A 284,311-nucleotide genomic window follows, 5' to 3' on the forward strand; every position below is an offset into this window, starting at 1 on the left:
CTTATAAGAAAGTATCCACAATAACAAAGGGATACCCGGTCATCATCTTAACACACCATAAGATTTCAGAACTAATAAATTAGGGAAAGTATGTTGTGACTCAGGCAAGATGTTTGCAGTTTATGCATCTTTTGACATATCCAGATGTGAGAATACAGAAGTGTACTACATCAAACCCTGCAGATGTCATTTCATTTGTGTTTGAAGGAGAATCACATGAGTGTGTAGCAGAAACCATGAGTTTCACTAAACTAAGACCTGACTTAGAAGCAACTCCACTTGTGCAGGTCGATGTTACCTATTTTGTGAACGGATCATGTTTCAGAGATAATTTGGGTAATCATGCAGGTTATGCAGTTGCAGTTTGTGATGATGAAAGCTGAGAAGTGTGAACAGCCATGTTCGGCGCAGTTGGCTGAACTGAAGGCATTAACGGAAGCATGTATACTGGCAAAATGTAAGGTTGCAAATGTGTACACAGATTCTGCATATGCTCATGGTATTTGCTATTTGTTTGGAGCAGTTTGGAAGCAGAGGGGGTTCAGAAGGGCAGACAGAAGTCCAGTGCGACATGAGGACCAAATAAAGGAGTTGATTGCAGTCATGATGCTCCCCTCGAAACTGGCAGTGATAAAGTGTCAAGCTCATCGTAAAGGTAACGAGATGGTCAGTAAAGGTAACAACCCGGCTGATAGCGCAGCAAAAGTAGCATCCAGATGCCAGCTGGCTGTTCTGGCACCAATGGTGTCACTTGAGCCAGCTGTCACTCCAGAAGACATCATTTTAATGCAACAGGAAGCAGGTGTGAGAGAGGTACTAAAAAAGGATGTGAAGACACCAGTGGGACACATTCCAGTGCCAGAAGGACCCTTTAAGTCATTGGTCATAGACTATGTAGACATGATTAAACCAGTACAGGGTAAAAAGTACATGCTCGTGGTGATTGATCGTTTCAGCCGATGGGTCAAAGTAACTCCATCCAAGGATTTGGGAGCTGAGACAGTGGTAAGGGAAGTGATTCCTCGGTTTGGCATTCCATCAGAGATTAGCTCAGATAATGGCTCAGCGTTTGTGCAGAAAGTTGCAAAGGACTTTTTGCAGCAGCTGCGGATGAAGCAGCACTGTGGGGCCGTGTATCATCCACAGAGTCAGGAAATGGTTGCGAGAATCAATGAAACCTTGCAAGTAAAACTGAATAAAATCTGTGCTTCAACTAAACTAAACTGGGTGGATGCTTTGCCGCTTGCACTAATGAGCTATCGTATGCAGACTCACAGGGTCACGCACCTAACACCGTATGACATGCTAACGGTTCGACCCATGCCAGCACCTCAGTTGAGGGGTCCCTTTAAAGGGCCCCCACTTGAGCAGTTGCAAACAGAGTTGAAAGCTTATATGAAACAACTAACTGCTATCCATAGAACAATCTATCTGCAGGAGAAGGCCAGAGACTTGGATCTCGAACAGCTGGTTGAGAAACCAGTGGTACCAGGCGACCAGATGTACATCAAAGTGTTCCGGAGGAAGTGGCACGAGCCAAGACAAGAGGGGCCGTACACAGTGGTGCGAGCAACACATGGTACCACTTGAATCACTGTACTAAGGTTCGGGCTAAAGAAACAGACAAGGTTAAGTCCGAGGGAAAGGATCAACAAAATGAATGTGTTAAGATCTCTGACATTGATGAGCATCCAGGTGTGGGTGTTGGCAAACAGCATTCGTCCAAGAGAGCAGAGTCTGGAGATGATGGACAGGATCCCACAAACAGGAGGATCTGGGGAGGGGTCCCGTGATGAAGCCACACCGGAGGGGAATTAATCAGACTGGGTCAGATGAGTATGATGCAACAATACACCCCCACTCAGGCCATGACACACCAGAAACTTTGCCAGCAATACGAACTAGAGTTACACGTGAACATACATCTGAAAAGTTTAAATTACTGTACATTGATGGGGAGGAGACATGGATCATGGTTCCAGAGGAGGAGACGACCAAACCACTGCCTCTGGACACCACTATGAAGGCGCAATCTGGTGAGACCAAGTTGTCCTCAAGACAGAGAGGGTTTGATCAGAACGGATGTAAAGAGGGAAAGATTTGCCAAGATAGTCAAGGAGGACTTGATACCATTATCACTACAGGAATGAGCAGTCGCGTTAATCCAAGAACATATAGAGCTTACATGCACATGCATAGACAGAGAGACAGTGTAACTGTGGAAGAAGGGTTATGGAAGAAGGCAGCTCAGAATATGTGGTATAGATGGGCATGGTACACTAGACGAGAACTGATATCGACAGAGTGTCTCATATGCGCAGATGCTCCAGGAGCATTGCCTGTTGTTGTTCCAGAACGACACACTTTCAGGGACTGTGCGGCAGTCCAACAACGGGAATGCCAAGAAGGTTGGTTCACATCGTGAAAGAGTAAAGGGTCAGTGTTTGAGCTTCCTATGTGTGGAGTGCAGATTGATGTTTGGGGCAAAGAAATTACACAATTTTTTTGAGAAACGGGAGGGGCAACAGATGGGAATCTTCCTGTGCGGAATTTTATCTTAGTACAACACAGGATGGGCCACCTACTGATTATAGAGTAGGCATTCATTTAAATAAAAATTGAATGCCTCCTTTCTGTTTGCAGCCTTCTGAGGTAAATATCAAAATTAGCTTCTTACACAGGCTAATAAATTTGAAAATAAAATAACATAACAACTATGAATAAATCATTCAGGCCTTGGAGTAGCAAGGCCCAAGCCAGATACCTGGCATCTTTTCTTGGATGCCAGTTCATTAATGTCGGGGCTCAGGGTTTGAGCTGAGGAAACCTTCATTATCGAACAAAGGTGTTCGTCAGTCAGACGTCTCCTGTGAGACGTTTTCGTCATCTTCATTGAGGAGAAAAGTTGCTCACATAGGTAAGTGCTACCAAACATGGAGAGCAATTGAGCAACTTCGGTGCGGAGCTGAGGCATTGTGTCAGGGATGAACTGTGGAAACTGTGCGGCCCTAACAGCATCAAACTTTGACTTCAGCGTTTCATCACACTGGAGTTCAATCAGCTCCATTTGGAGGTTGGTTGGTGCTTTTTCCACATCAACTGCGAAGGGATTACTAAGCAGTTCAAATCTAAGTTTCTGGACATCAAAGTCGCCAAATCGCCGGCTAAACTCAGCGCCGAGCACAAAACGCAGTTTTTCAGCAAACTGTGCTCACACGGCGGTAGAGATCTGCGTTTTTATGGTTTGGCAGCAGGGGAAATGGCCAAAGTGTGCTTTGTAGCATCTGATTCTCCCACAGGCACATCTTGGTTTTAAAAGCTCTCACTGATGCATACATATCTGTGATGATGTGTCCCCGCCCCTGCAGCTGCAGGTTCAGCACATCGAGGTGGCTTGAGATGTCACACAGAAAAGCCAGCTCACACAGAAACTTTTGCTCCCGGAGCTCTGCTGTGTCCTTCCCTTTGCTTTCCAGAAACTGACATATTTCTAAACGCAGTTCGAAAAATCTGTTCAGCACTTTTTCACGGCTTAGCCATCTCACCTCTGTGTGATACGGCACATCTCTGTAATCTGAACCAGACTCTTCCAGAAAAGACTTAAACTGGCGGCGATTGAGACCTTTGGCTCTTATGAAGTTAACAACTTGTGTTACTGTGGTCATAACATCCTCCATCTTTAGCGCTTTACCACACAGGGATTCCTGATGTAAGATGCAGTGATAAACAGAGAGTTCACCTGCACAGTTCTCTTCTCGCATCTTTTCACGAATCCTGCCTACCAGTCCATTCTTTTTACCACTCATCGCTGGTGCACCATCAGTGGTTAATCCCACAAGTTTATCCCACGACAGGTTTATTTCAGTTACACATTTGCAAACCTCCTCAAAGATTTCTTTCCCTGTGGTTGTGCCTTGCATGGATTTAAATTCCAAAAGCTCCTCCGTAACACACAGATTTGAGTCCACGCCGCGGATGAAGACTGACAACTGCGCAGTATCAGACGCATCAGTGCTCTCATCCACAGCAAGGGAAAAATAAACTAAATCTTTTCCCTTCTCCATCAACTGGACATGCAGATTGGTGGCAAGCTTGCATGTGCGCTCAGCTATTGTGTTTCTGCTCACATTTGCAAAGGCTTGCTTTTTCTCTGGGCACACTTGGTCACAAACCTTCATCATGCACTTTTTTACAAACTCTCCCTCATTAAAGGGTCGGGCTGATTTGGCGATTTCTTCTGCCACGATATAACTTGCCTTTACAGCAGCCTCACTTTGTGTTGTAGCTTTTGTGAACATTTTCTGTTGTGAAACCAAACCTCTTTTCATCTCCTTTACTTTCTGGCTCCTTTGAGTTGTGTCCAGGTCCTTATATTTGTCCTGGTGTTTCGTTTCATAGTGTCGTCTAATATTGTAATCCTTAGTTACTGACACGTTGGCTCCACAAACAAGACAAACAGGTCTGTCTTTTACATATGTAAACAGATATTCTGTCTCCCACCTGTCCAGAAAAGTTATATTTTCTGCCTTTCTTGTCGCCATTTTTTGGAAGAGTAACAGTGACAGCTGTGGTTTGAGGTCGGAGTGTGGTCTGGGGGAGAGGCACGGGAATACGGGGTGCACGGGGCTTTCAGCCGAAGGAGTGCGCAAAAAGACCACTATCATAGACGCTACTGACACAGAGGAGGGAGCATATCTGCCTCTGTCCTAATTGACGCGCCAAAACAACAGCAGAGCATTATGGGATTTGTAGCATAAGCGGTGAATGCGGTGTTACAGCGCTGACGCTGTGTAATACTGGTGGGCCAGCTCTAATATTAATTTGAAATTGCCTCAGGCCAAATATAATTACACTGCAGGCCAAATTTGGCCCACGGGCCAGAGTTTGACACCTATGTTCTAAAGCATCCTGGAGAGAAAATTTGAGGATTGAAATTATTTTCTCTGTTAACATCTCATGTTCTCGTGTTGTATTGTGATTGTCAGGACAAGCCGCTGTTAATGAGGAAGGTCATAACAGAAAATGATACGAGGGTCTTTTTTGATATTCTTTGCATGAACTACAACAACCCATTCTGCCTCTGGACTTCACAAATAGGATGTCAATGTACACGAATGTACATCCGGCCCACCTTGATGTTGCAGTGTAAAAAAGCACTTGAGACTGATTGGTCATGTGATCATCTGATTTTTTCTGTTTTTTCTTAATTTTGTTACAGATGCACAATCTGTTGTTCAGGAAACTCGAAAAATACAATGTAGTATAATGTGTATAAAGTATAATGTGTTAAAGTATATAATGTGTAAAAAACTGCTGTAAATTGTTTGTTAATTCACCAAGAGGTCACTAAAATGGCACTGTTTTTTATGTGAATGCAATCTTTGGGTGCAACTTTGCACGACAGAAGTTTTTTTTTTTTTTCAGTTTATGAAGATGACCTGCAGAAAAAAAGATGGTAAATTTTACAAGTAAAGCGTAAAGAATGTGTCATCACATTAATATTAATTTAATTTAATTGAAAAAGGAAATTAATCTTTGTGTTACTTTTTACAGGTTTAATGTGATTCCCAGGTAAGATCTGTGATATGCACATTTTATTTTTCATATATATTGTGGCAAAACCCTCCACTCTTACAAACGGAATATCGGGGCTTCTTTGCCCCTGCCTTTGTGTTGCAGGCAGTCAAGTGTACTTTACACTGCTCGTAATCATTACACTCACACATAGTCCCACACCTGCAAATAAGAAACACACACAACTGATATTTTGCACGTGGTTTTATTTAATAATAATAACAATTTATTTAATTTTATTTAATAATAATAAGAGTTTAAAGATGTTTATGAAAGATTTGTACAGATGAAAATGTTTGTATTCCTCCGCGAGCTAATTTGTGGAGTAAGTGTATCACATCCATTAACACAGCCAACCTAAGCTGCCTGATAGCCACAGTAAAATTATACTGTCATTTGTATTATAGACATAGTATATATTGTGCCTTTTGTATTACCTTAAATTTAGGACTTTTTTCACTAAGAGCAATTCACAAAGGATTTTAGGCCTAAAAGTAGCAACAAACTCTAGGAGAGCTTAAAAGTCCTCATGAGGAATATTGCAACCATCAGTCAGCTGTGCCATAAACCAAGCCATCAACATACTCTCAAGACCACATATCATACAACAGTTTATACGGTTTCAATCAGCAACTACACAGTATACTACACAGTCCACGCGCTATCAATAGACGAGGACGTGTTTGTCAATCGAAAGAAAGTCCACTCCATCAACACGCAGGTTGTTTTTGATGCAAATTTTAACAATCTTGATGTTGTTGCAAAGTGGCCTGGATCTACCCATGATTCGGATATTTTAATGGAGAGCGGTCTGAGGCAGCTTTTTGTGAGGCACCATGTACCAGTTGGATGTCACTTGCTGGGTGACAGTAGCTATCCCTGCAAGACATGGCTCTTGACACCCTATCTCAATCCACAAGCGGGAGTACAGTTAAAGTATAACATGTAAGTGATTAGGCAGATTACACTTAGCCCTATGTGTAAAAACATCGTATTGGCTCATTGTCGCCTTTTATTTTATTTGAATCCATATTTATTATTGTTTACTGTTTACCGAGAGCCAAATTTCCCCTTAATAATACCTCTCCTCTCCAGCACAAACTGGGCCAGCAGTAACAATTGGGCTTTCGCTTGTGTAACACCTGGTTGAATAATAGAACCAGTTATTAATGTAAAATAAATAAAATCGAAATTTAGATGTGGACCAGTTATTCAGAAGATTAGATTCACTCGGGAGAAATGGGTGTGAGTAGGAAAAGATAACAAACAAGAGATCACTGTTGTGTTATATTAAAAAAAGTAAAACATAATTAATTTCTATATGAATTGATTATCTTCTTCTCGGTTTCTATACAATAATAACACAAGACAAAATAAAAAAACACAAACTATTCACTCTTTTCCTTTACAAATCCACCTGTCAAGTAAGTATCTAAATTTGATGTCTAATTCTTAGTTTAGTGCTAATTTAGTTATTATTCTAATTGTCTAGTTTAATTCAAATTCTGTATTTTTTATCCTATTTTAGTGTGTTTCTTACTGACAGGTGGTTTCCTTAACTTATGCCTCTCTCAATCAAAACAATAAACAAAGATAGATAAAAATAGTTACAACAGTAAAAGTAGGCTATACAATCACAATATATCACAAATAAACAAAATCGACTTCTCTGACAGTCCAGGTTCAGTGGGGTTTGGCTCGCCACTTCAGTTCAGACTGCAATGTCTGACCAGCTGAACTGAAGAATTTGAATGGTGTCCATAAAGAAGGAGGGGATGATGATGAAAGGGGGTGGGGATGATGATGAGGAGCGTCAGATCAGCACACACACACACACACACAAGCGCCTGGCCTTGGAAGCACAAGCCAGGAAAATAATCAATATAAATCTAAAACACACCTTCTAAATTATGTTATGTAATCATTTGATTATAATATCATTTATATTATTAATATAGAGTAAAAACAAAACACACCGATCTATAATTACAAACTGGATCAGCTGATAGTCAGCTGATTCACCGGCAACAATGCTAACGCTGCAGCCGTTAACATTTAAAATTAGCTGTTGGTAGCTAAAACACACCTTATAAATTATGTTATCATTGTAATATTATTTTTTATCTTATCAATATTACGGGAAAAAAACAAAAAACACACCGATCTATATTTACATATTTACAAACTGGATCAGCTGATAGTCAGCTGATCCCGCTAAGGCTGTAGCCGTTAACCTTTAACATTAGCCGTTGGTAGCTTGCCAACGTTTCTTTTTTTTTTCTTAACAGTCACTGAGCTACTATTTTTTCTTTTTAGTTCCAGGGCTACTTTGTGACTCACCAAGAGTCTTTGATTTAAAACAGCAGGATTATTACTGTTCCAGGATGGGTTTCTTCTTCTTTCTTTCTTTTTTTATTTTCTATTGGTCTGTCTCTGAGTCAATCTGTCTGGGTGTCTCTCAAGGTGCAGCTCTGAGAGTGAGGGCTTGGTCCAGTAACCAGGGGTTACACTTGCGTTTGATGTTGTTGTCCCTTGTTTCACTCACCATGAAGGAGGACTTGATCGGCTGATATTTAAGGGTATGAATGCAGGAAATATGCTCATTGGATGGTTTTTGCAGGGTGCAAATGAATTACCTTGTTTATCTAATGAGGTTGACGTATTTGTATTGTTTGCTTTCTCTCTCTCTCTTTAACGTGCATAACGTCATTATCGTAGTCTGCACAAACTTGTCATCATGCGTGTGACTCGTTTTTCTTTTTAATTTGTGTTTTATTGTCTTTTCACAATGTAAATCTTACAGAACAAACTCATATAATGTCATCTGATAATACCAACTTAGGTCAGGGTTGACTGTCCTTGAATGTTTATACTTATAAGGTGACCAATATTTTGTTAATAAACAGACAATATATACAAAAAAATATATCATAGAAAAATAAAAGAGAGACATACATAACATTTAGCATCAAACCAGGGTGTATTGTACTTTGTAGTTTTCTTGCTTATTCAATGTTTTTCCACCTCTATACCTCCACAAAATAACCATAATCCTCCCAACAGTTCAAGCGCCTTAGAAAAAGTCAAATCTGTGTTGTCTTACATATTGTAACCATCCATTCCAGGTGTTATTAAATTTCTCAACCTCCAATCTTATTGACGCCGTTTATTTCTCCATGACATAAATACTTAGCAAGACATCAATCCCTTCTTCCACTTTAGGCACCAGCAAACAACACCATCTCCTGGATATTGCTTTTTTAGCAAGTAACAATATTCTCAAGATACATAATTTCAAATCAAGTCGGGATTTTAATTTTTATCACCTCTTCAGTTACTCTTTTTATTTCTATCCAATATTGCTTTATTAAGGGGCATCCCCAGAAGATATGGAAATGATCTGCTTTTATTGCCCCACAGGATGTCCAGCATTTGGTATCTCCATATTTTCTCTGCACTGGAGTCATAAAAAACCTTATTGTATTCTTCCAGCCATATTCTCTCCAAAATAATGAATTTGTGGTTTTCCATTGATATTCATTAATCTTCTCCCAGTCCTCCCCCATCACCTCAATGTTTGCTTCCCTCTCCCATCTTCCTTTCACATATTCAGTATTGTTTGCTTTTAAGTCCTCCAGAATGTTATACAGCTTGGAAATAGCTTTTTTGTTCTATCACTGACTTATAGGCTTCGATTATAACCTTTATGATGCTTGGCCATGTTTAATTTGGATTCCCTTTTGTAATTTCTTGCCCTAAATGATGTCGTAGTTGCAAATATCTATGTAGATCCTGATTCATGAGATTGTATATGTCCTTTAGTTATTGTAAACTCACCACTGCTTGTTTTTTTATAACCTCCCAATGCATCCTGGGGTCAGTTTTCCACAGTTTAAACCTAATATCTAAGTTATTAGGTGGAAAGTCTGTATCATATGCAATCCACTTCAAAAACGGACAATGATCTGTGAAATTATATTTTGTCATAATTTTATTCCAAATTTTAAAAGATACCCCCAACATGGATTGATATTCAGTTTCAAATGGATGCTTAACTTTTCATCCCCTATGATAGCTTGTATTGGAGGACCCTCCGTCAATCTTTGCTCAATATCTTTCCATCTTGCAGAATAATTTGGATCACGCAAGTTTACCAAAACCTTCAGTTGTTCAGATTGGAAATAACTTTTCAGGCATGGAAGAGCCAAGCACCCCCCCCCCCCCCCCCCCCCCCCCCCCCCCCCCCCACACACACACACACACACACTTTTTGGTAACTGTAACGTGCTGTATTTCATTCTTGGCTTGGCCCCTGCCATATGTATCTAGATATAATTTTCTCCCAATTATTTAAATTATTTTCCTGTCACCTCAGCTGGTAGATTCTGAAATAAGTATAGTAGCTGGGGTAAAATGTTCATCTTAATCACTTCAACTCTTGATGCCAAACTCAAATATGGTTTCAAATTCCATTTGTCCAGGTCAGTCTTTATCTTAGATATCATTACCCAAGTACATCATAGATTTCATATCCCACTTGAGCTGATAATTGTGTCTTATGTTTTGGTTTGGTTTATAATTAATTGTCATAACTTGAGTTTTTTTAACATTAACTTTGTACCCCGACATCATTCCAAATTCCTTAAAGGCACCCATTAGTATTGCCAAAGATGAGTTAGGGTTAACCAAGTAAATGAGGACATCGTCTGTAAACATCGCAATTTTTTGTTCTCCTCCTGCCATTACTACACCTTTGACACCATTATTTTGTTTAATCCATTGGCTTAGTTGCTCCAAGAAGATGGCAAACAACAATGGGCTTACTGAAAATCCCTGTCTACAGCCCCTTTCTAGTTTGGTAATTTTAGACAGACTACCATTGACCTTGATCCTTGCTACAGGATTTGTGTATAAAGTCTGGATGGTTTTAATACATTTATCATGACAATTAAACCTCTTCATTACTCTGAACAAGAATTCCCACCTTATGGAGTCGAACGCCTTTTCCGCATACATTCCCATTATTAAAGCTTCTAATTTTTTCTCATCAGTATGCTGCATGATATGTAATTTTCGACGGATATTATCATGGGTTTGTCGACATTTTATAAATCCTGCTTGATCTAAACTAATAATATATTATTAGTCGGCCCCCCTCATCACCAACACCGGTGTTCCACAAGGTTGTGTCCTCTCCCCCTACCTGTTCTCCTTGTACACCAATGACTGCTTCTCCAGCCACTCATCCATCAAGCTGGTAAAGTTTGTGGATGACACCACGGTCCTGGGCCTCATCAAGGACGCGATGAAACAGCATACAGCGACACGGTGTCACAGCTGGCAGCGTGGTGTACACACAACAACCTGGAGCTCAACACCAACAAGACGGTGGAGATGGTCATGGACTTCCGGAGACACCAACCCTCCCACCCCCCACTTCATGAGTAGCGAATATATAAGACAGGAATTTATCAATTAATTTATTATGTAACAAAAGATCATTAATCTCAGCTTTTTTTTTTTTTTTATTATTTCCGCCAGAATTTTATTGTCACTGGTGCTTTGTGTTCGGTTTCCAGTCTTTTTAAATCAGTTTGTAATCTTTTTAGCCTTTCCGTTCTGTTTTTTTCCTGTATGTTCCTCTAGCTATCAGTTTTGGGGGGGACAGGTTGGTATTTTCTCAATATTGGGGGGGACACGACCCCCCCCCAAAGAATGCGTGGTTACGCCATAGGGCTACATAAACTGTTGACATTATAGGAGGCTATCTTTATATGTTTATTTTGTGACGCCATTTTTTAAGGCTCTTTTTTGTGCCAATTTGTATTCCACCCGATATAGTATGACAACCAAATTTAGTGAACAACAAACATAAAAATAAGAAAGAACATTTATGACATACATATATGAGGTCTTGGAAAAGGAAAAGGTTAACTTTTCTGAGCTTTAATGCAGATTTTAGGGAAATTCCCTGGCTGCCAGGGGGCCCTAATGGCCCAAAAACGGCCCTATCCGTCAGTCCAAACTGAAAAAAACCCAAAACAATACAAAACCATGACTTGTATTTAAAGAAGGTTATTGTGGTCATTAACTTGTGTTTCCCAACAGGTATCCTTTGAATGGTGTTATGGTGTTTTTTTCCCCTCTTTTCTGTCTTCTCAAACCCCAGCTGGTCGAGGCGGATGGCCACCCTTCCCGAGTCTGGTTCTGCCAGAGGTTTCTTCCTGTTAAAAGGGAGTCGTTCCTTTCCACAGTTGCCTCAGGCATGCTCAGGACGGGATATTGGACTGAAGATAAGTTTCGGTGCAATCTGTTGGTTTCCTTAGCTAGGATATTGTTTTTGAATTGGCTCTACATGAATGAATTGGATAATTTTGAAATGAATTAATTGATTTCATTGGATTATGATTACAATGACTTGAACAATATTATTTAAGTGCCTTGAGATGACATTTGTTGTAATTTGGCGCTATATAAATAAAACTGAATTGAATTGAATTGAATTGATAGACTCTCAACACTTCTCAAATCTCTTTGGATTCCGTCTGGCCCCCCATGTACGCCTGTTTCCATCTTCACTGCTTAGCACTGTTGTCTTAGCAACTCCTCTCCACTATTCTTTTGGCTGTTTATAAAGGTTGGAACTTCTTGGTACTGTTATTTATTTAATGGGGAGGTGTTGGAAAAATTATATAGTTATACTATGACAGAAGAGTCCCTCCATCTTTTCCTCTTCTATGATTCAAGCAAAAGTGTTTTGACTCTGGTACTAGTCTTTCCCATAATATTAACTGGTGAGAAGCACCTTTTCCCATAACATTGAATGTTCCTTCCCATAATAATGAATGGTGAGAAAAGCGCCTTTTCTTGTGATCAGCAAGCATAAACAACATAAATAGCTGGAGCACCATTTGGTCAGAGAGACAACTCTGAGCGATCTTCCCGACAGGTTGTGTGGATTTGTGCGGACTTGTCTCTTTCTTGCAAGAAATAAATGTTTTGTGTTAATCGTATCCAGCGACTCTGAGCCTAATTTTAAGAGAATTTTTCTAACAGGAGGAATCAAGACAAAGAGGTTTATACTAAAAAACTGTAAAAGCTAAGATAAATACAAAAAAAAAACTATTACAAATAAGTAATGAAGAGGAATGCAGTCACAAGAGTTAGTGTTTTTTTTCCAGTTAGAATACAAAAGTTTATATTTGTTATTTGTTACAAATAAATATGATGGAGAAAAGAAGTATTGCGTTACTTCTGAGAACAAATTCTCTTCATCACAGAGAGTACTTACTGAATCTGTTGTCAAAAAAGAAAAAAAAAATCTATATGAAGTCGGACAAGAAAATACCAACCATCTTTATTTCACACTGCAACATTTGTACAGATTAGTTTCTTCCACCTGTTGTCCTAATCTGGACCCATCGTTATAGACAGACCAAAGGGTGTGTCAAAATACTCATTCACTGGTGTCATTTATGAAAGTACATCAAACTTATGGCTTTCCACTAACAGGTGGTCAAACCTAGCAGAAGTTTACAGCAATAATATATATGAAACCTTTGTTTCATCACAACTATTCAAGCAGGTAACAGGGTGCTAGCACCTCATGTGTCAAGTTCATTCTAAATTTGATCTAATGCATCTTGAAGTACGGTAGCAGACCATGGCAGATCTAGGTGTAAACATAACATAGTGGTCAAATTTTTGGCAATTAAAAACATAAAACCCAAATAAAAGCTAAATTAAATAGCTACTAAGAAACAATGCAATTATCGACTCTTTTTTTTCTGAAAATAACATGATTTAAAATATTTACATGGTGCTCAGTCAGCCCAGTATAAAAAAGCTTGCGAGTCTAGTTGATGTACTGCTACTTGTGGAATCATGTACAGCTGCACATGCATAAAGATATATAAAAGATGTATTTTGCAAATACATATTACAAATGCACACTTAACAGCCCTGTATAGTCACAGTATAAACTTAATCGAAAGTCACTTTCATTTGACCGGGTATGTTAAAACTTAAAAAGGATAAAGAAAGGGGAAGAAAAAAAAAAAGAAAACTGTAGAGCAACTGACTATCATAACAAAAAGCACAACCCAGAAACTCTTAGTTCAAATTACAGATAGTTTCCCTAGAATGCTGGACAATAGAACATTTCCTTCTAATACCACTATTATATAATGGATAGTATTGTTGAAATGAAAAACAAGCTAAACTTATTTTGCAGTGATGCTACACTCATTATTACACACACTGCCTTCCAGACAACACAGAGGAGGAAAAACTAGTCTGTGAGTGAACCTGAGGTAGCAAAACTAAATCAAATACACTTTGGAATTGAAAATGCAAGAAGAACAAAAAATAAAATGAAGAGGCAATACATCAGTGCATTTTCATCAGACCAATCTGTTTTACACTAATAAGTAAAACCTAAATTTCTATATGACATTCTACACAAAATAATCAATGTATAACTTTTCTAATTAAACTTTTTGACAGTCTGGGTCTTGACAAATAACATGAGCTGTACAGTACAGCTTTTCAAATAATAATCCCATCCTTTACAATGTACAGAAGTAGTTTAAGTAGAAAACGAAGGTGTACTTCATCTAATTATAAATCACACCCAAGCAGTTATTGTACTATTTTTCATAAAAGTTATGCATGTGTTGTATTTTTGAAGAATAGAAAATGTTTATGTACAAAAATAAACAATTAAGAGGACTAAGAGAAAATTCCCAATTCTTCTTCCTTCAATCCAGAATTAAGATATAAAAAGAAAAGAAAAACACTTTAAAAAAATATTCTAAAATATCAAATCAATCAGTCAGGCGGCTGAAATGTTTGGTCAAAAACAGTTTCAGCTCCAATATGTCCAGTGTTGGTTCCTCAGTAGACACGGGGAATGATCCTATAGCGAACAGTTCGGCAGTACTCCTCCCACGCAGAACCATACTTCTTCCTGCACTCACACGTGTCACGTAAGTCTCTGTGCAAGAGCAGGATGATGAAGTATATCATGTAGTGCCATGGCAGGAGGTGGCTAAAACCTGTGGCAATGATTAGAAAAGAGGAAGGACATCATTTGAACCTGCCTGAATTAATCAGTTGGTAAGTAGCTCTAATCTTTTAACAGCATTTTATTCCACCATAAAAAAAGGTTGTGTTCTGTAGTTTCTCTGTCACTTCAGCTGAAATGGTCAACTCCTTTCATTTGTCTGTTTTTGTCATTTTCACCAAAAGATCAACCTAACTGCACAAACAAATTAAAAGCCAGTAATAAATAGTAATTCAAACTACACACTGGTAACATGTGACTGGATAATTATTTATTGCTAAATACTTTTCATCTTGCGCACTTACCGTATTTTTCGGACTATAAGTCACACTTCTTTTCATAGTTTGGCTGGTCCTGCGACTTATATATCAAAATATACACTGCTCAAAAAAATAAAAGGAACACCTAAACAACAAGTATATCATACTTCTTTGAAATCAACACTGATTGTGAATCAGCTTCATCTGTTGTTGTGCAAATGGTGGAACAGGTGAAAATGTCTTGCAATTGGCAAGACAACCCCTATAAAGGAGTGGTTCTGCAGGTGGTGACCACAGACCATTTCTCAGTTCTCATCCTTTCTGGCTGATGTTTTGGTCACTTTAGCATTTTGTCAGTGCTCTCACCCCCAGAGGTAGCATGAGACAGTGTCTACAACCCATAGAAGTTGCTCAGGTAGTGCAGCTTATCCAGGATGGCACATCAGTGCGAGCTGTGGTAAGGTTTGCTGTGTCTCTAAAGCACAGTGTCCAGAGCATGGAGGAGATACCAGGAGACAGGCCAGTACACCAGGAGACATGGAGGGGGTCGTAGGAGGGCAACAACAAAGCAGAAGGACTACTACCTCCTCCTTTGTACAAGTAGGAACAGGAGGAGCAGTACGAGAGCCCTACAACATCCAGCAGGCCACTAATATGCATATTTCTGTCAAAAGTTTGAACTGTCAAAAGTTTGAGCAGACTCCTTGAGGGTGGTATGAGAGCCCACTTGTGCTTACATGGATGCTTGGCATTTGCCAGAACTCCAAGATTGGCAGATTTGCCATTGGCACCCTGGATGAGAGCAGGTTCACACTGAACACGTGACAGACGTGAGTTTGGAGACGCCTTTGAGAACGTTCTGCTGCCTGTAACATCCTCCAGCATGACTGATTTGGCGGTGAGTCAGTAATGGTGAGGGGAGGCACAGCCCTCTAGCCAGAGGTACTGCCATTAGGTACAGGTATGAGATCCTCAGACCCATTGTGAGACCATATGCTGATACAGTGAGCCCTGGGTTCCTTCTAATGCATGACAATGCTAGGCCTCATGTGGCTGAAGTGTGTCAGGAGTTCCTGCATGATGAAGGCATTGATGCCATTAACTTGCCTGCCCATTCCCCAGACCTGAATCCAATCAAGCACATCTGGGACATCATTCGTTCCAGCCACCAACGCCACGTTGCACCAGTTTGTCCAGGAGTTGACTGATGGAAGGAGATCCCTCAGGAGAACATCCGCCGCCTCATCAGGAGCACGCCAAGGCGTGGTAAGGAGGTCATACAGGCACGTGGAGGCCACACACCGCTAAGCCTCATTTTGACTTGTCTTGAGGAATTTCCACTGACATCGAATCAGCCTGTCATGTGATTTTCCACTTTTATTTTGAGTAGGATTCCAAACCCAGACCTCCATGGGATAATAATTTCCATTTCCATTTATCATTTTTATGTTATTTTGTTCTCAACACATTCCACTATGTAATGAATAACGATTTTCAACCAGAATATTTAATTCATTGAGATCTAGGAAGTGTTATTTTAGTGTTCCCTTTATCTTTTTGAGCAGTGTATATAACTGAACTGAACCAAGGAGTAAACATTGCTATGTACAGCCGCGAGAAGGCACTCTAGGCTTGTGACTATATACTGGAATACTATACAACGGTGTTTCAGAAACTGCCAGCAGACTTTCAAACCAAGGTCGACAGTTTTTGTGAGTTCATTGAAAAGCAGTTAACTGAACACAACGTGTTACCAGATCATATTATCAACATGGACGAGGTCCCACTCATGTTTGACATCCCCATGGGCCGAAGTGCTATTGTGTAGGTGAATAACTGTTAATGTGTTACGTTAACATACACACCTATTTTGCCTACTATGATGTATTTTTTGACTGATGTGACTTATACTCCGGAGCAACTTATAGTCCAGAAAATATGGTAGTTTTACTATTTGTGGTGCAAAAGTTTAAACAAACAAACCACAAGGTAGGGACCAGGCCAGAGCCATAATGAGGTCTCCCAGATAGTTAGGGTGGCGAACCATGCCCCACCAGCCCGAGACCAGCAGACTTTTCCCAGTAGCTGTGGGGATTGTTTTCAAATCTGGAAAAAAAAAGAAGATAGAATGACAGATGGTTTTCACATTAAATGTATGGACAATTATTCAGTTTGCCTTAATTAGCCATAATAAAACAACAGTTTCTAATGTATTTTAAGAATATCACGAGGATGTTATTTTCTGCTATAATACCTCATATTTTAGAAGAATTATATCAACACATTGTACAGTGTCTATTTTCTGTAGATGTTAAAACTTAATCACCAGCAGTTCATGCTACCATGGCTATGTAGCGTAAAATTGTAAAATTATACTATATTAAAGTAATTAAACTAAGTTATGTGGACAGAGTAATAGTTATCAAGCTATAACCTACATATAAGAAAACATTTTACAGAACAATTTTCTTACACATACAATCTCATAACTTAAAGTTGTTATGAAATAAGACACTATGGTTTCTATGACACATCTACACACACTATAACAGTTGAGGAGATAGCGTGAAAACAAACTCGGCGTGCTCTGACTCTGGTGGTGATCCAGCTCACCATAAACAGTAAAATAGTTGTGAATGTGAGTGAGGAAGAGTCAAGGAATTATGCTGCTTTTATTGTAATAATTGGTTAATGACTATTTAGCTCACTTCGAGTTATGATGTTGACAAATCTTAGTTGACTTTTAGGCAGTGGCCCTAATAATTTTCCTTAAGATATAGAATTATTCACCCTAAGCCAACAGTTTAACTTACAGGACAGTTTAGGATCTGATGGATTTCTCCTAAAGGCATTCTTCTCAGAGTTTGATTTCCTGAATATGTAGAATCCAGTGACTGACGTAAAAACAGAGAGGAAATGTTATCATCACATCAACTCTTAGACTAGAAAAATACTACTCAGAAATGTATGTCACATCTCCAGGAATAAATAGCATAATCTGAGTAGCTATATTCTCAGTGTGCTAAATATGACATCACTGTTTAAAAAAAAAAGAAGCATTAAACATAAATAATAAAAACAGCTACGAATGAACAGAGCTTATACAACAAATTAAAAGAAGATCAGCTAGATGCCTTGCTCATACATACGTTTGAGGAGGATGATGACTGTGAGTAATGGAAGGCTTAGGGGGTTGGGATGACCAACAAGGTAATAAGCCTGCAAGGTGTAGATAAAAGGAACCCATACCAGATCACCAAAAGCCAACATGAAGCCAAACCCATCATGCATTAAATCCATGGTGGTCAGGATGGCTTCCTGGGAGATAAAGACAAACATTAAGCTATAACCCAGTTGGTTGACAAAATATACTGATTTACAAGTTGTTTATCTTAAAATAATGTTTTTTCTGGAAGACAGGTTGTTTTACTATTTCAGTAACATTTCAGATAATGATGTATTTTGTATTGTATTTGAGATGCTCTGCTGAGCATACCTCATTCCATAGGCCATCCACCACATAAAGCAGCTGGAAGAGGTTCACAAGAATCATGGAATATGATGGAGCATCCAGATCCTGCTGTTTCATCTCAGCCAATGCCATGGAAAAGTTGATCAAACACTGAACAATGAAAGAGGCATAGTCCTATATTATAAATGTCCTTATTACCAAAAGCACACGACAGGTGGACACACCTGTTCACTATTATTCAGATTTGCAAAAGAAAATTTCAGGCTACACTAAACCAGCATTTAAAGTTTGCTAATATTTTAAGATTAAAGCCTTTAAAAGTTGTTTACATTAACACCCTGAAATCTACATTGTAGATTTTTGCATCAGACAGTTACTTGTTATTCTGTGTTGCAATACAGATGGTTTTCTGTTTTAGTTTTCAAAATTTTCTCTATCACTACCACTTTTCTGAAGAGCAGTTAGCCTGTCAGACAGACCAAGCCTGCCAGCACATATGATACCATCTACACATCAAAAGTACTTCACAAAATACACACTTATAAACTTTAATGCTGCAGTGTTTAAAGTATAAACATGGCCATAAGCAAATGCTAATTGATCATTAAATTGACAGCATGTTGATATATGTAATAAAATTGGCTCAACATGTGGCCACCAGAAGGGGCTGTATTTAAGCAAGTTTAAACAAACAAAGAAGACCTGAACAGTGGCTGGTATATACAGGTATACTTTGAATAAAAAGAAAAACTGTCCCCATATAATTTGACGTAATGTCATGTCATCTGTTTCACACTAGAAAAACAGGCACAGTTTGCTTGCAGAAACATACTCTTCTTCTACTGACTGCTCACTTAATAGATCAGAAATCTGGTTCCTTATATGACTCACCCAGCCAATAAGTCCAGGGCGCATCTCACAGAAGAATTTTAGATCAAAGTCTCTGATGCGGGGATTTAGCTCACGTCCTTTGAAAAAGTCATAGACCACACTGCCTGGAGAAGGAGGGAAATTAAAAACAAAATTTGAAGCAAACATATTCCAAATGACCAACATACATAAAGACGATAATGACATACTCCCGATCTTCACATTTACCAGAGTTTCCACCTAGCGCCAGCTGGTCAGGGCCAGCACAGCAAGAACGGATATATAGGTAGATGCTGAGCAGCACAGAGATTAGGAGGGAAGCTGTGGCCAACTGCAGGAAGTTGTTGTGGATGTAGGTGAGGTCAACACCCTGGTGTACTGCTGCTGCTACCACTATAGCACTAACCACAATGGCAAAAAAACCTGGAGGAACAGACATTTATGGATATCAGGAAAAACAATGCAAACAAAGAGACAAGAAACTTTAAAACCCATAATGACATTGACAAAGAAATGTACTGTGGAAAACATAAATTTTGTTCCACTATAATGGACTTTGAATGTCAATTACATACAGTGGCTTGCCATGGTGTTTTTCTTTTTTTTCCATTACAAACTGTAATTTAAACAATTTGGTCATTTAAATATTTAAATGTGTCCCAGAATGTCAAAAGCCCAGACTTGAACCCAATTGAGAGTTTGTGACCAAAAGATTGCTGTAATTCAGCACAACGCATCCAACTTGAAGGAGTTGAACCAGCTTTGCTGTGAAGAATGGGGGAAAAAAATCCCAATAGTTGGATATGCCAAGCCAAGACATACTTGAATACTTGCAGCTGTAATTGCTTCAAAAGCTGGCTTAAAACGTACTGACTTTTGGGGAGTGAATAGTAATGCAATAGTAAAATTTTCATTTAAAAAAAACAAAAAACAAAACAAATAACAAAAAATATAGATGGGAATTACATACTTTTACAAGCCACTGTAATTGCAGGCTAATACATTGTCATGTTAGTAGTTGTGGCATTTATTACTATTTGATTAAAAAAAATGCATAAATTAAAAAGAAAAATCTGTACGTTACTCAGTCTGAAACCTTAAGAAAACCAATAAAAATTTTTTTTTTTTTAAATAGTTGCAGTTCGTTTGGTAATTGTTAGCCATGACTTGATCGTGATGCCTTGTATGATGTTAACAAAATCTACAAAAATCTGTGTCAAACGTCCCCATAGAAACAAAAGGATGATTAAATAGATCGAGAGCGTCCCCAGTGGGACATGTCTGAACCACCTATTCTGGGATGCGTCTGAAAGGTACACTATATTGCCAAAAGTATTCGCTCATCTGCCTTTACACGCAAATGAAGGGGAAGTTCAGTTTATTTAAACCTGGACCTTATTTCTGGCATAAAATACATTAATCTACTCATCAATAACATTTTGCTGAAAGTCGGTGTCCTTCGGACTCTATTTAGATCACTTGAGATCCGCGTGTATCCATTTAACAGGAGTGAATGGGGCATAGACAATACAGATTCTAAATAAGGCATTAGCCGTCTTTATTTCACTAATACTTTAAGACGAATGAATGAATGAATGAATGCATACTATTGCACTGTTAGTTCAGAGCTGCTGGGTTGTTTTTATTGGGGGCTTTCTATACCCGGGTCACTGAGGATAAAGTCATCGACACGCAACGCTGCAGCACAAACCAAACCACACCAAACTCGCTCATCCATGTCTTTATGGACCTTGCTTTATGCACTGGTGCGCAGTCATGTTGGAACAAGAAGGGGCCATCCCCAAACTGTTTCCACAAAGTTGGGAGCATGAAATGATCCAAAATCTCTTGGTATGCTGAAGCGTTTAGAGTTCCTTTCACTGAACTAAGGGGCCAAGCCCAGCTCCTGAAAAACAACCCCACACCATAATCCTGCCTCCACCAAACCGTACACTAAGCACAATGCATTCAGACAAGTACCGTTTTCCTGGCAACTGCCAAACCCAGACTCGTCCATCAGATTGCCAGATGGAGAAGCATGATTTGTCACTCCGCTCTGCTCTAGAGTCTAGAGTCCAGTGGCAGCGTGCTTTATACCACAGCATCTGAGCATCTGACGCGTTGCATTGCACCTGGTGATGTATGGCTTGTATGCAGCTGCTCACCCATGGAACCCCATTCCATGAAGCTCTCTACGCACTGTTCTTGAGCTACTCTACAGAAAGTTGGCGACCTCTATGCACTATGCGCCTCAGCATCTGCTGACCTCACGCTGTCATTTTACGTACCCAGTTGCTTCCACTTTGTCATAATACCACTGACAGTTGATTGTGGAATATTTAGTAGCGAGGAAATTTCATGACTGGACTTGCACAGGTGGCATCCTATCACGGTACCACACAAATTCACTGAACTCCTGAGCGACCCATTCTTTCACAAATGTTTGTAGAAGCAGTCTGCATGCCGAGGCGCTTGAATTTATACATCTGTGGGCATGGAAGTTATTGGAACACCTGAATTTAATTATTTGAATGGGTGAGTGAATACTTTTGTCAATATACTGTATCTTACAAGACACCCAAACTACTTCAACAGGAGTGATCCTTTTGAAGCATAAAAGAAGCAACTCTACATCATCTGCATCCAGCAAAGATGCAATCCTAAACTAACTAATCTAGAAACCCCTTAACTCCTTGGCTAAAACTAGAAGTTCTGTCCATGAAAGTCATGACCAAAATCAGTGATAAACAACAGCCATAACGGAGTCCAACAAGCACCAGAAATTAGTCAGATTTCCTGTCTGCAATGCCAAAGCTCTTACTCCCATTGTGCAGGGACTGAATACCCCATAACACTCTATACTCACAAAGCACCATCCACAGGATATCATGAGGGACAAAGTCATACCCGTTTTAAAGAGAAGAACCGCGAATGACGACAAACCGGTCTGTGAATCCACAGGCACTGTATCTTCTCTCCATGCAATGTTGCAGGTGCATGTCAACCAAAATGGCCCCACAACATCCAGGGCCGTGAAGAACTAAGGGCAAATCTCATCCGCCCTGGGGCACTGCCAGTGCAGAGTTGTTTAATTTCCTCAATTCAGGTGAAAGGATAATATTGACAAGTTTAGCTTCAAATCAGAAAGCCAAGGCCCAGCTGGCGTAATCTTTTCCAAATTACAGGTACATTGTAAATCTTTGCCCATAATATTCCTAACGTTTCTTATTGGAAAAGTTTCCCTTTTACTTTTCCTTTCTGGACAGCTTTCTCTGTTCTTGTGACATGAGAAAGCTCAGAAGCATACATGACTGCAGGTGAGGCGCACAGCTCAAATTCTCCAAAGAGGAAAATTCTCTAAAAATGTCTTGTTTGGAGGATGTGGTAAAAATCATTAAAAAAAATATATACTGTTACACTTAGTTTTGGCATTTATTTTTTACCAGTTACTTCAATTAACAACTTTTGGCTGCAAGTATATAATTCCTGCATAGCCCAACTTATTGCTTATGTCTTTCATACGCAACTATCGATATTTTCATTCCATTGCTTTTGACAACTGGAATAGATAACCTTGACAACAAAGGATGTGCTGACACGAAAATGGCTCTAGCCTGCAGTGTCTGTGTAAAGGATGCACAGACGTAAGCTTGATAGCTGAAGTAAAAGCTCTAACATAGCTCATACAATCAGAAAGGCATTTCAACAGGTAGTAGAACATATTATGAAAAAATCTTTCTTTTATGCTATAGGGCATATTATTCAGGTATCTGAAATCACTCCCAACCCGAAAACACAATCATGGCAACATCTCTCACATGCTACTCAGATTTTCGGTTTACATTTATGTCATTCGTCAAGTTTACTATGTCTACTCTGAGCCCCAAACACTCACATCCAATCTGCTAGACTGATGAAGTTATCTTATATTCTCTGACATAGATAAGATACGATATTTTATTGTCATTATACAAGAATGTACAACAAATTATGGTGTGCTATCAGTATACACACTATGAATAAAATATTCTTGTTAGTATTGTGTTAAGTGGTTTTTGAGTTCAGTGTGGTTATGACTCTCTCTTACCAGATGGCAAGAGTTCAAAAAGGCTGTGGGCAGGGTGGAAAGGTTATTTGAGGATGTTATGTGACTTCTGGAAACAGCAAGAGGTAAAGATGTCATTCAAGGCTGGTAGGTGGGAATTGGTGATGACTTGTACAGTTTCTACAATCCTCTGCAGTCTTTCTGTCAGCAGCAGAGCTTCTCCTGTACCATACCAGTATACCGTAGGTCAGGACACTTTCAATGGTGCAGCGGTAGCAGGACAACAGCAGTTTCTGTGAGAGGTTAATATTCCTGAGTGTTCTGAGGAAGTACAGCCGCTTTGTGCCCTTTCCCACGAGCATGTTGGTGTTTGCAGTCCATTTGAGGTCCTCTGTGATGTGCGTGCCCAGGAATTTTAAGCGTACAACCCTCTCCACTTCTTCGTCATTGATGTGCTGTGGTGGGTGTTGATCCTTCTTTCTCCTTAAGTCAATGATCAGTTTTGTTTGTTTTATTGATGTTGAGTGTAAGGTTATTATCTTTACACCATACTGTCAACCGTTGCATTTTCATTGGACTGTTTTAACTTTTCATTGGGCCAGTTCAACTCTGGATTTGGGATAATCTGTGCCACAATGCGGAACAGTTCCAACTTTTCAGTGCCTGGATTTCAGACGAGGGAAGTGTAAGTATTTGAGAAATAATTTGCCAGGGTTTAGTTATATATTTGTTTAGCAGTGACTAATGTTAACAGCTAAAGTAATGAAGATTATATCATCAGTAGGTGACTTCTAAGGAGTTATTGTTGTTACTTTTTGAAAAGTTAATATTACTGTTAGGCCATTACCTTGTTAACTGAACACTGTCTAGTTCAACAGTTACAACCTACAGTTGTGTGGATCAGGTGTATTGCTGGCACAACACTAGTCACCTCCTTAAAACTCACCTACTTCACTGAACGTCAAGTACTGGTCTCAGAGTGTTATCAGCATTGTTCCTGAATAAAAGACAGGTCCAAGAACAATTATTTAATATTGTTAATATACAAAAAGATTTTGTGTGGTGGTTAGCACTGTCACCTAAGGGCGAGAGGGTTCCTGAATTGTCTGAATTGGATTAAGTGGGCATAGAAAATGGATGGATAGATGTTTAAGCGCAGTGATCATTGGTACACATACTGTGTACAACTCCGTACTGGTCTATTACTGTTGATGAGAAAGCATTGCTTATTGCGACATGGTTAATTTACAATGCCACACTGCTAAACAATTTTCTTCTTCAATCAACAGAGAAATCATCAATATCCACATATTGTCACAGTTTAGGTTTTTTCTGTCACAGTTTGTTTTTCAGGTCACAGTTTGTTTTAATAGTCTTGTTTTCAGTTTCTCATGTTTTCAGGTTATGTTCTTGTCGTGTTTCTCCCCTGTCACGTTAGGTTCACTCATGTCACCTGTTTCATTGTAATCAGCTGCACGTCATCACTATTCACTCCCTCCACAGCATTTAGTCTCCTGGTTTCCTTTCATTCATGGCAGAATCCTCACTTACCCGTCATGTCACAGTTGTAAGTTAAGTCTGGTTATGCCTCATAGTCTTGTTCAAAGTATTCATTCATAGTTTTGTTTTCATAGACTGTTTATTGTTTTCCATAGTTTTCAAGTATTTTTGAGATCCGGCTCTGCTGCGCTTTTTATTAGTGCTCATTGTCTTGGTTGGAATAAACCTTTAGATTTTTGAAAAGAACTGCATCTGGGTCCTACCTCTCCACCGATCGTGACAGAAGGATTCTGCCAGAATGGACCCAGCAGTTCTCCACGCGCTCCAGAGCCGACTCACGGCCTTGCAGAAAGGCATGGCCAAGGGGGCCGACAGTCTCGCCTGGTGGAGTCTGTCCGGGGACTTCCTTGAGGAGTTTGGGAGGGAGCTAGTTCCTGCCATCCCCGGGACCCAGGAGACTTGGGAGGCTGTGAGGAAGATCTACATCACGGCTGCGATGGACATTTTTGGCCTACAATCAGCCTGGATCCACGAGCTTTACCCCTCTCCCTTTACCTCCCCAGTGTCTGCTCCTATGTTGCTGCCTCCACAGCCCGCTGACTCCGCTACCACGGCACAGCCGGCCTTCCTCCAGCTGGTCTTTGCCTTGTCTGAGCCGGCCTATCCGGTGGGCTCCTCCACTTCTCTGCCGGCCTTCCTGCCGCAGCTGTCCGCTGACGCAGAGGCTCCTACCACGACCACAGTTCCTGCAAACATGACTGTTGCCACGACCACAGTTCCTGTTGCCACGACCACAGTTCCTGTTGCCACGACCACAGTTCCTGCGACCAAGCCCGTTGCCACGACCAAGCCTGCTCTGGCGGTCAGAGTCCCACCCGCCCACCCCAATTTAGGAACGTATGGGAGCCGTTCCTTGAGGGGGGGCTGTGGGCATCGCCGGGGTGGGTCAGGTGGGCTCATTGTCGTCCTCTCCCGCGCCTATGGAAGCTCGGGTGAGTTCACGCCGTCGCCAGTGGGAACCTGGGCGGACTCACCACTGCTCTTTGCCGGTGGGGACCCAGGTTGCCTCACGGCGGACCCCGCCTCGGCTTGCTGCCCTGAAGGGGCGGCCGGGTCGCCGGAGATCTGGCCGTCCGCCATACGGTCTCTGTCACAGTTTACGTTTTTTTCTGTCACAGTTTGTTTTTCAGGTCAGTTTGTTTTAATAGTCTTGTTTTCAGGTTATGTTCTCGTCGTTTTTCTCCCCTGTCACGTTAGGTTCACTCATGTCACCTGTTTCATTGTAATCAGCTGCACGTCATCACTAATCACTCCCTCCACAGCATTTAGTCTCCTGGTTTCCTTTCATTCATGGCAGAATCCTCACTTACCTGTCATGTCACAGTTGTAAGTTAAGTCTGGTTATATTGTATATAACACACGCGCTAAGGCATCCAAATTTAGTAAGCCAGCCACTGGTTACACTTCCCATTGACCTTTTTATAGTCAAATGAACCCTAAAAACTGGCACATGATTTGATATCCTATAATTCAAGAAATCTGACTGACTGGCACCTAAGCAGCTACTTGAAAATCTTTATTATTCTCAACTTTGTCCCACCATCTATGTAATCGAAGTGAAGCAAACAGACGAAGAATTTAGTGTGCCAACAGCAAGATGTCTAGCCAAATCAAAATCAATGAGAAGCGAGACTCTTGGCATTGGTAAATTCTGCCTTTGGGTTTGTGCATACTTATTTGGTCTTTTTGTCCTGGTGCTTTGCAAATGCTTTACATAGTCCTACTTACAGGTACTAAGGAAAATTGCTGTGATAATTTTAAGTTGCTGAACAGTGTTAAAGATTCAGATTTAAAGTATTTCTGCCAACATGCATGTGGAGGCAGAAAGAAACATACTTTCAATAAGCATTTCAGACCAAAATAAAACCTATGTATGATGTCCAGTACTCAAACTACATTAACAATTCTGGAGCTGCAGGAAGATGACTTTTTTTAACCACTTCTAAAGTGTTTCAAATCCTCAAAAATTACTCCTGTACGTCTTAAAATTCTCCTTATACAGAGAAGTTACCACACATAATAAGTGGTGAAAGTAAGGAAAATCTGTTTACAGGTATATATTCTAAATATTACAAAATAACTGCAAATACTGAAAGCTGCCAAATAGCTTTTTTCTGAACACAGACAACTTGTTGTCTTAGATAACTAATCAATTTACAGATTATCTTACAAAAAACAAATTCAACTTACCAGAAAAATTGCAACAGTCATTCAACTTGGAACAGTTTGTTGCAGAACAGCAGCTGTTGGTTTAAAGTCACAGTTATGGAAATTTTGAGCTCATGCTTAATCTCCACTCAACATATTTAGGGGTCTAGCAGCAAAGCTGCAGACACCTATTGTTTTAGTAGCTTTTCCTATTATTATTATGGACCCCATGAACGCTATGGTAAAAAGTTTTGAAATTTGGCACAAGTTTTTAGGACAGCAAACTTAAGAATTTTTGTGCCACCAACATGTCAAAGTTTGAAGTGCATTCAGCTGCATAACTTTGGACTCGTTGGTCCAAATTTCACAAATTCTGTACCGTTGGAAACCTTGGATCTATCCGCACATAAGTTAGGAGATGGATTTTTCAATTTCAACTTTGTTCACCCACTACAACCAATCAAATTTGGCAGCGACGCCAAACAGGAAGTGAGGCCATATCTCAGCAACTGGTTGATCTTTTGATGTCTAACTTCTAACACAGACTCATGACCCCTTCTTTAAGAGGCCCAAGAATTTTAGTGACCTTTGACCTTTAGGGTGCGCTATATTTAGCAAAAATACATTTTTGCTCATATGTTTGGACCCATTGGTCTAAACTTCACAAATGAGGAAGCGTTGGAATCACTGGATGTAGCAGAGGTCAACACACTGTATGACATCATTCGCGCCATCTTGGATTTTTCCGCCATTTCGAATTTTATCAAAAACATTCAAAAAGCATTACAGGTCACCCAGATTGTCTGATTTCCACGGGACCACAGGACATGTATTATAAAGTGGAATTTTTAAATTTGCTTCTGTTTTCCCGTAGCAGCCAATCCTACTCAGCGCTGACATGCCAAACAGGAAGTGAGGCCATATCTCAGCAACCATTTGATCTTTAGACGTCAAACTTCTAACACAGACTCATAACCAAATCTTTAAGAGGCCCAAGAATTCTAGTGAACTTTCACCTAGAGGGGGCGCTATAAGTAGAAAAAACGCATTTTTGCTCATAACTTTGGAGCCGTTGGTTCATATTGCACAAATGAGGTACCGTTGGAATCCCTGGATGAATACGAGTTCATCGCAAACACCAAACTTGGTGTATGGACTCATGATGCCTTCCTGAGCAGCCATAGGCTTATGTGCTATGTGCCCTGCCATCGCTGCTTGCAGCTATATTTGACATGTGTTTTTAGATTGGCTCATGTCCAATCCGTTAGTGAAATGAGATGAAGTGTAACAAATTAAATGAAAAATATACATAATTTATCCCAAAGGCAGATTATATTGTTGCAGAATTCTTTACCCTTAACAATCATTATGAGCTATCATTATGAATCGTTATCACAGTTGGCAGGATTGACATCCAGTATCTCATTACAGCATAGCTGAAGAAGCCTCATACCGTCAGTATGGTCAAGGTGGTCAGTGTGTTGTCCACATTCATTAAGTTGTGAAGATGGCCAGAGAAGACTGGCTGACGGAGGGAAAGACTGCACGTAGGGTGGAGGAGTTAATTATCCACTTCAGACGTTTAGCTAGAAAAGGTTCTTTAAACATCCAAACTAAATACAAAAAGAACAAGAAAACAGTCTAAAGGTTAACTGAGAAGCAGGATGGAAGATGGACCATAAAGGACAGAAAACACCTGTCAAGGAAGAAAGACCCCAGGGTCCAATGAGAATGCAGCTGTGGGTAGTCCAAAATAATCTACCTTGGTTTGCATATGCACCAGGGGAAGGCAAAGTTTGGCAGAAACTACCAGTCGCAAGCAGAAGGTGAGAAAGGGAAATCCTCCAGTTGCTTAAAGAACAGCATCTCCTGAGAAACTCATGGAGGAAAGCTGAGGCCCAGGAAAATGAAGGCCTGAAGGACCTGTGGATCAAGTTTAAGGAAAGGACTGCACACGTCAGGAGAGCCAAGAGGATAACGAGGTGCAGAAGCCGTAAGATTGTTATCTTTACGCTGCCCAAATAAGGTGATGACTCCAAACTCAGGAGATATACCAGGTCTCGGTACATGAAAGCAAGTAGAAGATTGTATGTGTGTGTGTGTCACCAAATAAAAGGCAAAGGTGGAGGTGGAGAACTCTAGCGAAGCAGCAGCCGAGAGAAGGTTTGTGTGTTGTTCTCCCCTTGCAAGTAAAATACTGAGGCCTCTGAGGGATTTCTTGGTTTCATGCCGTTGTCTGTGAGTGAATTTTTCTAACATAGATAGACGTGCCTACTGCTTTTTCAGCACATCTCACGAAGCAATACATCAGTGAAGGGTAGTTCCCGACTGAGGACCCTGCAGCTTTCCTAATGGCATTGCCAAGGTGCGTCAAGCAGGGATGTCAAACAGGTAGAACTACCTGTGCTCGCACCAAGCATTAATCTTTTTACAATCACGTCGAAGTGCTCCAAAGTACTGATTTTTGGGGGAGAATTATTATTATTATTTTTTTTTTCTTCTTCTTCTTTTAAATAAGTTTGTGAAGTTTCTTTGAGTCTTTGGGTCCAATGCTTCTGCCCCAACATATGGTTGCAAAGTGTTATGGAAGTTTTTAAATCGCTTCCTTCCTAATACCTCTGATGAGCAATAAAATAGTATAATAAAATAAAAACTTTACTTTTTCTGCCGGTCGGCTAAGTTTTTATTCTTCGTTGCGAGGAAAAAGATCAGTCCACATCATTCAGCGGCAATGGTATGAAAAATACAAACAAAAGGAACCCAGAGCATTTATACCTGAGGAGGGGGCTTTGTTCTTTAGGTGTGTAACAACGCCCCAGGGGGGACAGGATGCAGTCTTGATGACAATTAAGAAACAGGAGGTTAAAACAATTATCTTGTCTGAATGTTAATTAAGAGGTAAATAGTTTCAAACAATTAGCGTGTCATGGTGATACAAATGGTTACTGTGGATTGGAGAGTCTGTCAGTCCTGAGACATAAAATTTACCATCACAAAAGCAGATTGCATTTTCCATCACACACTTAAAGAGCATAAGCAAAACCTTGGTGCAGACAAAGAAGGACCCAAGTTTTCTTAAGAAGTACAGTCTGCGTTGTACTTTCTAGAGGAAAGCCTGTGTGTTGCATTTTCAATTCAATCTGCTGTTCAGGTAGACTCCCTGGTATCTGTATTCATCAACCACTTCCACCTCTTTGTCTAGGATGAACAACATCTTTAGTTAACTCCTGGTCCTCCTAGAATGCAAAATCATCTCTTTTGTTTCTGTTAAAGATGAGGTTATTGTTCCCACACCATGCCACAAAGTAATTGACCAGTTCCATGTACTCAGCTCCTTGTCCATCACTCATACATCCCACAACTGCAGTACAGTGAAGTACTGCAAAAATCAGAGGACATAATCTTCGACGTGCTGTCTGATTTTTCTGATTGAGAGTGGCTTGCTGAAGGTGGTACATGCTGGCATCTTCAATAACCACCCCAGGACAATAAGCAAACTGTAGTGGGTCCTGTAAAGTGTCCACTTGTTTACTTACGTGAGCCAATAACAGTCTCTCCAGGACTTTCATGAGGAACTGGTCTGTAGTCACTGAGGGCAGAATCTTCCACAGCACTAGAACTTTGAAGAGGTGCTGTAGAACCCCAGATAGTTTTTCCATAAAGGTCTTCAGGACACTGGGCCCGACACACCAAGACCTGCAAACTTGTTCTGGTTCAGTCTCTCCAGCTGCCTCCTCACCTGACTGCTGGAGACAGACAGGTTGGACGTTGAGGCAGATGAGGTCTGGGTGTCCTAATGTGGGGGTAAAATGTTGGTAAGGCTGCGTTAAGGTCCATGACGAAGTTGGTAAGTGACATTATGGAGGTGTTAAAATAGAGGGGGGTGGTGTTTATTGAATCTTAACTGGACATAGGACAGTCTCCAGCACCTGTTTAAGGACCAAACCATTTCCAAGGACCGGGGTAACAGCAGAACACACGGGGCATTGGAGTTAGCATCAGCGCCACACGGCTTAAGCTTGTTTTATAGTTGACGAGTTGCTCACGGCACGTGACGTCAAAATTACGTATTTCCGCCTTGCATGCCATGAAAAAGCAGCGGGGCACGTGCACCAGTCAAAATTTGTAACTTGGAGCGCGCGGACGACAAACCGGATGGACAAATTCAAAAACAGGCTCAGCGAGGCACTGAAACAGCATAAGCAAGTAAAACAGCAAACCGATCTATTATTACTATTGCATCCTGAAAGGCAATGATAATTCCCAAGTGTGTCCATTGATGCACACTATTTCATAACAAACAAACAAACAAACAAAATAGGTAATGCTATACACTTAAAAGTCCTATAACAATATTCTACGTACTATATCAGACTCTAATAGTGATAACACACCAATTGAAATAACTTCTGCAGGCTCATCAGCTATTATGTAAGTAGAGGTGAGAATGCTCAGCTATTTAGAGGTGAGATTGGCCTATTGAAACTAGAAAAAGCTGTTCCTGCGAAACAGCAGTGAGAATGCCGATGAGCTGAATGGGGATAGCTGACCATGTTAAAAAAGCTGAAAATAGTGAAAATTTTGCAGAAAGTTATTAGCTGAAGCTTCAAAGCACTTGAAAGGTATTTTTGAAAGGAGCTGGATTAAGGCAGAAAACTATAGAAAAGAAGAAAATGCAAAACAAAAAGTGAATACATTCAAAACTAATGCAGAAAATTGTGAAAATTTAGTAGAAAGTCATGTGCTGGAGTTTCAAAAGGCCTGAAATGTATTTTTGAAAGGACCTGGACCTAGATGAAGGCAGAAAAGTACAGCAAAGAGAAGAAAAATGCTAAACTAAAAGGGAAGAAAAATCAGAAAAATGACAAAACAATGCAGAAAAATGTGAATGTTTAAGCCACCAAGAGCTAGATGAAGGCAGAAAAGTACAGAAAAGATAAGAAAAATACTAAATAAATTCAGAAAGCAGAGAAACACTGCAGAAAAATGTGAAAATTTAGCAGAAAATTATTTGCTGAAGTTTTCAAAAGGCCTGAAATGTTTTTTTTTTTTTTAAAGGAGCTGGAGCTTTATGAATGCAGAAAAGTACAGAAAAGAGAAGAAACATGCAAAAAGGACTGGCAGTTGATAGGTACTGCTGTGAAAGGTATTTTTGAAAGGAGCTGGGGGTGAAAGGTATTTTTGAAAGGCCTTTGGCACCCATAATAATAAGTATGCACAATAGTAATATGTGTACCTTGCCTTTGGCATTGGCACCCATAACTAGACAATAGCTAGACCCATAACTGAAGAAATTTTGCCCGCCGACAGACAGATGCTGTGCTGAGAGACCTGCTAGTTGCCAGTCAAGCATTAGATATTTCAAATGCAGTCTGAAATATGAGATACTGGCTTGGTGAAACCTTACTGCTTTAGGTATCATGAGTGAGTGAAAGCACACAGAAGGACGTCCTAAGCCAGAGACACAGAAGAGGACAGATTGTGCCTCTTGAGAACAAACAGCTGCTTCAATAGATTTTAAGTCATAGTAAAAGAAAATTTTAACCTGTTAATAGCAGAAAGGTATGCTGCAGACAGTTAAGTGATTTATATCAAGGTACTGTGTAGAATACAGCTTTTATGGCAGTTTGAACACAGCCCTCACTATCAGTTTAAAGGAGAGAAGTGCAGCTTCTTTACAATGGAAGTTTGTGCTGTGATTGCTGAGACAGAGAACGTCCTGTTACATTGTATCAGGAGCACACATAACACAGGCTAACATAAAGCTTTTACAATAAGGCAGCTGTGTTGGCTGTGCTCTCATAAGTAGTAGCTGTGTGATTAGTTGGAGCTACTGCTTGCTGAGAGACAAAAGCTGTGATGTTGTATCGTATTAGGAGCACACATAACACAGGCTGGCATAAAGCTCTTATAATAGGCCAGCCATGTTGGCTGTGGCCTCATAAATAGTTACCATGGGAGACAGCTGCGTGTGTAACCGGGCGCTCACACCAAAAGCGTCTTTGCTTCACAGTATTCTCACAATTATAGCTTCTGCAGGCTCATCAGCTATTATGTAAGCAGAGGTGTAACAGCCTCTAAATATCTAAATAAGGCAATATGTGTCTTTATTTCACCAATACTTTAAGCAATGAATGAACGAACGTGTACTATAGCTCTGTTAGCTCATAGGCGCCATTATGTTGCTACTTGCGACTATAGGAGAGCAAACGGAGGGATTTCTACACAGCCACTCTACTGGGACCACTTCATCCACATGTTCATAGCAAAAATAGGGAAGTCAAAATTAACCAAGAACTGCATGGCAATAGAGTATGTAAGTTTATGTTTATGCATTTGGCAGATGCTTTTATCCAAAGCCACTTACACTGGTAGGCGTGAAAGATAAGGGGGGTGTTTTGCCTAAGGACCCCTACTGCATTTCTTACAGCATCAAAACAACATGGATAACAAAGTGGGAAAATCAATGACAACTCTCGCAAAATAAAACTACAAAGGCTCTATGCCGTGTCGCAGTTGTCCCAGATTCGATTCCGGCCTGTGGCCCTTTTGGCTGGGCAGTTTATGTACCTGTGCTTACAAAAGTATCAAAAATTATCTTGAAAATACTTTTTTTCTTTCCAAATTTATATAAAAAGTACATTATAGAAGCCATTTCACATGAAGAAATAGCCAAGTACTGTGATATACAAACCAAACTGTTTGAAAATTCAGCGAGTTACAATGATACTTTCAACAGACCTCCTTACCACCTACATACACAAACAGCAGGAGACAAGTGACTTGGCCAGCTTACATCTATATGGTAGCCAGTTAAGGTGGCCATTAGCTAAACATTTTGTAAACAATTTCTGCTAGGGATAGTAAGAGTTGTAGATGATCCATCTTGGTCCCAAGATATGAAGCTGTTTTAACCAAATAATTTTTAGTAAAAACATTTTAGGGAATTTTAAGTATGAAACCACTGCACACAAAAAACAGGTCTATGTATGTGAGTGCACAGAGAGGTATCTTGAAAGCAAAAACGCACCATCATGTGAGGGAGACTGTTCCCTTTGTAAACACAAATGCAGTTTGACAAGTACAAGGCTGTGAAGAGCGTGAAATTGTCTGAACAATACCTGCTCATCTTTGCTTTTAGCTCAATTAACCAAGTTTGGAAGCTTTGACTGCACTCAAAGCAATGTGAAGGGAAAGCCAGCAATCCAGTTACCTTTAACATCACTTAACTTGCCTCTCCTCTGCAAGTACACAATCAGGTTGAACAGGTGTAGAACAGACACAAGGCTATTCTACCATTGGAAAATGACAAACCTGAAGCTTTAAAAGCATCAGTCCATTGTTTGTTGGTTGTGAATTTACCAATATGAAAATATTTCTAAAATGTCTTAAAATATATAACTGATCAAACTACATAGAATCAATATCCATTGAAGCACCCCATTGATACGATAAGCCTTTGAGGACAATTTGATGCAATTAGATGAGCTCTTGAAAGGTAGTAAAAATATGGCATCAGTGAATCCAAGTTTACCAAACACGGCAAAAGGCATAAACAAAATAATAATAATAACTTAGAATAAGAATGTAGTCACAGATCAAAGAAAAACAACCCCAATTAATTGTTATAGTATTGGCACAGTGTCTTCCAGAAGAGTAGTGTTAAGAGGTTGCTTCACACTGCCTCACCATTGGTTCTGTATTTGAGCCTCTTCCCAGACCTCAGTTGCATGCCTTCACTTAGCTACAGAAGACAGAAACAGACGAAGAAAAAAATGACAGGCTTTAAAAGCAAACTACAGCACTGCAGTAACTTTGAAAGGCAGATACAACAGGAGATGAAAGCTGAACATCAGATTTTGATCTGCATTAGAAGGAGGCGATTTCTGTACTGAAACAGCCTTTACAAAACATCTATTATGTACATGTGATTCAGTAAACAGTTTTCTATTTCCTTAAAATACCAGCAAAAGGGCTTCTTTTTTTTAGTGAAGGCTCTTGTTCAGTGTTACTAATGGCCACACTTTAATTTCTGATTCCTATCAGGGCAAGAAATTCATGTGGATCCTTCTACAAATTTCAGCTCTTCACACTCACCTTTCCAACAGGAACAATGTAGAGCAAAGCCTGAAATAAGATCCAGAGGAGGACAAAGCCAAGAGCTTGGGCATCCCAGAAGGTTTCAAGTGGAGGCAGAGTAGGGGGGAAGTTTGCCAGACTGGGATCATCCTGACTGACTTGGAGTAACACAAACAAAACCCAGGATGGCAGGAAGAGCAGCCAGAAGTATGCGCCTTAAGATAAGAAGACATCACGAATACCAAGAGCAATGTCATGTCACCACTGTTACCATGACTAATACAAACAAATTTAGGGGAGAAAAAAAAAAGGAAAGAAAGAAAGAAAATAACAGTACAGAAAAGGCATGATTGCTCATAGAAAAATATATCTTTAAATATATAGTTACTATTGTAATTGTCACGCTCCCCAGCATTTAAGAGCATCAAATTGCTGAGTCAAAAAAATTACAGAGATTACAGAGCATCCAACAGCATAACATCTGTGTAAGATTAACTTTTTATATAATACACGTCTTATATCATATACAACTTCAATTCCAAAAAAGCTGGGATGTTATGTAAAATGTAAAATATAAAACAAATGCAATGATTTGCGATCTCATAAATCTATGAGTTTTCTTTGTTCTGCTGTGAACTAGTTTATGAGATTTGCATGTTATTGTATTCTATATTGACTTACATTTAACAGTTTCCTACTTGTTTTGGAATTAGGGCTGTAACAAATATATTACCAAACATGCCTGCAGCAGTTTGAATGGTTTAGATATCCTTTCCATGAATAAAAACATAACTGTATTTCTCTCTTTTTTTTTAACCTACCCATCTTTCCTCCAAAGTCAAGTGGTGCAGAGGGGATGGTAGTGGCAGCAAACACATTAGTCTTCTCTTCCTCTTGCAGTCCAGAGTTAGCTTCAGTTGGTATGACAGCTCCATCATCTTTCCTGCGGCGTAGATTATAACGGCCCTGATTCTTCTCTGGATCTTTTTCTACCTTTGCTTCTGACTTCTATTAAAAAAAAAAAAAAAAAGACTGAAACTTAATATGGTTTCTGTTTTAATTAAAGACACATTCAATTAATCAAAAGAAAGACACTAAACAAAAACAGCCTAAACACAATGTGGTAGACTATGTGACTGACTAAATTATTCTTCTTCTTTATTCATCCAGGTTAGACAAATCCTTTCTTATTCACAAACTACATGACATCTTGGAACATGAAGTTCCAAAAAGTTGAGAATGTTATGCAAAATGGAAATAAAAAAAAGAATTTGATTTGTGCAAGTACACAGAATATATATTTTTTTTTACATCAATTTACATAGTTGGTCATGTATCTGTCATGTATGCGGAGGGTTTTGGGATTTACCAATCTTATCATCTGCCCACAAAGGCAGCATGCACCGCCTTCTTGGACGGAGCAAGTGCTTTTAAGGTCAATTCACTCGTTGGTGGATTCAACTGTCAATCATTCTCTAAGCCAATGAGTATCCACCATATTCATCACTTAACAAACCTAGGCCATGTGCATGGGTCTTGCAAAAATAGAACAAAGTTAATCAAGGTCACTCAACCTTGTAGTTATTTAATTTCATTGCACAATTACAAGTAAATGATCAGTTTGGAGAAAAGTTTTCTGCTCTTTTTAATTCGCAGACATTGTCATGTAGTCATTATCTATTGTCACTACATCTCAGTCTCACATTTGGTGAAAGTGAAAAATACTTTAACTTTCATTAAAAAGATAAAAGCATGTAAAAAGGCTGTAAACCCCCACATTTACTGTTCTCATAGGTTTATCTTTTCTTTTTTTATAATTTATTGACAGTATACATTTTGTATACAGTAAACTGCATTTTTTTCAAATTGATTTCTTTAGCGATTATAATGGTTTTCATTTGAGGATGTCACATGCTGAATTGAGATGGCCAGTTTTGGTACCTGGCCTGTAGTCTGCCCATCTAATCTAGAATATCTGTTTTGTTTCTTTAATTGTAAAATACTTTCCAAATTTCTAGACATACTTTTGTTGGTTTGATTAATCTGGTTTATCATTCTTCTTCTGGTTTTGGTACTGAAAGCAGTGAAGTCAGTGTGACTCATACATTTATTATTGACAGCTCCATCTAAGAAAATTCAAACCTTTCCCACACAAACATTTTCTTTTTATAACAAGAGAAAACTCACCTCGTTTTGTTTGCTAGCACTGTTATTCTCCTCTCCCTTTTCAAGTTTATCGGTGATATTGTTTTCAGTTGCCTTCGTTTCCCATCAATGGACAAAGATCAGAAAGAGAGAAAAAAGGGACATATGAAAAATTACTGCAATGTGAGAAATAGAAGTGGACGAGCGTGTCTGAGTCAGAGGCGTTCACAAATCATTTTTGCAAGTCCAAGTCAAGTCACAAGTCTTTGAGGGTCAAGTCCAAGTGAAGTCTCTAGTCTTTCGCCAGCAATAAATCAAATTCAAATTTTAACTTTAGAGCTGCACAATCCTCCATATAGGACACTATAAAAATTTATCAATTGTAGGTTCAGTAAATAGAATCTACTGATATGTGACTTGAAGAAACACATATGCCTACAAAGAATTATTTCAATTTCATAACTGTATTTTCTTCAAATAAAATAACTGTATTATCATTATTACTATAATCGACTTGTCAATCAACTTGCTGTAAACCACTTTGAACCACACTGCTGTATGAAAGGTGCTATATAAATAAATATATAGATATACGTGATTATCACATAGCTATGCTTTTACTAGTCTACATAGGCTAACCTTTTACAGATTGGGCAACACTATGGAGACTGTAACTTCTGTATGAAGGCATTGTATCCATACGTTATGATTCGAGGCATTCGAGGTGAACTTTTCGCACTCGCCATTGTCTGATCCTGAAGTAACGCATCAAATGTATGATACTGAAGATGTGTGCTTCACACATGGCGCATGCGCGTGACGTTGCCATTTACATCTAGCTCAGATATCGTACAAAAAGATGACAGACAAATAATGAGACTAACAATAATAACATGAAATAAAGGTTATTCGTGAGTCTCGAGTCTAAGTCAAGTTTGAACTCTTTTGAGGTCGAGTCCAAGTCGAGTCTGAAGTCACAGTTTAGTGAAAATTAAGTGCAACTCGAGTCCGAGTCACGAGTCCGAGTCCTCAGCTCTGGTCTGAGTATGTGTGTGTGGAAGTGAGACAGGGTTATTATCAGAATCAATACCAAAATAAACAAACTAAAATTTCCAAATAATGGCAACATACTGACACAACGGTGACACTACAAGTGCACGTGTGAATGTTTGTCTTGTACGACTGGTGTCCAGTCCTGGGTTTACCCTGTCTGTCGTCAGAGGGCAACTAGATAGGATCAAGACCCCTGAATAGGATGAAGCATTAATGAAAAATTAATTAATATTTATAGAGGCTTTCTGTGATGGGGCGCTGGTCAGAGCGCCCAAGCAGTGCAGCCAAACGTGTACTGCTGCCAGAGTTAATTAATAAATATTTGGCCAATTAGTGTCACTGAATTTTATGGTCTTGGAGTGCTGAAAATGTAGCCCCAGCAGCAGAGTTCAGGATGAAAATAGGCTTGTGCAGCGCCGTAAATCAGCGGGATGATGAAAAACTTCTCGAGCGAGGTGCAGCTTCCAGATCCTAAATTTATCTAGTATTATATAATTGAATATTGTTCATTTACTTCATCTTTTTGAGAAGAAGATTGCATCATTACTGTTAAATTGTAGTCGCCGTCCGACTGTTGATTTGAATTCTTATACTGGACTAGGCAGGGAAATGTATTGTCACATCAGAATAGACACTGAAGACAGGCAGCTAAAACGTAATAATTCGTGTTATTGATGAGATACGGTAAATAAGTCAGATACGAAAGCAATACAGTTCAACAAATGTTGAGAGGCTATTTTCTGCACTCAAGATTGTAAGATATGATTGAGAACACTATCACAATTCATGTCTACACCAGAATAATGCAAAGTTGATAATACATGAACTTTTTTTATTTCATTTTATTTTTTTAAGATAAAAACACCCCTGCGCAACAGACTTAAGAAAGAGGCACCTGGATGTATGCTGTAAGGTGGCCATTGATGGTCCAAACCAGGAGGTCTTTGAGTATAAAGACTGCATCAGCAGGTTCTACAGGATGAAACCAAGGAGGGCCAAATGTGCTGCCACTGGTTGTGCCTTGTGCAATTAAATGGTGGTTAAGCTGCCATGTAACTGGACTGAATGTTAAAAAAAAGCACATAAAAATAATAAATGAATATGCTTTAAAATAATACTTGTCATTTTTTTAATTCATGTAATTACAACTCCTAAAATAGACTGCTGGTAAAACACTTGCTTGCCAGTTGAAGGCACGGTACATGTGCACCTGTGAGCCCACAATCAGGTACCAGCACCACCTCATTTTAAGCCAGGAAGAACCCTGATAAGAGGTGACCAAAACCAAACCAACCAAACCAACATAGAACCATTTTTTTTCTTTTTGTTTTTTTAAAATGTTCAAAACAACAAATGCAGCAAATAAGGCCTTTTTACTTTGAAGAGGACGTGGCATAATTATTTCCAGTCATTTCATTCTTAATCTTGGATACATCTAGATTTGCTCTACAACCATCATAACTTGAAATTGTAATAATTTCAGACCAACGGGCGTAAACCTCTTAGTGAAAACGATGTGGGTGAAGTGCTTCTGAAATTTTTAATTCCTAGAGGCTTGTGGAGCGGAGAATATCTTGATGAATGCACACTACTCGTGGTTACACTATTGAGGCAGCTGCAACTCCTAAACAAAGGAAAAACTTTGACATACGCTATGTTTTCAAGCATGACACCATCCTAAAATCCAATTGTATATGTTTGAGCCAGAATATGAAAGTGAGCATCATAACTGCCTCAACAAAGATTACAGCCAGATGTCTGTTTGTTAAACATGCCCAATATCAGCAACTCGTGCAACATTACAGTTCTTCACTGAATATATTTGTTGTATATTCCCCTGTTAATAGGTGCAGGTATGGGAAAATGTCAGCTGAGGCAGAAAACATTTGCTCCAGGAAGGATATGTGCTCCAATAAATGAATGCTAATGACACACTTGGCACTTACCATGGGGCTGAGCCTGACTTCTAGCGTATCCTTAAACCTTGAATCCCTACGAGAGGATGGTGCAATCTCTGTTATGGCAGTGGAAGCTGTACGAGAGGATGAACGGCGTGTGCTCCTTGCAGGTGAGCGTGATCGGCTGCGACGACGTCCTGGTGAGCGAGAGCGGGAACGAGAACGAGTCTGGAAGCCAGTGAGACTCTGATGAAAGTTGGCATGGAGAAAAAATATAAAATATAAAAACAAGCTTGTTTTGTGGAGGGACTATAAGTGAAAGGACAAGCTAAGACAGGGAAAACCTATCAATACTTATGTGGTTTTGAAACTAACTTTAAAAAACACACATACATAGATGCATATAATACACACACATGTCATTAAACATAAATAAATACATTTGAAAAAACTGACCATCAAACCTTTAAAACTGAAACAGAGAAGGATACGAACAGTTTCTAAGAGCGCTTTCACACCAGGACAGTTCAGGGAATATCTAAAAATGTCACACCTTAAAGGGGAACTCCGGTATTTTTAAACCTAGACCTTATTTCTGGCATGAAATATGTTCATCTATTCACCGAGAACAGCTTGGTGAAAGTCAGCGTCCTTCGGAAGATATTTAGATTCTTCGAGATCCATATAACGGAGTAAACGGGGCTTAGACAATGCAGCCTCCAAATAAGGCATTATCTGTCTATTTCACCAATACTTTAAGACGAACGAGTGAATGAACGCATACTATTGCACTGTTAGCTCATAGCTGCTGTGCTGTTGTCCTTTTAAAGCGGACCAAACTGTTTGGTGTGAAAGTGCCCTTAAGTCTTTCTTCCAGTGGTCCTACCATGACATCTTGCTCCTTGAGCTCAAGCTCTGTACCATCCTTGTAGATGACAGTGTAGAGTCGACTTTTTGCATCAAAGCCGAGCACCTTGACCTCATAGTACAGGCTACTGCCAGGCCAGCGACCCATCACCTTGTCCCCTTTCTGGTACTTTTGAGTAGGCATCCTCAAAAACCTGGCAAAGAGTAAACCATAAGAGATAAAGGAGATCTGAAGATACATTGAAGAGCAGGACATAAGTTTGGGAAGGAAGAGCAGAGATACAAATGCAGCAGACATTGCCAGTTGAAGAAACAAGACGTTAAATAAGCATCTTTAATTTGGCACAAGAGAATTGTGTCTATAATGGCACTATAAAGCTCAATGGAATACGCGTGTGGCGACTAGCAGAAGTGGTCCGTCTGTTTGTTGTTTAAAGGTTGTTTAATGTCGTTTATTGTGGCCTACTCAGTGTTTATGCAACCCAATCTCTGATTTTCACCGCACTTCACTTAGTTTAATTTTTTTTTTTTTAAGTTGGAAATGGAGCTATTGCTGTTTTTCACATCGACTTTGTTGACCTTGGCTCAAAGTTTGTTTGATCCATGCCACTTATATACTGGGTGGATCCAGTATTCACGGGAATTCTTACTGGATCTAAGGTACCAACAGCAGCCACCGTTGCAACTGAAATCCTTAACAAAGGACAGCCTAACAGAAAATATTTTCCGTCAATGTGAGGACTTTCATACAAAGGATTCTAATGTCAAACGGAAGGCCCGGAAACTAGGAAGACGTAGCGGGGTTAAACGCAGGCTGAAGCGCCTGAAACTCCACCGCATACCACTTCCAACGACGCTGCTCTGTAATGCTCAGACCATTAGGAATAAAATGGACGAGATACAGCCTAGCGTTACCAACCTGGAGAACTTCAGAGATGCCTGTATCATGGCATTTAACGAGACCTGGCTAACTTCACTGGACTTGGATACTGACCTCACTCTCACCAGTTTTGGGACTCCGGTGAGACTAGACAGAAATGCGGATGTCACGCGTAAATGTAAAGGGGGAGTGTAAGAACATCACTGAAGACATTGAGCTGTTGTCTGTACCCCCGTGAATTTCCAGAAATATTTATCACTGTTGTGTATATTCATCCCAGAGCTAAAGCAAAAAATGCAGTCACTACTATTCAGAAAGTCACACAGAAACTACGGTCTCTCTCGCCTGATGCACCTTGTTTCATGCTTGGCAATTTTAATAAATTTCTCTCAGTATATATCTTGCCCTACCAGAATTAACAAAACTATTGATCTATACTATGGTTCAGTTAAAGGAGCTTACAAATCTGTAGCCCTGCCTCCTCTTTGCTCAACACCATTCTTCTTATCCCTACCTACAAGCCACTTCTTAAAAGGGGTAAAGTAGCCACTAGGACAGTGGAGATGTGGACAGAAAATGCTATAAATGAGCTCAAAGGAGCCTTGGAATGCACAGATTGGGATGTTTTTAGTGAAGGTGCAGATCTGGATGGGAGAGTTGAGGTGATCTCGTCATATATTCTTTACCTGAAAGATCCCATCCCAACAAAACATGTTAGGGTCTTTCCCAATAGTAAACCTTGGTCAAACAAGCAACAACCTTTTTTTTTTTTTTTTTTTTTTTTTTTTTTAAATGGCAATGATAAGGAGAAAGCAGAGGCAAAAAAAAGAAGCCAAACTAGAGATTAAGAGGGCCAAATTACAGTATAAAAACAAAAAACAGAAGATAAACTTCATTGCAATTATATAAAAATCAGTATGGGAGAGCATGAAAGTCATGACAAATCAAAAGGGAGATAAGAGGATTAACATAGATGTTTTGAGTCTAATCTAGAGATTGCAAATGTCCTGAATGATTTCTAGCTGCGTTTTAATGATGAGTTTGATTGAAACGTACATAATGATGTGTTTAGCACTTTGAACAATGTCCTCAGTGAAATATTAATGTACACTCACTCAGATTTATGTTTTTCAAATGTTACATTAAAAAGAGCCTTGGGCCTGATAGGATCACTGGCAAACTTCTGAAAGTCTTTGCTGATCAATTATGCAATGTTTTTACAGATATATATATAATGTGTCTCTTGCTCAGCAGGTCCCTAAGCTATGGAAGGAATCTATTATTGTACCTGTGCCTAAAAACACATCCCTAAAAGAACTAAATAACTTTCGACCTGTGGCTTCAACCTCAATTGTGATGAAAAGTTTTGAGGATTAAGTCAAGAAGGTAATTAGTACTAATGTTCAGGCCCAGCTTGACTTATTGCAATTTGCATATCAGGCCCACTCTTGTCCATCTTCAAACTTGATGCAGGGTTGGTGAGATGGATTTTGGACTTCTTAACAAGTAGGCCCCAAGCAGTCAGAGCAAATGTTATCCTGTCTAATAAACGACTGTCATCAACAGGTTCTCCCCAGGGATGTGTCTTGTCCCCTCTTCTGTACATTCTATACACTAATGACTGCAGGATTGTCTATGAAAACTAACACCTCCTTAAGTTTGCAGATGATACGGTTTTAATTAGTCTGCTACAGGATGGAGCGGTTCATCATGGTGGATTACTTTGTGGAGTGGTGTGACAACCACTTCCTCAAGTTAAACATCAGCAAAACCAAAGACATGGCCATTGACTTCCGGAAAACCTCCTATCCAGCTGCCCCAAAAATAATTAAGGTCTCACTTGTGGAAAGTGTGAACTGTTAAAAGTACCTGAGAACAGTTTTGGACAGGAATCACAAATTAGATCTAAACACAACTGCAATCTGCAAGAAGGGTCAGCATGACTGTACTTTTTGAGGAGACTGGGGGCTTTTAATGTAGACAAAACATTGATGGTTCCATTTTATAGGTTATTCATTCAGTCTATTTTAACTTTTTGCCTTGTCTGCTGGTATGGTAATCTCCCAGTGCAAAACAAAAATAGCCTGTCCTGTATTATAAACGCAGCCAGTAAGATCATTGGCATCCAACAACTATCTCTGTCACAAATATGGGGCAGTTGGTGAATAAGGCAAGGTCCATTCCAACGTGCAATGACCATCCCCTATTGGAGGACATTTTTACACTTCAATCTTGTCGGAGGTATAGGCTACCAAGGGCAAAGTGCAATAGAGAAAGAAGTTTTCTTTTGTCCCTAGTGCAATCAATGCACTTAACCAATAACTAGATCATTCATGACACTTTAAGCTGCACTGAAATATATATTCTTTTAAATATTTATCATTCCATTGTTTTCACATTTTAATGGACTACACAGACAAATTTCTTAGTGCAAGTGTGGCTAAAGTTGGTTAGGTTGTCTGCAAATACTCGTGTTTCATGTCTGTGTTAAGTCTTATTTTGTGCCTTTTCTTAACCACTGATTCAAACCAAATTTCACCCCTTGGGACAATAAATGTTTGAACTTGATCACCCCTGTCATGAATGTCAAAGCAAAAGAAAATGACAGACAAAGGTAAATAAAGAATTGCCATGCAAGGATGTCCTTAAAGACTCAATAACATTGAGCAAAATTATGGGCACCATCTCAGTATATCTAACAGAATAATCTAAAGGTATTCGTAGAAGCTCAGACCTCGCCTCTAGTTTCTTCTCGTTTTCTCCACAATGGGACAACGCACATCTGTGTTGCCAATCCTGTACTGTCGAATTTGAATCAAATAACTGCTTCAGACTCCCTTTATCGATCAAACTAAGAATGCAAACTAGGACCGCACACTGATCTTGCATGGGGTATAGTGGTCTGACATGATATGAACTTTGCGTTCTTGTGTAAACTGTTCAGTTTGTAATTATCTATCTTTGCAGCTCCAGATACTCACCTGAGGAAATATCAAAATGTTTTAAACAAATGATTTAGTATGGAATAACTGTGTTAAATACCAATTAACTGTAATCAAACATCAGCTCTGGTCATTGGAAGTGATTTAACAAGTTTTTTCCAGTTCTTGATTTGATTAAGTTTTTGATTAAGTTAAGTTTTCATTTTATTTCTATTTATGTAGGTCTTCACGCACATTCCTAGTTTAAACAGTGTAACATGCCGTGTTCAGGCCGTCTGTGTTCCAGACGGGAGACATCTGTCGGTCTGCAGTTCTCTTTATTTTTTTTATCTCAACTCTGCATACACACACCTATAGCATCTGCTTCGTCCCTACTAAACAGGTACACATCTACTCTCGCTACATCTCCCCCCTTTAGTTAACTGTCTGACTCTCAAAAGAACTTATTTTGTTTTACCATATTTGTTAATAAACATGAACAGTAAACATAGTAAACCTAAGCACTAAATATTCAAGTAACCAGCATTACTTTTCCTTTCCTCTCTGTTTTTTTTTTCTTCTTCAGTAACGCACATTAACACCTGTAAACATACCTTCTGGCTAACATCTGGCATAACATCAAATAACATTTTTTGTTTTTTTTGTTTGTTTGTTTTTCTATCTAGGGGTCGGGTTGACTACCTGGGTCCCCAAGCTGTGCAGGGTTTATTCTGCCCTGTGAAACAAACCACAGCTTTCTATCTAGTCTACAAATCCATTCTGTACGGTGGCCTTATGGTCCGGACCAATCTAGTCTCTCTGGCAGTCTCTGAAACGACCCTGATGTGAGATCAGTTTCTCCTGAGACTTCCTGACGGCAGGTCTATGTTGTAAGACCTGGGTGTCTGAGCTGGACCACTAACAGTCCCTGTTCCAATATGCACCCTTGCCGTCTGACCATCTGAGACGGGATTCAGCACTCTTCTGACACCATGTAACATTCCGTGTTAAGGCAGTCTGTATAGTTCCCGACGGGAGACATCTGTCGGTCTGCAGTTCTCTTTATTTACAACTCTGCATACACACACACCTATAGTATCTGCTTCACCTCCTGTATCCGTCCACTTATATGTTCTCTACTCAACAGGTACACATCTGCTCTCGCTACAAACAGCGTTAATGTTTAGTGACCAGAGCAAACAATGTATTTATGTTTAACAATTTCAAAATGTATTGAGTGGACCGTTAACTTATAATTGCTAACATGTTAGAATGTTAAAATGCTATGATAGAGCGCACTGTTGTACACGATGAGAATAGGCTTTGTAATGTCAGCATTATGGAACAGTGGGACTCTGTGTCTAGAAAACCACCATACTATGACAGAACTGCTGACATGGTGTCCCTGATAGGTTTACCCAAAGCTGAGTGTGTGTGTGTTAAAAGGCATGTTCTATTCAAGTCACAGTCAACCAGGCAAAGAACTTCACACCACCCACTGCACAGATAAAAGAAACTAAGCTGAACTGTTAGCCACCAGGTCTGTTCCATGAACAAATGCGATTTCTCTGCAATCCTGCTGAAACCAGTGCTTGTTATCCAAATAATTCTGTACATCATTGTAAACATACGAGTTCAACAATACATAGACATTTGTGTTACACCGAGCTCAATTAAAAAACAAACAAACAAAAAAATAATTTTAGAAAAATCCCTTTTTATTTTATACCAACTCCCTTATTGACATCACACCTTGCTACTGTAAGAGCCAGACCACCACACTGGACACATTCCAATTTGCAACAACAGGTTTAATTAATGATGCTTTAATAAGCATATTCAGCTGCTGGAGGAAAGCAAGCAGTGACTTCCAAGATTTCACATCCAAGACAACAGCTTTTGCTTCACCAAGAGTGAGTTTTCACCTTCAATTCTGTCAGATGGTAAATTTTGTTACACACCCTAATGACAGCTTAAGGAGCTATGCTTATTAACATTCCAGTGGTGAACATAGAATTGCCTCAGTAAATGACAGCTAACTGGTAGAGTCTGCTTTGAGGTGGTTATGTGTAGTTCAGATGGCACATTTCTTATGCTTAGTTATTTATCTTACACAAAATTATACTTTCCCTGTATTCAAAGTACTCTTTAAGCTAAACAGTATAATGAGAGTTGACTATCGACAACTAAAATGCTGTAATTGCTATCAAACCTGATCTGTAACTCAATAACCTCATGTAAGCCTTTACAATCTCAAAACAAAAGACTGGAGTTAGTGATTAACAGAGAGTGCTCAAACAGTTCAATCAGCATGAACATTTCAAACAGGCTAGGAGAGTCTTAAATTTTCAGTCAGCCTCCAGGTACATGCAACAAATGCAGGGCCAATTAAAGGCAGAAAGGGGATGGTTCTTCACCTCTGGCTTAAAATGTGTAAACTGGTAAAACGAAAAACAAACACAAGCTAGTGCAAAAAGTTATACTGACCAAGCATCAGAGGCAGTATCAAACTCAGAGTCAGAGCCAATAGAAGATAAAAAGGTCAAAATAAACACATTTTAAAAAGTACCTAAGCAAGTTTCCATTGCTTAGGTATGATTAGAAAAACCAACGAAGATGTACTGCATCTGAATTCTGAGTTAAAAGGTTGAAAAAGCCTTTCGAAGAAACATGTCCTCTTTTGTGACAGTCGTCTGACTCTAACCAACAAAGAGGCCTGCATTTCTGCAGTATTTCAGCATTAGGCTGTTGTAAACCAAGGCAGTAAGGAGTGAGACATAATACAATTCATTGTTTGCTTATGTAGCCACAGAGGAGATTACTTTCAATAAATGTAAGTCCATTTAAATGTTTACATTTAGAACAAGTATCGATTAAATGCAACCATGTAAGTATATAAAAGTAAATTCTACCTGAAACTATATTCCTGTCCCGAGTATGGGAGATGTAAAAATAGTAATCTTTCAAATGTATTAATGTGGTGTTAAAGAAACCATGAAGTATTTGGATGCAATAAATTTTGTGGGATTAACCTAAAACAAACAGGTAGGTGTGCCAGTGAAACCAATACAAAAACATCAGTGGGGAGCCCTGAGCCCTTATTCACCTGGGATTGATCCAACTCTCTGAAAAATGAGTATCCACAAAGAAGACATCAGAACTCTGTGCTGAATCCTGAAGATTAAAGTTTCCTATTTGATCTCAATCTATAATACTGTAACATGGGAGGTGTTTTGAATAAAAGCCAGATGGAAACACCAACACAAGCTTTGCTCTGAAAACTGCAACTGAGCTCCAACTGGTATGCAGCCTTTTTCCAATGTAACAAGTGAATTAAGATGTAAACTCCCACCTGGAAGGTATAACTTTGTAAATTATTTTGGGCCACAACAGAAATAAGTACTTAAGCATCATGAAATCTAATGTTACGAAATTGTACAGTACCATGACAGTTTACAACATTCTTATTATCAGAAATAGGTTTAGAGCATTTAACAATCAATGTTTAATGATAACTTCGCATCAAAGACAAATCCACGTCATGCATTTATATCTCGTTTTATTTAGTTATTGTGAGATACAACAACTGTAGACACAACTTTCATTACATTTACTTTCCCTGACCAGTTCTGCCTCAAAGTTTGAAAAGTTGGTAGTTGTTCCGCACCGGATTATTGAATAATATGCTATTTATGTTATAATTTAAACGTAGGTTATAGGAACAGTGTCTTTAACGAAATACGCCTTACAATGGCTTTTCTAGCCTTCATAGTTTTGATACAGTCAACAAGCAACAAAAAAAAAAGTGGGGGGGGGGGAAGGGGGGTCGTCATGCGTTCAAATACAGTTGGACAATAAACCAAATCATACGCTAAAGAAACCATATATGCGAAGTGCGCAAGTCTGAATAAGTTTGACAGCATGTAATTCAGTAACTCATTTCAATACATTCAGTCATAGGATTTTAACCCAAGCGATAAACAGGTAACTGAAAAGCTGACTGAGTTTAAGAATTACAGTCAGTTTGAATCTGCCGTTTACATTGCAGACACCGTCTAATTTCTGCACATTCTGAGGTTACGTATGTTAATCTAAATGTTGACAAACTGCCCGTTCACAAAGGTGTAGTCAACTTAAAAATAAGCTTAACCCAAACTGTCAAAAAAATAAATCAACGAGACTTTCACCATCAAGATAAAATGATTGCCCCCACACCCATAGATTACCAATTACAGCAGCAATTATACTTGTACAAATAAGTTAATATTCCAGACATTAGTCTCAACCCAGGGCACCGTTACAGCAAGCTGGAGTTAGCCACGGCTAAACCCCAATTTTCCAACAAAGAGAAATGCAAAGCGATTTGCTATTAACAACACAAGCATATGTAACGGGTAGATGCACTTACCTCACGTTGCACAAATATTTCAAATAAGTAATAAAAATGGAAAAACAAATCTCACGAAAAAAACGAAGTAATAAATCAGACCTATTTTTTTAAAGAACTTTGCTAACGTTTGACGTCAACCTTAACCTCCCTCCCTCTACGGCTAAAACCCACCAGTCCCAAGGAAGGCGCGAAGACTTCCAATTGGGTAGCTCAGCGATCATTTGAAATGATTCTGTACTCTCATTGGTTGATAGTGGATTCTATATGCGTTTGGATTGGTTTTGAGAAAGTCACGACTGCTTTGTTTACTGGTGTCAAATTACCGTCAGCCAAAGTGGTGTAATTTAAAGAAACCTCTATTAGTGTTGGGAACTTTGACTCTTTTGGCTGAATCGGATCATTTACTCTCGAACAGTAAATTGAACGAATCTTTGAACGAATCATTTCGTTCATTTTTCCAGCAGGTGGCGCTGTAACCCTACTGTGGGCGTTGCACAAAACGGCCACGGTTCTAAACACTTAACACTGAAGGAAACATAGTTTGCTTCAGCTGAGCTGATAAAGTACAATATACAAAATGCCACAAACAATTCAAACCATGTGAAAACCTGGGAAAGCAAATACACAATAAGGTGACTTGTGTCTGTATCCTCCCTGCCATTGTTGTTTAAAGCCCGACACTGACTCAGTAGCTGTCACGTGACAAATTAACGAACGAGAACGATCGTTCGGCCCTGTCACGTGACAGCTGGTAGAGAACAAGTGAATGTAAAACTCACATTGATTTTGACAATTAGTAACACAATTAATAGAGAAAAAAAGTAACAATAAGTTCCCTAAAATGTTAAATAGTGCATTTATTGTGTCTTATTATTATTATTGTTATTATTATTATATTATTTTATGGTAGAGTATAACACAAAATCAATATGTTGATATAATTTTCAAAAGTATCTATTCACATTATTACATTATCATTTATCTATTTACACACAACACTATACATATCTACAAGAACCGAAGACCACTAATTAATTATGATTTCATGACAAATGAATGGACATCACAAATCAGACATTCATTTCCTCCTTCGTTTCTCAATCCACAGTAGAGTCCTGTGCGGGACTGTTTTCTTCACCCCGCTCCCGCTGAATTTCTGACCATTACCACCGCAACGTGTGTGTTACACTCCCGGCTGCAGCCGCAAAACTTTGAGAATTTATGCCCGCACAATAAAAGAAATGCATTGATTTTGTGTCTTCTCCCGTCCCGCAGGAGAAAACACGTCATTTTATAGGCTATTAATAAAGAGATTCACGGACAATTGAGAAACTTGTCCAAATATCACACTTGCCTTGCTTTGTCTTTGTGCTGTAAAGACCTTCTTTGAGCTTCCTTTCCACATCATTTATTGACATCCTGTCGCTAGGCTACATCCCGATCTCACAGTGTTTTTAGCTGCCAGCCGCCAGCAGTTGAGTTGTGAACGAATCAAAACTGTTTCCTGTGCGAGGAGCCATAACCCAAGTTGACTCGTGAACGAATCAAAACTGTTTCCTGTGCGAGGAGCAGTAACCCGAGGAGTTGACTCGTGAACGAATCAATACTGTTTCCTGTGCGAGGAGCAGTAACCCGAGGAGTTGACTCGTGAACGAATCAAAACTGTTTCCTGTGCGAGGAGCCATAACCCAAGTTGACTCGTGAACGAATCAAAACTGTTTCCTGTGCGAGGAGCAGTAACCCGAGGAGTTGACTCGTGAACGAATCAATACTGTTTCCTGTGCGAGGAGCAGTAACCCGAGGAGTTGACTCGTAAACGAATCAAAACTGTTTCCTGTGCGAGGAACGAATCAAAACTGTTTCCTGTCCTGCTGACTGAGCTTATGCAGCTGCCGCCTGCCATGTGGCGAGAGAGGGTACTGCATGGAAATGAATTAATCATTTCTGTTTCCTGTCGTGCTGACTGAGTTTATGCAGCAGCCGCCTGTCATATGGGGAGGAAGGGTACTGCGTGAAAACGAACGAATCACTCACTGAGACTACTCGTTACTCCCGAGTCATATAAACGATTAGTTAATATTGAACGAATCGTTCGCGAACGACACATCACTAACCTCTATCCGACAATAGAAACATGTAGTAAAATATAAGCGTGACGAGTTAAAGCAAAAAAAAAAACAACCATTGAACATGTTGGTTTTTTTTCAAGTAATGTTGAATGATCAACAAATGTTTGATCTTTACATATTTACATCAGTCCAGTGTCGTATGTCCTCATATCAAAAAATACTGAGGTCACAAGTCAGAACTTCTAGGCGAATTCGGGGGCATGCTCCCCCAGAATTTTTTTTAAATTCTGTTATTTAAATCTGGCCATTTTCAGAGTCTTAAGGAGCAATAAAACATCATAATGACTTTTAGGCTTTAGTTGCCTTTTAGGCTTGTTTTGTTTGTTATCAGAGAACATTACCCTCATCCTAAATGATTTGCAAATGAGTTACAATGTAAAACTGGAGAATGAATTTCATCAAGTCATGGATTAGAAATAAAAAGGAATGAACTGTCCTGGGACAGAGGGATGATATATACAAATGCTTCATATTTCCTTCAGTATTTAAAATAGACACCCAAGCCCTATTACACTATTATGTTGATGATAGTACCTAATCTAATCAACCTAATCTGTTCCCTCTAGTTAAGGAAAGCCAACTTTTGAACATATGTCTATCTATCTATCTTACACAATACTTCAATTATCATGCATTAAACATCTGACTTTTAAAACGTGTACAGGTCTGGCATAGTCTCTTCCTTTTTTAGTACCTGCTCTCCCTCTATCTCTCTCTCTTCACTGTTCCTCTTCTTGCTGCTTGGCCCAAAGATGAGCTTGGTTAGCCTTTTACTCCCTATCCTGTTTTGCCTTCAGTGAAGAATATAAACACAGTCAAATACTAAACTGATAGAAATGAAAACAATACGCCATTTCAACATCATGTTTTCAGATGTGTCAGAAATCTTAAAAAACCTCGAGGGCGATGTAGAGCTTTTGAAATTTGAGGAAAAATGGGGCATTCTGAGGCTTTTTGAAGGACCATTATGGTGACTCATGAAGTAAGGGCAAGTTGCCACAGAAAATGACTTATTATTATTATTTTGAAAATGAACCGGATGTTTTATTTTGTTTCTGCGCAGGACTTCTTGTCACGCACGATCTGCTCTGTGCGATATTGCTGCGTTGTGCTCCAGCATCCGGCAGAAACATAGAACAGGTTCAGCATCCAACATTGAGAAATCAACACTGAATAAACGTTTCATTTTCAATCGAAGACGTCGCTGACATTTCAATCGCAAAATGAATGTTTACTCAACCGGTGGAAATTGATTGACGACTGAGTTAACCAAAATTAAACTTTGATTCGATGTTTCCTTGCTCAGTAGTACGCTGGGATGCAATAAAAATATCTCCACATTAAAATTATTTTTTTTCCTCACAGTCATCTACCACTTAAACTGCTTTCCACCTACATTTTTAGCTTGATGTGCTCCTCTTCCAGTGACTGGTGTAACTGACTGACTCACTAACGGTAGCGGTAACAACATCGACGTCCGACTTGTGTGTGATAGTTACCATAGGCATCGACAGTGCATGTTGTTGATGACGCGCAGCACGTATGCCCAAACTGAGCCACTGTTTTATTAAACAGTCGCGCTACTCTTGGCTCTTCAAATATAAAATCACCACAATTTAAGCAAAAAAATAAAAATAGAAATACCGAGGACACGACCTCGGTGTCCTCAATGGTAGTTACAGCCTTGCTCATATGTAAGTCACTTTGGATAACATAAACATACGAATGTTTAAACATAAACATAAATATATATTTGGAAAGTGACCCCGTGAGCAGCATGTAAATGCGCTGAACCTCTACCAACTGATCTAGAAAAGGAATTTGATGTCATAACTTTTGCATAAAGTGTCTTATTTGAATAAGGGACATCCCTGTGTTCCTGCACCCATTGCTTACCAAAGCACATTAGCACACAGTATGAAAAAGAAAATAGGTACTGAAACTTCAACGTCTACAATCAAACTACTATCTCTACAATCATAACTTGTGCATAATGTGTCTTATTTGAATAAGGGACATCCCTGTGTTCCTGCACCCATTGCTTACCAAAGCACATTAGCACACAGTATGAAAAAGAAAATAGGTTTTGAAACTTCAACCTCTACAATCAAACTACTGCATCAATGCTTTTCAGCTTCCTCAATTTTTTTTTGCAGCTGTTTTCCTGTATTAGTACAGACATTCTGTGGCTGCAAGTAAAACAAAACCTCAAATGGACTGTAGATGCTCTGCTCGAGCCCTCTCTCTTGCACCCACAGGAAGTGTCACTGAGTTTTGAGGTGATGTTGCAATGGAACACTTTAACAGTCAATAAAGTGAGCCAAGTTTTAATTATTTATCTATTTTAATTTTTTCTATTTTAAAAAAAGATTATTATTATTCATCTTAAACATAGGTAACATTTACAAATAAGAGGTATAGGCATATTTGAGGCAGCTGTAGCTTTTAAAAATGTCACCAAGACGTTTTGCAAAATTCTATATCACAGTTTGATAAGGCCAAAATAGAATAAAAGATACAGAGTATTTAGGGGGCTATTCTTTCTTTCAAATGGATATTATTTATTGTAATTTCTGTCACAAATCAAAACAGATTACTAATGTGTTTGATCTATCTATATCTATTAGACATCCCTTTTAAACCAAAAAATATGAACTTGGGAAAACTCATCACTTTGTTCATCATTTGTCCATGCATACTTATGTCACAACATAACGGTAGGGGCGGAAGCTTCAGCTTATGTATGCCCCCCCCCCTTTCTTACATTTCTAAATTATCTTTTGTCAGATATTTTTGGGACATTATCCCTGTTTGAAGCACAATAAATGAATAATAGATAACAAAATTTAAGTGCATATACCATGATACATGCATACTTATATGCATATAAAATACATTACATATACATACACATAGATATGTACACTACACATACATAATATAACTGCACATACATATGTATAATAATTACTTAAATAATAATCATTATAATCATCATTATAATAATCCTATAATAATACAATTTTTTTCTTTCTTTTTCTTTGTAACATCATTTAGTTACCCGGGAATAAGTCTGTACTTATCTATCATCATGTCTTTGAACCCTATTAAAAAATTAAACACATTCTTTCTATATTTTAATTATTCTTATAATGCATTCCATAACACACCACGTATGGATATGCACCTACTTTTCAAAACTATATTACAGATGGGTTGTTTCCAGTTGTGTTGGCCTCTGAGGGCATAACCCCCCTCTTTTTCTCTGAACATTGTATTGTATGTTGGGAGGATGTAAGTTTATTCTGGCTTTATACACAAGTAAAGCTTGTTTTCTGATCCACCTAGTTCAAGAATTTTAGTGCTTTTGATTTGATAAATAGTAAATTGGTGTGATCATAAAACCCAACATCGAAAGTCAGCGTCCTTTGGAAGCTATTTAGATAACTCGCGATCAGCTTATGTCCATATAACGGAGCGAACGGGGCAAAGACGATGCAGCCTCTAAATAAGGCATTATCTGTCTTTATTTCACCAATACTTTAAGACGAATGAATGACCAAACGTGTACTATAGCTCTATTAGCTCATAGTTGCTGTTATGTGGCTACTTGCGGCTATAGAAGAGCTAACAGAGGGATTTCTACACAGGCACTTTACTGGGACGACTTCATCCACACGCCCCCCTGGAGCACAGTTTATTTACTCCTTGCTCTGTGACAGTCAGCTAACTTCACACGGAGTTTGCTACTGCTAGTGTTGTGCAACATGGCAGGATATTTATCAAATTTTGACAATCTGAATGACGACTTTGAGTAAGATGGACGTTCTTACCGGAGTGAATGAGCCATGCTGCAGCCATGTGTGTCGATGAAGTTGTCCCAGTAGAGGTGTTAAAAATACCTGAGTGCCCCTTGAAGTTTAATTCTTTCATGAACTACTGTGATTATGGCTGCTTTAGATTTGGATACTGATAGAGCTGACTTATCCAGAACAGGATCCAGGCAGAAATTAAAGTCACCCCTATAAGAGTGTTTTGCCATCCTGTCAACACCTTGAGGAATATGTCCTGAAGAAATGACTCATCGTCATAATTTGGTGCATAAAAATTTCAGAGTCCAGGGTTCTGAGTAAATCTAACAATTCACAAAAACATATCTCCCCAATGTATCAACAATGGTTTCTCCAATTGTCACAGGTGTGTTCTTATTTATCAAGATGTCCACTCCCCTGACTTTAGAGTTAAAGGATGACAATATTACATGTCCTATCCAATCCCTTTTCAATTTTCTATGCTCCAGAGGTGTCAGATGGGTTTCCTGTATAAAGGCAATGTCTATTTTCAGTTTTTTCAAATGTGTTAGTACTCTCTTACGTTTAACAGGTCCGTTTACCCCATTCACATTGAAGCTCACAAATTTCACCACCCTGTTCATCAATAGCAAATTATTTTACGGAGATATTGCCCCTTCCATAAGACAAATGTGTCCCTTACGACCAAGTAGTGTAAAGTAAAGCACTAACCATATTAAAAAACAGTAAAAGACCGTGTGACAATACAGTAACATTGACTATATGATTCCGCGATATAAAGCAATTAAAGCAGTGATACTATAAACAGTACCAGCACCTCAGGTTGTGTGGACATGGCAGCAGTTCGAAGTGGACCGTTATAATATAGTGTACATAAAACAATATGTAACAAGGTCCCAGTGCTGCGAGCAGCTGGTCAGCTCCTTTGGACAATTAGTTGCCTCACCTCGGCGCAACCATGAATTAAATGAAGAATGTCAGTGTATGGATCTATTCCCTTTTTCGTACATTATTCCTTTCCAGGGACTTCGTGCAGAGAGTGTTTTATTCTTTCGTTGCGCAGAGCTTGCTGCACTTCTCTGAAGGCACAGCGCTGAAATGACCATGGCGCTGGTGTAATCCGGGAGGGACCTTGCTTCCCTTGTACTCCATGGACTGTTGTCTGCCGAGGCAAAGAATCAACTACTTCTCCTGAAAGTGATGGATGCACGCCAGGATGGTACGTGGCCTGGTGCCGGCAGCTGGCTTCGGTTGGAGGGAGCAGTGCACCCGATCGACTTTTACTGGATATGGAAAGTTTTCGTCGTCAAACAGTTTGGGGATTAATCTGGAGACAATTTCCGTGGGTCTTCTGTCCTCCTCACCCTCTTCGATCCCCACAATTTTGATGTTGTGTCTCCGAGAGCAGGCCTCCAGTTCAAGCACCTTGGCTGAGTCAGTGTTGCTAGGTGTACGATAATTATCGTATTTGTACGATAATTTTGCCCTGTATATGATGTACAATCAATAATCCCAAAAAAGGCCAAATATACCATAATTTGACCATTCCGTGAATGTGTGGTTGTAATCGGTTGTAATCAGCCTTTCGTAACTGTCTGTTGGATTTTTTTTTTTGTGAACCCTGAGGGCATTTCCATTGCTATGCGACAAGTTTCAAGCCAAGTGCTTTTCTATGTGAGCTACGAGTGACGTGTATGCGTTTGCTTCAGAACAGCGGCAATGATTGGCTGAATAGTCTGCGTCCGCCCCATGAGTGAGGAAAAGAAAAGAAGAAGCAGAGCCGGTCGTCATTGTTTACGGGGACATTTAGTCTAACGCAACTGTGGGGCTGCTGATGAATCCATTCCCTACTGATGCAAAGCCATAAGTGCCTGTGAGACGCTATTCAACACTAGAGTGACCATAGCGCATCAATAGACTTGTTATTTTGGTTATGACGGGAGTACGATCATTTCTCTCAAAATACGATAATTTTATGTCTCTGGTACGATAATACTACAATTCCCACCTCGTAACACTGAGCTGAGTGTTGCGTCCCGTCAGCTAGTTGCTAGTAGCTTGCTCCTGGTTAGCCACACAGGCTAGCAATTCGGCCTGCAAGGCTACGAGTGATTGAAACTTAGCCTCAAAGGCATCAAAACGTTCATTAATCGCAGGACTGACTCTGACACCTCTTTGCACAGCTCCTTACACATTTCATAAGTTTTATCTGGAAGCATGTCCGACCAGGTGGGAGGATCGCCAGCAGGGCTGCAGCTACAGTACCAATGTCACTAGCTCCTGCTCCGACAGCTTCACGTTTGGCTTTGGTATTTTAGATTTTCAGTTTGATAGAGTTCCTAGGGAGATATATATATACACAGACACTTGTGGTCTATGGGCAAAAAAGACGTGGTATAAAGATTATTTTGTAAGTTGTGGAGAGGAGCCCAGACTAAACACGTCTACATCCTTTGCATGCGCACTAGTGCCCCATTAGGCACTACAATGGCCGAGATTACTTCCTTAACTATAGACATATTGTCAATTACCAGGGGTCTCAGGACACAGATACAGGGTCTTTTTGGATTCTAAGAGGGTTTTATTATTTAACAAAGCACACAGAGCAAGCACAGCAAGGCAGGGCGATCTCCAGGCAGAGCAAAGTAAAGGGCGGTGGAAAACCTAAGCGCTCTCCTCAGTAACTATGGCGTGGAGGATGAGCGCAGCTATGAAAGTTATTCAACATAAATCTCTTCAAACTGGGAGGAAAACAGAAAAGCTATGAACAATTAAACAAACAAAGACACGCTCCACTAACGAGGCGGATTTTACAAAAGACGCACTCTTAGCAAAACCGAGGCACTATAACACTGTTAAAGTGTCATAGTTTAACTTAAAGCTCTCCTTTAACGGAGGCAACTATGAAAGGTTGCGACAAAAATCACTCCTTGAAAACGGAGGAAAGAACAGGGCTATGAAACTTACCGTATCGAATAAATAAACTAAGTCTATGAATAAGAATAATTTACAAAACAAGATAGCACTGCAGGAGGATCACTCACTGCAGGCTTGTGGAAGCAATGGATCGAGGTAAACTATGATTCAAGACAAAGGCTGGTAATGCAGCTCGAACGGAGACAACATACTGACACAAAACAAGGGAAACACAGACTATTTGAACACATGAGGGACCAAGGGGAACAGGTGGAAACACTTGGGAATCAGGGAAGACAATGAGACGCTTGACACGGGAGGAAGGGCAAGATACCTGAAACGAGAGGAGAAGGTCAGTGCTTTTTTAAAAATAAAACAGGAAATGACGAGACAAGACATGGAACAGAACATAAACCGTGACACATATCAATCCATTCCAGTCAGTACATTTTTGTTTTTAAATTTCTTAACAATTCAATCATCTCTTTCTTACGGAAGGGTATTGCATTCACTTGGAGAAAAAAAAAGAAACTGGTTTTTCTGAGTAATTTTTTTTTAAATTTGTTTTTCGGAGTAATTTTTTAATTTTTTTTTCTCAGAATAATTTTCTTCGATTCATTCCTTTATCGAGAGCTCAATTTAATGGAAGCAAACATGACTGGCTTGTTTAGTTTAACAAAGTTTTACTTTGATCTGGGTTTAACAACCCCAATTTGTGTGTCTCGTAGTAGTCTCCCACACAAACATCCTCATCAACTTGTGCTTCCTGAAAGTCAACTATATTGCGACTGAACTCTTCCCACTTTCTCATTGTTGACTTTTCATTAGGGAGGAAAAGTTTTTAGCTTGAATCTCAGAATTTTAATGACATTCTTGTTCATATCAAGAACTCTGGTTCCTCCACCACTGCGTTTTCTAACCTGTCTGTTGTCATGTACGCTAAAAAGTTGATGATGGGGCATGTATGTGCGGGGTAGGAGTCACCATAGATCCACAGGCGTCACTTGCAGGTTGGTTGTTCCTGCGGGATTTTGAAGGATCTCGATAATTCAGGAAAAAAATTAACCTGAAAAACAGAAAGATAATTACTCAGAAAAACAGAAATAATTACCCTGAAAAACCGGGTTTTCTTTTTTTTTTTCAAGTGAATGCAATACACTTCCCGTACTTTCTCATCAACTTTTTTCAGGAAAATTGTTGCAGGATCTCAGCACCATTCTATTGCTCCGCACTGCCTTCTACTGGCGGTATTATTTCCCCTGCCAGTTTGGGGCCCACTAATACAAAGAATTTATTAAAACCCTCTGCCACTTCATTCATGTCACCGACAACTTCTCCATTGTCAACAAAATGATTGGGGTGCTGATAGATTTATTAGAGACAGTTTTATTCAGTATATCCCATGTTATTTATTAATATTCTAAGTTATTATCAAAAACTCCTTTTTACTTTTTCTAATGATATCTGTTCATTTGTTTTTGTATCTTTTATATGTGATTTCTTTGTCTTTGTATTTGTATTTAATAAATTCTCTGTACATGCTGTTCTTTTTCTTGCATGCATTCAGTATACCCCTAATAAGCCATGGCTTTTCATCGCTCTTGTTTTTCCTTTTGCTTTTCCTGACTGAAAAGCTTTTATTGTATAGTTCTAGGAAGGAGTCAAGAAATATTTCATAAGCAGCATTTACATGCTGGGCCTGTAAGACATTGCTCTAGTCATGAGGCATAAGGTCCGCTCTGAAGGCATTCACAGATTCAATAGTTCTCATTCTTCTTTGTCTGATTTTCCTCTCCTCCATTAATTTACAGTTGTATATAGCAAAGACTGGCAAATGGTCAGAAGTGTCCTTCACCAGAAGCCCGCTAACTATTTTATTCTCCATATTATTAATAAATACGTTGTATATATGAATGAAAAGTAATTCTACTTGGTTTTGTGATTGTGGGAAATAGGCTCACCGCACATATGGTTTTAGTGAAATTGTTTATCACTGTTTGCGTGGTTTGGATTTAACAGGACTACATTAAAATCACCAGATATGAACATGACTTGTTAAATCTTTGCAAACATTTTTTTCTATCCACTCCTTGAACATGGTTATATTGTAACTTGGGTAAATATAGCTTATCATGATGTTTCTATTCCTGCTCATATCAATCTCAATAGTTATGCATTCACAAACATTCTCCACAGCCACAGACAATATGTTCAGTACACTGTACTTTAATCTTCTGTGTACATACAATTCTGTTCCTGCTCCTGCTTTTTCTACTTTGTTTTTGTGTGTGGCGTGCCTGATGCCACTGTGGGTTTTTTCAGCGAGACTCAGAGATGGAGGACGGTTTTAGATGTGGTTTATTTCACACTGTGGAGTCGTTTGCTGGCCTTCCCTTCGTGCATGCCGACTCCACTTTCGTCTTGTTTCTGTTCCACCACCACATCCAGCACGCTACTGAGTTTTTAAAAGAGGAGAGTGATTAGACAAGTGAATGCCGGTGTACTAATCACTCACCTAGTCCTGCTCCCCCGAGCTCTCTCCACACCTCTCTCCTGCAGCTGATGCACCATGCCCCCTCCACATACCTCCACCGCCTGACTTAGGTTGGGGAGCCGTCCGGTCTAACCGGCCCCCACCACCAATCCATGCGAGCGAGAAAGGAAGTCGGCCACCGCCCACTGTGCCCCCGGCCTATGGACCACCTTGAATATAAAAGGCTGCAGGGCCAGATACCAACGGGTGATTCGTGCATTGGCATCTTTCATTCGGTGGAGCCACTGGAGGGGAGCATAGTCTGAGCAGAGGGTGAATGGGTGCCCCAGCAAGTAATACCGCAGAGCGCCAACCACCCACTGGATGGCCAGGCACTCCCTCTCCACCGTGCTGTACCTGATCTCCCTCTCAGATAGTTTCCGGCTGATGTAGAGCACTGGACAGTCAACGCCCCGCACCTGCTGGGACAGTAGAGCCCCCAACCCCCTTCCTGATGCATCAGTCTGCAGGACTGGGAGAGAGAAGTTAGGTGTGTGGAGAAGAGGCTCCCCACAGAGGGTCTGCTTTACCCTCTCAAGTGACGCCTGGCACTGCTCCATCCACCGGACCGGATCAGAGGCACCTTTTCGGGTAAGGTCGGTCAAGGAGCTGGTCAGCTCCGCGAAGTTGGGAATAAATCGGCGGTAATATCCGACCAGCCCCAAAAACCACCTCGCCTCTTTTTTGGTCTTAGGCCTTGGGCAGGCTGCAATGACTGCTGTTTTGTCTACCTGTGGATGCACCTGCCCGCCCCTCAAGTGGTACCTCCCTCCATCCAACTGCACACTTCTTCGGGTTGGCCGTTGTCTCAGTGATTCCAGCACCACCGCCACCTGCTGCACATGCTCCGCCCAGCTGTTGCTATGGATGATAACGTCATCCAGGTAAGCGGCAGCATATGCAGCATGTGGCTGCAGCACCCGATCCATAAGATGTTGAAATTAGGCTGAGGCCCCGAACAACCTGAACGGAAGTGTGACAAATTGGTACAACCCGTACAGAGTGGAGAAGGCTGCTTTTTCCTTAGACTCTGAAGACTCTGGTCAAATCCAGTGTCGTAAAAAAACGAGCAGTGCTCAGGCAATCCAGAAGCTCGTCGACCCGGGGCATAGGATAGGCATCAAGGAGCTGTTGGACTCTTCAATTACACCTATATCCAGCATAGGTTCCAATTCTGCCTGAACCACTTTTTTCTTCTGCTCAGGTGAACGCACCGTCACGCCTGGGTGTGTCTCACTCACCTAGTCCTGCTCCCCGAGCTCTCTCCACGCCTCTCTCCTGCAGCTGATGCACCACGCCCCCTCCACAATATGGTTCAACCCATGTCCTGGAATTTCATAGTTCTCACATCTACCATCCCCAATTCAAGTTTCAGAAATAGCAATAATACCAAAAACCTATTAAATTCTCTTCGGTAATCAACTATGTCCTGTAAGTTCTTGTTGAAACTACGGCTATTAAAGGGAATTACTGAAATACTGTGCTCTACTTTAATGTTATTGTTAAATTGGTCAACTGTAACATAGTTTTTAAAGTTGTTAAAAAAATTAATTTCTGGATCGATATCATGATTTCTACTCATAGATGATTTAGTAAACGTTTCATAGGAATACTTTGTAAAGCCTCATCTTCCTCAAAACTTCTCAGTAGCAGTTAGTAGCCACATTTGAGAAAGAAACAAGCAAGGAACTCAAAGGCTGATCATTAATGAAGTAAACACCTAGCAACACTGACTCAGCCAAGTAAGTAAAGTAAAAAGTTAGGGTTAACCCTAACCCTATCAATAAATCTCTTCAATAGTTCCAAGTTTTGCTGTTATATCCCAGTGTGGCATCATCATCATTATCATCATCACCAGTAGCTTATGGTAGCTAATGTTAGTGACACAAAAAAACTTTCTGCTTAAGTTGAATTTCATCAATCTTGGTATCTTGATACAACATTCACTAAAATACCTGTTAAAATAAATAAGAGAGGAAGCCAGAGTACCCGGAGAGAACCCACGCACACACAGGGAGTGTCAAGTACGATGGTGCAGGAAGGTAGGACCCAGATGCAGACTTCCAAAACAAAAAGTTTATTTCAAAGGCAAAACAGCAAAAACAGAAAGTGTGGCTGAGCCGGATTATCAAAATCTTAAACTGTGGCAGGAAATAACAAGAACAAAACTATGTGAAACGGAAAACAGGTGACATGAGTGAACCTAACGTGACAGGGGAAAAAACATGACCTGAAAACATAACCAGAAAACATAACAAATGACCTGAAAATAAGAATATTAAAACATAAACTGTGACAGGGAGAACATGTATGTTTATGTTAATGCATTTAGCACACACTTTTATCCAAAGGGACTTATAAATGAAGATATAACAAGCTATATAAAAGCTAACAATAAACTACATAGAAGGAAACCACTAGTCAGACTCTATCAGAGGTCACAGAGTAGAGATAGAGAGCAGGCATAGAGGAAAGAACAGAAACATAAAATGCAGAGATAGATGGAGAAGGGAAGAGTTTTCAAGAGTTTCTTGAAGATAGACAGGGATGCCCCTGTTCTGATAGAGCTCGGTAGGTCATTCCACCATCGTGGAACGACACATGAAAAGAGTTTGGATTGTCTTAAGCGTGGTGTAGGCACTGCTAGACGACAATGCTGCGACGACCGGAGGGACCGAGTTGTGACATAAGCCTTTGCAAGAGCATTCAAATAGATGGGAGCCGTTCCATTAAACACTTTGTAGGCTTACATAGATGACTTGAATTTGATGCAGGCGGCTAAGGGTAGCCAGTGGAGTTCCTTGAACAGAGGGGTGACATGTGCTCTTTTAGGCTGATCGAAGACCAGATGCACCATCGCGTTCTGGACCATCTGCAAAGGTTTCATAGTACAGGCTAGGAGACCAGTTAGGAGAGCATTGCAGTAGTCAAGGCGGGAGATGACCATGGCCTGCACCAGGAGTTGGGTGGCATGTTGGGTTAGGTATGGTCTGATCTTTCTTATGTTTAGTAATGCAAAGCGGCACGAACGAGCAACCGAGGTAACGTGATCTTTGAAGGTTAGTTGGTCATCAATCATGACACCCAAGTTTCTAGCAACCTTTGATGGAGCAAGAGATAGGGATTCAGTTTGGATGCAGATTCTGTGGTGTATGGTTGGTTTGGCTGCGAAGACAAGCAGTTCAGTTTTAGGGAGGTTAAGTTGGAAGTGATGGGCTTTCATCCATGTTGATATGTCAGAGACACAGTCTGAGATTCGTGCTGAGACTGTGTGGTCGTCAAGTGGGAATGACATATAGAGCTGGGTATCATCAGCATAAAATTGGTATGAGAAGCCATGTGATCGGATGATCTGGCCCAGTGAGGTGGTGTATATGGCAAAGAGAAGAGGTCCTAGTACCCCACCTTGGTGGGGTGGTGCGCTGCAGAAGTGTGACCAAGCCAGGATACTTTGAATGACCGACCAGTAAGGTATGATTCAAGCCAGGAGTGTGCTCTCCCTGTGATGCCCATGCTAGAGAGTATGGACAAAAGGATACGGTGGTTGACAGTGCTTAAAGACCGCTCTTTCAATGGTTTTAGACAGAAACGGGAGGAGAGAGACCGGCTGATAGTTCTCCACATGAGTTGGAGGGAGGTTTCTTGAGCAGCGGTGTAACCTGAGCTTGCTTGAATGTGGTAGGAAATATGCCTAATGTCAGTGAAGCATTAATCACATGCGTGACTGCTGCAGTTACAGTAGAAGTAATGGATTGGAAAAGATTCGTGGGAACCGGGTCCAGCGGGCATGTAGTAGGATGGCTACATGTGAGAAATTTAGACACATGCAGTAGGACCTCTGCATGCAGATTGTGGGACAAGGTTCAGTAAACTGTTTGCTTATGGCTGACACTTTGTCAGTAAAAAATTAAGCAAAGGTGTCTGCTGCCAGATTGGTAGCAGGTGGCGGAGGCGGAGGATTAAGTAGAGTTTTGAAAGTGGAAAAAAGTTTCCGGGTGTCAGTAGTACTATGAATCTTGTTCATGCAGAAAGACTTTTTGGCATCAGTAACACTGGATGAGAATGATAACAGTAGCGCCTGTAGTTTAGCTAGATCTGCAGGATCTTTTGATTTGTGCCATTTCCTTTCGGCAGCTCTGAGGTGCGCAACGCTCACAGAGTATCATTAAGCCAGGGGTAAGATTGGGAGGATCGAGTAGGTTTGGTGGATAGAGGACACAGACTATCCAGAGATGAGCTCAGTGTAGAGCAAAGGGAGTCCGTAGCATCATTTACCTCAAGGGAGGAGAATGTGTTGGAGGTCTGAAGAGTGGAGGCAACAACGGAGGAGAAGCTGGTGGACGACAGGTTGCGGAGGTTGCGGCGGAAGGAAACCATAGGGGTAGAAACAGATGGTCTTCTCGGGAGACTCACTCTGAACTGAATGAAATCAGTTGAAACCAAGATCAGAAAAGTGCAGAGGTGTGACAGACATGGCCTCTGTGGCACAGTTTCTTGTGAAAAGGAGATCTAGCACTTGCACCAGCTTTATGAGTCGGAGGACTGCAGAGCAGTTGTAGCGCAAACGAGTGCATTAGTGTCAGAAAATCTGAAGAGTTAGGACTGTTAAGGTGGATATTCATGTCACCATGAAGGACTATTATATGACAGTCAAGCTCCGGGATAGAAGAGAGCAAGGTGTCTAGTTCATCTAGAAAGTCAACGAGTTGTCCTGGTGGGCGATATACGACAACCATATAGATTTTGACTGGTGCAGTTACCAAGATGGCATGGTATTCAAAGGTATTGTATTTAGCATTAGGTAGCAGTTGGTTGTGTTTCCATTTGTTGGAAATGAGCATGCCCGTTCCACCACCTCTCCCAGATGTACGAGAGGTGTGGGAGAAGCTTTTTTTTCAAGCTTAATTCAGGTCTCAGTGAGAGCCAGGATGTCAAGAGACAGGTGGTTGGCATAAACCATTATGAAATCTGCTTTGTTTATCGCTGATTGGCAATTCCACATTTTATGTTGTGCGCACAATTGGACATGGTGCTAACCACCACACCATCGTGCAGCCTATGTAGAAACATAGCCAAGTAAAACATAAAAACCTTGTTTATGGCTATGATCATTCATACTCAAACAACTTCAAGTCTTGTATTGCAGCTTTTATTTTACAAGCTCAAACAAAACAATATGGTAACATGTATTAAAAGACTTAGTAACTTGAGTAAAAGTGAGTAAGTTAGAGTAACTTGAGAATAGTGTGGTAAAATTGAGATGATAAATTAATTAAAGTTACTGCAGCCAGAGCCATATTATTGGGTTTGCAGACAAAGAAAAATGTTTCCACTATTTACATGGAGCAGAATTTACTGCAAGATGGCAAAAGTTGATTTCACTCTCATTTAAAGAAAGCTAAGCCACTAAACATAAACATTGTGACAGACAATTAAATAACATGAACATGAGGGAACATGAGGGAACACAGAACACTATAGCTATCTGTGCTTTCAAACATTGCTTTTGGTTTGAAAAATAGTCTTGTCATTCTGAAAATCATCCATGAACCTTTACAGACCACAAGTGTCAAAGTGTGATTGTATCATTGATATGAAAGAAAAACAACTACACAAATGTGAGCTACTTAATTACATTATCCTAAAAACAATCATAGTGCAAATATATTTTCTTGATGGTGAACAGTACCAAGATTATTGAACTCTCCATTCAAATGGTTGTATGTATAAGGAAAACAAATTAAATAATTAACTGCATGTGATTTTAATCATCCTAATACTCTAAATCTCTGATTAGATGCAACTTTTTAGACCACTTGAATGAAATAATAAAAAGAATAAGAAAGGCAACTTTGTTGAGAGTAATGATTTGTTGAGAGAGACACTGCCTTGGTTGAGTGTTCCTGTTTAAAAATGGATAAAATGGGTTAGCTTCATTAACAGTCAGAGTGTAAAAGGAACCTGGATGATGAACTCCTCCACGCTCAAACTAAAAGATTATATCATAAATCCTGTTTAAGTGAGACTGTAACTACTGTTGTTCATTTCATTGTATTTTTTAAGAAAGTCTCAAGAAAATGGCAAAAACGGAGGGGCAAGTGTTTGTATGTGAAGCCCTTAGACAGTTTTGTAGAATGACATCCTCCAGACACTCAATGTATAACAGCAACATCCAGCTGGAAAAGGAAAAAAAATCTTGCACACAAAGTTTCCAAGATGTCATGATATCTTGATAATGATTATGATAATAATTAATTGGCTAATTATCACACTAAGCACTTAAATGTATAAGTAGCTGCTTTTATGCATTGAATCGATTTTCTAAGAATATGTATCAATGAGAGAAAAGTAAGAAGTTTTAGATTACCATACTATTTCCAAATTTTGAAAATGGACCCTGATGATGTCATGATAAGGTTGTTAGGGTCAGCTAAGGCTGACTTTATGGACTACACATTTGTAACATAAATGTGGCAGAAGCAGAAGCATTTAGTTTTACAGTTAATCACATGTATGAAGCATGGACCCTAAAGAGTGACAGTAAACTGTGGCCATGGTATACAGTGTCAGTGTTCTTTAAAGTCCCCATGAAATCAAATCTGATGCTTAAAACTTTGTAATATGATCTACTTAGCACTATTCATCACTTATATCATCATATTAACAGAAAAGTTGCTGTCACTGAAGGAGAGGCTCTGTTTCAGGCACATCGTTAGCTGTGAGTTTCCATAGATATAACACATGAGATTTCACGTGTTATTCTGGTTGCAGTGTATATCTTACTCCCTTCTACTTCCAATGCTGCATGTGATGTTATCAACCTCATTCACATCAAGTAATTGTTCAGTTACAATTTCAACATTCCTAGACATTCAACCATGTATCCCCCTGTGTTACACTTTCAACTTTCTAATATTTATAAACAGCTCCAACAGAGAAACTAAAATGTTGGCTTTATTCTACACAAATGTAAGGGATACATACAGCTCATCTGAGAAATCCTTCATTAGGAAATTCAGACCATACCATCTGGTACTCCTAACTTCCATCTACACATTGATTGTTCCGAGGCAACCTGTGATAATTAAAAAAATTGAGAACATGTCTTAGGAAGCTAAATACATTCTGAGGGGTGTTTTGAGGCTACAGGCTGGAATGCATTGTGAGCCACATAGAGACAACATCAATGTATGACTGAATGTGTCATAGGCTTTATCATCCCAACAAGGACAGTGAGGTACCTAATAATAAGCCCTGGATCACTAGTATCCTGAAAAAGCTGCTGAATGTGAGAAAGAAGGCATTAAGGGAAAGATACTGTTAGTTATTGAGGAGTGTTCAGAAACAATAATAGTAATAAGCCAAACAGTAATAGCAAAATGCCAAAAATGGACTTAACTGTTACTTTAACCAGTAACCTCAGAGTCAAAGTTTTGACATTTAGTTATCCATCTCTCAGCTTTTATCATATCACTCTCAAGTTTATTGTACTTTGAGCTTCCAGTGAAACAAGTACAGCACCTTGCAAAAACTGGTAACAAATGTGTTTTTCGAATAGAGTGACAGTTAACTTGTTTTTTTTTAAAGCACAGGGGAAAAATAAAACTATCTTGAAACTTGAAATAGTTTTTCATGCAATATGTTTGATACCAGCAGGAAGGAAGGGCAAAAACACAATAAACCCAAATATCAGTGGGCAGTGGTGAAAGAGTAAATGGCACATTCGTGTCCTTGGTATGCATCCCTTCAATTACACATTTGGGCTCTTTGTTGTTCTTCAAATATAAATATATAATATATATATATATATATATATATTATATATATATATATATATATTTATGTAGATGCTAAAAATAGAGAGTATTGTAGTTTAGAAATGCATTTTGAGGAAATCTTCTTACAGTGTTCCTGTTTTTCTTCCACATCAGCCTTGATTTTTTTCAGAAAATCTGCCACACAGCATATACATTATAACACTATACAACAGGGAAGAAAAAAAGGATCAGACAAATGCTGTCAAACATTTGTGGTGGCATTAGAAATTAGGATAGGGCAAGTGGGCCTTTAAATAAATGCTACACTTATTGCTTGTAAATAAACCTGTGACAGTCTTGTGACCCTCACTGTATAAAGAAAAACACTACATGCTGTCAACTGAGCACCAAAATATGACAAACAAGATGTACTGAAAGCAAAGGGTGAAAGAAAGTTTTCAAACAAAAATAAGAAGAAATAGTATGATCTACATGTGTGTTTGTGGTTAATTAGCACAAGAAAAATTGTGAAAATTTTGTAGAGCGCTACAGTGACATCCTACTGAAAAACAGCTACTCTCTGTGTCTCATTCACCTGACTTCCCACTGTATGACAAAGAATTAACTGGAAAACATCTCATTTCTGAAGGAAGATAATTATTCTTCCTGTTAACAGACTACATTATTGAACTACTTAATATGACCATAGATCTACAGTCAAGCAGACATGGTTGATTGCTATTTTCTTTCTAAATAACTTTGTCTTTTTATTCATATACAGATCAAAATAGTATTTAAGGAAGACAAGCTTTATAGTGTCCTACAGTGGTGGACTCCAATCGGGACTCAAGTCTCTCACACTCGCACACATTACCAGTATGCCATCATTAGAACAAGTTGTTATTTTCCACCCCCAATTTTTTCCTCTCTCCAAACTCTCTTAATAAAATGTTTAATAGTAAATTACAGGAGTTCTGATTCTCAGCATCAACACGTTTCACTCATGGTTAATGAGATATCAGTGAAAAGTTCTGTATTCATTTTTTGTTTTTTTCCTCCTTTGTTATTGTTGGTCAAACAGAGACAAACCCTGTTTACATACAAACATTTGCTTTTCTAGCAGACAATGTATTGTCCTGTTGAATGACATGCTTCAAGAGGGGAACTAGAGGAATGAAAGGGGTAAGTGGGAACATAAAGCTTTTCAAAATGGATTCTGTGAATTACAGCCTTCCATCACCACCCTGTCCACCACTGTTCTGTCTGACACAGCTTTGCCCTAAATACTGTCCTCTCTGTGTAATAATATGACTGTTTTCAAAGTCATCGTCTTCATTGTTTTGTTGTTTCTTTACTCTGTTGTTTTCCTAAATGGTCTGTGGTTGTCTGTCTGGTCACATGGATGTTGATGCTGTGAAAACGGAGTTTGGATCCTCTATGCTTTGCTAGACTTGCCCAGCTCCTCCCTGATTGCTGAAGAAACAAAGGACATAAGCACAATAGTATGCATCATTCTGTATCACTCTTGGAAAAACCTAGGGTTTATACTACAAAACTGGATAGGTGGCTTAGTGAGGAAACATGAAATTTAATTATGGGTTTTCAGTCTCACAAAGATGACCCACTTCGTACTTCATATAAAGTATGAAAGGAACTGATCACAAAATCTCTTTTAAAACTTAAAGAACATCTGAACCATTTAGCTTATACTGACAAGCAATGCTCTCTTAATCCATAAGGACCCATGGTGACACAAGTGTCACAATTGATTGAAACTAAAAAATAATTTACCAAAATGGTCAATGTAAAATAACATTACAGATCTTTGACACTTGGTGGTGGTGTTTGAATTAATCTTTTTAGAAATGTGATCTATGTGGTCCATTTGGAGGGATGTGACGACAACATGGCTGGTTTTAATGATAATTACCATCAATAAGCTCTTCTTTTAGTTTTGATAGCTCCTTCCTCATTTCATCAAGAATATCCTAGAAAAGAAACAACACAAAATCAAATTTCCATACACATAAAAAGTGTTAACAGAGTTCAGAGAGAGCCTTGAGTTCCCCTTGGCCAGTTACATGAGCTTAAGAGATGGGAGTTAGTTAAGTAGAGGCCCTTCCAGTTAATTTAAGAAGATTCATTATTTGCTAAACAGCGAATACCTGCATAAGGAATTCACATTAGACTAGGCCCAAAGACTGACTTAATGAAACCAATAGATATAGAAACTGCAAAAGGAGTATGAGGGTACAATAGAACTATGGGTCTCAAGTTTTATTCCTGATCCTGTGCCTCCAAAACACAGAAAATGAGAAAATAATCATGGCAGTGAGTGCTTCAAGAGATTTTGGTGGTTTTCATCTGTCTTATCAATGCAACCAGCTGCATTGTAAGATAGGCAGGACTCTGCAAGACTACGTCTGTAACTATCTCATTCACAGAGGTCAGAGGGAAGATCTGCTTGCACACACCCACACCATACCGCATGATATATTTAAATGGACACCCTTCGATCAAACTAATTTGACAGGTGACCTTTGACCTCTTATTGATCGATCAAAGTAGTTTGACAAGTGACCTTTGACATACTTCAGGTTGCTCACATCTAGTCAGGTGGCTTTAGGACATCTAAGGGAGGGGGGTTATGGGTAGGGTTAAGGGGGGTTTGCAGCTAAGGTCAGGAGGTTGTGAGAAATATATTTGTTGAATGTTTAAATAAGAGAAAGGGTTAATAGGAAAGGTTAAGTTTTAGAAAGTCCTCCTTTTTGACAGCTTCAAAGACCGGTCCCTGTAAGGTAAAGATGAGAAAATAATTAGATGTGGAAGGTATTGTTCGTCCCCAGGAGTTACCCACACTGCAAAGATTTGGGTGGGGTGGTTAACAGATAGTTAATAATGACCACTAGTGTCTCGACAATCATGCATTGTTACTGTTTCAGTAAGAGACAGGGCATTCTGTTAGGGTTTACATGTGGCAGCATCTGACTGAATATCTCATGCTGTGAGGATGAGTAGACAGGGGGGTTGAAACAGATAGTTATTATTGGGTAATAGTGTCTCGCCAGACCCTGCTGTGTCAGCATCTTTCTTCTGGCTATATCAGATAGATCAGCTAATACCATGAGGCTGAAATGCCTGTCGGTCACAAGAATGCACCATACTGTGAGGGAGAACAGAGGATGGCTATGTTTAGCAAATAGGGATAGGCACAAATTACATAAAAAGGTCTCCCTCTCAGTTTTCACTCATGTAGCATTTGGTCTTATGACAACAATCACGCTTTGTTACTGGTTCAGGTGTTAAAAAAAAATATATATACATATACATATTCATATCTCAGGACTGTTCAGCAGTAAGTAAACAGCCTTAATAATGAACATATATGTATGTATACTTATATTCCATCATGACACATTTCTAACTGTTATTCTTCTGAGTTGGAGGTTTTGTATTACCGCAATTGGATTTTGACAAAAGAAATGATTCAATAAATGAACAACAATTATAGCTACTTACAGATTTGATTAGTGATGTGAAGGTAAGCTGTCAGTTAGGGTCACAGTGTTCCACAACTTTCCTTTCTCTTCATCGTGTGTATTTATCAGCCTCGACATCACAGAGCACTGTGTGCATAACTGTGTTCGTATTGGTGGTGTGCACACCTCCAGCTGCCATGTTGTGAAACACTGCAGGCATCCCGCGGTCTAAGAGACAAGACAAACACGAGAGGGAAATGGTCTCGTGCAAATATACCAAACAATATAGAAACATTCAGTTGAATAAAACACTCAGAGTACGCCTACTTTTCTTTTTCACTTTCATTTTTTAACATCCAGCTAATTATGAGATATTAGTTCATATGAGATAAGGAACATAGTAAAATAAAACTCACTGATCTGACAGAATAATGTGATCATTTCACCTTGTTTGTTACAGAAATCAAAGTAATTATGCAAAAATGTCAAGAAAGATTATAAAAAAAAAACTGAATCAGGTTCATATGCACAGGGAGTTAATGTAATCTCACACCAGCTGTATATCTGCATCTGCACCAGACAAGAATAACTCACTAAGCTGGCTTTTGTTGCTCCTCATACTTTGTTGCGTTGCTGCTAAAAGATTTATCTACCTTCAGTTGACCAGTGTAAAGAACATTTCAGGAACCTTGTTACTAATCCTTATGACTTACTCAACATTTGATTAGTTATATTCAATGTGATCCTCATTGCAATTTATTATTACTCAAGGTGATCACACACAGCCAAAGACAAACAACAAAGTTTTCAAACAGTGCAACATGTTCCTAAAGCAAACAAAACTTAAGCAACACCTGAGCACCCATGAGTTACCCACAAAGTGATCAGAATTGTCAAGAGACAGATGTTTCTCTGGGATAGGATGATTAAACTAAAGTCAGCATTTAATAAACTTCAGAATTTTCTCACAGCTGGAAAATGGGGGCAGCAGCATTAACAGAGAAACCCAGACGTCCCTGTCCCCGGCCATTTCCTCCAACTCTTCCCGGGGGGACCCGAGGTTTTCCCAGGCCAACCGATAGACATAGTCTCTCCAACATGTCCTGGTTCTTCCCCGGGGTCTCCTCCCAGTGGGACGTGCCCGGAACGCTTCACCAGGGAGGTGTCCAGGGGGCATCCTAACCAGATGCCCGAGCCACCTCATCTGACTCCTCTTAATACGGAGGAGCAGCAGTTCTACTCCGAGCCCCTCCCAGATGACTGAGCTTCTCACCCTATCTCTAAGGGAGAGCCCAGACACCCTGCGGAGGAAACCCATTTCGGCCACTTGTATTGGCAATCTCGTTCTTTCGGTCATTACCCACAACTCGTGACCATTGGTGAGGATGGGAACGTAGACTGACCAGTAAATAGAGAGCTTTGCCTTCTGGCTCAGCTCCTTCTTCACAACGACAGGTCAGTGCAGAGCCCGCAACACTGCAGACGCTGCACCGATCCGCCCGTCAATCTCCCGCTCCATTCGTCCCTCACTCGTGAACAAGACCCCGAGATACTTGAACTCCTCCACTTGGGGAAGGATCTCATTCCCGACCTGGAGAGAGCATTCTACCCTTTTCCGGCTGAAAAATCGCTAGTTAGATGTTCATGTCATATCCTGCATTTGCTAAATTTTTTAATTTAGCAAAAATAACTTTGTTAACTAAAATGTGGATTGAATTTTCTCAGCAGCAAAAGACTGCAGCGCTCACTGAAATGTAGTTAAGAGTTATCTTTCAACAAAGCCTTTTAGGGGTGCAATGCAATTGTCCAACCAGGAACTGTAGAAAATAAGTCAACTTTCTGATGAATTACTCTGAAGCGACACCAGTGTAAAGTATTTTACAAGCATAATGCTGCACTGTACAAACATGTTTAGTGAGATAAGTCAAAGGTGGAAGTGGATAACATTAGACTCTGCACTTCAAAGCTTCAATAAGCCAGTTCATACATATTCCTGATAAAATAATGTTAATATTGCAACATTCCAAAATATTGGACCTGAATCCGACTTAATGCTTGATTGTAGTTAAGCTGTTAACCAGCACACAAGGCCTGAGTTTAAGAAGTGGATTTCCTAAAGAAGTGTATTCAGCCTTAAAGACTTCAGACTCTGCTCAATCCATCCTTCATTTGAAATCAAAACACAATAACCTCATCTGAGGTGACTTTGTGTTAAGATTCAGACATGAACAATTGTTCAATTTTTATGAGTAGACACTCTGGAACGAACAGGTGAGCATGCAAAGAAAACAGCCTGATCTCCTGATATTAAGGATTAAATATAATAAAAATTATCAATATCTAATCTTTCCCGAATTGTTTATGGCATCTTGGTTACTGCCTCAGCCTCGTTTTGTGTATTTTTTTTTTAATAGTTTTTGCTCCACGAAAGATTTGATTAAGCTGAAATTAAAACTCCATGCTTTTGTTCTGCATAAAGACCTTATAAGTTGTACACTTCATGCCCACCAAACTCCTTTCAACTAAGTTTTCAGGACTGTACAACTAAGTACATTGATTGATTTACAGCTGATCTTGACAGACCACCAAGAAACAGTGTAAAGAAAAGAGATTTTTGATAACAGGACTAGTGTAGATGAAGTTGATGAAGTTCTGTTAACAGTGTACTGGAAGATACCATTTGACATTTAGACTGATCACTTTTGGACTCTAACACAGTTTAGGCTAATACGGACTGACGCAGAGTCAATCCTTCATTCATGAACACGTTAGATGTTTTTGTTGGACGAGGCAATAGACAGATGTTGCGTAGTTTAACGCCATCACAAACTGCAGCGTCCTAAATAACAAGTCCTTTGAATCGAGCTTATTGAAGCTTTGAAGAGCAGAGTCTAATGTCCACTTCCACCATTGACATATCTCATTAAAAACGTTTGTACAGTGCAGCATTACGCTTGTAAAATACTTTACACTGTCGCCGCTTCAGAGTAACTCATCAGAAAGTTGGCTTATTTTCTACAGTTCCTGGTTGCACCATTGCATTGCACCCCTAAAAGGCTTTGTGGAAAGATAACTCTTGACTACATGTAAGTGTGTGCTATAGTCTTTTGCTGCTAAGAAAATGTAATCCACATATGAGTTAACAGCTTGCCAGTAACACCAAATGCAGGATATGACTTGTACATCTAACTATATGTTACACACAGCTAATATAAATGTTTAACTGGAAATTCATGAGAGCTCAGAATGAAAGTTGGAATCAAACATTCGTAGTTCTTAGGGTGACAGCTGAGAAGCTGACCATGCTGAAAAAGTGGCCTACCATTATCTCTAAATAAGTTTTTCTAAATCTGTAGTTGCCAAATAACTTGGGTGTACCCTGTTCTCATGAGAACATACATGGTGCATCTGTGACTAAACTGCTATTTCATGAAGGTGATGGTGATCATTTTCCAACTGTGAGGAAATTCTGAAGTTTATTAAATGCTGACTTTAGTTTAATCATCCTATCCCAGAGAAACATCAGTCTCTTGACAATTCTGATCACTTCGTGGGTAACTCAGTGCTCAGGTATTGCTTAAGTTTTGTTTGCTTTAGGAACATGTTGCACTGTTTGAAAACTTTATTTTGACCATAGTTTATTCCTTTCCATGTTGTTAGGAGGTTTTTACATTTTCTGTACAGTCTGCAGTCCTGAAAACTTTGTTGTTTGTCTTTGGCTGTGTGTGATCACCTTGATTAATAATACATTAATCAATGATTAATTAATTAATTAATGAAGATCACATTGAATATAGCAAATCAAATGTTGAGTAAGTTATAACAGTAACAAGGTTCCTGAAATGTTCTTTACACTGGTCAACTGAAGGTAGATAAATCTTTTAGCAGCAAAGTAACAAAGTATGAGGAGCAACAAAAGCCAGCTTAGTGAGTTATTCTTGTCCGGTGCAGATGCAGATATACAGCTGGTGTGAGATTAGATTAACAACTCCCTGTGCATATGAACCTGGTTCAGGGGTTTTCTTGAATAATCTTTCTTGACATTTTTGCATAATTACTTTGATTTCTGTAACAAACAGGGTGAAATGATCACATTATTCTGTCAGATCAGTGAGTTTTATTTTACTATGTTCCTTATCTCATATGAACTAATATCTCATAATTAGCTGGATGTTAAAAAATGAAAGTGAAAAAGAAAAGTAGGCGTACTCTCAGTGTTTTATTCAACTGAATGTTTCTATATTGTTTGGTATATTTGCACGAGACCATTTCCCTCTCGTGTTTGTCTTGTCTCTTAGACCGTGGGATGCCTGCAGTGTTTCACAACATGGCAGCTGGAGGTGTGCACACCACCAATACGAACACAGTTATGCACACAGTGCTCTGTGATGTCGAGGCTGATAAATACACACGATGAAGAGAAAGGAAAATTGAAGTGTAAAACGGAACACTGTGACCCTAACTGACAGCTTACCTTCACATCACTAATCAAATCTGTAAGTAGCTATAATTGTTGTTCCTTTATTGAATCATTTATTTTGTCAAAATCCAATTGCGGTAATACAAAACCTCCAACTCAGAAGAATAACAGTTAGAAATGTGTCATGATGGAATATAAGTATACATACATATATGTTCATTATTAAGGCTGTTTACTTACTGCTGAACAGTCCTGAGATATGAATATGTATATGTATATATATATTTTTTAACACCTGAACCAGTAACAAAGCGTGATTGTTGTCATTAGACCAAATGCTACATGAGTGAAAACTGAGAGGGAGACCTTTTTATGTAATTTGTGCCTATCCCTATTTGCTACACATAGCCACTCTGTTCTCCCTCACAGTATGGTGCATTCTTGTGACCGACAGGCATTTCAGCCTCATGGTATTAGCTGATCTATTTGATATAGCCAGAAGAAAGATGCTGACACAGCAGGGTCTGGCGAGACACTATTACCCAATAATAACTATCTGTTTCAACCCCACTGTCTACTCATCCTCACAGCATGAGATATTCAGTCAGATGCTGCCACATATAAACCCTAACAGAATGCCCTGTCTCTTACTGAAACAGTAACAATGCATGATTGTCGAGACACTAGTGGTCATTATTAACTATCTGTTAACCACCCCACCCAAATCTTTGCAGTGTGGGTAACTCCTGGGGACGAACAATACCTTCCACATCTAATTATTTTCTCATCTTTACCTTACAGGGACCGGTCTTTGAAGCTGTCAAAAAGGAGGACTTTCTAAAACTTAACCTTTCCTATTAACCCTTTCTCTTATTTAAACATTCAACAAATATATTTCTCACAACCTCCTGACCTTAGCTGCAAACCCCCCTTAACCCTACCCATAACCCCCCTCCCTTAGATGTCCTAAAGCCACCTGACTAGATGTGAGCAACCTGAAGTATGTCAAAGGTCACTTGTCAAACTACTTTGATCGATTGATATGAGGTCAAAGGTCACCTGTCAAATTAGTTTGATTGAAGGGTGTCCATTTAAATATATTGCATGGTAATAGGGCTGCCTAATTAGCAATGACAAAAAAACCCAACTTTACTCAAGGTACTGTAAACTCCGGATTATAGAGCGTAACTGAATAGAGGCCGCACCCTCTAATTTTAAAAAGAAAATCCATTTTGTACTTATATAGGCCGCACTGGGTTATAAGCGGGTGTCCACATTGTAATATGAAATATTTACAAAGAAAGATGTCACACGTGATGATTTTTAAACTTTTAATTAAATGTGTATGGTAACATAAACAAATACGTACTGCAAATGCTTATTTTATGATGGTTGATGGTGGTGGTATTATGGTTTTAACTTAAATACCTATCGGTAATGCACAAATACGTGGCGTAAATGCTTTTTTCCCAAACAGTGCCTTTAACACGGCTGGTTAAAAAAAAAAAGACAGTAGCCTACCGGGAAAAGTCTTCTTTATCTTCCTCCTACGCACTAAAACCCTCAAAATCATCTTCTTCAGTGTCCGAATTGAACAGCCTCAGAACTTCGTTACTCACTTCAGTTTCTTCGTTGTCGCTCTCACAATCTCATCTCAGATTGATTGCCTTTCATTTAAAAGCTGCATGATATGCATTTCCTCATTTGTTTACCATGTTGAGGGTGAGTACAAATGACCGATTTACAATAATTTAGTAGTGTAAGTGCGTTTGATTTATCGTACAATTTAACTCGACCACTGTGAAGTATTCGTTAATTTTATTGGTCTTTAATGTTACGGGGCAAAATGTTTTTGGCGGCATGAAAAAAAAAGAAAAAAGAATATATTAGTCGCACCGTATTATGAGCCGCGGTGCTCAAAGCTTGGGAAAAAAGTAGCGGCTCATAGTCCAGAATTTATGGTAATCAGATACTGAATCGTACAATAAATACATTTAACACTGCTACTAATAACCAAACATAATGACGATATAAGCCTTAATATGGTCATTTTTATTAGTAATACTTGTTGTATAGGACTACATCTGGGCCACACGGTCACATGCTGATAAACTAAGGTCTGCTTCATTCAGGCAATGTGGATTGTGCATTGTGTGCACTTTGCTGACCTGCTGCATTTGTATTCATAGCACTAACCTTTATGTTGTTTGCAATGCTGCTATGCAGTTGTTACCTGCCTTTACATATTATCTACAGACTGTCCCCACACTGATGCTATAGTTAAGGGTGCACTTTTGCTGATATGAGGTCAGTTTGGTGACCAATAATTATCAATAATGGGTCCAACATCAAAAAATGGCTTGAACCAAGAGTGAGATGTACATGTCACATTGCAAGTGTGGATGTTCTAAACCTGTCAACATCAGAGCTGAAATGAAAGAATTTTGTTATACACATGCAACACACACATCATTCTGCAAGTGTGAAGCCACCGTAACATCACAATAACAACACGATAGCCCAAATTTAATGTAGCACATGAACAATGCAAAGAAAAGTAACATTTTTACACCTCTGGCTAAAACTTCAAATCTGTTGTAACAATGCTCCAAGTGTTCACTTACTTGTTTTAATCTGTCATAATCAACAGCTTCTGTTGACACACCATTGGCACTTATGCATCCAGTAGGTGTAGGGGTGGATTTAGGTCTACCCAAGAGCCAAAGAACACGAAGAGAAAGGACAAAATGGAGCGAGAGAGAGCGAGAGAGAGAAGGAGAAAAGGAAAATCAGGATTACTATAGAGAAAGACCATGTGCTACACAAGCATTCCAACTTGCTAACCTTGTGATGTAATATTACATACGTCTTCCTATGGATAATGATAGAGCTGCAGTTGGGATAATATAAAACTTATTGTGACATTCTATTTCAGTACTAGGACAGAATGTAAACTGATGAGATGGCCAGATAACAGTTGGCTATTGACATAACTTCTGCATTTTTTGTTATAAATTCTTCAGACAAATGCAAGACAAATCCTGGACAAAGGCTGGTGAAGGGCAGACAGCTTGACATGCATGGAAGCACACATAGAAGCACACACAGTTCTAGTAGCATCATAACACTTCAGACAGGAAAAAAAAAAGAATTAAAGCTGCAAGCAGCCATGAATGGGCCCTTGCAGGTGTGCAGAGCAGGATGTGAGAATCCCAGCCAGGCATAGTACCGCCAGGCATAAAAAGTGCTGTTTTTAGCCACCAGTAGGTGGCACTATAAGCATGTGTAATTTCTGGCATATGTATGCGTTCTGGGTGGAGGCCAAGTGCAGCCTATGAAGTTTGGTGAAGATCGGATAATGTATGCAAAAGTTATGAGTTACTGTGTTTTGTGGCGAGCAGTTGCGAGTCCTCAAAGTTTGAGGGTCTGCCACGGACACACCTTTTGGAATTTCGAAAATCTGATCACAACTTTTAATCCTCCATGGCTGAAGAGTAAGCACACCAAGTTTGAAGCCGTCAACAAATCTGTAGTTTGAGTTCGATCAAATGCGAGGTGTGTAAAAAGGCAAAATGGCACCAATTTCCATTTTCAACTAAAAATGGTCGACTTGCTGTTGACTCTGTGTTATGATGTCAAGACGCATTTTTGTGCGTCTGGGCTTGATGAAGGCGTGTACCGGATTTCGTCCGGTTACTCAAAACTAAGCCACATGTCACAGATATTTATTCATTTTCTCAGGGGCGCTATTAAGCAATTATGACGCAACTACAGTAAAACAAAATGGCGCACCATGCCTGATGCGCATTCCAAAATTTGGTGAGTTTTGAAAGCACTGAAAAATGCGATCAAAGTGCAAAGAATAATAATAATAATAATAATTAAAGCTGCAAGCAGCCATGAACGGGCCCTCGCAGGTGCGTATGTCGGGGTATGCGCTGGACTCAGTCCGATGCGCACCGCACAGCCGTCCGTCAAGTGTAGAGCAGGATGTGAGAAACCCAGCCAGGCGTAGTACCGCCAGGCATAAAAAGTGATGTTTTTGATCACCAGTAGGTGACACTAGCATGTGTATTTTCTGGCATATGAATGCGTTCTGGGTGGAGGCCAAGTGCAGCCTATGAAGTTTGGTGAAGATCGGATAAGATATGCAAAAGTTATACGTTACTGTGTTTTGTGGTGAGCAGTAGCGAGTCCTCAGAGTTTGAGGGTCTGCCACGGCCACAACCTTTACACTAAACAAATTCTCCGAACTTTTAATCCCCCATGGCAGAAGAGTAATCTGACCAAGTTTGAAGCCGTTACCATTAAATTTGTAGTTTGAGTTCGATCATATGTGAGGTGTGGAAACACAGTGACATTTCGTCGTGTCCCCCCACGACTGGCATCCATTCCAAATTTGGTGTGGTTTGGAGCAAGTTTTGCAAACAATAATAATAATTAAAGCTGCAAGCAGTGTTGATCGGGGCAGAGCACGTGCGCACGTCGGGGTATGCGCTGGACTCCGTCCGATGTGCACTGCACAGCAACAGCTGTCCATCAAGTGTAGAGTAGGATGTGTGAATCCCAGTCAGGTGTAGTACCGTCGGAGGTAAAAAGTGACGTTTATGGCCACCAGCAGGTAGCGCTATAAGTATGTGTAAGTTTGAACAAATATATGCGTTCTGGGTGGAGCCCAAGTGCAGCCTATGAAGTTTGGTGAAGATTGGACAATGTATGCAAAAGTTATGAGTTACTTATTTGGGCACCAGTAGGTGGCGCTATAAGCATGTATAAATTTGGGCATATGTATACATTCTCGGTGGAGCCCAAGTGTAACCTATGAAGTCTGGGGTAGATTGGATAATGTATGTGGGAGTTATAAGCTTCTTTGTTTTTCATGGCGAGCAATGGCCAGTCGTAGAACTTTGAGGTTTCGCCATGGCCACACCCTTTAAGGTTTGAGAAAGTTTTGCATATTTTTTAGTCCACCATTACTGAAGACTAACATGGCCAAGTTTGAAGCCTGTAGTATGAAATGTGTAGGAGGAGTTTTATCAAATGCAAGGTGTGGAAACGGGCAAAAATGGCACCAAAACGCATGTTCCACTCAAAATGGCCGATTTCCTGTTGACCTGGCACCATGGTGTTCATAGGCTTTTTTGTGCATCTGGGCATGACGAAGGTGTGTACCGAGTTTTGTATGGGTACGGAAAAATGATCCCATTCGTTTGGAATAATTCCAACGTTGTAGGTGGCGCTACAGAGCCATTTTGTTTCGCTAATGTTTGCGAATGCCAAATTGCGCCGTTTCCCCCCACAACTGACGTCCCTGCCAAAATTGCCGTGGTTTGGAGGAGGTTTTGCAGACAATAATAATAACACCTTCGCAGTTCACTGCTCGGGCCCTAATTACGCCTTCAGGAACAATAGGGCCTCTGCTGTTTCACAGCTAGGGCCCTAATAACTCCTTAAGATACAATAGGGCCTCCGCTGTTTCACAGCTCAGGCCCTAATAAAAAGGAGACAAAAGGAAACATCCTCACATAAAGTCGGACCTTAAAGGCTGTTGGGGTGACTTCACACTTCCACATATTAAGAAATTAACCTATATTCAAAGTGCCAAATCAAACTATCCTAATCTAGATACATTTAAAAAAATACACAAATGACAATAAAACTTCCCCATTAGTCCTAATGTGAGCAGTTTCCTTTTCTTGCTTGAGTCTTCTATTCTATCAGAGGCCTGGGAGTCTAAGGGTTCAATTGAGTGTCTTAGCTGCACTTTTCTGGACAGAAAACTGAAACTGCCATATGCGGGTCTTCACGGCGAAACCAAGTAAGATGGCGGCGCACTGGAGCCAGTGGCTGAGCCGAGTAGGCCCTGACTTCAGACTGCAGATCGGGGCGGGGCTCAACATTGAGCCATGCCCACCTGTCGACATTGAACCGCAATGGAAGAATGTGTGCAAGAGAAGAAGAAGCAGAGCGGTGGAAAAAGATTGGTGTATTACTGGTGAATAGTGAGAAGTGCATGTTGTTGAGAAGAAGAAGATTACAGTTTTCAAAATGGAAGAAAGTAAGGTTTTTCTTTTGTTTTAATATGCTATTTTGCAATATTTGTGACAGACAAGGAAGGAAGTAACATTATTTTGTTTTAAAATATGCTATGCTCTCTGTGATGATACACCGTGTTCTTAGTTATTAGCTTTGTTATGATCTTATGCCATGGCTGGACTGGCAATCGAGCATTTTCATGATAGGCTGACATACGTTTGGGCCAGTAGGAGACTGCAGTCAAGCCAGCCCCTTCGACATTTCAAATGCGCAGCAAATAGATGGATACGACTGATGAAGTCAGCGCTAACTTACAACAGCATGTGGAAACTTACAGTTTTCAAAATGAACGAGGACTGTCAAAATTTCTGACCATTACCGCCCGCACCCGCAATGTGTGTTACACTCCCGCCCGTACCTGGAAAACTTTAAGAATTTATACCCGCACAATAATAGAAATACATTGATTTTGTGTCTTCTCCCGTCCTGCAGGAGAAAACATGTAATTTTATAGGCTATTAATAAAGATTTTATTGATGGGGTTGTTTGTTTCGTTCCTGGCCAGCATGTTTTTTGATGCACTGGTCTGGAATAACGCTCCTATTTCATTGTTTTAATTTAGTTTTTAATTAAGTAAAGGCTGTTTCATATTCTATTCTCCTCCTCTGTATTTTACGTATTTTTCTACCTTTATATAATCACGCAGTGAGTGAGGTGATTGAATAAGAAACATTTATGAGAACACAAGTAGGCTATATCCTAATGCAGCCCTCTAATGTGTGTCTCATAAAACAAGTGTAGTACTATGCTTCTACACTAATTCTAAATAAATATGAGCATTTTAGCTCTATAGCTTCCAGGTCATGTGACCTATTGGGTAAAAATTAGTGTAAATCAAATTTTGACAGCCTTTGTCATGTTAGCAGACGGTCAGCTGTTTTCCATGCTCTTCAGCATCCATGACATGACATGAATCAACGTTTGTTACTGAGGTGAAAAATTATTTAACATTTTTGGTCTTTTGGATTTCTAATTATTACTTTTATGTGTAGGCTGCACGGTGGTGTGGTGGTTAGCACCGTCACCTCACAGCAAGAGGGTTCCAAGTTTGATCCCCACCTGGGGCCTTTCTGTGTGGAGTTTGCATGTTCTCCCCGTGTATGCGTGGGTTCTCTCCGGGTACTCCGGCTTCCTCCCACCATCCAAAAACATGCATGTCAGGTTAATTGGTGACTCCAAATTGTCCATAGGCGTGAGTGTGCATGGTTGTTTGTCTCTATGTGGCCCTGTGATGGACTGGTGACCTGTCCAGGGTGTACCCCGCCTTTCGCCCGATGACTGCTGGGATAGGCTCCAGCCCACCCGCTACCCGATTAACGGACTGTCGGTATAGAAAATGGATAGATGGACTTTTATGTGTATTCATTCCCCTTCTGATATGTAGAGACATGTCAGTATACTGCTAGATGGTTACTTCTCCTCTTGTTTCAGGTGACTTACTCCGTCCTCTTGTTCCTCTGCTGGTCTAATTGTCTTCCCTGCCCTTATTGTTTCCACCAGTTCCCCACCTTCTTAAATGTGTATATTCAATTAAACTTAATTAAATTCAGTTTTATTTATATAGCTCCAAATTACAACAAATATCATATCAAGGCACTTAAATAACATAGTCCAATTCAAGCCAATTGGAGTTCAATTCATTGTAATCATAATCCAATAAAATCCAATCAATTAATTTCAAAATAATCCAATTCATTCATATAGAGCCAATTCAAAAACAATATCCTAGCTAAGGAAACCAACATATTGCACCGAAACTTCTCTTCAGTCCAATCCCCCGTCCTGGGCATGCATGAAGCGACTGTGGAAAGGAATGACTCTCTTTTAACAGGAAGAAACCTCTGGCAGAACCAGACTCAGGAAGGGTGGCCATCCGAACTAATGATGGAATTACCTCTTTAAATCTGGTTACAGCAATCTCTGATAGACACCTTCTATATGTAAAATTCTTCTCAGAAGCTGTTTAGTCAAGTAATGTAAATTTGTTTGATGTAAAGTTATCAAAAAATGGTCAGACAAGACAGGGTTATGAGGGAACACTTAACTGATATTTCATAAATGCTTATTGAAACGGTAATGTGTTTATTGATCCAGCTAGTGATTTGTACAACATGATGATTGTACAGAAACCAAAATTAAAGACAATTTAATTGTGATAGTGATGTAGAAAACTGACTGGATGATCTTAAAATGTGTGATAAGGTAAGATCTTAGAAGATAAAATAATTTAAGATGGTTAATACTTTTACATGAAAGCCTACATGCTATATTTCGCAATTAATAAAGAGAACTACCACATCAACCATGGGGTGTCCACAAATTCATAAATGAAAAATCCGTAAATGTCCGGTGGACATCTATCACATATGGTCATGAATCTGTAAACGGGATACGCCAAAGGTGCGACCAGTATGCGAAGAGATCTAAAGTAGGAACTGTAGGGGATGAAATACACACGTTTTTATTTTCTGGATACGTCGCAGATGGATATCTGGTTTTGGGGATTTTTCCGGATCCATTGCTGTCCATATATGGGGATATCTGAAAACAGAATCCATCAGGTATGCGATATGGATTTTCCCGTATATGTGACGTATACGGGCATATCACTGCATTGGATAGTACTGTAACTTTATGCTTGTAGTGCAGTGTAGCCTTTAACACTGTATAGACTTGGAATTTCCTTTTGTGGGATGAATAAAGTTTTAGCTCATCTTATCCTATCTCAGACTAAGAAGTGCTGTATGAATGTGTGTGCCAACGGGTCAATGTAACCTGTAGTGTGAAAGCACTTTGAGTGCTTACCTAGACTAGAAAAGTACTGTAAAAGACCAGTTTATTTACTACTTGAAAGTGCAGATATACCGACATATGCTGACATTCTTAGCAGCATGTAAAAGTACAATTATGGTTCACAGATCAGATTAGTATTTGGTGCTGCACCATAAATATCACAGTTCAGTCATCCAGCCATCAGTAATTTTCCATTCATCCTGCCTCTGCCCCACTCAGTCTGTCAGTCACACCCACCTCGTCAGTTCACTCCACTCACCTGTGCACACTCCTTCCTCTCATCACATGCAATCAGCCCAGCATATAATCACCAACTCTACACTCCAGATTGTTCTTTGCCATGCAAGTCTTTCCAGCGTTCTCCTGCCTGTTCCCGGTACCGACCTCGCCTGTCCCTGATTCCCTGCTTCGTCTGCCTCCTGGTAATTTGACCTAGCCTTCCGTCCCTGACCAAGAACTTCTTCTCTCCTCTCCTGATTCCTGTTTGCCCGTTTTTAAACCGTTTGCCTGTCTGCAGTAAAACATTGAACTTCTGAGTCCTTTGTACTGCAATTGGGTCCATACACCACCCTTTACAATAAATGCACAACCCACCAGGCCAAATGACAACAATGAAGATATCAACTATGAAGTTATTGTGCAAAGGTGTCCCTTTTTAGTTGACAGATGTCAAACACACTGTTATGCCAATATTTATGTTTTTATGCATTTGGCAGAAAACTTTATACAAAGCGACTTACAGGTAGGCAGATACTTAAGGGGGATCTTGCCTAAGGACCCCTACTGGAGGTAGTACCTTTCATGCAGGGGATTTGAACCCTGGTCTCCCACACAAAGGTGGAAATTATACCACTACATTATCCAGTCCAATGACACTGCACCTATGTGCCTGTGAGTGAGCCTGCTTGGTAGTTCTCACTCACACAGGACAGATCATACACCACTGTCAACAACATCCTAACAAAGTAACAAAGTTTTGTTTGTAAGTCAATCAATTTGTCAATAATCATTTTCATGAATTAAAAAAAAGGCTGTGAGGGTCTAAAATGGAACTGACAACAAATCCTCTGAATTGGCAAAACTGCTTTATGCTTCCTCTTACTCCTCCATTGGCTTCAAGCAGACATGTTCACAAGTAATTTTTTCCAAGTCCAATTCAAGTCTCAAATCTTTGTGTTCGAGTCCAAGTCAAGTCTCAAGTCTTTGAGTTCGAGTCCAAGTCAAGTCTCAAGTCTTTTGACCCAAGTCAAGTCTCTCGTCTCAAATGACTGAAAAGAATGTTCTACCATTAGACACATGCCAAATATTAGTTACTCCTCTGCCTCCTTTAGTGGTAATGGTACATGTAACAAATGTAGTCTTTTTGTAGTTTTGGAGGCAAGGTTATCTCAATTGGAAGCTCGGCTCTGCACTGTTGAAAACCACCCGATAGCGAGCCAGGCCCCTTTAGTCAGTGCGGAGCCATCTAGCGTAGCTAGCTCTGTTAGTCGTCCCCTAGCCGATCCTGAGCAGCCGGGACTTAAGAGTGGCTGGGTGACTGTCAGGAAGAGGAGTCATAGTCCTAAAGTCATGTCCGTGGTTCACCATCAACCTGTCCACCTTTCAAATAGATTTTCCCCATTCAGCGACACACCCGCCACCCGCTGAGGACAAAGCCCTGGTAATTGGCAGCTCTATTGTAATTTTGCCAAAACAATGTCGGACACTGTAGTTTTCTCTGGACCCCTGGCAAATCTGACCAGTGATGACATGTTTAGCCGTATGTCCTCATTCAATTACTGGTTGTCTAGATGGTGTCCAGCAAACAACGAGGGCTACATAGATAATTGGCAATCTTTCTGGAGAACATCTGGTCTGATGAGGAGAGACGGCATCCATCCCACTTTGGAAGGAGCCACTCTCATTTCTAGAAATATGGACGAATTTATTAGTCATCCAAAAACATGACAACCCAGGGTTGAGACCAGGATGCAGAGTTGTCGTCTTACACACTTCTCTGCGGCTTCCCACCTGATGCTGCCCCCCCCCCATCAAAAAACACAAAAGGAGCAAATCCTCTTGTGCAAAAAAAATTTAAAACAAAAACTTTTACTGAACAAAAACATCAAACTATTAAATGTGGTTTGCTGAATATTAGATCTCTCCCTTCGAAGTCTCTGTTAGTGAATGATTTGATTTGTGATCATCATATGATATATTTTGTTTTACAGAAACCTGGCTGCAGCAGGAGGATCATGTTAGCATTAATGAATCAACTCCCTCTGACTATTTAAATGTTCACGTTCCTCGAACCACAGACAGAGGAGGAGGAGTGGCAGCTATCTTCAGATCAGGGTTACTAATCAGTCCTAGACCCAAGATTAGTTTTAGCTATTTTGAATCCCTGATTCTCAGTTTTTCCCACCCAAAGTGGAAATCACAAAAACCTCTTGTCATTACCGTAACGTGTCCGGGCTTTTATTTTTGATCTTAAACCCAAAATGATCACAATACATCCCCATAATTTAATATACATATAAATAGAAAAAATGGTTGGGGTTATACCCTTTAACGAGCAGTGTTATCATTTTGGGCCACGTATTTGTGAATAATTATTTTCTGGGCAAAATACATGTGTCCGGAGCATGAACAATTTATTTCCGTGGGTTGGGTTGCGGGGGCAGCAGCTTTAACGGAGAAACCCAGACGTCCCTGTCCCCAGCCACTTCCTCCAGCTCTTCTGGGGGGACCCCGAGGCGTTCCCAGGCCAGCCGAGAGACCTAGTCTCTCCAACGTGTCCTGGGTCTTACCGGAAGTGCCCGGAACACCTCACCAGGGAGGCGTCCAGGAGGCATCCTAACCAGATGCCCGAGCCACCTCATCTGGCTCCTCTCAATGCGGAGGAGCAGCGGTTCTACTCCAAGCCCCTCCCGGATGACTGAGCTTCTCACCCTATCTCTAACGGAGAGCCCAGACACCCTGCGGAGGAAACCCATTTCGGCTGCTTGTATTCGCGATCTCGTTCTTTCGGTCACTACCCACAACTCGTGACCATAGGTGAGGATGGGAACGTAGATTGACCAGTAAATAGAGAGCTTCGCCTTCTGGCTCAGCTCCTTCTTCACAACGACGGGTCGGTGCAGAGCCCGCATCACTGCAGACGCCGCACCAATCCGCCCGTCAATCTCACGCTCCATTCGTCCCTCACTCATGAACAAGACCCCGAGATACTTGAACTCCTCCACTTGGGGAAGGATCTCATTCCCGACCCGGAGAGAGCATTCCACCCTCTTCCGGCTGAGAACCATAGTCTCAGATTTGGAGGTGCTGATTCTCATCCCAGCCGCTTCACACTCAGCTGCGAATCGCTCCAGTGAGAGCTGAAGGTCACGGCCCGACGACGCTAAGAGAACCACATCATCTGCAAAAAGCAGAGACCCGAGTCTGAGGTTGCCAAATCGGACACCCTCAACACCCTGGCTGCGCCTAGAAATTCTGTCCATAAGTTAGGAACAGAATCGGTGACAAAGGGCAGCCCTGACGGAGTCCAACCCTCACCAGAAACGTATCCGACTTACTGCCGGCAATGTGGACCAAACTCTGACACCGGTCATACAGAGACCGAATGGCCCCTATCAAGGGGTCCGGCACTCCATATTCCCGGAGATCCCCCCATAGGACTCCCCGAGGGACACGGTCGAACGCTTTCTCCAAGTCCACAAAACACATGTAGACCGGTTAGGCGAACTCCTATTAGCAATTACTAATACTAAATATTAGCAATTATTGTGTATTACTTAAGAAACACAAGGGACCCTTACTGTAACCGGGGGCTCACACCAAAAGCGGCGTGAGCGGCCAGCTGCCATTCATTTTCAATGTAAGCTGGCGTCGATGAGTGGCCGGCGTCGATGAGTGGCCGGCGTTGTGAGCGGCGCGTTGTGAGCGGCGCATTGTGAGCTTCAAAAGTTGAGAAAGGCTCAACTTTATGCAAATGAGCAGCGACGCGACACGATGACAGCCAATTGGGACCGATCTGGATTCCGAAGGTGGAAAAAAAAGCGGAAAACGGCAGAGCGCAAACACAAAGAAACACAAAGAAGGCTGCCCAGAGTACGATCCATGGTGAAAGAGGGAACCAATGTATGGATGGCTTATTATCTGCTAGTTGCTATACATATAAGCCACGCCCCTTTGGCCGCTTCCGGCTTCTCTGACCGCTTCTGGCAGAAGAAGAAGCAGAAGCGGCGGGCGACCACAGCCGCTCACCACGCTTTTGGTGTGAGCCCCCGGTAAAGTGTTACCATATTAGAAATATACTTAACCAACGGTATTCTATAATGTTGTATAAGGGTTAGGGTTAGAGATTTGGACAAAACATGTATAAAGGAGGGTTGAAAAGTTATTTATTGTTTGATTATTGTATTTGATTATTGTATTGTATTGATTCTTATTCGTATTGATTGTGGTTACACTAAACCTTATGAATTGCTCTTGATTCATTGTTTTATTGTAAAGTCGAGCTTAATTTCTCATTACCTAAGACAACCTAATCATTCAGTAATTCTAATGTAGCCTTGCATGATAAACAGTGAAAAAGATTGGACCATATAGCCTACTTTGTGAATACTAAAAACATGGCTTCTATGTATGAATGCCGTTTGAGGTCATTACCGTAACAAAACTTTTCATTACCGTAACAGCTTTTCATTACTGTAACACTTGCTGTATATGTAAATATTTGGATGGGAATGAGTGATACCTTCAAATCTTATTTTTGTACAGAAACTATTTGTCAAGTCTTTTCAGATTACTGAATTTACATTTTTTAATTACTTGTGAAATTTACACTACAGTGTAAAAAAATTCAATTTTGTTACGGTAATGAACATAATAACTAAAATTACTGTGTCAATAAAAACATTTCTGAATGTTTACACTATGTGACTATTCTGAACTATTAACAGAACATGCATGGAAAAAATAAAAGGTCTACCTTTCATACATATTCAGTTATCATCAATTGAAAATGTGTTACGGTAATGAATTTATTTGGTCAACGACTCAATAAAACATTCCGAAAATGTATTAAAGAACGTGTATTGATCACTAATTTTAATTGAGCCAGTAAATTGAGACCCTCCTTAATACTAATAAGAGAAAAAAATAGCAAAATTGAACTAAATTTGTTTTTGCAAAGGTTAGGACAGTTTCGTGAGAATCACCCTATTATCACTGATGTATCATCAAGTAGAGCAGCTTTAGAAGTATCTTTAGAACCTGATTTGTATTTAGACGGCTTCTTCCCAGTTGATCTTTCTGAGCTAACAACAGCAATAGTCTCTTCTAAACCATCAACTTGTATTTTAGACCCAATCCCAACCAGACTGTTCAAGGAGGTTTTCCCCTTAATTGACACTTCCATATTGGATTTGATCAATCGGTCTTTGTTGACAGGATATGTACCTCAGACCTTTAAGGTTGCTGTAATTAAACCTTTACTTAAAAAACCTACTCTTTATTCAGAAGTTTTTGGCTAATTATTGACCTATATCCAATCTCCATTTTTTGTCTAAAGTTCTTGAAAAAATAGTTGCAGTTCAACTTTGTAATCATTTACATAGAAATAATCTGTTTGAAGAGTTTCAGTCAGGATTCAGAGTGAATCATAGCACAGAAACAGCACTGGTGAAAGTTACCAATGATCTCCTCTTAGCCTCTGATAGTGGACTTGTTTCTGTGCTTGTCCTGTTGGATCTCAGTGCTGCATTTGATACACTCGATCACAGCATTCTGTTACAGAGACTTGAACATGTTATTGGGATTAAAGGAACTGCATTAGGTTGGTTTAAGTCATATTTATCTGATAGATTCCAGTTTGTTCTTGTAAATGAAGAATCTTCCTCACACATTGGAGTAAGTCATGGACCTCCTCAGGGTTCTGTGCTTTGACCAATTCTTTTTACTTTGTACATGCTTCCATTAGGTAACATTATTAGACAGCATGGCATAAATTTCCATTGTTATGCTGATGATACTCAGCTGTACTTATTTATGAAACCAGATGAAACCAATAGGTTGGTCAGACTACAAGCCTGTCTTAAAGACATAAAGACCTGGCTGACTCAGAACTGTCTGCTTTTAAATTCAGACAAAACTGAAGTTGTTCTCTTTGGATCTGAGCACTTCAGGGAGAAATTGTCTAGTTATATAGTTACTCTAGATGGTATTTCCTTGGCTTCTAGTTCTACAGTGAGGAACCTCTCCAAGCAAACTGGCAAAACCATAATGTTGGTTCCTAAGCATTCATCTAACCAATAGGCTGAAAACAAAGAGGGAAAACAAAAAACTGTATCTTCTTAGTTGAATTTGATATTCTTCTACTTTCCATTCTCCCGCACATCTCTGTACTTGTCCAAACCCCAGTGTGTAACATGGGTTTTTAAAGAACATCCAAAGAGCACATAAAGCAATATCAGCTTTTGTGACTTTATCCTGCAGCGTAAGCTTCAGCACAGTATAATGCAAAAGTTAATTAGTGCTAATGTGTTATGTGTGCCTAACAGTAGGTGATTTTCATTAGCATCAGTGCTATCCTTTCAGCTAGGCAATAAACAATAATATCACTTACTGAGCCAGGATATCAGCTGTACTTAGAATGCAATAACAATAAGAATAATGACAACAATAATAGTAATGATACATTTTGAAAAATGAAAAAGGAAAATTGAGAAAGCCTTCCGATACCTATTTCTATTAGAGATTATTTCTATTATTTCCTTAGAGAAGAGTAGGGACACTGTACCTTCCAATAACTGGAGATTTGCTACCATTCATGCTGTTTGCTCTTTCCCATGGCTTCCTGGGCATGTCTGGAGAGCAACAGAACACAAAAGAAACATGTCAAGACATGGTGATGCACAACAACTTCCCCAAAGTAAAGCTTAGTGACATTAATAGCTGGGTGTCTTTCTGTATTTCTTCTATCTTCCCAGGAAATTCACACTATTATTTTTCATTTTAGATGATATCAATCCCAAAGCAAATGTATCCTCAGCCTCTCAATGTATCAGAAAAAAACATTAGACAAACCTAAACTGACTTCCATACCCCCAGATTAATTCTTGACTTAAATCATAGATTTAAGGATTTATAATGTGCTTAGAAAATTTCCCTGGTTCATTAACAAAATCATCAATCTGGGAAAGACACTGCTATTGTTCAGTTCCAGATGCCAACAGAGCTGACTGAATGGAATAAATTTACATTCTCTTCTAGTAATATTCCTGATCAGCTGGATAAACCTTTGTCAAAAATCTTCTTCTATATGGGTATCATTCCCACATAAATGTTCACAATCTTGCAAGAAAAGAAAGGAATTATCACAAAGAAAAAAAATAATTTCCTTTACTTGTTTTGAGGATGAAAAAGGAAAATCAACAAAGAGGTCATGTAAAAATGGCCAAACTGAAATATTAAAACAAAGTGGAGCAAACCTTCACACAGGGACACCTCTTCCCAGCCTGGCAGCCTTTCAAACTTGAAAGCAATGAACACTGTTACATTGAGCTGTAAGTCCATTCAGGTTGTAGGTAGCATCTTGGTATTGATCCACATTACCATATTTGAGAGGGACGGCATCTACCAACAAGGGACGGGTAATGATTTTTGACTTTTCGAATAGTCATTAAGCTGTATTACAATAAAATAGTTAACCTGACTATCATTATATTGAATATCTTTGAATGTTGAATTTTGAACATCTCGTGAATATCTTTATACTGAATTATTTTTTTTAAATGTCAGCTACCATCGCAACGTGGTGATAATGTACAGCACTCTTTGCCAGCTGCCATTGAACAACAGCAAAAGAATATTCACTCTGGTATAATGTATCTGGTGCTTCAAGCTTATTTTCCTATAGTGCGTCAACAAAGGCCAAGATGGCGAAGCTTTAGGCGGGTGTATGTGTAACAGAGTTGTTAAATTGTTCTGTATGATAAATCCTGCATAAATGGGTCAAGGCTCTCTTTTTTGGAGTTTCCCTTGTACAGTAGTGCATTGTGGGTATTCTGCAGCAGAAAAGCCGCATACTGCTGCCGGTGGACCTCATGTGTGTATGCCCACCCTAAATGTTGTTTATTTGCTGACCCATTGTGACCAGACAATACAAGCAGATATACTATTGTTCTATTTGCTATGAGATGCAACTAAGCTTAGAAGTTAAACAGCAGAAATAAACATTGGGAAAGATGGAAATCTAGCTCAGCAAACTGAAAATGAGCTACTCATAGCTAGCATCGCTGACACTTCATTCATGGGTACCAGTGACGTCACATTGGCGAGACCGCCGCCATATTTGTGTCCAATTTGACAGTTCTCCTCAGTTTCGCTATGCCGGTACACATCTCACACTTGAATGAGACAGACAGACAACGATTGGTTGTGAGCCATATCTATTACCCACAACAGTATTTTGTCCACTAAACTCTGCAAAACGCCTGCCCCAACTCACATTCCTGGATATTTATTTTTGTGAAACTTTTTTTTATTATTGAACAATTTGAACATTATATTACAAACATAGCGCCATTGCCTTGCCATTAAAGACCTTTTAAGGAAAAATATGAAAATATAAGATATATACATACACACAAACATACACATATATTCATATACATTGTATACATAAGTAAATGGAAAAAGGAGAACTAGAGGACAGGAGATGTGCTGACCTACAAAGATAAAGTAAGGAGGGGCACTTTCAGAACTCATTGCATTAGAAGTCAGAGCTTTTTGCTGTCAGACAACACCTTATGTACGAGAAAGCAATGTTATGTCAGAAAGAGTACCAATAAGAGCATCCCAGGCTTGCACAGTAGATGGTCATGCCTAATGTATGACAGCAAATGACCTTTCTAAAACAGCAATGTCTCTAAAAGGATTTATCCATTCCTTTGCTGATGGGATGTCCGGGGAAAACCATGAATGTATTATAGTCTTCTTAGCGGCAGTCAATCTTGCAAATATATCTTTCCTCTGTGCCAGTCTGGTATTGCCACTAATAGAGGAGTCATCATTGAATAGAAATGGGGGGGGTGGCTTGCATAGGAATGGGAAGAAGGTATGAAGGTAATGAAGGTATGTGCCAACAATGTTCTGATCACATTTTGTACAGTGTCAGTTTCATTGTAAAGCGCATGGCATAAAATTTGTGCACAAACTTATAATGAATAAGTTGATGTGCTGGATTCCTTGATGAGATTGATATGTTGGTCCAAATATTGTCCCAGTCCAGAACATAACCCTGACCCTCAAGTTCACGGTTCCAAGAACTAATTACTCCCAAGCTTTTAACACCTTTAGATAGCAATTCATTGTAGATAAGATGAGAGGATAAAGGTAAATCCCATGGAACTCCATGGACACGGATTGCAGATCTCAACTAGAAATACAAGAACCAAGAAAAGCCAGGGAGAGAATAACGTTCTTTAAGCTCTTGGAGTGAAATCAAACCATTTCTGTCATACAGATCATGGAGGGTGTGAATTCCTCCTGAAGCCCACCTGTCATTGAAATAGGGACCAGAATGCTGTAATAAATTGTAGTTGTGCCAAACAGGGGAGCGATCACAGAGCTTCACATTACATCCCATATGTTTCTGGACGGCAGACCATATTTTTAAGGAGTTACCTATGATTGGCCCAAACTTTTTACACACAGATCTAGGCTTCAACCCACAAAATAGTATATCTTTCATCCTATGTGGTTTTACCATCTCTTCCTCTATCTGACACCAGGGTGTGACAACATTCTCTTTGCACCAAATTGTCAATTGCTTTATTTGGAAAGACCACTTAATACAATTTAAAGTCTGGTACTGCCAAGCCAAGTGTTTTGGTCGCTGTAACGTGCGTAGGCGAATACGAGCTCTTTTATTGTTCCATATGAATTTAATAGTCAGGCACTGTAGTTCCTGAAAGTAGTTTGGTGGTGGAGGCACAGGGATCATAGAGAACAGGAAATTCAGTCGGCCGAGTACATTAATTTTCAGTATTGCAATTCTGCCTTGCAGTGACATCTTGAGATCAGACCACCTCTGACTGTCCGATACAATCTCCGTTTTAAATTTATTGTAATTTCCCTGTGATATATCTGAGAAATTTGTCACAATTATGCTCAGATATGTAAATACAGAATTATGCCACTGAATATGTTTGACTTGTAAAATTAGGTGTTTCGCAGGGGTATTTAAAGGAGCAAGGATGGATTTATCCCAGTTCATTTTATAACCAGAAAATAGGCTAAACCGCGTGAAGACTTTGAATATTTGAGGTAGCGACTCTGAAATTTAAAAAAAAAAAAGTAATATCGTTTGTGTAAAGTGAGATTTAATGTTGTGTGCCTTCTATACTGACAGGTGAGATGTGTGAGTCTAGTCTAATCGTCTGGGGTAGTGGTTCAAGTGATAAAGCAAAAAGGAGTGGGGACAGTGGGCAGCCTTGAGGCAGAGTTCCATGCTGTAGAGGAAATGTTTTGGACAAAATAGGGGTTGGTGATCATCGATATAAATTTCTTGCCAAATCCAAAATTCTTTGTTTGCTCTGTCTGGAGATCCTCCACCCTGTTTATCATTAATAAACATTCTTGACTTTGAATCGACCCTGCATCTGTGTCCTGTGGCCCTGACATGCTTGACCTTTCGCTCTAATCATAATATGTGAGTCTTTCTTAATAATATGTGAGTCTTTCTTAATTAATTTGTTACTCAAATTAAGCTCAGAAATGAAGGTGTTAATTCCATGAGGGGAGTCCTGGGTTGAACTTGTATTTACAAATTTGTCTAAATTTGTGTCACACACCTGGTTAAAGTCACCCCCAACTACAAGCTGATGACCTGGAAATTCAGAGTATTAGAGATTGTGCTTAAGAAATTTGGATCATGGATTGTTGGGCCATGTATCAATGCAAGACAATTTTTTTTTTGTATTTTTAATTGTAACACAAATGTAAGTCAGTCTGCCAATGTCATCATTGCCTTATTTTTCCACCTTCACCCCTAACTTCCTATTGAATAAAATGGCTACTCCCTTTGTCCTATTTGTTGCAGAAGAGTGAGCAACACACTTATAAAATTTATTCTGAAACCTATGAATATCATTTGTTTTCAAATGTGTTTCTTGGATCAGAGAAATGGAGACCTCTTTACATTTAAGGATTTCAAGGCACTTAGTGCATTTTACTGGAGAATTTAGGCCCTGCACATTCCACAACATTCTATTAAAGGAGTTATTCATATTCAAGTTTGTACCAGCTCATCAACTGGCGGATATCACATGTAGGTCTAAACAATGTTACTCAAATGTAAAGCATACAAATCAGAAAAGAACGTATAACCGTCTCTACATTGTGGCAGCGAACACAGAACAGTTACAACAAAACAATCCGTCCGCAAGAGATGATAAATGGTCTCTTAGGATGGAGAAGAAAATAAAAGAAAAATTAGATAAAATATAAACAAAGAGGATTTTCTTATTGACTAACTGTGGCCTCAACTGTGATACACGTCTCCTGTCCGAGTTCGTATGGGTATGAGAAATATTAACTTAATAACCGTAATAACTTAATACCCGCTTGTAAAATAAAATTGGGCTCTAATCAGACTATCTCCTCAGAAACAGTCTGTAGAAGAGTAAACAGCATGACTTTGGGTCAAGTTGAAGCAGGGAAAGTATCTGCCGAGGGTCCCTCGTCATCCGTTAAGGGGGGTGCCGGCTTCACTGGATGTTGAGAGAGGGCTCAAATGGCCACACTCAATCTTGTAAAAATTGGATGGCATTTCCCCCCTCCGCTGACTCTGGCAGGCTGACAAGTCGGAGGTTAGACCTCCGTGATCTGTCTTCCATCTCAGCGACTTTCTGGCGGAGGTTCAGAAGCTCCTTCTGGAGATCACCCACATCATGTTTCATCGCTCTGATGTTAGTTGATGTAGCATCTAGCCTCCCCTGCAGCTTCCTACCGACCTCGACTTGCTGTGCGATATCCCCGCTTAGTTTGTTCACTGCCGAGTTGGAAGCTTCCATCATAACTTTCAGGGCTTGGATTTCACCGGCAAGCATTTCATCGACTGCCTCTCTCACAGCCAACTTAATTTTCCCAGTTAGTCTTACTTCTTGCTCAGACAAAGCTAACAAGATGGCTGCGTTTGAGGTGTCCTCTGGTTCTTGAACCAAAACCTTCTTTTTGCCCGCCATCTCATCCGCAGACGATTTATTCCTCGCCCCTCTCCCGTCTGACATTTTGTAGTGATATTTAATCATAAGTTGAACTAGAGTAGTTTCTGAATTGTAGGATATTTTGTGTATTATTGGACCTTTGAGACGGAGCTCAGAACTACACGTGCATCATGCCTGGGCAGCCACGGGAAGTCCATATTTATATCTTTTTGATCCACAATCCCTCCCCCTACAACCGAGACAGTCTGAAGGCTTTTAAGATGCCAGTATGCTGTTGCTGGATGAGTGAAGGAATAACGGACATGGCACATGTAGTCAAAGAAATTATATGTCATCACACTACATGTAAATAATTCAATAACAGTTTTTATATGTGGTTTTGGTAGTAGTTTACCGTTAACATAACCTGATTGTTAGCTAGCAAGTTATTAGCTAGCTAACAACTCACTAGTTTGTTTATGTTCCCACTTTAGTTCGCTGCCAGCTGACATCCATGCTTTATCATCCATCTGTGAATAGGAAACGCATGTGCGACTTTTAATGTAAACTAGACTGTTTGTGGTTAACTCAGATCATGCCAGTGGTCTCTTCTTATTGCAGCCAACGATTTATTCTGCTGGTCTACAGCCTTTGGGATTGAATAAAACTGCATTTCAGGGTTTCTTTGTTGACTGCTATCACAGCCAACAGCACAATATATTCCTGGCATCTTTCAAATACTGTCAATTTTTGGTCTCTCCCTGATTTTCCTCCTACCCCACCTGTTCTGGTAACGTGACAAAGCTGTAACCTGTGACCTGAGTGTTGTGGGCAGACACAAATATGGCAGCGCGAAGATACTGTGATGTCATGTGGTCCTGATGAATAGTAGAAAATGGCCAGTCAAGATTCATTGTAAACGAGAGTAAGATAATTAAGTCTTTCTGAGCAGCATTCCTTCAGAGTTTGAAAAACGCAGTTGATGTTGTACACAGAATTGGTTAGTGACAGCCAGACTATACAAGCAGATAGCAGATCTACTATTGTTCTGTTTGCTATGAGATGCAACAGAGATTTTACTTAAGGTTTTCTAGAGGTCAACAAGCTGAGGATCACAGAGGCTTTTTTTTTAGCAAAAATCTGCGAGGGAGAAACTTTGGCCTTTAGTGAAAACAGCAAAAGATGAGTGGAGGTAAGTGTCAGTAAGTGTGGTGTTGAGGGAGGACCCAGATGCAGACTTTCAAAATAACTTGATTTATTAACAAAAAGCACAAAAGGCAAGAACAAAAAGCGCAGCTGAACTGGATATCAAAATGCTTAAAATGTGGAAAATAAATAAACAAAACTAGTCAAGACTATGAATTAACTAGATGGCAAAAATAACAAGACAAAACAAGACTATGAAACAAGAGGCAAAACCTGACCTGACAAAACTGTGGACATGAACATGAGAGGAAAGGTGAGGATTCAGCAATGAGTGAGGGAAACCTGGAAACTAAATACTGTGGGGAGGTGATTTGTGATGACGTGCAATTGTGGAATAAAAACAGGTGACGTGAGTGAAACTTAACATGACAGGGGAAAAACATGACAAGAATAAACCAAGAACCTGAAAACATAAGAAAACAAAACTCAAAACGTGACAGAAAGCTTCTTGCCATAGCATCTATACCTTCATAAACAGTTAAAAAAACTGAGTGATATATATATATTATTTGCATTTTGGTCAGTCACCACAAAGCAAATAACATATCACTCTGGCTACCATCACCCCATAGAACTAGACTATTTGTGGTCTTTTCTTCATATTAGATTTCCTCTGAGCTATTCAAGATTCACGAAAGCTCTTGGACCTAAATCAATGACTGAAGATCTATAATAGTTATATACCTGTTGCTAATGATACAAAACCCTATGCCACACTTATAATCCAACACACCCATCTAGATGGTTGTACAGCAAATTAGAGCAAAGTAGAGTTAATTCAGATGACAAAGACATTCTACTATTGTCTCTAATTGTTTTCTTTTTTTTTCTTTTATTAAGTGAATGTGACACCTGTTTAGTCTTTTTTGTTTCTTTTTTTCCTTGGTGCATGAGGGTTTCGTCCCTTCTGGTTTTTGCCAACTATGGTACCCATGATTATTTTTCTTTGTGATGCTCTATTTTTTACTGCTGATCATGTTACTTCTTGTTATGCTGGTTTGCTGGTAATAGAAGCCAAACCCAAAGATCAAGAATTGACCTATTCTTAAAATTCTCTTCTATTCTTCACTTAATTAATTAATTAAAGATATTAACCATTCATATGCTCCTTTAACTGACCATAAACAAATATTTCTAGAAAAAAACATAGCTATTGGACATTTAACAATTCTTTTCTAAAAGACAGCTTTTTTATTTAAAAATCTGGCAGAGGAAATGTTTAATGCCAGCTCCAATGATAGCTCTAGAAATATCTAGTAATTTTTCAAATCTAAACTAAGCCTTATCTAAAAATGTGTCCTCATAAACACGCTTAACCACTTATTGACCAAACAAAGTGTAATACTAGATGAATAACAACGAAAGGAACCTTTATCAAATATTGGGCTAAATGGTTAGAGAAAGGGGGAAACAATATATGTGTTAAAATCTCAATCTCTCACATCTTAGTGCATCTCAAGTGCATCTTGAACTGCTCTTAATATTGATTTGGTTCAAAGAATATGTAGTGGCATGAGGCACCTCTGCCACAGTGAACACCAGTCTCTGTTTCACCATGCTTTCTCTCTGGCTTATTAGCCAATCATCACTCAGGTAGACGGGATAAAAGTAGGCTGCATCTCTCCCTCTGACCTCTCGCTTTCTGCTTCTTTGCCCCTTCCGCTTCAGGGTCATTGTGTTCACCGCTCCTCTCAGACCACAGGTAGGCACACCTTAGGGTGCTGTTGTGAACATTAGTCAGTTTTATTCAATGCAAACATAGCTCCTTTATAGATTCAGCACTTTCACCGTGGTCGAGGCGATCATATTAGCCATGTACCAGCGCATACCGGGAGCAACCGGAGCATAGGTGAGTCATGGTGAGCCTTTTTGCTAAATTGTTTGTTGCCAGGTGCTAAGACTCTTTCCTCTCCTCTCCCTCTAACAGTCTGCTGGTCACATGGTGATTGGTGGCTGTCTCCCCCGCTACGTCGACTCTCTTCACCCCTCTCCCTCTTTGGATGAGACACAACTGAACAAAAGTTTATGAACATTAAAGCTAAGTAAGGAGAGCTGAAGCTACCTGGTGACCGCTGCTTCACGGCCAGTCTGCTGCTGTGATTGTGCGACCGCCACTTCAGCCGGTTTTCTACTGTTGCTCTGTGACCGCTGCCCACACAATAATAGAAATGCATTGATTTTGTGTCTTCTCCCGTCCCGCAGGAGAAAACATGTCATTTTATAGGCTATTAATAGAGAGAGATTCATGGACAATTGAGAAACTTCTCCAAATGTCAGACTTGCCTTACTTTGTCTTTGCACTGTAAAGACCTTCTTTGAGCTTCCTTTCCACATAATTTATTGACATCCTGTCGCTAGGCTACATCACGATCCTGCAGTGTTTTTTTTAGCCCGCTCCCGACCGCAGCAAAGTTCTCCCCCGAGATTTGAGTTGGGACCTGCAGGACCCAATCCCAATACAGACCTGTACGACAGACCTCCAAACTTCATGCAGCCTTCAGATTAGATTCTGAAGATTTTGGACAATTTCATGATCCCAACTTTGTGGATTCAAGGAAAACACAAGAAACTTGTGCCAAAGAAAAAATGAACCAGACTCAGTGAATAATTCCCAATAACCCCAATATAAACCAATGAGCAGTGCTAACCAACATGTCATTGGGGTCATCAGGTGGGAACCTCCTTTCATCAGTGTTTCGTCTATTTGGGCCCACGATACCTCCAGGAGGCTAGACAGTGATCACTGGCGTCTCAGAGTCACTCCCCTAATGCCAGCCATCACTGCTCCTTACACCACAACAACCATCTTTTTTTTTTTTTTTCACAAACACAACCTACCCCAGCCTGTCACCAACTGCACACCAGTCATAGTGGGGTTGGAATAAAAACCTTGGTTTGGGTAGGGGGTAGAAAAGGAAGAGGTAAGGATAAGTAGGAATGGGATTCAAACCCTGGTAGGGGGTAATGAAAGTAAACAGGGTGCCAGAGGTGGAGGCAGTACAAGACACACTAACAGATTCAGCCGACAAACTCACTGAAACGGTCCTATAGTCACTAAAAAATGCCAGCAAAAACAAGGCCATAAAGGCCAACTCACCTGAAATGGCCACCTGGTTTCAAAAGGCTCACATGGGCCAAACCCTCCACTTAAATATATCATGGATATCTTCCTTCCTTATCCCAAGAGTCCGCTTACCCTAAGTGCTATCCCTGCTGGGCCCCCAGCTACTACTGCTTCTTCTAATCCAAATCCACTGACTGAACCTTACTGCGTCATCTGACATTTCCTTCACTATTTTACTCACACTCTGTCCACTTACACCCAACTCCCTCAACAATGAGACAACAGACTTTACAAATCCTCTACATCCTACTTCCACTGGACAGATCCTAATTTTCCATCCTCGCTGCTCTGCTTCTGCCCCTAACTCCATATACCTATGATTTTTCCTTTCATATGCTTGTACTACTAAGTCCTCCCAAGGAACAGTCAGCTCTATGAAATAGACTACTCCTAGACCTCAAGACCATATCAGGCCTCCTAAATCTACCTGCATCTCCCAATCACAAGCATCCTCTAAGCTGTCTTGCCTCCTTATTGCCTTATTAACTTTCTCCCCCTCTTGAACAAAATTAATGGCCACTCTCTTCACCTTAGACCTTCCTAAATGTATCTGCATTAACTTATTTTCAATACCTGTAGCTAAGCTTCTTAATACTTGGTCGCCATGTATACCGGCCTTGTGACAGACTAATCTTACAGCCTGACAAAATATGAGTTTTATGTTCTGGGGAGTTGGCAATGCATCTTATGTCGCCCCTATCAAAAATCTAATACTCCTTTCCTCCATACTCCACAGCTTTTTCCAACAATGCTTTTTCTTCTCTACACCTTCCCAATTCAACCACTGTCCCTGCTTAGCCTGAGCCACTGCCTTTGTACCCCTTAACATTTCCTCCTGTCTACGAACCTGCTCAACAACTAGCTTTCTTTTCTCCTTTGGACCTGCTCTACTCCACATTGGTTTGCCTGGGCCAAGCCCCAAGCCTCCCCGGCCTATTTGAACATTACCCACAATCTCTGTATGTCTAAGAGTTGCTTCTGCCTCCTGAGCTGCCATTCTTGGATTCCATTTCCTCCCCTTGGTTCGTTTTGGAACCACTTTACTAACTACCACATCTTTACTTCTAGCTAACAGGAGCTCTGTCCTAACTTTGGTACATTTAAACTCCTCTACTACACTAGATACAGGGAGCTGGAGTATGCCTTTCCCATACAGTACTTAAGCATCTAGGAACACCTAGCCACTTCCTAACATAAAAGGAAACTAATCTTTCAATTTTTTTTCTGCCACAGATAATGGAATCTCATATACAGACAGTGGCCACATCAACCTAGGAAACAATCCAAACTGCAGACACCACAGCTTCAACTTTCCTGGAAGTTCTCATTTATCTATTCTATCCAGTCCCTCAGCAACATCTTTCCGAAACTGCCCTGCCTGCTCTCCATCATTGAAGTCTGCCTGGTCCCACCTGCCTAAACTCTTTACTGCCTTTTCCCAAATTATTGGAATTTTTTTTCATCTATTACAAATTTCTATCACTTAATTTCCCTCTACTTATTGAGATACTTCTGGACTTAGTAGGTATGATTTTCATAACAGTCCATTTTAGATTTTTATTAAGTCTCTCAAGTATTCTCTTCATACATGGCACTGTTGTAGTCACCAACGTCATATCATCCATGTAGGCCCTAATTGGTGTAAGGCACATGCCATCCTGACGTCTCTCTCCACCTACAACCCACTTGGAAGCTCTAATAATTATCTACATCGCCGTTGTAAATGCTAATGGAGAAATCGTAAAACCTGCCATAATATCTATTTCTAGACTCCTGTTGTACTTAGGCACAGTCTAATATCCTGAAAATATGCTCTTTCTAAGTTAACAACTACTACAAGCTCCAAATAAGGCTATTTGGCACTGAACCAAATGCATTTGCTAGATCCAAAAACATAACATGCAAGTCTTTTTTTCTCAATCTTGGCTGTCTGAATCTGATGCCAAATCAAGCTAGTGCTATAACAAACTTGAACGGGCCCCTGTAAAATGCAGTTCTTACATATTTTTTCTTCTTTCTCTCTTTCTTAAGATAGTCAGCCCTTTTGAGTATTGCTAGCCTGCTTCTCAATTCTTCCTGCAAAACATTAATTCCCTCCCTCTGTAGCTCTTTTCCACTGCTTTCTTAAGTTTCTTCTTTCCTTAACCAATTTCTCCATCTCCCTTTGCCGTCGACACTCAACCAAATATATTCTTTCAACCCTCTTTCTATCTTGCACCCCAAATCTTTCTACACCATAGGAGTAAAGTATATCTCCCATCTTCTAACCTACTTATTATTATTGACTGCCTCCCATTCTTTGTTGTTATTTGCCATAGGCCTCTTAACTTAGCTTTCTGCTCCATATTTCTCTCTCTAACTGGCCTCAGTATCAGCTGCATCCCTTCTTAGAACCTCGTCCTCCACCTCCGTAGCTGTGTTATTGATATCCTTCGGACTGTAGTTTTCTACCTGACACTGTACTTCATCCGACTTAATACGATTGACTTCTTAAAAAGTACTGATTGATGCGGCCACACTTCCCTTCTTTTACCACACATCTCTTTCTTCCCCGATGCATTTTAAGGCCTCTAACTGACGTTACTTTCTGCCAGCCACAAGGACAGACCTGGAGCTTATTTCCCTCTCTCTTACCACTTTTATTTTCTCCAGCTACACTCTCTTTGCTATGAGAACTATTCTGCCCAGCTTTAGCTCTATTGAATAGGTTTGTGTCCCTATCCTTCACTGACTCACATCTCCAACTCATAGTCATGTTCGTTCCAGTGTCAGTTGCCATGTAGTCTGCCTGTGAGCCATCTTCCACCCCTGCTCTCGCTGACCCTAGGGGTATTCTCCGTGCTAAAGAAAAAGTGGAAACAGTTTGGGGATGGCCCCTTCCTGTTTCAACATGACAGCGCACCAGTGCACAAAGCAAGGTTCATAAAAACATGGATGAGCGAGTTTGGTGTGGAAGAACTCGACTGCAGTTCGAGTTCAAAACGATAGAACATCTTTGGGATGAATTAGAATGGAGATTGCAAAGCCAGACCTTCTCATCCAACATTAGTGTGACCTCATAAATGTGCTTCTGGAAGAATGGTCAGAAATTCTCATTAACACCCTCCTAAACCTTGTGGAATGCTTGCCCAGAAGAGTTGAAGCTGTTATAGCTGCAAAAGATGGGCCGGTGTCATATTAAACCATATGGATTAAGAATGGGATGTCACTTCAGTTCATATGCCTGTAAAGGCAGATGAGGAAATACTTTTGGCAATATAGTGTATAGGTATTGGAATTGTTAAGAATTTAGCTATTATCGATTCGGTTCCTTTTTGATTCTCATCCAACTATATTTCGTACAAATGGCTTTGGTTGCAACAACACTTTCATTTCAAGTATGCACCAACATTTTATCTATTTTCGCCTCTGTCATTTTACTTTTCCCTGCCTCGATGACAGGGGTAGCTACAGGCATGCGGGAACTTGCGTCTGAGCCTGCCTCTGAGCTTGCCTCACTCTTACAGTCCTCGTCAACTAAATGTTAATATCAGATGGAAATTTTCATACAGTATGTCGCTAACATTAATACAATCAACAGGAACTGGAAGTTTTGAATGTAGGCGAGAGTGACAGAGAACCAGTTCTCGATTTCCATCCCTAATAAAGTATAATACTGTCCTCACTTTTAAGCTTTAGATCTCTGTTGACCTTAAATGTTACAATAACCATGTTTAAGTCTTTCAAATGACAAAAAAGATTACTCCAAGGGCCAAATTGTTTTAGAGATAATACACTGACAACATTAATTGGAGCACAGCTTGGCTTTAACCCTTTAAACACTGTATCTCTAACAAGGTCAAAGAAGTATGCTTTAAGATTCTTCAAAAGATATGTTTGGTGAGATGTTTAAGAGCAATATTTACTGAAATGGATATGTTATGCACACTCTGTAAACCTAAAACTGAAAGAATCTCTCACCTTTTATCTTGAATGTGAGGTTAATTACAAAGGATCCAATTTTTCTGTAAAACCTAAATCTATATCTCCATTAAACCCTGAAAATATTATCTGTTAACATGGAATCCCAGCAGATGGCAACCTGGAGTATTCTGTATGCTTGTTTTTGCAAAATATTTATATCTACAAACAGAAATTTCCTAGTTCCCTTACCAATAACAACTTTTTTTTTTGAGTGGAACACATCCAGCCCAGCCACATCACTAATATGGATGAGGTGCCGCTCACTTTTGACATCCCGGTGAGTCACACTGTGGAGAAGACGGGGACCAGCACAGTAGCGATACGCACAACGGGGTACGAGAAGTCTTCTTTTAATGTTGTGCTAGGCTGCCATGCTAATGGACAGAAACTGAGAAAGACTTTGCCTAAAGAGAAGTTTCCAGCTGGAGTTATCATTAAGGCAAATGAAAAGGGCTGGATGGATGAGGAAATGATGAAAGAGTGGCTGCGGGAGGTGTATGTAAGAAGACCAGGTGGTTTTTCCACGCATCGCCATCGCTGTTGATCTGTGACTCTATGCGTGCCCATCTCACAGCCGATGTTACACAAGTTAAGCAAACGAACTCTGAGCTTACTATCATTCCGGGAGGCCTGACAAAGGAACTCCAACTGCTGGACATCGGTGTGAATCGGCCGTTCAAAGTCAGACTGCGAGCAGCGTGGGAGCAATGGATGACTGATGGAGACCATAGTTTCACTACGCCACAGCTTGTGAGTGGATTGTAGATGCTTGGGCTAACGTGTCTGCTAGCACTGTTGATCGAGCTTTCGCAAAAGCCGGCATCATTTCCGAGGAGCCACACGGCTTTTACAGTGAAGACAGTGAACCTGGCATGTTTGATGGAGATTTAGCACAGCTGTTCAATGCAGAAACAGAAGATGAAGACTTCGATGGGTTTGAGTTATGACGCACACTTGCTTGTTCAACCGTGTGTTTTAAATAAAGCACAAACAAACTCAGTTTTGCTCCCGATCTATTTTTAAATACAAAAACTTGTATGCTTGTGTGGATTGTATATAAAACTCGCGCCCTATAATTAGGTGCGCCTTATGTGTGTTAAAAACACAGTAACGGCACACATAACTGAGACTGCGCCTACGGTGCGCCGTATGGTCGTGAAAATACGATATTCTTTTGTGCAAGGCAACATCAGACTTGACTTAAACATTTCTTTCCTATTTTTTTAAAAACAAATAAACAGATATAAATATACTGAATTACTTATTTATTTAATAATTGTGCAAACAATCTTAACCATAACAATATAACAAGTGTAACTGGTTAAGTCAGTGCAATTAGGGATTCAAAATTTCCAATGTAAAACAAAATATTTAATAATAAAAGAGCTGAAATTGAGAAAAAAAAACAATAGCTTCACTAGCTTGGTTGGTAGACTTTCAAAATAAATAGCAATCAACTCTTCATATAGTTTAGTGAAAATGGGACTTAAACATCCATTACAAAAGCATCTGAACAAAACAATAGCTTATCTAGCTTGGTAAAAACTAAAAAAACTAAAATAAATCAGAGGTAGTCCCAACATAATTTTTTCACGACTAGAAGGGGCAGAAGGCCCTTGCATGAATGCCAATGCTGGACAGGACAAGGGGGAAATTTAAAAAATGGGCGATATGGATCAGCCCATTGTAACCAACACCCAATCTCGAATTTTCTTTGATAACGGTACAGATATCTGATCCAAATATCGGATCGGTGCATCCCTAATACTGAGTTCATGTTGTTCTGCTGCTTTGTCTTCACACCCATGTTGTGGCTCAGTTTTATTTTTGTTCTCACTGGAATTTAGACGACAAAACTTTACAGTGATTAGTCTCAATAATCCCCATTTACGTCTGGGAATGACTATCCTTGCTTTCACCAGCTAAGAGTTGGTACCAGTTTTCCGGTGCTGTAACCAGAGCTTTGGCTGTTAAAAGAGATGGAACTGGTTCTAAGTTAGGTTCTCGCTGCAAAACAGCACTGGAACTTTGCTGGAGAAAAAAGGTATGAATGTACTGAGCTGAGCAGTCATTGTAATGCATTGTAATGCAATCGTAATCCAATCAAATTCAATAAAATCTAAATTTGTCCAATTCAGACAATTTGAATTAGAACAACAGATTGCATTGGATCTTTTCTTCGATTTAAGGCTCCAGCCTGAGCGACAATGTAAAAGAAAAACTCTCTTTTAATAAGAAGAAAAATCAAGCAGAAAGGGACTCAAGAAAACCGACCGTCTGCCTTGATGGATAATTCCAATACCTATTCCCTGTTGGATTCACTGTAGTTTGCATACCGGGCTGGTGGAAGATTTTCATTCTGGACACAATCCACAAAAGCATCTGGAAACCAGTAACACCACAGCAAGATTACCGTCAGCACATTTCTCCTCAACATTCAGTACCATGCAGCCAAACATTCTAGCTGTGAAACTCTTTCTTAGTATAAAAAATCAAACTGAACTGAATGTGAATGAAACTACGGAGATGGCACTGACCTTTTCCAGTAAACTTAACCATTGCCTCATGCTGTTACCGTTGTGGAGGAGCGGACCCAAGAGCAGGTCTAAATAGAGAATGAGGTAAAAGCTGGCAGATGGTCTGAGGCTTTAATAAATGCTCACAAAGAAAAACTGAGACAAAACAAATGGAGGCAAAAACATGGGCAATCATTCAGCCAATGTGACGAGCAGTGACATAAAATGAAGTAATGTAAAATGATCCGACAAGGAACAACTTAAAACCAGTAGTAAAAACACTGGGGAAGAACATTACAAAAGAAACAGCAGGTGAGACAATCAGCCAGGTGTGACACGGGAAGTAAATACAAAAAAATAGCGATTAAATACTACAAAATACTACAAAACAAAACAAGAAGCAGGGTATAAAATGCAAAAGTAAACCAAGAAACCGAAAACAATGCCAAACACAAGAAAAATCAGACCATGACAGATGTAGGCCTTACCTTCTTCCAAGGGAAGCCAGTGAAAATTGCATCAATATCTTGGAACAATCTCTGATAATCTGTACATTTTCATCCAACAAGAGGAGATTCTGAAATGTCAGCAGCAACAGTATCTGCTTAGGAAGCTGATCATTTGGGATCAGCAAGGATATTCTACTACAGCCTTCCCCTTCATCTGATGGCTTCAATCTATTGGTTTGCAGAACAAGACCTGGCAAGTGTACACTGATAAAAGTCTGCTCCAAAATCTTTAGAGACCCTGTCCACCTAATGTGACTGGGAAAAATTATGCATGACTTTAAAATAGAAGGTTTCACACAACCAAACGCCACTGCAAACTTAATAACCTCTCTAAAGCCCACTTTACTCTGTGACACGCCCTTGTCTGTGGGGTTGTGGAATTGCCAATCAGCGATAAACAAAGCAGATTTCATAATGGCTTATGCCAACCACCTGTCTCTTGACATCCTGGCTCTCACTGAGACCTGGATTAAGCCTGAAAACAAAGCTACCCTGGCTGCACTTTCAACCAACCACACCTCTCGTACATCTGGAAGAGGTGGTGGAATGGGCCTGCTCATTTCCAACAAATGGAAATACAACCAACTGCTACCGAATGCTAAATACAATACCTTTGAATACCATGCCAACTGCACCGGTCAAAATCTATATGGTTGTCATATATCGCCCACCAGGACAACTCAGCGACTTTCTAGATGAACTAGACACCTTGCGCTCTTCTATCCCCGAGCATGACTGTCCCATAATGATCCTTGGTGACATGAATAACCACCTTGACAGTCTTAAATCTTCAGATTTTCTGTTACTAATGCACTCGTTTGAGCTACAACTGCTTTGCAGTCCTCCAACTCATAAAGCTGGCAAAGTGATAAATCTCATTTTCACAAGAAACTGTGCCACAGAGGCCCTGTCTGTCACACCTCTGCACTTTTCTGACCCCTGTTTCATTCACTTCAGAGTGAGTGTCCAGTGTCTGCAACCTGTAGCCCACCCACTTCTCCTCCGTTGCCTCAGCTCTTCCGACCTCCAACACATTCTCCTCCCTTGATGTTAATGATGCCACGGAGTCCCTTTGCTCTACACTGAGCTCATCTCTGGATAGCCTGTGTCCAATATCCACCAAACCCACTCGATCCTCCCAGTCTCACCCCTGGCTTAGTAGCCACCTGCTACCAATCTGACAGCAGACACCTTTGCCTCATTTTTCACAGACAAAGTGGCTAGCTTACAGAACCTTGTACCACAAAATCTGCATACAGAAGTCCTACTGGATCATTTTCCTCATCAACCTTCTCGCTCAGAGCAGTGTGTCTAAACTTCTCACATGTAGCCGTACTACTACATGCCCGCTGGACCCCGTTCCCACTAATCTTTTCCAATCCATTGCTCCTACTGTAACTGCAGCAGTCACGCATGTGATTAATGCTTCACTGACATCGGGCACATTTCCTACCACATTCAAGCAAGCTCAGGTTACACAGCTGTTCAAAAAACCTTCCCTCTCTCCAACTCATGTGGAGAACTATTGGCCGGTCTTTCTCCCATTTCTGTCTAAAACTATTGAAAGAGCGATCTTTAAGCAGGTCACTCTCACATAACAACGTCCTTGATCCAAACCAATCTGGGTTTAAAAGTGGACACTCCACTGAAATGGCTCCGTTGGCTGTGACAGAAGCCTTAAAAGAAGCAACAGCTAAGTCCTCTGTACTTATCCTGCTTGACTTACATTTGACCTTTTCCTTTTGTCCATACTTTCGAGCATGGGCATCACAGGGAGAGTACCCTCCTGGTTTGAATCACACCTCACTTGTCGGTTATTCAAAGTATCCTGGCTTGGTCACACTTCAGAGAGAAAAAAGGATCCCTTCGATCAAACTCTTTTTGACAGGTGACCCTTGACCTCTTATCGATCAATCAAATTAATATGACAGGTGACCTTTGTTTGACATCCGTTTGCTGACATCTGGGGATATGACTTTTGACCTCTTATCGATCGATCAAGCTATTTTGACGTGTGACCTTTGTTTGACATAGATCAGCCATCTGTTGAGGAGGCCTTTGACATCTAAGGAAGGGGGAGTTTATGGCTAGGGTTAAGAATGATTACAGCTAAGGTCAGGAGGTTGTGAGAAATATATTAGTTGAATGTTTAAATAAGAGAAAGGGTTAGGGTTAATAGAAAAGGTTAAGTTGTAGAAGCGGTCAACATTTTAACAGCTTCAAAGACCGGTCCCTGACAGGTAAAGATGAGAAAATAATTAGATGTGTGGGGGGTCGCAAGAATGCAGCACTGCAAGGATTTGGGTGTGGGTGGGGGGTAACAGACATTTGGCTCTCTCTGACCGATCAACTCATACCATGAGACTGAACGTGTGAGGGGGGTCACAAGAATGCACCATACTGTGACACTGAACGGAGGATGGGGTGTTTATAGCAAATAGAGGTAGGTTTAAATTACACAAAAAGGTTTCCCTCTTAGTTTGCACACATGGTGCATATGGTATCAAGGGTTGATCTACAGAGAATTCACTAATAGACCAGGTTGCCCATAAAGTTTACATCTGGTTCTCTCTGACTGATCAACTCATACCATGAGACTCAACTGCAGGGGGTCGAAAGAATGCATCATACTGTGGCACTGAACAGTAGGAACAAATGGCCAGGGGTCATAAGAATGCAAAGTACAGTGTGGGAAACAGACAACATTTTAAGTCTCGTATGAGTATGGCTCAGGGTGCCGGAAAGTCCTCCTTTTGCCAGGTGTTGCCAGCACTACAAGGATTTGGGTGGGGTGGGGGAGGTAACAGACATCTGGCTCTCTCTGGCTCATACCATGAGGGTGAGGGGGGTCACAAGAATGCACCATACTGTGGCACTGAACGGAGGATGGGGTGTTTATAGCAAATAGAGGTAGGTTTAAATTACACACAGAAGAATAAAAAATAAAAAATAAAAATAAAAAAGGTTACCCTCTTAGTTTGCACTCATGATGCATCTTGGCTATCATGTATTGTTACCTGACTGGCCATTTGTTCTTTCCGTTCAGTGTCACAAGAATGCATCATACTGTGGCACTGAACAGTAGGAACAAATGGCCAGGGGTCATAAGAATGCAAAGTACAGTGTGGGAAAGAATAAAGTGTTGCTGTCTCAGTCCACAAGTAAACAGAATCAATACATCTGTTACTAACCGTAGGATGGATGTAGACTAAGTGTGAAGAGCAAATGGGTTGAAAATAGCACTTCAAGAAATTTTTAAAACACTCCCTTATTTCTATGGAGGGGGATGTAAGACTATATAAAATGGTTCAGGCATTTACGTCGGGGACTCAACCGAGGCAGGACAGGAATCATGGACTCTGGTACGCAAAAGTCTCCTTAAAACTTTAAATCTTTAAATCTCTTAGGTCAGTACTTGTAATAGTAAAAACAAACAAACAACTTTTTTAGGACGGAGAACAAGAGCTGACATCCATACACAACCACCCGGCGGTTCTTTGGCCTTCTTTGGAGTATTCAGTAGTGAGTAAAAAGATCTGATGATGAACATATGAATGCGTGTATAATTATATTACCACATCATGACAGAGTGTTAATTTCCAGAGTTGGACGCGGAGGATCTGGATGACTTCATATTGACGCAAGCCGATTATGGTAATGTTTCTTTAACTTTAATAACCTTTAACAAGTGAAATGTTTCAATGAAATAACATCAGATGTAACTGTTTACAGATTTATTAAACAGTGTGGAGCAAGGGCTTCCCCGAAAGAAGAACCCAGCCGTGTTTGAGGGAGATTTGACTTCCATCGCACCGAGCGGGGGAAACGGACTTTCCCTGAATAAATCTCGGCTACGACGAAGACTGCTCCCTGTTCGGGACAATCAGTTTTCAACAGAGTGTCCGAGTGTTACTACAGAGGACGGGCAGTTGGAATCATCGATGTTACACACACCACCGAGCATACGTTTCTCCCCTCGAATAATACCGCGGCCCGAGTCGCCGGTGAGCAGCTTCAACACAGAGACGGTTGCGGGCGAGGGGACACAGGCTGTCAGTTTACTAGGCTGCATATTGGCGCAGCTATTAGAGGTGCTGGGCCTTGTTTGCGGAGAGGAAGGACCCCTCGCTAAACAGCCTGATCTGCGGGGTAAGTTTAAAAAAAAAACCTCATCATTCTTTGTTTTTGTTTTCTCACGTGTGCACGTAAGCGTCATACGTCATCAACACGGATGTGACGCATAGGGAGAGAGTGAGGGGGGTGGGAGGGGGGTAGTGGTTAAAAGAGCGCAGTCTTTTCAGTAGAACTCATGTGAACTGCAATGTGTAACCCTCTGTAAAATACGCCAGTTGATATATTATTACTGTTCTGTTCACTTTTCCGTGCTGCTTTCAACAGGAGCATTACATGGTAAAATCTATGCAAATTTCACATAGTGTATACTTAAGCAAGGTTTTTTATTTATTTATCTATTTTTATGCTATTAACTGTGTTTCAATTTGACAGTTCCTGTGACAGTTCCTGTGAGGTCCGTGGTAAAGAATCAACGGAGCATTAGAGTGCGCTCAAGGCTCTTGCTTGTCCAAGGGTTAATCAGAGGTGCAGTTTCTTTCTCTACTTTTTTTTTAAAAATTTATTATTATTATTATTAATATTTATCTATTTATTTATTTTTTAAACATTCACAATCACGGAACCAGGTATATTTAAAATACTTTTATGGTTATTTCTCCTTCATCCACAGAGGCCGACCTGTCAGTAGAACGGATAAGTCCTACAATCCGGCCAGACCCTCGTCTGTGGAGGAAAAGAAATGCCACCATCCGACGTAAAAAATCAAGAGCTCGGGCATTTATGAGAAGTAGCATGATTCTTATACAGAAAATTAACCGTGACTTGAAGGTGATTTCAAAGTAAATTAAATGTGTATATATATATATATATAAGTAAATATCTTATCCCCTCTTAGCCATTCTCAATTCTGTGTAAAGATGGATAATCAAGCAGGCAGAGCTGAAATGCCGGCTGAAATATCCGAGGCTGTGGAAAATTTGGAAAACATTCCCATACTGGTTCACTTTACACCGCTGGAGTATGCGCTCTTTAATGTCGATTATCAGTCATCTCCTACGAATATTGAAGAAGATGAAAATTATGAAATTGGCGTGTTACACGAATTAGAATCATCAATCCTGAATTTAAACAGGCCTCCGCCACCCGCCCTGAGTTTGCAAAATGAGTCACCGAATATTGTCTCACCAAATCCAGCTCCTTGTGTCACATCACTAGATACAGCCTCAGCGAATAGTGCTTCTCAACCTTCAGCATCAGATACTGTCTCACCAAATCTTATTTCTTTACCTTCTCCAGCTGCAGCAGAACAAACTCGACAGCATGGTAGGGGCTTGAATCAGGAGAATGTAGCCGTCCCTGAACAGAATCAGAGAGATACACCTCCACCGATTGGGGGCTTGAATCAGGAGAATATAGCCGTCCCTGAACAGAATCAGAGAGATACACCTCCACCGATTGAGCGTGAACGTTTCAATTGTCTTGAAATAAGACATCCCGTCACAATACCATAATGCCCAACATCGCTGAGTTCACTTCAGCTGTTATGAACAATCTTATTGAAGTGGCAGAAACAGCGCGATCACTCGCCAGATGTAATGATGTCGTCCAGCTAGAATTAGTAGGTGAGAGTATTTCTCAACACATTACCGTTTCTGTCACAGACGAGTCTGGTGTAATCCTGAAAGCCTTTCTGGACTTTTTAGACGAGTTAACTCAATCGAACGCAGAGATTGCCTCTGATACTAACCTGGAGTTAGTCCTCCAGGTAGTAAGAAACCCTACAGGGGGCGCCAAACGGAAGGCTTCAAAAACCTTAGAATGCGAATTAATCCATAAGAAAAAATGTCACTTGTACATTACAGATAATTGTGACAATCAGCTCTGCTTCGCCATCAGTCTCGCGCACGTCTCCGGCTCTAAATTTACCGATAGTCAGGCTTTGGCCCAGGCGAGAGAGTGGCAGTGTCTGGCAGGGCTGACTGATCAGACGCCTGTATCTTTCAGTGATGTTGGAAAATTTGAAAAAATCCTAAACAGAAAAATTGTGGTGTTTCACAGAACCAAGGGTGATCGAGCTCTGTGTAAATTTGAGACTGATTTCAGAGATTGATCAAGCCCTCTCTTTCTGTTATTACTCCAAAACCATTACTATGGAATAAAAAACCTCAAAGGATTTATAGGGTCGAGGTACATTTGCGAGCACTGCTACACAAGTTACAATGAGCCACACTCACACTACTGTCCTGGTTACTGTCCTGTGTGTTGCGACTCGTCATGTACAAATCAAGAGCTGAGTCCTGTATTTTGTGGCGATTGCAACAGAAGCTGTCGTAACTCGTCGTGCTTCAACAGACACAAAGAACCTCGTGAGAGACCCCGAGCCAGAATGCAAGTGAGTGATTGTGATCTGATTAAAAGGTGTCCGACGTGTAAGAAATTTTATCGCGTTGCGATGACTAAGGTAAAAAAAACCCACGTGTGTGAAGGTTTAAAATCTACAATCTGTGGTGAGAAACTGACCCCCGGTTCTACAGCAACTCTCAGTGGACACCAGTGCTACATTCAGCCTAGCAGCGCCGACGAACTGCTTGACGAAAAACTGATCTTTTATGATTTTGAATCCTTAGTCGGTCAGAACGATGTGCATGTCCCCTTTCTGGTCTATGCAAAAACGCTGAAAGGTGTCGAGTGGTCTGCCTACGGATTGGATTGTGTCAGGAAATTCCTCTTCCATTTCAGGAGACCACGCTACCGTGGATACACGTTTATTGCTCACAACGGACGAGGATATGATAGCTATCTTATCCTTAACGTCATGGTGCAACTAGGTATGAAGCCCTCTCTCATCACACAGGGGAGTAGAATTCTCTGTTTTACAGACTGTGATTATGGTTTGAGATTCATCGATAGTCTGTCATTCCTGGCTATGAAACTGAGTATGATGCCGAAAGCATTAGGTTTCAGTGATCATACCAAAGGTTTCTTTCCCCACAGATTCTCTTCAGAACAGAATTTGAAATATGTGGGGCCTTTTCCTTAACCGAGTTACTACTCTGTAGAACTCATGAGCCCCAGTGAGCAGGGAGAGTTCTACAGATGGTACGGTGGAGTGTGTAAAGGCACCTTGAACTTTCGTGAACAGAGCATGCTTTACTGCAAAAATTGTGTAGACATACTCTTCAAGGGGTGTGTCAAATTCCGCGAGCAATTCTTTAACGAGACGCGCGTGGACCCCCTGAAATGCATCACGATCGCGTCGGCCTGTATGAAGGTTTTTACCGCCAACTTTCTGCAGCCTAAAACCCTGGCTATAACTTCACCCGTTGATTACAGTCAGCAGAGTAAGACCTTCTCAAACGCATCCATCCAGTGGTTGGAGTGGTTAGCGTTTAGCAGAGGGATTGAGATTAGCCACGCGTTAAACACAGGGGAAAAGGGAATGGGTCCTTATCACGTAGATGGGTATGCGGAAATTGACAGTGTGAGGGTAGCGTTTGAGTTTTACGGTTGTTTCTTTCACGGCTGCCCCGTCTGCCATCTGCCTCAGGACGCATGTCCGCTGAGGAAGGCGCCATTTGAACAGTTCTATGCAGAGACCCGTGAGAGAGAGAGAGTGCTTCAGTCAGTGTATGGTCTTCGTCTGCATATCATGTGGGAGCACGAGTGGACTGAGATGAAAAAGTCCCATCCGGAGGTGATTGAATTTCTCAAGAGCTTTAACGCCCCTGAACCTCTCTCTCCCAGACAAGCACTGTACGGTGGTCGGACCTGCGCACTCAGGTTGAGGTACAGTGCGGGGGTAGATGAAACTGTGCACTACGCTGACTTTACATCTCTGTACCCCTATGTAAATTGCAGCTTTCCATACCCTCTCGGCCATCCCAGAGTTATTTGCAAAGATTTTGATGACCCTGACAGCTACTTTGGTTTCATAAGAGCTGTTGTTTATCCTCTGTTTTTCCCAGTTTTACCTTACAAGTCATCTCACGGAAAACTTGTATTCACTCTCTGTCGCACCTGTGCTGAAATGAATAACCAGGCAGGTGCATGCAACCACAGCGATGAGGAGAGAGCACTAACAGGTGTGTGGGTGAATGTGGAGTTTAGCAAGGCGTTAAAGCTTGGTTATCGTCTTGCTAAAATCACTGAGGTGTGGCACTTTGACAGGACCAGTAGCTCAATCTTTGTAGACTACATACACACATTTCTTAAGGGTAAACAAGAGACTTCAGGATATCCCGCAGATGCACTTGATGAGGAGAGTAAGTTGAGGTACGTCAGAGATTACAAACTCCATCAAGGTATTCAGCTGGATACCAGCAAAATAGAGGTGAACCCTGCTAAAAGACAGGTGGCTAAACTGTGTCTGAACAGTTTCTGGGGGAAATTTGCGCAGAGGAACGACCTCCATCAGACCGCCATCGTCACAGACCCGAATTAATTTTTTTATTTCATGTTCTCGGGTAAATACAAGATAGCCTACTTCCACTTTCTAAACCGTGACATGTGCATGGTGCAGTGGACTTACAACAAACGGTGCATCGCTCCTCCCAACAATGTAAACAATGTATTCATCGCAGCATTTACCACCGCATATGCACGTTTAAAGCTGTACAGCTGTCTGGAAGTAATGCAGGACAAAATTCTCTACATAGACACAGACAGTCTGATCTATGTGGTGAAAAAAGGTGAGACTCCTCTGAAACTGGGAAACTATCTGGGGGATTTGACCGATGAGCTGGGGGGTGACACAATTCAGGAATTTGTTGCAGCAGGACCCAAGAGTTACGCCTACCAGACCAGAAATCAGAAAAAAGTATCGATGCGCGTTAAAGGAATCACTCAGACGCATGAATACAGCGAGAAGGTCAACTTTGACAGCGTCAAAGAGTTAGTGGAGGGATACTTGGCTGGCTCCAGAGAAACGGTGATCGAGACCCCTCAGCGTACCATCAGAAGAGATAAAAAGGGGTTTCTGTTAAAAAATGTGACATTCCTGAAAAGGTTCCGGGTGGTGTATGACAAGAGACGCCTTTTTCCTGACGGTACAACTCTGCCTTTCGGTTATTAAGGTATTAAGGTGATTAAGAGGGGAAAAAAAAAAAAAAGTCGCAATTTTCTGATATGAAGGAGATTGATTTTGACCCCAGACTAAAGACTCCATGTCTGATTGTGGGGCCCAGTGGATGTGGGAAATCGTTTTTTGTTAAAAGTGTTTTAAAAAAGTGTAACCATGTGATGGATGATGTACCTGATAATATTGTTTGGATTTATACCTCTTTTCAACCATTGTACGCTGAACTGCAGCGGCTGAATAAAAACATCAAATTTGTGGAAGGATTGCCTCATTCTTTTGAAGATGAAAATCTGTTCCCTCCTGATCGTAAGCACTTGGTTATTCTGGACGACGTTATTTTTCAGGCTTCAGACCATCCTGAAGTGGTAAAAAAATTCACACAGTACAGACATCACAGAAATATGAGTGTCATGATGTTGACACAAAATGTATTTCATCAAGGGAAATACAGTCGCACCATCAGCCTGAACAGTAACTACCTCGTCCTGTTTAAGAATCCCAGAGACAGATTGCAGGTGAATATACTAGCCCATCAAATCTTCCCCTCAGAGAAAGCTATCTTCCTGGAGAGCTTTGAGGACGCCACCAGAGAGCCGCACAGGTATTTAATCGTCGACCTGACCCACTCATGCCCAGAACAATACAGACTGAGAACGGGTTTACTTCCTAGTCAGTGGCCAGTTGTCTATGTTCCGAAAGCATAGTAATTTATCATGTCAGCCCGTATAAAAAGGAATGCTCCGTTACTCAGAGCTCTGTACCACGCCACACCTCAGAAACGTAAGGACATTCTCGGCCATTGTTCACCCGACTTTCTTAAAGCTTTGTGTGAGATTGCTCTGAATATTTTAAAGAGTAACATTAAGCTATCCCCTCCCCAGTATCAGAGTTAGAAAAAGCAAAAGAAAGTTATCAGACTGCTGGCTGATAAGAGAACCGGTTTAAAACGTAAGCAGTTGGCTCTCAAAAGTCAAGGAGGTGGGTTTATTCTCCCCATCCTAACGGCTCTTGCACCCGTAATTGCGGATCTAGTGGCCGGAATCGTTAGAAGATAAGAACAAAAGAAGATAAGAACCATGTCGCTCAGGACGGCACAAAAGATGTTTCTCATCTCACCTCATCAGTTCAAACACTTGAGTCAGTCAGAGACTTCTATCAGACAGACGGCAGAGGATGATTTGGATAATAAAATGAGAGCGATACTCGACGAGTCAGGAATGACCTGTTATGAAAATATTAAGAAATACGACGCCCTGCTGCAAAGATACCTCACCCTAATCAAGCCAATACCTGAATCAGATTCCCGTGAGACGGACCATGTTCACGAGCCCGATCAGCTAGAATTGGATGCAACGGCGAGTGAGGTATTAAAAATCCTTCCAAAGCGTGATCGAAGAAATGGTGAATACATCTTGAGGAAATTATCTGAGAGAAATGGCTGGACCATCAGAGGAGAATTTATTTATCAGGGGCAGGTTGTGAGAGGATCACATTTGGTTGATTTACTTAAAAACCTTCTGCTCCCTTTTAAAAGAAAAGCCCAAACCATGCAACCAACAGGCTGGACAAGTTTTCTCAATGTCTTGAATGAACTGAATATACCTTTATCCTCTGTGAATAATCCGCAAGCCCGTGAACAATACCGTCGTCTCAAAACAGAGCCGAGCGGAATGGAGAAAATACCATCTGTAAAACCGAAGAAGAAGATAACCCTCTCCCCCCACATTTTTTAAGATCTGGACATGGTGAGCGAGACAAGGCTGCAGATGAACATAGTTTGCATAAAAAGATAAAACCTCCGCGCTGGGTTACCTTTTCACCATAAATTTCTGTAAGAAATGAATGAAATGATACCGTCATTTGTTCTCAATAAAAAATTTTATTGATTCCAATTTTCAGAGTCTACAGAGTCATCACTTTCATGCATTCACAATTTGTAGCACTCTTTGAACATCTCTAAAGAATAGGCTCCGTGATGAAATGAGGTAGCACTTTGCTTTCTGATGCATTTCTGATATTTTTTCACAAAGTTAGATACCATCACATCATTTTTAAGAACATCGTCACTGTAGGAGGATAATACTTGTTGCAGAGACATTCCGCACGCCCGGTGATAGAGATAATAAACGCATTGCTGACCGCACACGGTGGACAAGGTGTTCTGAAGTTGGCGATTATGGTATGTTATCTTCAGGGATCGGTCTTTCAGAAATGACACAATGTCTGAGGGGTAGTGAGAAAAATCTGGCAGTAGCACGTAAGAGTCGAAAAAGGTGGCTTGACCGTTCTCCTCCAGAGTCAGAGCTAGCCAGTGCTCCCCAGGCATGTGAGAAGGATGTGTGTTCACAATAAAGTAAGCCGGCTTTGTAAACGTCTGTGTCAGCAAGGGGAGTTGGTCACTAGCCCACACGCCACAAAATAGGTCTCCCAGTAGATGGTGCAACAGGCTCTCCAGTTGGTGGTTATTCATGCTTACTCTTTTGATAATAGTCCACCAGCACCTGTCTTCTCGAGTTGATCTCCAAAATGGAATCGTAACATGCGTAGACAATGAGGGTTGTGGTGTGAGGTAGCGGTACTCTAAACCTCATCTCCAGTCTTAAATTCCCATTAGAAACAGGTGACAAGGCATTGCTATCCTCACCAGGATTGAGATTAAAGATAAACAGCGACTAACCGTTGTTAAATTCTTCACGTGTGATACTCAGAGGGAGATCTTTTAAATGACGACCGGTCGCTGTAAACAAATTGTAAAATTCCCAGACTGAAATGCCTTGGTTGAACTGAGGCTGGAGCGCCTTGGCGGGAACTTGTTTACCATCCTGACAAAGAGCTAGATACTCTATATCCATATGTTTAAAGTTGAAGGGTGACAAGTCCCTTCTTCCTGTGAATGCCTCGTGGTGCACCATACCTAAAACAATATATTTAGGCATCGCTCCCAAAAAGAGATTCTCCTGATTACATATCCTCGAATTTTCAGGGATGGAGTATGTTTTTACATTCACTCGTGACAGTGGGTAGAGAGCGTTTCCTCTCATTAAGGCCGATGTGTGGAAACTTTTTTGATAAAAAGAGAGGCGCCTAATATCATTAATCGGAAAGTTGAGTCTCTGGTTCCCATGAGATAGAAAGCCTCACTGGCTCTGGTTAGTTTAACTCTCATATCCACAGAGTTCAGCAGGAGCCTTTCGCAGAAAAAAAATATCCCCATGGAGGGGGCCCATTAGGTGTACTTCTCTGGAATTAGCTGTACAGAGGCGCCGGCTGTATCTTTATAATAAAGACCAGCGCTGAACTGACTCTTTAACGCGTCTTCAGAAAAGTTTAGCAGAGTCTCGATCATAGCTCTATATGGGTGGGTGGCACTAGACTGTGAAATTAATCTATCACCCAGAGTAACATCGCATTGACTGAATAGTGTATTGAGAGAATAATTGATGAGACCCACAGGTGCGTCGTTCGCCAAGTTTGTGCCGTCTGCATTGGTGATCTTCACGCGTAGATGTAACAAGGTATCGTTGAGATCCAGATACTTTTCACCATCTCCTGGTATAAAAAACTCAATCGGACCATTCTCAGTAATAGAGGCATCGTTTCCGTGTAGATCTTATCCTCGATAGAAAGCTGGGTCATAGGGACTGAAAATAAGTCCAGTTCTGGCAGGGTGCACTCAGGGGATTTGTGATGCAAAAGAGCCACGTTTTACTCTCTTTCTCTCTCTATTTATGATTCAGTGAAATATATCCCTGCTCCGTGCAGACTTCCTCCCTTTAGGCTTGATCCTTCCAACTGACTACTTTCTTTTGAGCGGCCTCACTATTTGTGACCCCCTCACACGTTCACCCGGCGGCCGCTTTCTTGGTCTTCGTGACAGAACCATAATACCTGATCCTTCTTGTCCTCCCGTCTCTGCAGGACCAGAGATCCTTCTCATGGTTTTGCCTATGACATCTGAGGCAATGTTTGTAGCTGCTGTTTTCAGATGAGGCTTAGCTATAGCAAAACCTTTTTTAACTAGGGGGGCTACGAAGCGAAATAATTTTGAAAATATAGAGCCTATTCCGCGACCGTACATTACAGGTGCTCCATAAAAACCAGGCAGGGTACCTCCGACCTGGTTCTGGTAATAGTTTACGAAGCGGTGAGGACCATCCCTCATGTTTATCTGAACCATGTTGCTTTGTTTTGTTATCCTCCTCCTGACACAGATACAGACACTGAGGTGACCACTGACTGAACGTTTGCTTGATAGTGACTAATGAGTCTGTGATCAACCCGTTTATATATATATATTTTTTTTTACTTCTGATCAGAGCTTATCGGGAGAGATAGAATCACACGGTACCGGAGTGTTTTGATCCGTTTTAATCTCTATGTGGATGTTTTCAATATGCCTCTTTGCTACAGGTAGATAGTTGACTGGGTTAAAAGTATGCGCAAGAGCGGGGCATAAGCATCGCCGACTATCTGAGGAGCAACCACATCGCTGTAACAGTAAAGCTGGTAGAAACCTGCTTTTAAATCCATCGGGTAAGGGGCACTCCTTTTATCAAATACGATCCATTTGCCAGGCTCCACACCTAGCATGTAGCTCAGTGGTGGATAAAAACGCAGGTGGTACTGGGCACCTTCCTGATTCATGAGTCTATTTTCCACCGTGTTCACGACTAAATAAATATCAGAACCTATTTTTCTAAGGTGACCCTCAATCTCGGCTTTGAGCTGATTCAAATCCTTGAAATGTCCGCATCCTATATTCTGGCGGTAGAACTTTTCCAGCCCTGCTTTCCTCCATTCAAAAAAAGCCTGGTCCCTGGGGGCATTATGCCATGTGTACGGATAAGAAATCTCCGTCAAGGCAACCTGCCACGAACCTTCCAAATCGATATGCTGGGCTAAATCCACACGGAAACTGGAACTGGTATTATTCTTAAAGACGTTGAGACTAGCGTAGGAGGGCAGGGTGATATAAAACCCCTCAGATCGCTGTCAGTGATCTCCTCGCACAATGTCTTCTGGACGCTAGTTCTCATCCGGTCCCTCGTGTTGATCGGTGTATGACCTGTGCTGGAGTGTGTCCTTATAAACCTGAAGGGGGTGTGGTTATTGAGGTTGAGGACGAGGGTGCTCAGTGGAGGGAGGTCTACACAGCCAGGGTTTTCTTGACTGCTAGAATCTCACCCCAGTTCTGGCAACTGCGGAACAGCATGGAAACTCGATCCGCTATATCATTCATCTTCTCCACCCAGGCTGCATGAGGTATTGCTAACAACGTCCTAAACACACCACAGTCAGAGTTATAACACTCAAGAACAAAAAAGATCCCCCTCTTCATTCTCATTAGATTTCCGGTGGCTTGCACGGAAGAACCAACGGCCTGTAACGCCTGTTTTCGATTGCCACACAGCAGTGAAAACCATCCTTGTTTTGGCCAGCTCAGCATCATCCAGAGGACTCTTTAGTCTCGGACTCTCCAGTCTCGGACGTTTGGCTGCAGACGCTGCTGGGATTTCTTCGGGTTCTTCTTTCACTGTTAACACCTCCTCAGCCGAGCCCTTACCTCCTTCTATATGACGCGGTATCGCTAGTTTCAACACTCCCCAGTCGTTGGAAGTTAGCATACCCACAGTGGTCAGAGGTCCCGGCTTCTCACCACCCTCTTCAAGCTGATACAGACAGAGGTCACCTGTTTCATACATGAACACATAGCCCCATCTTCCCCGCAGTCCATAAGGCTCCAGTGACCATTCTTCCTGTAGAGACACGGGCGGCGGTTGCTGCGTTCTGCACAGAAACACCATCCTTTTCTTGGGAGCATTTGGTATCAAGGGCTGATCTTCAAATATCGTTACCGGAGTCTCACAAATGAGAGACCGCAGAGCACACGTCCTCTCCGGTGCCTGCATAGATTTCTCCTCTACACTCACTCTGCTTCTTGTCCTGGGCATCTTGAATCAGCTATCTTTCACCCCAAAGTCGTTCTCTACACACTGACTGTCTCAGGGTTTTTATCCTTTACTCGAAACCCCTCCCCTGTCCACCCATTGGCCCTCAAACCTGGGGTCGAACAATACCCCCCACACATCTAATTATTTTCTCATCTTTACTTTACAGGGACCGGTCTTTGAAGCTGTTAAAATGTTGACCACTTCTACAACTTAACCTTTTCTATTAACCCTAACCCTTTCTCTTATTTAAACATTCAACTAATATATTTCTCACAACCTCCTGACCTTAGCTGTAATCATTCTTAACCCTAGCCATAAACTCCCCCTTCCTTAGATGTTAAAGGCCTCCTCAACAGATGGCTGATCTATGTCAAACAACAGGTCACCTGTCATATTAATTTGATTGATCGATAAGAGGTCAAGGGTCACTTGTCAAAAAGAGTTTGATCGAAGGGATCCTTTTTTCTCTCTCACTTCTGCAGCGCACCACCTCGCCAAGTTCAAAGTTCAGTACTGGGACCTCTTCTCTTTCCCATATACACTACCTCACTGGGCCAGATCATCCGATCACATGGCTTATCAAACCAATGTTATGCTGATGATACCAAGCTCTATCTGTCATTCTGACCTGATGACCACACAGTCTCAGCACAAATCTCAGACTGTCTCTCTGACATATCAACATGGATGAAAGCCATCACCTCCACCTGGTCTTCGATCAGCCTAAAAGAGCACACGTCACCCCTCTGTTCATTGAACTCCACTGGCTACCCTTAGCCGACCGCATCAAATTCAATTCACTGATTTTAGCCTACAAAGTGCTTAATGGAATGGCTCCCATCTATTTGAATGCTCTTGCAAAGGCTTATGTCACAACTCGGTCCCTCCTGTCGTCGCAGGATTGTCATCTAGCAGTGCCTACAACACACTTGAGACAATCCAAACTCTGTTCGTATGTCGTTCCATGACACCATCACTCTATCTCGACTCTGTCACCTCTGACAGAGTCTGACTAGTGGGTTCCTTCTATATAGCTGTAGCTCAGGAGCAGTCGCCCACCAATCGGAAGGTCGGTGGTTCGACTCTGGCTTCCCCGGGCTACATGTCGAAGCGTCCTTGGGCAAGACACTGAACCCCACGTTGCCTCCCAGTGTATCACTGGGGTATGAATGTGTGTATGAATGATTAGAAAAAGCACGTAGTTAAGTATCTTAAGACGTGCTGTATGAATGTGTGTGAGTGGGGTGAATGCGGCATGTAGTGAAGCGCTTTGAGTGGTCAGTTAGACTAGAAAAGCGCTATACAAGTACAAGTCCATTTACCATGTAGCTTGTTATATCTTCATTTGTAAGTCGCTTTGGATAAAAGCGTCTGCTAAATGCATAAACATAAAAGATCCTTCACAAATACTGCTCCCTCTGTATGAGTAGCTCACTTCAGGACACAGACTTCATTGTCCAGGCTACAGGACACTGTGGGGATGGGCTACCTTTGTAGCTATGGCGGTTCAGCTTCTTAACTCCCATCAACCCTGATCCAGTATACCACCCACTAATAAAATATGAACTGCACTAACTGAACAAGTGCGCTTTTTTTTTTGTCTTTATTTAAACAAACTGCATTTTTTAAGCTCAAATAGCTGCAATTTAGAGGTTACACAAATAGGACTTCCAAAGTGGTGCACAAAACTGTCAAATGTTTTTTCATGTTCCTTTATATTTGTATTTCTTATTGTGTGGGTAAGCTGACATTTGCTTTTTCTTATGTCTTTCAAATTTCGCCTCAGGATGAATGCAGTGATTGATTGATTTGTTCATTCATTGAAACCTAGCTGCTTGCTACTTTTTCCAAGTATCATGATGTTTAGGAGTTAAAATCAATAAAAGAAACACATTTCACACAACTGTAGTAACTACAAATGGAGCATATATGGGTATTGTGCGTGTCCTCAAACACCAACACTCACCTGGTGTGCTACAAGCTGAAACTTTTGGGGTAATGTTTATATCACCCTCCTCCTGTTAGGCAAACAAATAAGGGGTTTGAAAAGTCAAAGATGAGTCATAGTCAAGGTGACAATCAAACTAGTTTCAATACAGACTTAACTGACAGCTATCAAACTGAATAGACTAATTATTGAAAGACCCTAATCATTGCAATACGTCTCGATCTCTCAACAGTCAGTTTCACCTTTTAAGTTTCACCTAAAAGACACCTAACATTTTCTATTTCAAATGTCCCTTCAAACTTCTGAGATCATGTTAAAATGGCCATATACATAAAACACAGTGAAATGATGAATAACAGATCAAACGTTAGCCCATGTAACACTGTCCACCTATTTATAAATGTTAAAGCAATTAAGTTGTTTTGTAATTACCTAACAATGAGAAATGTAGGACAATTCTTGAAAAGTATTAATGTGATAACCGAAACTTAAAACTTAGAAATTAGTAGATTTTTTACACTTTAATGTAATAGACAACATCCTCCCAAGTTGTCTACACTGTCACATAGATGATGACTGACTAAGGAGTCATTTAAGACATGACTACAGTGAATGTACAGATTGGTTTCACTAAGGAAACCATGGCACATAGAAGAGCTATCATGTGTTTCAGAAATGAGGAGAAACTTAATGATATTGTGGACCAAAATCAAGACTCCAATAAAACAGACATAAAGCCAAACTAGGTGATACTTACTGTTCTCTGGTCAGGTTCAGGTGACGAACCCTTCTCAGCAATTCTTCTCCTGGAAAATATAAAGCCCAGGCACAATGAGAAAAAAATTGTTTGTCTCCTCAGCATGAACAGTGGTTTTACCATCCATCGGTTTCAGCACACTGAAACTCTAGACTTGGTTTGAAATGGCAAGTTCATTCACAACTACTTTCAATAGTAATACATGGTGTGTCTATACCTCCTGGCCAGTAACGCGCTCATTTCCTCCATTAGCCCTCCTCCTCCAGCCAGAGGCCCGTTGCCCCTGGCTTCAGATTTAGCAACTGTGGTCCCTGCAGCCCCCATTATGGCTGCAGCCAAAACTGTCCCTGCATCATCACTCTGGAGGGACAATCAAAGAGAAATATTTCAAAACAAATTTTCATTGAGTTTGTTTATTTAATATCTGCAAAACCATAAATAAATAAAGATACAATAATTTTTTATTTGTTTTTTTGTCAAATTTGTGGCTGATTTGTGTATTTTGTCATTTTGTACATTTTGTCATTGGCAGACATTTTCAGTGTTATGTGAAAAAAACCTCTGTACGTATGAATATTTCAATGTAAGTGATTGGATGGGATTCCATATGATGTTCCTGTGTGAAAGCTGTGTGTATATATACAGTCATGGTCGACATTATTGGCACTCCTGGAACTTTTCCAGAAAATGCATTTCTCCCAGAAGATTATTGCAATTAAAAATATTCTTGTATACGCATGTTTATGTTCTTTATGTGCATTGGAACAACACAAAAAACAAATAAGCCATAATTTCACACAGAACTCAAAAATGGGTGGAAAAAATTAATGGCACCCTTGACTTAATATTTGGTTGTATACTCTTTGGAAAAAATAACTGAATCCAACCGCTTCCTAAAACCATCAACAAGGTTGCTACACCTCTGAACTGGAATTTTTGACCACTCGTCTTTAGCAAACTGACAAGGTCTCTCAGATTTGAGGGTGCCTTCTTCCAAATCCAAGAACTCTCCAGAGGTGCTCAATCAAATTTAGACCTGGAGTCATTGCTGGCCACTTCAGAACTCTCCAGCGCTTTGTCGTCAACAATGTCTGGGTGCCATTAGGGGTATGTTTGGGGTCATTTTCCTGTTGGAACACCAATGACCTCTGACACAGACCCAACTTTCTGACACTACGCCCTACATTGCATCTTAAAATCTTTTGGTTGTCTTCAGATTTCATGGCAGAGGCAGCAAAACATCTTTGAACCAACAACAATTTTGAAAAGGTGCCTATAATTTTGTCTGACCCGTTTTTGGAGTTCTGTGTGAAATTATGTCAAATTTGGCTTTTATCTTTTTTTTGTGTTTCGTGCACATAAAGGAAATAAACGTGTATACTAAAATATTTGTAATTACAATAATAGTCTAGGAGAAATGGTGCATTTTCTGGAAAAACTCCAGGGGTGCCAATAATTTCTGCCATGACTGTAGACAGTTTATGTAAAAGTACCTCACTGAAAACCAACAATGCAAAGCTAGAAAAGGAAACTCATGTGTAGGCATAATGGGGCGGCTGTAGCTCAGGAGGAAGAGCAGTTGCCCACCAATCGGAAGGTCGGTGGTTCGACTCTGGCTTCCCTGGGCTACATGTCGAAGCGTCCTTGGGCAAGACACTGAACCCCACGTTGCCTCCCAGTGTATCATTGGGGGTATGAATGTGTGTGTGAATGATTAGAAAAAGCACGTAGTTAAGAAGAAGTGAAGCGCTTTGAGTGGTCAGTTAGACTAGAAAAGCGCTATACAAGTCCATTTAACTAGCAAATAAATCCTAACTACTGTGTTTTTTTCAAATACTGTATTTCAAACAGTTCATTTTGGAAGAGATATATATATGGGCAGTCATGGGTTATCAAGTTCTCAAATAGCCAGCAAGCCAGTGAGCCACTCACACGTGGCACTTTGCGCAACTTGGCTCCAGCAAGGGCGGCAGCCAAGCCTGAGAGTGGGCGGTCCTCTGCAAGAGGGAACTGTCCAGCAGGAAGAGGAGGCGCTGGGTGCAGTGGTGGGGCTCCAAGGGGAGGAGGTGGAACTGGTGGAGGGGGGGGGGGTCCCGCTTGGAGTCAGTGCTGGAGGCAGTGGAGGAGGTGGGGGTAGAGGAGGTTGGCTGGCTGGTATGATGGGGGTGATGGTCTGGTTGGCAGTTGCAAATGTCATAGTGAGGCCGGGTGGTAGGGGTGGAGGTGGAGGTGGGATAGCGGTGTTTAACCCCAGGGTTTGCACCACATTTCCTAGGGTGAGAGAATAAATGGTAGGGGATGGGTAAAGACACGGGATAGGAAAATTAAATTCAAATTGTCATTTATCAGGACACCATTACACATAAACTCCTGTTTTGGCCATATGAAACAGTGGGATGTTTCATGTTCAACATTGCTTTCAAGGTTGACTGTGAATGGACTGTATTTAAAACAATTTTCTAGTATTTGTCAGCTACAGCTGTTCTGCATTGTTATTTTTCACATTGTGAACAATGATGTTCTTTGATGTTCTAATAAAAGGAGCCAAGACAAGCCACCAACACTAGGAATGAAACTAAAAACATGCAAATGTTGTATAAATCTACAGCAATGACTAATGATCAAAAAGAGACAGAAGCCCTTATTCATAGAATGACAAAAGATTATGTTAGGATCCTGATATAGCTAGCCGATAATTGATGGCTCAATAAATGTCTGTCTCTTTCCTATTTTAAATTTGAGTGCATCGTTGACATTGTCAAACTGTTGCCTTTAACTCTGCAATAAGTCTTTCAAGTTTAATTAATCCTTCAAAAGGTAAACATCGACGACTTTCTCAGGATAAGAGTAAAGTAACTGAAAGCATTATATATACTCAGGACATTAAATTGTTTCCTATGTTTTCACACAGTACTGAAGTAGTAAATGCCAAAAATCATGAAGAAAACTGTTTCCCCCTCTATTTAAGTCTGCCCAGTTATGTCCATTTATGTTGAGTTGCTCAGTCAGTAAGGTGCCACATGTGCAACAAAAGAGTGTTCTTCAGCACACACAGGCATCTGTGCTGAGACAGTCTATACCTGTATGTATGAGCACCATTCGACATAAAATAAAAGTTATTATAAATGCCACAACATATAAGCATCATGTAATGGAAAATTACTATATCCATTGTCTTAGCTCAATACATGAGAAAGTTTCAGATTTCTTTTAAGAATAGTTGATGACCTTCAGTTATTGCCTGAACTAAAACAAAGCATCTCCTCACAGAAACAGCTCAGCTCATGTGTATGAAGACTCCCTGCAGCTGCAGCCCTTTGTCTCTCATTCTGACGACTGCCAAGCTTCTTGCATTAAGGCTTTCTCACTATTGTTTTCCTGTTTATCTTTTTTGGCACTTAACTACTCCTGCAATCTTTCACCGATTTCAACCATTTTGGTATCAGAACGTTCAGCTCCTTCGGGAGATTTATCCTATGACTTTTGGTGTTGATATCGTTTATACTTTTTAAACTATTTAACTTTTAATTCAAATGTTCTTTCAACTCTTCTAAAACTTCCTCCTCTTTCCAACCTAACTAGTTCAACATACATTCAGCTGGAGACACCATTCAAACTTTAAAATGTTCACAAGACATTCAGCTATTACCAAATGATTCAGCTTTTTTAAATATTAAGCCAATTTTGAAATATGACAGTTTAAAAAACATGAACATTATTGCTCCTTCTTGATTTTTATGAATGAGAAGATTAGAGTCACACCGATCATTTTAACTTTTTCTGATATTCAAACAAATTCCTCTAACTTTAATACTGTTTGACTCAGACAAACAAATTATACCTTAAAATGTAGGTACACTTGTCCTCTTTCAGGTGATGTAACTACTAAAGAGCTCACATTTACTCTGGCTTCAAGGCTCATAGCTGAATTTCAGCTAATATGAGAAACCTTTCAATTTCTCTCACTAACTCCAATGGAAATTTGGTCTGACGCCAGAGACAGAGGTTCAACTGTGTTCAACTCGCTGCCGTTTAAATATTTTTCACTCCATTGAAATAAAATCTACATTGCCGCGTTCCTCCAAACCTTCTGCTTCTTACGGTCTTCAAATTATTTTCCTCGCTCTTCCAGTTTTCTCACAGGAGGTCATAGTATCCAAAAAAGCAATTTCTGCAGGTTATACAGGGAGAGAGCTCGTTAAGCCGCAGCTGATTACAAACATTCCTATCACTGATGACATCACTCTTCCACTCCCTGCTGTATATTACACTGAAGCCATTTTAACTATTACTCACTTGATTTATGCTAAATTTTCACTAGATTCAGCTTTTTGAGCATGGTCAACTAATCCCATTCAACTTAAAAAGCATTCTCACTGCTGTTTCTCAGGAACAGCTTTTTTTCTAGTTATTCCAACATCTTAGTTCTTCCGTACGTTTTTTGCCGTTTAACTAGTCCTGCATACTTTAACCGATTTCAACCATTTTGGTATCAAAAATCAAAGCTCCTTCAGGAGATTTATGCTATGACTTTTGGCGATTATAATTTTTATACTTTCTAAAATATTAAACTTTTATTAAAATTTTGTCCTCATTCAAATGAATGGAAGCGGACTTCAAATCTTCAAAAACTTACTCCTCTTTCCAACCTAACTAGTTGAGCATACATTCAGCAAGACACACCATTCAACTTTAAACAAGTCACAAGACATTCAGCTATTACGTAATGATTCAGCTTTTTCAAATATTAAGCCAATTTTGAAATATGACAGTTTCAAAAACATGAAACATTTTTCTCCTTCTTGATTTTTATGCAGTTTTATGCAGTTTGGGGCAGTTTGGGGCTCAACGAGCTCATAACTCATACCATACGGTATCCCAAACACATCATTCAAAGTTTGTATGTGACAGGGAAGACTCAACTTTAACTGTGGTAAAGGGCTTGTCGATAGCTTATACAGCTTTGACACAACGGCAGTTTACGTTTTATGGAGCCAGAGGACCTCGTCTCATGCAGCTCACACTCTAACTCCCACTTTAAAATGATTAAAAAAAACTTCCTCAAACAAATGCCTCTCACGTCCAAAATATCTGCCATATCCTCTTTCACCTAAAGTCACTCTCACTGAGCTTGGCCTCACAGATTACCTCTAAGCGCAGAGAGGCGCACTCCAGCTCCCATACTTTTCCATTATAAACAGGCCGAGCAATGAAATCAGTGTGAAAGACTCATTTTAAAACTGCCATAAAAACAAACCTTACACAAGAGCAGAATAAAATCATCTGGCTTCCCCCATCCCTTCTGGCGCTCACGGTGCAAGAATTATTGGGATACGACTTCTACTTTTCGAACAGCGACCATTTGTTCCAGACTTGTGCTTCATAATTAAAACCCTCAGATTTTAAGGGGACAAAGTGAGGGCACTTTGTCTCCTGTCATACACACGCAGCTGTTGCCCACAGACACTAATGATGAGGCCAGACTAAAGATGGCTGCCCTATTGTAAAAGCTTTATGCCAGTCTGTGTTATATGTGCTCCTAATGCAATGTAACATGATGTTATCTGTCTCTCAGCCATCACAGCACAATATTCACACTAAATATTCACATTTTCCTGCATTGTTTGTCATCTTTCTGATTTTTTTCCCTTTTAGTTTAGCATTTTTCTTCTCTTTGCTGTACTTCTCTGCCTTCATCTTGCTCCAGGCCCTTTCAAAAATACATGTCAGGCCCTTTGAAACTGCAGCAAATGACTTTCTACTAATATTTCACATTTTTCAACTTTTTTAGCAACATTTAACATAACTAACTGCACATTTTTCCACAAAGATTTTCAATCCTTTAAATCTTTCTACTGTTTGTAACCTTTCAAGTTCTTCAACAAAGACTTCTGCATTTTTTTTCAAAAGGTTTAAATTATTCCACTAGTTTATTTTCACCTTCACTGCTTTCGGCAGGATTTCGGCAAGTTTCTTTCTGCTAAATTTTCACTATTAGAAATGTCACACTTTAGAAATGTCAAGACTTTTCACGTATTATCTGCTTAAAATCCCTTTGTTGTTTTTAACCCTTCAGCTTTTCTTTGCTGACAGTTACTCCAGCCAACATGGCTGCCCTATTGTGAAAGCTTTATGCCAGCCTGTGTTATGTGTGCTCCTAATACATGTATATCAAAGAATCAGCATGATAGTGGAGCATAAGTGACTAAAAATTGATTGAAGATCTAAATAACTCTTGATTAAATAACCCAAGAGACTGAGCAAATGCATTGGTCTTATACCACCATAGATGTTTAATATTCTGCAGTCAGACAGATATTTATGACTACAAGTACATGGACATAGACAGAGGGAAGTAGATAGTACTGTGGTGGAACAGTGATTATGTGCGAGAAGATCTTTTGAATGTCAGAAAATCATTAGTAAGGTTACAGACACCTTGAATATACAGCTGTGTTACTCACTTTTTGTTCTGCCAGTTCATTGGAAAAGTAACTAATCTAATCCATATTTCCATGTTACTGTGTGAGTCAGAGGCATTGGAAGGAGGAGGGAGAGTCTTTTAAATGTAAAAAAGAGAGAGTAGAATCCAGACTGGAGGCCTTACCCTGGGGCTCACAGTAGAAGGCCCCCTGGGCTAGGTGGGGCTCTGGACCTGTAGCCGTGTCCAGTTCCCCTGTCCAGCCCAGACCCATAGGGAAGGAAAGATGCTCAGCAGAGGTGATGGTGGCAGCAGCAGGGGACGCTGTGAAGGGAGAGGGGACACCAGGAGCCTGGGATGAGGAGGGGAGAGACAAGACAGAAAAGGAAGACGGAGGGGTAGCTATGGGTGAGGGGAGTGGGGGAGGGGTGGGCGGTGGGGGGGGGGTTGGGCAAGTATTGCCAAGAGGGATATGGCTGTGTGGGATGGTGACAGGAGAAGGTGCAGGGAACATGGGTGGTCCGTTGGGTGATGGTGAGGGGGGCTTTTGGCTAAGAGAGGTTGTAGCAATGGGGATGAGAGGCCGTGGACCTGTGGCCTTCCCTGGTGGGCTGCTTATCATGACAGGTGGTGAGGGGGGCAAGGGGGTAAAGTTACATGCTGACCAGACCACAGACTTGGGTTGAGTAGCAGGAGTGGGTGTGGGATCTGGAGCGAGAGTTGGAGCTTGTGGGAAGGCCTGCTGTCGCCTTGGAACCGTAGCATAGTGAGGCATGACAGGGTGAAAGGCAGAACTGAGTGAAGTAGCAAATCGGGAAGCCGAATGTCTGAGTGGTGGGGTTGGGGGTGCTGTGGAGGAGAGGGGTGATGTCCCAGGAGCTGGGTAAATGGGTGTAGATGGAGACAGAGGTGTGGAGGATATCCTGTCGCACTCCTGAGATGAGGGAGTGCAGAGTGTGCTTTCAAAGGCTGAATATAAACCCCGCCAATTGAAAAAAAATTAGGGTAATGGATAAGACAGGACAAAGGGGACAGAATTTAGGAAAGATGGCAGGAAGGAAGCAGCCATTGTGCACACGGGAGGGAAATACAGCAGGTCAAAAGAGGGAGAAGGAAAAGGGGTGGAAGGAAAAAAGAGAAGGGGCAGATGAAGCAGGAAAAAACAGAACAGAGCTTTCCTTAGTTGTATGTACTTTCATAGGATGAGGTGATGCTATGTTAGTTGACAGATGTTAGCACTGCAGAAAAAGCCAGAGACACAAAACTTTCAGAGTCCTGCTTTTCAAAACAAAATGGGAACAACAAGCTGAGAGAGGAAAGTAGATCACGCACATGTAATATAGAATCTGATTCAATCATACATCTTAAAGGCTGTGTAACAGATGTATGAAACAACACCAGTTATACTAATTGCAGACTGAACCTATATGAAAATAATGATATTAAGTAGACAGACACTTAAAGAAAAAAAAATCTTCACCAAGGCCCTTTTTTTTTTAATATCAAATAAAGTTGTCGAGACATTTTTTTGCTTCATCAAGTTTCACAATATTTCATTGGTAGTCTCTGTCACACATCAACAAAAACTCACATTTACCTAAGCTTGCACCTTGGCAAGGGAATGAAACAAATAAATAAAACTGTAAATGTGACATGTAAAATTCAGAGCAGTGAGAAATTTCACATGTCAGTTTTTGAACCTGGCTTTGATTACTGTAGCAGTTGTATTAAATTTGTTTTGGTTTAAAATTCAACAAAATGTATTATTGACCTCCATGAGCAAAAAATGCCTGCGTATTACTGTATGATCTATTTAAGCTTATGCTGAATTCTTGTTGAATTCTTCCTTGTTTCATGTCTTATTGTAAATTTTCAAGATAGTAAGTGAATGTGGGGCCAGCTACGAGTATGAGGTTCTCATATTTTGTCATCAATTTAAAAAAAAAAAAAGATTATATCTCTATCTTGTTTTCTTAGCCAATCTGCTTGTTTTAATAATTTAGAAATTAAGAAAAGATGAATCCCAAAAATGATAGTGATGAAGAATAAAGGTAATAGTGAATAAAGAACCAAAAATTTGTGATTTGTCATTAGTTATCATAACAAATGGACTGTGTAGCATTATTGCTTTAGACGGGAATAATCTCCTGTACTGTTCTTTGATACAGCAGAGCAAATCAACTTAGGTGTGAAATCAAAAGTACCATTTATACTGATGTAACATAATGCTGTCTGTAATCCCTGAATTGCTGCCTGTGTGTATTTTTAAAGGCAGCACAATCATGCTCTAGTCTTTCCATCTGTGTTTGTTCACAACTAGCTGATCTGCACTTACAACTTATCCTCATTGTTGCCAACCTAACCACTTTACTTTCCAAAAAAAGCAACCACCCTGACATATAGCGACTGTTGCTAAATTCCGTGGAAGAGCAACACCAGTACAGCCCTGCAAGTGTCCTGATGCTTGCCTCTCAAGTCTATTTACCCAACAAAACCACAGCAAGAGGTGCAACACAACAATCAATGTGAATGTAAGTGAGAGAGGTCATTTTGTCGCTCTAAATGTAATGATGCAGAGTTCAAATTTGATTTGATTACAGTCCTTATATGTAAAAATTAGATATAATAACATACCGTGCTTGTGACACCATACATATAACAGGGAATGGAAACTGAACATTAAGCCAGTTTGAATAAAATACTGGTACATATAGGACATCACTATCCAGTTGTCCATTATGTTTAGTAAGTTGTCAAGCATTCTTCTATGCACACTCTGCTCCGGGGGCTCCAAAGCAGTTTTGAGCACAGAGCAAAGCTTCTTTATCAGATTGTTCAGTTTCTTTGGGTCCCTAAATCTGATGCAGCAGCCCCAACAGATGGATGTAAGGCAGATTGCACTCTCCACCACAAATTGATAGAAGATATGCAACATCTTGCTGCGAACATTGAAAGCTTCCTCAAGAAGTAGATACTAATATGTCCCTTCTTGTACACAGCCACAGTGTTGCATTTCCAGTTCAGACATTTGTGCAGGTGAACATCCAGGCATCTATAGTTCTTCAAAAGATCCAAAAGATTACCTTATTTAGATTAAATTAGATTTCCCTTTATTGTCCCACAATGGGGAAATTCACATTGTTACAGCAGCAAGAAAGATCCTTAGCCCAGGAGAAAGACAAAGATAAAGAAAAACAATAGAAACACACAACAGCAGATAGTATCAACAATGGGCTAGTGAATTACACAGTGGAATTGTTGTTATTGCATATAAATTATTGCACATTTTATCTTATATTACACCATTTGATTGATTGTTAAGCAGTCTGACAGCAGCAGGAAGGGAGGACCTACAATATCTCTACCTTCACACACTTGGGGTTAAGGAGTTGCTTAGTGCACTGATGGTGTCCTGCATGGGGTGGGAGACATTGTCCATCATTGATGATCGATGCCTGATAGCTCCAGCTTGTCCCTCAGAAGCAGAGGCTGGATGGTGTTGAAAACACTGGAGAAGTCAAAGAATGTGATCCTCACAGTGCTTCCAGGCTTTTCAAGGTGGGAGAGAGCTCCGTGACTAAGGAAGATGACGGCGTCATCCACCCCGATGCCAGGCTGGTAGGCAAACTGCAATGGATCCATGGATGATCCCACCAGGGGTAGAAGTGGAGGCAGTGGAGACAGTGGTGGCTGGCTGCGATGGAGGAGGTGGAGGGAGGAAATACAGGGTGTGTTGACGAAGGGGGCTGTAGCAGTGAAGACTGGGCTGGGGGAGGGTTAGATGTCTGTTTGAATAGTTTCAGATCATTCAACCAATTCTGATCCCCCTCAGCCTTGGAATCTGGTTCTCTTTATCCTGAGATGATCTTCAAGCTTCTCCAGACCCCGCTGATATTGTTCTGCTGCAGCTGATCCTCCATTTCTTTCCTGAGCGTCTTATGCACAGTCTTCAGCCGTTCCTTATTTTCACACTGAAAGGCCCTATTTTTCTCCTTAAGAAGAGCCTTTAGGTCTGGATTAATCCAGGGTTTATTATTGGACAAACACCTTACAGTCCTGGTGGGTACCGTGTTCTCCACGCAGAAATTGACATAGTTTGTGATGCAGTGAGTGAGAGTGTCAATGTCCTTCCCATAAGGATCACTGTTCCTCCAACATAGTTGATTCAAAACAGTCCCTCAGAGCCTCTTCAGTCTCCTCAGACCACCTTGCGAGTCATGGCTGGTTACCTGTGCATGAGGGGTTTGTACACAGCGCAGAGATGAACCAGGTTGTGGTCTGATTTCCCCAGGGGAGGGAGTGGTGTTGAGTTATATGCCTCCTTGGTGTTGGCATAAAATAGATCCAGTATTTCATTGTCTCTGGTATGGCAGGTGACGTATTGGGTGAAACTGGGCAAAGTGGAGGAAAGTGAGGCATATTTAAAGTCGCCTGAGACGAGCAAGAGGGCGTTTGGGTGCTGTATCTGCAGCCTGCTCACAGCTGAGTACAGGGCATCACAGCACTCAAATACAGTCACGAGAACGCCTTTAAAAGGCTATTTGCCAGCCTTGCTCCGATCAAAGCTCCTATTAGTCTTGATTGAAGCCACTCTGGATTTGGAAGCAACAAGTGCAGTTACAGTTTCTCCTTCTGCTGTTTGTCCTTGCAAATATGCAACTGCACCATCTGCACCTTTTCACTGGTATCTGTGAAAACATGGAGAACTTCTGATTTATCGGACAGTTTTTCTGTTCCATACCACCTTGGAATGACTACTTGGTGGATCTGGGGAAGCTTCATGCACCACTGCTGCCACGCTTGGGAAAGATTGGGAGGCAGTTCATCATCCCAGCTTGGACCACGTCGCCACATTTCCTGAAACAGACACTTAACTTGGGCGGTAAATGGCGTTAGGAATCCTATAGGATCAAATATTCTGGCAGATGATCTCAAAACACTCCTCTTTGTATTCTCTTTTCCCTTTATAATGTTCATCAAGTGGTTAAAGTCAAATGTAAAGTCGTCCGTTTCCGGTCTCCACACCAAACCAAGAACTTTTAGCACACTTCCATGTGTCTCTGTTTCTTGTGTGATTTCAAGGGGACTGTTTGACCAGTTGGTTTTTAGTTCTTGTGAGTTTGTTGTCCACTTACACAGGTTCATGTTGGCAGCAGCCAGTATATCTCTTGCCCCTGTGGTAAGTGTGTAGGCCTCTTCTGCATTACTTGAGCTAGCAATCAGATCATCCACATAAAGCGAGTCTCTCATCATTTGTACTGTTTCTGGTTGGTCAGCTTGATATTTCTCCAAATGATGTCTGATTGTGGCAGCAAATAAGAAAGGACTTGAAGTTACTCCAAATGCAACACGTGTCATCCTCACGCATGTGGTTGTGCTCTCTGCATCTGGGGGCCCTGTAAGCCACAAAAACCTCACATCATCTCTGTCCTATTCAGTATTAGAAATCTGCAGGAATGCCTTTGTGATGTCTGCAGTGAAAGCTACAGGATTTTGTCTAAATCTGATCAAAATGCTCATTTGGTCAGCATTTAGGTTTGGGCCAGATAACAAACAGTCATTTAAAGAGGAGCAACCTCCTTCATGTGATGAAGCATCAAACACACTTCTCAGATTGGTAGTTACATTGTCCTCTCTGATCACTGCGTGATGAGGTAAGTAAGTCACATCAATAGTCCCTGAATGGCTGCCCTCAGGCACTTCCTCGCAAATTCCCTTTTCTGTATAATCCACTATTACATCATTGTATCTTTTGTACAGAGACACGTCATATTTCAGTTTTCTTTTTAGCATTTCCAATCTTTTCTGTGCAACCTTCTTGTCATCAGAAAGTTTGGACGTGTCTTGTCGCCATGGCAATGCTACTTCATATCTGTCATTAATGAATTTGACTGACCCGTCAAAGCTGTCAATGGCTTTCTTATCGTCCGGTGTATCTTCTCCTTTGGTGGAAATGCCCAGTGACTCTATTTCCCAAAATGCTCTCAGTTGGTTTGAAATATCCACTAGGTTGTCACTGACTCCAATGTGCAGACATGTTGCTTCATTCATACTGGACATCACAACCGGTCCAGCCAAATCTGGTTTCAATAGCCACTAAGCATCTGAGAGTCTAGTCTAGTGTTGAATGTGCTCACTGGGAACTTTCATGACTGCAGTACAAAGCTGTGGTGTTTGAACAGCTTCGATCTCAATTTTCTGACCTTTGTTTCTCACATTTTCCATTTCACAGTTTTAGGCATATGAAACACCTTCCCATTTTCTTTAACTTTTCCTTCCTGCTCGTGACTATGTCTTCAGTGCACTGTTCTGACCTATGGCTGGTACTGTTGCAGAATATGCGTGGTGTATTAGAACTGCCAGTATGGAGGGCTGAAGCTGATGGCACATTAGCTCTTTTCCACTTTTCTCTGCTTGAATCTGGCTTGTAATGTTGTTTCTGAGCGGCATGTACATCTTTTATATCTCTTGGGTTCCTTAAATATGCAGCACGCTCCCGCTTTTCAACTTCTTGTTGTAAAAAGCTAACAAGACCTTAAACCTTCCACTCTTGCCCTATATCTGTTTTACGGGTGTACTCAAGAGCAAGATCATCTGGAATCATTTGGAGGAGAATGGAGCACAATAAAGCCCCACACTTAAAGCTTCTAGGCTTCTTATCTGCACTTCCACATCATCAAAAAGTTGTCTCAAAGCAACAACAGCTGAGGACCATTTTACTGGGCTCAGATTCAGCAACTTAGACATGTGTGCACTCATAATTAGCTCTTTTCTGCCAAATCTTTGTTTAAGCATGTCTACGGCGTTAGTAGACATAGTTTGTGTCAGTTACCTGCATCCCGGCAATAGCATGTGCAGCTGGTCCGGCGGGGTAAGACTTCAGGTAAGTGAACTTCTCAGTTTTGCTCAAATCTGGGTTTTCATGAAAAGCAGTCACGAACTGGTCCCAAAACTGTGTCTCTGTCAACAGATGACTGCAGCCTAGCAGATGTTACAATCACTGGCCAAGTTCGTAACCTTGGAGTGTTGATAGACTCAGATCTGACTTTCAGCAGCCACATCAAAGCTGTCACCAAGGCAGCTTTTTACCAACTCAGAAACATCAACAGATTTAAAGGTTTTCTCTCCCACAAAGACCAGGAGAAACTCATCCATGCATTCATCTCCAGTAGACTCGATTATTGCAATAGTCTTTTAACTGGACTTCCCAAAAAGAGCATTAAACATCTGCAGCTCATCCACAACGCTGCCGCTAGAGTTTTAACTAGGACTAAGAGATCTGAACACATCACACCAGTTTTAAAATCTTTACACTGGCTTTCAGTCAGTCACAGAATAGTCATCAATACTTATCAATATTCAGACATGATCTCTTCCGGCGCCGGCGCGAGCAGCTGATCCAGGAGCTCCGTACATGTGGTGTCGTTTTAGATGGTTTATTTTTATTTTTTATTCTAATTTCTTTTGGTTATTTTGAACTGCACTCGCTGTGCAGTACACACATGATGAGGACATCGAGGGGGTCAGCCACTGCACTACTGACTACCTGAACTTCTGTATGGATATTGTGGTTCCCATTAAAACTGTACGCTGCTTCCCAAACAACAAGCCCTGGCTCACCAGTGATGTCAAGGACATCCTTAACAGGAAGAAGAGGGCATTCAAGGATGGTGACAGAAAAGAGCTGAAGCACACACTGAAGGAAGTCAAGATCCGGCTGAGAGAGGCAAAGGAGGAATAGAGAAGGAAGGTTGAACAGAAGCTGCAGCTAGTTTACATCTTATTTGCTACGTTTGCCATTCACTGGATATAGTGAGAATGAAAAATTTACGGAGCTGATATTAAATTGGGTGGACGTCTGATTGAAGTGATGGGACTTGCAGTCCACCTGCTGTGGATATTTACCTAACAGCTACTATTTTTGGGACACATACCGGCTGACTTAAGCAAACTGGAGAGGGAAGTCTGCCTTCACCGAGTTATTTTTTTAACACTCTTTATTGGGTTTTGACATATTTGACATACCGATATATATATCAATGACACATATATTTACTCTAAAGAAGACAAAAACAAAAAAAAGATACCCATGATAAGCAACAGAAATTAAAGAGGATATTGAGTAGTCCAGTGCTGTCTTAATATTAACATCAAGTTAATTTGCAGGAAGTGTTGGTTTACTTCTGTTGAAGTAATCTATAAAAGGGTTCCAGAATTGATGGAATTTATCTTCACACCATATCAATGAGAATTAATTTTTTTCTAACTGTCGATGTTGCATAATATCTTTCAAAAGGGCAGAGTGAGTCGGGGTCGAGCCTGCTTCCAGTTCAGTAAAATCAACTCCAAAGATAGCTGTCAGTGGGTTAGGATCCATCACTCTTTCTAAGATTTCCGAGAAAGATTGGAAAATCTTTTGCCAGTATATAACTATTCTCGGACAGTGCCAGAACATATGGGCTAACGAGGCTGGTGATTGAACGCATCTGTTACATGCAGGATTTATATTTGGATACATTCTACAGAGCTTTATCTTTGATAAATGTAATCGATGAAGTACTTTAAACTGCAAGAGCCCATGTCTTGCACAGACTGAAGAGGAGTGCACCCGTTTCAAAGCTCCTGTCCAAAGTTCATCGGTTATGATTGTTCCCAGGTCATTTATCCAGACTATTTTCAAATGATCTAAGGAGGTGACACCATTCAAACATGAAAGTGCATTGTAGAGAGTCGAGATTCCTCCTTTTGTCAATGGATTCAGTAAGAATATAGTATCCATTGGTGTACTATCTGGTATGTTAGGGAAGTATTTGGTGTTTTCTCTGACAAAATCTCGCAGCTGCAAATACCTAAAATGATGTTAGTGAGATAGATAAAATTTAGTTTGTAATTGTTGGAATGATGGGAATTTATCCATAATAAAAAGGTCCCGATAAGAGTGAATTCCTTTATTGTACCTCTCACAAAACTTTCTATCAGAGAGAGAAGGAGCAAATAAATGATTTGCGATTAGAGGGGCACGAAGAGATTCAAAGTGCCACCCAAAGTACTTTCTTATTGAATATCAAATTCTGAGAGATTGTGAGACTATTGGATTGTTTACAAAATACGAATATGTGGTGGGTAAAGCCAAAAAAAGTAGAACTGATAAAGAAGTTGCAGAGTAGCATTTTTTCTCAATTTGAAGCCAAGCAGATATATAATCTCGGGGCCATGGTGATATACAGTAATAAATCATCTATGTATAACGACACCTTATGCTCCCTATCTCCCCTGGTGATTCCTGTGTAAATATCTGCGGTACGTAAAGATATTGCAAATGGCTCGATAGCCAAAGCAAAGAGAAGTGGAGAAAGAGGACAACCTTGTCTAGTGGAGCGGTTTAGAGGGACATATTCAGATCTGAACCTGTTTGTGTGGACAAAGGCTAAGGGTGAGGCATGAAGGTTGGCTGCCCGTCAATTTTAATCGCTCACTATTAGAAAATATTGAAGAGCCAGAAGGGTGAGAGGAGGGGTATTCTTACACCCCTGCTTACCAGTTGCTGCTCGGGGCGGGAGGGGCCAGGAGGATTAATTCATTATTCTGCTGGTTCGGGGTCTGTGGTGGCTGGGTGGCTGCTGGCCCACCCTGGTGTGCCTGCTGCGCTACACCCCAGCGGAGTTGAGGGAGGGAGGACGTGTGGATGTATGGGACGTGCAAGTGTGTGTGGTGATGATTGGGCCTGGGTCTGGGACTTGCTGTCGCCTGGCCTGCTTGTGCTTCTCCCGATGGGGGGGCGGCGTTGCCTCTCCCCGCTGCTCGCGACTTCACCCACCTGTGGGCACGTCTTGACTCCCAGGGCACTTGGCCAGAGGCGCTGGGGCAGGCGCTGACCCACTGTGTGGCTGTCTGGGGCGCTTGGCCCTCTTGGGTATTGGGTGGGGCCTCTGCCGGGGGGTTTGAGGGCGCTTGGGCTCCTGGGGCCCGGGTCCGGTGCACGGCCCATGTCTGGGTGGCTGGGGCCTGGCGGGGTCAGTGGGCTGTTGCCCCTGGCTCCCGGGGGGCCTCTGCCCTATGCTTATGGGGGCTCTGTCCGGGGGCTTCCTCTGCAGTCTTCTGGGTGGATGCTTGGTTGTCCCTGCGGTGGGCTTCCTGGGTTCTGTGCTCCGTGGGGGCTGCTGGTGGCCTGGGTCTTGTGGCCCTCTCTGCCTGCTTCTGATTGCTTGGGGGGGCTGTGGATTGTGGCCCTGTACACTTATACACTCATAACTAAGCACGGTTATCATGTCGGTCCTGTGCCATGGGTATTGCATGTTCACGCACACACACACACACACACACACACACACACACACACACACACATTAGTCCAGTAGCATGGTCGCTAAGCAGTTGATGTATTATCATGTCGTCTCAGGTCATCTATATCCACAGCTGTGTTGTATGCGATTGCTGCTACTTGTGCTTGTTTTTGTTTGTTTGTGTGTTTGTTTTTTCTCTGCTTGTCTGCTGTCAGGTGCTTCTGCTGGCGCTAAGCCTGGATTCGCAACAGAGACCATGGATAGTTGTCTGTTTTGTTTTTTACAGGTGTAGCAGCTGGTTGTCTGGTTTTTGTTTCTATTTTTGTTCTGTTTCTTCTTCTTTACTCTTCTTCTTTCCTTGTCCCCCGGTCCGGTTCAGCTCTATTACATGTTATATATTGTAAACAAAAATAAATAAATGGGCATCAAGGGGAGCTTTACATTTCTAAAACTTCCCTTGGCATAGCAAATCTGTTTGGCATAAAAGGTATTCAGACTACAATTCTGCTGCCATAATGCTGGACAGGACAAGGGGGAAAAAAAAAAAAAGGTGAGGCATGAAGTAATCTTATCCAGGCAATACATTTTGTGCCGAGTTGCAAAGAGAAAATCCCACTCGACCCTGTCAAAAGCCTTCTCTGTATCGAGAGATATTAGCACTTCAGAAATATGCAAATTTGAGCTGGAAGAATAAATTATATTTAATAAACGCCAGAGGTTAAAAAATGAATACATAAATAAATAAATGTCTATCTTTAATAAAAACCTGTTTGGTCCCCAGTTATCACTGTCGGGAGCACTTTCTCCAGTCGTGTAGCGAAAATCTTGGCCAACAATTTCACTGAAACAACTGATTGAGCTTGAGTGTGACACTGTTTCATCAGAATAAAACACCCTATACGGTGGGAGTTATTAAACTACTGTAGATAGTTGAGTAAAACCGTACAGTATTCCTCCGCTGCCTTGGGAGTATCAAACGAGTTCCCAATGCCATTCCGGGTGAGTGTGAGCTTGGCTGTACTCAATCTTGGCGTCTCGGAGCTTTGCCTTCACTGGGTTGAAAGCCGACTCTTATCTGGACTCTTATCTGGGAAGATTTGCACCGGAGCTCCTCTGTAGGTTAGGCGACCCTTGCTTTTGGACAAACCAAGAATTTCCTCCTTGTCCGAGTCATAATGGAGGTGAACGACCATAGCACGGGACCTCTCTCCTCTTTTGGGCTTGGGTGCCAGCATTCTGTGTGCGTGGTCAATCATCACCCAAGAAATGATCCTCTCCCAGTCCACGGTGAAGAAAGCTGCGGCAAACTTTGTCCGCTGACCGGCCTCATCTCCCTGCTCAATACCAATCAGCCTCAGGTTTGGTCTCCAGCTCCGGTTTTCAAGGTCCATGCATTTTTCCTGAAGTTTTTTTTACAATCTTTCGCCAGCAACTCTTGAGTTTCTCCTAGCGCTTCGACGTAATCTATGGTATCACTCAGAATTTTGTCCATGTCAGATTGTTCCCTGGAAATGTCACCCTGCACAGCACAGAGTGAGAATAGCTTGTTTGCTAGCTCAGAGCGAATGCTACAAATGTCTGCTTTAGTTTCTTCGTGAAGAGATGAGATGTCCTTCTTAATTTCTTGGAGGAGGCCGGCTATTTCAGATTTAATTTCACTGAGCACTGCTTCTCGTGATGATTGTAGCTCGGCTCTCAGTACGTTGAGGGAGACAGTCCACTCTGTTATGCCATCGTGAAACACTCAGAGGAGGCTGCAGTTCTAGAAAGCAATGGTTTAATCTTTTTCTCCTTCCCTGAGGCTCGATTCATAGCATGTACAGCTTCTCTGTCAGTTCAAATCAAGAGTTGCCCCTCAAAATAAATGTTTTGGTCAAGATAAGATGAATACATTTATAAAATCAAAATAGCTATCCCACGCTGCCTCTACTCCATCATGGCGGAACCCTCCGGAAATTGAGGAGTCTTACTTTAAACTAAAGGCTTACATAACTAGGTTGTTGTAGTCGGAGTTTACCAGTAATGGAGTTGAGGTGTTTTTTTCCCCATTTCTGCTGCTGAGATTTGTCTGCAGGCCCATCATCCGCCAGCTCGGAGGCCACATCTTAGGGGCCATGTGTAAATGTATGTCGTCCACTCTCCTCTCCCCTCATTGTGTGCACACGATAAGAATATAGGGCTTATGTCCACCAGACGGAAGATTCAAACTAATCAAAAAGTACTCACAAAAACAACTTGAGAATTTTAACACTCGTTTAGAAGATCAACAAACTTTATGAGGAACTCTTTACAGTGGTCTGGTTTGAGCTAAGCAGCGCTGGGTAAAGAGTGGCAAAAATTGTGCTGATTGCTCCATTAATTAACTTTGATAGTCTGAAACACCCCTACAAATAACAAGAACTTATGTGGTCTGACAGGCTTGAGTGCTGTAGGAAAACAAATCCAAACAGAGCATGCGGAGCCCTGAAAAAACACAAGCAGGACAGAGCGCTCCAAGAAAAGAAGAAGAAGAAATAGTACATAACAAGAGAGAGTAAGCGAATGAAGACAGAAAAGCAACAAAGAATGAAAAGATGAACAATAGCAGATCGTAAAAAAAAAAAACTAGAGCTTTCCAGTTATACAGACATGGACGAAATTACTGGCATTCCTGGAATTTTATCACAAGTCCATCTCCAGAGCTCTTCATGTTCCTTTGCACTGTGCGCAACATAATCAAGAAGTTTACAACACAGCACTGTAGCTGATCTCTCTGGACGTGGATGGAAGACAAAAACTGATATAAGATTGAAACGCAGGATAGTCAGAATGGTGGTTAAACAGCCCTAATCAACTTCAAAACAAATTGCAACAGTATCAGCTCGAATTATCCGTCAACATCTTAACAAAATTAAATGCTACGGCGGGAGATTCAGAAGGACTCCAGTGCTAACAGAAAAATAAAAAAGCCAGACAGGACTTTGCCAAAATGTACTTGAGGAAGCCAAAATCCTTCTGGCAGAACATCTTGTGGACAGATGAGACAAAGGTAGAGCTTTATGGTAAAGCACATCATTCTACTGTTGAAAGAAAATGGAATGAGGCCTACAAAGACAAGAACATGGTACCTAGAGTCAAACTTGGTGGAGGTTCAAAGATGTTTTGGGGGATGGTTTGCTGCCTCTGGCATGAAATCTGAAGACTACTGAAAGATTTTGGGATGCAATGTAGGGCCCAGTGTCAGAAAGTTAGGTCTGCGTCAGAGGTCATGGGTGTTTCAGCAGGACAATGACTCCAAACATACCTCCAATGGCACCCAGAAATTGTTGAGGACAAAGCACTGGAGAGCTGAAGTGGCCAGCAATGAGTCGGGATCTAAATTCGATTGAGCGCTTTTGTAAAAGTAAGTGGCTCCAGTGTTCCAGTACTTGTTTAAGTACTGTGGCACTGTATGGGAAAGACATACTCCAGCTCCCAGTATCTACTTTAGTAATCAATCAATCAACATTTACTTATATAGCACCTTACAACAACCAGAGATTGACCAAAGTTCTTCACAATTCCAGCAGATCACATATAACACAAGACAACAACAAAAAGATGAGCCACAGCTTCAGTGAAAAGGCAACCCAAACAAATATTTTTTTTTTATTTGGCTTTGAACTGAGGTAGGTCAGTGGTGGTATGTAGATCAGAGTGCAGTGTATTCCAAGATTTCGGACTTGCCACTACCGAAAGATCAGTCACCCCACTGTTTACACCTGGACCGGGGGACCTCCAGCAGATGTTGACCAGCAGAGCGGAGGGCTCTACCGGGTTAGTGAAACCTCAGGGTTTCACTTATGTAGGAGGGTGCAAGGCCACTAGCTGCGATGAAAACAAATAAGGTTTTTAAATTGGAGCTAGAGGAAAACAACTTTTTCTAAAACTTTCGACAAAAATAATAGATTGGACACGGGTCTGAAGTTTGATAGACCTGCAAGATCGAGATTGTTTTTTTTTTAGGCGAGGTCTGACCACAGCATGCTTAAACACTTTTGGAACAGACCCTGAGCTGAGGCAACTATTGATAAATATGAGGAGACTTGGATCCACTATGCGAAAAACCTGTTCAAGCATATGGGATGGAATAATATCCAGTGGGCAGTTGGTAGATCTTATTCCCTAGACCACAGCAGAAAGACACACATCAGTAACAATAGCTGCATTACCAATAGTCTGTCTAACAGAGGCTACTTTTTCAATAAAGTAATGCAAATACTCATTGCAGGCTGCCACTGACATTTTTCAGAATGTTATTGGATAGATTTGTAATTTATTGAATGGTATTAAATAACACCTGAGGGCGATTACTGCTGGTGGATATGACAGCTGACAAATATTGACGTTTGGCCTCTTTAACAGCATTTTGGTAGTCATTAAGACTGTCCCTCAGAATGCCAAGTGAAACATGTAGCCTATCTTTCTTCCACCTGCCTTCGGCTTGTCTGCAGTGACGCCTAGGGGCGCGGGTGGCATCATTGAGCCACGGGTCAGGCATAGGTTTAGCAGAGATAGACCGATATGGAGCAATAGTGTCCATTGCGGAGTGAAAGCAGGAAATAAATGTCTCTGGACACAGTTAAACGTCCGTAAACCCACATAGAAGCCACATCATGAATGACAGGTAGGAAGAACACAACAATCAATAGCAAACTGCATGGGCGAAGATGGCATGCCACACACACTGGCGCGATCTTGCATTGCAGAAGAGTTTAAATGTACTAAAGTTAGGACAGAGCTCCTGTTAGCTGGGAGTAAAGATGTTGTAGTTAGTGAGGTGGTTCCAAACCCAACCAAGAGGAAGAACTGGAATCCAAGAATGGCAGCTCAGGAACCAGAAGCAACTCTTAGACATATAGAGATTGTGAGTAATGTTCAAATTGGCCGGGGAGGCTTGGGGCTTGGCCCAGGCAAACCGATGTGGAGTAGAGCAGGTCCCAAGGAGAAGAGAAAGCTAGTTGTTGAGCAGGTTTGTAGACAGGAGGAAATGTTAAGGGGTACAAAGGCAGTGGCTCAGGCTAATCAGGGACAGTGGTTGAATTGGGAAGATGTAGAGAAGAAAAAACTTAGTTGGATAGAGCTGTAGAATATGGAGTATTAGATTTTTGAAAGGGGCAACATATGATGTATTGCCAACTGCCCAGAACCTAAAACTGCAACTCTAAGACATATTTTATCAGGCTGCAAGATTAGTCTGTCACAAGGCCGGTGTACGTGGCAACATAACCAAGTATTAAGAAGCTTAGCTGCAGGTATTGAAAATAAATGAAGGCAGGTCAATTTAGGAGGGTCTCAGGCAAAGAGAGTGGCAATTCATTTTGTTAAAGAGGGGGAGAAAGTTAATAAGGCAGCTTAGAGGATAATGGTGATTGGGAGATGCAGGTAGATTTAGGAGGAAAGCTTGTTGTTCCCCAGGAAATAGCCTCTACAAATCTAAGGCCTGATATGGTCTTGAGGTCTAGGAGTAGAATGAGAGTCTATTTCATAGACCTGACTGTTCCTTGGGAGGCATTAGAGGCAGAAGCATATGAAAGGAAAAACCTTAGGTATGTAGAGTTAGGGGCAGAAGCAGAGCAGCGAGAATGGAAAGTTAGGAACTGTCCAGTGGAAGTAGGATGTAGAGGACTTGTTGCAATGTCGGTTGTCTCATTGTTGAGGGAGTTGGGTGGAAGTGGACAGAGTGTGAGGAAAATAGTGAAGGGAATCTCAGATGAAGCAGTAAGGTCAAGTCAGTGGATTTGGATTAGAAGAAGGAATAGTTGCTGGGGGTCCAGCAGGGGCAGCACTGAGGCTAAACAAGACTCTTGGGATAAGAAATCCAGGATGGATTTAAGTGGAGGGTTTGGCCCATGTGAGCCTTTTGAAACCAGGTGGCCATTTCAGGTGAGTTGGCCTTGTATTTGATGGCATTTTTAGTGACTCTAGGACTGTTTAGGTGGGTTTGTCTGCTGAATCTGAGTGTGTCTTGTCCTGCCTCCACCTCTGGCACCCTCTATACTTTCATTACCCCCTACTCGAACCAGGGTTTGTATCCCATTCCTACTTATCTTTACTTCTTCTATTTCTACGTGGAACAGGCTTTTTCGTAGACCATGGCAAGTTACATGTATGTGTCAATGTTCATACCTGTGAGTTAAAGCAGGTGTTGGGGCCTATATTATGAGTGTGACTTTTATGAAATATACAAATGTCAGAGGAAAGTCCAAGAGTGAAACATGTGACTTCCTTTTGCCGGTGGTGATAAAATATTCTGATGCTGTATCTTTAGTATTTGATGTTTATAGTTGGAATTTACTTCATGTACATTATTCGTGTTGGTTTTGTTTCCATTGCTGATTAGCTGCTGCCTGTTTGAGCCAAATAAAATATGTTTCAAATTTCAAGACTGCTTTTTTCCTTTTGAATAAGGCTTAAAGACATAAAAACAAAAACAAACAGCTCTTTTTGTCATTAACATACTCACTTTTAAAAAGAAAAAAAATGAGAAAGAAATGCTCTACGGTTCAAAATATTAATTATTTGTTTGTCAAGAAAAAAAATTAATTCAAGATTATCAATATGCAAAAATATCACATCTTAAAAAATAAGCCCATAAAACTGATAACTTCATGTATATGCACATCACTCACCAGCATTGGAGATGCGTCTCCCTCTCTCCCATTCTTGCTGCTCTCTGTCCAAATGCTCTTGTTGTTCCCGCTCCAGTCGCTCTCTTTCTGTCTTCTCTTTCTCCATCAGCTCATTCTCAGCCTGCCCTTGCTGCTCTTGGCACTCCTGCTCAAGTCGCTCCTTCTCTGCCCGTGCATCCCGTTCCTGCCTCTCATGCTCCTGCTGCTCTAACATCTCTCGCTCCAGGCGATTCCGTTCTTGGCGTTCCTGTTCCTGTTGCTCACGCTCCATTTCTTTCTGTCTCTGCAGCTCCTGAAGCTGCCTGGAGGAGGAAAGGTAAGGATGAAATAAGTAGAGTATTGAGAGCAGAAAAGAAGCAACAGTTGTGCTTTTTCATGTAAAATGTCAAACAATATCAGTCCTTTGTTCTATCTAATTTGATTGGAGAAAGAGAGAGAAAGCACTTAGTACAATGCCAAATTCATTACGGAAAAGCTAAACAACAAAAGATTAAAATACTTTTTTTTAAAAACTGCACTTACTTGGACTTACTCGTGGATTTATGGTAAGGGATCCCTTTGTGTTACTATTGTTGGTGAGAAATTGTGTGATTACTTGGGCAGGAAAATTAAATTAGGCAAAAATTTGTCATTATTTAACTAAGAACTGTTAGACCAATGAGGTTAGATTGAACTTAATTTAAACAAGACGTTTGCAATTAATGAGTTTAAAACAGTGAAGTGAGTATGGAACAGTATTATGTGCAACTGTAACTCTTCCAGTGAAATCCAGTATTAAAGTTAATACTCAGGTAATATCTGCAAGACCGGTTGAGTTTAACTAATAAATGTATGATACTTAACTAAGACCTGAAAAAACATTGCTATTTTTGAGAGTGCAGCTAAGTACCCAAGCAGCCTCTAACTAAACTATTTGCAATGAGGAACCAGTGATATGACGATACATATCAGTTTACCAAAGGAAAAACGTTGCTATTTCGAGTGCAGCTAAGTATCAAAGGGCGTAGCCTTTAACTAAAGACTGTATAGTTGCTTAGGATTAACCCATGGTAAGTAACATAAAACCAGTCAAGTAAAGGTGAGTGAGTCCATAGTCTGTGAGAAGACTACAGGAATAAATAACTCTGCGCCGTGTGTTATAAGGAGAATCTTTTTTAAGAGAGTTTGCGATAGGAGATCACAATAAGTAAATCCATCTTTCTTTCTTTGTTTCCTTGTTTGTTGTTGTTGTTGTCATGTTTGATTTGTATGTATAAAGTGTGAAACCACTACTGATGGTGTGTTGCTGTTGCTGATAATGACAGGAGTAATGTTTCACTGATAAGTTCGGATTGAATATAAGTGGTGGTGAAACAGCTGCTGCAAACTCTGCAGTTTCGTAGTACTGTTGTTTGTGAAACGACAGGAGTAATATTTCACTGACTAGTTCAGATTGAGTTGAAGTGGTGGTGAAACAGCAAACATTGGAGTCTGGTTGCCGTACGTTTGTTGCTGGTGACATAACGAAAGAAGTAGTGTTTCATTGACTAGTTACTCAGACTAACTCCACTGAAAATTGATTAGCTGCAGGAGGAAAAATATGGGGAATATCTGTCTTAAAGCTAACCAGGGGTTAAGAGGGAGTGCTAAAATCGTGTTTCAGAAAAACCCAGATAATAGTAAAAACAGATGGTAAAATAAATTTGGTCTTGAAGGAGAGCAGAGCCACAGATAAAAGAAGTAACAGAGGAAGAGGAGGAGAGAAAAGCAGATCATGAGAAGATGATGCATGTTTTCTGTGTAAGGATGGGGCATTGGACAAGGGAGTGTAGAGTACCCAGGCTCAAGAGAAAAGACAGAGAGGAGGCAGGTCAATCAACTAATTCAAGGAAAACTGTTTTTCTATGCCAATGTCATAGTGGCGAAATAAAAAGTAATGAAATGTACAAAGTAAATCAAGAAAGTAAATTAAGAAAACTATGTTTAAAACTAGACATTAGTACAAGTTTGTGAATTAAGATTTTAGCGCTCTCTTAAAGAGTTAAAGTTCAAGAGGCCACCCTTCCTGAGTCTGGTTCTGCCAGAGGTTTCTTCCTGTTAAAAGGGAGTCGTTCCTTTCCACAGTCGCCACAGGCACGCTCAGGATGGGAGATTGGACTGAAGACAAGTTTCGGTGCAATCTGTTGGTTTCCTTAGCTAGGATATTAATTTTTGAATTGGCTCTATATGAATTAATTGGATTATGATTACAATGAATTGAATTCCAATTGGCTTGAATTGGACTATATTACTTAAGTGCCTTGAGATGACAATTGTTGTAATCTGGCACTATATAAATAAAATTGAATTGAATTGAATTGAATTGAGATCTCAGATAAACAAGCAGAGCACTTCAAATCTTTACTCCTTTCACAGGAAAAACTGTATGAGCAAAAGCCCATTTTACAGCCTGAGATTTTTTAATAATTTTTGTCAAGTACGATGCAGGAAGGGAGGACCCAGATGCAGACTTCACAAAGTAACAAGATTTATAAACAAAAAACGAGGAACAAGAACAAAAGGCGCGGCTGAGCCGGTTATCAAAAATACTTGAACTGAGAAAACAAACAAAAAAAGACAAGACTATGATGTGAACAAGACTAAGACTATGATTAAATAAATAAACAAGACTATGGAAAACAAGACTATAATTTAACTGTGGCTATGGCACTGTGAAAAACAAGACTGAGGCAAAACGGGACTTGGCATTCGTAGCGTTAGCGTGGAAGGTAAAGTGAGGATTCTGCAATGAGTGAGCCTGAACCTGGAAACTAAATGCTGTGAGGAAGTGATTGGTGATGATGTGCAGCTGTGGAACAGAAAACAGGTGACTTGAGTGAAGCTAAGTGACAGGGGAAAAAACATGACCAGAAACATAACAAAGGACCTGAAAACATGAAGATCAAACATAAAACGTGACAGAACCTGAAACATAACAATAATCAAAACATAAATCGCGACAGAGCCTGAAACACAACAATAATCAAAACACAAACCGTGACAGAGCCCCCCCTCTCAAGGATGGCTCCTAAATATCCACAAAGGGTGGGAGGGAGGGACCTGATGGGCCTAGGACCGGGTCCCGTCTGGCGGACGGCCAGACTTCCGGCGACCTGCTCCCCGGGGCTGGAGCCCATCTGGCGGACGGCCAGACCTCCGGCGACCTGGACGACCCTCCAGAGCAGCAAGGAGAAATGAGGACAGGGGTGAGCTCAGACGTTCCCAATTCAGGGTGAGAGGGAGGGGCTCTGAACACCGGAGTAGGCTCGGTCACGGCCGTGGCAACAGTCTCGGTCGTGGCCGGAACCATCTGGGTCATAACTAAAACAGTTTGAGTCATGACTGAAACAGTCTTGGTCTTGGTGGAGTCAACGGCGTGCTGGGGCCGGACCTAGTCAGCAGCGTGCTGGGGCAGGACCTCGTGGCACCAGAGTGCTGGGGCATGGCGGCGGCTGCCTGAACACATCCAGGATGTCCCTCGACACCCTCCACTGGTCAAACATGTCACTCCCGTTGGCCACGCATTCGGCCAAGGCCGTGAGCAGGCCGTGGAGAACCTGGTAGTCTGCTGGGTCCATTCTGGCAGAATCCTTCTGTCAAGATTGATGGTGGAAGGGAGGACCCAGATGCAGACTTCACAAAGTAACAAGATTTATAAACAAAAAACGAGGAGCAAGAACAAAAGGCACGGCTGAGCCGGTTATCAAAAATACTTGAACTGAGAAAACAAACAAAGCAAGACAAGACTATGACATGAACAAGACTATGACAGTCTAACCCTAACCCTAACCCTAACACTATATTAAATAAATAAACAAGACTATTTGGATACCATTTGGATACTATTGCTCATGTCAATGTTAGAATGGTTAAAAGTAGGCAAAGGATGCCATGGAGAAAAGAAGAGTTCAGGGCACAGAAAAGGGAGTGCCGGAGAGCCGAATTGAAATGGTGCAAGTCAAAGCTCAAGGTTCATTATGAGATTTACAAAGAAAAGCTATGTGTATTCAACCAGACTTTGCGTAGAACAAGAGTTATTTTTCTGAAATCATCAAAAACTGCAGTAACAAGTCTCGTGTCCTGTTTGCTACAGTAAACAGATTAACAAACCTTCCAGTTTCATTGCTTTTAGAACTACAAGGGTAATGAGTTGTTGCATTATTCTTTAATGACAAAGTTCAAGGCATTAAAAATGAAATAATTTCCACCTGAAGCAGGTCTGAGACCAGACAGTCAAACCTTTCAGGTGCAGATGGTTTTCAAGCCAAACTGATACCTTCTCTAGATTTGAGATTAGCTCTTCTGCAACAATATCACAGGTTTCACCAGAAACATGAGCAGAAAACGGAGAATTTAACATATTCATTACATCTGATTGATTAACTTCCCTAAAACTTAAAGGGGAACTGCGGTATTTTTAAACCTAGACCTTATTTCTGGCATGAAATATGTTCATCTACTCACCGAGAGCAGGTTAGTGAAAGTCGGCATCCTTCAGAAGATATTTATATTCCTTGAGATCCATATAACGGAGTGAACGGGGACATTGACTATACAGCCTCTAAATAAGGCATTATCTGTTTCACCAATTTTTTACCAATACTTTAAGACGAATGAATGAATGAACGCATACATTTCCACTGTTAGTTCATAGCTGCAATGTTGTTGTTATTGGCGGCTATCGGAGGGCTGATGGAGGGCTTTCTACACACTCGTCTTCTGGGATGATGTCATCGATGCGCGCTGCTATAAGTATTATTTGGCCACCAGTAGGTGGCACTATAACCATGAGTAAATTTGGTCATATGCTTGCGTTCTGGGTGGAGCCCAAATGCAGCCTATATGAAGTCTGCAGTAGATTGGATAATGTATGTGGGAGTTATAATCTTCTTTGTTTTTCATGGCGAGCAATGGCCAGTCGTAGAACTTTGAGGTTTCGCCACGGCCACACCCTTTACGGTTTGAGAAAGCTTTCCATAACTCTTAGTCCCCCATGGCTTAAGAGTAACATGGCCAAGTTTGAAACCTGTAGCATTAAATGTGTAGGAGGAGTTCGATCAAATGCGAGGTGTGGAAACGGGCAAAAATGGCACCAAAACGCATGTTCCACTCAAAATGGCCAACTTCATGTGGACCTGGCACAATGGTATCCATAGGCGTTGTTTGTGCATCTGGACATAACGAAGGCGTGTACCGAGTTTCGTCACGGTACATCAAAATGACCCCATTCGTTTGGCGTAATTGCAATGTTGTAGGTGGCACTACAGAGCCATTTTGCGCCACCAATGTTCGGAAACGGCAAATTGCGCAATTTACGCCCCACGACTGGTGTCCCTACTAAAATTGGAGCAGGTTTCGCAAACAATAATAATAATAATTAAAGCTGCAAGCAACGTCGATCGAGCACGTGCGCACGTCGGGATATGCACTTGACTCCATCCGATGCGCACAGACTTCCATCAAGTGTAGAGCAGGATGTGAGAATCCCAGTCAGGCGTAGTACCACCGGACGTAAAAAGTGACGTTTATGGCCACCAGTAGGTGGTGCTATAAGTATGTGTAAGTTTGGACATATGTATGCGTTCTGGGTGGAGCCCAAGCGCAGCCTATGAAGTTTGATGAAGATCGGAAAAAGTATGGAGAAGTTATAAGTGACTTATTTGACCACCAGCAGGTGGCTGTATAAGCATATGTATTTTTGGTCATATGTATGTGTTCTGGTTGGAGCCCAAGTGTAACATATGAAGTCTGGGGTAGATTGGTTTATGTATGTGGGAGTTATAATCTTCTTTGTTTTTCATGGCGAGCAATGGCCAGTCGTAGAACTTTGAGGTTTTGCCACGGCCCCACCCTTTAAGGTTTGAGAATCTTTTCCATAACTTGTAGTCCCCCATGGCTTAAGAATAACATGGCCAAGTTTGAAGCCTGTAGCTCTAAATGTGTAGGAGGATCTTGATCAAATGCGAGGTGTCGAAACGGACAAAAATGGCACCAAAACGCATGTTCCACTCAAAATGGCCGACTTCCTGTGGACCTGGCGCCATGGTGTCCATAAGCGTTTCTGTGCGTCTGGGCATAACTTGTTTCGTCAGGGTACGGCAAAATGACCCCATTCGTTAGGCGTAATTGCAATGTTGTAGGTGGCACTACAGAGCCATTTTGCAATTCGCAAACATTGGCGGTCAATGTTTGCGAACGCCAAATTGCACCATTTCACCCTTGGTCTCAAAGGAGGGGTCAGACTAAGAGCAATTCAAAGACCTCAATGAAGCGGCACGGAGCATGGAAAGAGCCTGGTGGAGAGGACACTTTGGCAAGTCGAACCACCATCTTCTGATTGGGAGGCGACTGCTCTTCCTCCCGAGCTACAGTCGCCCCCCAGCTGAGCACTTTGATGTTGGAATTCTCCCTAGTGAGTGAGAGGGTCATCTCACTGCAGCTGCAAGGCGCAGTTCTGGCTGTTGTTTTGCATATACACCCAACAGCAGCTCAGAGTACCCGGACTTCTTGGGGTCTGTGGGTGGTGTCCTGGAGGGGGCTTCACCTGGGGATTCCATTGTTATTTCGGGTTACTTCAATATTGGCAATGGTGAAGTGACCTGGAGAGAAGTGATTGGGAGGAACAGCCTCCCTGATCTGAATCTGAGCGGTGTTTTGTTTTTGGATTTCTGTGCCAGTCATGGGTTGTCCATTACAAAAATTATGTTCAAGCAGGAGGTGGTTCAAGGTGTACCTGGTACCAGGCCACCTTAGGCCAAAGGGAGATGATCGACGTTGTCGTCGTGTCATCAGACCTGTGGTCGTATGACTTGGACACTCAGCTGAAGAGAGGGGACCAGCTTTTAACTGATCACTACCTGGTGATAAGTTGGATCTATTGGCAGGGAAGACTGTCTGACAGACCTGGTAAGATCAAATGATTAGTATAGGTGAACTGTGAGGCCCGTCTGCAAGGTCTTTAACTCGCATATATGGGATAATTTTTTTCACATATTGGGTTGTATAATTCTAGTTCTAAGATTTTCTATAAAAATAAAGTCAATGATGACATTTTTTGTGTTCTCTTTTTATTTGGAAAAGTATTGAAATACATGTTGGTACCGTTATCAATACTAAAATGTTGGGATTGTGACAACACTCTTTTCTAACACAGTTAAGTGTGAGGGGTAAATCAATGAGAAGTTGTAAGTCATGAACTAAAAATTTCCTGTTGTCAGTGGGTGGGGGCTATGGCATTGGCAGGGTATATGCAGACTGATCTGATCAGGGGGTCCATTTTACACTGTTAATATGGTGCTGCTCAGATGAGATGGGAGCAATATAAAATTACTTGTGGTCATGGCTTGATATTAAAATTTGCTCCAACCCCATGGACACACCTGCCAGTGAAAACTTAATTTTTCTATATAAAGCATGATCAATGTGTTCTGTGTTCTCAGACCATATTTGAAGTTGAACCATCTTAAAGGTTTAAACTAAAAGGTTAAAGACCAAATTAACAACTTCCAATGAAATAGTGACAACTTACAATTTGAGCAGCTGCCATGGCACTTTTAATGACAAGGGATCTATGCTTATACTGTTCTTATGGCTGTACCTCCACCTCCACGGCAGTTTCCACCGCCAGGCCTCCTGAGCCAACCTGCACCTCTACCTCTATGGCAGCTTCCACCACCAGGCCTCCTGAGCCCAGCTTCATCTCCACCTCTGCAGCAGCTTCCACCATCAGGCCTCCTGAGCAAAACTGCATATCCACCTCTGTGGCAGCTTCCACCACCAGGCATCCCGAGCACACCTGCGCCTCTGCAGCATCCACCCCCAGGCCTCCTGAGCCCAGCAGCACCTCCACATCTGTGGCTGCTTCCACTGCCTGGCCTCCTCAGTCCAGCTGCACCTACACCTATATAACAACTCCCACCATTAGCTCTCCTCTGTCCAGCTGCACCCCCACCCCCATCTCTATGATTGATACCAACACTCCTGTCACCATCCCTCCGCTACAACCTGAGTGGCTCCCCTTGTCTAACAATAGAGGAAGTTGGAGCAAGCTCAGGAGACTTCAGTAAGAGAGGGCCGCAGGCCCAGATAGAGTCTGTCCAAGGCTTTGTTGTGCTGGTCAACTAGCAGTCCCTCAGTAGAGGCTCTTCAATATAAGCCTTCAGATTGAAAAAGTCCCAGTGCTGTGGAAAACTCCTTGGAGAGAACTTGGAGAGATTGCAGGTAGCTGGGGATCTTGACCCCCTCCAGTTTGCCTACTAGAAAAACATAGGAGTGGAAGATGCGATTCTGTACATGCTGCATCTGGCATATGCTTATCTGGATGTGCCTGGTTCATATGTGAGAATCATGTTCTTTGACTTCTCCAGTGCCTTCAACACCATACGGCCTCCCATACTGATAGACAAACTTATAGGTATGGATGTGGCCCCCTCCATGACATTGTGGATTATAGACTATCTGACTGCCAGACCACAGTATGTCAGGATGGAGAGATGTGTTTCTGGAACACTGGAATGCAGTACTGGAGCTCCACAGGGTACTTTTTTGGCTCCTTTTCTTTTCAAAGAAAACGTCAGATACAACTCGGACTCCTGCCACATACAGAAGTATTCTGATGATACGGCTGTTGTGGCATGTGTGCGTGGTGGACAGGAGAGGGAGTACAAGGCCATTGTGGAGTCCTTCAATGACTGGACCAAAAATAACTGTCTGCTCTTGAACACTACCAAGTCCAAAGAGCTGGTTGTGGACTTCAGGAGATCTAAAATTTCATGCCAGTCAGTCTGCAATGATGGAGGAGAGACAGAGATTGTTCAGACCTCTAAATACCTGAGGATGTTGTTGGATAATAAACTGGAGTGGTCTCCCAACACAGAAGCAGTGCACAGGAGGGGCCAGAGCCTTCTCTTCTTCCTGAGACAACTCAGGTCCTTCAATGTCTGCAGTGACATGATGTGCATGTTTTATCACACTGTCATTGAGAGTGCACTATGTTTATGTTTATGTATTTAGCAGACGCTTTTATCCAAAGCGGCTTACAAATGAAGCAAGCTATCAAAGCAAGCTATATAAAAAGCTAACAATAAACTACAAAGAAGGAACCAACTAGTCTGACTATGTCAGAGGTGACAGAGTAGAGATAGGGTGCAGGCATAGAAGGAAGTGCAGAAAGATAAAGTGCAGAGATAGAGGGGGTAGGTAAGTACAAGGTAAGTGCTAGGGTAGGAGGTGCCCTCTGAAGAGCTGGGTTTTCAAGAGTTTCTTGAAGATAGACAGGGACGCCCCTGTTCTGGTAGCGCTCGGTAGGTCATTCCACCATCGTGGGACGACACATGAAAAGAGTTTGGATTGTCTTAGGCGTGGTATAGGCACTGCTAGATGACAATCCTGGGACGAACGGAGGGACCGGGTTGTGACATAAGCCTTTGCAAGAGTATTCAAGTAGATGGGAGCCGTTCCATTAAGCACTTTGTAGGCTAACATCAGTAACTTGAATTTGATGCGGGTGGCTAAGGGTAGCCAGTGGAGTTCAATGAACAGTGGGATGACGTGTGCTCTTTTAGCCTGATCGAAGACCAGACGCGTTCTGGACCATCTGCAGAGGTTTCACAGCACAGGCTGGGAGACCAGTTAGGAGAGCATTGCAGTAGTCAAGGTGGGAGATGACCATGGCCTGCACCAGGAGTTGGGTGGCATGTTGGGTTAGGTATGGTCTGATCTTTCTTATGTTTAGTAATGCAAAGCGGCACGAACAAGCAACCGAGGTAACGTGATCTTTGAAGGTTAGTTGGTCATCAATCATGACACCCAAGTTTCTAGCAACCTTTGATGGAGCAAGAGATAGGGATTCAGTTTGGATGCAGAAGCTGTGTTGTATGATTGGTTTGGCTGGAAAGACAAGCAGTTCAGTTTTTGGGAGGTTAAGTTGGAGGTGATGGGCTTTCATCCAAGTTGATATGTCAGAGAGACAGTCTGAGATTTGTGCTGAGACCGTGTGGTCATCAGGTGGGAATGACAGATAGAGCTGGGTATCATCAGCATAACATTGGTATGAGAAGCCATGTGATCGGATGATCACAGATGATCTGTCACAGCTAACAGAGCCGTTTCGGTGGAGTGTCCACTTTTAAACCCAGATTGGTTTGGGTCAAGGAGGTTGTTCTTTCAGAGGTAATCGGTGACCTGCTTAAAGACCGCCCTTTCAATGATTTTAGACAGAAACGGGAGGAGAGAGACCGGCCGATAATTCTCCACATGAGTTGGAGGGAGGGATTCTATGCTGTTGTCTGCTGGGGGAGTTGCACTAAAGATAAAAGTTGTATGCGCCTGGACAAACTGGTTAAAAAGGCCAGTTCTGTTGTAGGCAGAAGACTTGATCCCCTCAGTGCTGTGGTGGAGCAACGGATGAGGAGGAAATTACATTCTGTTTTGGAGAACAATAAACATCCTCTCCACAGCATCCTGACAAGACAGAGAAGCAGCTGCAGGACTGAGAGGTTCAGGAGGTTCTTTGTCCCCATAGCCATAAGGCTTTTTAACAGTGCTGACATTTTTTTCTCAAATTTGTTTATTATTAGTAGTAATAGTATCATTCTAATAAACAACTATTCATACTAATTTTTTTAGATACTTCACTAATTATCCATGTCCCTCACTGGGGGATGAATAAAGTAGTTTTCTATTCTATTCTATTTTATCCTGACCAAGTTTCAAGGTGAAACAGTTTGTTGCCAAAAACTGCAACTAAAATCAGGTTTCAAATCAAAATGGCTGACTTCCTATTGGATTTATTATTATTTGATCTAGTCATTTTGCTTGAGTCTTTTTGGCATATTCCCAAAATAGTTTTGTCAACTTTTATTCAGGGCATGATGCTCATCAAACATGCAACGTTTGGTGAAGCTTGGAGGTTATATGCTTGAGCTATAGGGACTTTTTCCTCTTTTTTTCATGGTGAGGTATGAAATACATGATATGTTTTGTGAAAATGCACCATTTTGATAAGATTGCATCATGAAAGGCTTTTGTATATTTTAATGTTATGTTGTGTCAGAAGTAAACTGTTCAGAAGTTGTATGTCATAACATAAAATATATCACTTTCTGTTGTAAATGGCATGGTACTGGCATGACATATGCATATAGATCTCTTCAGAGCGTAAGAGTGTTTAAACCCTGTAAATATTCCTACATTTAATATGTATGTCTTTATGCATGACTTTTTGTGGTCACAGCATGATATGACTTCTGTTGCCAGCGGGCGGCACTGTGCGGATAAAAAAATATTGATATAAAAATCTGTTCAGGACCTAAGTATGATGGTATATGTGATGTTTGGTGCAGATCAAACTTAAAATGTGACGGATATTTCAACTTCCTATTTCATGGCTTAATATCACATTTCGAGGAGCTGCACTACCAATGCCCACTGACAAAAACTCTTTGATAGCTTTTATTCACACATGTTTAAAGAGCATATGGAGAAATTTTCAGGCCTCAATGAGTTTATCTCTGGGAGGAGTTTGTTCAAATCTAACATCTGTGAGTCTTTACATTACAGCAACATTAATAAAAAAGGAAACAAACACAACAATTCAATGCACAGAACTTCTTCAGTAAGAAAGGATGTTTTGTAGTGCAGTTTTTTGAGTAACTTGATATCCCTGTACCTAGCCCTTTTGTCTGTCACTTATATATTTAGCCACTTCTTCTGATGTCTCTGTCTGCCTATATAGTCTGAAATCCAGGAAGGGAAGCATAGAAGTCTGGTCAATGTGTCTATAGCCATGTCTTGTAAAACACATAATACTGCATTTTCTATATACGTGCTGTGTATGTTTTAAATCTCCTCCACCTCTTTCTCTGTCTTGCTCTTGTTTAAAACTCATTAAGGAAGTGTTTGGTTTTTTTTTTTGCCAATGATTGAGTTTTAGAAAGCTCAATCAGCTGCTTCCATTTGTAAACAATTCTTCTGTTGGCATAACACCACTTTTTGTACTTTGGCTGTAGTTCCCCTGTATTTACTTTCATTTACTAGTGTAAATTACACAAGAACATTCTATGTTTTACCTTACATTTACCGGGTTAATACCTGGTAATTGGCGCACTGTAAAATATTTTACCAGATAAATACTTTGTACTTCTTCAGCTGTAGTTTCTGTGTATTTATCTTCTTATATTAATTCCACAAGAACATGTTATCATAACAGATGCTAGCAAGAGCCAACCTGCACAGCTTCTAAATCAGCATAGAAAAATCTCTGAAGAAAAAAATTTTGAAAGTTCCCCAAAAACAAACCGCATTTCTTCAGTAATAATGTCAAGTTAATGCAAGGCTAAAGTAAAATTATCGTAGAAAAATTATTGAATAGATCTGATTCATCTCATAGTCTTTCAATGTTAATACTTGAGGCATTCTCACTGCTCAAATATATATATTGATATCTTAGTTCACATTTCTGTCTGTTTATTGATCTCCAGTGTATGTTGTCCTCCAGACTTATTCCAGCACATTCCCCAGATGAAAGCTTGTAAGTTCCTGCTCCCACGAACTGTTGGAACCCACCATTTGACTAAAGCTGTGGATCACCACAACAGAAAAAGACAAAACTAGATTCTTCATACACACATTCTGTCAGTAGATGATTGGATGGTGGAGGTTTAGGGTTATATCAAGACACATCAATGCAAAATGGTGGTGTAGGTGTTCAGCAGAATTTAGATCTGGACACGATTACACGATTTGTAAAATTTTCCTCAAATGTATAATCATACTCTAAGCATTCACTGAGCATCTGCTGTTAGAAAAATTATATAGTTATACTATGAGAAAAGCTGCTGTGATGGGGGGAGGCCTCCTCCTGTCTTTTGGTTCTCATAATACTATCTAGCAAGCAAAAGTGTTTTGACTGTCTGAACTCGTCTTCCCATAACATTAAATGGCTAGTAATGTCTTTTCCCATAACATTGAATGTCCCTTTCCCATAACATTTTGTGGCCAGCAAGCATACACAATATAAATAGCAAGAGCACCATTTTGTTAGGCAGACAACTCTGAGCCAGCTTCCTGACAGGTTGTGCGGACTTGTCTCTTTCTTGCAATAAATAAATGTTTTGTGTTAATCGTATCCAGCGACTCTGAGCCTAATTTTGAGAGAATTTTCCTAACATATTGGTCCTTCGAACTGGATACTAAGTCCTTTACACCTTCCAGGATCGGAGCTGAAACCGTGCACGGGGGAGTCCAGGACTCCTAACTGAAGTCCTCTGAGCAGAGTAGAGGCCTCAGTAGAGGCCGGCTGCCACTGGCTGGAGGAAAGGTGACAGAATCTATTTTTGCATCAGTGGACCGCTTCACTGGATTCTTCGTTGTTGAACTTACCAGTGGATTTATGGTAAGGAACCCTTTGTGTTACTATTGTTGGTGAGAAATAGTGTGATTATTGGGGATAAATTGGGATTATTTAACTAACAATTGTTAAATTGTAAATCTAGTTTAAAAAAAAAAAGAAAAAAAAAGAAAAAGAACAAGGGTTAAAGCTAGACATTTGTACAAGTTTGTGTAGTAAGATTTAACAGCTCTCTTAAAGAGTTAAAGTTCAGAAGATCTCAGACAAACAAACAGAGCATTTCAAATCATTACTTCTTTCACAGGAAAAACGGTCTGAGCAAAAGATGTTTTACAAGCTGAGATTTTTATCATTTCCATAACAAACCTGCCATTCTTAGGCAAAGTTCTAGAAAAAGTTGTACAACAACAGCTTTGTGACTTTTTCCTGTCTCACAATGTTTTTGATACTTTCCTCTCACAGTCTTGATTTTATGTGTTTAACTGAGAGATGAAACGACAAGACCAAGTGGCGAGGGTCTATGTGACATATTCAGGGACAATATACCCACTCACAAGATAAAACATTTAGTTTTTCCTTAATTCGAGCATGTGTCATTTAAAATGGAGATAAAATTATCTTAAATACTTTGTATCACCGCAGAATGGACTAAACTTTTTGTTGGAAGGGAGAGAAGCAACTATTTAGGTGATGAGAAAAAGCAAGAACACAGATCACAACAGGAGCAGTGACGGAGAAGGAGAGACAGAGCAGGAGGAGATACATGTCGGCTGTGTGGAAGGAGGGGGCATTGGGTGAGGGACTGCAGGAGCAAGAGTAAGATAGAGGAAGAGTTTGGGAGTCAGTTATGACTAGATAAGAAAAAAAACAGGAGCTGTAACCAGGATAGAAGCAGAAAAGCCAGAAAAAGTGTTAAACTTAGAGGGAATTGAACTTATCTTACAGTAGTATGACATCAAACCTGACATTACATTGAATATTTCCGGGACAGAGGTAACTTTTCTATGCGACACAGGTGCAACACGAACTGTAATCCATCCTGATGACATTCCGGGAGTTGAGGAATCCAAAGAAATTATTTTGGTCAAATCAGCAAATGGTAAGAGCCATCCTGAGCGTTTATCTAAATTCTTGACAGTAACAGATACACGGAGTGGAGTGAGTGCTGATTGTCAAGTTGTCTTGTCCACTCTGTGTCCCTGTAACTTACTGGGAAGAGATTTACTCCATTTATCGAAGCTACGAATAGTTACAGAAGAAAAAGGGTTAACTGTAGTTCGAATAAAGTCCGCTCAAACAATGATTCAGCATGACGCCAGACCACCTTCATACTGGTATAGTTTGGATCTTGTGTCTACAGGCCCCAGCTCTATCACGCTTCCTCTCCTTAAGAAGGCGAAAGAACACTTCTCAGGAGAGCTCACCCTCAGGTCACAACATGAATTACACTGCACTATGTCTTACAAATACACTTTTTTAAACAAATGAGAAACGTTTTTTCAAAGAAAAACAGACCATGTTAAAGTTAGAACACTTATACTGGAATAAACAGGGTTGTTGTGCAGTCAGCTGCTCAGTCTCCCACAGCATGAGAAAGGTTTTAAGATCCTGTAATGCACTCTCCAAACCCACAGTCGACCACTGGAGGCGTTTGTGACTGCATGTGAAGAAGCCTCAGATTGGGAGAAGGTGGAGCCAGGAATAGAGTATTCTGAGAAACTGGATGCATATACTAGTCCATTAAATTGGACCATGCATGCAAACAGACAGATCTGGAAGAATAAAGGTGCCATTTACTATGAACTGTAGAACTTATACTGCCAAAGAGTTTGTTTAAACATGCTGCAGTATTGAGCCATGGACCACGTCATGTCTCTACAGGAGGGATGGTAGCAACAATGAACAAGGTTTTGCAGTGTATGGTTTTATTTATAATAAATAATAATATGATAATAAAGAATTTTTGTCTAACATGTCAAATATGTGCAAAATATGATCCATACATATGGCCTAGGACCGGGACGAGGACAGTTCCAGAGGCCGGAGGACCCTTTTCAACACGTTTGTATGGATTTCATTGAATTAAATAAAGGTGTCTCCCTGGTGATAATTGATGTTTTACCAAATGAGTTGAAGTATTTCCATATGCACAGGCAGATGCACTCTCAACACTGGTGAATTAAATGTTACCTAGATTTGGAATTCCTGAAAAAAAATCTACAGTGATAATGGGACGCACTTTGTAAACAATATTATCTTCCTGATGGCAAAGAACTTAAAAAAAAAAAAAAAAGGATCTCAGAAACCACTGTGCATATCATCCACAATCAACAGGTTTGCTGGAGAGGCACAATTGAATAATTAGGTCAAGACTGAAAAAACTGGGAAGAATTGGGTTTACTGTTTACCACTAGTAGTCCTAAACATGCATATTACTCTAACTAGCACAGGATTAACTCCATCCATCCATCCATCCATCCATCCATCATCTGCCGCTTATCCGGGGGTCGGGTCGCGGGGGCAGCAGCTTGAGCAGAGAAACCCAGACGTCCCTGTCACCGGCCACTTCCTCCAGCTCTTCTGGGGGGACCCCGAGGCGTTCCCAGGCCAGCCGAGAGACATAGTCTCTCCAACGTGTCCTGGGTCTCCCCCGGGGTCTCCTCCCAGTGGGAGGTGCCCGGAACACCTCCCCAGGGAGGCGTCCAGGGGGCATCATAACCAGATGCCTGAGCCACCTCATCTGACTCCTCTCAATGCGGAGGAGCAGCGGTTCTACTCCGAGCCCCTCCCGGATGACTGAGCTTCTCACCCTATCTCTAAGGGAGAGCCCAGACACCCTGCGGAGGAAACCCATTTCGGCCACTTGTATTCGCGATCTTGTTCTTTCGGTCTCTACCCACAACTCGTGACCATAGGTGAGGATGGGAACGTAGATTGACCAGTAAATAGAGAGCTTCGCCTTCTGGCTCAGCTCCTTCTTCAAAACGACGGGGGGTGCAGAGCCCGCAACACTGCAGACGCTGCACCGATCCGCCCGTCAATCTCACGCTCCATTCGTCCCTCACTCGTGAACAAGACCCCGAGATACTTGAACTCCTCCACTTGGGGAAGGATCTCATTCCTGACCCGGAGAGAGCATTCCACCCTTTTCCGGTTGAGAACCATAGTCTCAGATTTGGAGGCGTTGATTCTCATCCCAGCCGCTACACACTCGGCTGCGAATCGCTCCAGTGAGAGCTGAAGGTCATGGCCTGACGACGCTAACAGAACCACATCATCCGCAAAAAGCAGAGATCCGATTCTGAGGTCGCCAAATCGGACACCCTCAAAGCCCTGGCTGCGCCTAGAAATTCTGTCCATAAAAGTTAGGAACAGAATCGGTGACAAAGCGCAGCCCTGACGGAGTCCAACTCTCACCGGAAACGTATCCGACTTACTGCCGGCAATGCGGCAATGCGGACCAAACTCTGTCATACAAAGACCGAACGGCCCCTATCAAGGGGTCCGGCACTCCATATTCCAGGAGCACCCCCCACAGGACTCCACGAGGGACACGGTCAAACGCTTTCTCCAAGTCCACAAAACACATGTAGACTGGTTGGGCGAACTCCCATGCACCCTCCAGGATCCTGTCGAGGGTATAGAGCTGGTCCACTGTTCCACGGCCAGGACGAAAGCCACACTGCACCTCCTGAATCCGATGCTCGATTATCCGACGGATCCTCCTCTCCAGTACCCCCGAATAGACCTTACCAGGGAGGCTGAAGAGTGTGATACCCCTATAGTTGGAACACACCCTCCGGGGTCCCCCTTTTTCAAGAGGGGGACCACCACCCCGATCTGCCAGTCCAGAGGCACTGTCCCCGATGTCCACGCGATGCTGCAGAGGCGTGTCAGCCAAGACAGCCCTACAACATCCAGAGCCTTGAGAAACTCAGGACGGACCTCATCCACCCCCGGGGCCTTGCCACCGAGGAGCTTTTTGACCACCTCGGCAACCTCAGCCCCAGAAATGGGAGGCCCCTTCTCCGACTCTGCCTCTTCCGAGCACGTGTTGGTAGGATTGAGGAGTTCCTCGAAGTATTCCCCCCACCGACTCACAACATCCCTAGTTGAGGTCAGCAAAGCCCCGTCCCCACTGTACACAGTGTTGACTGTGAGCCGCTCCCCCCCCCCGAGACGCCGGATGGTGGACCAGAATCTCTTTGAGGCCGTCTGGAAATCGTTCTCCATGGTCTCACCGAACTCCTCCCAAGCCCGAGTTTTTGCCTCAGCAACCACCGAAGCCGCAGCCCGTCTGGCCTGCCGGTACCTATCAGCTGCTTCCAGGGTCCCACTGGCCAAAAAGGCCCGATAGGACTCCTTCTTCAGCTTGACGGCTTCCCTCACCACTGGTGTCCACCAGCAGGTTCGAGGGTTGCCGCCACGACAGGCACCGACCACCTTACGGCCACAACTCTGATCAGCCGCCTCGGCAATGGAGTCACGGAACATGGCCCATTCGGACTCAATGTCCCCCACCTTCCCCGGGATATGGTTGAAGCTCTGCCGGAGGTGGGAGTTAAAGCTCCTCCTGACAGGGGATTCTGACAAACGCTCCCAGCAGACCCTCACAATACGTTTGGGCCTGCCAGGTCTGATCGGCATCCTCCCCCACCAGCGGAGCCAACTCACCACCAGGTGGTGATCAGTTGACAGCTCCGCCCCTCTCTTCACCCAAGTGTCCAGGACATACGGCCGCAAGTCCGATGATACAACCAAAAAGTCGATCATCGAACTGCGGCCAAGGGTGTCCTGGTGCCAAGTGCACATATGGACACCCTTATGCCTGAACATGGTGTTCGTTATGGACAGTCCATGACTGGCACAGAAGTCCAACAACATAACACCACTCTGATTCAGATCGGGGGGGGGGCGTTCCTCCCAATCACACCCCTCCAGGTCTCACTGTCATTGCCCACGTGAGCATTGAAGTCCCCCAGCAGAACGAGGGAGTCTCCGGTAGGAACATTCTCCAGTGCCTCCCCCAGAGACTCCAAAAAGGGTGGGTACCCTGAACTGCTGTTTGGCGCATAGGCACAAACAACAGTCAGGACCCGTCCCCTCCTTCCCCAACAGAGAGGTGACATTCCACGTCCCAAGAGCTAGCTTCAGTAGTCGAGGATCAGACCGCCAAGGCCTTCGCCTTCGGCTGCTACCCAGCTCACATGGCACCCGACCCCCTTGGCCCCTCCCACGGGTGGTGAGCCCGTCGGAAGGGGGACCCACGTCATGATTTCGGGCTATGCCCGACCGAGCCCCATGGGCACAGGCCTGGCCACCAGGCGCTCGCTGCCGGGTGGCGAGGTCCAAATTTCTTTTTCATCATAAGGAGTCTTTTGAGCTGTTCTTTGTCTGGTCCCTCATCTAGGATCTGTTTGCCTTAGGTGACCCTACCAGGGGCTTGAAGCCCCGGGCAACATAGCTCCCAGACTCATTGGGGCACGAAACTCCCCCACCACGATAAGGTGACAGCTCAAACTCCTTTTGAGATAATGTATAATGTATGACCATTTTTACTACCACAGAAGTATTCACCGGACATGATGAAGAAAGAGAAGAAACCTTAGCAGGATACATGGTTAAAATGTTAACAAGTAGAGAGATATCTTCTGTCTAGTCTGTTCCAGGTGAACCTGTGGAGGAATCTCTAAGACCTGGAGACTGGATCCTCATCAAAGTGATAAAGAAAGAGAACTGGTCCAGCCCAAGGTGGGAAGGTCCATAGCAGGTACTGCTTACAGAAACCACAGCAGCTAAACTAATATATCCTGGATAAACTTATCACACTGTAAACTAGTAAGGCCACGACCTGCAGAAATAGGGAAAGATTAGTTACCCACCACCGTTCTCTGTGGCATGAGTCTGACTACAAAGGGGAATTCTCTCAACAGGAGGGGGTTCGTCTCAACCTCAGTGAAGAAAACGACGGCTAAAACGAGAACATAGGGTGTGGCTAAAATAAGACAGGGACAGACAGACAGCAGCCGTGGCATCCATTTAAATTACCAGGATTTTGTAGGTTAAAAGGAACCAGCTGTATATTGTTAATCATTATTCTTATTATCGTATTCTTAATTCTATGGGATTAAGCACAGATTAATAAAAAACTAAAAGATAATGGATTACAATAAACGACCCTCAGACGCATGACACAGACTGACCACAGAGATAGGAGGTCCCTCAGGTCCAACAGACAACTTGTCAACCTATTTTTTGTTGGCTGACATTGACTTATGCTCAATTATTTTATGTGAAGACAGCCAAAAAGCCCATGTGTATTCTGAAAAGTACATATGTGAAATGTATGTTAATACAAGATTTCTGAAGAATCGCCGGTGTAGCAGTTGGAATTTTGTTATAACGAATAGTAGTCCACAACACGTTATAGTGATCGGAAAAAATGGCTGGAATGTATACAGCACCACAAAATAACCAATCTAATTGTATTGAATGTGCTAAAGCCAGAATATAAATCTAGAAATTAAGCAATCGCTCTGACCCAACTGGTTTCCAATGTGCATTACAATTGTATAATAAATCTTTTGTACCTAACACAGAGCAATGTAAAACTCTCTCTCTTTGTTGTTCCCAACAGTTAAGAAAAGAGATGTACTGCCCTCAGCGTTGGCTTATAAGGGTAATTATATTATGTTTCATCCACAGGGGTACAGGTAAGAATGTGGGTACGCTCATGTCAGATAATTGTCAAGAATCCATCAATATCACTCAGGACGCAGGTAACTACTCAACGTCTTGGTTTCGGAACCAGACTTCCATGAGAGCAGACCTCTGGTGGCTGTGTGGAGAGATGAAACTGAGGTCCGTCCTTCCACCTAACTGGAGGGCAGCTGCACAATAGCCCAACTACTGATGCCTTTCCGTCTGTTCCCTATGGGGGACTTTAAGGCCTTGGGTGAGAAGCTGCAACGTCTCAAGCATATAACTGTGTCTGGAGGTTCATTTGACAACAGAGTGTACCTGGATAGCATTGGAGTTGGAGTCCCAGATGAATTTAAAGCTAGAAATCAAGTAACTTCAGACTTTGAATCTTTTCTTTTCTGGTGGGCAACAATAAATAAAAATGCTATTGAATAAATTACATCTACAAGGCATTGCTGAACAATTGAAATGTTTGGAACTTTTTCCTGTTCCTTTATTCCTAACAATACTTCCGCAGATGGCAGCATCATCAAGAGGGACTCGCATCACTCAGCAAAACTCCAGGATCAACGACTCCTTCACTGACATGATGGAGAATGGTTTGGTCTCTGTCTGTTGTAAGAGCCATAGTAGTCACCTGTGCTTGATGTTGTATCACATGCTTGAGAGGACTGTCCCAAAGACTGATTGAGACCACCCTTATCCGCATAATGTATCAACAGGTAGAGATGATGACAACAAGCTACACGTGAATGATGGAGACGAGGATACAGATAACATTTAAAGTTCAAAGTACTTTGAATGACCCCGAGTGACTTCTCAATGATTTGTTAATGATTGTTGTTGCGTTCATATGAAAGACCAATGAACATGGGAATTAGACCTATTAAAAAGCTATTCCTGAATGTAGAACATTGTAAAGATGATATGTTGCTTTTTCCTGCTAACATTCGTCCACAGGTTAAATTAACTGCATCAGCAGCAGAACCACTACAGGACTAGAAGTCAGCTAACTGACCAGGTGTCTGGAAGCCTGGAAGGGGGCCCATCATACCAAGATGATGGCGGAACAATCACAAATTTTTATCCACATGTGTACAAAAGGGTGGATGGCGAAGCTACGCGCTTCACCCCAACTGAATGAAAAGCTGATTTGAAGAGTTCATTCCACCAAGTAACGTTTAACAATCTACAGCCTCCAACCACTGTATGGCTGAATTATATCCTGAAGTGTCCTAAAAGAGGATTAGTTAGGGAATAAGAGGTGGTAAAGACCTCTTCCTGGAAGTGAAGTGCTAGTAACCTCTCCTTCCAAGATAGCTTAGCAGTTCCAGACCCAGCCGAACTGATGTTCGGCCAGATGCAGACGATTGCAGTGTTGGTGATGGGACTGGACTGAATAAACTGCATTGCATTATTATCATTATTGTTTGACTATTCTTGACTATTATTTTTCATTTTATTCATTTTTTCCATTCAATATCTATTTCATATTATTAATTAATTGCATTTAATCATATTTTCATTTATTTTATTATTTATTATTCATTATTCTTATTTTCATTTCATTAATTTTTTGTTTGTGTATTTATTTTGTGTTTGCTAATCACACATATGTCTGTTCTGAGTGTTCGGAGTGCGACCTTTGATACTGAGAGAGTGATTAAGCGGTCGGTCGCCAGGGGGAGAATGGGGCCATAGGAGAATTTTCCCGTAAATACAGCAATTTTTTTTTTTGCTCCTATGCACCGCGAACAGTGGAAAATTTTCAATGTTTATGATTAAAAATGATTCAATGTTAATTGTACAAGATGCAGGGTTTTCCCCTTTTTTCTTCATAGTATAAACAGGAGGGAATGTTAGAAAAATTATATAGTTATTCTATGAGAAAAAGTGTTTTTTACTGTCTGAACTCATCTTCCCATAACATTAAATGGCTAGTAATGTCTTTTCCCGTAACATTGAATGTCCCTCTCCCATAACATTGTGTGGCCAGCAAGCATAAACAATATAAATAGCAAGAGCACCATTTTGTTAGTCAGACAACTCTGAGCCAGCTTCCTGACAGGTTGTGCGGACTTGTCTCTTTCTTGCAAGAAATAAATGTTTTGTGGTAATCGTATCCAGCGACTCTGAGCCTAATTTTGAGAGAATTTTTCTAACAGTGTGAGCACATGGACTTATCTTCATTCAATCTTTTCCTCTGACATGATCTGTATTCAGTGAGGTTTCATCCATGTTAAGTTTTCCCTGTAGTTCCCTGTCATGAAAAATTTAATAGTAAATGGTAAATGGACTGTATATATACAGCGCTTTTCTAGTCTAGCTGATCAGTGACAGCGCTTTTGCTTCAGGCTACACGGTGTGTCTTTACATTTTCTTTTCCATTTCACACACTAATGGATGCAGCATTGTAAACTTGGGATTCAGTGTCTTTCCCAAAGATATCATACCACCAACAATGAGATTGGCAGACGATTGCTCTTCCTCCTCTGCTACAGCTACTCCTGTAAAATAAAACTTGTGGTTTTACTCAAGTTGCTCTTTCTAAGATTTCATGGTTTGGATCTTTTATCTACTATTAGATGTTTATTGTGTATGGTCATGTGTTAGGATTGGGTGATTACCTAGAAAATGAATTATCTTCTGTTTAAAATGTCCATGAATTGTTTGGCCATCTTCCTGATTTGTCACACTGGGCTTACCCTAGTGATGGAATGGTGACCTGTCCAGAGTATACTCTGTCTCTCACCTGATCAGAGCTGGGACATACCAACTCTACCTCAACCATGAACAGGATGAAGGAGGTATAAAAAGTTTTTGAAACAACGTATGTTTTTGGGGTTTTTTTTGTTATGAATTTAAGTTTTTTGTTTTCTACCTATAAAGTCCATTTTGTACCAGAATATGAAGGCATATTTTTGTCAAAATGGTTGTTCAATTGTTCTTTCAAAGATTAAACAAGAAAGTACAAAGATGTACCAATTTTAAGTGCACTTTACTTGTATCCTATTCAGGGACAGCTGGAGCGACAAGGCACGTGTTACATTTTTGGGAACATTCCTATTCCTTGTTTTCTTAGAGTGTATAATATAGGGTTATAATTGTCTGTCTATATAAACAATTCACAGGGCCAATGTAACAGTTAAAAAAAAAAGGCAATCAGTTGGAGGTCTGGTGCCAAACAATGCAATCCCCCTGCTTAATTGTGAGAATGCTGATGCAGCATCACTATTGATTTCCTGCTTATCTTTATTACTATTATTATTATCATTATTATGGGCATGCCAAGAAATGGCATGACCATATTGCAATTGTGCTAAACGACCAGAAAGGGCCGTTTTGCACCATCGCCTATCATTAGGTTAAAAAAATAGACACACCCTGGGGATGCATGCCTAGAACCTCCCTGAAAAAAAATCGTGAAAAAAAAAATAAAGTCCGAAGAAATTTGAAAAAAGCTGTTTGTTAGGCTAATATTTTGATTTTGTGTCGGGCATTTTTGCAATTCAGCCTTTCACTAGGTAAAAAAAGTGAACACCCTCTGCGGAGCAGTGGACGCATGCCAAGAACTTCCCTGAAACAAAATTGCGAAAAAAAAAAAAAAAGTCCGAAAAAATGAGGAAAAACCCATTTTACATGTAAAATTCGGCTACTTTAGCTAGCATTTTGCTAACAAGCTAAAGTCGTAAAAAGCCCGCTGCCAAGCAGCGGGTGTATATTATGGCCCCGCTCTGATATATAAAAAAAAAATCCTAAAAAAGAAAACACGGCCAAAAAAACGTGGAAAAACATGAAAAAAGAAGGCGATTTATTAGTATCTAGAAAAGTTTCCCTTTTATTTTTATTATTATTCCGCACGCTTTTTCGTCCGTTAATGCGGCTTGAACCGCAATGTGAAGCCACGTATGGCATTACTTTTATTGTTCAAAAGTGTTACCGTGGCAACACTAGGTGCCGAAAACCGGAAAAAGGTCGAAAATTTGCGTGCTTATCGCTCGGCTATACTTTATCGTAGAGACATCGTTCAAACTTTCAAAGACTCAGGCTGATGGGTACTAAGCGCCCGTACAACCTCATTATGCAAATTATTACACTTTTTGAGATTTTGAACTTTGAATTTTTAAAAACCGTCATTTTGACTTTGGCCGCTTGTTTCTAGGCAACAGGTTGTCGTAGAGACATCATTAATATATTCCACGACTCGCCTCACTGTGGACTACAACATATTCAAATCTCATGAAGCTGTGATTAAATCTTTTTTTTTTTTTGTCGAGTCATCCCAATGCATTTCTATGGGGATTCTGAACATTTTGTTACCATGAAAACGAAAAAAATTTATCTGTTAATTCGGCCCGAACCGAAACTCGCAACCCACGTAATGCATACGTCATTACGTGCGTCTCCATCGTGCCTCGATGGGCCTTACTTGTCTCAATCAAAAGCGTTACCATGGTAACGGTAGAAGCCAGGAAGCGAAGAAATTTGGACGCTTATTGCCTGGCCGAACTTTATCGTAGAGACATCATTCGTGCGTTCAAACACTTGGGTCGCTTCGTACTAAATGGTCATTAAGCCTCATTACGCTAGGTGTTCCGGTTTTTGCGCTAGCAAAGTTTGAATTAAAAAAAAGTGTAAATTTGATTTTGGACGCTTGTTGCTAGGCAACAGGTCATTGTAGAAAGATCATTAAAATGTTCCCCAACCCGGGACGCGTTGTATTACGACATATTTCAGTCTCATTATGCTGGCTATTACGGTTTCTGAGAAATTTAACGTTAAAATTTGCCCAACCGTTAACATGAGGCTTGTTACCGTGGCAACACAAATCCTATGCATTCTTAAGGGGGAGCCTAAGAGTGAATGCGATATAACCAGAGCCACCTTAGACATAACCAGAACCAACTTAGACAGAACCAGCAGATGCTAACATCCTGCTAAAATGCTAACATACTAGCATCATTAGCATTTTGCAGGGAAGCCTAAAATGCTAATGTTACATCACGTAGACATGCTCTATTAGCTGATGCTATGAGGTTATTATGCCGATTTTTGGAGTACTTTTGCTCGGCCGCACTATAACGTAGAGACATCGTTCAAATGTTCAAACACACGGGACGCTTTGGACTACAACATATTAGCGTCTCGTTATGCTGGCTACTACGGTTTTTGAGATATGACACTTTAAATTGGTCATAATTTTAATGTTAATGATTGACATGCGAGTTTGCATGTTCTCCCCGTGCATGCGTGGGTTTTCTCCGGGTACTCCGGCTTCCTCCCACCATCCAAAAACATGCATGTCAGGTTAATTGGTCCAAATTGTCCGTAGGAGTGAGTGTGAGCGTGCATGGTTGTTTGTCTCGTTTGTCTCTATGTGGCCCTGTGATGGACTGGCGACCTGTCCAGGGTGTACCCTGCCTTTCTCACAAATAACCTCTGAGCGCAGAGAGGCACACTCTCCCATACTTTTCCATTATAAACAGGCCGAGCCATGAAATCAGTGTGAAAGACTCATTTTAAAACTGCCATAAAAAAAAACTTACACAAGAGCAGAATAAAAATACACCTCTGGCTTCCTCCATCCCTTCTGGCGCTCACAGTTCAAGAATTATTTGGATATGACCTCTGCTTTTCGAACAGCGACTGTTTGTTCCAGACTTGTGCTTAATTATTAAACCATCAGATTTTAAGGGGACAAAGTGAGGGCACTTTGTCTCTTGTCATACACACGCAGCTGTTGCCCATGTAACAGAGTTAAGGTGGAGTGGGAATCCACTTGCCATAAAAAAGACTCATCACACAACACAAACCTATTACTCCTATGGTACCTGAATGCAGCACCCCTGTGGGTTAGGGTCGTGCATCCCGGGGGAGAGCAGCAGTCGGACCTTGCTGTCTCCCTGGTAGGTGCACAAGTATGAGATCCATTTTTGTTTTATATGCTAGGACTGCATGTTGTTAGCTAATCTGCACTTTCTTTTCATTTTACTTTTTTCAGATATTTATTGTGTGTGTGTGTGAGGTAACTGTGACTGACTGCATTAATCTTCTACCAGATGTCCAAAATAAACGGCAAGTTGCTAGCAGTGAAGGCTTTTTTCTGTACACAACGCAACGAGAAAAAAAAAACGCTACACCCACAGACACTGATGAGGCCAGACTCAAGATGGCTGCCCTATTGTAAAAGCTTTATGCCAGCCTGTGTTATGTGTGCTCCTAATACAATGTAACATGACGTTATCTGTCTCTCAGCGAACACAGCACAAACTTCCATTATAAAGAAGCTGCACTTCTCTCCTTTAAACTGATAGTGAGGGCTGTGTTAAAACTGCCATAAAACCTGTATTCTACACAGGACCTTGAAAGAAATTACTTAACTGTCTGCATCATACCTTTCTGCTATTAACAGGTTAAAATGTTCTTTTACTATGACTTATAAATCTATTGAAGCAGCTGTTTGTTCTCAAGAAGCACAACCTGTCCTCCTCTGTGTCTCTGGCTTAGGACGTCCTTCTTTGTGCTTTCCCTCACTCATGATGCCTAAAGCAGTAAGGTTTTACCAAGCCAGTATCTCATATTTCAGACTGGATTTGAAATAGCTAATGCTTGACTGGTAACTAGCAGGTCTCTCAGTCCAGCATCTGTCAGTCGACAGACAAAATTTCTTCAGAAATTGTCTAGTTACGGGTGCCAATGCCAAAGGCAAGGCACACATATTACTATTGTGCATACTTATTATTATGGGTGCCAATGCCAAAGGCCTTTCAAAAATACCTTTCAGCTCCAGCTCCTTTCAAAAATACGTTTCAGCTCCAGCTTCTTTCAAAAATACCTTTCACAGCAGTACCTTCTAACTGCCAGTCCTTTTTGTATCTTTCTTCTCTTTTCTGTACTTTTCTGCCTTAGTAAAGCTCCAGCTCCTTTCAAAAATACATTTGAGGCCTTTTGAAAACTTCAGCAAATCATTTTCTGCTAAATTTTCACATTTTACTCCGGCTTCCTCCCACCGTCCAAAAACATGCATGTCAGGTTAATTGGTGACTCTAAATTGTCCTTAGGAGTGAGTGTGAGCATGCATGGTTGTTTGTCTCGTTTGTGTCTATGTGGCCCTGTGATGGACTGGCGACCTGTCCAGGGTGTACCCTGCCTTTCGCCCGATGACTGCTGGGGTAGGCTCCAGCCCACCCGCTACCCGACTGACGGATTGACGGTATAGAAAATGGATGGATGGATGGATTTTCACATAGTGTTTCCCTTCTTTTTTAATTTATTCACTTTTTGCTAAGCATTTTTCTTCTCTTCCCTGTACTTTTCTGCCATCTAGCTCCAGGTGGCTTAAATATTCACATTTTTCTGCATTGTTTGTCATCTTTCTGATTTTTTTTTACCTTTTGGTTTTGTATATTTCTTCTCTTTTCAGTAAGTAGTCATTTCCTTTTGAAACTCCACCAAATAATTTTCTGCTAAATATTCACATTTTTCTGCATTGTTTCTAATCTTTCTGGGTTTATTCATCTGTACTTTTCTGCCTTCATCTTGCTCCAGGTCCTTTAAAAAAAAACTTTTCAGGCTTTTTGAAACCTCATTTTTGATACATTTACAAATGCTTCTGCATTGTTTCTCTTCTTTCTGAAATTTTCACTTTGCGTGTTGCATTTTTTCTGCCTTAATCTCGCTCCAGCTCCTTTCAAAAACACATTTCAGGCCTTTTGAAAACTTCAGCAAATAAATTTCTTCTAAATTTTCACATTTTTCTGCAGTGTTTCTCTTCTTTCTGAATTTATTCACTGTTTTTTTTAGCATTTTTATTGTCTTTCCTGTACTTTTCTGCCTTCATCTTGCTCAAATTCCATTCAAAAATATATTTCAGGCCTTTTGAAACTTCAGCAAATGAATTTCTACTAAATTTTCAAATGCTTCTGCATTGTTTCTCTTCTTTCTGAATTTTTCACTTTTTGTTTTGCATTTTCTTATCTTTTCTGTAGTTTTCTCCTTAATTCAGCTCCTTTCAAAAATACCTTTCAAGTGCTTTGAAGCTTCAGCTTTTGACTTTCTGCTAAATTTTCACTATTTTCAGCTTTTTTAGCATGGTCAGCTATCCCCATTCAGCTCATCAGCATTCTCACTGCTTTTTCGCAGGAACAGGTTTTTCTAGTATGCTTTTAATTTTTCACCAAACAGCTCGAACTAAAGCCTGGATATCAACCTCCATTAATGAGTTGTCCTCCACTAATACAGTCCTGCATGTGTGTGTCTATGTGTGTAGCTTTTCCAAAATCTCATTATTACCAGAGTGTAACCATAGAGAAGAACAACAAGGTTTTGAGAGCATATATGCATATAGCTATATTTTCACAGCACCCTAAAGCTTCATATTCCAGCTCTCTCATGATTCTGTCACCCTTTCATCATTTACTGCAAACACTAATTGTTTTACAGCATACTGAGTACACAACTGAAGCTTGTTTAAATGCTTCTTGGCTGTACTTGTGTGTGTCATACAAACCCTCCCTCTTCTTCACGTCTTACTTGTATTTACATTTTCACTTCCTGTTGCACAGGCATTCATAACTCAAAGACATAAGAAAAACAAGTAATGACCCTAAAAAATCCCAGGAAAGATTGACTTTAGATTATAGTTGAAATAAATGAATTTTATATTGCTATGGTTTTTATACTCTGTATTATGTGTAATCTATGTTCATCAGTCCAAAGTTCTTACTTTCTCTGTAGATCCATTTCCTCTTGTGTTGGGCCATTCTGAACCTGTGACTTCTGTCTGGGCAATATGGGTCCTGTAGAGAGTGACACACACACAGACAACCCCTGTTAGGCTATAAGCTGCTAGGCTCTAAAAATATGTCAGAGTGGCATTCACGTCTACTTTATATAAATCTCAGCTGTTGTCAGGTCCTTCAAATTTAACAGCTATCTATTTGTTCTGTTTTGTCAAAGAAACATTTATTATGGGGTAGGAGTGTTTTTTCTAGGAAAAAAAAAAGGCTTATGGACTGGAGCACAGCTTGAGCAAAAAAGATATCTAGCCGGACAAAAAAAGCAATAAATAACTAAATGAATAAACAAAAAATGTTTAAAGAAAATACAAAATGACTATGGTATTAGTAGTTTAGGTGGGAAATACCGTTACGATATGCTTACGCCTTTCATTTATGATCCAAGCACACAGTATAGGTCTATATATGTGCCATATAGTTTGATTTTATTCCCTCTGATTACATGTTATTAGGATTTCTTTACAGTTGTCTTCCTCTTACAGCTCACTCAAAGGCAAAAACAATACCCTGTTGCTATTCTACAGCAATAGCCACTTTATTCTCAAATATGTCCGACAATAAAGGTCTGTTCAGATCTCTTCGAAAAAACCTTAGACAATGGTTGCTGGTTCTGTGTTGAATTGTGCTGCAATAAATTACAAAGCCCATTCTGATGCCTGCATTCTCCTTCTTCTTCTTCTGTGTTCCACTGGTTTATAGCAGGTCCCCTGAAATGACAGCCCGGGCAGCCCAGAACCACTTTCCATGTGGCCCAGCATATCGCTCTGACAGAATAAATTAATAAATAAATAAAAATCAGAAACCCCTTCAGACATTTCTACAACGATTGAATAAATTCCTACAGTAGTACGGACTATGAATGCAACACTGGGTTACCTGGCAACATTAAACCCATAATGCAGCAGGTTGTGTTTTGACGTTGTACGAGTAGAATTAGCGTTCTGCGAGCATGTCTTTTTCCACCCCAAAACAGAAAATTGACAGCGAAAACTGTAGATTTAATCCTGCCTGGACGGACAAATACTTGTTTATTTTACCGTCAAACGCAAAACCGATATGTTCAATATGTCATGAGTGCATGGGGGTGTTAAAAGATTACAATGTGTGGAGGTACCACATCGAGAAAAGCAAGATTTTCCACGCAAATTTTCCCGAGGGATCACAGGAGAGGGCTGCGAAAGTGCAGAGTTTGATTGCATGTTACAACAGGAGCTGTACAACCATAGTGCGGTCATGCACAGCCCAAGAAAGAGCTACAGCAGCATCCCTTCACGTTTCGTGGATATTGGCAAAGAAGAAAAGGCCATTTACAGACTCAGAAACAGGGAAAGACTGCATGCTAGCGGTCCTAGAGGAGGTGATAAATGATGACAAAATTAAAACAAGTGTGACATTTGCCATAAAAAATGTACCTCTGTACATAATGATACTAAAATATTTAACCCTTTTCAACTTAAATAGAAACATTCCATATTTTACACAATTATATCTGAGTAATTACCAACCTAAACCTGTCAACTACATGGTACATGGTATTCAGTAAAAAAGATGGGTCGTAGTGGAGATTTTTTTCGTAGTGTTTCAGTTTGAGTTTCTCGGTTTCTACCTACTTGTTACCAGCAGTAATTACCCAATAATACTACAGTACTTTGGCCGTAGTTTCCCTGTATTTACTTTAATTTACTTGTGTAAATTACACAAAAACATTCTATGTTTTACCTTACATTTGCTGGGTTAATACCTGGTAATTAGCGCGCTGTAAAATATTTTACCAGATAAATACTTTGTACTTCAGCTGTAGTTTCTGTGTATTTATCTTGTACTAATTACACAAACATGCTATGAATTAGAGTGTAACACAAAAACAAATGTGCGTTGACTTGTATATATGTCACTGCTCGTACATGTGTGAGCTCACAGAAACTGCGTCACATTACAGTGTCACAGTTTAACCTTCCTGTCTCCCATCCCTCTGACTTAGTAATTAGCCACTCACCTGCCAGCCACTCCAACCTAATCAGCCCACCTACACTCACCTGCAAGCTCTGCTGCAGCTCATTCTCTGCAGCTCATCAGCCCTGCATACAAGCCTCTCCAGTACTTTCACCTTTGCCAGATTGTTTTGCTGCATCCATACAAGACTTTCCAGCATTCGTGACCTACCTGATTTCATGTTGCCGACCCTGCCTGCCTCCAACTGCCCTCCTCACCTGCCTCCCGGTGAACTTACCTGCCTTCTGTCCCCGACCACGTGCTCTGCTTCAGCGTCTCTGGCATCCATCTGTTTTCCTGGCTTCAACACCATCGGCTGGCTCTTCTGGCTCTGGACACTTCTCCTCGGCTACCTTGTCTCCCGTAAGCCCCCTTCCTTTTACTCCGGGCTGATTCTAGCCGGAAACCCAGGGACTGTGTGTGGGCTATTAGCCTGAACATTGGACTGTTTGCTGAGTTTTGCTGGTGTAAAAATAAAAAATTACCAGTGGTTCCTGATTTCCAGAGTGCTTCTTTTGGGTCCTAAATAGACCCATTACTGTCACGTTTCGTTGGAGAGGTAGGACCCAGATGCAGTTCTTTCAAACGGAACAAGGTTTATTAACAAAAAGGGGACAAGGAGCAAGAACAAAAAGTGCAGCTGAGCCGGATTATCAAAAACACTAAACTATGAAATAACAAAACCATGAGAAACAAAGCAAGACAAAACAAGACTGAGGTCGGCAAAACGAGACTTATCTGTGTGGCAAGGCATGAAGTGAGGTAAGGATTCTGCAATGACTGAAAGGAAACCAGAAGACTAAATACTGTGGAGGGAGTGATCAGTGAATGAGGTGCAGCTGTGACCGTGAACCAGGTGACTTGAGTGAACCGAGGTGGCAGGGGAAAAACATGATTAGAACATAACTGAAAACATGATTAACATAAACTGTGACAGAGCCGACTGTGACAGAGCCGACTGTGACAATTACAGTATAATCTGGCCAGACATGGACCCAGAAGACCCATTATCACCTCAGTCTTACTTGGCCTGAGTGAAAGGAGTGCTCCAGTAACATGAGGCAAAGCTAGCCTCCAACACAGCAGAGGCTCGGCAGTTGGTGTCGGCCCTGGAGTGGGCGCTAACCTCGCTAAACACCCAGGTCCAACAGCTGGTGGTTACTGTGTCGCAACAGGCTGCTCCTGTCTCGGCTCCAGCTATGGATTTTATACCAAGCACTGCTCCAGAACCCCGGGTGGGAGACCCGGAGCATTATTCTGGGGAGCCAGAGGGCTGAAACCCGCCTTCACAATTAACCAGCACGTCTGTGGGTAACTAAAAAATGGGAGAGAGGCACGCCAGCCTGCTCCTCCTTCCAGGCTTTTTTGGCGGAGCTTCATAAAATATTCGTAACTGTTTCCCTGGGCCCCGATGCCACCGGAGGACTTATGAGCCTGAGTCAGGGGAACCAACCTGTGGCTGATTACGCCATTGACTTCCTTACTCAGGCTCGTCTTAGCGACTGGAACTCTGCAGCCCAGTGTGACACCTTCCTCAATGGACTAGCACCATACATCAAGGATGAGTTGATCTCTTTCGACCTTCCAACTTCCTTCGATGGACTTATCGAGCTGATCTCCGGGATGGACAGTCGCATTCAGGCGAGGAGAGGGCAAATACGCCAGCACGAGGCACTGACCACCCACCTGCGAAGGTCTCCAGCTGTCCCCAACCTTCTTGCAGAGATCGCAACCAGGGGGGCTGAACCCATGCAGGTGGGACGCACCAGCCTGATGCTTGAGGAGTGGGAGTGAGTCTACAGCAGCCAGGTCGGGCACCTCATCTCCCATTGCCCAGTAAAAGGCAGGGTTCAGCAGTAGAGAGGGGTGTTCTGCTAAGCAAGCCAAAGACTTTGCCCCTTGCCCACGATCTTTGTTTCACATCCAGCTTATTTTGGCGGGACGCTCTCAGACCCTCGCTACATTATTGACTCCAGGGCAGGCGTCAGCCTGAGCGACGAGGATCTCACCGTCCAGCTGGGTATTGACCGGGTCCCCCTGCCTGGTCCAGTACCAGCCAGCGCCTGGGATGGTCATCTCATCAGACCACACCCATCCACAAGCTCCTGTCCGACAACCATCATGAGACCATACAGTTCCACGTCCTGAAATCACCTCACCTTTTGCTGATCCTTGGCTACTCCTGGCTATGTCGCCATAACCTCCCCATTGACTGGACAACGGGGTCCATCCGAGGGTGGAGTTCCTCATGTCTTCAGGTTTGCCTCAGATGCACGGCTGCACTTTGCCACCTGAAAGCTTCAGCTCAGCCGGGACCTATCTGATGTGCCCACCATATATATCACAATTTTTGGGAGGTGTTCAGCAAGGTGAAGGCTACCTCCCTGCCTCTTAATCAGCCCCCCGACAGCGACATAGACCTCCTGCCAGCACTACACCTCCCAAGGGTCACCCCTACTCCCTGTCTGCACCTGAAAGAGAGGCCATGGATGCCTACATGAACAACGCCTTGGCTGCCGGGATCATCCGTCCGTCCTCGTCACATGCCGGGGCAGGATTTTTCTTTGTCGGAAAGAAGATGATCTGAAGAATGATGATCTGTTGAATTCTTACACATCAAGTTTCTTAAATGTTTTGGAATACCATTGCACCGGTCAAGGTTAGAATGGTTAAAAGTAGGCAAAGGGCGACATGGAGAAGAGAAGAGTCGGTCAGGGCACAGAAAAGGGAGTGCCAGAGAACCGAACAGAAATGGCGCAAGTCAAAACTCCAGGTTCGTTTACAGGTTTACAAAGAAAAACTGTGTGTTCAACCAGACTTTGCGTAGAACAATGGAGAGTTATTTTTCTGAAATCATCATAAACTGCAGTAATACCTCTCGTGTCCTGTTTGCTACAGTAAACAGATTAACAAACCCTCCAGTTAGAACTAATTTCTACATCTAAGTGTAATGAGTTTGCAATATTCTTTAATGACAAAGTTCAAGGCATTAAAAATGCAATAATTTCCACAACACAAATAACTACTCCACAGCCAGCTAGACAACCAGAGTTGACACATTTCTCACCTGTCACTGACAAAACAGTTGAAGAGATTATCTGCAGTCTGAGTTCATCAACATGCTGCCTTGATGAGTATCCCACTAGATTTCTAAAGTCTGTGTTGAACAATTTGTTACCACAACTCGCTCATCTAGTTAACATCTCACTCCAGACTGGAACGTTTCCAAAGGCCTTAAAAACTGCTGTCGTTGAGCCTCTTCTAAAGAAGAGCAATCTTGATGCCACAGTACTGAACAACTACCGGCCCATATCAAACCTGCCATTCTTCGGCAAAGTCCTAGAAAAAGTTGTATAACAACAGCTTCCTGACTTGATCCTGTCTAACAATGCTTTTGATACTTTCCAATTAGGCTTTAAGCCGCACCACAGCACTGAGGCAGCTCTGATCAAGGTGATAAACGATATCCACCTGAACATAGACGCAGGCAAAGTCTCAGTCTTAGTTCTGCTGGACCTGAGTGCTGTCTTTGACACAGCTGACCATACAATCTTATCACAGAGGTTAGAAAACTGGGTGGGAATCTCTGGTAGAGCTTTAAACTGGTTCAAGTTCTATCTCGAGGACAGGAAGTATTTTGTTGAAATTGGTAATTGTGTCTCAGACGAAATAGCTATGACCTGTGGGGTTCCCCAGGGGTCCATCCTAGGACCCCTATTGTCCAATCTGTACATGCTCCCATTAGGCCAGCTAATACGTAGCTATAATGTGTCGTACCACAACTATGCAGATGACACTCAGATCTACGTGTCACTGACAGCAGGAGAACACAGGCCTGTAGATACATTGTGTCACTGCATCAAACAGATCAGTATGTGGATGCAAAATTATTTTCTCCAGCTAAAATTAAACAAAACTGAAATCATTGTCTGTGGCCCACAGAAACAAAGAAAGTGTTATCAGTCACCTTGAGACTCTCTCTCTAAAACCTAATAATCAAGTTAGAAACACAGATGCAGAAAGAGCCATATGAAAGCCATATTGATTCATATGGCTCTTTCATGTGGCTCTTTCTGCCAGACTCTGAGAACCTAAGGGAGGGGTCTCCTGCTGGTGCCCAGAGTCAGGACTAAATAAGGTGAGGCTGCGTTTCAGTTTTATGCTCCTAAAATCTGGAACAGTCTTCCAGAAGATGTGAGACAGGCCTCAACTCTGACAATGTTTAAATACAGGCTGAAAGCAGTTCTATTTAGCTGTGCATATGACAACTGAAAGTATTTTATCTGCACTCTTCCCTTTTAATTTAATTAATTAATGATTTTTTTTATGTTTTTGGAATGATTTTATTTGCCTTCTTGTGATTTTATGTAGCTGTAAAGCGCTTTGAATTGCCTTGTGTACGAATTGTGCTCTACAAATAAACTTGCATTGCCTTACAGCTGAAACATAACAGAACACTCACAGGGTAAAGTCTAGTTTATGCTTCTGCGTCAAGTCGACCCTTATGCCGTAGCCTGACGTGCATCTCCAAAAAATCCTAATTACGCGTCAAGTTGACACAGACTGCAAGGGCTGTGATTGGTCCGTTCAGAATGTAATTTCCGACAGTTGCTTTTTCCGGTCTTCATTAGCTGTATACAGCGAAGAAGCTCGTCAAATTGGCCCGTTGACATTTGAAAGTATCGAAAGTGCATTTGTTCATCCAGGTCCCTCAGTGGGTGAACCAGTGTTGTAAATTCAGCCGTTCAGCCTCAACCGGTTTAGCGGTCGTACAGGCTCCTAGATGATAGTGAAGGGGAGGGGGGTTGAACTGTTCGTGGGTGTGGCGGGTGGGGGTGCTCTGCCATCTGAGGTGATGATGGATGTGATGGGGGTGTGAAGGGTGTGAAGTGGGCAGTCACTGGCTGTGGGAGCTGGAGTATCAAACCTGTTGAAAAACAGTAGTTGGTTTGCTCTCCCAGCATCCCCCTCGTCTGTGCTGTTGCCCTTCTTCTTGCAGCCTGTGATGGTTTTCATGCCATCCCAGACCTCCCTCATGTTGTTCCGCTGCAGCTTCTGTTCCACCTTCCTTCTGTATTTATCCTTTGCCTCTCTCAGCCGGACCTTGAGTTCCTTCTGTTCGTGCTTCAGCTCTTCTTTGTCAACATCCTCGTATGCCCTCTTCTTGCTGTTAAGGATGTCCTTGACATCACTGGTGATCCAGGGCTCATTGTTAGGGAAGCAGTGTACAGTTTTAATGGGAACCACAATATCCATACAGAAGTTCAGGTAGTAAGTAGTGCAGTGCCTGACCCCCTCGATGTCCTCATCATGTGTGTCCTGCAGGACGTTCCAGTCAGTAGATTCAAAGCAGTCCCTCAGAGCCTCCACTGCGTCAGGAGACCATTTCCTGAAACAGCGTGTGATTGTGGACTGTCTCTGGATCTTTGGATTGTAGTGTGGTGTGAGCAGGACCAGGTTATGATCAGACTTTCCCAGTGGGGGCAGAGGGATGGCCATGTAAGCTTCCTTCACGTTGGCATTCAGGAGGTCTAATGTGTAAAGGTCTTGTGTTTGCTGCTTCGAAACAGTGGCATGGATGACGTCACACGGGGTCTCGGCGTGAGCACGCGGAGGAACGTAAACACAAACAACAATGGCGTGGGAAAACTCTCTGGGCATATAATACAGTCTGAGTCCTACCACCAGAAACTAAATATTTCTGTTGTACTCAGTCTCCTTCACCGTAACATGCCCCGGGCTGCACCATATGTTGTTAATAAACAGTGCGAGTCCCCCACCTTTGTGTTTGCTGCTGCATCTGCAGTCTCTGTCCGCTCTCACCGTCGTGAATCCAGGTACATCCACATTAGCGTCCAGTGTTTTCTGGGTGAGCCAAGACACAGTAAACTGCTCTCCCTGAATGTCCTGTCGGTCCTCACAAGGGCAACCAGCTCGCCCGTCTTGTTGGTCAGACAGTTAACATTTCCCATGATAAACGAGGGAACCGAGGGCTTGTATTTCCACTGCTTAACCACAAGTCTAGCCTTCACCTTCGCCCAGGCTCTGCAGCCTCGTCGCATCCTCCTCAGCTCCTCAGGTATGGGGTGAACAATGCCGGCTCGTCCCATTGTTTGGAGTGCAAGCAGCTTCTCCCTTGAATAAACAAGTTGTCCGCCGCTGTATTGCCGATAAGAAGACATCATATCTATAGGATATATACAGTACTGCACAGCGGGTGTAGTTAAAAGTGAAAAAAAACAAAAAAAAAAACAAATAAACACTCTAAATGCTAAAACAACACTACACGTACGGAGCTACTGGACCAGCGTACTGCTCGCGCCAGCGCCAGATGTATAGTAGTGATACCTAGTCTTTCGGTGCCAAGTTTTGATAAATCACATGATCAAGAACTGATCATGCTACCCTCGATTGGCTGTATTAACGTTACACTTTGCAGCATGCAGTAAAATGTGTTTACGCCCACAGACGGGGTTCACCTGTATCTGCATTGGGAACTGAAGTTGTGTGTGTGTCGTCGAACCGGTTAAACAATGCCACAAGGTCTAAACGTGGCTCCATTTCACCAAGATTGATGCCAATAGTGCGCAATGTAATATATGCCAAAAAGTCATCGCTGCTGAGGCAACACGACTAATTTAATTAATTATTTGACCGTGCACAAAATAAATTTAAGAGCAGAACGTTGCTCTGTGTTTTACTGCAAGAAGTTCGGACCGCAACCATCCTCCTCTCATCATTCAAGTCAGCATGTGGACTCTACAGAGCCCAAGCGGCATAATTCAAAATCTCCACCACTGGACTCTGCTTCATCTAAGAGTACCGAGGACGGCGCAGTGTGTGGGATTTTAACAGGTAAATTAACGTTCAGCGAAATCTGGCAGTAATCTTAATGTTACTGCAACTTAATACATGCAGAAAGCAGACGTGGATTTTTCTGAAGAAAAACTGCTAAGTGAAAAGTATCCTCAGTACGTATCCTAATAGTATTAGACACCAACCTGTCACTTGTTTGCAACCCACCCAGCAAAAATTAGTTGAAAAGAGTTTGAAAAGACGTCATGGTATGTGTCCAAACAACGTCTAAATTTGGTTGAAAAATTAAAGGAGAAAAGCCGTTGAAAAAACACGTCTTTCAACGACTATTTTTGGACTAAATTTGGACAAGATTGGACGGACCAAACACAGCCTAATTTTCAATGACTATTTCTGAACTAAATCAAGACTATGACGGATGTAATTTCCTTTTTGTTAGAATTGATATTATAAAATTGGCATAGAAAAAAGTATCACTCAGGAACCAGTATTGAAGTGAAGGTGCCAGTATTGGTACCGGTATTGAAAAATTTTGATTAATACCCAACCCTACTCAGGACAGAGACTGGACTGAAGTGAAGTTTCAGTGCAATCTGTTGGTTTCCTTAGGATGAATTAATTGGATTTGATTGGATTATGATTACAACGAACTGAACTCCAATTGGCTTGAATTAGACTGTATTATTTAAGTGCCTTGAGATGACATTTGTTGTAATTTGGTGCTATGTAAATAAAACTGAATTGAATTGAAAATAAAAACAAAGATATTGTGTCACGATCTCTGGCTCTGCTCTCTGGTCAGTGCTTTAGTTGGTTCATTTCCTGCCCTTTTGTTCTGCATTTTTCAATCTGACTCTGATTCATTATGAGTACCCAAGTTTATTGATCTGGCTCTGTTCTTTGGATTTGATTACAATTTTTTCCATCATTATCCTGGTCAGACTGCTTACTCTTATCTGTGTCCATGCTCACCTGAAGATCTGTCTCGCTCCTGCTGGTATCCTCTGCTCAGACTATGGTCTTGGATTCTCCTGTAATCCATCAATTTAATTGTACAATAAATCTTTTAAAACTTTCAGAGTGCCTCATGGGCATTTTTGTTTCCTTTTAGCCATACGTACGGAAGAGTATTAATGCCATTCTACGAAAAAAAGAGACTCAGTAATTACGTGAAAAGTTTATTATTATAAATATCTTTTTCACGTTTTAACAATATATTTATCCGGTTATAACGTGAAATTATCACGTTATTTCAAGGTATGACATTTTCACGTTATAGCATGATATTATCAAATTTTTTCAAGATACGATCTTTTCATGTTATAACGTGAAAAGGTCTTAACGAAATAACGCGAGATACTAGCCTATTTTCACACTTCTCCCACTGTGAACTTGGCGCCCCATGACCCATTGTCATGTCTCAAAATGTGGATGCTCAACTGTCCATATATCTTCGAGGTCGTGGTGTGCCAGAAGACTGTCTCCTTCACATGGAACAAGATCATGTAAGTATAATTGCTGAGTAGAAGTGTAATTTTTACAGCCCATTTAATTCAATCGTTATGTATGGTTAGCTTACGGTGGCTAATTTAGCTAGTCAGTAAGCCTGGTTAGCGGCTCCTAGACAGTTGTAGAAGCAGCTATACACAATTTTGAGGGAGAAAAACACGCTGAGCATAGAACTTGCTATGGGTTAAGTGGGGAACTGCAATGTCCATAACACTTATAGAAAATGTATAAAGTCTATTTAGGATAAAATGCCAGTGGCAAAGCCGCAAAAGTAGCGATACTTCGGCGCTATTCTACCCATAGTTCATTTTCTGCGGTCACAGCGAGATATCAGTAGGAAAAGAAACAAGCAAACTCTCTACAACATAATCCAAATACTGGCACAGCAGCTAAAGCTAACCCCATCAGACACTTTGCTTTAGCTTTAATGATGTGCTTGGGCGAACAAACGAAACAGCTGTTCGAAGTGAACGATCAGAGCCGGCTACTGATTGTGCTGGGGCTGTTTTCACTCGTTCTCGTTCTCGCTCTCTCTCTCTGTTTCTCTCTGTTGTTCTGTTTGTCCAGTGCTATATTATTATACTATCGTTTCCTGTGGGTTTCCTATAATATAATAATAAATACGCACAGACGCAAGGATGTGGTATCACTCGTTTACTTGATCACTAGGCAACAACATCAGACGGGAACAATTGATCAAGGAACTCAATGGTCACAACAGTCAAACACAATTGAACACCGAGTGCTCGCTAGAATACACACTGTGGCAGCGAGTGTAGAGGTCCAGTCCAGGTGGACAGTTGGTAAGGGCAAGGGTATTATACCAAGTATACTAATTATATGTCACCTACTACCCCTCTGTCTTTCCTTTGTGTGTACATAAGTAATTGACAGATTGATGCCACAGTCATTGATTGTATGGATGACAACACTCTGGCTGGCTACATCCCAACTTATGGAGATCGGATTGAAGCAAGACGCTTCTGTTTGCACGTTATAACGGGATAAATATATTGTTAAAACGTGAAAAAGATATTGTTATAGCAATAAACCTTTCACGTAATTACGTGACACTGAGGCTCTTTTTTTTTCTTAGAGTGACAGCAATACGCTTCCGTACATACGCGTTGCATAAGGCCTTTTTTTTCTTTCCCCTGGTTGATGTCATATTCTAAGATTTTTTTAATTTTGTTTTTTTTCAAATGCATACACACACATATGTTTATGTTTATGTATTTAGCAGACACTTTTATCCAAAGCGACTTACAAATGAAGATATAACAAGCTATATAAAAAGCTAACAATAAACTACATAGAAGGAACCCACTCGTCCGACTCTGTCAGAGGTGACAGAGTAGAGATAGGGTGCAGGCATAGAAGGAAGTGCAGAAAGATAAAGTGCAGAGATAGAGGGGGTAGGTAAGTACAAGGTAAGTGCTAGGATAGGAGATGTTCTCTGAAGAGCTGGGTTTTCAAGAGTTTCTTGAAGATAGACAGGGACGCCCCTGTTCTGGTAGTGCTCGGTAGGTCATTCCACCATCGTGGGACTACACATGAAAAGAGTTTGGATTGTCTTAGGCGTGGTGTAGGCACTGCTAGATGACAATCCTGGGATGAACGGAGGGACCGAGTTGTGACATAAGCCTTTGCAAAAGCATTCAAGTAGATGGGAGCCGTTCCATTAAGCACTTTGTAGGCTAACATCAGTAACTTGAATTTGATGAGGGTGGCTAAGGGTAGCCAGTGGAGTTCAATGAACAGAGGGGTTACGTGTGTTCTTTTAGGCTGATTGACGACCAGAGGCGCCGCCGCGTTCTGGACCATCTGCAAAGGTTTCATAGTACAGGCTAGGAGACCAGTTAGGAGAGCATTGCAGTAGTCAAGGCGGGAGATGACCATGGCCTGCACCAGGAGTTGGGTGGCATGTTGGGTTAGGTATGGTCTGATCTTTCTTATGTTTAGTAATGCAAAGCGGCACGAACGAGCAACCGAGGTAACGTGATCTTTGAAGGTTAGTTGGTCATCAATCATGACACCCAAGTTTCTAGCAACCTTTGATGGAGCAAGAGATAGGGATTCAGTTTGGATGCAGATTCTGTGGTGTATGGTTGGTTTGGCTGGGAAGACAAGCAGTTTAGTTTTTGGGAGGTTAAGTTGGAGGTGATGGGCTTTCATCCATCTTGATATGTCAGAGAGACAGTCTGAGATTCGTGCTGAGACCGTGTGGTCGTCAGGTGGGAATGACAGATAGAGCTGGGTATCATCAGCATAACATTGGTATGAGAAGCCATGTGATTGGATTATCTGACCCAGTAAGTTGGTGTATATGGCAAAGAGAAGAGGTCCCAGTACTGAACCTTGGGGGACCCCTGTGGAGAGGTGGTGCGCTGCACAAGTGTGACCAAGCCAGGATAGGAAAGACCGACCAGTGATGTATGATTCAAACTAGGAGTGAGCTCTCCCTGTGATGCCCATGCTAGAGAGTATGGACAAAAGGATACTGTGGTTGACAGTGTCAAATGCAGCTGATAAGTTGAGCAGGATAGGTCCAGAGGACTTAGCTGTCGCTCTGGCTTCTTTTAAGGCTTCTGTCACAGCCAACAGAGCTGTTTCAGTGGAGTTTCCACTTTTAAACCCAGATTGGTTTGGGTCAAGGAGGTTGTTATGTGAGAGGTTATCGTGACCAGCTTAAAGACCGCCCTTTCAATAATTTTTGACAGAAACGGTAGGAGAGAGACCAGCTGATAGTTCTCCACATGAGTTGGAGGGAGGGAAGGTTTCTTGAGCAGCGGTGTAACCTGAGCTTGCTTGAATGTGGTAGGAAATGTGCCCGATGTCAGTGAAGCATTAATCACATGCGTGACTGCTACAGTTACAGTAGGAGCAATGGATTGGAGAAGATTTGTAGGAACGGGGTCCAGCGGGCATGTAGTAGGATGGCTACATGTGAGAAGTTTAGACACACTGCTCTGAGCGAGAGGGGTAAATGAGGAAAATGATGCTTGCAGATTTTGTGGTACATGGTTTGGTTCGGTTTGCTTATAGCTGCCACTATGTCAGTAAAAAATTAGGCAAAGGTGTCTGCTGTTAGATTGGTAGCAGGTGGCGGAGGCAGAGGATTAAGTAGAGTTTTGAAGGTGGAAAAAAGTTTCTGGGTGTCAGTAGTACTATGAATCTTGTTGATGTAGAAAGACTTTTTTGCATCAGTAACACTGGATGCGAATGATGACAGTAGCGCCTGGGGTTTAGCTAGATCTGCAGGATCTTTTGACTTGTGCCATTTCCTTTCGGCAGCTCTGAGATTTGGTGCGCAAGGCTCGGAGAGTATCATTAAGCCAGGGGTGAGACTGGGAGGATCGGGCGGGTTTGGTGGATAGAGGACACAGACTATCCAGAGATAAGCTCAGTGTAGAGCAAAGGGACTCCGTGGCATCATTAACTTGAAGGGAGGAGAATGTGCTGGAGGTTGGAAGAGCGGAGGCAACAACGGAGGAGAAGCGGGTGGGCGACAGGTTGCGGAGATTGCGGCGGAAGGAAACCATAGGGGTAGAAGCAGATGGTCTTCTCGGGAGACTCACTCTGAACTGCATGAAATAGTTGTCAGAGAAATGCAGAGGTGTGACAGATAGCGCACCTAAAAGCGCACCTAAAAGCTCACCTAAAAGCGCACCTAAAAGCGCACCTAAAAGCTTTTAGGTGCGTATACCGTATTTTCAGGCTCACCTGATTATAAGGCGCACCCTCAATTATGGGGTCCATTTCTGTACTTAACCCATACGGGGCTTAATGCATAATGCTTAATGCGGTAAGTTCAAAATGGCGGTATCCGTGACAGATTTTGGAATCCGGTGCACACATAAGGCGCACCGGATTATATAGCGCACGGACGATTTTTGAGAAAATGTAAGGCTTTTAGGTGCGCTTTTAGGTGCGCCTTATGGTGCGAAAAATACGGTATATATACATATATATATATATATATATATATATATATATATATATATATCATATATGAGTGGGTGCTTCCTTTGACCAGATGCACTCAGTAAAGCATACCGTTTTGACTGTATTACAAAGTTAAGAACTAACACCTATTAATCACAATTTTCAAGACTTTCCTTTGGAAAGAAAATGGCCTATACATTATTTTATATCTTCTGTATATAGACGTGTATTGTCTCAAATGTATATCTCTTACAACGTTACATCATACAAAAGAGATACCCGACACTCAATGACTGTCTACCTTTAATACAGCATATATGATTACATTGTATGGTTCAATGTCCAGCCCAAGAACACTTCAGCATGTGAGAAGCCAGGACTGAAAATAGATTGTTCTTGTAAGTGCAATGTATGTATTTATGAATACGTGCTGAATTAATAACTTTGGGGGGGGGGTTCAAATGACAGTTCCTCCTCACACAAGCACAAAGCAGGATGCATTCTGCTGGAGATGTTAACTGACTCCGTTGCTTACTAATCACTAGGGCTGCACCGATTGCAGTTTTCTGACCAATCACCAATCTTTAAAAAACCTGACCTGCCGATTCCGATTTTGACCCATTTTATTTTAACACACTGTCAGGTGTTATAAGGTTAGTCTGACAGCATACACCTCCAATGTCCCAATCTTATTTTATTGAAAAACACTGAACAATACCTGTGAAAAAAATACAATGTACATGAGGTAGTCAGCCCTCTCTCACAACAGAAAAAAAAGGGACAGTGGCTGATTTTCAGACCTTTGCGGCGGTAGATAAGATCTGTGGATTAAAAAATAATAATAAAAATCGGTGGATAAGATCAATTTCGCATACATGTATCGGCCGATCGCCAATCACCCAAAATTAAGGAAATCTGGGCCCATTTCCCCTATTAATCACTTCTCAGTATTTAAGCTCCCTGGTTATCCCCAGTCCGTGCCAGATCCTCACCGTATCACCCCTTGTAACCCCAATCATTCGTGTTCGTGTTAATTTCATTGTTCTGGTTACCCTGCTCATCCTCTAGATCTGTTTCCTCAGTTTGGCTTTTATTATTCTGGCTAGTTCACATTTTTTCTTACAGTTTTTGAATATATCAGTTTTATTGACCTTAACCTTAACCTCCTTTCACCCTGAAGTCTGCATTTTGGATTCTTCTCGTCTTAACTCCACACCTTTGAAAATGAGGTCCTGACTGTGTTCATAAGAGTACTGTATGTATCAATGTACAAAAAGACAAATGGCAGAACAGAGCCAGCTTTCTTCATCAGTTTGTTCTATTTTATTAAGTCTCTGGCTGTGATGCTGCTGCTCCAACACATGGCTGCAAAGTAGATTGAATTCTCCATCACAAATCTATAGAGATGCACTATATTGTCAAAAAAGTATTGTCACCCATCCAAATAATTTAATTCAGGTGTTCCAATGACTTCCATGGCCACAGATGTATGAATTCAAGCACCTAGGCAAACAGACTGCTTCAACAAACATTTGTGAAAGGATTGGTCACTCTCAGGAGCTCACTGAATTCCAGCATAGTACCGTGATAGGATGCCACCTGTGCAACAAGTGCAGTTTTGAAATTTCCTTGTTAATAAATATTCCAAATTCAACTGTCATTGGTATGATAACAAAGTTGAAGCTAATAGGAATGACATAAAGCCATGAAATGGTAGGCCACGTAAAATGACAGAGCAGGGTCAGTGGATGCTGAGGCAAAAATTGCTATTAATACACTCCTAAACCTTGTGAAAACCTTGCCCAGAAGAGTTGACGCTGTTATAGCAGCAAAAGATAGGCCGACGTCAATTAACCCCTATGGATTAAGAACGGGATATCAATTAAGTTCACATGCGTGTAAAGGCAGAAAAGTGAATACTTTTGGCAATATAGTGTATGTAGCATCTTGGTGCAGACATTGAAAGACCTAAGCTTCCATAAGAACAGTCTGCTCTGTCACATATTAACAACCTCATTGTTACATTTCCTGTCTAACTTGCTGTTCAGGTAAATTTCCAATTATTTGTGGTCCTCCACCACCTCCAGCCAGTGTTTGGGTCATCCCTGGTCCTCCTAAAATCCACAATTTATTTCTTTGTGTTCAAGATTAAGAAGATTGTTCCCACACCATCCCACAAAGCGGTTGACTAGTTCCCTGTATTCAGCCTCTTCTCCACCAGCTCCTTGTGAAAGAATATACTAAGTAAAATAGAGCAAATGTGCTCCAACTCTGATGCTGCCACAAACTTTTTTCCTATAAAGCAGTGAATGAGGAATTGAACTTGAAGTTTGTCGTAGGGGAATGTGAGGTCAACTGACAACTGCAGCTAGAATGAGCCCCACTGAAAACAGCTGTTGGGACAGATCTACAGAAGCAAATCTGTCCCTCCACTTACTTCTATACTTCTGAACAGCTTGCCGCAATGCTGACAAAGGAAAATGGGTATAGGAAAAAAGCATGAGAGAAAGATGAGGATGCTGTGTGAAATCAACCAAGGTAAAGTATAAAAATACAACAGAAAAGAGAACAGAAGAAAAATCAAGCAAATAGAAAATTAAGAGAGAAAATTAGAGAAGTAATGGAAAGTACTGTCTGAGTTAATATCTTAATATAGCCTTTATTGATAAACACTGAGGCTTGACTATCAGTGCTGTTAAAAATTCTGAGAAAGTATTACCTGTGTCCTGGGAGTTGAGCACTTCCAGTGCGTGCATCATGGCACTAGCAAATACATTGGCATCCTCCTTGCTGCCAAAGTTGAGGCCGTAGACCTGTCGAGTGTCACGCCATTGGTGGAAGGTCTGTGTGGCCTGGTTATACTTCAGCCCCTTGGGAATGGCGCAGTTTATTACCACCTGCAAATGTCCGGGGACGGAGCAGCAGAAAGAAATATAACTGTTTTGATTATCAGTCATTTCTGAAAAAAAAAGGGAGAAACCAGTAGCTAATGGAATTTTAAGGAGTACCCGACCTGCAACTTCCTATAAAAAGCCTATTTCTCAAGCTTCTCCTCAGAAACATGGTGGTTGTGTTCTGTGCTGTTATGTTATAATGACATTGGGATTGTGCTGTGAAGCTGACTTGAGATTTACGGTGAGTAGCATGAAGGTCTCATTCTATCAGTCAAAGTTCTATCCATTAGAGATGCAACAGTACAGGTAACCCACGGTATGATCCATACCTCAGTTTTTGGGCCACGGTTTCGGTTCGGTACGTGTTTTGCGCGTAAAGAGAACAATTTTTTTTCTCCCAAAATTCTCCCTTTATTTTGCTTGTCAGCAAAAACTGTATCAACATACCAGTATCACTGGTGTACTGAATAACTCTTTTCATGTGTCCCACGATGGTGGAATGACCTACCAAGCGCTACCAGAACAGGGGTGTCCCTGTCTATCTTCAAGAAGCTCTTGAAAACCCAGCTCTTCAGAGAGCATCTCCTATCCCAGCACTTACCTTGTACTTCCTTACCCCCTCTATCTTTGCACTTTATCTTTCTGCACTTCCTTCTATGCCTGCACCCTATCTCTACTCTGTCACCTCTGACAGAGTTGGACTAGTGGGTTTCTTCTATGTAGTTTATTGTTAGCTTTTTGTATAGCTTGTTATATCTTGATTTGTAAGTTGCTTTGGATAAAAGCGTCTGATAAATACATAAACATAAACATAATATAAGACTTTTCTTTCAAGCTAACAGTTATTAAACACAACTTTCAAATGGTAAAATTAAAATTCTGACTTGGAGTCCAGAAATTCCGACATTCGTGTACGTACCCATCAGTCGCAGCACACAAATGCTGCCCTCTCAGTGCGCGCTGCAATGTCAATCAGTCTAACTAATGGAACATTACTCCGCTGTTAGACTCTGTTAGCCCAGCCGTCCAGACCAGAGACCAGCCCCCACTAGACGGCCCACCATAGCGGACCTAACAATTCAATATTTTACCGAGTACTGTTGCATCCCTACTATCCATTGTTAAATCATGTCATCTATTTATGGCAACAATGGGTCACTGTACCCTGTTACGTGGTAAGAGGTCAATTTCATCTGCTTGTAAAGAAAATTCAGTATTACCTTTGTGTGTAAGGCACAAAGCTAACATATGGTTTTGCATAATGACCATGGTACACAGCCGAGCAGAAACGTCTTAAACTGACTCTTTCTTCGTAAAAATGACCTTAGGTAGGTCTCAAAGCAGTTATGCCAAAATCAAAAGGACTGAAACAATAACATTTCTATATCCTTTAAATGCCAAGTGGATAGCATGTTTAATAAAAGGATCTCAATTTGAATTAGTAAGGTTTTGGTAACGTTAAATTTGGGGTTGTAAAGGACGTACAAACATCATTTTAACACTAAGGTAAGATCACAGAATCAGCTTTGACAACAACGCTTCTGGTTAGAGTGGTGCATTCTCCTATGCTGGCTTGATTTGTGTAAGCACACACGGGGCAGGATCATTTCACCTCTGTTGCCATCTTCCTTGCCAGCTCAGAGGCGTATCAGCAGAGGATCAACTTTGACATGTTGTTACACCTCTCTTTTTTCACACATGATACAATGCACAACAAAGTACAAAGAGGCAAAAGAGCAATCTCGTGTCCAAACTTATCTTACAAGTTCCCCTGTTAAGATTTTAGAAACTGGAGTTAAGCCAAAAACAGGAATTATCTCCTGAAGCCTATTATTGCTCAGGCCAATAATCTACAAGAAATAATAGTAGACCCTATCAACCAGTTGATGGAAAATAATGTTCTGTTAGGTTGTAGTATCACAGTGTTAAATCAGAGCCATTATGTCTGTTTATTTGAAAAATATCTCAAAATTATCTATTTTAGGGCTGGGCAAGGTAATCGTGTTAAGTCATTATTTAATTAATTAACGTTGACAATTATTTTTATTGCCATTAGCATAGTTTTTTTTTCTTTTATCATTATTTTGAAAGTCAGTTGCTCATTGGCTCTGAATACACATACAGACAAATCATGAGTCATATGAGGGTTGGGATGTTGGTAAGTACTGGCGTGGGATGGGTGTCATCACGCATCTCAATAAATGAGAGCATTTGGGGTGGGCCTAAGACTGCTGCAGCACTCACATGAACCGGAACAGAAAAAAACTGGCAGAGACAGAAAAAGGGAGAAAGGTACTGAACTCTTACATGGAAATTTGAAATCTCTTCCAGATGGTGAAGTTGATAGAACCAAAGTTATTAGTAACTACTACCAATATGAATTTTCTTATCACTTAAAGTATTTTTCTTATAGTACTTCGCATCGGAAATATCACTTAATTACAATACACACGTTGATGCCAACAAATCATATTTGGATCGAAAGAATGACGGCACATATGAGTCTCTCTCAAGACGCATCACAAAAATAATACACGAGTTGTATGAAAAGGAGAGGACTACAAAAGCGACAGTGTTCAACTGTCCACCAACTGTTGCTCTCACTGGTGACTACTGATTAACCATTGTTACCACAGAGTTATAGTGCTTTTTATTGATGAACAGTGGGAGCTGCGTTCACATGCTCTAACTGTAATGAAAACAGAAGAGAGACATTTTGCTGAAATATGCGCAGCAATGGAACGTTTGAAATAAAATCAGAACACTTAGTACAGATAGTGCAAGAAATACAATTGCTGCTGTGAGACATCTGCCTTTCAAACATGTCCCTGCACAGTCTACCAGCGTTCTGTCACAGCATCTCTGCAGAACAGTGCGTTTGACACTGTCCTGGCCAAATGCTGAAAAATTCCAACCGGATGGAACTCGACTCTGGACATGATAAAAAGACACGAACAGCCACTGAGGGATGTCCTCACAGCACACAACACCAAGATTGCCGTGCCAACTACAGCTGAAATGGACAAACTGCAGAGGTTGGAAATGCTACTGGAGCCCTACTAGGTATATCTTTTGTCATATATTTTTCACTGTCCTGTCAGGGTGCGTGTGAGAGAGAAATAGTGCTTGTATGTGTGTGTAAATATATTTTGAATATGTAGACAACATTTTTTGTGTGTATATAAGTAAGTGAATGCAATATATTGAGATCCTTCCATCCATTTTCTATACCGTTAATCTGTCGGTCAGGTCACGGGGGGGCTGGAGCCTATCCAAGCAGTTATTGGGCGAAAGGCGGGGTACACCCTGGACAGGTCGCCAGTCCATCACAGGGCCACACAGAGACAAACGAGACAAACAACCACACACGCTCACACTCACTCCTAAGGACTTTTTAGAGTCACCAATTAACCTAACATGCATGTTTTTGGACGGTGGGAGGAAGCCGGAGTACCGAGAGGACCACATACACGGGGAGAACATGCAAACTCCACACAGAAAGGCCCCAGGTGGGGATCGAACCTGGAACCCTCTCGCTATGAGGCGACGGTGCACACCACTGCCTGCTTTTTGTCATCTCTCTCAGGTGATAGAGAGCTCATATGATGACCCTGACTACATGGTCAATTTAAGGTCTACATTTAGAACAGACCTGGAGACACGCAAGGAAAATGCCAATATTGCATATCTGAAAATTGGACCAGAGACTCAAGTTTTATATACAGAGCTGATAGGGGTGAGGGGTGAGGGCCTCAGTCATCACACACTTTTTTTAAGTTTCCTACTCAGAAACGGAGGGTTATTGCAGAGAAACCTGTGGAAGTAACAACATCAGAGCCACCAAAATAAAAGTCTTGTTCTGAACAGGACGAAGACTCGGTTGAGAACAGTGTGTTCCGATACAGAGTGGGGCCCGCCATCCGTACAGAGGCTTGTCTGTTAGAGTAGTGGTCCAAAGATGCCAGCTCAAACAGCAGGCTGGCACAGAAGTTGTTGGCCATACCTACAAAATCGGTACCCAGTGAAAGGTTGTTTTCTCTTGCTGATCATATAGTAAAGAATAAGAGTTTCTTTATCACCTGAAAATGTAAATTACCCTGTGTGTCTTAGCACTTGGCTTGGTGCGGAGGAGTAAGAAATGTCGGACAATGGATAAATTCAGTTATTTTCAATATTATACAATATAATATAATATTTTCATTGTGTAACTATTCAACCTGCATCACTGAAAATGTCCAAGCATATCCAGTGCAAACATCGACTTCACAGACAAAAAAGTACCATCCACAGTAAATCCCAAAAGGATTTGTGCTCGACCACTTCACGTCCATCTCAAAAGGATACCTGTTCACAAATGAAAGGAAAATGTTTCAGCTGGTACCTGTTCAGAAAAAGAAAAGAACAGTTAACTTGCTGTTGCTTGGAAGGTTCCTGTTTCAATGTTATGATCGTGGCTTTGGACTCTGAGGGTAATTTGTTTTTCTATAAAAAACTAGAAAAACATTAATGCCCTGGCATTGACAAATAGTTTTGGTTTAATATTTGATTTGATTACATTGATGTTTATGTTGATATTTACAAAGAAATATTTGAATAGCTACTATGTAAAGGGAATACTGCTGTTAAAAAGCACCTGATTTGTTTAAAGTGTATGCAAACCAAATGCAAATAATAAAGCTTCAGACTTTTGGAGCAGCAGTGCTAAAACACTGAAAGCCGTTTCCACTGACAAACACTTTGTTTCTATTATACCCTTTTGAAACTAAAGTTGGCAATACTGATTTTGTGCTGCATCTTACTGACTTCAATGCTCTCTTATATGCTCAGTTAGCATGTTAGCAGCTAAGCCTAGCATAAAGGCTTCACCCATTTCCCCTAAGACAACTCACCACTCAGGAAAGCAAATGGAAGAATAGCTGACCTCCTGGAAGATATCTGGTGGATTTCAAACAAACTGCAAACCAAAGATGCCCTGTTGACCCAGTGTATGGAAGTAGACCACGAGCAGTCCCGGCGGATTTCCTCACTCATGACTGTTAAAGACATTTTGACCTGGGACCCCTCTATCTGCTCACGACTGCCATCTTGCTCCACACCAAACAACCAAATTCCCTGGACTGAGGTTGTGGTCCAAGGTAGAAAGAAAACCTCTCCCCAGGCAGACTCACATCCATTAAGCCTCACAAAACGCTTTAAAGCGCTGTCACAACCTGGTGAATATCTGCTTGATGGTACGAATCTTCCTAATGCAGTAACGTCCGGGGAGGATACGTCAGTCCGACGCCCCAAAAGTCCGACCACCAATCTCTCCGACTACCCATTAATCCGACTTTTCTAGGCCCATTGGCCCGACTGCCCATTGCTCCGACCAAAGTAATCCCTGTATTTCGACCAGGGCTAAATCCGACCATCCAGAATTCCGACTCTGGACCTAACAGTAAATAGATTGAAGGTATGCCCCTCTGAAAAAAATGTAATCCCCCACCCACTCTCTTTAATTTTCTTCTGCAGCCGTCTTGTCTGTGGATTTTGCTGACCAAAATTACTAATGGCCAAAAAAACGGGAAGTCGAACTTTTGGGTAGTCGGAGAAATAGAGAGTCAGACTAATGGACGCAAAAATTAAGAAATTTATGATCGGAGAAATGAGAAGTCGGACAGACGCCATGCGCCCGTAACATCCATCCCGCTGATGGCTGCAGGGCACCGTTGGTCACTGGCTCTGCAAGGGGGGAGACAGGGACTGTGCCTCCATCTCCGTTGATGAATTACAGGGTGGCAACCGCTTCTCACCAGGATGGTTCAGCAACCACATTAACCGAAGGGTGTCCAGAACCGGTCCACAGGTCTTTTTTCCCCAACAACATTAATAATTGGAAACTCTATAATCAAAAACATCTGGGTACAGTCCCTATGATCCTGTTCAAGCTCCCAGCACTGTTGCGCTCACTTGCTGACTCCATAAAAAGGGTGATAGTCTATGTTGGGTCATATGATACATCTTGCAATCAGTAGGAACTGACAAAAAATTTATCAAAATTTATCAAAAAGGAAGTACATTTCTATAAGTGGACCTCTTCCAACAGGATGGAACTCGACTCTGGACATGATAAAAAGACACGAACAGCCACTGAGGGATGTCCTCACAGCACACAACACCAAGATTGCCGTGCCAACTACAGCTGAAATGGACAAACTGCAGAGGTTGGAAATGCTACTGGAGCCCTACTAGGTATATCTTTTGTCATATATTTTTCACTGTCCTGTCAGGGTGCGTGTGAGAGAGAAATAGTGCTTGTATGTGTGTGTAAATATATTTTGAATATGTAGACAACATTTTTTGTGTGTATATAAGTAAGTGAATGCAATATATTGAGATCCTTCCATCCATTTTCTATACCGTTAATCTGTCGGTCAGGTCACGGGGGGGCTGGAGCCTATCCAAGCAGTTATTGGGCGAAAGGCGGGGTACACCCTGGACAGGGTGGAAGTACATTTCTATAAGTGGACCTCTTCCAACACTAAACCATGGTGCAGGACGTTTCAGCCTAAACTCGTGGCTCCAAAACACGTGTAAAATTTCTAATCTGTATTTCATTTCATTCAATCTGTTCTGGAATTGCACCTCATTTTTTAAGTCTAATGGCATTCACCCAGAACGTGGTCCAGTCGGCTACATGTGACTGACTGTTTATGTCACACACACCCATATTACAGTCTTCTGTGCCAGAACAACCAGCCCATCACCCTACCTGTTGCCTGTTCCTCAGAGATCTAAATTCACACAGCAGGACAATAAAGATACTTCTCACTCTACATCAGTAATCCCTGTTGTAACTACCATCTGGCAGACCAGACAAAATAAACATCACCACCGAAGTAGGGGGATGAATCCCCTCAACATTTGCCACCGAGGGTACATGTCCAAGCCTTCCAGCTGACTCTGTGGTCAAGGTGGTGTAGTGTCTGATATTTACCACCTGTGCAAAAAAATGTTTTGAGAACTGATAAGAAATCTGATAACCACCAGCTGGGTAGGGAATCTCAATCAAGGACATTGCGACAAGGGTAAATCAAGGACATTTTGAGAATAATATACTCCCCAGTTAGTTTGTCCAAGAAGAGGCTCAGTAGATATGCACACACCATCTTCAAGGTCACTAAGAACAGGCAGATTCTACTTAAGGAAGACCTCAAACACAGTAAAGCAGAGATTTTTTGGGAACACAGGCTTGTCACATCTCTCCAGACTGGGTGCATCATTCTGTAATTCTGATACAGACCTGGTTTACAATAAAGGTTTCTGTGTTCGACCAAGTCTGAGTCAGCAGTTCTGAGTTCTTCCTACATCATCTACACACAGGCTGTTTGAAGACGACCATCCTCATTACACCACAGTGGCACTAGTTAATACATGATCAGTGGTTAATAAGACATTTATACTAAATGACTTCTTCACCTCTCAGTGCCTGGCTTTTTTAATTTTTAACAGAAACCTGGCTTAACGTGGGGGAGCTGCTCTGCTGTCTTCGATCACTTTGAACCTGTGTCCTCTTTTCTTTCTTGGAAAGATGTCTTTGACACAGTGGGGATGAATGTATTGTCAATTATTAATAGCAATCTGCAGTCCGGTTTGCCCCAGCCGACTTTAAGTATGCTGTGGTTGAATATATTCTTAAAAAGCAAAACCTTGACCCAGCTGTTATATCTAATTTAGACCAATTTCTAAACTGCCTTTTATGTCCAAGCTTCTGGAGAAAGTTGTCTCTCTTCAGTTCCAATCCTTTTTAGATCAACATAATATTACTGAGGTCTTTCAATCAGGTTTCAAAGCTCACCACAGTACAGAAACAGCACTTTTAAAAATTTCAAATGATCTTTTATCTATCACAGACAGAAATCCTGCCATTTTAGTGCTTTAGATCTTAGTGCTGCTTTCGATACAGTAGGCTACAGCATTCTTATTTCTTGTCTGGAGCACTCTTTTGGGATTAAAGGACCTGCATTGAAGTGGTTCAAATCTTATCTGAATGACCAAGCTTTTACAGTTAGGGTAGGTAACACTTTTTTACCAAATATTCCTCTCTAATGCGGTGTCCCGCAGGGGTCCATTATTGGCCCCTTACTGTTCTCATTATATATGCTTCCTCTGAGCTCAATTTTTCATTTTTGTTTTTTTAAACACTTTATTTATTGACATTTTTCCATATACAGTTCACAGCATCAATAACAGCATTAGAACTTCAAATTCCACCCAGATCCACCCCACTCCTGAGCCAGACCCCATAGGCCAACTCTTGCTTAAATCCCAAAAGAAAATAGATGAATAATAAAAAAAATGTATATATATAATAAAAAAATAAAAAGTAATAGCAACAATAATAATCAATTAAATCATAAATACATTAGTGAAATGATTATTAAAGAAAACGCATTCAAATCACAAAAAGATAAAGAAAATACAAAGCACAGCAAATTACATACAGTACAGGTCATAACATTGGCTATGGAGAAGCACAGCTATTCCCACAGGTGTGCCACAACCAGCAACCACCGCCACATCATTGTCTCAAGTCAACTAGTTAATTGTGAAAAGTTCTCCAAATACCTTCTGAAGTCATTCCAGCATTTGTCAAAAAGATGGGGTTTCTTTTTCACATCAAACATAATTTTTTCAGAGGCCATGCAACTTCCTTAAGCCACATTGAGACAGTAGGTGAGGTTTCGCTTTCCCACAACATAGCAATGCATTTGTTTCCAGCAATGAGGGATAGTCTAATAAAACGTGTTTTCCTTATCTTGTCAGTAGGTAACACAGATAAGTCCCCTAGCAAAATCAGTCTCGGTGAGGGAGGAATCTCTACCCCTGTGATGCCCTTTAGTGCCTCCAGAATGTGATCCCAAAATCGTCTCAAATTTGCACAATCCCAAAACATACGGACAAGACTTCCTGTTGCAACCTTTCATCAAGGTCAGAGTTCAGAAGTCGTACTGTACATTTTATGAAGTTTATGAAGCGGGCTTTCCACCTCTATCCTCCTTCGCACCTGCATCAGCTTTTTTTCGGCGGCATCTCCAGTTGTTTGTTTAGTTATGGGAGGTTAATATTGTCGTGTCTATACTAAATTAGCACCGTTCTGGGGCAAAAAGTAGGATTGTGAACAGGAGCTGGTTTCACTACGTCTGTCCTCTACGCCGCCATCTTGCCGATCTGTGCTCAATTTTTAAGAAACACAACATCTCATTTCATTGTTATGCAGATGACACGCAGATAAATCTACCATTGAAGGGTGATGCCAGTACTCCTTTGAAGGTTTTATTTGACTGATAGAAAGATGGTAAGGAGTGGATGGCTCTAAACCTTCTCAATTTAAATGAACAAAAAACAGTAGTTCTGTTTTTTGGAGCCCTGACCTCTACGACCTAGCCCCTTTAAGAAATTTCATAAAGCCCTCTGCAAGAAATCTGGGTGTAATTCTTGACAACAAATTAAGCTTTAACAAACATAAATGTTGTTGTAAAAAATTGTTTTTATCAACTCAGTTCTCACAAAAGTGAAGCCTTTTATGTCTTTTAAGGATTTTGAAAAGGCCATCCATGACTTTGTTTCATCACGGCTCAATTACTGCAACAGTCTGTATGCAGGTGTTGGAGGGTCTTAGAAAAATAGAGTACAACTGGTCCAAAATGCTCACATAACTGGGTTATCACATAATTGGCGACGTGTGTTTAAGAATTGATTTTAAGATTTTACTGTCTGTTTTTAAAGCTTTACATGGGCTGACACCTCCCTACCTCAGTGAACTCTTAGTCATTTACATTCCACTCTACTGTTCCTCAGACCAAATGCTTTTAACTGTTCCTAGGTCTAGGCGAAGAAATAGCGGAGACTGGGCCTTTGCAACAGCCGTCCCTAAATAATGGAACAATCTGCTTCTGCACATCAGAATCTCCCCAACAGTTTATGTTTTTAAAACACATTTGAAATCCCACTTTTACTCACTGACTTTTAAAACTGACTGAGCTCAGGATTTTAATTATTGTTTTTATTGTTTGATACTATTTTGTTGTTTCATGTTGTTATCCAGCACTTTGGTCAACTGCTGTTTTTTAAACGTGCTTTACACATAAATTTGACGTGACTTAATTTGACATAAAAAACTATTTGAAACCTCTGGCCTGTACAACTTTTAGTACAGTGACTTGCAAAAACATCTGGACTTAGAGTGTGCCATTCCAACGTATCTAAATATTTCTCCTTTAACCACCTGGTTGTTGCTTTTGCAGTATGGTTAGAGTTGATATCCTGCTGGAAAATGAATCTTCTTCCCAGTCTCAAGTCTCTAGAAGACAGACACAGGTTTTCCTTAAGGATCTCCTTGTATTTAGCACCATTTATAATGATCACAATCTTGACCAGTTCCCCAGTCCATGCTGATGTAAAACCCAGAGCACAACGCTGTCACCACCACGGTTCACTATTGGGATGCTGTTTCTTAATGTACAGCTTTTTACTTTTGTGTACAGTTTTACCTCAAAGTGTACCTTTAAGCCGTGAGTCTGTTGAAAATTTTGTTATCTCGTATAATGACAAAGACTCTTGATTCTTGATGAAAGGGTTTGGGATTGCACTACACAGTATTGTTTCCTAAAAGACAAAAAGTTTCATATACTGTCATCTGATCAATGGTCCTTCTTCTATATGTTTGGGTAGTCTCTAAACATGTTCTTTTATTTTTTTCTGTCAGGAGTGGCTTCATTTCTGGCCACCATATTATGGTTTTATGGTTAAAAAAATGTTTTAAATAATTTTACACATTTTCTTAGGTCTTATTGAGATTTATCTGACAGATCCGGTCAAAATACCCGTTAATCTAAGCACAGTTGGCCTTGACCGACCACCCAGGCCACCTCCTAGCACAGAGACCTACACCGTGGCTCACACTGGAAGGAGACTTTTCCTGCAGGAACATTACCCTCAAACATGTTTTTTCCAATGTGCTCCTTTATCAGGGGTATTCAACTTCTCAGCTCTGCTAAGAAAGTTGCTAGTTCCCTTATGGACCAAAAGCGCTCCACACCCTGCCTTTGCTAGTCATCTCACATTTTTGTGAAGTAAAAGATCATCAGTGTTTGCCTCAACTTCTCTCAGGAATTCCCAGAGCAAGTGATGCTGATAGGAAGAGGATGCCCTGAGAAAATTTAGCATTTTCATCACTGTATTCGTCACCTCGGCATGCTCATCAGCGTGGAGCACAGGACAGATTGATTAATTATGCAGTGATAAGAGATTAGGTCAGGATTGTCCTCTTTCATCCTTGCTACAGCTCCTTTCTCTCTTCCTATCATGGCAGGAGCTCCATCTGTGGTTATTGAAACTAATTGTTTTGGCTCTATTCCTCGGTTTGTTAACATCTCCTTAATTGCCATGTAGATGTCCTCTCTTCTTGTGCTAGTCTGAAGGAGAGTAACACCTAAAAGGTCTTCACAGAACACAATCTTGTCTTTGCTGAAGAACCTTACATAAACTAATTGCTGAGCGTTGTCAGACACATCAGTGGACTCATCTACAGCTAAGCGTACACATGGTGCCTTATAAATAGCTTCATCCAGCTGGGTTAGCGCATCCTGGGCTAAGATTTCTGCTTTTATGGTTGATGATGACGTAGGTATTTGCCTAATTTTGTCACAGAGCTCTTCTTTTTGTTCTCCCTCAAGTAAGGTCTCTGCTACTGCACTCATGCACTCCTTGACAACCCCTCCATGAGTAAATGGCTTTTTGTGTTGACCCAAAATTCAAGCAACTCTGAGGGAACATTCATTAGCATGTTGTTGCATCTGGTTAAAATAGAGGTGCCCCATCAAAATCTAGAATCCATCAGTAATTTATTGATTATAGGTCTGGGTCCGCAGAGGATGGCGGATGGAGCTCTCCCCTAAGCAGGTTTGGGGTGGTATCATATACTTTCCATCTTGTAATGATGAATTGTGGGATTTTCAAAGTTTTCAAAATTTTGCTGAAACCAAATACTGATTTGTGCCTCTCCACATCTTTGTCTCTTCATCCATGGGCCAGACCAGATGTCAGTACCACTCAAGGTGGCAAAGGTTACTTATAATTTTTTAAAATATCCATGTCTGTCAATGATATATTAGTATGATAACCCTTCCTGAGTCACAGCTATATTAGAGTTATCAGCTGTTGAAGTTAACTTCCCCCTTGGAAAAAAAAAATGCATTTCAGACGCTAGTGCATATCTTGGTTTAGACTCAAGTTCAGGATATTTGTCAGTGCTTAAAAATATTGTGTTTGGTACATTTTAAAGGGGGAACTCTAAACATTCATTCAAGCTCTTTTGTGAATATTTATGACAAGTACAGTGGTCACTGGAGCTCTTCAAACTTTTAATCACACACATTTTTCTACAATTTCTGCCTAAATAATATAGTTTATTTTGGTCTTGTGACATCAAGGAACAATGGAGACACCAAACACCAGCACTAGAATACTCACAGGAAATGATTGCACTGTACATTCATAAAAATGGTCATCTCTCTCATCATCTGACCCCATCAGTTCAAATTCTGGAGTAGCTTGCAGACAGCATTTCCAGACTGCTGCCTGATAGTTGGTTCGTTGAACATGCATGTACATGGTGGTAACTGACTGGACTCGACTTCTCCTCTTTTAGTGCAGAACAGCTGGTAGCACAGTTCATTGACTTCACAAGTGCTGCTATTAGGAACATACAAGAGATAGGTAAACTGCTCAATTTTCAGGAATAGCTCCTCACTCGCATTCCATGACTTTCCCAGTTGGCTGAAAGTCTTTTGGCAGGAAGTGTCCTTTCTGACCATCTTCAGGGTATTCAGCTTCCCTCGACCAGTGAATGCACTGACAGTGTCACAGCCTGTGAAGGCGTGTAAGCATATAAGGCTGTCACAGATGCTGTTTCCAAGTGATTTTACCAGTTTGCTGATGTCAACAAAACGTGTGTGAGTATGTGTCCCACATCTCTGATAGATAGGACAAGTGATGTCTTTCTGGAAGCCAAGACGAAGCATCATGACATCAGTGCCCTCAGCTGTAATGATAACTGCCTTTGAGCCTGCATTAGCTGCATGGAATGCATGTAGAAGCAAACGTGTATCAGCTTCTTCATGTGTGCAGTGCAATTTTGTTACTTCCTCACACTTAACTTTGGTCAACTTGTAGCAGGTTTCTTCACAGGTCATGTACAATACCTTACCATGCAGCATTCCTCTGTATTGTGGGCCTTTCCAATTTTCAACCAGAAATCTGAGGAGACTGGTCTTGTTGGAGGCGCTGCAAAGGAATTTTCGCCACTGCCTGACATGGTGTCCTCCTGCAAGGTTCTTGTACTGGAGTGTCGTGTCTGCACCCTGGTTCACTCGTTCAGCATCTTTGATCGAAGTCTGGCAGTATACATCAAAAACAACATCAGTCCTTTCACTTTGTGCTGCTTCCTGGAGAACCCGAGTCAAGGCCATCTCTGCCACCTGTGCAAAGGTTTTGTTGTCACCATTCATTTTCTGGACCAGGCTCATCCCATCAGTGATGCAGGTAGATGGGGTTGGGACGTGTTCTGCAGGAGACACATTCTTTTCAAGCTCTCTGGCAAGTGCAGCCTTGTTTGTTTTTCGTAAGGACCCATCAGGATTTGCTAGTGACCATGGCAACAGGCCTAGTGGGTGAGCAAGGACATCCCTCATATTCACCTTCCTGCTTTCAGCCAAAAGGATCATGTGGCTGAACAGATTTCTATCAACCTTTAGAACCACCTCTTGGGCTATCTTTCCATGAGTTCATTTTATGCTGATATTGGAGAATGTTTTCAAACTCTTCTTAATCATTTTGAATCATGAAATTTTAATGGTGGTGGGTCCTCTTCTAACTGTGTTTGTTTGAATACCTGGTAGGCCTCTTCCCCTATCTCATGAGCTCTCAAGAGCTCTCTGGTCACATCAGGTGAAGCAATGGAGCCAGTGGAGAGGCTAACCAGATTGATATGCCATTAGGGGCCATAGGATTGAGCCAGGTATTCTCCATCGGGTCAATGAGAGACTTGACATATTTTTCATCACTTTTGATCCTTGGACCTTGTAGATCAGGATGGGACAGCTTGGAACTGCCTTGGCCTATCAGTTCTCTCAGCTGTCTGAGGTACATGCTCCTGTAGTCAGCTGATAGGTAATATTTGGTCACAGCTCCTGGCTTCAAGTTGAATCCCTTTTTCCCTCCACCTGTTTGAGTGTCTTTATTTACTGTTTCTTCAATAGCTTGATCAACAGGGAAGCAGCCAAAGGGATTGGTGGAGCCCAATTGAACTGAGAACCGTCCTTCCATGAATTCTGTGTACACATCTGGGTGTGTGGTTGGCTGCTGAGACATCTGGGAATAGTAGTAAGGAAGATATTGTGCATAATTAATTCTGTCGTATGCAAAGCCCCAAGGGATCATTGCTCGAATGCTTGCCAGATGTAGCATCCAGTCTCTCTCTCTGGATGCTCGAATGAGCCCTAGCAAGATTTCAACCATGTCCAAATAGGACATCCAGAATGCTGAGAGACTGCCATTTCCATCCCTGAGAAACTTGCGGTAGACTTCAAAAAGCTCCATGATGCGTGTACAAGATCTTTTCTCAAGGACCTCCTTTAAAGCAGCCTGTGAGACCTCTGTCCCAATTGCCCTTGGTGTCTCATTCAGGTGAACCATGTCATTCAGGTGAATTACTTTCATGTCAGTCGCATGAGCGCCTCATACATAAGCTTGTGTAATCGCACTGCCTTGTTGTACCTGCAGCCATTCATAACACCAGCAACAGAAACTTCTGCAATTACACCAGATTCAATGCAGAGATCTCGGAGCCCAGCATTTTGAAAATGCTTTCTTATGATTCCCAGCAACATGCAGATGGTGTGGAATACCTGACAACCAAGCCCGACAATAATATGTTGAAACTAGTCACTGTGTTTCCATGTGATTTCAACAGCCTTGGAATAAAAGGCTTCATCAAAGACACAAACTATCTTTTTCAGCCTTAAGTGTTGCATGATTGCCAGTGACTGGTTGAGCACCTCATTGACAGTAGACATTTGTGTTGCTGGAGCATTGATGGTAGGTAGATAGCCTACATTGTTGGGGATAATGACAATCTCATCTCGAGTCAGGATATTGAAGCCAGTCCAGCTGCTGATGGCCTGTCTTTCCTGTTGTGACATGCGTGCAAGGACCCAAACAACATTCTTCTTTCTGGCAAGCTGAGTATTGGCTGTGGTACTGTCATATGCATTTTTGCTTTGCGGTGACCCCACCTGTTGTCCAGTGTTGTAAGCAGTGAGCATTAGTGCAGGTACGCTGATGCTTCTCTGCTTTGTTTTTGCAACAGTGGGCTGGAGAGGGACTTTGTCAACTTTCTTTGCTTGCACAGCGATTCTATTAACTCTGTGAGATGTCGTTGTGAATATACCAGGATGGATGTTAGCAGGCAAGGCATGCCATTTCTGAAGGCAAAGGGCAGTATTGATCTCCTACATCTGTGAATAAGACACACAGTGACCAAGTCGATTTCGGATGTTTATCAACTTTACATTCCTTATCAATTACTTGACACTTAATGGGAGAATGACATGCTTGGAATGCTTGATTGTTCCACATGTAACTGCATATATTATGTCTTGGCCAAATGATTGCAGAAGTTGTTGAACTCTCTGGGTTGCATTATTAAGATCATTAGAGCACGTCTTCTGCTAGTTCCAAAACTGGTACACGATTACATATTTGAGCTGCCCTGAGAAGAGTTCTCCAGGACTCAACACCCTGCTGTGATACCAGCTTATCTTTATCATCAGAGCAGTGGATTATACATTCCATTTGTGGTTGCTTTGGTAATGGGCTTTTACTCACTTGCTTACCAGTGGCCATTATAACTCAATTTTCACCTGCAACATACATTACATACATTAATCATTAAACAAAAATTTGATCTGAATAACCTAGTGTGAAAAAAGATATCCTAATCTCTTCAATGTTTTGCCAAGATAACATTAGCGCTTTCTAACAGTTAGCTAACTGAACAGTTTGTTTAGAGAATTTGTCACACACAGTATTTGACCCCAGATCACATATTTGAAGATAGCCTATTAATCTGAATGTTTTGCAAAGGTAACATTAGCGCTTCCTAACAGTTAGCTAACTGAACAGTTATTCAAGCTAAGTGAACAGTTAGCTAACTGAACAGTCAGCTAACTTAACAGTTTGCATAGAGAATTTGTCACACACATAAAGGCAACAAAATACTAATATTAAGTTAAATACCAACATGCAATTAAATGCTCATTTTGAGCAGTGAGTGGACAGACTGAAGTAGGCCTGCTGATTTTTTAAATGGTAAACTGCACTTTTAATATAAGGCTGGAAAATCATCCCTCAGAATGAAGCAGTATGGGTATATTGTACATTTCCTGAATCCTTGGAGTCCTTTGAGTATTCTAGTGCTAGTGTTTTGTGTCCCTCTTGTTTGTTGATGTCACAAGACTAAAATAAACTATATAATTTAGGCAGAAATTGTGGAAAAATGTGTCTGATTAAAAGTTTGAAGAGCTCCATTGACCACTGTACTTGTCATAAATATTCACAAAAGAGCTTGAATGAATGTTTAGAGTGCCCCCTTTAAAATTATACCAAACACAATATTTTTAAGCTCTGACAAATATCCTGAACTTGAGTCTAAACCAAGATATGCACCAGCGTCTGAAATGCATTTTTTTTCCAAGGGGGAAGTTAACTTCAACAGCTGATAACTCTAATATAGCTGTGACTCAGGAAGGGTTATCATACTAAAATATCATCGACAGACATGGATATTTTCAAAAATTATAAGTAACCTTTGCCACCTTGAGTGACAAAGTGAAATTTTGGCTTCTGGCCCATGGACTATCTGACCTCATGGGAGAGCTCCTTCATTGTCATGGTGTCGCTTGCTTGGTAGTGCTTCTTTATTAGTGATGTTGCAGACTCTTTTAGAGCAGTTGTGTGTATATATACTGAGATAAAGCAACACTTAGATTGCACATGTGGATATTATTCAACTACTTATATGAGTTTTAAAGGTATTAGTAGCATCGGATCTTATTAAGGGGCTTCATAGTAAAGGAGCTGGATACATAAACACATCACTTTTATTATTTTTTTATGCATGAGTTTCTTTCTTCTTTTTTTGTTTCTAAAATTAGGTTGTTTTTCCAGTTTACTTTACCAATTCTCATTTTCATTTTACGTCACCAGTTCATTTTGATTAGGGATCTATCACCGTGACTAAGAGTGTTTGTGTAAAAAAGTGTGTAAAAAATATATTTCTTTAAACTCTTTGCAAGTGTACAACAGCAAGCACAGAAAAATTCTTGAAACATGTTGGGAGGCTGCTTTCGATACAGTAGGCCACAGCATTCTTTTTTCTTGTCTGGAACACTCTTTTAGAATTAAAGGACCTGCATTGAACTGGTTAATCTGTCATCTGTCCTTGATCCTTGTGTTTGGCACTTGAAACCCCACACAGCTCAGCCCCTCATAAGTACTGTATACTTCTGAAAGAGCGCAATATACCAGTGGCACGAAATGCGTTGTCACATGTTGACATCCACCAACCTGATGATCCTGAATCTTCCGTCCCACCACACGGAAAGCATTGTTGCCTGTGTGGTGGTAGATGTGTACTCTACTGAAGCCTGTGGAACCACCGGCTGGGACCCACTTCTTGTTGGCATCATCATACACCATGACAGCGGCTCGTGCCTGGCAGATACTCTGTTCACTGCAGCAGAAAAAACACAAAAGAGGAAATTTAAACATGTACTGTATAATGTCTCAAAAACAACCTGATTTGATGGTCAAATATTCAATTAAACTGAGCTGATAGTTCTCCCCAAAACCACACCAGGGAGCCAGTTATGAGTATTTGTTTTTTCCCCTCTTTTTAAAGTTTTTGTTTTCCACATAGACTGAATATATGTTGTATACACATTACAGCAGGCTGAAGCATCTTTTAGTGGTCCAATGGACAGACACCTGTCTCTGTTGTAGAGCTTTTAGTCCATGGGCCAGACCAGATTTTGGTCCTGCAAAATCTAGTAACATTATTTGAAAAGGTACATGTCCATATATTATATTTTGTTATGATAACCCATCATAAGTGGTAGCTTTCTGACAGTTATCAGCACATAAAGTTATCTACCCCCTGCAATAAATAGGCCTCAGAGCATATCCTGGCTTGTGCTCATTTTCAGACCTTTAATCATGTTATGAGAGCAGGTTTGGTAGCATTTTGAAGTGTACAATCCTTTCATTTTGACCTAGCTTTGGGCCTATCTAAAAAATATAAAGGTCACATGGTCAAAGGTGTCTCAACAACTATTTTTTCACTATTTTCGCCTAAACTGTAGTCTTTTTTTATAGCACTGTGAAATGTAGGAACAGCACTGATACAAATAACATGAACTGAAATACTCACAGGACTGTAACAACAATCGTCCCATAATATCCTACTATGAGAGATGAATATGGGTCTTAAAGTGGAACATGGGCCCAGGTGAGAACTGACAGTAGTTTTTATTTAGTTTTCTATATATCTTTGCCCTATTCTTCATCATCATCATCATCATAATAATAATCATCATCGTCATTGCTGTCCAGAGTTAAGACAACTTCTTCATCCTCCTCAACCCTCTGATTTGTGCATGTTTGCAAGCCTACAGATCTTTACACACTTGAACGCCATGAGAGTTTTATTTAGTTTTCTTTTCATATTTCCTTGAGACAAGCAAGGGAAGGTTTTCAACCTTGGTTAGAAGAGAATCACCAGGAAGATATTAGTCACCTCGAAGCAACTCTGCAAACTGCCAACAACCTGTGTGAAGAATTATCACACACAAGATTTGAGGAAATTCTCAAGCAAGATTCATCTCAGCGTATTCTGACACAATTCAATGAGTACCTCAGCTTCCTCAGAAAAGGCAATGGTCCCCTGTCTGCCTTTTGGATGTCCTATGTGGTAGGGCTGGGCGATATGGCCTAAAATCAATATCACGATATATTGAGCGGTTCACCTCGATAACGATAAATGGACGATAACTACCACCACCCCTTGCGCAAAAAAAGGTTTGGCCACTAGATGGGGATGTGGCAGCATAATTTCTCCACAGCCAGTTAAATTGATACTGGTATGATTCCCCTGGACCTATTTATTGCAACTGTAAAACCTACATTATTTGAAAATAAATGAACATACGAATTAAGTACTTTTAGTTCAGATTTATAGAACAACTAAGCACAACTGAACAAGTTTAAAAGTATAAAATGACCTGCGTGTTAAAATACAACTACACGATTGAAGACGCATTTTTCTTGGGAACAAGCTGCTACTCTTCTTCCTCCTCCTCGACCAGATCTACCTCCGCCGCCGGCGCTGCAGCTGCCGCTTTGATATTTGAACTGTCCTCCATTTTGACACAGTCTCTTCCCCTTCTTGCTACAGACTGGATGGGGTGGAGTCACGTGATAGAGCCCTGCCTATCCCGATTCCACAGTGTTTTTTTAGCCGCCCGCAGCAAAGTTTATACTGCCTGCTCCTGTGAGTTGGGTCCCGCCAATCCCAATGCAGCCCTCTATCACATGACTACTACGTCTTAAAGGGACATGAACACAGCCTACCTACACACACAGCCAAAAGACGAAAAACACTTTTCTTTTATTTCTTTTTTTTTTTAAACACCGAATATACCGACATGGTAAAATGAATTCGGTTATAGTCATAACTTTCGGTATCGGTACATTTTTGGTATGTCGCCCAGCCCTACTATGTCACTCCCACTAACATTGATGCCACTGATTTCCCTAATTCTGACCACAAAGCTGTACTTTTTGATATTCACACCCAACTACATAAAGCCAAAGAACAACGGATCATCTCCTTCAGAAACATGAAACATATCAACACCATAGATCTCTCCACCCTTATCAGCTCCTACCCCAGCCCTCCCCCAGCATCCTCCCTGGCTGACCTGGTGACTCACTACAATAACTGCCTCTCCTCTTCCCTCACCACCCTGGCCCCGCTGAAAAGCTGCTCAGTCTCATTTACACACACTGCTCCCCGGTTCACCCCGGCCGTCACCTGGAGCGACTCTACAAAAAGACTGGACTCATTGTACACAGCTATATGTACTTGGACCACCTTCATCACTACAAGGGAGCCCTCACCACTGCCAAATCTTCATACAACTCCAACCTAATCAACACTGGTAAATGCAACAGCAGAGTCCTCTTCTCAACAATCAGCCACTTACTTCAGCCTCCCAAAACCCTCCTTCCTGACATCTCCACTGATCAGTGCACTGCCTTCCTGGACTTCTTCAGCTCTAAAATCAACGCTATTCACCAACAACTGGCCTCATCTTGCACCTCCTCAAACGATCCACCCTGGTTGATCACCACTGGCCAACCTCTCATCAGCTCCCTCTCCGACTTCACCCCAGTATCAGAACACACCATCTCGGAACTCATCCATAAAGCCAAAACCACCACCTGTCAGCTCAATCCTCTTCCCACCTCTCTTGTCAAAGCCTGTCTGCCGTCCATTTCCCCCATGATCTCCAACATAATTAACTCCTCCCTCACCACTGGTACTGTACCCAAAATCACCAAAGACCTCCTCTGTGCAGCTGACTCCGGACTACTTACCATTCTCATCCTCCTCGACCTCAGCGCAGCATTTGATACCATCTCGCACCCTCTGCTTCTGGACCGCCTGGCTGACATTGAAATAACAGGTGCTGCACTCTCCTGGTTCACATCATACCTCACTGACCGCCAACAATTCGTGCAACTAAGGAACCACAAGTCTGGTTGTTTGGGTTTGTCACTGGGTGTGCCCCAGGGGTCAGTCTTAGGTCTCCTTCTTTTCACCATTTACCTCCTCCCCCTGGGCACACTCCTCCGTCACCACAGGGTCCATTTTCATTGCCACGTCGACGACGCACAGGTCTACATTTCCTCTAAACCGACCGCTGCCATCCCTCCTACCTCCCTCTTCAAATTGATGACATCCGGAGCTGGGTGAGCAGGAACTTCCTAAAGCTAAACAGTAATAAAACCGAGGCCCTGCTCATTGGCTCCAAATCGATCATCACCAAATCCCTACACATCCCAGCTCCACCCATCATCGTCAACGGATTCCCTGTACCCTTCTCCCCCCAAGTCAAGAGCCTTGATTTGCTCCCCATATTCAAAACATCACCCAGACTGCCTTCTTCCACCTCCGCAACATCTCCAGACTCCGCCCATCACTGACCCAGTCCAGCACTGAAATCCTGGTCCACTCATTTGTCACATCTTGCATCGACTACTGCAATGCCCTCCTCACCAGAGTCCCCACCAAACTCATCAACAGACCGGATCATCACCTGCACCAAATCATCTGACCACATCACCCCAGTAATCATCCACCTTCACTGGCTCCCTGTACAATACCGCATCGACTACAAAAACCTTCTCCTCACCTAAAAAGCTCTCAACAATCTCATCCCCACTTACCTCCTTCACAAACACACTCCCTCCCGCACCCTCCGCTCATCCTCTTCTTGACTGCTAACCATCCCCACATCACGCCTCAGAACCGTGGGAGCCCGAGCCTTCAACTGCTCAGCATCCAGACTCTGGAACTCTCTCTCCACACACATAAGACAATCAGACTCCATCCAATCATTCAAGTCTCAACTCAAAACTCAACGGTTCAAACTGGCATACTCTCTATAATTGGACCCTGTGCACTTCACTTGTTTTTATGTTGATGTTCTGTTTTAATGTTGTTTCTATCTTTCATGCTTTTATCCTGTATTTATTTATTTATTTGTTGTAAGGTGACTTTGGGTGACTTGAAAGGCGCCTCCTAATAAAATGTATTATGATAATGATTATTAATTATTATTATTATTATTATTATTATTATTATGATGTGGACATGGTTGAGATTCTGCTTTGTCTTCTTCGAGCATCATAAGAGGGAAATTGGATGATGCATCTTACAGCAATAAGAGCCATCATTCCACGGTGCTTTGCATATGATAAGCTCAACTATGCCAGATATCTGACAAACTACTATGCAAAAATGTCTCACCTAGAGACTGATTATTCTGCTGTTCATGCACACATTGGAGAAGGTGGTTTGTCTGTCCAGCTCAGTGGAAATAATCCCAATGGAAATATTCCAGTTGACCAGACAATTGAGGAGACCATAAACAAGGACACCCAGACTGCTGGAGGAACCAAGGGTTTAAGCCTAAAAGCAGGAGTAGTCACCAGACACTATCTCACTTCAGAAAACAGAAGTCAGTATCTGAGGCAACTCAGGAACATGACAGGCAACAAAACTACAGGCTGTTTCAGTCATCACAATCTACAGAAGACCAGAATAGAGAAGGACATGGCTGATGTGAATGCCTTTGTAGAGCTTATGAAAAATAGCTGGGTAAACCCTCTCAGTCCAGATCAGTCTGACATCATCAGTCTTTCCACAGGAATCGCTGTGTCCCCAGACATAGCCAGTGATCTGCTGCAAGCTCACCAAACTGGAGAGGAAGCATATCAGAAGTTCAGAAGTGGACATTTGGAAAAAGAGTCACCAGAAACCAAATTCCACGACAAAATGAAAAAGACAGAATCTGAAGACATTCTCAAGCTTCACAAAAAGAGATAAAGGAAATAAAAAACATAACAAGGAGTTGGTCTAGAAAGCAGACAAAAATCTCTTTGGGCATATGATAACTGTTTCACAAAGTAGAAATCTTCACATTAAAGATGTCCTAGCTCATCCACTTGGTCTAGTGTCTTGGTCACTTTAAAATCCAGACGGCATCCAGAAGTCAGCATCAGCAGTTGAAGATCTAGGAAATCTCTCTGCATGCATCATTGATGGAATGAGCCTTGTTCAGAAACTGAAGACTTTTGGAGAGATTATTGGTTCTGTGCTTTGCATGAAGGAGGAAAGAGTACACAAATAGATGTGGTGTTTTATGTGTACAGGAAAACATAAATCAAGAATGCTGAGTTATGAGCCCCCTCATGCATAAAAATCAAGAAGGAGCAACAATTTTCATGTTTTTGAAACTGTCATATTTCAAGATTGACTTAATATTTGAAAAAGCTGAATCATTTGGTAATGGCTGAATGTCTTGTGACCTGTTTAAAGTTTGAATGGTGTCTCTAGCTGAAAGTATGCTCAACTAGTTACGTTGGAAAGAGGTCAGTTTCCATTCATTTGAATGAGGACAAAAGTTGAATAAAAGTTGAATAGTTTAAAAAGTCTAAAATCTATAAACACCAAAAGTCATAACAATAATTTCCTGAAGGAGCTGAACGTTTTGATACCAAAATGGTTGAAATCGGTTAAAGTATGCAGAACTAGTTAAACATCAAAAAACGTACGGAAGAACTAAGAATAAAGAAAAGAAATAATAAAGGGAAACAGGAAAACAATAGTGAGAATGTCTTAAAGCCTTCTCACAATAAAGAGAAAATTTCTGGGAAATTTTGATATGGGCATGCCCTGCTGCCCATTTCTGCCCTCTTGCTGCTTTGCTTTGGGGTGGTAGTGCTTGTGTTGTGTTCTGTTTAAAGTGGTTCTGGTTCTGTTTGGGGTGCTGTTGTTAATGAACCACACTCCCTGCTTCTAGAGCGTTCCCGGGTTTTTGAACGTTTGAATGATCTCTACGATGAAATGTTGCCAAGCAACAAGCCTTCAAAATCAGCATATCAATCAATTAGCTTAAAAATTAGCATAAAGTTAAAGTTTACTTACTCAAAGACTGTAAATCCCACAATAATGAGGCTACATTATGTTGTGGTCCAAAGCGTCCCCAATCTTTGAACTTTTGAATGATGTCTCTACAGTAAATTTTTGCCGAGCAACAAGCTTCCAAAATCAGCGTCTCACTCGATTAGCATTAAAATATCATCAAGTTAAAGTTCAATTTCTCAGAAACTTTAAATCCCAGCATAATGAGGTTACAATATGTTGTAGTCCAAATCGTCCCGAGTCTTGAAATGCTTGAACGATGTCTGTACGATAAAGTATGGCCGAGCAAAAGGCTTCCGAAATCAGCATGTGTATTCATTAGCATTAAAATTACGATAGAATTAACGTTGAAAATTCTCAAAAATTGTAAATGCCACCCTAATGAGACCTAAGCATGTTGTAGTCCAAACTGTCCCAAGTCTTTAAATGTTTGAACGATGTCTGTACGATAAAGTTTGGCCGAGCAAAACCTCTCCAAAATCAGCATGTCAATCATTAGCATTAAAAGGGTGGCAACACCCATTCCGAAATCCCGCCATTCCGACAACCCGCTATTCCGACATCCCACCATTCTGACATACCACCATTCCGAAATCCCGCCATTCCGAAATCCCGCCATTCCGACATCCCGCTATTCCGACATCCCACCATTCTGACATACCACCATTCCGACATACCACCATTCCGACATGCAAACGTCCCACCATTCCGACATCCCACCATTCCGACATCCCGCTATTCCGACGTTCAAATGTCCCACCATTCCGACAAGGCTTTCCGTATAAGGAAATGTGTGTTACTCAACAGGTGAGTCCCTTCTTTCTGTTCATGCAATTTATATGTTTAACACATGTTTATAGACAAGCGTTATTAAAAACACAAAGTCTCGGCAACTGGAGGAGGAGAAGCAGTCCGCGTGGTTTTCAATCCCACACTCCAATGCCACTTGTTTCAACTTCCGAAAATTTAATCCAGGAAAAAAAGGCTTACAAACATGGACCAAAACGGCTCCATAACACGCACAAGAATCCAAAAGAAACGAAAGTTAACTAAAAGAAAGCAAATAAACAGCATGAAGTGGTCAAAATTGGTTTTACACATGCCTATGTGCGTCTGGCACATGCGTCTTCGGGCTCTCCCACGTTGGTTTGTGGATGAAAGCTGTAATGTCATGTAAAAACAATCTCTACATGACATTTACTCCCAGTGACCAGTTAGGTCCTTAAGATATCAACAGGCTGTATAAAGCCTTGCGCAACGGCTGTGTGTTTGTGCCAAATGCGCAAAGCCCATCCGCGCTTCCCAAAATTGGAGCGAGTACTCATAAATCACGTGAATAACATGAATAAACATTTTTACTGCATTTTGTTGTGTTTTATACGTTCTATGCTGTCATTTCTCTCTTCTCCTATTGGCAAGGCAAGGCAGAGTACTCGCAACTGTGTCCTGTGCAGTAGCCGTGATATCTGTAATTGCAATTATTACTTTTGCATATGATGACAGCGTGCAAAAGACGCATGGGCTCTGTGGAGAGCTCCGCTCCAGCTGGCTGCTGTAACAGCTCACTGACACTGTATTTCTGCTTAATCAGTTTCAGTCTCGCCAGAGTTACATTAATATCTGTATTTTTATATTTGAAATTCAGGGGATTTTGATAATAGATTATTAAAGTTTGTTTGCGAGGCTGTGGCCTCTGCATGTGCAGAGCTTGTGCGCCAAACTTTAGGGCGTATTTGCGCCGGCATATCATTAGTGCAAAATGTTTTGGGTAAAAAATAGGCTATTAAAAGGAACTGTCGGAATGGCGGTATGTTAAAAAAAAAAAAAACATACCGCCATTCCGACCATAGGAGGAAAAAAGTGTCAGAATGGCGGGACGTTTGATAAAAAATTAAGTGTCGCCATTCCGACAATTGGAGACCCATGTCGGAATGGCGAGATGTCGGAATGGCAGCATGTAACCGCATTAAAATTACGACCAGCATAACGAGACGCTAATATGTTGTAGTCCAAAGCGTCCCGTGTGTTTGAACATTTGAACGACGTCTCAACGTTATAGTGCAGCCGAGCAAACGTCCTCCAAAAATCGGCATAATAACGTCATAGCATCAGCTAATAGAGCACAAAAACATAGTGAGTTCATGTCTATGTGATGCAACATTAGCATTTTAGGCTTCTCTGCAAAACGCTAATGATGCTAGTATGTTAGCATTTTAGCATGATGTTAGCAACGGCTGGTTCTGTCTAAGTTGGTTCTGGTTATGTCTGAGGTGGCCCTGGTTATATTGCATTCACTCTTAGGCTCCCTTTGAAATGCATAGGATTTGTGTTGCCATGGTAACAAGCCTCATTTTAATGATTGGACAGAGTTAAATTTCTCAAAAACCATAATAGCCAGCATAATGAGACTGAAATATGTTGTAGTACAACGCGCCATGGGTTGGGTAACATTTTAATGATTTTTCTACAATGACCTGTTGCCTGGCAACAAGCATCCAAAATCAAATTGACACTTTTTTTTTAATTTAAGGTTAGCTATCGCAAAAACCGTAACACCTAGCGTAATGAGGCTTAATAACCATTTAGAACAAAGCGACCCAAGTGTTTGAACGTACGAATGATGTCTCTACGATTAAGTTCGGCCAGGCAATAAGCGTCCAAATTTCTTCGCTTCCTGACATCTACCATTATCATGTTTTGATTGAGATAAGTAAGGCCCATCGAGACACAATGGAGATGCACGTACTGATGTATGCATTGCGTGGGTTGCTAGTTCGGGCCGAATTAACCGATCAATTTTTTTCGTTTTGCACAATTTGTTTTGCACAATTTCGGACCGTTTTGCATAATTGCAATATGGTCATGCCATTTCTTGGCATGCCTATACTAAAAGGAAAAGGGAAACTTTTCTGGATACTAATAAATCGCCTTCTTTTTTCATGTTTTTCCACGTTTTTTCGGCCGTGTTTTTTTTTTCAGGATTTTTTTAAATATATATATATATATATATATATATATATATATATATATATATATATATATACACAGAGCGGGGTCATAATATACATCCGCTGCTTGGCTTCGGGCCATTTAGCACCATGGCAGTATGGGCCTGCCAAAAGGGTTTTTCATACGTTTTTTTTTCTTTTTCCTATTTCTTTTCAGGGAGATTCTAGGTAAATACCCCCAGCAGCTTTATCAAGTAAACATGATTATCCAGGAACACCAGCAGCTTTATCAAGTAAACATGAGCATACTGGGACCCCTGTAACTGGCCTTGATCCAGATCAGATTGCATCGTGATAAGTACTTTACATAGTACATTATCAAAAATCACCAAATCATGAGGCAACCGTCGGACATCCTGGGATTCCAGAAGCCTCATCAAGTAAACATTATGACCCTGGAAGTTCTTGGCCAGTGGTTGTCCTTGATCCAAATCATACTGCAAAGGAGCATTCCCCAGTATCAAAAGTATTAAAAGAAAAATCACCAAATCCTGATTATACTGTTACTGTTATACTGTTGGTATGGTTCCTCAACATCGTAGCAGCAGGAGGCAGCCTCAAGTTTTAGACTGTTATGCAGGACTTAATGAAAAGATAGGAGGAGAATTATACTGGTTAGAGCAGGGATTGGCAACCCACGACTCCGGAGCCACATATGGCACTTTCATCCCTCTGCTGTGGCTACCTGTGGCTTTGAAAAATAAATAACTATTGAATTTGAATTAGTTTTATTCAAGTTCATTAGTTTTTTAAAATTTCATTTGAAATTTGAAGATTATGGCGATCTTGTAACATTTAAATAAAATGTGTTTAATTTTTTGGCTCTCAAAATGTGTCACAACCAACAATATGCATGTGATTTCTTAAGCTTTTCGACCTCGTAGTTCAAAATGTTTTTGTTTTATAAAATTTTGTTTTCCCTGTAGCCATTCGTTGATTTCATGACGGCAACACACTATAGTTTTTTTTTTTTTATACATAGCATAAAGGTAAAAAACATTATATATAGTGTTATCTTCATTTTAGATGTCAAAAGGGTTTTGGGGCTCCCTGTGTTTTCTTTTCTGTTCGAAACGGATCCGAATGACTCTTTTAGTGTTTATGGTTGCCGACCCCTGGGGTAGAGCTTGACCATTTGCTGGCAAGAAAAAAAACAAACAAAGATGCAAGATCTGACACAGCAAATAGTAAGTTTCCATGGGGGCATGAGTACTATAAGGAAGGCAGGAATGGTAAAAGATAACAATAAAATAAAATGATGCAGAGCTAATGCTAATGCTGTCCCTAATTCAGATCAGGAGGCAGAGAGACAGCCCCCACAGTATCAAAAATCACCAGTTCAAAAGGCATTTTTTGAAGATCCTGAGAGTGCTACAGCTTCAGCAACAGCACATTCCTCAGATCACCAAAAGTCACATCAGGATCGGACCACTACTCCCCCTATAGTCAAAACTATACTACAAGACATGACTCCCAGATATTGTAGTACAGGCAGAAAGACATCCAAAGTTTTAGATTGCAGGATTTAACAACAAACTATTAGAAGAATCGTACTGGGTAGAGCTTGAACATTCTACGGTTGATTTGCAGCAAGAAATAAACCAAGCAGATAAGCATGATTAAAAAAAAAAACACAACATAAAGATGTCAAAACCAGTAAAGATAAAAGTTATGATCTGAGATACAGATCCAATATTCACCCACCAGATAGATATACTGATCGAAGACAGTATCCAATTTTGATAAAAAGGGAGCCAGGGACATTATGTGCCATGGCAGACGCTTAACCTTGCAGGGCTGGTTACTAGATTGCCTGATATTCACGAAGTTAGATAAGAGCTTTCGAGGAACTGTGGGCAAACTATTAGCTATGGGAGACATTAAAGCAGTGTGGGCACAGTGTTATGGAGCCTCTTCCATGGATGACATTTTGAGACACAGTAAGAATGATTGGATGTTGAATCACCGAGCAGATGGAACTGAGATTAATGCAAATCGAGCTGCACTGTGGGAAGCACTGTGCGCTCCGTATCCTGCAAGAGTGGACCCGAGAGCATTAAAGGGTGAGCCACTGTTAGATACGGAGAGTCCAGCTGTGTATGTTGCACGTGAATTGACAAAATGGAAACAAGAAACGCAGGAAGAAATTGAAAAATTCCCATTGTTAAAGACATTGTTTAGAGACTCCATTCTAGAGGCTCTGTCCGATCCAGTTCTGGGGAGGCTGGAGGATGTGGTAGGAGTGAGATTAATACCACATGAGGAATTCCGGGAGCATGTGGTGCACGCAAAATACAGACAAGATGAACGGAAAGAGTAGGAGAAGGACAAGGACATCCAAAGAAAACTTGCACAGTTGCAGTTGGGAGAACTGCAAGAGAAGCAAAAGGTAAAAGGTCAGGCCCTCCTGACACTGGGGACCACTGAACAGGTACTTCGACCCTCAACTGTAACAAACCTCGCACCTTACACACCAGATGTCATAACACAACCACCTTACACACAACGTTCAGGGGGACAAGTCCCATATCGACCCCGTCAAGGGTTCAGGAGAGGCACACCAGGAGGACGAAGGTCCATGGGAGCGTTTTGGGCTTGTGGCAAGCTTGGACACTTTGCTGACAGATGTCGTAGAACACCAGGAAACCCGAATGTTTGGCATGATCGTGGCCAGTCCCTGTGGGGTGAAGCAAGGGGTTTTTTAGGGGTGCCCACAGAATCCTAAAGGGAAGGGTCAGTTCCCGGTTGTAATCGTGGGAGCTGATGAAGAACCGATGCTGCAGGTTCTAATTGAGGATGAGTCAACTCCAAGGCTGGTAGACACTGGAGCCACATACACTTCTGTAAGTCAACAATATGCTACACAGCCCCCCATGTCAAACAAATTTGTTGAGACTGAGACCATAGGATTCTCGGGAATTAAGCAGCTAGTACAAATGACTGCCCCAGTGCGTATATCCACAGGAGGAAGTGAAATTAGAATACCAATCGGGGTATCTTGTCAGACTCCCCTTAACTTGCTGGGGAGAGAGGCTTTGTGTAAACTAAAAATTAAGATTTGGTGTTCCCCACAAGGCATAATCGCTTCTAACCCCACCACTTGAACTGTCACTCGAGAACAGGTATGAGCCATTGAGACAATCTACCTCCTCAATGTTATCAAATTTTAGACCTGTTTCCAATCTGCCCTTTCTTTCTAAGGTTTTAGAAAAAGTTGTTTTTATACAAATACAGTCCTTTCTTGAGGATAACTCTGTTCTTGAGAAGTTCCAATCTGGATTTAGGTCTCGTCACAGCACTGAGTCTGCACTGTTAAAGGTAAACAATGATATTGCTCTGTCTGTGGATGCCAAGTGCCCTGTTGCCTTAGTACTGCTTGATCTCACTGCAGCCTTTGACACGGTGGACCATGCAATCATCCTATTACCTCTAAGTAATTATGTTGGCATCCATGGCACTGCATTGAAGTGGTTTACATCTTACTTATCCAGCAGAATCTTCTCCGTTATGGTTGGTGACCTGTCCTCTTCCATTGCTCCTCTCTCCTGTGGAGTCCCACAAGGATCTATTCTTGGCCCTATCCTCTTCTCATTATACACGTTACCACTTGGGTCAATTATAGCCAGGCACAACCTTTTTTTTCACTGTTATGCAGACGATTTACAAATCTATCTGCCAGTGAAGCCAAATAGTAACAGTGCACAATGTTCTTTGTTTGATTGTATTGCTGACATTAAGCAATGGTTGGCCCAAAATTTTCTACATTTAAATGATGACAGAACTGAATGTATTGTGTTTGGGGATACTGTGACGGCTGACTTTAGCACCTTGTCTTCAAAGCTCAGTTCAACCGTCAGAAATCTGGGAGTGACCTTTGACAGTCATCTGAAGTTTGACAAACAAATTAACAATGTTGTCAGGACTAGTTTTTTCCAGTTGCGTCTCCTGGCCAAAGTTAAAATGTTTTTAAGCCGTCATGATCTTGAGAAAGCCATCCATGCCCTAATAAGTTCAAGGTTAGACTACTGCAATGGACTTTATGTCGGCGTCTCCCAGACTTCTCTCAGTCGCCTTCAACTTGTGCAAAATGCTGCTGCCCGTCTTTTAACCAACACTAACAGACGTATGCATATCACTCCTGTTCTTAATTTCCTTCATTGGCTTCCTGTCCTTTATAGAATTGATTTTAAACTTTTACTGTTTGTTTTTAAAGCTCTTAACGGCATCACCCCATCGTATTTATCTGAGCTTTTAACTGTCCGTAATCTTGGTAGAGCTCTGAGGTCAACAAATCAACTTTTGTTGGAAGTGCCCAGGTCAAAATACAAGCACTGGGGTGACCGAGCCTTTTCTGTTGCTGGAATAAGCTCCCCCCCGAGATGCGTCTTATTTCTGACCTGGGCCTCTTTAAATCAAGGCTAAAAACATATTTATTTCAGATGGCTTTTAATACCCAGTAGTATGGTGACACTTTTATATTATCTAATTCAATTTTGCTGTGTTTTATTGCGTTTACTGTTATTTTATTGTTCTGTACTTATTCTTTTCTTTATTTATTATCTGCTGTAAACCACTTTGGTACACCGAAATGGATTGTTGTAAAGGGCTGTATAAATAAATTACATTTACATTTACAAATGCTCTTACCAATCACACTGGTTTAACTCTCTCTGACAAACTTCCAGTGGCAAACGCTCCAGCTACTCCACCCGTTCGTAGGCGGACAAGACGCAGAGGAAGCTACTGTAGCATCAGGGAAGCTACACTCTGACCCGGAGGCCCGCGGTGCTCGCTAGACCAGCGGCTCGAAGGCGGAAAAGTGGCAGAGGAAACCACCCAAGCATCAGGGTGATGGCTAATGCTAATGCGGCTACTGCTAACCCAATGCCTGGAGCTCAGGGAGACTCGACACAGACTAAAATGCATAATAACAACCTTGAGGACACGGACACCATCCTCATCGGGGAAAGTATAACTAAAGACATCCGCACGGCGAAAATGGATAACTACTTTGTTCCTGAGACCTCTGTCAGCCAGCTAATGGAAATGATCCCGGCCATCATTGCTAACCAACCCGCTACAAAGATCATCACCTGTTGGAACTCCTGGAACTCCTGGGAAAACTCCAGCATCACACAACAATATCGGGCCCTATACCAACATTAAACAAAAGAATTGAAAGTTTTAGTAGACTCCTTAGCCTTAACATGTGGTTAACAACAGCTTGTTCTGCCCATAAAGTACACTTTACTGACAATTTTAACATTTTCTGGAACTGTAGTAGCCGCTTTAAATCAGATGGGATCCACCAAAACTAGAGGGGCTCCCAGCTGCTTGATGAAAACATAAGGTATGGGCTCCAGAATCTCACCATCCACAAGCCAAGGTCAGAAGACAAAATAAGGGCAAAAGAATGTACAACAACTGTGATTGCAAGTGAATGTCATCCATTTTCTCTGATACTCTGTTGTGTCTAACTGATGGCCTAGAAAAGTTGTCCTTATGTGATGGCCAACGAGGCCAGTCTTTCAATATGTGTGTGAGGGATAGACCAACAACTCCCAGACTCCTCCAGCATATCTTTTACTCCCCTGTATCATCTGTCTGACATCTCGAAAACCATGCTGTGTCACAAATACCATCTTAATACTAGCTCCCGTTCAAGCAATCTGATTCATGTTAAGATTACCTCCAGACCTACAAAGAAGGCTGTTTGTGAAACCATTAAAACAGCACTACTTTAATAATAATAATAAATCGAATAAATCGTTTTTAATCAATGATTTTATCACATCACATAATCTTGACTTTTTATTCCTAACCGAAACCTGGTCAGATAACAAAAATAATGCAGCTATTGTGATTGAGGATACCCCTCCTAATTTTAATACTTTCAATGTCAGCCGTGATGGGGAAAAAAAGGTGGCGGAGTAGCTGCTCTCTATAGAAACAAATTTCAGTGCAAGCAGGTGCACTTCGGAGGGTTTGTCCAAATAGTCTGTCCAAATACTTGCTACAGATTGTCAACTGCTCGATCTCATCTGGTATTTTCTCACAGGGCCTAAAAACTGCTGTTATTAAACCCCTACTAAAAAAGAGCACTCCAGACCCGTCTGTACTAAATAACTTCAGACCAATATCAAACCTACCATTCATAAGGTCATTGAGAAGGTTGTCTATCAGCAACTTAGTAGCTTCCTGAATAGTAATGATCTGTTTGACATCTTTCAATCTGGATTTCACCCAAACCACAATACTGAGACAGTGTTAATTAAGGTGGTAAATGACATTCGCCTAAACTCTGACACTGGTAATATGTCAGTTTTGGTTTTACTGGATCTAATGCTGCATTTGATACAGAGGAGTTACAGATACTCTTGAGTGTTTATTATCTCCTTTTTATTATTATTATTATCTTATCCTTTTTTGTTGTCCTTGCTATGTTTTATGTGTCTTTGCACATTTTTATCTTTTTATCCTTTCATCCTTTTATTGTGTTATTTATTTTCCTGCTATATAAAGCACACGGAGTTGCATTTGTGTATGAAATGCGCAATACAAATAAAATTGCCTTGCCTTGTCGCTATGTATACTGGCCTTGTGACAGACTAACTTTACAACTTGACAAAATAAGCCTTAAACTTGCAGTACCTGACCATAACGGGTCTCCATTTACCCAGAGTTTAAGGTTCTGGGGTGTTGGCAATACATAATATGTTGCCCCTATCAAAAATATAATACTCCTTTACTCCATACTCTCCCTGCTTAGCCTGAGCCACTGCCTTTGAACCCCTTAACATTTCCTCCTGTCTACGAACCAACAACCAGCTTCATCTCCTCCTTGGAACCTGCTCTCCTCCACAACGGTTTGCCTGGGCAAAGCCCCAAGCCTCCCCGGCCTATTTGAGCATTACTCACAACCTCTGTATGTCTAAGAGTTGCTTCTACTTCCTGAGCTGCCATTATTGGAATCCATTTCCTCCCCTTGGTTGGGTTTGGAACCACCTTACTAACTACCACATCTTTACTCCCAGCTAACAGTAGCTCTGTCCTAACTTCAGTACATTTAAACTCCTCTACTAGACAAGATACTGGGAACTGGAGTATGCCTTTCCCATACATATTATATTAGACACATATATTTGAGAATCTAGGAACACCTAGCCACTTCCTAATGTAAAAGCTACCTAGTCTTTTCATTTTTATGCAACAGATAATGGAATCTCATACACAGACAGTGGCCACATCAACTGAGGAAACAATCCAAACAACAGACACCACACCTTCAACTTTCCTGGAAGCCCTGATTTATCTATTCTATCCAGTCCCTCAGAAACATCTTTCCGAATGTGCACTGCCTGCTCTCCATCATTCATGTCTGCCTGGTACCACCTACCTAAACTCTTTACTGCCTTTTCCCTAACAACTACTACAGGCACAGTAAAATAATCAAACGCTTTGTGGCACTGAACCAAATGCATTTGCTCGATACAGATATATATATATAATATAACATGCAAGTCTTTTTTCTCAATCTTGGCTGTCTGAATCTGATGTCAAATCATCCTAGTGTTCTCTAAACACCCTGCGAAACCTGGAATTCCTGCCTTCTGCACAGTAGTATCTATTAAGATATTCTTTTCTAAATAAGTAGCTGATCTCTGTGCAACTACACTAAAGAAAATCTTACCCTCCACATTTAGGAGAGAGATCATCCGGAACTGACTCATATCTGAGGACTGTTTCTCCTTTGGAACGCCTCCTGCCCTACGCCATGCTCTAGGAATAAACTGTTTCTGCCACACTATTCTTAATTGCCTCCACAAAAACTTTAGGATATCAGGTGCACATTTATAAACCCGGTAGGGGACTCCATTTGGCCCTGGGGCTGACGAAGCCTTTGCATGCCTGAGTACCTCCTCAACCTCTTTCCACCAAGGTGGTCTAACATCCATCTTATGAGATAGCTCATAAGATAGATGTTAGACCACCTTGGTGGCATGTCAGGTGGAAGGCCTACTACTCTACACTGCTCAAGATCTAAATATGTATTTCTTCAATACTCTTCCACCTCTTACTTGGTTGCCTTAAGCTGCCCTTCCTTTTCCTGGCGAAACAACCCTATAACAAACTTGAACGGGTCCCTGTAAAACGCAGTCCTTACATATTCTTTCTTCTTTCTCTTATTCCTGAGATATTCAGCCCTTCTGAGTATTGCTAGGATGCTTCTCAATTCTTCCTGCAAAACGTTAATTCCCTCCCTCTCTTCCTCTGTAGCTCTTTTCCACTGGTTTCTTAAGTTTCTTCTTTCCTTTAACCAATTTCTCCACCTCTCTTTGCCATCTAGACATAACTAAATGTACTCTTTCAACCCTCTTTCTATCTTGCACCCCGAATCTTTCTACACCATAGGAGTAAATTATATCTCCCATCTTCTCTAGCCTATCGCTTGCATCCCCTCCTAACCTACCTAATATTATCGACAAATCTTTATTGACTGCCTCCCATTCTTTGTAGCTATTTTTCCTTGGCCGCTTAACTCTAACTTTCTGCTCCATATTTCTCTCTAACTGGCCTGTTCACCTCAGTATCAGCTGAAGCGAGAAGGGATGCTGACCTTCTCCTCCACCTCCGTAGCTGTGTTATTGATATCCTTCAGACTGTGGTTTTCTACATGCCGCTGGACTTCAGACTTACTCGATTGACTTCTTAAAAACAACTGATCGATGCAGCCCCACTGCCCTTCTTTTACCACACATCTCTTTCTTCCCTGATGCATTGTAAGGCCTCTAACTGACATTACCTTATACCAGCCACAAGGACAAACCTGGAGCTTATTTCCCTCTAGCCTACCACTTTTATTTTTCTCCAGCTACGCTCTCTTTGCTCTGAGAACTATTCTGCCCAGTTCTAGCCCTAGAGAATAGGTCTGTGCCCCTATTCTTCACATCTCCAACTCATAGTCAAGTTGGTTCCGTGTAAGTTGCCATGTAGTCTGCAAGTGAGTCATCTTCTGCCCCTGCTCTTGCTGACCATAGGGGTATTCTCCTTAATTTGCTTGTGGCATATGCTGTTTGTTGAAAAGCTGCTAGGCCTAGCTAGTCAGTCACTGTCACAAAACTAGTGCCTAGCTACTGCTACCATGGATTACTAACCCATGGCAGCACCTTTGGGGTCTTTGCCTCCTGTCAGCTGTCTTTCTAATCCGTCACATGGTCTTTCCTTTGCTGTCAGCTGCCCTATTCACAGCAGTCAATAGCTAGGCTAGATTTGAATTCAAGGTAAACACAAGAACCTTGTAAAATATCGAAATTGATCAACAATCTCTATGGTAGCTTTCCTCTCCGCTGTTTCCTGAGGTAAAAGAGGTGTTGGTAGACTTTTCCAATGCCCAGGACTGTGTTGGAGTCTCAAGACAGTTGCTACTCACCATTAATGTAGAGTGGGGGATGGTTGCACCAACCTGACCTCAGGAAATCCACACCTCTTTTGTTTTGCTGATGTTTAGTCTGAGATTGTGATCGGAGCACTCGCTTTAACTAGTTAGCTAGCACTAACTATTTATGAAATTATAAAGCTACAAAGAAAGAAAAAAAAATCAGCATTTTCCCTTTACCAGTCAGGTATAAAATGTAGGACTATCATTGTAAGTTTGGGCTCTCTGTCGTCAGAAAACAACTAATATATGGTAGTGTATGTAAAACTATGTATGTTTTTTTGCTACTTCCAAGACATAATAATACTGATCAAAGCACACATTTTTCAAATTACAAATTAAGTGTCTCCTACAACTAGGGATGCACCGATACCACATTTTTTAAAACCAAGTACAAGTACTTACCTTTTAGTACTTGCCGATACAGAGTACCAATATGAGTACTAATTAAGGCCATTACAGTTCTTACAGTTAAGCACATTTTATTTTCTTTAGGCATATTCAACCCAAATACAACTGCACTTTGTGCATTTTAGTAATATAAAACTACTCTTCGTGGAACATATTGCTTTAACATTTTAACTTTCACAAACACATTGCAAGAAAATTAAGCTCCTGTCACACTGGTATCAGTTCTGTAGTATCGGAACACTTTAATGCATACTGATTACGAGTACACGCACATGGTATTGGTACCGATACCGGTGCATCCCTACCTACAACTATGATTGGGAACTTCACCATAGCCCAGACCTGTGTTATACAAGAGCCACTTGAGCCAAGTGCTAGTGACGGCTCTTTTCACATGACGCAGGACAACTGTATGCCACCGGTGTATTTTCAGCTTTACTATCTTTGTCAAAATGTCAAAAAGTATTTTGTATGGGAAGGTTTTTTTTTTGCACTATAAAATAAATTACTACCAAAGATAATGTATACCATAAATGATGTATATATTGTATATATTTTATAAAAGCTGTAGGAAAGGTTACGCAAATAATTTTTGCTCAATACTTCAGATTTGCATCCATAGTTTGAAGTGACTAAAAAATAATTAGAATGCTTTTATATTTCTCAATATTTTTCTAAAATTTTGTGAAGTAGCTTTTTCGATTGTTGGAGCACTTTTAATTAAGTTTTCTACTTTTTGTAAGAAAGCCTTCATTTACTGGAAAAAAGAAACATTTCACTGTATACAACACTCTGATATGAAATAACATAATTTGTCCAAAAAGACATCTTAAAATTTTTGCGATAGGTGGGGAAAGAGGGAAAGGTATTTTTTTGTATGTATGTGTTCATATGTATGTGCAGGAAAATCTGTGGTGAGTTTGCTCTCTTCAAAATACACATTCAAATTTGCAAGACTTGAGTTTGCTTTTACATAAACTCCTAAGCTACAAGCAGTAGCTCTGTAAAATATATCTTTACTTTAAAGGGAGTAAAGAACAGGCTCTGGTGTATTGTTTGTTTGCAGATACATTCTATGAATCTTGCTTTGTTGAATTTCCAGTTGTCTTAAACCACTGATGTATGTCATTTTTTTTTTAGACCATTAGCAGTGATGAGCAATAAACAAATCAGCATTTAAGGTTCTTATACAAGGAGCACAACAAAGGAAACACTTTGCTACCGGTGTGGAATGACCCTGTGACAACTGGTACATACCGGTGGATTTCCATTTTGCAGGCCAGTATACATCTCTGATTGAGGATGAAGCTTGAGGCTTTAGACTCTGGACCAGAAGACTGAATCTGCATGGCTCCACAAAGCTTTATAGCTGCTGAAGTTAGCCAGTCTGCCCTTACTTGTTTCTGCTTTTCAACCAGCTCTTCTTTCTTGGGGTCTCGCCCCCCGTTGCTTCCCCTCTTTCACTTGGTAGTCAAAGTATTCTCTATGATTTCTCTGCCTTTATAAGAATCTGCTTTTCTTATCATCTAAATCAGGATACCAACCACCCCCCACACACAGCCTGCTCTCCTCAAAGCCCCTGTATCACTGATTCTTTCCTTATTCTTCCATGCAATGTCAGCGAGTCAGCTAGCAAACAGGCATGAGAGGGAGCCATCAGCCAGCTGTATTTTTCCCATGGCAGAGACACAAGCCAGAAAACGCACACACAATGTTTAGTCCTTGCTTTTCTACACCGTGGCGACAGCAGAGGTATCCAGGCAACAGCATGCACAGACTGCTGTTGAGCTTTCTCTGTATTCCGGTGGAGGATATTGTAGAGAAATCACCATGGTGGTATCGAGCAGCCCAGAACAGCTCAAGTCAGCAGGATCTAAGTAGGGACTGGAAGGAGGTTAATCCATTTCTCCTTCTGCTTTTTGCCCCTTCTCTTTCTCTTATCTTGCTGTCTCAGCTACATCTATCATATATTTGCCTCTCACTTGATCTACCCTCTTTCATCTGCATTCTTCCTTCCTCCTTTCTAGCTCCTCTCTCTGCTTTTATGTTTGTGATATCTCAGTATGCTATGCTCTCTCTATTTCTAATTCATACACCCACCCAATTCCTTTCTCACTCTCTCAAAAATAAACATGGTAAAGAGAGTTGGAAGAAAGAGCAGCATGAATAAGTGATGTTTTGCAACAAGATTAAGTCCAACTGTTTCCAAGATTTTTTAAACACACACTTACTGATAAGAGGCTAGCTCTTACATTCATTGTCTAATATGATGGAACTGTCACCATAAATCTCAAAACCTGCCTTTATCTTGACTGCACTGTTTAATTTCAATTCTCACTATTTCAGTTGTAATCAGTAATGTTATTCATCAGAGCATGGACAAAACAAATTAAAATAATGAATTCTAAACTTAAATGCTACATGGCTATCTGATAAGCATTTAAGTCTTCACTGTACTGATTAATGCTCCATGTTAAATAATAATGAAAAGTGCTGTTACATTTTACTTTATTACATAGAGGCTATTGTAAAGTGGGACCTGCTGTAACAAAGTTGCACTGGTTACTATGCCAACTTTTATGGTCACTTGAAAGCAAGCTAACCAGGATTTTATCTGTTGTATTCAGCATGCAAAGGATTATGAAAAAAATTAGTTGCAATGGCAGATGTCAATACAAGGTTATTACCACTTGAAAAATCTGCATATTGATGCAGACACATTACCATGTCAATCATATTATATACAAAGAACATATTTCCCTCACATGATTAATTAATTGTCACTCACCAATATCACTGAGTCAGTGACTCTAGCATGAATCAGTAAAACAGGTGACATATGGCACAATTACCATTTCGTAGGGGAATTAGGGAACCCTACACTAAAAGGTCCAGATATCACTACATGTAAAACGCAGTATTAGGGTCAAAATTAAGACAATTGAACACTCGGGAGTGGTTACATACTTGTTTTGGGAAGCTATATCCATTCAGAAGCCAGCTACTGATCAGGTCAATGATAAGCCTGCGCTGGTAACTGAGCGAAGAGTTGTCATGTTCCAAGGTTACTGTTTGTTTTTGCACATTGTCTTGTCACTTCCGGTTTTATTTTGTATACTAACTTCCCCTCTCGTTTCAACTTGCCCATCCTTCCGTGTCACGTGTCTGAGTCTCTCCCTTGATTAATCCAAGTATTTCAACCTGAATTCCCTGCATCCTCATGTGTATATAATCTGCGTCTTCCCCTGTCTCGTTGCCAGTGTGTTGTAAGTTATAGTCTGCATTACTAGCCTCCGAAACCCGTATTAGATCCTCTGTGTTCTAGTTTCCGGCCTTGTGAATTTTCCGAGTTTTGAATCTTGTATTCAGTCCTGAAGTCGAGCGTTGCTCCTTCAGTGTTTTGCTTTGTTAATGTTTTTCAGTATCTCTAGTAACCTTGGATAAATTTCCATAGCCTGATTTTGGTTTCCTCCTTTCGGAGAGTTAATTTTGTAATAGTTTTTGTAGTACCTCCATTTAGGGAGAGTTATTTTGATTAGAGAATTAAAGTTTACAATTCTAGTTTATGTTTATGTTTATGTATTTAGCAGATGCTTTTATCCAAAGCAACTTACAAATGAAGATATAACAAGCTATATAAAAGCTAACAATAAACTACATAGAAGGAACCCACTAGTCCGACTCTGTCAGAGGTGACAGAGTAGAGATAGGATGCAGGCATAGAAGGAAGTGCAGAAAGATAAAGTGCAAAGATAGAGGGGGCACGTATGTACAAGGTAAGTGCTAGGGTAGGAGATCCTCTCTGAAGAGCTGGGTTTTCAAGAGTTTCTTGAAGATAGACAGGGACGCCCCTGTTCTGGTAGTGCTCGGTAAGTCATTCCACCATCGTGGGACAACACAGGAAAAGAGTTTGGATTGTCTTAGGCGTGGTGTAAGCACTGCAAGATGACAATCCTGGGACGAACGGAGGGACCGAGTTCTGACATAAGCCTTTGCAAGAGCATTCAAGGAGATGGGAGCCGTTCCATTAAGCAATTTGTAGGCTAACATCAGTGACTTGAATTTGATGCGGGCGGCTAAGGGTAGCCAGTGGAGTTCAATGAACAGAGGGGTGACGTGTGTTCACGTAGTTCCTCCTTTTGACGGAGAGTTTTCTTTGTAGCCTCTTTATAAGACAGCATACATTTAAGTATTAAATTTTATAAGATTTTTCATTTTCCTCCCTGAGTGGAGTTGATGTTATTTTTGATAAAGTTTTATACAGACATCTGTCTCTACTTTAATTATAGAGTTCAGTGTCACAGTGTTTCATATCCTGCAAGTGTGTCCTGTGTCCTGCCAGTTTCTGACAGTACACACTGGCCAGTATGGACGCAGCAGGATCAGGTAGTCCTTGCTTCAGCTCTCGGTTCACAGGCCACTCGCCTGTCGCTACAGGAGATTCAGATGTCCTCCCTCAGTTGAGGAGTACAGAACCTGTCACAGAACCTGCCTGCTGTGACCGCTCAGCTCGGAGATCTCGCCAACCAGATCCTGCAGCTGTCCAATAACTCCAACATGGGGCTGATGGAGGCTGCAGCTCCTGTGGTCACTCCCGCTCCCACTGTTATCCACGCCGGCCCAGGACTTCGTCTGGCTAGTCCAGTACGTTATTCAGGCGAACCCAGATGCTGTAAGACATTTTTGACAGAGTGAGTTCTCTCTTCAGGATTTCCTCACAGACTGAGCAAAAGTGGGGCTCATCATCTCAAACCTGGGTGGGCGACTTCATGTAGTGAAGCGCTTTGAGTGGTCAGTTAGACTAGAAAAGCGCTATACAAGTACAAGTCCATCCATTTACCATTTACGAGCACAAATGTGGGCTATAGCCGAGTGGGGGCTTAACTCTAGAATCTGCCAGACACTCCAAGGATTTCAGCAGGCTATCCGTCGGACCTTCGATCCCATCGGCACCGATCGAGACAAGGCCAGGCAGCTCTGCGGACTACGCCAGGGGAAGGACACCGTCAGCAACTACGCCATTCACTTCTACATTCGCACCTTGGCAGCAGAGAGTGACTGGAATACTAAATCTTTATATGAAGGTTTGACTGATTCTATTCTGGAAAGACTTCTTCCCATAGATTTTCCTTCAGATCTCGATTCGCTGATCACTTGGGCGATGCGCACGGACAATCGTTTGGAGGAACTCAAGTCTCTGCAACAAGAACGTGCAGGAGCGCACAGCTTCCTACTACATGTCACCACATCGTGGAAATCCCCGACACGACTAGCTCCAGAACAAGATTGACCAGCTCCGGAACCACAGATCGAGGAGCCCATGCAGATAGGTTTGGCCCAATTCACATCTGGAGGAGCGTCAAAGACGCATGAGAGAGGGTCGATGCTTGTACTGTGGAGAGAGGGTCGATGCTTGTAGTGTGGAGAACTAGGATATATTGTCGCCACTTGTCCCACAAGACTCAGACGGGTTCCTCAGGTCACCACACCCGTCGTACCTACCACCCGCACACTAACCCCAATCCAGGTAAAACAAGCTGTTATCATCACTTGAAAAAAGTATTTAATAAAATTAAAGCAACCTCTCTCCCTCCACATCGCTCTTATGATTGCACCATCGATCTGCTGCCTGGCGCTCCAATCCCTAGGGGGTGACTATATATATGTATATATATGACTATATCCATGTCTGGACCCGAGCGCCAGGTGATGACTGACTACATCGAGGCCTCGCTGAAAAATGGCCAAATCAGACCTTCCTCATCACCGGCCGAAGCAGGGTTCTTCTTCGTCAGCAAGAAGGATGGGTCATTAAGACCATGTATAGATTACAGCCCCCTGAACGACATCACCATTAAGAACCGGTACCTGCTTCCTCTCATGTCATCAGTTTTTGACCAACTGCAACAAGCCAAAGTCTTTACCAAGCTGGATTTACGCAACGCTTATCACCTGGTATGGATCCGAGAGGGAGACGAGTGGAAGACCAGCTTCAACACACCCACAGGACATTATGAATACTGTGTGATGCCCTTTAGACTCACTAACGCACCCGCAGTATTTCAATCCATGATAAATTACATTCTCCGAGAGTTTCTAGATAAATTTGTGTATGTATCTAGATGATATCTTGATTTATTCACCTGACCTCTCTTCCCACAGAAACCACGTAACCCAAGTCTTACAATGACTTCTGGACAATCAGCTTTATGTGAAAGCTGAGAAGAGTGAATTTCACGCACAAACTGTTTCATTCTTAGGATTCATCGTATCACCAAGGAGGGTCGAAATGGATCCAGCTAAAGTTAGCGCAGTGGCATAGTGGCCAACACCAGAAAGCCGTAGGGAACTGCAGCAGTTCTTGGGCTTCGCTAACTTTTACCGACGCTTCATAAGGGGTTTCAGTTCCATTGCTGCACCCCTGCATGCTCTGCTTCCTGGGTGCGATATGTCTGGTCTCCAGAGGCGGCGACCCATCCTGACCCTTCCAGATCCTCAGCGACAGTTCGTAGTGGAGGTTGATGCATCTAATACCGGTGTTGGGGCGGTGCCGTCTCAGCGGTCGGCGGATGGCAAGATGCATCCCTGCAGAGAGCAATTATGACGTCGGTAACAGGGAACTGTTGGCTGTAAAAGTCGCCTTGGAGGAATGGAGACATTGGCTGGAAGGGGCCATGCACCCATTCCTAGTGTGGACAGACCACAAGAATGTAGAATACATCAGGCAGGCTAAGAGACTGAATTCTCGACAGGCCAGGTGGACTCTATTCTTTAACTGTTTCTCTTTCACTCTTTCCTACAGACCGGGCTCCCGGAACATTAAACCAGACGCTCTGTCCCGGCTGTATGATCCCGGACCTGTTGCCAAGGAACCTGAATCCATCCATTGGAGACCTGTTAAGACGTTTATTTATAATAAACTATCTTACTTTGAAACCTATCCTGCAAATGTGTCCTGTGTCCTGCCAGTTTCTGACAAGAGTCATGTTGATCGTTAGATGGCTTATGGTACTGTGTGGATAATAAAAGTTGATTAACATATAAAAACTAGCCACCACAGAAACAGAGCTTACATGACCTAATAAAAAAGCTGTATTATCGGTGTGTGCACCTAACATCTTAGGTGCATTCTAGTACTTCAACAAATGGTGTTACCAAGTGGTAGCCGACACAAGTAAGCTTAGTTTTTTGTGACAGTGACTGACATCAAACTGTCAGCCCAAATCTGACTCTTGTGATTTAGCCTATAAAATAAGCCAGTTTGTGTTTTAATGGATTAAGTGAGTCGAAAAGCAGGTACTGGTCTGTATGTGTGGGTGTCCTGTGTTAAAACTTCCATCATTCTTCAATGTACAAGGTACAAAGCAAAGCACTGAGCTCATACAAAGGAACAACACCATGCCACTGGTTCAGATATGTGGACGACACCTGGGTGAACAAGATCAAAACTCAGAAAGGTTGAGGCTTTCGCAGCACATCAACTTAGTGGACAGCAACATCAAGTTCATGAGGGAGGATGCAAAGGACCAGAAGTTGCCTTTTTTTGGACTGCGCTGTGTACATTGAATAGAATCTTCATCAACATATGGCTAAAGTTCTTGAAAAAATCATTGCAGCTCAACGTCATGATCATTTATTCAGAAACAATCAACTTAGTGAACAGCAACATCAAGTTCATGAGGGAGGATGCAAAGGACCACAAGCTGCCTTTTTTGGACTGCGGTGTGTACATTGAAGAGAATCTTCAACAACATATGGCTAAAGTTCTTGAAAAAATCATTGCAGTTCGACGTCATGATCATTTATTCAGAAACAATATCTGAAGAGTTTTTCAGTCAGGATTGAGAGCCCATCATAGTACAGAAACACAAGTTATCAATGGTTAAAGTTATCAATGATCTCCTGTTGGTCTCTGATAGCGAACTTCTGTTTGTGCTTGTCTCAGAGCTGCAGTTGATATGACCGATTGCAACATTCTACTACAGAGGTTTGAACATGTTAAGAAACTGCAATAGGCTGGTTTAAGTCATTTTTATCCAATAGGTTCCAGTTTGTTCATGTAAACGAAACATCTTCCTCGCACATCAGAGAAAGTCATGACGTTCTGCAGAGTTCTGTGCTTTTACAGATTCTTTTCACTTCATACATGGTTCTATTAGGTAATATTATTAGATAGCATGACTGTAAATGTCCATTGCTATGCTGATGACACTCAGCTGTACTTAACTGTGAAACCAGATTAAATAAATCAGTTTGTTAAACTACAAGCATGTCTCAAAGACATAAAGAACTCGATGACTCAGAATTTTCTTCTTTCAAATTCAGACAGAACTGACTGTTATCTTTGGACCTAAGTGGTAATTCAGACGGCTTCTGTGCTTCATGTTTAAAACCTTAATTTGTGTATTTACTCTGCCTTCCTGTGTTCCCAGTGCTGCTTCCTTCATCGCTCACCTCACTCTAGTTTCGCTAGCCAAGGATTTAACACTCTCCTGTGGATTCCAAGACACCTACCTGCTCACCAACCTACCCTGCTCACCCTACCGTTCACTTAGTATCACAGCCAGCAGCCTTCCCCATCCCCTCTGGATGGAACACAACCTGGACTCAGTAAGGAGAATAAAGTTTCCTGGATAAATCTCTCTCTGGTCATCTTTAACCATCTTCCTCTTCTCTCAGAGTTTCCTGTCCCTCTGGATCCTCCCTCGAGTTCGCCACATCTGCTTTTAAATAAACCTTGTCTTTTACCCAATTCTCCCAGAGTCAGTGTTTGCTGATAGCACAATCTGGCCAAGAGATGGACTCAGTGGACGCTTTCCGTTCTGCTCTGACCAATCATGGAGTTTCGCTCTGAGAACACGAAAAAGTGTTACGCTCCCTGAACAAATGACAGGCTACCAATAACCAACAGCAAAACCAAGTTTTTTAATTGCTTCAAGATGTTCATGAATATCTGTCTGCTGCTCCTCCAGGAACTCAGCCGCCAGCCAAATCATCTACTTCATCTTTGGCCAGCCATAGCGTCCCACCTAAGCCAGTCTTCCGTGACGCTTCCTTTCCCACCCTGGATCACTTCTCAGGTGATATCAACAAATGTGGTGTTTTTTTTTACTTCAGTGCTCACAAGTTTTTTATCGTTCTACACACTTCCTTTTCCACCAACTTCTCCAGGATTTCATACGTCATAGAAGTGCTCAAGGATAAGGTGCTGGACTGGGCACTCACCTTTGTCCAGTTTCACTCAATTGACTCTTTTCCTTTCCTTTTCACTTTTCAGGAGGAGTTGAGGAGAAAGTTTGACCACCCTCTACATGAGGTTAATGCAGCCAAGAAGCTATTGAATTTAAAACAAGGAAATCAATCTGTTGCAGTTTGCTATTGATTTCCGTATATTGGCCGTACAAACGGGGTGGTCGCCTACTGCTAAATGCAATGAAGGACCACCTGGCCTCTAGAGAAGGTCCTTCAAGGCTCTGGTTACCATGGCAATTCACATCGACAACCGGCTAGCTGAACGGAAAAGGGAGCTGGTCTTCCATCCCCTTCAATCTTCATCCTCGCAGTCTTCCCACAACATGCCCTCTTTCTTATCCTCCACTTGATCCACCCTACCAACGTCTTCTCCCTCTGAGGAGACTCCTGAGCCGATGCAGGTGGGTGGAGCGACACTTACATCTGAGGAGAGAGCTTGTCATGTGAATGCCAACGTGTGCATCTATTTTAGTTCTAAGATTTATTACAGCTCTGTTTGTCCAGTGCAGCCAAAAGACTGTTGGCCGGAACACAAAAACAAGACTCCTCCTCGTTTCACACTACCTGTGACCATCTAACTTGGTAACACCACCAGAGAACTTTTCCCCCTAGTGAACTCTAGAGCAGAACAAAATCTTCTAGACCTTGGAGTGGCCTCTCAGCTTCGTCTGCCCTTGGAGCCACCACCTTCACTCATCATAGTGGCAGCCTTAGGTGGAAGTAGCACTGGTTAGCACTACAGAATCCACACAGTCTCTGGTTGGACCACTGGATTGAAGGCTGGAGTCTTTACTGTCTTTCCAACTGCCTCAGATCGGCCCTCCAGTCTTCCAGTAATTCCGTGTTAGGTACCTCATCCCTTCGGTAGATTTCTCTTTGGTTCCCACTGAATATCATGACCATGGCGCAGTTTTCAGTAAAGACAGGGCCCTGTCTGCACCCCTATGACTGCGCCATAGACCTCCTACATGAAATACCCCTGCCTTCCAGTCGACTATATAATCTGTCTTGCTCCGAGCATGCGGCCATGGAACGCTACATTTGTGAGTCTGTAGTAGCAGGGATCATTAGACTATCCTCTTCCCCTATAGGGGCCAGGTTTTTCTTTGTTCAGAAGAAGGATAAGAGCCTGCATAGACTATTGGAGGCTTAACCCAATCACTGTCAAAAACAGTATCCTCTACCACTCATCTCTTCTGCATTTGAATCTATCCAGGGAGCAACCATCTTCACAAACTCGATCTCCGCCAAGCTTACCACCTGATCAGAATTTGTGAGGGGGATGAGTGGAAGATTGGCTTCAGCACACTTTTAGGGCACTTTGAATACCTGGTCATGCCCTTTGGCCTCAATAATACCACTTCAGTTTTCCAAACCCTCATAAACGATATCCTGAGAGACTATCTAAATCTGTTTGTGTTTGTTTACCTCAATGACATTCTGATATTCTCCAAGTTTTGCTCCGCTTTTCTACACAGAAAACATGTTCAAAAGGTTCTCCAAAGACTCCTGGAGAACCACCTCTACGTCAAGGCCGAAAAATATGAATTCCATGCATCTTCAGTCTCTCTTCTCAGCTACATGGGTTAGCTCCAGGGCGAGCAGAACAAAACAAAACAAAATTATGATGTGGGTATTCAGGAACTCTTAGCTATCAAACTAGCCTTGGAGGAATGGAGACATTGGTTACAGGGAGCCAAACAGAATTTTATTGTGTGGACTGACCATAATAACGTTACCTACCTCCAGAATGCTAAAAGACTAAACTCCTGTCAAGCCAATTGGTCGCTGTTTTCTGGCCATTTCACCTTCTCTATTGCTGCCTTCCAGGCTCCTATAATATCAAACCAGACGCTCTATCTCGACAGCTTGCTACAGAGGAGGAAACAGAGGAATGACCCCAGATTCTCCCCTCAACCTGCCTAGTGGGTGGTATCTCGTGGCAGATCGAGGACCATATTTGGTTGGTGGACCCTCGGTCATCGAGCCGTCCCTTCAGCAGCCCAGCCCGCTCTGCCGTTTTTGCCTGTCAACCCAGAATTGACCGCTCCATCTCTCCAATCTCCAATGTTCAGGGAAGCTCAGGGAAGGTGGGGGGCAATTTTCTCAAAAATCTTCCTAAACTTGGCTTTGAGTTCAGAATTGCACTTCAGGTCAATTAGCTCAGTGCATTCATCTCCTGTGTGATGTCAACAAGAAAAGCTAAGTCCATGAGCCATTTGGGATCACTCAGCACAGGAACAGCTATCCCATCCTTCTCCTCGAAGGATTTCACTTCTGCTCTCAACTCAAAAATCCTCCTCAAGACATTTCACCTGCTGAGCCAACGTACCTTGGTAAAGTAGAGCCCATTCTCATGTACTGACTCCATTTCCCCTAAAAAGGCACGGAGCTGCCGGTACTTTAGGCCTCTGGATGTGATGTGGTTGATGCATTTCACATTTTCAAACTTCAGGCATTTGCTGAAAAGGGCCTGCTGATGGATAATGCAGTGCAGAGCAATGGCCTCCTCCACACCCTCCTCTTCCACTTTTCTTTGAACAAGTGCCACCAGTCCATTTCTACTCCTTCCGTCATTAATGGAGCTCCGTCAGTTGTTATTCCAGCAAACCTCTTCCATGGTAAACCAGCATCCACAATGCCTTCTTTTCTGGACAGACTATTCTAGAAGCCTCTAACATGCACTTTTTAATGAGCTCGCTGTCTTTAAATGGCTTTCCTGCCTTAGCAATCATCTCACTCACCACATAGCTAGCTTCGACTGCCGCATCACTCTCTTGGCTTGCTTTCTTGAAAAAATCTTGTTGCCTAAGAAGACATGTTTTAAGATTGGCAACCCTGTCCTCTCTCTCATCTCCCTGGTATTTTGAATACTCTACGTGTCTAGTTGAGTAATGACATCTGATTTTGTATTCCTTGTGCACCACAACTTTCTCTGTGCATATAAGACACATCAGGGTGCCCCTGTACTAAAAAAAGCTGTCAGTCTTTGGTCTGTTTAAAAACATTTACAGGGTAACATATATATGGCAGAATCTTACGTGGGTGGGCCAAGATGTGGCCCATTACTCACCCTCTGGATAACTTATCTGTCCACCAATTCTCCGAAATCTTTAATTATTCAGAACTAGCTCTGAAATGCTCAGATTGTAAATGCTAAATAGCACTTTTCTCGTGTAGTTGACCATTCAAAGAACTTTTACTCTACAAGCGACATCCACCAGTTAACACATTTGTTAGGCACAAGTCTATACAGCATTAGTCTATACAGAATTACAGGCTGTGTAGCACTTTTCTCTATCACACCAAAATATACATATATGATATGTAAGATGAAGGTGCCACATTAATAAACTGAACTTAAATGTGGCTCTTCAAAAACAGGGAGTGACAGCATACATCCCAGGAAACAGGCTGTGACAGATGGAAGGTCTATTGACATGAGAAGTTTGTCACACTTGGGTGAAGCACGCCGCCAAAATCCTGTCTAAACAACTGCATACAAATCATAAACTATTACACTCAATTTGTGGTAGAAAACAGGAAAAAGCTTGACAGCAATATAATTTGCCAGGAATAGACTGCTGCTTCTTTTAACAGAACAAATTATGGAAGGGGAGAAGAGCACAGATGAGGAGGAAGAGGTAGACGAGAAAAAAGGAGAGATAGAAGGACAGAAAGCAAGCGCGCATGGTCATGTGTTCTCGCTTGATATCCACTTGGGTTGCATAAACCTTAATGTGTGTCATGGCTTACAAGACTGATGCACCTGCTGCACATGTTTCCTTTATTCATGATTTTAAAAAAACTATTGTACTTAGTTTCAATGTTAATTGAAATTACAACTGAGTTTACAAAGGTGAAAAAACACATAGTCTTATGACAGGATTGGTAAAGGTAATCTGAAGAAGAGGCCAGGATATGATTCCATCATCAGAAACAAAGGCAGTCGGAGAAAGATAAGAGAGAAGAGAGCAAAATGTCTTTTTCCCCTGAGAACACTTAGAGTGGTACAGGGAAGCCAGGAATCCAACCACAAACCTTACTATTAGCAGAAGACGCTATTCCCTCATGATCTACAGAGACCTACAGTTTAGTCTTTGTTGTAAACACCAAAGAGCATTAAAATACTGACGAGGGCTGTTAACTCACAATAAAACAGTTTCTATTGATTTTAATAATATACACTTTTGACTTACTGTTTTTACAAAGAGATTTACTTTGGACTAGAGCCCTGCGTAGGATTATTTCTTTAATCCCGCTCCCGCTGAATTTCTGAACATTACTGCCTACACGGTGTATGTCTCTGCCAGTCCTGCCCGCTCCCGCAAAATTTGCGTTGGTCCTGCAGGACCAGTGGTGGTCCTGGCTTGTTGTGTGCCCTGGGCAAACACCCCCCTCTGTGCTAAGCCAAACTATGCTTTTGTCGCGAAATGGCAAATGTTCATCTTTGAAACTACCTACCGGTATGAAAATTCCGTTGGCTAATTACAGGGCACAACGTTAACCCAAATGATGGAAATAAATAATAACCAAATAAATAATAACCAAACTTGTAGTCATAGCCTTAGTGGTTGATTTAGCTCATTATAAAACTTTTTTTTTTTTTTATTAACATCACCATAATCCAGGAGTGGCAAGAAAGTGGCTGCAACAATACGTTTTCTTGCATTAAAAGAAAAACAGGCTCTATTTCTGAAGAAAAACCCCAGTTTTATTTGAAGTTTCTTCAGTAATTGGTCAATATGGCATTTAAAAGAAAGGCTATCGTCCAATGTTATGCCAAGGTATTTATAAGTGGCCACAGACTCAATATGGGTACCCTGAGCAGACATAATACAGGGTAAAACAGCAGGCACCTTCTTTTTATTTGAAAAGAACATAGACTTAGTTTTACCTGCATTTAGAACTAGCCTGAGATGAGACAATTGTGTCTGAATGGTGTCAAAAGCAGACTGCAGTTCTTTGAACACCTGGGCGACAGAAGATGCGCAACAATAGATGACGGTATCATCAGCATAAAGATGTACAGATGCATTTATGTTTTGGCCTACCCCATTCACATAAATAATAGAAAGAGTGGGTCCTAAGACGGAACCTTGAGGCACACCATTTAAAGTGTTTAGGAACCCGGAGCTAAGACCATCGGACTGCACACACTGCTTGCGGCCGGAAAGGTAGTTGGAGAACCAGCCAACAGCATGGTCTGACATTCCAATGGTAAACAGTCGCTGACATAAAATACTCTGATCGACTGTATCAAATGCCTTTGAAAGATCAATAAAAAGGGCAGTGCAGTATTTCTTGGCATCCATGGCTTCCACAATATCATTTATCACCTTAATGGCAGCAGTTGCTGTGCTATGCCGCTTTCTAAAACCTGACTGAAAGTGAGATAAAATATTGTTCAGGCTCAGGTAGTCCTTGACCTGGTCATTCACCAGCCTTTCAAGAACTTTTGCTAAAATCGAGAGCTTGGAGATGGGTCTATAATTATTCAATAAAGTGGGGTCACCCCCTTTCAGGAGAGGGAGGACATGAGCAGTTTTCCACACATCTGGAATGACGTTGCTCTGGATAGAAAGATTAAAACTGTGAGATACAGGCTGAGCTATAATACGTGCGGCCAAACGTAAAAAGTAAGGGGGAAGATTACCAGGGCCTGCTGATTTTCGAGGGTCTAGGTCTTTTAAGGCTGTAAGAACCTCTTTAACAGAGAAGGGGGTGAAAGAGAAATTTTGAGTACCTGTGGCTGGGCTGACAAGGGGGAGAGTGGGTGAGTTACCATCACATGAAGAGTCAAACAAGGAGCTGGAGGCTATAAAATGTTTGTTAAAACAGTTTAGCATCTCAGATTTATCTGATATAGGGGTGGAATCGACAACAATGTTAGGCGGCAGCTCTGAAGAGCAAGTATTGGCTGAGAGGGATTTTATGGTATGCCAGAATTTCCTAGGATCGTTTAAGTTGTCGGTGGTCTGCGATAAGTAATTTTCCCGTTTAGCTTCCCTAATAGCGGTAGTGCAGCTATTCCGAGCTTGGCGAAAAAGTAGCCGTAAGGCCTGACTTCCTTGCATTGGCCCAGAGCTGATTTCTCTTATGTAGGAGATTAGTCAGTTCAGCAATGAACCAGGGGCTCTCTCGTCCCTTCACCCTGAACCGACAAAGAGGAGCATGTTTGTCCATAAAATAGCTAAAACTGTCATGAAAATATTCCCAAGCAAGATTTAAATCATCAATTAATAAAATACTGTCCCAGTTAAAATGGGAAAGATCATGAAGGAAAGCTTGTTCAACAAAGTGCTTAAGACGTCTTTTATGAACAATACGAGGCTTAGTGCGAGGGATTTTAATGTCTCTAACTGCACCGATCACACAATGATCACTCAGATCATTAGCAAAAACTGCTGTGGCAGAACATTTATGTGGCATGTTAGTTATTAAAAGATCGATAAGATAAATGCTTAGGCATTTGGGGTTAAGACGAGTGGGGCTTTCAATAATGTGAGTGAGGTTAAGAGCCAGACACTGGGCCTTAAAAGGATCAGATACTTGTAAAAGCCAGTCCCAATTAAAATCACCTACCAGAACAATTTCCTTGAATTTCAGTTGAGCTAACAGCTGCATTAAAGAGGTTAATGCCTCTGCATTAGCAGAAGGGGGCCTATAGCAACCAACAAGAGTTAGGTGTTGACCACCAGACAAGACAATACTTAAAGCTAAGAATTCAAACTGTTTAACAAAAGACTTGGAAAGCAAAACCCGTGTGGCAAACTTACATTTGTCTTTGTTTTGTTTTTTTTCAAAACACATAAACAAGATTAAAGACTTCGAGGGAAATACCCCTGTTTGTGTTTCTCTTTTCAATATATTAGACACTTAACAAATCAAAGAATTACAGCTGTAGCCAAATTATATATCGCAGGCACACAAGGCACCAACTGTCACAGTCTGCTATAGAAATTTATGTAATGTCAGTTTGTTTCATCATGGTTTCAGTTATGTTCTAGTCCTGTTTTTCCCCTGCCACCTCAGTTCACTCAAGTCACCTGGTTAATTGTTCACAGCTGCACCTCATTCACTGATCACTCCCTCCACAGTATTTAGTCTTCTGGTTTCCTTTCAGTCACTGCAGAATCCTTACCTCACTATCCCTTCATGCTTCCACGAAAAAGATAAGTTTGATTGCCAGCCTCATAGCCGTTTAAGATAGCCATAGTCAGTGTTTTTTCATAGCCTGGTTTTGTTAGTGTCTTTTTTTTATGTTAAGTATTTTTGATAATCCGGCCTTTTGTTCCTGCTCCCCGTTTTGGAAATAAACCTTTTGATTTTTTGGAAAAGAACTGCATCTGGGTCCCTTCTCGCACCACGCATCGTGACACCAACAATATATATTTATAGCGGACACAAGTAGCGTGATGTGATAAGATATAAGGATTTATCCGAGAGTTCTCACTATCTGAATAAGCCTTATTTTACCTCGTTTTAGGGCACCACCTTCAATCGAAGGAAAAAGACAGAATCTTACGATTCTGGTATGTTAAATTAATGATAAATTATTAATTAATAATTAATAAATTCCAGTCTCATATAGTTGCTACTCGTGAATTCTCGTTTTGTTGGACTCACACGCACGTAAAGAACACATACACAAAAACCAGTTGATTTTATATATGTATATATAGGAACCATTTATTAAAATGACAAGACCAAAGACATGAACCTTAAGACGAAAGAGAAGTCGCCCACCAATCGGAAGGTTGGAGGTTCGACTCTGTCTTCCCCGGGCTACATGTCGAAGCGTCCTTGGGCAAGACACTGAACCCCACGTTGCCTCCCAGTGTATCATTGGGGAATGAATGTGTGTATGAATGATTAGAAAAGCACGTAGTTATGTATCCTAAGACGTGCTGTACGAGTGTGTGTGAGTGGGGTGAATGCGGCATATAGTGAAGCGCTTTGAGTGGTCAGTTAGACTAGAAAAGCGCTATACAAGTACAAGTCCATTAACCATTTACCATTTAAGACAACAGGAGAAATGCTTTGAATATGGATAATTATATAAGAAACACTTAGTGAATTGAAAAGAACTAAGGGGAGGGGATGGATGGCTACCGGAATCATTCAAATAGTCGAGCTTTGTTGCTATTTGAACTTGGATTAATTTATCATTTTAACAGCAAATTCTCTCGACACCCACCGCATACCGTCTGAAATGTAAGAACAGGGCAGATCTTACTGTTAGGTCAGCTCCGAACCCCAGGTAATCGCCAGCGGGTCCCACTGGGTCTCTCTCGGTTCCGCGTCTCGCGGCCTTCCTTGTGGTTGACTTTCAGGGTCTGGACCGGTCGCTTTCCTGCGCCGGAGAATGGCTTCCTTCTGGTAGCTCGGAAAACGAACGGGTGGTGTGTCGGAATTCACCGCAAATAAAGATAAAACTGTCCAAGGGTCGAGTTGGTTTTGGTTGCTGACCAACTCTGATGAGGTGAACTTAAATTCACCAAAGATTGACAAAAAGGTTGACAAGCTTAACGCTGGCTCCTTTTGGTGATCAACAATAGTTGAGGAAGATGCAGCAGCAGAGTTTAAAATGCTCTATAGAGAGGAGACAGGATGACGGACGAACAAAAAAGCAAAATGTATCTTTCTACTACATTCTTCCCTTTCTGTCTTTGTTCGGACCTTCTTCTTCTATCTCATCTTCTTCTCCTGCCATTTCCAAAGACTCTCCGCTTGATTCTCACTCCATCAATTAGAACTCTCTTCTCTTCATCTTCTCATCTGATCTGGACCTTCAATATTCTCTTTCAATATTCCGTCAATATTCTATTCAATAACCGACTTTTCCTTGCGGTTTCCGGAGTTTGATTCGCAGAGGCGGGGCATGACGTAGGCCTACGCTACACTTTCAGCCAATGGTATGCCTGAAACTGTTGTGACGTCTGCCTGGGTGTATTTTGTAAGGCGACCTGCAACAAGGGTCCCTCAAAGCAACTCGACTCCTCCATTCCTCCGTCTCATAAACATTTGTTCAGAGGATTCTAAAAACACCATAACTTGTTAAAATATAAAGGGTAAAGATATAGCATAAACTTAGAATGTAAAGACATCACAAAACATAACATGATGGTTATGAGTCTCAAAATTCAGATGGATATCTGTAAAGTTATGACATATGAATAACAAACCAAACAATGTTATTTTCCTGTGTTAAACATGGAATACAATAAGAAACAGCTGAAGCATTGGTTATTAGTTGCATTATTTCATATAAATGTCACATGTCATATGCAAGTTGTTGACTTAGTTTTGGGTTTGACTATTCAGTACTACGAACCACTTCTCCATAAGCTGATTAGTAATTTTCCAAAATAATAATATCTTCCGTATCGTTCCTCGTACGATCATGAAAAAGGTATCAAAATGCAGCTTGCAATATCACTGAGAACATGAAAGAACTTGTACAAATATATAAAGCACATTGAATGCAGTTTCAAGATTCAGCTAAAAAGTGATTCTGGGTGAGATCCTTTTCAGAGGTCCATGCTGCGACTGTCTCTGGCTTGAGTCAGAGTCAGGGCAAACTGTCATCATTGTTTACTTTGAACCATATAGGGTCGGAAGGGTCCTGTTCTGGTTTTCCCCAATACTCTCCTGAAAGGGTCTGTTGTTTGTTCCGCTTCGTTAGCACTAAGCTATTAATGCATTTACCTAAATTTATGGTACAGGTCTGTGGAAAGAGGCGCTGAGAAAACTCCCCCAAAATGCTTTTGTGGGCAAGGGTTGTTGTAAATTTCTCTAATTTGATGTAGAAATCGCTACACAGCATACAGGACAATTTTTGTTGATTATCATCCTGCTGATTAGAGCTACTTGAAGTTGGTTCTAGACTAGAAAATATGTTTGTACTGTAACATGACACTCTGTGTCTTCATATTTATTCTCATGTTACATCAACTTAAAGCCCAGTAAATCCTGCAGGTAATTTCCACCTCATTTACTGGGCTTACTGGACAACTTTGGGCTGACCTATTCTTTGAAGGAATATTGAAGTATTGGAGATAAATGTAAAGATTTCATAACCTGGTTGAATAAAGCTTGACAAAAAAAACAAAAACACATACAACAAGTATAAACATGATAATATACATCCATCTCACTGACACAATTTTTACACCGAAATGTTCAATAATTTTCTGCTAAGAGAATATATGTGTGGAAATAAAACAGCTGAAGAAGAAAACTGATTAAAGATTCCGAGGTTGATTGTGATTTCCAGCTTTTTAAGGCTCTAACCTGCAGCTTCCAATTTTGACTGCTTCTGGTTTTATTTTCATCAAGTCCATTTGAGTATATATAAAACTTTTTTCTCAATTTGGTTTTAATTGAAAATTCTATTGTCTGTTCATGTTAAAACACTGTCTATAGATAACAGTTACGTTATCCCCAAAGTTGGTGAATTCAAGTTAAAGCACTTTTCGAAATCACAAGGAATTTATTATCATCAACTGTACTGACAGACCAAAGAAAAGCAAACGCAACACAGCAGAGCTAATCAGTTATTACAAACCAAGTAGTAGCAATAAAGTTAAGTCTGCATTCATCTATCAGAGTTTTCTTTCTTTTGGTGCTATTCAGCAGTATAAGCCAGGTCACTGAATATTCTTCCTGTGTCTTGCTCGTATACTTTATCTATTTCTTCACTTTCTCCAAAAACATTTCCATGGGTCTCATATCTGCATCTGCCACATTTTTCCCACTTTATTTGTAAAGGCCAAAGTGTTAATTATTTTTATCAAACTAAACTTATAATAATAAGACAGTGTGTCGTTATTTAGTTGTTGGTGTGTGACACAATACCAAAAAGCAAAAACGTGAATGGCTGGGCTGGAAACCAAAGCTGTGAGCAGCAGTATCTCAGCCTCTGGGCCCTAAAGGGGAGTTTTAACCAAGTGAATGTGTGATACATGTCCTCTGGTATTTGAAAGCTGTGCGCCTCCACCTTCCAGATGGTGGCACATTTTTCTAGGTCTTGGTAGAGTTGTGCTCTCCAAGTTCAGGTCATTTGCTGCTGCAATTGTGTTTTCCCAAAACTTTTTGGAGTTGCTGCAGGAGCAAAAGGATACTGCTGGCTTTACCTCTCGCATCCCCTTTATCTTTTAAACTTAGGTCCTCCAAAAATTCCAGTAGTGCACTGTACTTGAAAGCTATGAACTGCAAGCATGCCGTGATCACGGTCCAGCACGCTGTGCACATAGGTCTTAATGCCGGTGTGTCTTTGCCTTGAAACTGCCTTGGAACCAGGTGAGTCGCTTTGGGGAGTGTCGGATGAGTGTGATCACTTCACTAACAACAGTCATAAAGTTGCAACATGACTGGAACTTTTTGGGCAACATCATGCACAACCAAATTTACGTGCAATGCAGTGAACATACTGTGGTCTAGGCTCCTGTTCCTGTACACGAGCCTGAAGACCTATCCTAAAGCCAGATATATTTTATGCAATAATACAGTCTTCTACATTTATGGATTGACAGTGTTTAAACAGCTAAAAAAGTGCACCTTTGTGATGTTTCATAAAATTTGACAAACAGCTCCACTGGCTGCAGATTTTGTGTAACCAAATGTTTATGTTTATGTTTATGCATTTAGCAGACGCTTTTATCCAAAGCGACTTACAGATAGGCAGATAGGGTAAGGGGGTCTAGCCTAAGGACCCCTACTGGAGGTAATATCTTTCATCCAGGGGATGTAGGCAGATAGACACCTGCTCTTTCGCTGTAATATCAGCAGTTTCATCCATACTTACTGAGAAATTTTCAGCAGATTTTATCTCTTCAGTGATCGTTCTCACTACATCGTGGTTCATCTCATTCAAGATAGATTGTGATAACCATTTGCTCTCCTTACAAGCCAGTCATGACACCAACTGTGGTATTTCTCTGGACTGCAGTTTTAGCAGCTGGAGAAAATTCCTGGAGTCCTCGTCTGTTTTTCTCGAATCACCAAGCCCTGACATGCCAGATATTGAATAGAAAATAAAATACCCAATAAACCTATTCTGGTATCTGACATCTGCTTTTGTTTACCAGTAGATATGGTAGCCACAACATTTACATCTGGTCATTTATATGCTAGCTCAGGAGGAACCACCTTCCCACCAATCGGAAGGTCGGTGGTTCGACTCTGACTCCCCCGGGCTACATGTCGAAGCGTCCTTGGACACTGAACCCCACGATGTATCCATCGGGGTATGAATGTGCGTATGAATGATTAGAAAGCACGTAGTCTTAAGACGTGCTGTATGAGTGTGTGTGAATGTGGCATGTAGCGTTAGCGCTTTTCTAGTCTAATTGACCATTCAAAGCGCTATACAAGTACAAGTCCATTTACCATCGGTGGCAGCGACAACGGCAACAGCAACTTGATGTGGATTAGACTTGTCATGTATTGTAAATCGTTCAGGTGCTTTAGCCTAACTTTAAAACCCATCTAGTACAAAAGCTTTTAAAGATTCTTGATCATGTGTTGTTGAAGGAAGCGGGCAGTCATGTTTTTAGCTGTAGTGCAAAACTCACAAAATATTTTTTCAATTTGCTGTTGTTTCACAAACTAACCATGGGATTTTATTTTTCCAGCTAGCTTGATATGTCCTTTCCTTCTTTTGATCATCTTCGCTGCAGGGGTTGCCTTTGTCTTCAATAGTTTTGCAACTTGACTGGGTACAGCAGGGAGCACTGGTATAACTGAAGGTTGCACTTGTAGAAACAGTGGACTCACTTGATGTTTGGGGGTTTTTGATGACATATTTATCCAGAAAATGTGTCTAGTCAAAGGTAGCATCCACCAGTGAACATGACCTGGGCGGTAAATCTGACACTATTCTGAACATGCGCAGTGTATGCTTGGACAGGCAGACTTTGCCATCAATCCCACATTCATGCTCGGTATTCGTGGCGCCTATGACAGTATGTATGATTCCTCAGAGGTGCACTTATTCAGCGCTCTATAGTCTATACAGAGGTGGTAAATTCCATCCTAACATTCCATCACAATGGGTGACACTCAGCTCCTGTTGATGTGATGACTGGTCCAGTTCACACAGAACATTATTTACCAATGTACTTCTTTCAAAAACATTCTATTACAATTATTAAATTTAGAGAGGATACAGTTTAATGATTTGACAGCAGCTAAATAATAATTGCGTAACGTGCATCATATCGCTTCATTAAACCACCATAAAAATATAAATGTAATATTTTAATAATTCAATGATCAATTCATTTAATTTGTAATTGTGTATGTACTTTATGTACATGTAATTTATGTACAATGTAATTGAATTTAATTTGTAAATCGCATTGGATAAAAACGTCTGCTAAATGCATAAACAAAAACTTATTAGCATTTGATTAAATCAGAATTCAAATAGAAGCTAAGTGTAAACAACAAATCAATCAACAATAAATTACACTAAAGTAAATAAAAAGATTTAAAATAATAATAACAATAAAACAAATAAAGCATTTGCTTGTGGGCTACCCATCCTTTCTAAGTCATTTTGAAGCCATTAGTATTAGTTAACAAACCGTATTTGGAGTGGCAAAAACAAACAAAATCATTCCCTGAAAAAAGCATATAAATGTTCTTTAATTACACTGAATTCAGCATTTTATTCTGTGAGTGACCCTGAATACAGCATCATTTGGAGTGCTGACACCCCTTTCATCAGAAACATGTTGATACTATCCATGACTTAAGTAACTTGCAGTTATTTTATTCAAGCAAGGAAAATAAGTATGGTGTGTATATTATCTATGACATGAAAATATAGCTACAGCAGATGAGAAATACTGCCTGTATGCATTTGCTAATCAGTCATGTGCTAATTACTTTATGTTGAAGGTCTTTCTCAGGTTGGGTCTGTTTAGAAAAAATGCACCCTGACTTTCAAATGCAGAGTATACATCTGTCTGTACCTTTTTTAAAAAAAAATGGATTGACATTTAATGATAATACAAGGACTTAAAGTGTTACTGTTGACATCTGCCAGCTGCTTGCTGTGTTGAGCGCAAGGTTTTTGTTTACATTATTTACCTGTATGTGTGTGTGCGTGTGTGTACAGGAGAGAGAAAGACACCTGACCTAAATATGAGGCTTCATTAGCTCAAAAAAATTGACTTCATTAAGTCTTCATCCGTAAGTTCAAAAAGTGACCAACGATCAAATTGTGAAGGACATATATTACCTGATAATGATCAGAGCCCCATCGATCAAAACAGTTATTAATTTGACATTAACAAAATGTAAAAACATTACCAAAGCAGATCAAGATGGCACAGAACAGGTCTCCTTGAAATGTCTAACTGTAATCGTCTTTCAAGGCCACAAAGCACATAAACAATGAGAAATAGAATTCTCTAATTGACCAAGAGTGTAACTCTTGTGTTGCTGTCATTTGATCTTCTTTTTTCCAGTTTGAACAAGGATGTCATTGTTGTTGGGTAAAACTATCTCACTGACAGCAGATGACAGATAGTTCACAACTGCAGCTTTTCAGAGGAGGCGATGCCACATTGAATGGAATATAGATACCACAATTAATAATTTATCCAGGTAAGTTACTTCCACTTAATACACTTATACACTTGTTCAGGTCTCTACGGCTCAAGACATTTTACAAAATGAAAGGTGTCCGAGTACTCTTATATATGATAATAAAAACTGCATTAAAAAGTGCCTCCATTGTCGAGGCGGCTGACCGGAGCTGTGGCCGTAAGGTGGTCGGTGCTTGTCGTGGCGGCAACCCCGAACCCGCTGGTGGACACCAGTGGTGAGGGAAGCCGTCAAGCTGAAGAAGGAGTCCTATCAGGCCTTCTTGGCCAGTGAGACTCTGGACGCAGCTGATGGGTACCGATGGGCAGAGCGAGTCGCGGCCTCGGCGGTTGCTGAGGCGAAAACCCGGGCCTGGGAGGAGTTCGGTGAGACCATCGAGACCGACTTCCGGATGGCCTCGAAGAGATTCTGGTCCACCATCCGGCGTGGAGCGGCTCACAGTCAACACTGTGTATGATGGGGACGGAGCTTTGCTGACCTTAACTAGGGACGTTGTGAGTCGGTGGGGGAAATACTTTCTCTCGGAGGAGGCAGAGTTGGAGAGCTCGGAGACGGGGCCTCCCATTTCTGAGGCTGAGGTTGCCGAGGTGGTCAAAAAGCTCCTCGGCGGCAGGGCCCCAGGGGTGGATGAGGTCCGTCCTGAGTTTCTCAGGGCTCTAGATGTTGTAGGGCTGTCTTGGCTGACACGCCTCTGCAGCATCACGTGGACATCGGGGACAGTGCCTCTGGACTGGCAGATCGGGGTGGTGGTCCCCCACTTTAAAAAGGGGGACCGGGGAGGGTGTGTTCCTACTACAGGGGTATCACACTCCTCAGCCTCCCTGGTAAGGTCTATTCGGGGGTACTGGAGAGGAGGATCCGTCGGATAGTCGAGTCTCGGATTCAGGAGATGCAGTGCGGTTTTCGTCCTGGCCGTGGAACAGTGGACCAGCTCTATACCCTCGGCAGGATCCTGGAGGGTGCATGGGAGTTCGCCCAACCGGTCTACATGTGTTTTGTGGACTTGGAGAAAGCATTCGACCGTGTCCCTTGGGGAGTCCTGTGGGGGGTGCTCCGGGAATATGGAGTGCCGGACCCCTTGATAGGGGCCGTTCGGTCTCTGTATGACCGGTGTCAGAGTTTGGTCCGCATTGCCGGTCGTAAGTCGGATACATTTCCGGTGAGGGTTGGACTCAGTCAGAGCTGCCTTTTGTCACCGATTCTGTTCATAACTTTTATGGACAGAATTTCTAGGCGCAGCCAGGGCGTTGAGGGTGTCCAATTTGGCGACCTCAGAATCGGGTCTGCTTTTTGCGGATGATGTGGTTCTGTTAGCGTTGTCGGGTCGTGACCTTCAGCTCTCACTAGAGCGATTCGCAGCCGAGTGTGAAGCGGCTGGGATGAGAATCAGCGCCTCCAAATCCGAGACTATGTTTCTCAGTCGGAAAAAGGTAGAATGCTCTCTCCGGGTCGGGAATGAAATCCTTCCCCAAGTGGAGGAGTTCAAGTATCTCGGGGTCTTGTTCATGATTGACAGGCGGATCGATGCAGTGTCTGCAGTGTTGCGGGCTCTGCGTTGACCCGTCGTTGTGAAGAAGGAACGGAGCCAGAAGACAAAGCTCTCTATTTACTGGTCAATCTACGTTCCCATCCTCGGCTATGGTCACGAGTTGTGGCTAGTGACTGAAAGAACGAGATTGCGAATACAAGCGGCCGAAATGGGTTTCCTCCGCAGGGTGTCTGGGCTCCCTGAACCGCTGCTCCTCCGCATTGAGAGGAGTCAGATGAGGTGGCTCGGGCATCTAGTTAGGAGGAGACCCCGGGGAAGACCCAGGACACGTTGGAGAGACTATGTTTCTCGGCTGGCCTGGGAACGCCTCGGGGTCCCCCCGGAAGAGTTGGAGGAAGTGGCCGGGGACAAGGACGTCTGGGTTTCTCTGTTAAAGCTGCTGCCCCCGCGACCCGACCCCTGGATAAGCGGTGGATGATGGATGGATGGAATAAAAACTGTTCCATATTCCTTTTAGAATTGAACATACATATCAACGTATGTATATGTATAAATGCGTACATACATACATTTTTTGACCAGTGTAAAAAGGGCTTTAATATCACCAGTTAGGGCCATACAATTATTGAAATTGTATTTTCAATACATCTTTTTCTCTCTTCTAATTAAAACAAGATAATCAAGATAAAACCATAATCGTCCTTAATTTAGTTTTGCACAATTTTTTTCTCGTTACAAATCCAGCATACCCCTCGTGCATTTTTGGACATTTCTAAAAGCCAACCAGTCTGTGGCATGTTTAGCTCTGCACCAACCATGTAGCATAAACAAATTTTGATATGCAATATAGTTTGAAAATGAACATAGAAACTTTTAAACTGCAGATTAAACAAGAACTTTAGTCCACAAACAATTGCATAAGATGGAGGCCTCTATTTTGGAAATTAATTCTAAGCTTCTAAGAGGAAGCACATTTATATGACACACCAAAAATGCTGTCACTGTGGCTTAACTTAACTTTACATGTAACCCTGCATGTGCACGAGTGTTCAGAGAATATTTGGTAATTTAAAGCTAAAAACATAGTACATATGTGTTAGCATGTTTTGAGGTCAGCTTAATTCACTCTCTTATGATATGAAGAATTTAAAACAAAGTTGGTCAAAAAGTTCATGAGATTCAGTTTAGCTGCAACTTCACTCACACTAATGTGACAGCAGATATTTAATTTTCAAGCAGTTGGAAACCAATACTATATAATATAAACTATATAAATAAATACTATATAAAACCTATAATCACAGAAATGAAGCACCCCCCACTACCACTACAAACAGACACTTTAACAAACATAAAACATGGGAAAGCCTGCGAAGAGCTTTTTTATATACATTTCATGCTGCAAGTTAAGTCCGTTAACATAGATAACAGCACCTAAAGAAGCAGCAAGAGAAAAGTGCCCCATCAGCAGCACAGAAAAGATGGGAGAGCCAAATCCTATCCTGTAATTGAGCTGAAACACAACACCCACCCACCCCCGATTGGCCTCTTACAAATTTAACAGCAACTGCATATCTATAAATATAAATACTTCTCATCTGCGACAGAGTGTTTTAGCCAGGCACTTCAAATAATAAGTGAATAGTTGGATAGAACTAAAGCTAAAAGTTAAAGCCCAATTCTCATTTGAGTGCAAATAGAGGCCACAGAGATGAACAACAGTTCAGGTAGACAACTAGAAAATTCAGAAAAAAATTCAGACTCAGGCATATTGTATGCCTCCTTCTGCTATCTCAAAGAGACTCTTCTATTTATTTTAAGTCTGCTTTAGACGTGCTTAATATAGGGAAGGGTGGGTAGGAAACTGTGAAATCACAGTGAGTAAGGCCTCTGTCATAAAAGAGATACCTGCTCATAACAAAAAAATTCATTTAAAAATGCAGAAACTTACAGGTCACATGTCATCTTGGCATCTGCAATTGGAGAATTCAGCACTTCCACCTATAAAAAAAAAAATCAGTTTCTAAGATAATTCTTGTTCTAATTCTTTCAGTGTCCTCTTTCTCCACAAACAGACTGACACAGCAGCTGCTTGGCTGACTGGAGGACTTACTAACTGAAGAAGGGGAATGTGAACTGATATTTAGACAGACAGCAACAGTAGAGAGGCGCCCACTCAACCAGAAGGCAGACGGGAAGCCCCCTCACCTATTTCTCACATGCCCTCACCTCACTGGAGCCAAAGCTAAAAGTGGAGCAGCTGGGTGGGCTCATTTCGAGGGCACAATGACTCCACAGTTGGGGGAAGGATATCTTTCTCCACTGATATGATTAGTATCTAAATATCAGCCTGATTTGGGGGATTACTGTGTTTACTCATACATGTTTCTTCCCACTAATTCTAAAGGAAGAAACATGTCACCCAAAAAATAAGAAAACTCTGGTGCATCAGCTGTTAGCAGCAGTTTGAATTCATTGGCTTACCTGTCAAAATTTTTTAAAAGATAAATAAATGTCTTTTTTTTCATACTCAATCATTTATGAAAGCCTTCATTTGCAATCACAGGAATCACATAAAGCATTAAAACATCCGTGTGTACTTCAAGTCTATCTTTTTCAGACTTATAAAACTGTTGTTTTCCGCTTCTGCTGTATCAGATCAAAATTATGATATATATTCATATAGTATATATACTGTATATATCCATAGCATACCTCCAGGTTGTCCAGGTTGTACCCCGCCTCTAGCCCAATGACAGCTGGGATAGGTGGGTATAGAAAATGGATGGATATCCATATAAAATATGACATTGTTCTACAATGTTTTTTCCTTTTTGATTTTTGGTAACCTGTTCTGCATAGAACTAATGTACTTTTCAGAACCCACTGAAGAAATAAGTGTTTTAGGACAAAAGAATGAAGAGATAGGAGTATATTTTAATTGCAAAATTCCAACATTTCGATGAAGACTGGACCTGATCTTGACACGTCCCGTACAAGAGCCATAGAGTTTTCAGGCACGCGCTTGCTTGTAACACAGCTATTTTCTTGTAAACCTTGATATCGGGAGAAAGCGCATTTTTCGATGTTGTTCCACCAGGGGAAGGATACAAGGGAGAAGACTTCACCATCAACGACCCCCGTATTGAGAAGCCACAAAATTCCAAGTACATAAAGGAAAAGTTTTTCTGTGACTGAAATTTTAAATTTGAAAGTCTCTATTCTATTCTAATATCACTTCCACCTTTTCTCAGAGTCAGTGCAGCCTGTCAAGACTTTGGTGTAGGAGAAGGGAGGACCCAGATGCAGACTTCCAAAAAAAAAAAAATCGAAAGGTTTATTCTAAAACACAAAAGGTAAGTACAAAGGACGCAGCCGAGCCTGATATCAAAAATCGTGGCAGGAAATAACAAGACAAAACGAGAATATGAGAAAACAAGACGATGAGAATGAAGACTAAGGTTAACAAACTAACTATGAATAACAAGACTATGATTATGGCGGCAAAACCTTACTTGACAAGACAAAACTGTGGCATGAAAGGGTAAGTGAGGATTTCACAATGACTGATGGCAATGTAGCAAACTCAAGTGTGGAATTTAATACAAACTTAAGATTTTAAATGACTGCAACATTCTTTTGTGGGGATGGTCAGTGTGGAAATACCAGATGGGGGATCTCTACATCAAAGTAGAGAAATTTACAACAACCTTTGCCCACGAAAGCATTTTGGGGGAGTTTTCTCAGCGCCTCTTTCCACAGACTTGTGCCATAAATTTAGGTAAATGCATTAATAGCTTAGTACTAACGAAGCTGAACAAACAACGGACCCTTTCAGGAGAGTATTGGCGAAAACCAGAACAGGACCCTTCCAACCCTATATGGTTCAAAGTAAACAATGGTGACAGTTTGCCCTGACTCTGACTCAAGCCAGAGACAGTTGCAGCATGGACCTCTCAAAAGGATCTCACCCAGAATCACTTTTTAGCTGAATCTTGAAACTGCATTCAATGTGCTTTATATCTTTGTACAAGTTCTTTCATGTTCTCAGTGATATCGCAAGCTGCATTTTGATACCTTTTTCATGATCGTACGTGGAACAATACGGAAGATATTATTATTTTGGAAAATGAGCTTATAGAGCCACATTGCCCCCAAGTGGTTCGTAGTACTGAATAGTTAAACACAAAACTAAGTCAACAACTTGCATATGACATTTATATGAAATAATCCAACTGTTAACCAATGCTTCAGCTGTTTCTTATTGTATTCTGTGTTTAACACAGGAAAATAACATTGGTTGGTTCGTTATTCATACGTCATAACTTTACAGATATCCATCTGAATTTTGAGACTCATAACCATCATGTTATGTTATGTTATGTTATGTTGTTTTTGATGTCTTTATATCCTAAGTCTATGCTATATCTTTACCCTTTATATCTTAACAAGTTATGGTGTTTTAGAATCCTCTGAACAAATGTTTATGAGACGGAGGAATGCAGGAGTCGAGTTGCAGGTCGCCTTACAAAATACGCCCAGGCAGACGTCACAACAAGTTTCAGGCATACCATTGGCTGAAAGTGTAGTGTAGGCCTACGTCATGCCCCACCTCCGTGAATCAAACTCCGGAGACCGCGAGGAAAAGTCAGTGTATTGAATAGAATATTGTTTTGAGAATATTGAAGGTCCAGATCAGATGAGAAGATGAAGAGCAGAGAGCTCTAATTGATGGAATGAGAGTCTGGCGGAGAGTCTTTGGAAATGGCAGGAGAGGAAGATGAGATGGAAGAAGATGGTCCGAACAAAGACAGAAAGGGAAGAATGTAGTAGAAAGATACATTTTGCGTTTTTGTTCGTCCGTCATCCTGTCTCCTCTCTGTAGTGCATTTTAAACTCTGCTGCTGTACGCCTCCTCACCTCTTTTTGATCACCAAAAGGAGCCAGCGTTAAGTTTGTCAACCTTTTTGTCAATCTTTGGTGAATTTAAGTTCACCTCATCAGAGTTGGTCAGCAACCAAAACCAACTCGACCCTTGGACAAGTTTATCATTATTTGCGGTGAATTCCGACACACCACCCCGTTCGTCTTCCGAGCTACCAGAAGGAAGCCATTCTCCGGCGCAGGAAAGCCACCGGTCCAGTCCCTGAAAGTCAACCACAATGAAGGCCGCGAGATGCAGAACCGAGAGAGGCCCAGTTGGACCCGCTGGCGATTACCTGTGGTTCGGAGCTGACCTAACAGTAAGATCTGCCCTGTTCTTATATTTCAGACGGTATGCGGTGGGTGTCGAGAGAATTCGCTGTTAAAATGATAAATTAACCCAAGTTGTTAGCCTTTAAATTCAAATAGTAACAAACCTAGACTATTTGAATTATTCCGGTATCTATCCATCCCGTCCCCTTAGTTCTTTTCAATTCACTAAGTGTTTCTTATATAATCATCCATATTCAAAGCATTTCTCCTGTTGTCTTAAGGTTCATGTCTTTGGTCATGTCATTTTAATAAATGGTTCATATATATACATATATAAAATAAACCGTTTTTTTGTGTATGTGTTCTTTACGTGCGTGTGAGTCCAACAAAATGAGAATTCATGAGTAGCGACTATATGAGACTAGAAATTTTTAATCTTTAATCTTATTTTATATCTTATCACATCACACTACGTGTGTCCGCTATAAATATATATTGTTGGTGCCTTGTGTGCCGGCGATATATAATTTGGCTACAGCAACCTGGAAACTATATACTGTGGGGAGTGATTGGTGATGACGTGCAGCTGTTGAACAGAAACAGGTGACTTGAGTGAAACTAAGTGACAGGGGAAAAAACATGACCTGGAAATAAGACAAAAACCTGAAAACATGACAAAGAAATTGAAAACATAACAAAGAAAAATATTACAGCCAAAGAAAAGTATTACATCAGCTGTTTGTTTTATAGCAGGGATTGGAGTGAAAAGAATGTTACATAAGTTTTTGGTTGATAACATAACAGAGCAGAATCTTTCACATTACATAACATCACTAACAACAATCTCTTATATACTTGGTCATAAATCACGATGAAGGGAATGTCCCAGTCTATCTTCTGCATCTCGACACAAATCCACACCCAAACTAAATGCTTTACACACACACACACACACACACATACATTGAACTCATTATAGTGATTAATACTGAATACTTTGGCTACTATGTGTGTTTAAAGGGCTTTTTTTTTAAAGTCTTTGCAAACAGAGGAAAAACGGATAGCAGTTAAGAACTGTTGGTCAACTTTTAACTCTGTAAAGAATTTCATTAAGACAACAAGGACTCAGCCACATCAACATGACTAATAAAAAGCTCCCCTCCTCTCACCTGGATATCCCTTTGCTTTGCATGTTCTTGATTAGTGAAAACATTTTTGGAAGCCCAGCTAAGTGGCCTCCTGTGTCTTCCATAAGATAAAACCTGCCTTTGATTGCAATAGTCTCCTCCATAGATGCCAAAACAGGATGGATATCCTATCTTTACCAATCTTGTTCATCACAGTGAAGAGAAATACTATATGAAAATAGTGATGTGAAGATGCCGGGGGGTTTAGCAAGTACTGATGGAGAGGAGGGATGTATTTAACACATCTGATAAGTTCTATCAAATAATATTATTTTACTGTATATATCCAGGGAAATTACGTGACCTTAAAAAAGTCCTTTAGCTAAACTTGCTGACACAAATTGTGCTGTTCTCCTTTAAAATATTTATTGATGATATTGTCCATACACAGGTAAGACACAAGCGAAAGAGACATCAGTGTTAATACTCAGCCAGGACTACAAGCATCCAGACAGACTCATGTCATGTGAGTGTGAAAGTTTGTTCTCCATTCTGCAACACTTTTAATCACATATATCCATATCTTATAAGGTATATATGATTAAAAGTGTTGCAGTTCTTCAGTTGAGTTTTTTAATCTGTTGAAAATGGTTGCTTTAAGCCTGACACAGTGGTGGAGTACTGTTAACTGCAGGACACATAGCGTTACATATATTTCTACAGATTCCCATCTGCAGCAACCCCCTGTACCTGGTTTGCTGAATCTCTTGTTCAAGTTTCAAGTCATGGTTTTTAGACTTAGACTGCTCTCTGAGCAATAGCTTGAATCTAAACCGTCAACATGAATTTTAGACCCAATCCCAACCAGACTGTTCAAGGAGATTCTCCCATTAATCAACACTTCCGTATTGGATTTGATCAATCTGTCTTTGTTGACAGGATATGTACCTCAGACTTTTAAGGTTGCTGTAATTAAACCATTACTTGAAAAAACTGCTCTTGGTTCAGAAGTGTTGGCTAATTATCAACTTATAGCCAATCTCCCTTTTCTGTCTAAAGTTCTTGAAAAAATAGTTGCAGCTCAACTTTGGGATCATTTACATATAAATTATAAATAATCTGTTTGAAGAGTTTCAGTCAGGATTCAGAGTGAATCATAGCACAGAAACAGCACTGGTGAAAGTTACCAATGATCTCCTCTTAGACTCTGATAGCGGACTTGTGTCTGTGCTTGTGCTGTTGGATGTCAGTGCTGCATTTGATACAATCGATCACAGCATTCTGTTACAGAGACTTGAACATGTTATTGGGATTAAAGGAACTGCATTAGGCTATTAAGTCATATTTATCTGATAGATTCCAGTTTGTTCTTGTAAATGAAGAATCTTCCTCATATACCAGAGTAAGTCATGGAGTTCCTCGGGGTTCTGTGCTTGGACCGATTCTTTTTACTTTATACATGCTTCCATTAGGTAACATTATTAGACAGCATGGCATAAATTTCCATTGCTATGCTGATGATACTCAGCTGTACTTATCTATGAAACCAGATGAAACCAATAGTTTGGTAAGACTACAAGCATGTCTTCAAGACATAAAGACCTGGATGGCTCAGAACTGTCTGCTTCTAAATTCAGACAAAACTGAAGTTGTTCTCTTTGGACCTGAACGCTTCAGGGAGAAATTGTCTAATTATATAGTTACTCTACATGGTATTTCCTTGGCTTCTCGTTCTACAGTGAGGAACCTTGAAGTTATTTTTTACCTGAATTTATCATTTGACTCGCATATAAAACAGGTTTCTAGGACTGTGTAGTGTTCTAGATATGACATTAATTCTTAAGATCTTATTTAGATGGGGCACCACCTACCATTTACACTGGCAGGAACGTATGAAAATATACATTAAGAGTCCTTACTGAAGGTTAGAATTCTCTCTGAATTGATCGGAATTACTTAAGAAATATGAAACAATTATAAATATATCGATTATAAATATGGTAATTTATTTAACATGGGATAAGACAACACGCAGGACGTATGGTAATGAAGACATAACACCAAAGATTCAGTTCAATAGATCAGGGATAAGAGAGACATGGGACTTAATATTTCTACAGCGGTCTCTGGCTAATTATAGGGGTGACTTACTGCGTGAATGAAAACTTGGTTATTTTAACTTGGCCCTATTTATTACCAACCTACAGCCAAGGTTCCTTGAGAGGGAGACAAGGGTAGACCTTACTTTGAGCAGAATCCGGAGAATTTGGCCGCCGCCTTCCCAAGAGTTTCGATCATCGGATAAGCGAGTCCCCAAGCGGACACTTGTAGATTCTCTTTCTCCGGTGGAATGGTTGCCGGTGGAGCAGCCCAGGATCCTTGGAGCGAGTGGTCCAGTCTCTGGTTCTGGTTCGGCTTTAAGGTACCTGATGCGATATCTCATCTCCCCTTTTTGCAGAATGATGCGGGCAGGTGGCTGAGAGCCTTTGAGCGGGGTCGAGTCAAAATAACCCCAACAAAAATTGGGTTTTCAAGTAAACTTGGTCAAAAAGGGAATTATTGGTTAAGTCTGCCCCGTGGATTTTGCTTAGGAAATGAGCGTCCCAAAAAGGTAACCAAAATTAGATAAGTGAAATAGTCTAAAGAGGGTAAATAAGTGACTAAAAGAGTAGAAGGAGTCTAGAGTCTCAAAGTGTAAAAGAAACTCTAACTGAAACATATAAAATAAAATAAAACAAAACTGAAAACTTGGAGGCCTGAAAACTCCAAACTAGACTGAAAAACAAAACTAAACTTTGAACTGCAGCGCGCTTCGCTTTCACTGGCGAGGGCGGAGTTTCGTCATTGGTTTACATCCAATGAAATGGCGGGTTTGCCTTTGGGCGTCACAGAAGGGCTTTGATTCTTAAATGAACTTTTATAAAAGAAAAGTTAATCTCTCTTATCCTGGCATCCCAAAGCACATTCAAAGAATACATTAATACCATATTTATCACACAGGCATTAAATATACACAACGTAAACATGAATCAGTTTACATGTTCAAACAAGAGATTATGTTGGATTATTGTGAGTGACCAATAAAACTGAAAATGTATTATTCACACGGTTCATTGACTGACGGTTATTCCGTCGGTTGGACCTCCGGTTCATTGTAGCACACACACATTTAATTTGCACTAATGCTGTAGTCACCATATTATAAACAGGAAAATAAAATACAGAAGGATTTTAATTCCAAGATTCGCTGTCGCTATCTGTAGATGGCACTGTGGTTCCACGGCACGACGGGCGGGTCCTATGGCGTAATATTAACTTTCCTGGTGTTTTACGTACTGTCGTGGAAAGTCTTAAAATGATGCTTGAGCTGTCCCTTTTCGTATTTCACAGTCAGTACGTAATTATGAGGCATATTGGTAACAGATTCATTAATCCATCTGAAACTGGCTCTGTAGCTTTTCTTTATTTCCAACAAGGGTCTGTCTTTTGTCCGGATGGTGAGTGTCACGTCTTAATTTACAATTCTTTAGATAAGGATGGTAATGTTCGCTCTTGGTACGCACCCCACTGACCTATCTGGTACCAAAAGGTGAGTCTGTGTTTATTCAACTCAGCTCTGGCCGGCCAAGCAGATGTTAATCTAACTCCAGAATCTTTCAAAGGTGGAAGGTCCTTGTTTAAAATGTTTTTTCACTCAGTTTCTCATGATTGTAAATTAGGGGGTTTATTATTTTGAAACCACTCCTAACAGATCAAAGAAAAAGGGTATCTTTGAGTCTCCCCTCTTTTACTGGTCATCACGAGTACGCTACAACTGCCTTCTTTCACCTTCGTAATATTGCCAAAATGCAGATGCAGAGAAACTAGTCCATGCATTTGTTACTTCAAGATTGGGCTACTGTAATTCCTTATTATTGGGCTGTTCCACATACTCTCTGAAAAGCCTCCAGCTGATCCAAAATGCTGCAGCCAGAGTTCTGATGAGAACTAACAGGAGAGATCATGTTTCTCCAGTTTTAGCTTCTCTTTGGCTCCCTGTTAAATTCAGAATAGAATTTAAGATTCTTTTTCTCACATATAAAGTTCTTAATGACCGAGCTCCATCATATCTTAAAGATTTCATTGTAAGATATTTTCCTAACAGAGCACTCCCAAACTGCAGGTTTACTTGTTGTTCCCAGAGTTTCTAAAAGTAGAATGGGAAGCAGAGCCTTCAGTTATCAGGCCCCTCTTGTGGAATTACTGGCAGCAGTAAATGTCCGGGAAGCAGACACCCTTTCCACTTTTAAGATTAGGCTTAAAACTTTCCTTTTTGACAAAGCTTATAGTTAGGGATCCCATAGTTAAGCTGCTATAGGCTTAGACTGCTGGGGGACCTCATCTGTAACACCTTTCCTCACTTTGCTCTCTTTTCCTCCTGTTTAATTTCTCAAATGATATTATGTACATGTGACATTATTGTGGTTGTTAACTTGTGTTTCCCTGTTCCAACAGGTATCCTTTGAATGGTGTTATGGTGTTTTTTCCATCTCTTTTCTGTCTTCTCAAACTCCAGCTGGTCGAGGCAGATGGCCACCCTTCCTGAGTCTGGTTCTGCCAGAGGTTTCTTCCTGTTAAAAGGGAGTCATTCCTTTCCACGGTCGCCAAAGGCACGCTCAGGATGGGAGATTGGACTGAAGACAAATTTCGGTGCAATCTGTTGGTTTCCTTAGCTAGGATATTGTTTTTGAATTGGCTCTACGTGAATGAATTGGATTGGTTTCAAATTAATTCATTGGATTTTACTGGATTATGATTACAATGAACTGAATTCCAATTGGCTTGAATTGGACTATGTTATTAAAGTGCCTTGAGATGACATTTGTTGTAATTTGGAGCTATATGAATAAAACTGAATTGAATAGAACTGAATTGATTATACATGGGATTTGTAAAATACAGTTCATTTGGAGATTACTGGAAAAGGGCAAAACTGTACAGCTTTTCATTCCCAAAATCATGTCATGTAAAAAGTTCCTCCTAATATCCTAATATGAACTAATAAGAGGATGCTGCTCATGATCAGAAGAAGGAAAATGCAGCTGGTCAACATCAACCTAATGGGCACTGGGTATAAACTTTTTGGAGAACATTTGGAGAACAAGTCCAATGCTTTTCTGTGATCTGCCTCAGCAAATCTGTGCAAGTGGGACCATCTGAACCAACCAGATTGGCTATCCGAAATCAAAAACAAATAGCCTGCACTCCAAATCACCACAAGGGGGATCAGGTGGCTGAGGAACGACTCCATCGTTCTCCTCCAGTGTAAAGACACAAGAGATGTTTTTCTGTGTTCCACTCTGCACACAGCCCACGGAGAGGACACTGCCCAGGGGAGGATTGAACGTGGAGATGGGCAGTGGACCCTGAAGGACCTCCCTTTTCCACGAGCAATAAAGGAGTACAATTGGTATGTGCTATGCACACAAGTATTTTCTGCCTTTTGAAAAGTAATCATTTGTGTGCTGGATATATTTTGATACTATTTTTCTTCTTTTTTTCCAACTGTCCTTTTAGGGACATGGGGGGAGTCGACTTATCAGATGGCCTGATAAGATACTACAAGGTATTGCGCAAAACAGAAGTAGTACAAGACTTTCCTCTACCACTTCATGGACATTGCTGTTGTGAATGCCTTCATCTTGCACAAAGAACATGCCAGAAGCAAAGCATTCAGGGAGACCTTCACCTTGGAGTTGACAGAAGTGGGGTCTACTACCACAGCCGAATCTGGACCATTTCTTGCCAGTCATCACAAACCTGTGCACATATCAGGACACAACACGGCTGGACACTTGAGGTGACTAGACCAAGACTCCTATAAAGTGTGCCACATGTGATGTCCCACTGTGCTTTGTGCCCACTGTTATAATGATTGGCATGTCACCAACAGCAAATAATGTAAATACCAATTGTAAATAGTGTGCAGTATTGTTTGCTATGTACTTAATCTTTTATATGAAATAATTGGATATTAGACCAAACTATTTGTGAGGACTTTTTTATTGTATGCAAAAAGTTCTGTTTATAGAAACAATGGGCCTCATGCAAGAACATTTTCGTATTTTAAAAAAAAAATTTCTCTCACTTTTTTCGTAAGGTCTCGTACGAACACGCCACATCAGATTCAACAAATGCTCTTAATTTCAGAAAAAGTGTGTAAACGACCTGCGCAAATGATGAATGCCACCCGTGCGTATCTAAGTTCACATGCACGAGGATAGTAAATTTGCATACACGCCCAAAATAATAGTATAGGTGCAAAAATAATAACTTTATGGGCTCTGAAAGTTCTGCTTTCAGAGATCCAAAAAGGAAAATCTGACATTTTTAGCAGTTTCAGCAGTGGAATTGCAGGACCTGCTTAAGCAAAGAAAGCATTTACAAGTGCTGTTAATTCCATGTCACCTATAGTTCGTAATGTCACCAAAATTAAGAAGAAATGGTTTGATATGAAAATGGCTTAAAAAATTAAAAAAACGTCTAGCCATGTCCAGGGGCTCGATGACTGCCCTTGTTCGTGGCAATGTTGTGCAAAACGCAGCATGCCTTCTATTGAGCAGTCCCCCCTATGATTTATTTTACTATTTTACGTAACTGCTACGACAGGTCTGGATCACTCGGAAATTCTGTTCCAACCTGAAAGAAAAGTTAAAATACGAAAACATTGGTGAATGCGCAAATTCTCTTAAATAACTCGTATGCACGACTTAAGAACAAATCTGTTCGTATGAACGGTTCTTGCATGAGGCCCATTGTGTTTGAGCTTCTGCTCATTGTCAGTAATACTGACAATGGATCTGGATGTGGTATAGGAAAGTCCCAAGTGTAACCTTTCATTAGAGCCTAAGATCATGACTGTATGTTCAAGCGTTCAAGAATAGCAGTCTTTTTTCCCATGGTTTCCTAGGGTCTTCAAATGGCACAGTTTTGGCATGCCTGGTCCTAGCCTTAGAAAAACCTGTACAAAATCCCCTTTTTTGTTGTATTACAGTAAAATCTGAAGTGGAAGACTTCAGGCTGTAGTCCCATTGTGTTTTGCAGTCTACAGTTCTATACTTAAGTCACTTTTAAGGCACATATTTGGGAAGAAAAATTAGGCAGACATAAAAATCCATCTTTTTCAGTGCATTCAAGCTCATATTACTCTGTGATAGTAGCACTTACACAAATGTAAGACTGTTGTGGGTGAAAATTCAGAGTGTTCTCTTTCAAAAAACACCTAAACTACACCTCTACTCCAAATGGTTCAAGAACAGCTTTAAATTTACTTTGGGTATGCTTTTTTTAGGCATTTCAGACAAAATTTGCAGGAATTTGAAGGGGTTAATAAACTAGATTTGATTGAATTAGGATTTTATTACATTGAATTGGATTGTTAATGGCTTCAATTGGACTGTATTTTTGAAGTGCCTTCAGATGACATTTGTTGTAACTTAGTCCTCACACAAGCACACATAAAACACTCATAACATGCAGCCAAAGTCCATGTTTGCAATGTTAAAAAAAATAAATAGTCGAGACCAACCTATTTGAGTGGGTGAGAGTAGAAAACAGATCAAATTGAGAGGTGGGGTGTGATCACAGAAAAAAAAAGGAAATTAATAAAGAGAGAATGAAAAGGGAAGTATTGAGATACAGAATGGCTGATATATTATTACAAGATAAAAACTGTAAGTGTTGCCAGGTCCACTAATCATCAGTGAGTTTTAACTTTTTAAAAATGTTTTAATTTATTTATCTTTTTTATGTTGATGCCAAAGTTAGGTTGCTTATCTTGGCATGATATGTTATTTGCTGGCAGTTGGATGGAATTGCCCCTTTTCCGGAGATCTCTCATCATCAGGACTGTCTGACTAGGGCTTAACCACTAAAGGTGGGTCCCATCCATTAGCAACTGGTTTATTTTTGTTGCTAGGCGTTCATGGAGTGTAGTTATTTTCTTAATCCAGTGGGTGTGTATCATGTCAGGGCCTGGTGCTGTCCAACTCTTCATAATTGAGACTCTTTCCTCGACTTCTGCCACTGGTTCCTGTTCTAAGAGATCATTGCGGTCAGCTCTGAGATTAACTAGACACGGAGCATTCTCACATATGCTGTTCAAGTATCATTCAGTTTTAGCCTCGGGTGGTTCTGTTATCACCGTATTACCCTGCCACTAAGAGTAGACTTTGGATGGTTCAATGGAGAACATTCCGTTTATTCTCCTGGCTTCAGCTTCTCTCGTGTACCTTCTCAGGTGAGTAAACAGAGCTAGAACTCTTTGTTTAGCAGACTCCAGTTTAGGTATAGACTCAGGTATGGACAGTTAGTTGTATTCCTTGGGGACTTCTTTCTGTATTGCACCTTCCTATAGCTCTGATGATTGGTTAACCTCTCTTTGAGCTGCTTTAATCATGGCCTCCAACCTTTTACTGCACCTTACTGATGTAGACAGTGGCAGATGAACTTTGCCACCTCGTTCTGATACTTTACTTTCACACATGACACAATGAAACAAAGGGGCATGAGTCCCAGCCAAACAGCAAAAAATTGGTCAATTTCTCTAGTGCTGCTTTAAATCATACAACTTAATCACTTTTCCACATGTAAGACATTTCAATGTCACTAACATGACATATAATAAGGAGGTAGACCTAAACAAAGTAGCTGGTTCATTTGGTGTTCAAGAGACAGTTAAAACAAATAAATAATAAAATAAATAAAAATAATAAAAATAAACATGTTTTTAAATAATAACGGCAATGTTGAGAATCCAAGTGCAGCTACACTGGTGCTGAAAAAAAGATAAACCTAGCAAAGATGCACAAGGCATCATTTTCTGTAAGTATTGGTTTCGCATCATCGTAGCTCTGCAAGGTAACACCACCAGTCTGTACAAACACTCAAAACATCATCACAAAGCTAAATATGAGGTAGCAATGAAGGACAAGAAGATCCCGTCTAAAATAGTAGTCAGAGGACCACACAAATTTCCATAAATCAGTTGTTGCACTGCCCCTCTTCAAGTTCCCGCAGCACATAGGTATAACAAATGCTATTGCTTATCACTTGTCTCATCACATGGCTTCAATCAACCAGCTGAATACGAGAGATTTAAGGAAATAATAAAGACTCTAGACATCCGCAACTCTCTGCTCCAAAGTAATCTACTTCAAGGGGTTTATAATAAGAAAAAGACTACTTTGTATACAAGAGACCTTTAAGACCTTTATGGCTGTAGCTCAGGAGGAAGACCAGTTGCCTGCCAATCGGAAAGTCGGTTAGTTTCCAGGTTTCTCTGGTCCACATGTCGAAATGTCCTTGGGCAAGACACTGTACCCCACGTTGCCTACCAATGCATCCATCAATGTATGAATGTGTGTGAATGATTAGAGCAAAAATAGCACTCTGTATGAGTGTGTCAGTGAATAGGTGAATGTGACATGTAGTGTAAAAGCGCTTTGAGATTGATTGACTAGACTGACAGATTGACTAGAAAAGTTCAATACAAGCACAGTTCACTTTGTATATATATATATATATATATATATATACATACACATACATGTTGCTCTTAGTAACATGTTGAATAAATTACGAGCTCGAAACCTTTGTGTTATCTAAAATGCTATGCATGTTTCCTGATACTGGGTTATTCTATACTGTTCAAAATAGGGCTGAACGATATATCGTTATCGTATCTATATCTAGATATGAACATTCAAGATATTAATATGGAAAAAGCAACGATATAAACTATATATATCTCCCCCTGCGCTTGCCCTGCATGTACAGCTCTGGCAGTTACAACACACATCCTTTTGACAATTGCTCTTGAATGCACCGCTAAGGCCAGCCAACCACAAACCTCATTTCATGTTCGCTGTAGATCGACAGCTGAAGCAAACCAATGTCAAACATATGAGGGCTGGAGTGAGGGAGTGAGGAAGACTGAGACCGACGCACACACACAGCGGGTAAATTAAAAAGAAAGAAAGAGAAGTGACATGAGTGTGGAAGATAACGCGGCCAGTAGCGGTGCAGAATATGATTTGGTGCCAAAACATAAATTTGGAGGTACTTTGGATTTAAAAAGTACGATGTAAACCAGAGATAGGTGTTGAGCAGGTCGTGCTTGGCAAAAATTGCAATGAAACAAGGTAGCACAACAAACATGTTTCACCACCTGAAACAACACCATCGCATGCTGCACGAAGGGTGTATTGCAATGAGAGAAACACCGGGGACTTCTCAGTCATCCCAAAAGAAGCCCAAGCAAAGTATGATTGCTGGTGCGTTCAATAGCGTTACACAGTACGAGTGGACGTCCACCAGACATAAAGACATTACAGATATATATACCATACCACACTGCAATAGACATGGTAGCCGTGTACACAGTCTCGAAAGAGGGCTTTAAAAAAATGGTTCGGGCGCTGGACAAGCGTTATAAAATACCATCCCGTGTTAGGTGCTGGGGAGGACTGGATCCAAAAGAGAACAGGAGACAGAAGGTAGAAGTCAAAAAGGGATTTATTAGGTGATGTGGAAGGAGGCTCCGTGTCCTGGTGACTCCGTGCAAGGCTCGGGAGATGAGTGGTTCCAGTGTTCCGAAGATCTCATGTGTACTCGTGTAGTGAGTCTCAGATACAGGCTGCGGGTGGGCTTCGGTGGCAGGCTGGGCTGGGTACCGATCTCCGACAGGTGTATCCAGTAGTCATGCGTGTTCGTCCGTTGTGAGGCAATAATCCGACACCGCAAGCCAGGAGGGAGCAGGCTTTAACAGGTGCCAGACTGATAATGGGACACAGGTGGGGATGGTGAGAGCGCTCCTCCCAGCCGTCCAGCCCAGCCTGAAAAAACAAAAGAAAACCAGCCAGCACCCAGGTACAAACATACTTAAACGAAGGCAACAAAACGTCACAATCACCACAGTACCCCTCCCTCAACGGACGCCTCCTGGCGTTCTCCCGGGTCTGCCCGGGTTCGCCTGGTAAAAATCCCGGAGGAGCGTCGGGTCCAAGATCAGGCGGCGCGAGATCCAGGAGCGCTCCTCAGGACCATATCCAATATGTGACCAAGGGCGGCTGGGGATGGGTAGAGGATTGCAGCAGACCAGCAGGGGGCTGATGGGAAGCTTTGCTTCTGGCACAGACAGAACATGCAGCCACAAACTCACGAATATCCCTGGCCATCCCCGGCCACCAGAAGCGTTGGCGGAGAAAGACTAAGGTACGCTGGGTTCCTGGATGACACGTCAGCTTGGACGAATGTCCCCACTGAAGAACTTGTGATCGGACTGCAGGGGGAACGAACAAACGATTAGGAGGACCACCACCAGGATCCGGAACGTCCCTCTGAGCTTCCTTCACCACCGACTCAATCTCCCACGATGCCGCCCCCACCACACAGGTCGAGGGAATAATAGGATCCAAATCCTGGGGACTTGAGCGTGAATAAATGCGGGAGAGCGAGTCCGGTTTCCCATTACGACTGCCGGGACGATAAGACAGCGTACAATTGAACCTGCTGAGGAACAGAGACCAGCGGGCTTGACGTGGATTGAGCCGGCGAGCAGAGCGGAGGTAAGAGAGGTTCTTGTGGTCGGTCCATATGAGAAATGCTTGTTTGCAGCCCTCGAGCCAGTGCCTCCACTCCTGTTTCACGGTTTCCCACGTCGTAGTTACTCTCGGCCGGGCTGAGACGACGGGAGAAGAAGGCACAAGGATGCAGTTTCTGGGTGGAGGGATCTCTCTGTGACAGCACCGGTCCCACTCCTGCATCAGAGGCGTCAACCTCCACCACAAACTGGAGGGAAGGGTCTGGATGCTTAAGGATGGGGGCACTCGTGAACAGAGACTTAAGTTTGGAGAAGGCGCTGTCGGACTCAGGGGTCCACCGGAAGGTGATCTTGGTGGAGGTCAGACGGGTAAGTGGGGCGGCTCCTTTACTGTAATCCCTTATGAAGCGGCGGTAGAAGTTGGCGAAACCCAGGAAGCGTTGTAGCTCCTTGCGGTTCTCGGGAGGAGGCCAGTCGGCGACGGCTCTTATTTTGACAGGGTCAGGCTCCAGCTGGCCTTGAGCGATGATGTAACCAAGAAAGCTGACGGAGGGGGCGTGGAACTCGCATTTCTCTGGTTTGACATACAGTTTATTTTGAAGCAGACGCTGGAGAACTAACCTCACATGCTGACGGTGTTCCTGGAGAGACCGAGAGAAGATAAGGATGTCATCTAAGTAGATGAAAACGAAATGGTTCAGCATATCCCGGAAGAGGTCGTTCATGAGGGTCTGGAAAACGGCGGGGGCATTAGTGAGTCCAAAGGGCATGACCAGGTATTCAAACTGTCCCAGGGGTGTGTTGAACGCGGTCTTCCATTCATCTCCTTCTCGAATCCTGATGAGGTGATAGGCGTTCCGGAGGTCCAGCTTGGAAAAGACTTGAGCATGGCATAACGGCTCGAATGAGGGATCGATGAGTGGCAGGGGAGTCTTATTCTTAACTGTAATCTGATTGAGACCCCGGTAATCAATGCAGGGGCGTAAAGATGCATCCTTTTTCTCGACAAAAAAGAAGCCCGCCCCCAGAGGGGATGAGGAGGGTCGAATCAGACCAGAAGCCAGACACTCGTTGATGTACGTTTCCATGGCCACTTTCTCCGGGCGAGACACATTGAACAGCCTACTAGTTGGGAGAGGGGCTCCAGGAAACAGGTCGATGGCGCAGTCATAAGGGCGGTGGGGGGGGTAGAGTGCGTGCTAATTCCTTACTGAAGACCATGGCGAGATCCTGATACTCAGAAGGCACAGAGGAAAGATCTGGAGGGGACTGAGGAGACGCAGACTGAAGGGTCTCCGGACTGGCGGACTTGAGACAGAGAGCGTGGCAGGAGACACTCCAGCTGGAAATGGACGACGTTTTCCAGTCGAGAAGGGGATTATGCAGTTTTAGCCAGGGTAGACCAAGGACAGCTGGCGACAGAGGGGAAGGTATCACATACAGCTGTATGATCTCACTGTGGTTGCCAGAAATAGTGAGTGTGAGGGCAACAGTGCGATGGGTAACCTTGGCGATGAGCCGACCATCCAGGGCGTTGACAGACTTGGGGGTTTCTAAAAGCTCGAGAGGGATGTTGGTTTGTGTGACATAGTTCTCATCAATGAAATTGTCGTCAGACCCCAAGTCTATGAAAACATGTAGGGGGTAGGACTGGATGTTGCTTCTCAGCGTAACAGGTAGCGATATCCGGGCAAGAGAGCGAGATGAGGTGGTGTTGCTCACCAGAGTGCTCTCCGTCACTGGAGAGCCGGATCCTTTAGGCGGGGCCCGGCAAGTAGCAGCGTAATGGCCCGCGAGTCCACAGTACAGGCAGAGTCGCTGTTGCATTCGTCGCTGGCGTTCTGAGGGAGATAGGCAGGCTCGGCCCAGCTGCATAGGTTCCTCAGAGGGAGGAGGGGGGGCGGAAAGCCTGACGGGACTCCAAGACGCGGGACCAGGGGCGTGAGAACCGGGACCCGCTGATGGGGCTGGGCTACGGGTCCGATTGGCTCGTTCCCTCCTCCGTTCCCGGAGACAGTTGTCTACCCTAATAGCTAAAGCAATCAACTGCTCGAGAGAGGTTGAGTCATCTCGGGAGGCCAGTTCATCCTTTAATTCTTCGGACAAATTTCTGGCAAACAAGGCCATAAGTGCGAGCTCATCCCATCCACACTCTGCAGACAAAATGCGAAACTCAACGGAAAAGCTGGCCACTGATCCAGACCCTTGTCTTAACGAAAATAGCCGGTTCATGGCTGCTTGCCCTTTAACGGGGTGATCAAAAACTATACAAAGCTCAGTCGAAAACAATGAAAAAGAACTCAAAACTGTCGAGTGGCTATTCCACAACGCAGTGGCCCACTGGGCGGCTTTACCTCTTAATAAATTAACACAAAACGCTATCTTAGCTTTATCAGTGGAGTAACTAGAGGGCTGAAGGTCAAAAACTAAAGTGCAATTTAACAAAAATCTACTGCATGAACCAGGTTCACCAGCGTAGGGCTCTGGGGTGGGAACCATGGGTTCCTTTACAGGAGCCGGGGGTAAGGTGACAAGTGGATTGGTAACTGGGCAAGGCGGAGCGGAGCTGGCCGCCGACAGCTGAAAAACTTGAGCGGCTACCAGCTGCACGCTCTGGGAAAGCGATTGTAAAGTTCCCATAACTCCACTCAGCAGCTGATCATGTTTACCGATCAGAGCGCCCTGTGTGCTGAGGGCTTCCTGGAGGGCGTCTGGGTTCGCTGGATCCATATTTCTTGGTCGGATTATTATACAGGAGACAGAAGGTAGAAGTTAAAAAGGGATTTATTAGGTGATGTGGAAGGAGGCTCCGTGTCCTGGTGACTCCGTGCAAGGCTCGGGAGATGAGTGGTTCCAGTGTTCCGAAGATCTCATGTGTACTCGTGTAGTGAGTCTCAGATACAGGCTGCGGGTGGGCTTCGGTGGCAGGCTGGGCTGGGTACCGATCTCCGACAGGTGTATCCAGTAGTCATGCGTGTTCGTCCGTTGTGAGGCAATAGTCCGACACCGCAAGCCAGGAGGGAGCAGGCTTTAACAGGTGCCAGACTGATAATGGGACACAGGTGGGGATGGTGAGAGCGCTCCTCCCAGCCGTCCAGCCCAGCCTGAAAAAACTAAAGAAAACCAGCCAGCACCCAGGTACAAACATACTTAAACGAAGGCAACAAAACGTCACAATCACCACATCCCGAACACATTTTAATCAAGTGGCCATTCCGAAACTCTATAATGAGTGTAAAATTAATGTTGAATCCGAGCTCCGTGAAATCGATCATTTTGCCTCAACAGTTTAACGGGCCATTTTATTGCAAATAAAACACAACTTCGAATATTTATATATATATATATATATATATATATATATATATATATATATATGAAGCCTTGAATATTCAGAGTTTCATTAAAAAAAACAGCAGGGGGAAACAACTTGTGTTTAAAAGCAATAACATTATTATGATTATTATTAGTTATTATTTATTACTGCTGCTGCAATCATTGGTTTGGCTATGTTGAGTTTCACACCTGCTACATTTTTGAGGATAGCTGGACACAAAACTAATGAGAAACTTGCCAAAAACTATGAGGAGTGGAGTGGTGAGAAACTTAAAAAAAAGTAGTGGTTTCCATTTTGGGAAATGGCTGCAACATGTAGATATTTGAAATGGCTTCAGCTATTGTTAACCACAGGTTGAGATTGGCCTGTCCAAAGACTCCTGACACCTGGATTTAATTTAGAGGTTTCTTAAAGGGAACAGCCCTCATCCACACTGCATGACTCTTATCAAACATACATGCCCCATAAGAAACATGAGACAAAGAAAAAAAACAAAACAAAAAAAAACATGACAGACATGAATCAAGATCACATATTGCATATTGTCACTAAAGACATTTGAGTTTTGTCAGTATAATGAGAGCATCCTCTCAGCAACAAACATAAAATATCTGACAAAAATTAATTTGTAACAGAATCAAGTTTAACCAATGCTTCACAGCATATTGGCAACCTCATACAGTCTTCATGACATGTTCTTGATGGGAGAGAAGCTTTACACAACCTAACAGAAACTATCTAAAAACAGTCACTCTGTCAGCCTTCTGCTTAATGCTGTATGAGTAGAGCACAAAGTCAGTTCACAACAGTCAGTGGGTCTACATGGTGAGATTAATTCGATTATAGCTATAGTTGGTTTATACTCCTTATCTGAGAAAGGATAATTATCCTTGGATATATGGCTGTGAATGAATCGAATCACTGGCACAAAGCATGCAATACCACAGTACGATAGGTAACGCTGTACCCATTTCAACTATCGCTAATAGAGCCACTTCCGGTTCACGTCTTCACCACCAACAACAACAAAACTAAGGCATTTGAGAAAGATGGCGAACGAAGAGCAAGATGAAGCTACGTCCCTCTAAATTTTGTTTGTAATGAGCATGGTTATGGCTCAAACGCGATGCACAACAGCGCATTCTCCATCGCGTTGTTTCTTTCTTTCTGAAATCAGGGACAACAACAGTGATATTGTCTCCTTCGACTTCCAGGTGGCGATCGCAGGAAAAAATCTTGAGCATTTGCAGAACGCTTGATCCGATCCACTGTCGTCTACATGCATGTTCAGTGGGCATTTGGATTGAGTTATCCCAGGGTCTTAATCCGATTGCAAGTAACCCGATCCGATTCGATTTCTTGTCAGATTAAGGTGTCTACATAAACTGAATAACTTGACCTTATTGTAATTTGTAATTATAATTTCTTTTCCATTAATCCGATCAAATGGCCCGCATGTAACCGCACTGAGTGGCAACGTAATTGCGTGGGTGTCAAAACCATTTTAGGAACCTCAAGGCTTGTGCTGCAATAATACTAAATGTTTATGCATTTAGCAGACACTTTTATCCAAAGCAACTTAGAGGTAGGCAGATAGGTTAAGGGGGTCTTGCCTAAGAATCCCTACTGGAGGTAGTACCTTTCATGCAGGGGATTTGAACCCTGGTCTCCCACACAAAAGGTGGCAATCATACCACTACACAGATAAGATAAGCATTATGTAAACAAAGTTTTAAAAAATGTATGGCAATTCTTTTTTTTTTCTTCAAATCCAGCTAAATGGTGTCTTGAAAATCTACTCTTCATTGTAGGTTTAGGGGGTTGCATTCTATTAGAGTAATGGTCAAGCATTAAGTTCTTACAACTACTTTTATGATAAGTGGCAGGAAACGGATCACCTAAACTAAAAATCCTCATAAGAATAGAGAGACAATGTGTGTGACATGTCCCAGGTGACAATACACACGCTTGTGTCTGAGTGAGTGAGTGAGTGTGTGTGTGAGAGAGAGAGAGAGAGAGAGAGAGAGAGAGAGAGAGAGAGAGAGAGAGAGAGAGAGAGAGAGAGAGAGAGAGAGAGAATCATAAAGTGGCATCAAACAAATACCACCCCATCACCAGTGCTGAGAGGTAATCTCTCTTGTGCAGTATGGGAGTAGCAGCAGCAACGAGCGAGCGCCATTCTAATCCTATGCACGATCAAATATGCTGCATAAATTCGTTTTTTTATGTTTTAAGGACATTTCTGTGAACAAACTATACTGGTCTACTAATAAGCGTAACATGGTAATGCGTGCAGACAGCATTCTGTTCGGTACCAACGGCCACAGAATCATGTCTCATCCGCAGTTGATGGAAATAACAATATAGCGCAACGCATTCAGAAAAACAGTATGTCAGTCGTAGTTTTCCTCACGCTCCCATCTAGTCCTAACGATTACTCCTGTCCTGGCTTTCACATCATGTTATCGCCCTCCGGTTACTTTCTTTTCTAATATTATACTCAGACTGACAATGCTAAATAGGTTCTTACCTCATGGTGAAAGTGCTGTCGGGCCAAATATATCACAAACTCAGCGTGTCGAGAACGGGGGCGTTGTTTTGTAGTTTTAGCAAAAGTTCGCTGCTGGGATCTGTTATAGGAGACCAGATGAATGGTACTCTATATGAAAAAAAGGTTTGTTTGCGGGCTATCCTGTTAAGAAAATAATACTGTATAAAAATAATAGTAGTAAGAAAAAAATAGTAAGAAAATAAACAATCCAATCCTACATGTTCTGTACCATCATAGCACCGCTGGATACGAAAGGCACTGGGAAGAAAGTGGAAGCGTTCCTTTTCTTTTTCCTTTTCTTTTTTTGTTTTGTGACGAACTTAACTCGGAGATATGTGGCGCTGTGCCGATCAGATAATGTTCTGTTGGTGCTGGCTGCTGGCTGCCGGCTGCAACTTGTGTTGCATTCAAGGACGAGCTGGAAACTCCTATTTTATTTCCCAGATACAGATAGCCTGTAACTGGAAAACACTGTAAAAATATGGTGTCATGAGGAATCTACGTAAACAGCTGAAACCACACAAACAGAGGATAAGCTAGTTTAATATGGGTTGAACATGATGCGTTTGAAAGATAGTTCACCAGATTAAATGTTGTCGAAGTTCAAACGAAGAGGAACTCAAAATAGAGGGAAAATTAATACCGCTCTCAGGCGCATTCCCACTGTTGGAACCTTTTGCAGTTCCTATAACCTTCTAAGGAATAGGGCCGGTTTTTTCGCTCATTCGGACATACAGGAACTAGGGACCACGGCCCCCAGTTCCTATAACCATTTTAGCTCCTTCTCCGAGGGAGGAGCCGTTTCTCAATATGAATACTTGTCTGTACTTGTGTACTTCTGAAACGTCATCACTTAAGGACTAAGTACTGTTCCAATTCAAAGTATGCAAGTAGCAAGTACGCTCCACATTTCCGGATGTGTACTTGCTCCGCCCATTTTATCAAGGATGCTTCTGTGGTGACTTCTGAGGAATTCAGACAGCTTGCTATCCCAGAAAGCAGTGCGGTACAAGTGAAGATGGCAGAGGAGAAAGCACATAACTGTAAGTTGTGTTTGGAAATGTTGCTCTTATTTGTTATTTATTTAGTCATGTTTACACAACAATGTTTTTTTTGTGAGTTGCACAGTGGTGTGGTGGTTAGCACCATTGCCTCACAGCAAGAGGGTTTCAGGTTCAATCCTGACCTGGTGCCTTTCTGTGTGGAGTTTGCATGTTCTCCAAATGTTTCCATGGGTTCTCTCCTAGTACTCCAGCTTCCTTCCACTGTCCAAAAACATGTGTGGTTAATCCATGACTCTTAAAATTGTGTGCATGGTTGTTTGTCTCTGTGTGGCCCTGTGATGGACTGGTGACCTGTTCATGTTTTATTGTTCAAAAGTGTTATGTGCCGAAAACTGGAAAAAAGGTAGTAAAATTTGCGCGCTTATCGCTCGGCTATACTTTATCGTAGAGACATCATTCAAACTTTCAAAGACTCAGGCTGATTGGTACTAAGGGCCTGTACAACCTCATTATGCGAATTATTACACATTTTGAGATTTTGAACGTTGACTTTTTAAAAAACGTCATTTTGACTTTGGACGCTTGTTGCTAGGCAATAGGTTGTCGTAGAGACATCGTTAACATATTCCACGACTCGCCCCACTGTGGACTACAACATATTTAAATCTCATGAAGCTGTGATTACATTTTTTTATTTTTTATTTTTTGTCGAGTCATCCCAATGCATTTCTATGAGGATTCTGAACATTTTGTTACCACGAAAACGAAAAAAATGAATCTGTTAATTTGGCCCAAACCGCAACAGGCTACCCACGCAATGCATACATCAGTACGTGCGTGTCCATCGTGCCTCGATGGGCCTTACCTTTCTCAATCAAAAGCATTACCATGGTAACGGTAGATGCCAGGAAGCGAAGAAATTTGGACGCTTATTGCCTGGCCGAACTTTATCGTGGAGACGTCTTTCGTGCGTTCAAACACTTGGGTCGCTTCGCACTAAATGGTCATTAAGCCTCATTACGCGAGGTGTTACGGTTTTTGCTATAGCTAACTTTAAATTAAAAAAAACTGTAAATCTGATTTTGGATGCTTGTTGCTAGGCAACAGGTCATTGTAGAAAAATCATTAAAATGTTCCCCAACCCGGGACACGTTGTACTACAACATATTTCAGTCTCATTATGCTGGCTTTTACGGTTTTTGAGAAATTTAACGTTAAATTTGCCCAACCGTTAACATGAGGCTTGTTACCGTGGCAACACAAATCCTATGTATTCCTAAAGGGGAGCCCAAGAGTGAATGCAATATAACCAGAGCCTCCTCAGACATAACCAGAACCAACTTAGACAGAACCAGAGCTATAGAGTATATACAGAGTTACGACACACTTTGATGTCGCCCGCTAGGGCTGTCACGTGGTTCATGTAAGCCGCAATAGTTCCAATGGTTCCAACCAAACGGCAAACTGACATAGTTTCGTATGGTACAGCGTGAGCTATTGCATGGTAAATATCAAAATAAACGTGCGTTGTATGGGATGTATTTTCGTGTCAATTATGCTTTTGAGCTTTGGGGT

General features: G+C 41.4%; 3 protein-coding genes, 1 long non-coding RNA gene and 1 pseudogene across 7 annotated transcripts; 2 read left to right on the forward strand and 3 right to left on the reverse strand.

Annotated features, from left to right (window-relative positions):
• Positions 1-12,909: 12,909 nt before the first annotated feature.
• On the reverse strand, positions 12,910-49,389 carry lbr (lamin B receptor). Of its 3 annotated transcripts, none has more exons than XM_072362617.1 (14): positions 49,245-49,389; positions 41,055-41,229; positions 40,217-40,414; positions 37,260-37,331; positions 35,894-36,077; positions 35,091-35,287; positions 34,683-34,737; positions 19,469-19,663; positions 19,262-19,365; positions 18,395-18,520; positions 18,048-18,216; positions 17,712-17,792; positions 16,882-17,004; positions 12,910-14,630 (listed from the first exon to the last, which is right to left on the reverse strand). In XM_072362617.1, the coding sequence occupies exons 2-14, from the start codon at positions 41,217-41,219 to the stop codon at positions 14,470-14,472; spliced, it is 1,830 nt and encodes a 609-aa protein (XP_072218718.1). In that variant the 5' UTR covers positions 41,220-41,229; positions 49,245-49,389; the 3' UTR covers positions 12,910-14,469. The 3 variants fall into 3 exon arrangements, with proteins under 3 accessions (XP_072218718.1, XP_072218716.1, XP_072218717.1); XM_072362615.1 differs by having other exon boundaries at positions 35,894-36,080; XM_072362616.1 differs by having other exon boundaries at positions 35,894-36,080; positions 49,326-49,345.
• A 19,050-nt stretch (positions 49,390-68,439) lies between these two features.
• On the reverse strand, positions 68,440-234,228 carry enah (ENAH actin regulator). The gene is given in 15 exon segments (XM_072362611.1): positions 68,440-69,846; positions 70,304-70,361; positions 78,897-78,981; positions 91,946-92,012; positions 125,742-125,793; positions 126,481-126,529; positions 126,698-126,840; positions 128,413-128,574; positions 128,576-128,751; positions 133,088-133,870; positions 149,835-150,136; positions 178,628-178,700; positions 195,682-195,859; positions 213,524-213,689; positions 233,838-234,228. Coding segments are annotated over 15 exon segments (2,424 nt in total). The 5' UTR covers positions 233,930-234,228; the 3' UTR covers positions 68,440-69,808.
• LOC140267363 (uncharacterized) lies at positions 107,722-118,055 on the forward strand. 2 transcript variants are annotated; one of them, XM_072362618.1, is made up of 5 exons: positions 107,722-112,195; positions 112,277-112,327; positions 112,406-112,822; positions 113,180-113,272; positions 113,418-118,055. In XM_072362618.1, exon 5 carries the CDS (start codon positions 115,812-115,814, stop codon positions 117,186-117,188), a length of 1,377 nt encoding a protein of 458 aa, XP_072218719.1. In that variant the 5' UTR covers positions 107,722-112,195; positions 112,277-112,327; positions 112,406-112,822; positions 113,180-113,272; positions 113,418-115,811; the 3' UTR covers positions 117,189-118,055. The 2 variants fall into 2 exon arrangements, with proteins under 2 accessions (XP_072218719.1, XP_072218720.1); XM_072362619.1 differs by lacking the exon at positions 107,722-112,195 and having other exon boundaries at positions 112,205-112,822.
• Positions 150,077-163,421, forward strand: LOC140267371 (uncharacterized). The gene is made up of 2 exons (XR_011907209.1): positions 150,077-150,150; positions 163,065-163,421. It is a non-coding gene; the product is annotated as an uncharacterized lncRNA (long non-coding RNA).
• Positions 190,455-192,559, reverse strand: LOC140267555 (uncharacterized; annotated as a pseudogene).
• Positions 234,229-284,311: the final 50,083 nt, after the last annotated feature.

The sequence above is a fragment of the Leuresthes tenuis genome, unplaced genomic scaffold, assembly GCF_036924035.1.
Source record: "Leuresthes tenuis unplaced genomic scaffold, fLeuTen1.0.hap1 SCAF_13, whole genome shotgun sequence".
NCBI classification, from domain to species: domain Eukaryota; kingdom Metazoa; phylum Chordata; class Actinopteri; order Atheriniformes; family Atherinopsidae; genus Leuresthes; species Leuresthes tenuis.

Bases quoted from the DNA above. Each gene is read 5' to 3' on its own strand.
- lbr (XM_072362615.1), bottom strand. From the start codon at position 41,219: ATGCCTACTCAAAAGTACCAGAAAGGGGACAAGGTGATGGGTCGCTGG. The intron at 17,005-17,711 runs GTAAGTTAAACT...TTTTTTTTCCAG, and splicing joins ATCAGATCCTAAACTGTCCT to ATTTGAAAACAATCCCCACA. The intron at 14,631-16,881 runs GTTTGTTTGTTT...TCATTGCCACAG, and splicing joins GGCCTGGTCCCTACCTTGTG to GTTTTAGCCACCTCCTGCCA.
- LOC140267363 (XM_072362618.1), top strand. From the start codon at position 115,812: ATGAGCCCCAGTGAGCAGGGAGAGTTCTACAGATGGTACGGTGGAGTG.